Below are 286,096 nucleotides of genomic sequence, written 5' to 3' on the forward strand. Positions count from 1 at the left end.
CAACAAGGTTTCCCACCAAAGTATAATTGCAAGTGCAGACTTTGTGAAACTGCAATCCATCCAATACATTTTAGATGTGAATCGACTAAATATTTGGCAGGAATGAAAGACTTTCAAAAGAAGACAGAGGATGTGTCACGTTCCTGACCTTGTTTTCCTTTTGTATTGTTGTGTTTAGTGGGTCAGGACGTGAGCTGGGTGGGCAGTCTGTGTTTGTTCTATGTTAAGTGTCAGGTTTAATTGACCTTGTATGGCTCTCAATCAGAGGCAGGTGTTTTCGTTTTCCTCTGATTGAGAGACATACATAGGGAGGTTGTTTCACATTGTTTGTCGTGGGTGGTTGTCTTCCGTGTCTGTATGTTATTTCGTACCACACGGGACTGGTTCGGTTTGTATGTAGTCTGTTCCTGTTCGTGCGTTCTTCGTGTCTATGTAAGTTCTCATGTTTAGGTCAGTCTACGTCGTTTGTTATTTTGTATCATTTCAAGTGTAGTTCGTGTTCGTTTTTTCGTCTTGTCAATAAATTCATTATGTATTCACAACCCGCTGCACCTTGGTTCAATCCCTGCTCCTCCTCTTCGGATGAAGAGGAGGAGGACAGCCGTTACAGAACCACCCACCAAATTACCAGAACCAAGCAGCGGGGAAAAGGGAGAGCTCAACAGAGCAACCAGGACTTGTGGACTTGGGAGGACGAGTTGAACGGAGAAGGACCCTGGGCACAGGCTGGGGAGTATCGCCGCCCCAAAGCTGAGCTGGAGGAAGCGAAAGCTGAGCGGCGGCGATATGAGGAGGCAGCACGGCAGCGGGACAGGTACGAGAGGCAACCCCAGAAATTTTTTTGGGGGGGGCTAGAGAGGAGTGTGGCTAAGCCAGGTAGCAGACCTGAGCGCACTCCTCGTGCTTATTATAAGCAACGCGTCACTGGTCAGGCACCGTGTTATGCGGTTAAGCGCACGGTGTCGCCAGTGCGTGCCCATAGCCCGGTGCGCTATAGAGCAGCCCCCCGAAAGTGTCATGTGAGTGTGGGCATCCAGCCGGGGCGTATTGTGCCTGCTCAGCGCGTTTGGTCTCCGGTACGCAGTTTCGGTCCAGGGCGCTGGGAGGGTGCAGTGCATCCTATGCCTACGCTCCGCTCGTACCGGGCAAATGTGGTAGTAGAGCCTAAGAGAGAAGTGCGCGTAGTAGGCACTAGATCTCCAGTGCTCATCCACAGCCCGGTTCAACCTGTGCCTGCACTCTGGAGGGTACGGGCTGGTGTAGTATTCCAGCCTGGGGGAGTGGTGCCAAGGCTGCGCACCAGAGCTCCAGTACTCCCCCACAGCCCGGTCCTTCAGGTGCCTCTTAACATCAAGCCTCCTGTAGGTCTCTCCAGCCTGGTGGGTCCTGTGGCAGCCCCACGCACCAGGCTGTCTCTCCGTCTCCTTCCTACAGGTGTGCCCGTCTGCCCAGCGGCGCCTGAACTGCCCGTCTGCCCAGCGGCGCCTGAACTGCCCGTCTGCCCAGCGGCGCCTGAACTGCCCGTCTGCCATGAGCCTGCAAAGCCGCCCGTCTGCCATGAGCCTGCAAAGCCGCCCGTCTGCCATGAGCCTACAGAGCCGTCCGCCAGACAGGAGCCGCTAGAGCCTTCCGCCAGACAGGAGCCGCCAGAGCCTTCCGCCAGACCGGATCAGCCAGAGCCTTCCGCCAGACCGGATCAGCCAGAGCCTTCCGCCAGACCGGATCAGCCAGAGCCTTCCGCCAGACCGGATCAGCCAGAGCCTTCCGCCAGACCGGATCAGCCAGAGCCTTCCGCCAGACCGGATCAGCCAGAGCCTTCCGCCAGACCGGATCAGCCAGAGCCTTCCGCCAGACCGGATCAGCCAGAGCCTTCCGCCAGACCGGATCAGCCAGAGCCTTCCGCCAGACCGGATCAGCCAGAGCCTTCCGCCAGACCGGATCAGCCAGAGCCTTCCGCCAGACAGGACCTGCCAGAGCCGTCCAGCCAGGACCTGCCAGAGCCGTCCAGCCAGGAGCTGCCAGAGCCGTCCAGCCAGGAGCTGCCAGAGCCGTCCAGCCAGGACCAGCCAGAGCCGTCCAGCCAGGACCAGCCAGAGCCGTCCAGCCAGGACCAGCCAGAGCCGTCCAGCCAGGACCAGCCAGAGCCGTCCAGCCAGGACCAGCCAGAGCCGTCCAGCCAGGACCAGCCAGAGCCGTCCAGCCAGGACCAGCCAGAGCCGTCCAGCCAGGACCAGCCAGAGCCAGCTAGCCAGGATCCGCCAGAGACAGCCAGCCAGGATCCGCCAGCCAGTCCGGTGTTGTCCCTCAGTCCGGAGCTGCCGTCCCTCAGTCCGGGGCTGCCCCTAAATCCAGCGGGACCCATGTCTAGGGTTCCCAGTCCAAGGTCGGTGGCGAGGGTCGCCACCTTGAGGAGGCCACAGAAGCGGGAATTTATTATGGTGGGATGGGATCCACGTCCTGCGCCAGAGCCGCCGCCGCGGACAGATGCCCACCCAGACCCTCCCCTAGACTTTTTTATGGTGCGTCCGGAGTTCGCACCTTAAGGGGGGGGTTCTGTCACGTTCCTGACCTTGTTTTCCTTTTGTATTGTTGTGTTTAGTGGGTCAGGACGTGAGCTGGGTGGGCAGTCTGTGTTTGTTCTATGTTAAGTGTCAGGTTTAATTGACCTTGTATGGCTCTCAATCAGAGGCAGGTGTTTTCGTTTTCCTCTGATTGAGAGACATACATAGGGAGGTTGTTTCACATTGTTTGTCGTGGGTGGTTGTCTTCCGTGTCTGTATGTTATTTCGTACCACACGGGACTGTTTCGGTTTGTATGTAGTCTGTTCCTGTTCGTGCGTTCTTCGTGTCTATGTAAGTTCTCATGTTTAGGTCAGTCTACGTCGTTTGTTATTTTGTATCATTTCAAGTGTAGTTCGTGTTCGTTTTTTCGTCTTGTCAATAAATTCATTATGTATTCACAACCCGCTGCACCTTGGTTCAATCCCTGCTCCTCCTCTTCGGATGAAGAGGAGGAGGACAGCCGTTTCAGGATGTCCTGAAATGGACACTACATCTGAGACTGCAAAGGCTGTACACATAAGAAATACATCAGTACACTTCCATTTTACTAGTAATTTCTGTGGCCATTTCTTGACAATACAAGTGGAGCATACAGAGAACCCAAGGTTATTGTTGGGTTGCTGCTGCATAACAAACTATATACATCTCAAACTTCATTAAACCGTTCAGCGATATAACTTTTTTGGTCCACAGGCATCTAATGGCTGTAGTATGGTGTAGGCCTAGTAGATGTTATGGAAATCTATTTGATATACAGTGTCACAAGACTGACTGGAGTGTTTACAGACATATTCAATCTCTCCCTATCCCAGTCTGCTGTCCCCACTTGCTTCAAGATGTCCACCATTGTTCCTGTACCCAAGAAAGCAAAGGTAACTGAACTAAATGACTATCGCCCCGTAGCACTCACTTCTGTCAGCATGAAGTGCTTTGAGAGGCTAGTTAAGGATCATATCACCTCTACCTTACCTGACACCCTCGACCCACTTCAATTTGCTTACTGCCCCAATAGATCCACAGACGATGCAATCGCCATTGCACTGCACACTGCCCTGTCCCATTTGGACAAGAGGAATACCTACATAAGAATGCTTTTCATTGACTATAGCTCAGCCTTCAACACCATAGTACCCTCCAAAATCACTCCCTGTTCACCCATGACTGCGTGGCAACGCACGCCTCCAACTCAATCATCAAGTTTGCAGACGACACACCGGTAGTAGGCCTGATTACCAACAATGACGAGACAGCCTACAGGGAGAAGGTGAGAGCCCTGGCAGAGTGGTGCCAGGAAAATAACCTCTCCCTCAACAAAACAAAAGAGCTGATCGTGGACTTCAGGAAACAGCAGAGGGAGCACGCCCATATCCACATCGACAGGACCGCATTGGAGAAGGTAGAAACCTTCAAGTTCCTCATCGTACACATCACGGACACTCTGAAATGGTCCACCCACACAGTCAGTGTGGTGAAGAAGGTGCAACAGTGCCTCTTCAACCTCCGGAGGCTGAAGAAATTTGTCTTGGCCCTTAAGACCCTCACAAACTTTTACAGATGCACAATTGAGAGCATCCTGTCGAGCTATATCACCGTCTGGTATGGCAACTGCACTGCCCGCAACCGCAGGGCTATCCAGAGGCCGATGTGGTGCTGTCTGCCCAACGCATCACTGGGGGCACACTGCCTGCCCTCCAGGAAACCTACAGCACCCGATGTCACAGGAAGTCCAAAAAGATCATCAAGGACATCAACCACCCGAGGCACGGCCTGTTCACCCAGCTATCATCCAGAAGGCAAGGTCACTACAGGTGCATCAAAGCTGGGACCGAGTGACTGAAAAACAGCTTCTATCTCAAGGCTATCAGACTGTTGAATAGCCATCACTAGCCGGCTATCACCTGCTTACTCAACCCTGCACCTTAGAGGCTGCTGCCTTAAATACATAGACATGGAATCACTGGTCACTTTAATAATGGGACACTAGTCACTTTAATATTGTTTACATTCTGCTTTACTCATCTCATATGTATATACTGTATTCTATTCTACTGTATTTTAGTCAATGCCACTCTGACATTGCTTGGCCTAATATTTATGTGTTTCTTAATTCCATTCTTTTACTTTTAGATTTGTGTATTGTTGTGAATTGTTGGATACTACTGTACTGTTGGATTTAGGTACACAAGCATTTCGCTACACCCACAATAACATCTGCTAAATATGTGTATGTGACCAATAAGATTTGATTTGATTTATTTTCTAGATCAGGCCTATGAACTGAACATTCTATCGTCTTCAATTCATTTTCATGAAAAACACAATGCCATGATTGAAAAGCACCTATTGTTTCTTTGCCATTATTGAAACTGCGAGTGATGTAACAAGTGGAACTCAATGGATTTTCTCATGGATTTCCCAAGGGTAGAGTATAGTCAACAAGTTACGATACTCTCTTTGACATACAGTATATTCACAAGAAAACAGTACAATCTGTTCTTTATTGCATACTGTATTATAGGACACCGTTCGGTCCATAAAAATTGTCACCTCAAATCTTCTGCGTACTGTACTTCTGGGGATTTCACTCTGCAGGTTCTGTCTTAAAAATAGTGCAAATTCTGCTCCTAGAGTGTATACAACTAAATCTATTTCTATGTCTGTTTCCCAAACTTTGGCTAGATGAGTCATCTGAAACATCAGACTGAATTTATTCTCTGTTGACTTTGCCCATGCTACAGCCATTTTAAATTCATGGAGTCGATGCCACAGTTCCTCGGCTGGACGGTGTACCACTGGACCATTGAAGTGAAAAATGCCTTCCATTTATGGAGGTGAAATGGTCACTCAATCAATACACTCTCTTCTTTCCAATCAGCAGTGCCATAAAGAATCCCAAGTAGAAAGGTCTTGAGAATTGATTAAACTTGCAGTTTGATATGTCAGTGAGCAACAGTGCCCGTAGGTATAAAATATATTCTGCATATTTTTCTCTGGTGAGGAAAATCTTTTGCTACACATGGTGTGGTCATATTTGACATGGCTAGGTGGCAGAAAAAGTCAATTGGGACAACTAATAAAATCCATAGTCCAACAGTGTTTTAAAGAATACCAAACGTCTATTTAAATGTACTTTTCAATATTTTGGACATCTGCTTATGTTTAGCTGCTTGAAGAGGCCAAGAGGGTGATGGTATCACAACAGGAGGAGACAGCAGAAGCAAAATATAAACTCTGTCTATGTCATCTCAACATGCAAAAAAAGTATTTTTACACCTTGTTAAATAGGCATGATCTCCTATCTGAGTAATTCCACACAAGCAGAAACTGTGCACTCAGTTATAATCCTGAGCAATAAAAGAGAGTGCATAATGTATCCAAATCAATCTTTATCATAAATCCAATCCTGCAGTTTGACACCTGTTCATAACTCTCTACTGAGGTTATGACACCCCTGCCCTGTGCAATATGGATTAAGGCAGTTGTTGTGAGTCTGGTGACTCTTCATTAAACTGCATTCAGTTAGAAACTTCTTGGAGATTTGAGCACAGCTTTTTTTAATCAGTACAACAGACAAATGGACCTCGTCAGCACATACAGTGCCTTCGGAAAGTATTTAGACACCTTGACTTTTTCCACATTTTGTTAGGTTATAGCCTTACTCTAAAATGTATTAAATAATTGTTTCCCCTCATCAATCTACACAAAACACCCCATAATGACAAAGCAAAAACAGGTTTTTAGATTTTTTTTGCAAATGTATAAAATAAAAAAATGAAATATCACATTTACATAAGTATTCAGACCATTTACTCAGTACTTTGTTGAAGCACCTTTGGCAGCAGTTACAGCATCGAGTCTTCTTGGGTATGACGCTAAATTGGCACACCAGTCAGATTAATCTCTACAGTGTCAACCCTTTGAGGAGACTTCCCTTTGTTGTCTTTTAAACCCAATATTCTTATCCTGGCATTACTTTTGAGGGATATATATGAGTCTTATAAATGTCATGGTGGCCTTAAACAGTTAAAGAGTTTATTTGCAAAACGCTATACCTACCAATTTCATACTTGCTTTTTTTCCATCAGAAATGATTGCTTATGGGTACCTTCATGGTGTGTAAAATATGATTGTTCTAAAAAAATATATATATATATTTTGCTAAATGCTATATATACATTGTTTAGCTGGAATGGATTGTTCGTATCCGGTATATCTGACTGTGATATGTGGTTGTCTCACCTAGCTATCTTAAGATGAATGTGTCCTTCCTATAAGTCGCTCTGGACAAGAGCATCTGCTAAATGACTAAAATGTCAAATGTTTTACATACAGATCTCATATTACTGTATTGAATTATTATTATTTATTTAAATATTGATATCACAAATGAATCATTTGTACATTTCTTTATAAAAAATTTAGTTATTTGTTACATTTGACTGTGTAAAACCTAGCAGTACTAATTATTTATCTGAGAGTGAGGCAGATATACACTGAGTTGTACAAAACATTTGGAACACGTTCCTAATATTGAGTTGCACCCCCCTTTTCCCCTCAGAACAGCCTCAATTCGTCAGGGCATGGACTCTACAAGGTGTCGAAAGCGTTCCACAGGGATGCTGGCCCATGTTAACTGCAATGCTTCCCACAATTGTGTCAAGTTGGCGGGATGTCCTTTGGGTGGTGGACCATTCTTGATACACACGGGAAACTGTTGAGCGTGAAAAACACAGCAGTGTTGCAGTTCTTGACACACTCAAACCTGGCCTGGCACCTACTACCATACCCCATTCAAAGGCACTTAAATATTTTGTCTTGCCAATAAAAAAAAAAAATACCAACATTTAATTCTCAGTTCTCTTTAAGGAGCATCAAGATTCCGTCTCTTTAAGAAGTGTCTAGAATCATAACTTTAGCTTTATCTATCTTTCAAATGGGAGGGGTTGCCTCTGGTACGGTCACATCCAAATTATTGACACCCTTGATAAAGATGAGCAAAAAATATTGTATAAAATAAATAATACAAATACCGAGCTATATTGTATGCTACATTTTTTTTAAATTATATTATTTTATACTCATTCAGTTGCTCAGAGAGAAATATTTAATTTAATACTTGTTTATTATTACTCAAAAAGATAGGGGTGCCAATCATTTTGACACCTAACGATTATTTTAATCTGCATTAACATTCAACTTTTTTTTTGTTTATCTCAGTTTAACAAACGGCATTGTAGCCTTTAATGGCTTACTGTGTCACTGGGGTATAAAAATTAGGTAACACACATGTAAAATCCATTTGTCATCCATCACCATGGGGAAAGGCAAAGAGCTCACAAATGAAAAGAAACAAATCGTTGTTGACTTTCATAAATCAGGCAATGGGTACACTGGAACAGTGGTAAACTTGCCTGGTAGAGGGCTCAAGTGTGTCTTGTCCCCATGCACAGTGAGGAAGGTGGTTCAGGGGGCAAAGAAAATTCCAAGGGCCACAGATGGAGAATTACAAAACTTTGTCCCATCTTGGGGTCACCAAGTCTCCAAATCTACAATTAGACGCCACCAAACCAATGGGCTATTTGGAAGAGTTGCCATAAAAAAGCTTTATTGTGAGCAACCAACAAAAGCAAACGCCTGGAGTTTGCTAAACAGCATTGGCTCTTGGATTGGAACCAGGTGCTATGGTTAGATGAGACGAAAATAGAGCTCTTTGGCCACGGACACGAGTAATGGGTTTGGCCTTGAAAGAAGGTTGCATATGCAGAAAAGAACGTCATACCTACTGCAAAATATGGAGGCGGATCTTCGATGTTATGAAGCTGTTTTGTTTCCACTGGTCCTGGGGCCCTTGTTAAGGTCAACAGCATCATGAACTCTACCAAGTATCACGCAGGACAATTTAGCCTAAAACCTGGTTGCCTCTGCCAGGAGGTTGAAACTTGGCCGCAAGTGGATCTTCCAGCAAGACAATGACCCCAAGCAAACACCAAAATCCACAAAGTAATGGTTAATTAACCACAAAATCAACATTCAGTCTCCGGACTTGAACCCCATTGAAAACCTGTGGTTTGAATTGAAGAGGGCAGTCCATCAGCACAGACTGAAGGATATCAAGGATCTGGAAAGATTCTGTATGGAGGAATGGTCTGAGATCCTTCCCAATGTGTTCTTCAAACTCATTAAACATTATAGAAAAAAAGGCTAAGTGCCATTATCCTCGCAATGGGAGGGTGCACTAAGTACTAAAAAAAGGGGTGCCAATATACATTTTTATCTGAGCATGTGCGTCCCCATAAAATATTATAATTATTTGAGCATACAACCTAGCTCAGAATTTGTATTATTTATTCTATACAGTCTTTTATGCTCATCTTTTTCAAGGGTGACAATAATTTCGGATGTGACTGTATATGCATATTCCGTAAAAAATCTCGAACCTACAGTATAAACCCCAAGGCTCCTTTGTCAGATTTTTGATATATTATGTTGTTTATTCAATCTCGCCAGATATGTTTATTCAATCTGGTAATCATCTGGAAATAATAATGGCTCAGTGAACAGTGCATCAAAATATTCCAGTGGGTAATGTAAACCCTGTGTCTGTAAATCTCTCTCGGTACATTGTGAGATAGTTTATAGTTTCATAAATAAACTGTCAGTCTTATATATATAGATGGTACAGTATGTGTATAATCAAAAAATAAACATCAGTGGTTGATAATGTCATCATGAAACACCATTTCATTTATCAATCTTGTGAGTTCATTTTTCTCTGTTCTTACAAACCATTGATTGGTCATTTGCATATTCACTGAGATATGAGACTACATTTAATGTGTATTTAATGTATGAGCTGTTGACTCATCACATCCAGAATCTCACCTCTTTTCTGGACCACTCACTTTTCCTAGAACGTAAACTTCCATATTCCATCCCTGACATGTTAACTTACATCATGCCTGACTCATGACGAAACACGTCTGGCAATGGGTTCAACCAATCTTACATTTTCCTCTGTTGTAAATCTGTATGACTAGAGAGACATCATGTGGAAAACAACAGTATTCCCTCACCTCTGATCTACACAACAAGCTTGGGACAGATGGTCACTTCTTGCACTGATGCTGTCAGCCGTTCAGTGTCCACAGATGAGAGGAACGCACGCATGAGTAGGATGTCCTCAACACAGCAAAGACAGAGGGAACAGATATAACTCCTCCACCTAGAATACCATACAAAGTGACAAATAAGTAGCAGTCTTATTTCTTCTCATCACAGATTGTAATTCTGACAAGGATATGCCTCATGTCCGGTAAGATTACTTATTTTCAGACTCTTAAAACAATTCATGCAAACAGTATTTGTAAACTCATGATCACAAATACTCTCTGGTAGGCATATGTCTGTTATGTCTGATCAAAATACGTGATACCACCTATTAATTATCAAAGTGGAAGTTGCTATACAACTCATGTAATGCCTGTTGTATTTGACTATTTAGTAATAAACTGACAATGAGGTGTTCATGTGTCTGACTATATAAATATATATTTTCACAGGGAGTCTCTTTTTGGCAAATGGCTGTGTCCAGTTTTAATTTGTTATCAAAAATGTAAAGTTTATCATCCTGACATCTTAATTATATTCTAATAGCGGAAATCACTTGATTGGTGCCATAGAAAGTGATAGTGTTTTCTGTGTGACTTACAAGCAGAAGGACATGAGCCTCACTACTCCACTAATAGGCCTCTAATTCAATTATCTGGGGATCTGCCTGAAAGCTTATAAGGTCCTTTAACATAGAGTATACTCTGTTGATTAAGGCAACCCAATTTATCCTTGTGTGCAGAGGTAAGTATGCGATCAACAAGGTACATGTGCACATTGAAAGTAATGGTTTGAATGCTGAAGGTATTGCTTTTTTGTCCAGATTTTTTGTTTTGTTTAATTGTGTTACATAGTTTTCAATATTTTTTCCAGCTTTTGAGCCCACCTGCAAGCAACATGGTGTATTCTAAAATATATCATGCCTTTTTGGGGTTTTGGAACGGTATGTCCTACTGTTGGGGTGTTTGTTTTCTTAGCATTGTTCTGTGACTGGAGAACTTTACCATATGTTCAAAACAAAGAGGCCCAATGACTCAGTCGGCATCAAGCCACCCCTCGTTTCCTCATCTGCATCCTCTATTTTAACAAAGGGTCAAGAAAAAAAAGTGTGTGACCCAGATAAAATCTCAGTTTCCTTTTCTGGTTCCTGGGGATAGGGTTGTGGAGTACAGAGGGATTTTTCTTGAAATACATCGTATTCATGCAATCTATTATCTACCTTAGATGTAAATGTGAAGTCTAGATATGAAGAGTCCAGTTTGATCATTTATAGTCTGCCTATTACAGATGTCATATCATTTTCTCTGGCTGTATTTGATTCTCCTCTCCTCTTGTTGCAGGTGCAGGGCAGGAAATGGTCTGATTCACACACTTTTCACAGGAGCTTCCTGTTTCCTCAGCACTTACATTCTAACAACATGAAGCATTCGTCACATTCTTTCCTTGAATTAATGAAGCAAAGTCCTGTCCCAATGGAATACTGACAATATACTGGCTTGGTGTTGACTGTTGACGTATGCTCCCAAATGAGATTAAACCAGGAAAACAACACGGTTACACGGATGGCCTTAATTGCTAACTAAAAGCACGGTCATTATCCAGACCTGTTGAACTTCTGCTCCAAGATGGCAGACCCCAGCTCACTCTTGGTCACTGATGGGGCAGTGCTGAGCCAGGCTGAAGTAGATCAATATATCCTCTCTGGCTTGGCTGAAGTGGATGCATGTGAGTTGGGGTTCAATAGGAAGTATGACCTCATCCCATCCATCGTCTGCTCAGTATGCCTTTTGTTAGGCCTAATCTACTGCTTTTTTGGTAAGTTCCTGACCTGTAATAGAGGACAGTTGGAACTTCCACATGTGTACTCTCAAGACTTACACATTAAAGACATGATAGGCATATCTGCAATTCAATTACAGTATTTCCACAAAACACTCTAATGCTCCACTAGATACATCATCATTTAATCTCATCATACTAACTGAAATGATTTCCTCAGCTAACTCTAAGCCTTATAGTAAAAACAGGAGGGCCAGGTGTTTGACCTAGGCTAGCCAGGGTTATAATGGATAAGCTCCAGGCTAGGAGAGAGGTAGATGGGTCACCTGGTTCTGTTGCATTCCTCTGAGAGAGAGTCAGAAAACAGCCACCTGGGATGATGCAGGCAGCTTTCTGACCTGGTACAAATCCATTAAATGTTGATGTCTGATATAAGAAACGCTTACTACGCATCATGTGATGTAACTTTCTCTCTAATATTCTGTAAACTGTACAGTATACCAAACTCTGACATTTAAACATTTATTTTTAATAAAAAACAATCCCTACTTAGTCAAACCTAGTTCACTTTAGTACATTTTGTTTCCTTCTCCATCTTGTTACTTAACATCCCTCCACTTCTCTCTCTTTCTTTAGGATACCGCTGCTTTAAGATGGTCATGTTCCTGTCAGGCTTCATGTTTGGATCTGCGCTAGTCTGCCTGTTGTACCTTAAGGAGCCTGTGCTGGATACCCAGTTGACTATGGAGACCAAAGCAGGTATCCTCCTGGGAGTGTCTGTACTCTGTGGCCTGGTGACTATGCTGGTACAGACTGTGGGGCTCATCATTACTGGCCTAGAGCTGGGGTGTCTGCTCACCCTTGCCAACCTACTGGTTGTCAGACAGTTTTACAGCCTTACCCCACTATGGGCGCCTCTCGGTGCACTCCTAGCCACGAGCACCTTTTGTGCCACTCTCACACTGCAGTGGCAGAAACTATTCACTGTGCTCTCCACGGCTGCAGTCGGAGCCGCTGTGGTGATGGCATGCGTGGACTACTTTGTAGAGACATCTCTGCTGGCTGGCCATGCGTACGACATCCTGTCTCAGGTTCCCCCTCGGCCCCTCTGCTGGTACAGCTGGGTTATAACAGGCGTGTTTCCTCTATTTAGTCTGATGGGGGTAATGGTGCAATGGATGCTCACTGCCAAAGGAGTGTCCCACACAGAAGGTGAGTGGCACAGTTTCATACAAAATATGGAACGCTTATTTCCTCGATGTCATTACTACTTCATTCGACACTTAGGTTAAACTGACCGGTTACAACATAATTCTGTTTTTTTGTCCCATGCTAATTTACTCTGAATGCCCTCCAGTACCTGTCAGTGGACGACAAAAACAGGTCCAACTGATGCGAATCAGACAGAGAGATGCCCAGAGACGACCCCAGCTGGGCACTTACCGCCATCGCAAGCCTCCAATTCTAAAGCGTTATGCTGGAGACGTCCTGGCCCCAGTGAGTTACTTCACTCCTAATGGGCATGTCCTAATGGGCATGAATGAGCTTGATTCAAACACTTTTTTGAAAAACGTTATGCACATAGCTAATAGACAATTAGTTGCATGTCATGTTTTGAAAGATTGCATTTTTTTATATCATCCTAGACAGAGGATCAATGCAACAATGTTTTTTCTTTACCACTTTACCTTACAGAGTTACATCCAGAGCCTTCGTGACCGCCAGATGGGTACAGGCTCCTCTAGCAGCAGCATCATCAGCAACAGCACAGTCAACCACACCATGATAGACTTTGAGACAGGCTTCATGGTTCCCCTGAATGCCTCCTCCCTAGTCTACAGGGTCTAAGGGACAAACACCAAATAGTAGGCATCACCTCCCAGTTCCACTAAGGTGCCCAACACCTCTCTCCAGCAGACAATTCATAGACTGTTGTAAAAAGAAAAACAGACTGATTCTTGAGACAAGAGATTCAGCCAACTAATTCACCTTGTTGTTTTGTTTATTATTCTATGTCTAAGGTATCAGACAGTCAATCGTAATATAACCATTGATCATTCCTCAATTAAATAAATTTGCTTTATTTTGTTCAGTATGCTAATATACATTTTTGTGAAGATATCCATTGTTACAGTTGTTAGGTTCCAATTTTGAGTAAATAACTCACGGACACTAGAGAAGCTTAACCAAGTTTAATTCTTCCAGCTGTAATTCAGACAAAAAACATTTCACACAAGTACTAATATTTAACCCTGTCTCCTAGGCTGAGTCTCCTCCTCCACAACTGAACAGCCAACGCATCTCTGTTGCTAGACAGAACCTTAGTGATATCTGTTCTTCCTCACTTCATCTAACCTCACCTCTACCCAAAGTGCTCACTCCTCCCCAACTCAAGGCTGTCATGGTTATTGATACCAGACTGTGTCTCTTCTCCTCCCAGAGGATCCCTGATGCCTAACAATAACATATCCTGACACAATGTAAACATTATAAACTCAGCAAAAAAAAAGAAATGTCCCTTTATCAGGACCCTGTCTTTCAAAGATAATTTGTAAAAATCCAAATAACTTCACAGATCGTCATTGTAAAGGGTTTAAACACTTTCCCATGCTTGTTCAAAGAACCATAAATAATTAATGAACATACACCTGTGGAACGGTCGTTAAGACACTAACAGCTTACAGACGGTGGGCAATTAAGGTCACAGTTATGAAAACTTAGGACACTAAAGAGGCATTTCTTCTGACACCGAAAAACACCAAAAGAAAGATGCTCAGGGTACCTGCTCATCTGCGTGAACATGCCTTAGGCATGCTGCAAGGAGGCATGAGGACTGCAAATGTGGCCAGGGCAATAAATTGCAATGTCCGTACTGTGAGACGCCTGAGACAGCGCTACAGGGAGACATGACGGACAGCTGATCGTCCTCGCAGTGGCAGAACACGTGTAACAACACCTGCACAGGATCGGTACATCCGAACATCACACCTGCGGGACAGGTACAGGATGGCAACAACAACTGCCCGAGTTACACCAGGAACGCACAATCCCTCCATCAGTGCTCAGACTGTCCGCAATAGGCTGAGAGAGGCTGGACTGAGGGCTTGTAGGCCTGTTGTAAGGCAGGTCCTCACCAGACATCACCGGCAACGACGTTGCCTATGGGCACAAACCCACAGTCACAGGACCAGACAGGACTGGCAAAAAGTGCTCATCACTGACGAGTTGCGGTTTTGTCTCATCAGGGGTGATGGTCGGATTCGCCTTTATCATCGAAGGAATGAGTGTTACACCGAGGCCTGTACTCTGGAGCGGGATCGATTTGGAGGTGGAGGGTCCGTCATGGTCTGGGGAAGTGTGTCACAGCATCATCGGACTGAGCTTGTTGTCATTGCAGGCAATCTCAACGCTGTGCGTTACAGGGAAGACATCCTCCTCCCTCATGTGGTACCCTTCCTGCAGGCTCATCCTGACATGACCCTCCAGCATGACAATGCCAACAGCCATACTGCTCGTTCTGTGCGTGATTTCCTGCAAGACAGGAATGTCAGTGTTTTGCCATGGCCAGCGATGAGCCCGGATCTCAATCCCATTGAGTATGTCTGGGACCTGTTGGATCGGAGGGTGAGGGCTAGGGCCATTCCCCCCAGAAATTTTCGGGAACTTGCAGGTGCCTTGGTGGAAGAGTGGGTTAACATTTCACAGCAATAACTGGCAAATCTGGTGCAGTTCATGAGGAGATGCACTGCTGTACTTAATGCAGCTGGTGGCCACACCAGATACTGACTGTTACTTTTGATTTTGACCCCCCCTTTGTTCAGGGACACATTATTCCATTTCTGTTAGTCACATGTCTGTGGAACTTGTTCAGTTTATGTCTCAGTTGTTGAATCTTGTGTCGTGACGTTGTATTAGTTAATGTGACGACTGTTGCTCATCAAATGATTAAAGGTTTCTAATTGCGTGATTAAATGAATCAAGCAATTATTAACTCATTAACCTGGGGCACCATGGGAAAATTAGTTTTATTGAGTTTCTATTTCCCAAATTAACTCAAAGAATATCAGAATATCGATTTTACAACAGTCACTAATTAATCAGTTTCCTCTACAATCTCATTCTGAACGTCGCATAATCCGGGAATCTGCACGGACCCGGGTCCCACCAATGAGTTCGTACCACACAAATCTTAGTTGATTATTTATTTACTAGAAAGCTAAAATGATGATAACATATACACATACACAAAACACAGTCTAGGCTATTGATTAGAACATAGTATAACGTCACCCAAAATGGGTGCTTGATAGGGGTCTTCTGAGGACAGACAGCTCTGTAGCTCAGAGCTCACAGCGTAGGAATGAAACAGTGTAAATACCACGATTCGATGGAGAGTGGAGGCTAGGTGGTCCGGCTTGAATTCACCCGCTTAGACACAGCTACTCATCAGTAGCATGGGTAGAAAAAGATTTCTTTGTCTTCAACCTTGGGTTGAGTTTTGGGTTCGTTGACTTTTTAGACCTCGGCTGCAGCTCGGGTCACTTAGTCTGATCTGTTCATTCTTAACTCACATGTCTTATACCCTCGGGTAAGAAGTGGGCGTAACCGCCTTTAGGGCAATTCTCTGGGTGTACCAAGTTAAGAGGCAAGGTCTAGATTTTACTCAAATCCAATTTTAGACAACTAACTTCACATTTCATCTTTACCAAAACATTCTCTTTGATTTGGACATTTTCCACACAACGTACAATGTATAAACATCAAGCATATCCTAGGAAAACTCTTACAGTTACAATGTTTTCGTAATAACGTCATCTATTAACCTTTAATAACAAAACAAAAATGACATACATTTTCATATTCCATCTATCGTCATGACCACCATTGTGGCTGACGGAAACCATTGTTCCAAAGTCCCTTTATTGCATGTTTAATGTTCTGAGGCTGGTTCTCCATAGTGAGAGGACAAAGGAATGTTGTCTGTGGCCAAAGATTTACTATGGGTGTGAGAGGTCATAAAACCCCCACATCTTCAAACCCCTAGATCTCTCCTCCTCTGTTGGGGGTGAGAGATAATCTGTAGGGTTGTGGTCTCCTGTAACCTGACCTGATCAAGACAGTCATGACACTTGTTATGTTCATACAAATATTTACACATGTTAAGTTTGCTGAAAATAAACGCAGTTGACAGTGAGTGTTTCTTTTTTTGCTGAGTTTACATCACCCTCTCTCCCTCAGTGACATTGTTAATTGTTAGGTTCTAAGATCTCCACCTGTCTCCCCTAAACATTAGCAAAGCCATCTAACTCCTACAGATAACCATTAACTTCTGATGTAAAAACCATTCTCTACCATCCCTCAGATACCATACTTCTGATCTATCATGTATCTAGTACAGCAATGTTCAAAGTTTACCCAGAATCCAACAGTTTTATGCACAGTGTACAAGAGGGTGAAATACAATGTGGGGGATACATTACGTACATTGTACATGCCTTGCACAAGAGATAGTATATAAAACATTTTTGTCGCTCTTCTGTTGTCAAAATAAATAAACATCCTTAAATGTTACTATATTTCACCTCATAGGGTTAGGTGATATACTGGCTAGGCTATAGTATCATTACAGTGACAGTCTGGTTCTGGAGGTTGATGTCTTACTGTAAAAATGAAATACCACTGACCTCTAACAACCTATAGATCACATTGCAACCATTTTTCACAAGTTCTGAGAGGGTAGCCCTTATCCATAACTTGGTTATTGTTGATGCGCCAGTACTAGTTACCTTTGAAAACTTATAGATGGCTGTTTGTCCATGTGAAGGCAGCATTCAGGTTGTAGGATACCCCAGAGAAGAGATGTGAGATGGTTTTGGGATGCGTGCTGGAGTCCAATCCCCCAGCTTCAGCCCACTGCCAATACTGAGAACACTAAGGAATAGAATGAAAGGTAACTATTATCTTGTCGCTACATCCCACTCATTCTGAAATGGTTTAGACTAGAGGGTATATTACATGTTCACATATTATCCACAAAACATTGTTTGTTTGTTTATTTGCTCATTTACCTTGAATAATATCACTTTGTTATTCCAGTTAAAGTACAAGGCTGAATTGACATTAGAATGAATGCTGTCCAAGTATTTGGGAGTTTGAATCTTGTATATCACCACACTTTGTCTCCTGAGTAAAGAACATGACAGTGACACATGAAAACTACAATTCTGAGAGAAATTCCAGAACTGAAACAGGGACAGTGTAGCCTGGTCCAAGATCTGTATGATATCTTGACGACTCCTATGTATAGGTAGAACAATGTTTGGTAATGACAACGAAGTTGGCAAGTCAGCACAAACTGATTTGGGACCAGGCTAGGAATAGTGTGAGTCAGGGCAAAAAGGTATACCTTTTAGGAAGTAGGACTTGTTGGTCCTCTAAGAGTAAACAGCTGCATTGAGGCTCCCTGGTAGATCCTTCCACAGCACAGAGATCGGGATGGGTGTGTTGTAGCCAGTAGTGTCAGACACTGTCTACACATACTAACCGCTGAAGATGTGTGTCTTGCAAAAAGGACCTGGGTGGTGGATAAATATCAGACAAACAAACACTTGTAAATACTGTATATCCAAAAGGAAAGCGCTGTGCTATTTTGCAGTTTCACATATAGTTTACATTGTGTTTTGTAGGACAGACATTGGGATAAAATCTTTACGGTACCTACCTAACATAATTGCATCCATGGTACCCTTGTAAGAATGTGGTGGACCTGCCTCTAGGATTGGATGATTTGGCTTTCTGGATACTGTGGGACGATTGGCTGGCTTCCCTAAAGGAGAACAGAAAAGGCAAAGGTTTCAAACAAATAACGTCTTGAACCGGTCTTTATCATCTACAGTTGAAGTCGGAAGTTTACATACTTAGGTTGGAGTCAGGTTGGAGTCATTAACACTCGTTTTTCAACCAATCCACAAATGTCTTGTTAACAAACTATAGTTTTGGCTAGTCGGTTAGGACATCTACTTTGTGCATGACACAAGTCATTTTTCCAACGATTGTTTACAGACAGATTATTTCACTTAATCACAATTTCAGTGGGTCAGAAGTTTACATACACTAAGTTGACTGTGCCTTTAAACAGCTTGGAAAATTCCAGAAAATTATGTCATGGCTTTAGACGCTTCTGATAGACATCATTTGAGTCAATTGGAGGTGTACCTGTGGATGTATTTCAAGGCCTACCTTCAAACTCAGTGCCTCTTTGCTTGACATCATGGGAAAATCAAAAGAAATCAGCCAAGACCTCAGAAAAGTCTAGTTCATCCTTGGGAGCAATTTCCAAATGTCTGAAGGCACCACGTTCATCTGTACAAACAATAGTACACAAGTATAAACACCATGGGACCACGCAGCCGTCATACCGCTCAGGAAGGAGACGCGTTCTGTCTCCTAGAGATGAACGTACTTTGGTGCGAAAAGTGCAAATCAATCCCAGAACAACAGAAAAAGAACTTGTGAAGATGCTGGAGGAAACAGGTACAAAAGTATCTATATCCACAGTAAACCGAGTCCTATATTGACATAACCTGAAAGGCCGCTCAGCAAGGAAGAAGCCACTGCTCCAAAACCGCCATAAAAAAGCCATACTACGGTTTGCAACTGCACATGGGGACAAAGATCGTACTTTTTGGAGAAATGTCTTCTGGTCTGATGAAACAAATATAGAATTGTTTGGCCATAATGACCATCGTTATGTTTGGAGAAAAAAGGGGGATGCTTGCAAGCCGAAGAACACCATCCCAACCGTGAAGCACGGGGGTGCCAGCATCATGTTGTGGGGCTGCTTTGCTGCAGGAGGGACTGGTGCACTTCACAAAATAGATGGCATCATGAGGTACGAAAATTATGTGGATATATTGAAGCAACATCTCAAGACATCAGTCAGGAAGTTAAAGCTTGGTCGCAAATGGGTCTTCCAAATGGACAATGACCCCAAGTTGTGGCAAAATGGCTTAAGGACAACAAAGTCAAGGTATTGGAGTGGCCATCACAAAGCCCTGACCTCCATCCTATAGAAAATTTGTGGGCAGAACTGAAAAAGTGTGTGCGAGCAAGGAGGCCTACAAACCTGACTCAGTTACACCAGCTCTGTCGGGAGGAATGGCCAAAATTCACCTAACTTATTGTGGGAAGCTTGTGGAAGGCTACCCAAAACATTTGACCCAAGTTAAACAATTTAAAGAAAATGCTACAAAATACTAATTGAGTGTATGTAAACTTCTGACCCACTGGGAAAGTGATGAAAGAAATAAAAGCTCAAATAAATAATTCTCTCTACTATTATACTGACATTTCACATTCTAAAAATAAAGTGGTGATCCTAACTGACCTAAGACAGGGAATGTTTACTAGGATTAAATGTCAGGAATTGTGAAAAACTGAGTTTAAATGTATTTGGCTAAGGTGTATGTAAACTTCCGACTTCAACTGTACATACAACATCCACAGGAAATCAAAGTCTTACTACGGAAGTATTTGATGTTTTATCAGATATTGATCACATAATCTGTATAAACAAAATAAATAATCATCCAGCCCTAAACACAGAGAGCTTGGATTCCAGAGATGACATCAGGATTTAGTTTGAAGTTGGCACGGTAACCAGGGTAAACGGGTCCCATTAGAGCTTCGTGGTGCTGAGAGTGACCCAGGCCAAGGACGTGACCAATCTCATGGGCTGCTACAATCCTCAGTTCACGGCCAGAAGACTTCCCCTCTGTCCACTACTTGTCTTTGTCAAAATGCACAATGCCTGACTCCCCTTAATGACAGAGGATTGTTTCAGACAGGTGAAAATACAGATAATATCACGTTCAGATGCATATACAGCAGATCGTCCCCATCAGACTCATGTCAGTTGAGATCTGAAAAGCCTTCTTTCACACATCCAAACTGCAGTGACAGTTGTACGCCTATGGAGCACTCTGACTCTCACCTGGTCTGTCAAAGGGCACTGGACAAGATCATTGTTATGAAACACGATTTTGATGTCTGCTCTTTACAGAAACAACACCTCCCAGAAATTCAGGGGTGACATCTTACTTCAGTACCTAAACGCAGACCGCAGGGCCACACATGTTTTTGCCAGGCCCAAATCTGGGGTGTAGCTATAGATGCAGTAGGTCAGCATTATCTTACACCAAGTAGAACCTGTGGAAATGGGCATTAGTTAAATATAGCAGTCAAAAATAGTTGTAAAGCGAAAACATTTATGGCAAGGCTTTGTTTTTGCCATAAAGGTTATCTAACAATGAATCCGGAAGATTTTTGCCTCTTGATGTCACCAGGGCCCAGTTTTTCAAATCGTTTAATCTGGTTCAGAATGATCTGGATTCTGTAATCCTCTTTTTTGCAATGCAAGATCAGATTGATCTAGCTGTTTTTGAGACGGTTTTTCAGCAAATAACCAGATAGGATCATTCTGATTCAGATAACACAATATCAAGATCACAGAATCCGGCATTTCAGGCCTACACCTTGCCATCTACTGGACAGGCTATGGTACTACTTCAACACTGTCTTAATGAAACAGATATGAGTAAGGTAAAGGGAAAGTGGGATAGCTAGTCAGTTGTACAACTGAAAATCATTCAACTGAAATGTGTCTTCCGCATTTAACCCAACCTGAGTAAACTACATTAATAAAAGGTACCTAGATTAAAAATGGTCTGTACATAAGTACATGCATTTATTTTACACTTCTCAATATAACAACTGACCACATGACTTTACTACAACCAATTTAACATTACCTTTGGTTTTCAGATGCAAAATAGCTTTTTAAACCTTGTCACCTTAGTTATACTGAACAAAAATATAAACGCAACCATTTCAAAGATTTTGTTGAGTTACATATAAGGAAATCAGTCAATTAAAATAATTTAATTAGGCCCTAATCTATGGATTTCACATGACTAGGCAGGGGCACATCTATGGGTGGGCCTGGGAGGGCATAGGCCCATCAGCTTGGGAGCCAGGCCCACCCACTGGGGAGCAAGGCCTAGCCAATCAAACATAAATACTCCTCAGCACCCCCTCTGATGATCCCGCAGGTGAAGTAGCCGGATGTGGAGGTCCTAGGCTGGCGTGGTTACACGTGTTCTGCGGTTGTGAGGCTGGTTGGACATACTGCCAAATTCTCTAAAACGACATTGGTCGAGAAATCAACATTCAATTCTCTGGCAACAGCTCTGGTGGACATTCTTTGCAGTCCCCATGCAAATTGCACGCTCCCTCAAAACTTGAGACATCTCCGGCATTGTGTTGTGTGACAAAACTGCACATTTTAGTGGCCTGTCATTGTCCCCAGCACAAGGTGCACCTGTGTAATGGTCATGCTGTTTAATCAGCTTCTTGATATGCCACCCTGTCAGGTGGATGGATTATCTTGACAAAAGATAAAACGCTCACTAACAGGGATGTAAACAAATGTGTACACAAAATTTGAGAGAAATAAGCTTTTTGTGCATATGGAAAACTTCTGAGATGTTTTATTTCAGCTCAAGAAACACGGGACCAGCACTTTACATGTTGCATTTATATTTTTGTTCAGTTTACATTAAAATGTCTTGGTTGTAGTGCCATTCACCTTTCTAAAACCACCCTTCCAGTGAGATCAAGATAATCCAGATTTTCGGCATCAAAACTATCCTAAATCGCCATTGAAAAACGACATTTAATCTTGATTAAAAGGTCAGATTGAAAAAAAAGGTCAGACCAAACCCGAATCCCTACACAGAGGACCAGAATCACATTCTAACATTTAATCCACAATCCTCTATAAAGCACAATCCTCTATATCCCCTGTAATCACAGGGATTTACATTATTAGTTGTTTACAATGTTGTAAACCATGAACCTCTTCATTATGTACACAAATTCAAACTGTATTTGAAGTAATCCAATCGTCGGGAAAATTTGTATCATTTCAGTACACAGAGATGGGTCAACAAACAGGTATTCTTTTCAATAGGGGATTTTTCTATCTTTAATGCAACTAACTAATATATAATATTTTATGCTATTCTTGACAGATAAAGATTTTTTTCAAACAAAGATAGAAAATGCACAAACATACTAAGTACACAAATAAATGCTCATAGCCAAGCATAGGGAATCAGTTCAATTGTTTTAAAAGTGCATTTTAAATGAAGAGAAAAAACCTGGCTGGCTCATTGTTGTTTGGTAATTGGTTTTGGACAAAGTGTGGGAAAAGCATGATCACTTATTGTCAACAACATAACACGTGAAGTGTTGGGTTTATGTACACTTGATATTCCAAAAGCCAAAGTTCATGTTCATTGGCTGTCTGATAATAACAAATATCCAGAAAATGTTCAAGGGAAGCTCATCAACGCAGCTGTAAATGTCAATTTCTTTTAGAACTGGGTGTTTGTATTTTTGAACAGTCTAACTTCCACAACTGGTCTGCTGCACTTTTTACAACATTTTCAATCTCATGAATCCTCCTCAAGCTGCAGTAACTCAACCTGTAAGGCTTTGGCCCTTCCAAGCTTCTCCTGCTGCTCTTTTGTAGCTTGCTTGATTTCCCCACAGTCCAGTTTCTGCTGCAGCTCCTCAACCTGCCTCAGCTTCTTTTTTATGTTCTTGATCTTCTTGGCCTTCTCTGCTGTTGCAGATGAAGTGTCATTAGTAGCTCCAGCTGGGTTAGATGCAGACGTCACACTGTCACCGTCCTCTGCAAACGTCATAGTCTCAACAGCATTTGTTAGTGTATCCACATTGCTATCCGGGCCTTGCTGCTTGCGCTTTTCCTTGCGTTTCATGTTTCGCTTGGCTGTCTTGGAGAGCCCAGCTGTCTCATTCTCTGCAATGCCGGGGATCCCCTGCTGCTGCCTTGCCTGGGCCGCATTGCTGGGGCTCATACCCGGTGGCAGATCGGGCTTGCCCTTGAAGAACTTAACAAATTTATTCTCGTAGCTGAAAGCAAAGAGGAAATGAGGAAACAACCAATCTACAGCAGAGGCTTCTAACAAAGCCATATAAAAGGTTGACTTGACAGAGGTACAGAACCAGTCAAAAGTTTGGACACACCTACTCATTTAAGGGTTTTTCTTTATTTGTACTATTTTCTACATTGCAGAATAATAGTTTAGACATCAAAACTATGAAATAACACATACGGAATCATGTAGTAACCAAAAAAGTGTTAAACAAATCATAAATATATTTTAAATTTTAGATTCTTCAAAGTAGCCACCCTTTGCCTTGATGACAGCTTTGCACACTCTTGGCATTCTCTCAACCAACTTCATGAGGTAGTCACCTGGAATGCATTGCAATTAACCTCTCTAGGGTACGTGAGACGTTAACGTCCCACCTCTTCAACAGCCAGTGAAACTGCTGGGCGCCAAATTCAAATACAGAAATACTTATTATAAAAATTCAGAAAACAAAACATATTTTACATAGGTTTAAAGATGAACTTCTTGTGATTTAAAAAATGCTTTACGGCGAAAGCATACCGTACGATTATTTGAAAACATAGCCCAGCAGACAAATCATTACAAACAGTAACCAGCCAAGTAGAAGAGGTACACAAGTCAGAAATAGAGATAAAATGAATCCCTTACCTTTGATGATCTTCATATGGTTGCACTCAGCAGATATTCATTTACTCAATAAATGTTCCTTTTGTTCGATAAAGTCTCTTTATATCCAAAAACCTCCGTTTTGTTCACGCGTTTTCTTCAGTAATCCACAGGCTCAAACGCAGTCAAAACAGGCAGACAAAAAATCCAAATTGTATCCGTAAAGTTCATAGAAACATGTCAAACGATTTGTTTATATTCAATCATCAGGTTGTTTTTAGCCTAAATAATCGATAATATTTCAACCGGACAATAACATCGTCAATATAAAAGGTAAACAAGAAAGGCACTCTCTCGGTCGTGCGCATGAAAAAGCTCTGTGACACTTTAGGGTCCACTCATTCAGACTGCTTACTTCCTAATTTTTCAGAATACAAGCCTGAAACAATTTCTAAAGACTGTTGACATCTAGTGGAAGGCATAGGAACTGCAATTTGAGTCCTAAGTCAATGGATACTGTAATGGCATTGAATAGAAAACTACAAAACCAAAAAAACAACTACTTCCCGAATGGATTTCTCTCAGGTTTTCGCCTGCCAAATCAGTTCTGTTATACTCACAGACACTGTTTTAACAGTTTTGGAAACTTTAGAGTGTTTTCTATCCAAATCTACCAGTTATATGCATATCATATCTTCTGGGCCCGAGAAACAGGCAGTTAAATTTGGGCATGCTTTTCATCCAAAATTCCGAATGCTTTTCAAATACAAAAGTGAAATGCTTACTTACCTAACCAAACAGGGCAAAAAAGGTATTAGGTGAACAATAGGTAAGTAAAGAAATAAAAACAACAGTAAAAAAGTAAAGTAGCGAGGCTATATACAGGCACTGGTTAGTCGGGCTGATTGAGGTAGTATGTACATGTAGATATGGTTAAAGTGACTATGCATATATGATAAACAGAGAGTAGAAGCAGTGTAAAAGAGGGGTTGGGGGGGGACACCCAATGCAAATAGTCCGGGTAGCCATTTGATTACCTGTTCAGGAGTCTTATGGCTTGGGGGTAAAAACTGTTGAGAAGCCTATTAGTCCTAGACTTGGCACTCCGGTACCGCTTGCCATACGGTAGTAGAGAGAACAGTCTATGACTGGGGTTGCTGGGGTCTTAGACAATTTTTAGGAACTTCCTCTGACATCGCCTGGTGTAGAGGTCCTGGATGGCAGGCAGCTTAGCCCCAGTGATGTACTGGGCCATACGCACTACCCTCTGTAGTGCCTTGCGGTCGGAGGCCGGGCAATTGCCGTATCAGGCAGTGATGCAACCAGTCAGGAAGCTCTCGATGTTGCAGCTGTAGAACCTTTTGAGGATCTGAGGACCCATGCCAAATCTTTTTAGTTTCCTGAGGGGGAATAGGCTTTGTTGTGCCCTCTTCACGACTGTCTTGGTGTGTTTGGACCATTTTAGTTTGTTGGTGATGTGGACACCAAGGAACTTGAAGCTCTCAACCTGCTCCACTACAGCCCCGTCGATGAGAATGGGGGCGTGCTCGGTCCTCCTTTTCCTGTAGTCCACAATCATGTCCTTAGTCTTGGTTACGTTGAGGGAGAGGTTGTTATTCCGGCACCACCCGGCCAGGTCTCTGACTTTCTCCCTATAGGCTGTCTCGTCGTTGTCGGTGATCAGGCCTACCACTGTTGTGTTGTCTGCAAACTTAATGATGGTGTTGGAGTCGTGCCTGGCCATGCAGTCATGGGTGAACAGGGAGTACAGGAGGGGACTGAGCACGCACCCCTGATGGGCCCCTGTGTTGAGGATCAGCATGGCAGATGTGTTGCTACCTACCCTCACCACCTGGTGGCAGCCCGTCAGGAAGTCCAGGATCCAGTTGCAGAGGGAGGTGTTTAGTACCAGGATCCTTAGCTTAGTGATGAGCTTTGAGGGTAATATGGTGTTGAACGCTGAGCTGTAGTCAATAAATAGCATTCTCACGTAGGTGTTCCTTTTATCCAGCTGGGAAAGGGCAGTGTGGAGTGCAATAGAGATTGCATCATCTGTGGATCTGTTTGGGCGGTATGCAAATTGGAGTGGGTTTAGGGTTTCTGGGATAATGGTGTTGATGTGAGCCATTACCAGCCTTTCAAAGCACTTCATGGCTACGGACGTGAGTGTTACGGGTCTGTAGTCATTTAGGCAGGTTGCCTTCGTGTTCTAGGGCACAGGGACTATGGTGGTCTGCTTGAAACATGTTGGTATTACAGACTCAATCAGGGACATGTTGAAAATGTCTGTGAAGACACCTGCCAGTTGGTCAGCACATGCCCGGAGCACACGTCCTGGTAATCCGTCTGGCCCTGCAGCCTTGTGAATGTTGACCTGTTTAAAAGGTCTTACTCACGTCGGCTATGGAGCGCATGATCACACAGTCATCCGGAAGAGCTGATGCTCTCATGCATGCCTCAGTGTTGCTTGCCTCGAAGCGAGCATAGAAGTGATTTAGCTCGTTTGGTAGGCTCGTGTCACTGGGCAGTTCGCAGCTGTGCTTCCCTTTGCTGCTGCAGAGTATACATTCATTAGAGTTACCAACCTCAGAAATTGCAGCCCAAGTAAATGCTTCACAGAGTTCAAGTAACAGACACCTCCACATCAACTGTTCAGGAGAGACTGCGTGAATCAGGCCTTCATGGTTGAATTGCTGCAAAGAAACCACTACTAAAGAATACCAATAAGAAGAAGAGACTTGCTTGGGCCAAAAAACACAAGCAATGGACATTAGACTGGTGCAAATCTGTCCTTTTGTCTGATGAGACCTAATTTGAGATTTTTGGTTCCAACTGCTGTGGCTTTGTGAGACGCAGAGCAGGTGAACGGATGATCTCCGCATGCGTGTTTCCCTCGGTGAAGTGAGGAGGTGGTGTGATGATGCTTTGCTGGTGACACTGTCAGTGATTTATTTAGAATTCAAGGCACACTTAAAAAGCATGGCTACCACAGCATTCTGCAGCGATACGCATCTGGTTTGCTGCATCAGTTGACCTGGCCTCCACAATCACCTGACCTCAACCCAATTGAGATGGTTTGGGATGAGTTGGACTGCAGAGTAAAGGAAAAGTAGCCAACAAGTGCTCAGCATATGTGGGAACTCCTTCTAGACTGTTGGAAATACATTCCAGGTGAAGCTGGTTGAGAGAATGCCAAGAGTGTGCAAAGCTGTGTCATGACTCTCCTGGTCGAGGATCAAAGGCCTCAGATCAGCTTGGTAAATAGCTGACACCACCAGACCCTCTTACCCACAGAAGAGGGGAAGATTGTGTCGGTTTTGTGTGCCGGTGTGCCGGTTTTGACACCTTATCACTCGGTCATAAATTAGGCAGGAGGGGAATCTCTCCCTTTGCTCCTCAGTATTGGGAAAGGAATTCCTTTGTTACAGAGACATTTTGCCACCCAAAAATATAACACCCAAAGAGTGAACTTTGGAACAATATTTAGAGAGTAATGTTAAGAATGGTCCGTGGGGATCTAAAGAATAATCCTGTCACATTGTTTATTATTTTGTGATGTTATTAAAAACGGTATGAACCAAATACTGTAACTTAGGAAATAAACACATTCTAGCCATCCAGTATGATAATAGAATATGATGAATGACGAACCTAGTTTCTTTAAGATACGAATGTGATTTTGGTTTTCTAATGAGATAATGGTTTTTCATGTCCGTTGTACATTAATTTCTTATGGCTGCAGGGGCAGTATTGAGTAGCTTGGATGAAAGGTGCACAGAGGTGCCCATAGTAAACTGCCTGCTCCTCAGTCCCAGCAGTTGCTAATATATGCATATTATTATTAGTATTGGATAGAAAACACTCTGAAGTTTCTAAAACTGTTTGAATGATGTCTGTGAGTATAACAGAACTCATATGGCAGACAAAAACCGGAGAAAAAATCCAAACAGGAAGTGGGAATTCTGAGGCTGGTGGATTTTCAACCAAGATCCTATTGAATTCACAGCGAGATATGGATGAGTTTGCAAGTCCTACGGCTTCCACTAGATGTCAACAGTCTGTAGAACCTTGTCTGATGCCTCTACTGTGAAGGGGGGCCGAATGAGAGGGGAATTAGTCAGGTCTGCCATGGAACGTTATTCAAGATTTATGTCAAAAACATTCTAAAGATTGATTCAATACATCGTTTGACATGTTTCTACTGACTGTTACGGAACTTTTGGACATTTCGTCAGCTTTTAGTGAACGCGCTTCCTGATGTTGGATTTGTTGACCAAACACGCTAACAAAAATAGGTATTTGGACATAAATAATGTACATTACCGAACAAAACAAACATTTCTTGTGGAAGTGGGAGTCCTGGGAGTGCATTCCGACGAAGATCAACAAAGGTAAGTGAAGATTTATACTGCTTTTTATGAGTTTTGTTGACTGCACAATTTGGCAGGTAACTGTATGGCTTGCTTTTGTGGCTGAATGCTGTTTTCAGATCATTGAATATTGTGTTTTGCCGTAAAGCTTTTTGAAATCTGACACAGCGGTTGCATTAAGAACAAGTGTATCTTTAATTCTATGTAAAACATGTATCTTTCATCAAAGTTTATGATGAGTATTTATGTTAATTGACGTCGCTCTGCAATTTCTCCGGATATGTTGGAGGCATTTCTGAACATGGCGCCAATGTAAACTGAGGTTTTTGGATATAAACATTAACTTTATCGAACAAAAAAATATATGTATTGTGTAACATGAAGTCCTATGAGTGTCATCTGATGAAGATCATCAATGGTTAGTGATTCATTTTATCTCTATTTCTGCTTTTTGTGACTCCTTTGGCTGGAAAAATGACTGTTTGTCTGTGATTTTGCAGTGACCTAACATAATCGTTTGTGGTGCTTTCGCTGAAAAGCCTATTTGAAATCGGACACTTTGGTGGGATTAACAACAAGATTACCTTTAAACTGGTATAAGATACATGTATGTTTGAGGAATTTTAATTATGAGATTTCTGTTTGAATTTGGCGCCCTGCACTTTCACTGGCTGTTGTCATATCGATCCCGTTAACAGGATTGCAGCCATAAGAAGTTTTAACTAAGCCACGCCCCTAATGAGGTAGAAGAGAGTGTCAGTGTGATGGAACCGCCTTTCTGACCAGAGTGCTTAAAGGGACTCGCTAAGAATTAACATATGAGAGCAGCAGGCGGACAGCGTGAGCTGAACGGTACAAATGCTTTAAACTCTTAGTCTCAACACGAGGTGAGAAGATAACCTCACCTATCAGACCAGAAAAGCGTGGAGAGTTGGCCACACGTTGAAATGGTTAGAAACTCTGAAACAAGTGAAGAAGATAAAGACTAGACCAGAACATTTGACAGTCTGACCAGAACATTTGACAGTCTGCAGCTGTGCATGTAAAGGATCTAGAACTAGACTATCTACCCGAGAAAGGAAGGACTACACCCCATCTCAGACAATCATTGGTGCATCTGAAACAACCACTACAAGCCAGAACTACTAAGCAGATTGTGACCTCTGGTGGACAACCAGAGCCTTACACCCATCCAGCCCCTTCCTCATAGAAGGATTGGTTGGTTCCAACAGAGAGACGAACAAAGACACATATTTACATTGCATTTATTACCCAAACGGGCGGCAGTTCGTGAGCAAAGCATTATCATTACTTCGAGGGTAGTTCCTAAATGTACGATAAGTTTGACTCTCCCTCCATTTATCTACCCCTCCCTCTCCATATGTGTAACAAGCCGTCATATCTTGTCAGTACACTAGGGACATTTGTCTCATGTAAGTCTATGTATATTTGGTGTTATTTAGTTAGTTAGTAAATAAATCAATTTGTGTAGAACTGAATAATCAGAAAAGGCTGGGGTTCTTGCGGATTCAAGAGGTCTGCGAAGTTCAGAATGAGACTGATATGAGATAATGATTAATAAGTGACTGTTATTGATGTAAGAGTTATCTACAGTTGAAGTCAGAAGTTTACATACACCTTACCCAAATACATTTAAACTCAGTTTTTCACAATTCCTGACATTTAATCCTAGTAAAGATTTCCTGTCTTAGGTCAGTTAGGATCACCACTTTATTTTAAGAATGTGAAATGTCAGAATAATAGTAGAGAGAATGATTTATTTCAGCTTTTATTTATTTCATCACATTCCCAGTGGGTCAGAAGTCTACATACACTCAATTAGTATTTGGTAGCACTGCCTTTAAATTGTTTAACTTGGGTCAAATGTTTTGGGTAGCCTTCCACAAGCTTCCCACAATAAGTTGGGTGAATTTTGGCCATTCCTCCTGACAGAGCTGGTGTAACTGAGTGAGATTTGTAGGCCTCCTTGCTCGCACACTATTTTTCAGTTCTGCCCACAAATTTTCTATAGGATTGAGGTCAGGGCTTTGTGATGGCCACTCCAATACCTTGACTTTGTTGTCCTTAAGCCATTTTGCCACAACTTTGGAAGTATGCTTGGGGTCATTGTCCATTTGGAAGACCCATTTGCAACCAAGCTTTCACTTCCTGACTGATGTCTTGAGATGTTGCTTCAATATATCCACATAATTTTCCATCCTCATGATGTCATCTATTTTGTGAAGTGCACCAGTCCCTCCTGCAGCAAAGCACCCCCACAACATGATACTGCCACCCCCGTGCTTCACGGTTGGGATGGTGTTCTTCGGCTTGCAAGTCTCCTCCTTTTAACTCCAAACATAACCATGGTCATTATGGCCAAACAGTTCTATATTTGTTTCATCAGACCAGAAGACATTTCTCCAAAAAGTACCATCTTTGTCCCCATGTGCAGTTGCAAACTGTAGTATGGCTTTTTTATGGCGGTTTTGGAGCAGTGGCTTCTTCCTTGCTGAGTGGCCTTTCAGGTTATGTCGATATAGGCCTCGTTTTACTGTGGATATAGATACTTTTGTACCCGTTTCCTCCAACATCTTCACAAGGACCTTTGCTGTTGTTCTGGGATTGATTTGCACTTTTCGCACCAAAGTACGTTCATCTCTAGGAGACAGAACGCGTCTCCTTCCTGAGCGGTATGATGGCTGCGTGGTCCCATGGTGTTTATACCTGCGTACTATTGTTTGTACAGATGAACGTGGTACCTTCAGGCATTTGGAAATTGCTCCCAAGGATGAACCAGACTTGTGGAGGTCTACAATTTTCTTTCTGAGGTCTTGGCTGATTTCTTTTGATTTTCCCATGATGTCAAGCAAAGAGGCACTGAGTTTGAAGGTAGGCCTTGAAATACATCCACAGGTACACCTCCAATTGACTCAAATGATGTCAATTAGCCTATCAGAAGCTTCTAAAGCCATGACATCATTTTCTGGAATTTTCCAAGCTGTTTAAAGGCACAGTCAACTTAGTGTATGTAAACTTCTGACCCACTGGAATTGTGATACAGTGAAATAATAATAAGTGAAATAATCTGTCTGTAAACTATTTTTGTAAAAATTGCTTGTGTCATGCACAAAGTAGATGTCCTAACCGACTTGCAAAAACTATAGTTTGTTAACAATAAATTTGTGGAGTGGTTGAAAAACGAGTTAATGACTCCAACCTAAGTGTATGTAAACTTCCGACTTCAACTGTATATATCTTTAGAGTTTAATTCGGGAGATGGTAACTCGTTAAACAACTTTTCCTGTGGTGCCCCAAATTCCTAATGAGTTAATTGTTACATGATTCATTTAAATCGGGTGACAATTAAACGTAGTTAGTTTATTCGATAAATAACAGTCATTACATTACTGAAAGTCACGTCACGACAGCTGTCATCAAGGCAAAGGGTGGCTACTTTGAAGAATCTCAAATCTCAAATATTTATTTGTTTTCACACTTTTTTGGTTACTACATGACTCCATGTGTTATTTCATAGTTTTTATGTCTTCACTATTATTCTACAACGTAGAAAATGTTAAAAATAAAGTAGAAACCTTGAATGAGTAGGTGTGTCCAAACTTTTGACTGGTACTGTAACTTTGTTAGGAAGCATTACTTACACAGGGACCTCTTCCTGAGGGGTATAACCATCCTTCACTCTACGAGGCTTCCTCCAGGTTCCATCAGGTCGCTGTGTAGCAGCAATGTATTTCCCTATAACAGGAGGAGCAAACATGTGCAAATATTATAAATTCACTGAAAACAATGCATTTATCTTGAACCAATATTTTGTTCAGCTGGTAGACTCTTGCTTGCTAAAACATTGCCCTGTGTGTATGTTACAACAATACACTACTCACTATACTACAGTGCATTTTGAGAGTTAGGGACTATAAGGTTCAATCTGCATTTGTCAAAATTGAGTTAATGACATAGCCTTGTTCTGTTCAATGTTCTCTACCTATATAGTAGTCTAAATACCCCGATTCACGTTGTTAAGTTCACTGATAACTGACAAAATCAAACCAATGAGGGTCCAGAACTTTGAAGCCAATTATCTCAATCATCTTTTTGCAGATAGAACCTTATAGTCCAAAGCTCTCGATTTGCCACGTTTGCATCGGCAGTAGCATGAACAGTACCGAGAACAATTTAATAGAAATGTATGTTTTATAGTCGTTATTAAATAGCTGATGTTAGCTAGCTAGCCAGTGTACATTTGTTAATAGGGGGCAATTCCACGGTAACAGAGTGATGCTGAGACAGATCTTTTCACCCAAACAATAATACAATGACTGCAAAGTTGTATGGTTTGTTTAAAAAACGTCTTCAGGATTGGTGGGTCCCCTGCGGGACGGTTGACCTAACGTAGGCTAATGCGATTAGCATGAGGTTGTAAGTAACAAGAACATTTCCCAGGACATAGACATATCTGATATTGGCAGAAAGCTTAAATTCTTGTTAATCTACCTGCACTGTCCAATTTACAGTAGCTATTACAGTGAAAGAATACCATGCCATTGTTTGAGGAGAGTACACCATTTTGAACATTTAAAGTTATTAATAAACAAACTAGGCACATTTGGGCAGTCTTGCTACAAAATTTTGAACAGAAATGCAATGGTTAATTTAATCAGTCTGAAACTGCCATCTAGTGGCCAAAATCTAAATTGCACCTAGGCTGGAATAATACATGATTTCCTTTCTCTTGCATTTCAAAGATGGTACAAAAATTACAAAATAAGTTTTTTTTTTTTTTGTATTATCTTTTACCAGGTCTAATGTGTTATATTCTCCTACATTCCTTTCACATTTCCACAAACGTCAAAGTGTTTCCTTTCAAATGGTACCAAGAATATGCATATCCTTGCTACAGGCAGTTTGATTTGGGTATGTCATTTTAAGAGAAAATTGAAAAAAAGGGTCCGACCCTTAAGAGGATTCTATGCACAAGGACTACTTCTATCAAAAACCAAAGTTAAACAAACCATTCAACTCTATGCACAATGACTACTTTTAAACATTTCCACCATACATTTTACCAAAACACATTTACTTGAACAGTGCATATCAAAAGTTTGATAACAGAATAACGGTTTGTACTGTTTGTGCCTTCATACTGTTAATAAATTTAGCATCTGCACGGTTCTTCAAGTAACGTTAAAGGTGTTTTTGTAAATAAAAAGGGGAAATGTTTCAAAGTAGTCCTTGTGCAAAGTTGTGTGATTTCATTAACTTAGCAACCATTGGTTTTTGTTTGCCATACATTTTAATGTAAAAAATCTGAGTTTCGGCATCACTCTGTTACCATGATTACCCATAATTTATTAGCGTAAACTAGCTACCTAGCGTCTTTGCTAGCTAATTTATTTCAAATTAGCCACTTGCTGCTGGTACTAGTTACTAGTTAGTTATCTAACAAATAAATGTTGCCCCCATCTTGGCTAGCCAACATAATCAGGTGTCACATCGAACTAGTTCGTTAACACATAGATAGCTACTAGCTAACTAGAAATATTAGCTAATACGCTAGCTAACTAGCACTAGTGTAGTGTGGTGTGTTTTAGCTAGTAACTGGTTAGCCAGGGCAGAATACGTCGCGCTGGAACAATTTGTTTACTCCACAAAACGAACGTCGTGGGGTTACTTTTCTGGGGTAGCTACGGGTTATTCATGCTAAACTGTGTGTTCATTCTCAAACTTCACCAATATTTAACTGGATGTCTGACTTGAACCAGCCTTACCAGATTGATCTTCAACATAAGGGGTTGCCATTTTGCTCAATTAACTACTTCCGTTGGCAGGAATGACAGGAAGTGACGCCATCCTTACTGATAGTTCGTTTTGCATGGCCCAGTGCCCCAGGTGATTTAAGGACCAATGGAATGGTCTAAATTCCCGACTCCGCTCATCCGGCGCACCAGGCCATGCAAAATGATTCAACCCACTATTTCCACTGCATTTCGCCAGGTGGGCGGTGCTATAAATCAAAGTAGAACTGTCCGATACGCGTACACGTTCATCTGAGAATCCCCGCCTGGGACCGCATTCAAACTTCTTCACCGACATGACTATGGTGAGTTTATACTTTACAACGGCACTACATAATTTTGCTTAATTTGATTAACGATAGCTAGCTACCAAGTGGCTGAACCATCGGTGTATTCAAGTCTCGCAACGGAACACACGTACTGTTTAAGAACTAAACGGTAGCAAACAGAACAAAACGGGGAGGGACCTACCTGAACTTGTCCAATGGGCTTTTCTCTTGCGCGGGGTCAAATAGCAGGACCTTCTGAAAATGACTGTTTCCTGTTTTTCGCTGCTGCAGTAATGGCAGTTGCTGTACATTATGGGAAAAGATAGAACAAGGAGCTAGCTAGAAAAACACATTTGCTACGGTTGCATCAAAAGTAATTCTCCGGTAAATGAAAATGTAATCGTCAGTCTTCGTTGTTAAGGCCATTTTCTATCGCAAACACTGACTAGACGCTAGCTAAGTTAACGTTTGCAAAACTAGCTAGGTAACGTTAGGTAAATATTATAACAACAAAAAAAAAAGCTTAGCGTGCTGCCATAGCGCTTAAGGCTAAGTATACACAATCAAATAAATACCTATTTTTACTTCAAAACATTACCGTTAAACATGCTTTATAGATATAATATAGCCACACTGCTAACATTATGCCTAACATTAAATGAAGGCCAAAAAGTAAATGTTGGTTTTCATGAATTTTTACGATCTTGCCAATGTTGACTGTTGACTGTGGGCTGGTCTGTGGTAACTAGTGGAAACCCGCGGCCAGTTTAATTAACCATAAGCACTGGTCAAGGCTAGACGGGATCCAGCTTTTGTCAAATTAACGTCAGATTTTACTTTTCGTAACACTTTAGGAGAAATTAACATCGTTAGGATAATTTGGTTATGGTTAGCCAAAACAATATACTGTTGACGTTCATTTGACATGCTGGATCCCTTCTACTCATGACCATAAGCACTCTGCCACAGAACAATGAGCCAGATATCAAATCACATTTTATTTGTCAAGTCCGCCGAATACAACAGGTGTAGGTAGACCTTACCGTGAAATGTTCACTGATAAGCCCTTAACCAACAATGCAGTTTTAAGAAAATAGAGTTAAGAAAATATTTACTAAAACTAAGGTGAAACATGTCAAAAGTAACACCATAAAATAACAATAATGAGGCTATACAGGGGTACCGGGTCATGTGCAGGTTACAGGTTAGTCAAGGTAATTTGTACATGTAGGTAGGGGCATATGCGGAAATACCAGGGGGGTGGAGGGGACACGACCCCCCCCATATAGAGAAAAATATAATTTGTCCCCCCATAATATATCACTGTAAACTATGTCACTTCACAAATATTAATAATATGCAATGAAAACACTTGTGCTGATTATAGACACTTAATCGCGTGTTTTTAAATTTCAAAAAATTGTGATCCCGCTCTTTGCCTCACAATGGTTTGATCCAGTCCTCAGAAGTGGCACATGATGCAGGCAGCCAGCACAGCCCCCAAACCCTCATTGCTTGCGTCGGTGTCCAGGATGAACGGACGGTTCGGGTCTGGTGAGGCCAGGACAGGGGCCTCCATCAGGGCACGTTTGAGGGCCTCAAACGCCCGCTGGTGCTCTTCGGTCCACTGAAAAACAGTGTCCTCCTTGAGAAGGTGGTTCAAAGGAGCCGCTACCCCCGCAAACCCCTTCACAAACCTACGATAGTAGGATGCCAGCCCCAGGAAGCTCTTAACCTATTTTTTCCCCCCCTGGAACTGGCCACCCCCTCACAGCCTCTACTTTGTCTGGCATCGTGCTGATGCCCTCACCACCCAGCTGATGCCCCAGGAACGCCACCTCCCTTTGCATGAAATGGCACTTTCCCGGATGTAATTTTAGCCCCGCCCCCGAGATCCTCTCCAACACTCACCTAATTGCCCCCAGTGCCCCCTCAAACGATGTGCCGTGCACCAATATGTCGTCTAGGTACACAACACACTCGTCTCTCGGAACCCCCGCCAGCACTCTGTCCATGAGCCTCTCAAAGGTGGCAGGAGCATTACAGAGCCCGAAGCACAGCACCTTGAACTGCCAATGGCCCCTATCTGTGGAGAAGGCCGTTTTTTCACGTGCCCCTGGTAAGAGGGGCACCTGCCAGTGGCCACTGCGCAGATCAAGGGAGGAGAACCACGAGGACCCTCTCACGTGGTCTAGCGACTCATCAATCCTCGGTAGGGGATAAGAGTCTTTAGTGGTGACAGAATTTAGGCCCCTGTAGTCAACACAAAACCTAAGTTTACCCCCTTTCTTAGGCACCATGACGACCGGCGCGGACCATGGGCTATCTGATGGCTCAATGAAATCAGCCCGCAACATGTCAACAATAGCTGTGTCTGCTGCTTCCCTCCTGGCAAGGGGAATACGACGGGGCCGAATTTTAATGGGTCGGGCGTCCCCAGTGTCTATTTCGTGCTGAACTAGGTGCGTTTGTCCTACCTCATCTTCCCCCCAAGCGAAGCTATCTTTAAAGTCCAACAGCAGCTGCTTTAACTGTCTCTGTTGTCCCTAATCCAGACCCTGACAGTTCTTCAGCCACACAGCCTCGACGGCGTCGATAGCTTCCTCCTTCCCCCCGTCGGGCTGATGGGGTGAAGGAGCCAGTGTGTTTTGGGCTACTGGGCTGCCTGTGCTTGCACCATGATGGGGAGTGAAGGCCGTCGCCGCCGGAGACAGCTGCTGGGATGGCACAACGACCAAGGGAGCACCCGGGATGACCGGTGGAGTTTCTGCAAGCTTGGAGGAAGACGGAGGGACAGCCCTGCCCCCTGCTGGCCCTCCCGAAGGCGACATTCCCACTGTGGGCCCCCCCGACAGCCTCAAAGTGCCCGACGCTAAGTCCAACTGAGCCCCACAGTTTTTCAAAAAGTCCATTCCCAGTATACAGGGGTCCTGCACCGCTGCTACCCACACCGGACACCCCACAGTTCTCCCCCCCACAGTCACAGATAGCTGACACTTCCCTAACATGGGGGCTAGCTCCCCCGTGACAGTCCGTAGCTGGACAAGGGTCGGCTCCACCCGCACCCCAACAGGTAGTATGTCTGGTCTCACCAGGGTTACTGTAGAGCCCGTGTCGACCAGGGCCAAACATTCCACCCCCTCTACCTTGACGATGACATTGCAGAAGTCCCCAACGGTGGTACGTCCCACCACAACTACCGGACTAGGAAACACGGCGGCAGCTACACCCTGGGGGAGCAGGTCCCCACCCTCTTGTCTGCGCTGCTGGGTACCTCCTTTGCTTACAGTGGGTTCGGGGGCGGGGGGGTGGGCCCGCGCTGCCCCCTGCGCGAGAACCCGCTGTCGTTTCCCTGGTGACGGGGGAACCTGCCACACTCCCGCTGAATGTGGCCAGGCTGGCCACAACCCCAGCAGACAATAGGAGTTGAGCTGACACTGCAACGTTGACTGGAGCCCCTCTCCATGACAAGCGAAGCAGTCTTGACTAGCCCGCCCAACTCGTCAACCCACTCTGGTTTTGTGACCCCTGGCACCCCAGCCACCGCTGCTCTCACCTCTGGTTGACTGGCGTCTTCCACTCTCACTCCCTCACCCCAGATCAGCTCCCTCTTCCTGGCTATCTCCACTGCAGCCCGCAGAGATGGTGGGTCCGCCATCTGAACATGCTTACCCAGTTCGGTGGAAGAGAGCGCTCTAATAAAACTGTCCCGTGCCAGCTTGTCTTGCACCCCAATCGGCATAGTTGCATAAGCGCGCCTGGTCAGGCTCAGAATACCACTTGCCAACGCCTTTAATGATTCCCCCTGAAGTCTCTTTTTGTTACTCAGTTCAATCCGCAGCATGTTGGGCTGCGCGTCGCTGCCGAAACGGCCCCCCAATGCCTCCACTAGCGCACCGTAGTCGCCCCTCTCGTCCGGGGCTAGCGTTAGCAGGCATTCCGACGCCTCCTCTGCCAGGCTCAGGGCAAGCTGTAACGCTTTCGTCTCGTCAGACCACCTCCCGGCTCTAGCCAACAACTCGAATTGAGTGAAAAAAACTTCCCATTTACCTTGTCCATTGAACTTTGGTAGTTTAGCCGCTACCGTGGCTAATGGCAATAGGTCGCTGCCATCTCTGTTTACATAAGCAGGCCCAGCCATTTCCGCACCCGGTGACGTCGATATCCCCGTCGCCGTGACGTCTGCTCTCGAGCGGTGTGAAGGAAAACCCGCCAGTTCTGCCATCTTGCTGACTGACAATTTAACTCCCGCCATGTGGCTCTCCAGCTTTCCTACGGCAGTCGCCGCCTGACCCTCCCGACCGGGTACCCCCGAGCCCACAACGGACACTTTGTCCGACTCTTCCTTAATTTTCCACCTCGCCCCAAGCATCATGACCGTAGATGCGAGTCACGCTAAAGCCAACCCGGCCTATACTGAACAGCTAACTCGCCTAGTCTCTATCCCGTAGTTCGAAAGCACTTCTGACACCAATGTAATGACCCGGCTGGGTCATAAAGGGAAAAGAGACGGACTCTAGGTGTGCAGGTCAGAACACAGGTTTATTCCTAAACTGGGCTATTGTTCCGGCCACAGCCCACGCCGCTAAATGCCGAACGTACACAATGTTACCCTGTCGAGTTAAGGGTCACTCTCATAGGAACAGATCAAGGCCCCGAACAGAAAGAAAGAAAGATGAGACAGTAATCCCTATTTATGCATTTCCAAATCCCGCGGGATTACCCATCATACCTTTCCATCTTCCTGACATATTTAACCCCTGCTAGTAGCCATGAGAACCATAACACACCCACAAACACAGAACACAATACTGGGTTGTTACAATATATTTAATGGTCTCGTTGCAAAAGCTAAATTGTCGCTAGGGGACTTTGAAGCACCCGTGTGGCGATCTTGGAGTAAACTGACGATAGCAAAGATTATAGCAAACACCACAGAAACGGAATTGGTGCTCGCTAGCTCTGCAAATTCAGTTATTGTGGTTAGCCAGCCAATATAAAACAAACTATATAAAATGACAAAAGGTTGCAGCTTACATTGTGTAAATGGTGAGCTCATACAGCTGTCAACCCTTGTCACTGCAATCAGTTTCACATTTACTAGCTAGCTACCTGGTAGATCGAAGCCCGTTATATGTGATAGAAGCCCATCTGCTACTGTAAATAACCTGCACACTGTGTGGCTAATCCAGGTTCATACACACAATAGCTGCATTTGCAGAGTTAGCGCGCAAAACGATGCAGCAAACGCTAGCTAGCTAGCCCGCCAGGTAGAAAAAAGATGGATCTCAGAGCATTTTCAGTACACCAAAACGAAGTAAGAACCCTAGTAGCCTAATATCTCAGACTACTTGATAAAATGTTCATAAGAAAGAAGTGAAATCCTAATGGAAATGTTTCATAATGATGTCATTAGGCAGAGCAGGCAACATATGGCACACAGACAGCAGAGCTGGGGAAAGAGAGTGAGGGACAGACTGGCAGAGACAGGGAGTCTCAGGTAAGTTTGAGTCTTTGTTTGGCAACATTATGAAAGGTTCTCTCTTTTTTTAGACTTGTAAAATAGGGACATAATTGGACAACGCCATGGATACCCCCACTCTCAACTTAAACTGGTGACTGAACTAAGATTTGTTTAAGGCAATGGTATTGATGTTGTGATTAATTGTAAGTTTTGGGTACCGGTAGTTAGGAGTATGGCAAAGACCTTATTTATTTTCCAGGGGACAGACTGTAAGTGAGGGTGGTGGAAGGGAAAGAGCCAGGGAGAGAGACTTCAGATGACAGTGTCACAGCCACGTCAGGACCAGGTATCAACTTGTTGTCAGCAGCACCACTATATGGGACAGTGGCACAGCATTGTCCAGTTACCTCAGTGATGGCACAAAACCATATCAGCCACACCCACAATTTATAGTACTGGAAACTCTTGCCAACAGTGTGTTGATGTTTCAAGAGAACTGGTTTTGCGATTTTCCCCTGGCTACATGGCTCACTGTAGCCAAGGGTTTTCAAGCCAGCCATCTTTTGGCCAAAGAGCGGATGCTGCCTTCATTAATGCAGGATTTAGGAACTGGAGAAAAGCCATTGTAAAATTTGCAGCACATCAAAACTGCCAAACCCACCGCCACTTAGTAACTGTAACAGCACACCAGCTAAATCCAATGAGTGCCCAGTTATCCAGTGCGTGGGGTAAACAGCAGGAGGACGCAAGGCATTGCTTGATGAAAATTGTTAGTTTGGTGCGGCATGTAGCAAGACCAGGACATGCCTTTTAGAGGCCACACGGATGACAGTTGGAATTTATACCAGCTTTTGAAACTTAGGACAGAAGGGGATGATCCCATTTTACAGAAGTGGTTAACAGAGCGTACCACAATGTACACAGGCATTGCAGCTGAGATTAGGTCTTTTCCGATTGTACAATTTTCAGTAATTGTTGATGGTACTCAAGATGTCTCTGGTACTGAGCAGGAGAGTGTCTGCCTGCGTTATGTATACCATGACCTTGTCCCTCACGATGAGTTTATTGGGCTATACAGGGTGTTGGAGACAACAGGTGAGGGATTTGCGAAAGTGGCAACTGATGTGTTGTTGAGGCCCAATTTGCCCATGTCTAGCTTACGTGGGCAGAGTTATGATGGTGCCTCAAACATGGCAGGACAATACACTGGTGCACAGGCAATTGTGAGGAGGCAGCAGCCATTAGCCCTCTATGTGCATTGTGGAGCACACTGTGTAAATCTGATTACACAGGCTGGCTGCTCAGCCTCCCCACTGATCCGGGATTCCCTTTCTTGGGTCCATCAGTTAGGTGTCCTCTATCAATCAAATGTTTTTATAAAGCCCTTTTTACATCAGTTGATGTCAGCCAGGAAAGTTTAAGAGCATGTTTGAATCAATTGCCACATCTGAAAATGCACATCTGACCACCCTGAAACCCCTATGTCCAACAAGGTGGACTGTGCAGAATACTGCTATTAGAGCTGTGCTAGGGCAGTATGAGCAGGTACTAAGCAGCCTAGAGGAGATGGCAAAAACTGCATTCAAGACAGCTTCAACTGCCATTGCTGAAGTGCTCAAATAAGCCAAAGGCAAGACTGTGTTGGGCCTCACACTTGCCTCTGCTGTTCTTGGAGAGCTTGAATGCATAAACATTTCACTGCAGAATAAAACTCAGACTCTCTGGTATGCAGGCTGCAGTCGACTGTGTGCGGTCTTCTCTTAGGGGAAAGATAAATGATGAAAGCTACCTTGCACTGTATGAGAAAGCAACAACATTGATTGACTCCATTGAGACACACGATTTGCTGGCAAAGCAGTGGATCATTATAGTGCAGATTTTTTTTTTAAGTGTTGGATGGTATGGAACTTAAGTTTGGCGAACGTTTTGACCAGGACAGTCTAAACGGCCTGCAAAATTTGGAAAGAGCGCTTCTCACGGGGGAGTTGGATGAGTCTCTAGATCAGTACCCTGAGCTGAACATAGATTCTCTTTCAGTGCAGTTGCCTCTGTCGCAACCAATACCCCTGTAGCAGCAGTGGAGAGGCAGCAGAGGTCCTCAGGAGGCTTCCAGTGGAGGTGCGGAGGTTGTTTGACCAAGTTGAGGTGCTGATCAGAATTTTGTTTGTGGTGCCAGTGTCTTCATGTGGGGCTGAGAGGAGTTTCAGTGCACTCCGTAGGTTGAAGACTTGGTTACGGGCTAGCATGTGCCAAGAGAGACTGAGCACTGTAGTTGTCTGTAATGTACATAAAGACAGTCTGGACAGTCTCTCAAGAAGGAAAATATCTGCCAGCAATTTGTTGGATCCATTGAAACCCGCAAACATGTTCGGTTCTTTTGTTCATTAGTTCAGTAGTGTGTAAAGCAGTGGTTCTCAACCTTTTTTGGGTACTGGAACCCTTGCATATTTTTAGGCAAGGTTTTGAGCGGTCCTCAGGGAGCCCCACCCCCTCTATATTATATGTTAAGTTACTGGAAACCTTGTGGTACTGAATATGTTCATTACACTTTTTATTTCACGGACCCCTTGCAATTACACCAGGGACCCCTAGGGGTCCACGGACCCCTGTTTGAGAACCCCTAGTGTATAGTATGATTTTTGTTTAGTAGTTCTCAGTTTTTAGTACATGACAGTACACTTACCAATTATTTATTTAATTTAAAATTGCATACTTTGTGTGACATACTTGTCCATAGCTGTTGTTTGAAGAGTTGAGACACTGACTGAACAATATGTTTTTTTTGAAGGATATTTGGTTGATTTATTTTGGTTATTCATTCAAGTAGTTATTTCGATTTTAGAACTGTACTTAATTTTGAGCTTTTTGTTCTTGTAAAGCTATTGTAGTAGACTCAGGCCAGTGGCACATATTTAGTGACTATATAAATGTACCAGAAAAAGTTAAATAAAAAGGTCAGTTAAATACTGAGACCAACTTTGTGATGGTTCTCAATAGAGATTATTTTAGATGAACTCGCAGCATGCTCATTGTATTTGCGAAAACTGCACACATACAGTGTATAGTACCATTGCCACCTACTGGCCTTTCTTGGTATTTCTGGTTGTAAATACAAATACCTGCATGCATACATACTGGACTGATAAGGAACACTGCTATAACTAGTATTAGTATATAATGATTTAAACATTTGAACAAGTTGAGACAACCCTTCAGTTAACTACCTATCAATTATCCAGTAGTAGTAATTATGGTTCCTCAATATACATTTAACATATTATAACGTAGGCTATGTGTTACAGCACTACTTTTGGTGTCCCCCTCAGGAATTGCTCTTTAGAAAATTTCATGTAATTGTCCTCCCCAAAGTTGATATCAACTTTTCGCCCATGGGTAGGGGTAAAGTGACTATACATACAGTGGTTGCTCCATTATAAGTTTTGCGATTTATGCTGCCGGATTTAGAGGTAATTTGTGGTTTAGTACGGTACTGTGTCACCACTTCATTGCTCCAGACCAGCGCATGGGAGAGTTAGAGCACTGATTATGCTCTTGGGTCCTACTGTGTCTCTATCTGACAATGAATGAGCGACATAAACCTAAATAGAAACTGATAATTGTGCACGATTTCAGTATTACTTACTAAAACTGTTGTTACACTAAGGTTTTTATTCTTTTAATTTGTTAGGATTATTTTGGTTTTACAATGCCTGAGTGGCGCAATGGTCTAAGACACTGCATAGCAGTGCAAGCTGTGTTGCTACAGATAGCCCAGTACTGTACTCCTGACCGTCACGTTGTACAGCGCCATATTTTCCGTTCCATCCTAACGGACACCCAGAGGGTTTTTTGTTTTTCTTGGAATAGAAACACCATATTATTGATCAAATGAATTAAGCAAGTACCAGTCAAAAGTTTAGACACACCTACTCATTCAATTTTTTACATTGTAGAATAATAGTGAAGACATCACAACTATGAAATAACACACGTGGAATCAGTTAAGAACAAATTCTTATTTACAAGGACAGCCTACCCCTTCCTCCCCGTTGGGGAATTGAACCCAGGTGTCCCGCGTGCCTGCATTCTCAAGCACAGTCTCTATTGAAGACTATCAAATGCTTCTCAAAGATGCCCTCTGGTGGTCAAACTAGCACCAATGGTTCCAGTGGTTGACACTTCAATAACGTGCCATAGAATTCTGCGGCACCATGCAAGCTGTGCCGCAGTACGCTGCAACTTTAAAAGGATGAGCCACTGTAGATAATACCCAGCGAGTAGCAGCAGTGTAAAAACAAAGCGGGAGGAGGGGTTAAATGCGTATAGTCCGGGTGGCCCTTTGATAAATTGTTCAGGAGCCTTTTGGACCTAGACTTGGCGGTCCGGTACCACTTGCCATGCAGTAGCAGAGAGAACAGTCTATGACTTCGGTGACTGGAGCCTTTGACAATTTTTTGGGCCTTCCTCTGACATCGCCTAGTAAACTCAGCAAAATACGAAACGTCCCTTTTTCAGGACCCTGTCTTTCAAAGATAATTTGTAAAAATCCAAATAACTTCACAGATCTTCATTGTAAAGGGTTTAAACACTGTTTCCCATGCTTGTTCAATGAACCATAAACAATTAATGAACATGCACCTGTGGAACGGTCGTTAAGACGCTTACAGATGGTAGGCAATTAAGGTCACAGTTATGAAAACTTAGGACACTAAAGAGGCCTTTCTACTGACTCTGAAAAACACCAAAAGAAAGCTGCCCAGGGTCCCTACTCATCTGCGTGAATGTGCCTTAGGCATGCTGCAAGGAGGCATGAGGACTGCAGATGTAGCCAGGGCAATAAATTGCAATGTCCATATTGTGAGACGCCTGAGACAGCGCTACAGGGAGCAGGACGGACAGCTGATCGTCCGCGCAGTGGCAGACCATGTGTAACAACACCTGCACAGGATCGGTACATCCGAACATCACACCTGCGGGACAGGTACAGGATGGCAACAACAACTGCCCGAGTTACACCAGGAACGCACAATCCCTCCATCAGTGCTCAGACTGTCTGCAATGGGCTTGTAAGCCTGTTGTAAATCACCAGACTTCACCGGCAACAACGTCGCCTATGGGCACAAACCCACCGTCGCTGGACCAGACAGGACTGGTAAAAAGTGCTCTTCACTGACGAGTCGCGGTTTATGTCTCACCAGTTGTGATGGTCGGATTCGCGTTTATCGTCGAAGAAATGAGCGTTACACCGAGGCCTGTACTCTGGAGCGGGATCGATTTGGAGGTGGAGGGTCCGTCATGGTCTGGGGCCATCCCATTAAGCACATCTGGGACCTGTTGGATCGGAGGGTGAGGGATAGGGCCATAACCCCCAGAAATGTCCGGGAACTTCCATGTGCCTTGGTGGAAGAGTGGGGTAACATCTCACAGCAAGAACTGGCAAATCTGGTGCAGTCCATGAGCAGTACTTAATGCAGCTGGTGGCCACACCAGATACTGACTGTTACTTTTGATTTGTCCCCCCCCCCTCTGTTCAGGGACACATTCTTCAATTTCTGTTAGTCACATGTCTGTGGAACTTGTTCAGTTTATGTCTCAGTTGTTGAATCTTGTTAAGTTTGCTGACAAACGCAGTTGAGTGAGAGGACGTTTCAATTTTTGCTGAGTTTATATACAGTTGAAGTCGGAAGTTTACATGCACTTAGGTTGGAGTCATTAACTTGTTTTTCAACCACTCCACAGATTTCTTGTCAACAAACTATAGTTTTGGCAAGTCGGTTAGGACATCTACTTTGTGCATGACACAAGTAATTTTCCCAACAATTGTTTACAGACAGATTATTTCACTTATAATCCACTGTATCACAATTCCAGTGGGTCAGATGTTTACATACACTAAATTGACTGTGCCTTTAAACAGCTTGGAAAATTCCAGAAAAGGATGTCGTGGCTTTAGAAGCTTCTGATAGGCTAATTGACATCATTTGAGTCAATTGGAGGTGTACCTGTGGATGTATTTCAAGGCCTACCTTCAAACTCAGTGCCTCTTTGCTTGACATCATGGGAAAATCAAAAGAAATCAGCCAAGACCTCAGAAAAAAATTGTAGACCTCCACAAGTCTGGTTCATCCTTGGGAACAATTTCCAAATGCCTGAAGGTACCACGTTCATTTGTACAAACAATAGTATGCAAGTAATAACATCATGGGACCACGCAGCCGTCATATCGCTCAGGAAGGAGACGTGTTCTGTTTCCTGGAGATGAACGTACTTTGGTGCAAGAAGTGCAAATCAATCCCAGAACAACAGCAAAGGACCTTATGAAGATGCTGGAGGAAACGGTACAAAAATATCTATATCCACAGTAAAACCAGTCCTATATCGACATAACCTGAAAGGCCGCTCAGCAAGGAAGAAGCCACTGCTCCAAAACCGCCATAAAAAAGCCAGACTATGGTTTGCACCTCAACTGCACGTGGGGACAAAGATTGTACTTTTTGGAGAAACAAAAATATAATTGTTTGGCCATAATGACCATTATGTTCGGAGGAAAAAGGGGGAGGCTTGCAAGCCAAAGAACACCATCCCAACCGTGAAGCACGGGGGTGGCAGCATCGTGTTGGGGTGCTTTGCTGCAGGAGGGCCTGGTGCACTTCACAAAATAGATGGCATCATGAGAATGGAAAGTTATGTAGATATATTGAAGCAGCATCTCGCAAATGGGTCTTCCAAATGGACAATGACCCCAAGCATACTTCCAAAGTTGTGGCAAAATGGCTTAACTTCTCTGGGATATGTGGGACGCTATTGTCCCACTTGGCCAAAAGCCAGTAAAAATGCAGAGCGCCAAATTCAAATATATTACTATAAAAATCAAACTTTCATGAAATCACACATGAAAGACACCAACTTAAAGCTACACTTGTTGTGAATCCAGCCAACATGTCTGATTTTAAAAAAGGATTTACGGCGAAAGCACACCAAACGATTGTTAGGTCAGTACATAGCCACAGACAACACAGCCATTTTCCCAGCCAAAGATGGGAGTCACAAAAAGCAGAAATAGAGATCAAATTAATCACTAACCTTTGATCTTCATCAGATGACACTCATAGGACATCATGTTACACAATACATGTATGTTTTGTTAGATAATGTGCATATTTATATCCAAAAATCTGTTTACATTGGCGCCATGTTCAGAAATTCCTCCAAAATATCCGGAGAAATTGCAGAGAGCCACATCAACTAACAGAAATACTCAAACTTTGATGAAAGATACATGTTTGACATATAATTAAAGATACACTTGTTCTTAATGCAACCGCTGTGTCAGATTTCAAAAAAACTTTACGAAAAAAGCAAACCATGCAATAATCTGAGACGACGCTCAGATAGAAACAACATTTCTCCGCCATGTTGGAGTCAACAGAAATTACATCATAAATATTCCCTATGATGATCTTCATCAGAATGCACTCCCAGGAATCCTAGTTCCACAATAAATTGTTGTTTTGTTCGATAATGTCCATTATTTATGTCCAAGTAGCTACTTTTGTTAGCACGTATAGTACACATATCCAAACGCTCGCGCAGATCCAGGTAAACGTCGGACGACAACTTCAAAAAGTTATTACAGGTCGAATAAACTTGTCAAACTAAGTAGAGAATCAATCTTTAGGATGTTATCATAAATATTCGTTCCAACCGGAGAATTCCTTTGTCTATAGAAGTAATGGAACGCAAGTCGATATCATGTGTAATGCACGTGACCAAGAACTGGCTCTCTGCCAGACTATTGACTCAAACAGCTCCCATCCGGCACCACATCACAGTAGAGGCTTCATTCAACGTTCTACAGAATGTCATCTAGTGGAAGGCGTATGATGTGCAAACAGATCCATATCCCACTGGGATTTCAATAGGCGATGAGTTGAAAATCGACCAGCCTCAGAATTCTCACTTCCTGTTTGGATTTTTTTTCAGGTTTTTGCCTGCCATATGAGTTCTGTTATACGCACAGACATCATTCAAACAGTTTTAGAAACTTCAGTGTTTTATATCCAATATTAATATGCATATATTAGCATCTGGGGCAGAGTAGGAGGAAGTTCACTCTGGGCACGCTATTCATCCAAAGTGAAAATGCTGCCCCCTATCCTAGAGAAGTTAAGGACAAAGTCAAGGTATTGGAGTGGCCATCACAAAGCCCTGACCTTAATCCCATAGAAAATTTGTGGCCAGAACTGACAAAGTGTGTGCGAGCAAGGAGGCCTACAAACCTGACTCAGTTACACCAGCTCTGTCAGGAGGAATGGGCCAAAATTCACCCAACTTATTGTGGGAAGCTTGTGGAAGGCTACCTGAAACATTTGACCTAAGTTAAACAATTTAAAGGCAATGCTACCAAATACTAATTGAGTGTATGTAAACTTCTGACCCACTGGGAACGTGATGGAAGAAATAAAAGCTGAAATAAATCATTCTTTCTATTATTCTGACATTTCACGTTTTTTAAATAAAGTGGTTATCCTAATTGACCTTAGACAGGGAAATTTTACTAGGATTAAATGTCAGGAATTCTGAGAAACGGAGTTTAAATGTATTTGGCTAAGGTGTTTGTAAACTTCCGACTTCAACTGTAAGTCCCGGATGACAGGAAGCTTTGCCTCAGTGATGTACACTACCCTCTGTAGCGCCGCCTTACGGTCGGATGCCGAGCAGTTGCCATACTAGGCGGTGATGCAACTGGTCAAGATGCTCTCGATGGTGCAGCTGTAGAACTTTTTGAGGATCTGGGGACCCATCCCAAATCTTTTCAGTCTCCTGAGGGGGAAAAGGTGTTGTCGTGCCGACATTATTCACATTTTCTTATTTATTAAACATTTGATTTCAATACAGTTTCTTTCCCAAAATGGAAATGTTATGAACAGAGTGGACTAAGTTGGTCTTAAGGCACTGCATCTCAGTTGCGAGCTGTGCCACTAGAGATCCTGGTTTGAATCCAGGCTCTGTCGCGGCCGGCTGCGACAGGGAGAACCATGGGCGGCGCACAATTGGCCCGCTCTAGCGATCCTGTGGCGGGCCGGTCGTGTTTCGGGGAACGCGCGACTCTCGACCTTCGCCTTTCCCGAGTCCGTATGGGACTTGCAACGATGAGACAAGACTGTAACTACCAATTGGATATAATGAAATTGGGGAGAAAAAGGGGTAAACATACAAATAAAATACACACAAAAAAAGGACTGCGTTTTGTCGACTTTACCGTTTGCCAAAGTTAAAATGTAGTTGCTTAGGGGTGCAAAGGGCGAATTGAGTTATTTCAGAGTAGGTATACCCTAACGGCAATATGCAAATACATGCTATAACGTGCTAATAGGACCTCGCTAGCTTGTGCTTGGCTCTGCACACCTCCTTGCTTGTTCTGCCCACTATGATTAATTTGCTCCCGTTGGAAACGACAGGTGGGCTCTTGGGTTAGTTATAAAAATATTCTCCCTATGCTGTCCGTCCAGTAGCGCAACAAGATTATGTACGGTGTAATGAAATACGTCACAATGTAAACAGGGCGTAACCCGGGTTGATGGTGCTTTCAAGACACCTGGGAACTCTGGAGGTTTGACATGGTCAAATCATGACAACAGTGATCTTCAGGTCGGAAAGTCAGCGCTGTAGAAAGATGCCCGCGTTTCCAACTTGGAGTTCCGACTTGGATGACCTTTCAAAACGATTTTACCCAGGCTGAGTTTGTTTTTCCCCCGAGTTTCCAGTTGTTGTGAACGCACTGAAGTCGAGATTTCCCATTTCCCAGGTGTTTTGAACGCGGCATGACTTCAATGTGCGAGGCTTTAGATAGGGCTGTTTTCTCTCGAATTCAAACAGAGGTACGCTACAACAGGACTTGCTCTTGGTTTGTTACATTTCAATTGAGAAAGCCTATCTACGGCGTGTAGTTCTATAGGATTTACCCCAAAATGTTGGGTCAGCAGAGATTCTCTAAATACAAGGCACTTAGATAAAGCTACAACTTTTACTTAACAGCTTAGGAGAACTTACGCAGCAGGTTAAGATGATTAACGTAAGAGGTTAGGATAATTAGGTTAAGGTTAGGGAAAAACGAATGTGGGGATTCCGCTCAGGCGTCTTTTTACAGTCGTTAGTGTTGAGTAAACCGTTTCTTTGTGGCAGATGAAGGATTTCTCAACTGAATCGGCGTAACGAATAAACCCAAGTTTTCCTAAAAATGAACAATGTGTCACGTTTTGCTTGCTAGCCAACCAACAACGTCAATGCCGCTATCAAGCCAACCTACTAAGATTACCTGAATGGAATGTATGAAACTGATCATGATTTAATCTAATTTCACTGCGATTGGTTAGTCAACATGCAGTAATACTTGTATACTGTCAATATCAATGAGATTAATTATTTGCGTTTAGATGACCAAAATAAGATTAACTAAGCCTACCTTTCACCTTTCCCCTCCCTTTTCAGTGATTGTGATGTGAACTACAAAAAAATGCAAACCAATACTTCAGGTCAGTATTATCAATAACCATGCATACCAATGTATATAGGCATGTGAGTTGTACAGTAGAAGACCTAGCTGAATAAGCTGTATGTGAGCATCTCTCCCTCTCTCTGTATGTCTGTCATTCTCTCTGTGTTTCTGTGTCTATAAGATGTATCTACATGTACTTTACACACAGTAGGCTGCTGATGGTAGGACGGCTCATAAAAATGGCTGGAATGGTATCAAACATGGAAACGATGTGTTTGATGTGCTTGATACCATTCCATTGATTTCGTTACAGTGATTACTATGAGCCCGTCCTCCCAATTAAAGTGCCACCGGCAGCCTGTGACACAATATGTAGGCCTAGACTACCAAAAACAGATTTTTATCCAGCTGAAGAAATTATGGTGTGTATTCTATAGTATGAGCTTTACAGTAGACCTAGCTACATAAGCTGTATGTGTGTAAGTCTCTCTGTCTAAAGCTAGGTTTCCTTACAGTTGGTGACGCATTTTCATGTGAATATTCAAAAATCTGCATAAAGAAAATATGCATATTTTCCCACCAGTGGTGTGTTTCCTCCAAGCATACTTGTTGTGGATAAACAGTACGTGATGACATTGTGTACACAATGTACTTTTTTTGCGTACGTTTTCGTGTACTGAATAAAAATCAAAAGTTGAATGTGTTTCCATCGCATTTTTACATTTTTGACTACTGATCGTTTTGTCAAACTGTTGCGTTAAATAGCAAATGTGCCTACTCTGGTCTTGGCGCGTGCTCTCTAGTCAAGAGCTCGTCGATACAGTGCGCATAGGCTAGTCTACATGATGACATTATTATGGATAAGAAAATATGTTTTTATTTGTAAAAAAAACAACAGTCAAGCATTGCTTATCATGTCACCAGTATCAGACAATTGATATTGATTGGAAAAGAGCATCAAGATCACCGTGCACCACCCCGTGAAGATCATCATACGTTATTTCATCTGTAGCCTAATAAACTGCATGGTTTCCCAAGTCGTTGTGGGAGGACCACACACACCATATCATCGCGTGACTCGAAGTTTACTTTGATATGATGGTTACTATATCAATATTTGCGCATGGTGTTTCCACTGCCATTTCTCGCATAATTAATTTTACAGACAAAAAGATCCCACCATGTTGAACAAACAAATGATCTGTATGCATTTATAAAATTGTACTGAAACGTCCTGTTTCCATCACAGCTGTCATTTAAAAAATATACGGTATGACTTTACTCGCATAAAAACTGGATGGAAACCATACTCGCATAATAACTGGATGGAAATGTGGTTTGTCTCTGTTTATCTAAGATGTTTTAAATTTTCGCATTCAACAGATCTTGCTTGGATTCCTGCCTCTTTCAAAGTTATAAGTAGGAACAATGGCTACATGTCTGGCACTGTGAAATCTGAGGAAGAATTGGGGTTCTTGCTAGAAAACCACAAAAGAGCCACTTACACTTCATTCAATACATGGTAGGTCTGAATGTGTCAATTTAGTCCATGTAATTAAATAATTTGTTGATTAGACATTTTAGTAGTTTTTATATATATGTATATGCTATTTCACTGTATTGATTTACCTACATGATCACTTCTGGTGATCCTCTAGGTCTGAACATAAAAAGGATCAAATCAAAAGAAGGCTACTTTGGCAAGTGGAGGATTATGCAGACGATGTCCCCGTTTGTGTTGAAAAAAGAGCTATCCTTGCCTGCCAGTATGGCAAAGCATCGAAAAGACCTTCTACAGCTGAGGTACATTGTCTAGTGTCATTATAAGGAATTCATATATACCCAAAGAATTGGAATAGTCTAAAGGCATAATGGGTTAAATAAACCTATCAACCACAAATCAAAGGTTGTAATACTCTGTTAGTTGTGCCTTCATTATTTCTTAACTCATTGACTCATTGATTTGTAATTTCTTCATTCATTGACAAATGTTTCTTTAGGAACAGCCTTCAGAACATGTATATAGCAAGAAAAGGTTATATGTGCCGAGGGGCAAAAAAGTGGACTGTCCAGCAAAGCTTTTCATTCGGCATGTAACTAGGTGAGTTAATTAGCACAGTGTAATGGATGCTTCAACAATGCCTCTAATTTCTCTAAGCTTTGATTAAATATGTATTAAACTGTTTTCTTTAAGGTATGACACATTTAGTGTCAAAGGGAATGCTTCAAGGGCAAAAAAACAAGAAGCAATGAAAAGGCTGAAGGAGGCATTGACTCGGACAAGCCCAGCTACATCATCATTCGTTCATGTCAAGTTCCCAATCGCTGAAGCACACCAAAATCACATTGTCAATGAAGCAAGTTGCTTTAAAAGGAAGATGCATCCACAAGAAAACATGGGGCAGGACACAGTCAGGGAAAACCACATCACAGCTGAACAGTGTGCATTAAGAGTTGAATTAAACAAAATAATGGATGCTACTTATCTATGTCAAGACATTGAGACCTTACAAAAGACAAAGGAATCTGTGGCAGACATTTGAAAATCCTTCATTGGCTCCTGTCCAAAAGGGAATAGTCTTCTGTTGCTGAGCAAAGAGAACCAATTGATGAGAGAAAACAACCAAATGCTTCGATCTCTCCCACCAAGAGTGAGAAAAGGAAAACTTAAGGGACAGTTTGAAATTTACTGGGGTGGGGCGGGGGGTCCAAAATAGGGGAGGGTTGTCTAACTGTTTTGGGGCTTTGGGGAGGGTTGTGTGCAGGTGCATAATTTGTGGGGAGGTCATGCGCACCTCCCATTTTTAGAAACAAGTCAATTTGACCCCTCAATAATACACCATGAGTGTGATTGATTGGGGGGAAAAAATTCCCCACTGTAAAGTGCCAGGCAGCTACTAGCTTTATGTGACACAGATAGAACAATGAGACAGATCTTTTACCGGATGTATAAATCTGAAGCATCAGGTTGGCATTTCGACTTACTCTCGTTACTGTATTTTGTGGTAAGCCCAGTGGCCCGCAGTGGGATTTTGGCTGACATTCTGCAAATTTTCTCATTGAAACATTTGATCTCAATGTTCCCAAAACTAGAATCTGTTGACTAAGTTATGTAGACTTTCCCTTTGCCAAATTTTCAAAAAATGGTGTTTAGGAGTGCAAGGGCGATATGAGTTATTGTATACGCACACTTCAGAGTAGGCGTTCCATAACGGAAATATGCAAATACATGGATAGCCAGTGCTTGGCTCTGCCCACCTCATTGCTTGTTCTGCCGCTATGATTCATTTGCTCCCATTGGAAACTAGAGGTCGACCGATTATGATTTTTCAACGCCGATACCGATTTATTGGAGGACCAAAAAAAGTCGATGCCGATTTATAAAATAATAATAAAAAAAAAAGGTATTTATTTGTAATAATGACAAATACAACAATAATGAATGAATGAACACTTTTATTTTAACTTAATATAATACATCAATCAAATCAATTTAGCCTCAAATAAATAAGGAAACATGTTCAATTTGGTTTAAATAATGCAAAAACAAAGTGTTGGAGAAGAAAGTAAAAGTGCAATATGTGCCATGTAAAAAAAGCTAATGTTTAAGTTCCTTGCTCAGAACATATGAAAGCTGGTGGTTCCTTTTAACATGAGTCTTCAATATTCCCAGGTAAGAAGTTTCAGGTTGAGGTTATTATAGGACTATTTCTCTCTATACCATTTGTATTTCATATACCTTTGACTATTGGATGTTCTTATAGGCACGTTAGTATTGCCAGTGTAACAGTATAGCTTCCGTCCCTCTCCTCGCCCCTACCTGGGCTCGAACCAGGAACACATCGACAACAGCCACTCTCGAAGCATCGTTACCCATCGCGCCACAAAAGTCGCGGCCCTTGCAAAGCAAGGGGAACAACTACTCCAAGTCTCAGAGCGAGTGACGTCACCGATTGAATCGCTATTAGCGCGCACCCCGCTAACTAGCTAGCCATTTCACATCGGTTACACCAGCCTAATCTCGGGAGTTGATAGGCTTGAAGTCATAAACAGCGCGAAGAGCTGCTGCTGAATGCTTAAGAGCCTGCTGCTGCTCAGTCAGACTGCTATATCATAGACTTAATTATAACATAACACACAGAAATACGAGCCTTAGGTCATTAATATGGGCAAATCCGGAAACTTTCTTTTCGAAAATAAAACGTTTATTCTTTCAGCAAAATTTGGAACCGTTCCGTATTTTATCTAACGGATGGCATCCCTAAGTCTAAATATTGCTGTTACATTGTACAATCTTCAATGTTATGTCATAATGTACAATTCTGGCAAATTAATTACGGCTTTTGTACCCTGATTGCTTGCACGGAACGCAAGGGAAGTGACAATTTCCCAAGTTATAAGAAATTCATGGTAGCAGGCAATATTAACTAAATATGCAGGTTTAAAAAATATATACTTGTGTATTGATTTTAAAGAAAGGCATTCATGTTTATGGTTAGGTACATTGGTGCAACGGTGCTTTTTTTCGCAAATGCGCTTGTTAAATCATCACCCGTTTGTCGAAGTAGGCTGTGATTCAATGAGAAATTAACAGGCACCGCATTGATTATATGCAACGCAGGACATGCTAGATAAACTAGTAATATCATCAACCATGTGTAGTTAACTAGTGATTATGTTAAGATTGATTGCTTTTTATAAGTTTAATGCTAGCTAGCAACTTATTTTGGCTTCTTGCTGCCCTCGCGTAACAGGTAGTCAGCCTGCCACGCAGGCTCCTCGCGGAGTGCAATGTAAGGCAGGTGCCTAGAGCGTTGGACTAGTAACCGGAAGGTTGCAAAAACTAATCCCCGAGCTGACAAGGTAAAAATCTGTCGTTCTGCCCCTGAACAAGGCAGTTAACCCACCGTTCCTAGGGCGTCAGTTAAGAATCTGTTCTTAACTGACTTGCCTAGTTAATAAAAGTTAATAAAGATGTAAAAAAAAAAATCTGCAAATCGGTGTCCAAAAATACCGATTGCCGATTTTTTTTTTTTTTTTTTTTACTGGGCACAGGGGATGGTAGAGTGTTTTCTTCCCTGGTTTACATTTGCTTTTTTGAAGGTTTTACTATGTCATTTCTTCCATCCAAGCCAAGTTTCCTCATCTGCTTGCATGCACCTACCTTATCAAGGTGTTTTGTTACTTCCCTTATGCACTTTTCTACACACTTACTATACCACAGGCCAATATAGTCTACCAGTCTGTCTATCCTGCCCTATCCACCATTCATAGTGACAATAGTAGTAGGTGGACTGTTTGTGCAGATCTGTAATAGGCTAACAAGCAATCATACCACACAAAATCATTCAAAGCGGCACCAATTTTCAATATCAATCCACAAGACCATAGAGGAATAGCTGATAAGCAGCGGAGAGTCAGGTGCATATGAAAGAACAGTGAAGACATGAGACACGCAGCTCAAAGCTCCCCTATTGATCCTGTTTAGGGAAAATACAATTATCCTCACTGACTCCCTAAAAACACGGCACTTCGCCGGAAGTTGTTTTCGTAGCAGGTTAGGAAAGCATTTAGGCTAACCCTATCTCTTTTACTTAACTTAATCTAATTCTCCTAACGTGCTACCTTAATTATCCTAACCTGCCTAGACTAGCCTGCAACACCACAATGCAATGAATAATTGTTTTCTGAGTACAAAATTATACTCTAAGCTGTAAACTGCAGTGCAAATGTCATTTGAGTAAACGGCGCAAAAGTCCTGTTTCATTCCATTTGGATCCGTTTTGGGTCTACTCTCGACAGTTTATAAGTATTTAGTATTTATTGTTAGGATCCCCAATAGCGATGGAACCCTAACCTGCAACGGCAGCAGCAGCTTTTCCTGGGGTCCAAACGGGATTAAAACAATTACATCATAATAAAACAGCCTACATCAAAAATAAAACAATACATCATACACTACATTATTACATTACTCCATTACAAATGTACAATATAAAATCTCCAATACTACAATGTGTTTGTGTGTAGAGTGCGTGTTATAGAATGTACAGTGCCTTTGGAAAGTATTCAGACCATATGAATTTTTACACATTTTGTTACGTTACAGCCTTTTTCTAAAATGGATATATATAAAGAAAGATCCTCAGCAATCTTCATACAATGGCCCATAATGACAAAGTGAAAACAGGTCTTTATAAATGTTTGTAAATTTATAACAATTTTTAAATGGATGCATTATTTACATAAGTATTCAGACCCTTTGCTATGAGACTTGAAATTGAGCTCAGGCGCATCTTGTTTCCATTGATCTTCCTTGATATTTCTTCAACTTGATTTGGAGTCCACCTGTGGTAAATTCAATTGATTGGACATGATTTGGAAAGGCACACACCTGTCTATATAAGGTCCCACAGTTGACAGTGCATGTCAGAGCAAAAACCAAGCAATGAGGTCGAAGGAATTGTCCGTAGAGCTCCGAGACAGGATTGTGTCAAGGCACAGATCTGGGAAAGGGTAGCAAAACATTTCTGTAGAATTGAAGGTCCCCAAGAACACAGTGGCCTCCATTATTCTTAAATGGAAGAAGTTTGTAACCACCAAGACTTCCTAGAGCTGGCCGCCCAGCCAAACTGAACAATCGGTGAAGGGCCTTGGTCAGGGAGGTGATCAAGAACCCGATGGTCACTCTGACAGAGCTCTAAAGTTCCTCTGTGGAGATGGGAGAACCTTCCAGAAAGACAACCATCTCCACAGCACTCCACCAATCAGGCCTTCATGGTAGAGTGGCCAGGTGGAAGCCACTCAGTAAAAGGCACATAACAGCCCGCTTGGAGTTTGCCAAAAGGCACCTAAAGGACTCTGACCATGAGAAACAAGATTCTCTGGTCTGACGAAACCAAGATTGAACTCTTTGGCCTGAATGCCAAGCGTCACATCTGGAGGAAACCTGGCACCATCCCTACGGTGAAGCATGGTGGTGGCAGAATCATGCTGTGGGGATGTTTTTCAGTGGCAGAGACTGGGAGAGTAGTCAGGATCGAGGGAAAGATGAACAGAGCAAAGTACAGAGATCCTTGATGAAAACCTGCTCCAGAGCACTCAGACTGGGGCAAAAGTTCACCTTCCAACAGGACAACGACCCTAAGCACACAGCCAAGACAATGCAGGAGTGGCTTCGGGACAAGTCTCTGAATGTCCTTGAGTAGCCCAGCCAGAGCCCGGACTTGAACCCGATCGAACATCTCTGGAGAAACCTGAAAATAGCTATGCAGCAACGCTCCCCATCCAACTGGATAGAGCTTGAGAAGATCTGCAGAAAAGAATGAGAGAAACTCCCCAAATACAGGTGTGCTAAGCTTGTAGCGTCACCCAAGTAGACAGCGATTATGTAATCGGTGCCAAAGGTGCTTCAACAAAGTACTGAGTAAATTTGATATATATTTTTTTTTTTACCAAAACAATGTTGCTTTGTCATTTATGGGGTATTGTTTGTAGATGGATGAGGAGGAAAAAAACATGTAATACATTTTAGAATAATGCTTTAACTTAACAAAATGTTGGACAAGTCAAGGGGTCTGAATACTTTGAAGGCACTATGTGCGTATGCGTGCGTGTCTCTTCACAGTTTGCGTTGTGCCATTTAGATGTTGGTTTATGGATTTTTAAAAAAATCAGATTTTACTGCTTGTGTAAAGGACGTCATGCTGCTTGCATAGCGAGTACCACTTCCTCCCGATTCAGCCCATACCTGGGGCGAACTTGGGACCTCTCCCTTGCTAGCACACGACCACCCTCCTGAAGCTTCTTACCAGTCGGTGCCACACGAAAAGCTAGCAAGTGGGGACACTTCAGGCTGAGGAGTAAGTTTCACACATCCCCATGTGCAACACTCACTTGATGTGGAAGAGAGTTTCATGTAGTCATGGCTCTATGTTGTACTGTGAGTTTCCCAGAGTCCGTTCTGGACTTGGACTGTGAAGAGACCCCTGGTGGCAGTGTGTATGGGTCTGAGCTGTGTGTAAACTGTTTGAACAGACAGTTCGTTGCTTTCAATACGGCTCACAATGTATAATTTAATCTACTATATACCATTAAACAAAATATACACTACCGTTCAAAAGTTGAGTCACTTAGAAATGTCCTTGTTATTGAAAGAAAAGTAAAACATTTTGTCCATAAAAAAAAAAAAAAAAAAAACATCAAATTGATACGAAATACAGTGTAGACATTGTTAATGTTGTAAATGACTATTGTAGCTGAAAACGTCAGATTTTTTAAAATTGAATATCTACATAGGCGTACAGAGGCCCATTATCAGCAAGCATCACTCTTGTGTTCCAATGGCACGTTGTGTTAGCCTTTTAAAAATCTTTTGAAAAAGCTAACATACACTTACAGTATGTGACAGATGAGATCAATAATACATTATATATTTTGTCTCTTTCCTATTCAATGCATTTAAAAAGTATTATTGTTATGTAATGCATGTGCACTTGAAATTTGGCAATAGAATCAATGACCAGAAAAGTACGTATTTTCATTGTATGTAAATTACATCTTTAACTTTCATTCATAATCGAAAATTAACCTGATTACAACATCTGGAAAATAATTATTTTCAATGTCGGGAAAATACATATCTTCACCTTTTCATTCAGAACCTAAAATAAACGTCACTTCAAACGTCTGGAAAATACCTATTCTAGATGTCTTTTCAACATAATTTTGCTTACTGTGATGTCCCTTAATCTGGGGTTTGGGGGCATGACCCACTAATCTATTTTCTAATTATGTCACCTATGCAATAATGTTGTATGTAGAGGTGCCTAGGGACAAACTCAATCAAAACCTGTATCAAGGGCTCAAACATGGGGAAATCCCTAATTAACCACTGCCCTCTATAATATGTGGATAGTATTGGACAGGGGAAACGTTTACCTTGTTCGTCTATCAGACGACATAGTGGACGTGGAGCATTGATCCAGGATACTCTCATATCTCGCTAAGTGCATAGGGGTAGGCATCCTAGGCTTTCCATAACAATATTTATGAGCATCAATTCCTACCTCGCGTAGGTGCCATTGGTAGGCATTTCTACATTTGGGAAAAAGTCCGTCCTCCACCCTCTCCTTCGTAACCCGGAAACTGATAAGTGGTCGAGGAATGTTAATTTGTTAGTAGAACAGAAGAGTATTCTCCCCTCCTCGATATCCACATTTCATCAAGGACAATCGTGTGTATCCTATTCTACCAGAGTCCTTCATGGAAATTTTGAAATTGGCCACACCCCCTTTGATTCAGCTTCTGTTTTGTCAGAGGGGGAAAAAATCATGCACCCATTAAAACAATAAGCAGCATGATGTTTTTAATCTATAAAATATCTTGCACAATTAATTTTTACCACTTTCCTTTTCCACTCCCAAAATAAATATGTAGTCTAATTTCATACAAGCGTATTTTCATCCACGGTCTCCCTCCTCCCCACCTCTCCTCAATTAACTTTGACCTATTTCAAAAGGAGGCAAGAGGAGAGAGGACGCAGGAGTTCAGCCAGTCCAATTGAGAAATGGCCCAGGGATTGGTTTAGGGGACCAGGACACTTTTCACACCATTTCCCCCAGTAGACTCTGCTATACATCATGGTGTGTGTACATTTCAGCGTGCAGAGTTGCAAAGAAAAAGCCATATCTCAGACTGGCCAATAAAAAGAAAAGATTAAGATGGGCAAAAGAACACAGACCCTGGACAGAGGAACTCTGCCTAGAAGGCCAGTATCCCGGAGTCGCCTCTTCACTGTTGATGTTGAGACTGGTGTTTTGCGGGTACTATTTAATGAAGCTGCCAGTTGAGGACTTGTGAGGTGTCTGTTTCTCAAATTAGACACTAATGTATGTGTCCTCCTGCTCAGTTGTGCACCGGGGCCTCCCTCTCCTCTTTCTATTCTGGTTAGAACCTGTTTGCGCTGTTTTGTGAAGGGAGTAGTACACAGCGTTGTACGAGATCTTCAGTTTTTTTGAAATTTCTCGCATGGAATAGCCTCCATTTTTCTCAGAACAAGAATAGACTGATGAGTTTCAGAAGAAAGGTCTTTGTTTCTGGCCATTTTGAGCCTGTAATCGAACGGACAAATGCTGATGATCCAGATACTCATCTGGTCTAAAGAAGGCCCATTTTATTGCTTCTTTAATCAGAACAACAGTTTCAGCTGTGCTAACATAATTGCGAAAGGGTTTTCTAATGATCAATTAGCTAATCCAAGTTTATCATTTTAAACTGGCAGTGATATTCAACCTACAGAATTAACCAACGGACCACTTCAACTACAAAAACATCCTCAGTAACAGAAAGAAACATTTGTTTCTTGCTCACTGTGATATGTTTTTGTTTATCTACCTTAGTTGAACGCACTGACTGTTATTCGCTCTGGATAAGAGCGTCTGCTGAATGAGTAAAATATAAATGTACTAAATAAAAATGCAATGCATGCTGGGTATTATTTTAATGCGCTCCGACCCAAACGAGTGCAAATTTGGTCGGTCTAGACCAAATTTGAACGAATCATAGACGTCTAGGCTATATTTCACAAGTTTGAACAGCACAGTACGGCACAGAGCAGAGTTTAATTCAGTACAGTTTAGTTCAGTAGAGTGCAGTAGGGTTTAGTTCAGTAGACTACATTAGAGTAAAGTAGGGTACAATACAGTGCATTATACTGTACTGAACAATACGTTATTGTACTTTACTGTATTGTACTATACTCTACTTTTCTTTATTGCACTTTACCCTGCTGTGCTCTACTGTATTGTGCTGTCCAAATGTGTGTCTGGACCAAATCTGAACCAAACATAGACGTTTGGATTTGGTCCGGACTGGCCCAAAAATCTATGTCCGTGAACGTTGATATCAAAGCCGGTACAGACCGCACCAAAAAAAAAAAGATGTCCGGACAGGACCAAAATAAGACGTTGGCGTTGGTCCATGCTCAGTGGGATGTTTCTGGAGGTGGAATTACTATACAGAAGTGCAACCAATGTATTTTATTCGGATATCCATTAGCTGTCACTGAAGCAGCAACTACTCTTTCTGGGGTCCACATAAAACATTACATAATGTAGAAAGAACATCAATAGACAGGAACAGCTCAAGGTCTCAACTACACAAATGTAAAATAACAATATAAGGAAAATAAAAGGTTCTAATGACAGTTACACACTTCAGTACATATGTTTGCGTAAGAGTTATTTAGATCAGGTAGGGGAGAGGCGTAGTGCTGTGAGGTTTATTAAAGCAAATTTAGCGATTTGCTTTAGTAATTTGAAGTGGAAGGGAGTTGCATGCGATCATGGTTCTATATATAATACTTTGCGTTGCCTTGAATTTGTTCTGGATTTGGGGACTGTGAAGAGACCCCGTGGAATGTCTGGTGAGGTAAGTACAGTGCCTTCAGAAAGCTCTTGACTTTTTCCACATTTTGTTGTTACAGCCTGAATTTAAAATGGATTAAATTTAGTTTTTTTTTTTTTGTCAATGACCTACACACAATACAACATGTCAACATGGAATTGTTTTTCAAACTTTTTACAACTAAAATGAAAAGCTGAAATGTATTGAGTCAATAAGTATTCAACCCCTTTGTTATGGCAAGCCTAAATAAGTTCAGGAGTAAAAATGTGCTTAAGTCACATACGTTGTGTTTAACATGATTTTTGAATGACTACCTCATCTCTGTACCCCACATATACAATTATCTGTAAGGTCCCTCAGTTGAGCAGTGAATTTTAAACAGATTCAACTTCAATAAGAAGACATTGAATATCCCTTTGAACATGGTGAAGTTATTAATTACACTTTTGGATGGTGTATCAATATACCAAGTCACTACAAAGATCCAGGTGTTCTTCCTAACTCAGTTGCGAAAAAGGAAGGAAACCGCTCAGGGATTTCACAATGTGGTGAATGGTGACTAAAACAATTACAGAGTTTAATGGCTGTGATAGGAGAAACTTGAGGATGGATCAACAACATTGCAGTCACTCCACAATACTAACCTAATTAACAAAGTGAATAGAAGGAAGCATGTACAGAATAAAAATATTCAAAAACTGCAAAGCAATAAAGTTTATGTCCAGAATACAAAGTGTTATGTTTGAGGCAAATCCAACCCAACACTACCAAGTACCACTCTTCATATTTCCAAGCATAGTGGTGGCTGCATCATGTTATGGGTATCCTTGTAATTGTTAAGTCCTGGTAGTTTTTCAGGATTAAAAAAAGGAATGGAGCTAAGCACAGGGAAAATCTTAGAGGAAAACCTGGTTCAGTTGGCTTTCCACCAGACACTGAGAAAATTCACCTTTCAGCAGGACAAAACACAAGGCCAAATCTACACTGAAGTTGCTTACCAAGAAGACAGTGAATGTTCCTGAGTGGCCGAGTTACAGACTTTATTTGAAAATATACTTAAATCTATTGCAAGACCTGAAAATGATTGTCTAGCAATGATCAACAACCACATTGACAGAGCTTGAAGAATTGACAAGAATAATGGGCAAATGTTGCACAATCCAGGTGTGGAAAGCTTTTCGAGACTTACCCAGAAATACTCACAGCAGTAAACACAGCCAAAGGTGCTTCTACAAAGTATTGACTCAGGAGTGTGAATAGTTATGTAAATGAGATATTACTGTATTTAATTTACAACAAAAAATATTCAGACTGTAACAGCAAAATGTGGAATAAGTCAAGCCGTATGAATACTTCAAATCAAATTTTATTGATCACACACATGGTTAGTAGATGTTAATGCGAGTGTTGCGAAATGCTTGTACTTCCTGAAGACACTGTCATTCAGCCTAGCTGTCAGAGATATGTGTAAATTGATTATAAAAACTATTGGAATTTTGAACACAATATTTCCACAAAAACAAGAATTGATTCAGTCAATCTCTCCTCTACTTTGCGCTGAGAGAGACTGACTACATTGAAGGGCAAGGCGTAACTCTGTTCTGGGCCAGCTGCAGCTTTTCTAGGTCCTTTGCAGCACTTGACCATATCACCAGGCAATAGCTATGATTAGATAAAACTAGAGCTTACAGGACTTGTTTCATTGAGCAGCCATCACTAGCTCTCCCTCTGTCTACATCAGGTTTTACAATCCTATAATCTGCACAGGCCTACGTGCCGGAAATCTGGAATGTACCTTGTTACATCTGAGGAACCAGTGACACATAATAATTTTATCTTCTACAATGTGTGTGACAATCAATCTGGAACACAGATGGGATAGGTCTTTGCAGTGCTCAAAACATCAATGACTCTGAAAAGTTATAATATAGTCAAGACTATTGACACATAAAGATAGTATTTTCCCTCTCCTTTTAGACATGATCAAGAATACATGTGTTGATAATTTAAATTATTTACAAAACATCTTAAATCAAGCCTGAATAAACGAATTAACTTTGTCCAAAGGTTATTTTGGCATGTGTGACGTGCATGACCGATTTCAGTCTGTTCAGGAGTGATGATGTGGAAGATGGGTTTCCACTAGTTATCACAGCCACAAAGTAAAAATTGGCTATATATTTATTATATATTTTTTTTTATTAGCTTTTTATGGTTAGGCATAAGGTTAGCAGTGTGGTTAGGTTAAAAATCCAATTTTAACAAGATCAATTGTAGAAATAGGCTGGATTTATGACACTGTGGCTGTTGTTACTAGTGACGACCGAATAGATGTGCAATGTCTAAGACCGTGAACTGTGTAATTGCAGACCACAATTGGGGGCTTTTTTCTGATATCGGCGTTTCTTGATGTCAAGTTACACCCATTGATGCTCGCCATTGGTCCATGGACGTTTCTTTCGCGTTGGGCGGACAACAGTTGTTGACAACTGTAGCTAAGCCTAACCAACATCATTTTCTAACCTGCAACATTGTTATCTTAACGCCCATGTCAAGAAACGCCCCCGAATTGCGGTCTGCAATTACACCATATTGGAGAGGCCGGGAAAATATTGGTGAGTGGAGAACACAGACGACTAGTAACGTTGCAGAAAAAGACACCAAGGTAGGAGCTTAATCACGCCAAAATACAATATTAAATTTTATATAGCTAGCTGACAATCTTGGCTATTAAGTTAGTAAACAGACCCAGTTAGCTAGCTTGCTGTGTGTCAAACTGGAGAGAAGTGCGTGAGCTAGCATTGTCAATGAAACTAGGTAACAACGTAACTAGCTAACGTAGCTGCTGAGTTGAAGAATGCAGTGATACGCGGCGACTACACTGCAGTCTCGGGTGGTTTTGAAAATATTTACAGTAGATAGATAACTAATCCAGTAACGCAATAACTACCTAGCTAACAGTTAATTTAAGATTTGCACATTTATAACGTTATTTTAACAAAGCGAGAATAGTAGGTAGTTCGCTACTAGCTAACGTTAGGTGGTCTCTAGCCCTAACTAATTAACGCATTACCTAGCGACATTCCGTAGGTATGGTGGTACCCGGTCAGCTAGTTAACGTTAGCTAACTAAATAAATGCACAACGGCCAGTAATGCACATAATTAGCTAAGTGAGTTACAGAAGCGAACTAGTTTGCAATGCATAAAATGAGACATTGCAAATGGGGTAGGCTAGCCAGGAAAGGCGTAGCTAAGATGCAGTCACATAGATGGAAAAAATTAAGTTTTTAGGCAACATTTGCTAATGTTACCTCTTAGGACTTGATTATCTAATTTGTCAAATGTTTTCTTTTTTGCTCCCTAGAAGTAGGTAACGTTAGTTTCAGATGGTCTTTTCGAGAAGCTGGCACAGACGAACGTATTACTATTGGGATGCAAAGTATTTTAAAGGGGTAGTTTACCCAAATAACATGTTTCCTTACCTTTACTGAGAGGTATTGTCTACAAGAGACTAATAGATCAGCTTGGTTAACTAAGTGCCTTGCTGTGGAAGCCCACAATGGTTTGAGAAGGGATTCAAAAACAAATCAAATGGGTTTACTCATTACACGCTATTAATCTCCAAAGTGGTTTGGTTGGTTGGGTCAGTGAGCATGATTACATGCACACAATAATGAGATTGTGGATAGTTAGGTTAATGTAATAGTTTGTTTAAAATGTTTACATGCTTTGCAAGAATAATGATAGCTATTTATTTATTATTGTTTTCACCTTTATTTAACCAGGTAGGCCAGTTGAGAGCAAGTTCTCATTTACAACAACGACCTGGCCAAGATGAAGCAAAGCAGTGCGACACAAACAACACAGAGTTACACATGGAATAAACAAACGTACAGTCAATAACACAATAGAGAAGTCTATATACAGTGTGTGCAAATGAAGTAAGATTAGGGAGGTAAGGCAATAAATAGGCCATACTGGCGAAATATTTACTATTTAGCAATTAAACACGGGAGTGATAGATGTGCAGAAGATGAATGTGCAAGTAGAGATACTGGGGTGCAAAGGAGAAGAAAGAAAAAAAAGACAATATGGGGATGATAGTAGTTGGGTGGGCTATTTACAGATGGGATATGTGTTTAGCTAGGGCCAGCCAACGAGAGCATACAGGTTGCAGTAGTGGGTAGTATATGGGGCTTTGGTAACAAAACGGATGGCACTGTGATAAGACTATCCAATTTGTTGAGTAGAGTGTTGGAGGCTGTTTTGTAAATGACATCGCCGAAGTCTAGGATCGGTAGGATAGTCAGTTTTACGAGGGTATGTTTGGCAGCATGAGTGAAGGATGCTTTGTTGCGAAATAGGAAGCTGATTCTAAATTTAAATTTGGATTGGAGATGATTAATATGAGTCTGGAAGGAGAGTTTACAGTCTAACCAGACACCTAGGTATTTGTAGTTGTCCACATATTCTAAGTCAGAACCGTCCAGAGTAGTGATGCTGGACGGGCTGGTAGGTGCGGGCAGCGATCGGTTGAAGAGCATGCATTTAGTTTTACATGCATTTAAGAGCAGTTGGAGGCCACGGAAGGAGAGTTGTATGGCATTGAAGCTCGTCTGGAGGTTAGTTTACACAGTGTCCAAAGAAGGGCCAGAAGTATACAGAAATGTTGTCGTCTGCGTAGAGGTGGATCAGAGAATCACCAGCAGCAAGAGTGACATCATTGATGTATACAGAGAAAAGAGTCGGCCCGAGAATTTAACCCTGTGGCACCCCTATAGAGACTGCCAGAGGTCCGGACAACAGGCCCTCCGATTTGACACACTGAACTCTGTCTGAGAAGTAGTTGGTGAACCAGGCGAGGCAGTCATTTGAGAAACCAAGGCTGTTGAGTCTGCCGATAAGAATGTGGTGATTGACAGAGTCGAAAGCCTTGGCCAGGTCGATGAAGACGGCTGCACAGTATTGTCTTTTATCGATGGCGGTTATGATGTCGTTTAGGACCTTGAGCGTGGCTGAGGTGCACCCATGACCAGCTCGGAAACCAGATTGCATAGCGGAGAAGGTAGAGTGGGATTCGAAATGGTCGGTGATCTCTTTGTTAACTTGGCTTTCGAAGACCTTGGAAAGGCATGGTAGGATAGATATAGGTCTGTAGCAGTGGGTCTAGAGTGTCTAGAGTGTCTCCCCCCTTGAAGAGGGGATGACCGCGGCAGCTTTCCAATCTTTGGGGATCTCAGACGATACGAAAGAGGTTGAACAGGCTAGTAATAGGGGTTGCAACAATTGCGGTGGATAATTTTAGGAAGAGAGGGTCCAGATTGTCTAGACCAGCTGATTTGTAGGGATCCACATTTTGAAGCGCTTCCAGAACATCAGCTATCTCGATTTGGGTGAAGGATAAATGGGGAGGCTTGGGCAAGTTGCTGTGTGGGGTGCAGAGCTGTTGACCGGGGTAGGGGTAGCCAGGTGGAAAGCATGGTCAGCTGTAGAAAAATGCTTATTGAAATTCTCGATTATCGTAGATGCAGTGGGCAGCTGGGAGGAGGTGCTCTTATTCTCCATGGACTTTACAGTGTCCCAGAACTTTGAATAATAATCATGTTTACATGGACACCTCTGAAATCAGGCTACTGATGATGGGACTTTTGATAAATGCAGAAAATTGCCAATCAAAATAAACTTTATGCCACAGTGACCATGTTATTTTTGCGAATACTTTTTGATTCTGAGTTCGGACAAAAGGTTTGTATGTGAACTATAAGATGAATACCTAAAAATCTTCACTTCATTCCCGCATAAGAGGGAGGCTTGCACGACTGGAACTCCAATTAAGCTGTTTACATGTTCTAATAATTTGAAAGATTGATCAGAAAACCAAGTGTTTTAATCGGTGTATGCTTACTTTGATTATTACCTTAAGCCAATTAAGATAAGCAGAGTAAGGTGTTTACATGACTAATGCCATACTCTGCCATAGTCAGTTGAATATCGATTTATTAGTGTGCATGTAAACGTACTTACAGTGTGGTGTCCTTTTTGATTACACACAGCAAACTTAAAAAGCTGCCCAGATTCTAAACAAATCATTTTCTAAATTTATTAGTCCTATTCATAAGGAAGCATACAGCCTGGCGTCATTGAGTCTCATGTGGTATAATTTGTAGTCTCTGCAGTCCTAACAACTTTGATCAACACAGGGCTACACTTTTTACATGAGGCCAAATTTCCAGATTGTGCTCTTTATCTGTGTGTTTTGTGAGTCAAGACCTTGCAGCACTGATTGAACTACAATGCTGTTCACAAGTGGGTTGCCAACGTCTTGTGTGATGACCCTTGTAAATTTGGCTCAGGCTTCAAAAGGACATCTTAATACAGTTTCATAAATTTGCTAGTCTAAAATTCTTCCGTTTTTAGAATCGAGGCCAATTAATAAAATGTTTATTGCCTGGTCCTATTCAGTGTTTTGCCTAAATCAACACATGGTGTGTAACCTACTAGCACCATCCCTCTTGATAAACACAATGCATCCATGTCTTGGCTAACTTGTTGACAGTGCTTATGGTTTGACGTGTTTAAAGGTGTGGTGGCATGCTATGAAATGAGTGCCGGACTGTGACATGAAGGGATAATGAAAAGGGTGTGGGTTTGCATAGTTTAAGTTTCCCTTTCCAGGACTGCTGAGTCAAATGGAAACCTAAGTGGGAAACAGCTGGCCCATAAATGACTCCACAGTTTGCTGAGGGTGGTGTTCAAGGTTCTCAAGTACTTGGCATGATCAAACTGATTATGGACATGGTGTCTGTCAGCAAGTTAACTTGGCATATTGGCTAGTGTCAATATGTATTGCTAAAACTTCATTGTGACCTAAGCTATCTGTATGTCTGATTTTTGAAAAATCCTAACTACCTACTTTGCTCTAATACAAATTCAACATGATCTCAGAGAGTACGTTTACATTCACACTAATTCGATATTAAATTGATTATGGCAAATGGCCGAGTATGACGTTAGTCACGTAAACGCCTTCATGTAACATGTAACGCCAGTGTAACAGATGTATAGTGTACTCTCCATGCGTTGTGTTTTAAAATAATAAATCACTTCGGCCAGTGGTCCCAGTTGAGCATCATTTATTTCTGCTGTGGTTAAATGGGAAACAGCACGTTAGTTGTGCAGGACTTAACAGTGATGATGGCTGTCGATGGCAAAATCCCTCGCATCACATCATCATCTGCTTATCTTAATCAGTTTAAAGTTAAAATCGAAGTAAGCATACGCTGATTAAAACACCTGTTTTTCTGAGCAATCTTTCTAATTATTAGGACATGTAAACACCTTAATTTTCAAATTTTCACATGCAAACTTTATATGTCCAACTCGGAATCAAATAAGCTTTGCAAAAATAACATGGTAGCTGTGGTAGAACGTTTATTTTGATGGGTGATTTTTCTACATAAGTCCCATCAGGTAACCTGATTTCAGATGTGTCCATGTAGACAGGATTATTGGAGAAATCGTTCATCTTCCAAAGCATAGAAACGTTTTTTAACTATTATTAATCTGACTATCCACAATCGTATTATTGAGTGCATGTAACTGTACTCAAAGATTTGTAGGCCTTCATATGATTTTTTTGGGGGGGGTTTAACAGTTTAATTATTATTAGTTTAGTTAAATTATTATGACTAAATCATGATTAAAAGGTTTCTTCGCTGTGCATTTTAGCGAAACTGAAAATATGCTGCTGCCATGTACATTATTGAGTCCAGAGTGTCTAGAAGGATGTCCCAGACTGAGTAATTTATTTAAATCTGTTTTTCATCACGTTTTATGACTTCTGAGCAAAGGAATAGTTTTTTGTGAACGTGCATGACTATTTCCAGTTCTAGACAATGCACATGCATTGTCGTCTACATTTCAAGGCATTTTCCCTAGAATAGTCTAGTTATAGACTTGACAGCACCAATGTAATAGTTCTTCTCTGAATATGCTAAATGTTACAACCATTTTATTTTGTGTGCATTTGTTGGGTCAAGATTAATTATGAACTACTAGGTTTTTTTCTGTCTTCACTTAGGTCATTCTTTCTAATCCTCTGCTTATGACATCAACCCAAGACAGTAACCTTATTTCTGTCATTTTTTAAGAATTGGATCAACTTTGGGGAGAACGGAGAAGAAAAGTTGAATCCAAGCCGAAGTGGTGGAGGCCTGATCTGCCCCTGCCTCCTTCAACCCCTCCCACTGCCAGATTTGTGAGCCTTTGTTGGCATCCTGTCTGAGGGGAAATCAAGGAGTAACATTTCTACACATGAAGAGCTGAAGTCTCCATTTAGGAAACTAGTTCAAACTGAAAATCTGGAAAATTGTTTTTATTGATTTGTTTTTGACTTGAAGAGCTGTACTCTGGGGCACTTATCAGCTGTGACCTACTTACTCTACTTTTTGGACTAGTGGAGTTACAACATGGCGAAGAAAAACAGCCAGAAGGGTATGTAATGCTGTCATTCGTCTCTGCTATTTGTTTTTAAAAACAGATAAACTACCATTGAAAATGCTATAACCAGTGTTAGAATGCATTTTAATGTTGGATTATGTAACTTTTTGGGTGACCCCTGGCCAAATTCACATAGACATTTTACTTATAGATCTTTCATTTTCATTGAAAGCAAGTCTAAGAAGCGGTAGATATGTTCTATGTTCGCTGTTTCTATGCTTCCCGTTAAGTTTCGTCTTTGCGTCTTTTAGTTTTGTACACCAGCTGAAAATACAATATTTTTGGTTATGGAAAATATATTTCACAGCGGTTTAGATGGTACAATGATGGTCTCCACTATACTTGCTTGTTTTGTCACAAATTGAAATTAGGCAAACTATTACAATTTTAGCAACCAGGAAATGGCGTAGAGATTTCTGCATTGTGCACCATTCTCAAAGACACTTAAGTCAATCGGGACAAATTTTTATAGGCCCTCCTAAATAAGTGTTTGTAAATGGTGGAAGTTTCATCTGCTGCTCTAACTTGTGTTGCTCTATCTCCCTGCAAGAAGCAGTAGCCTAGCCCTAGATATGTTTGAACATGTCATGTCAACTCCTTGTCATGCCAAACATACATTGGCACATCATATTTGGCATGACAAGGAGTTGATACGATAGCACACAGAGCTGGCATCAGGCTAAATAAGCAGCACTCGACAAATTGACATGCAATTTAATCAAGTGGGTCTGTTTAGGCCATACACTCATCTCATAGTAGGCAGGGCAAACCTGTTTTGGTGATTGGTGAAAATTTCTGGTAGGCCTATATCATCAAAATAAATCAATCACAGTGTGTTTTTGGACTCATGTTTATGCGCTGTTGAAACTACCACATGGAAACTGGATATATTTTTTATATCACTGGTTGGAGGACAACCTGCAGAAGAGTCAGGTACTTTTTGGAACGTTGCATTTTGATACGGGGGCCACCAGAACAGAAACACTAATGCAACACTTTTGTCAATCCCGCCTATCGATTATCTCGTTGAAATCAATTACGCAAGAGGGAGGAGATGAGGTTGCACGTCCTGTTAAAACTAACACAAGGAATCTGGGAACAATGTGTACATCACTGGTTAGAGGACAATTTTAAAGAAGACTGCTTGCTACATGTTGAAGTGTTGCATTTTGTTTCAAGTGGGTCTCCAATGTGGTAAGTATAGCATAACACTTTTTCTGTTAATCACTTCCATGGATATCACGCTGAAATCAATAGAACGGGGCAAACGTTTGGGGTGTAGTACTCTTTAAACTAACGCTAGTCAAAGGCCACACGGAAACTTGGAGAAACCATGGTTGGTTAGATAGAAGCCTTCTATAAATTCTATCTATATTTTGGAATGGGTGATGTTGATTTTGTGAAGCTGCCATCACGGAAAAGGGAACAAACTACATTTTCTCTTAATTAACTTCAACGAATCACGACCCGCCATACGATATGAAGTGACTACGGTTGGTTTCTATGTAAGTGAAGGTTTGACTTTGAAATCGGTGTATTTGTGTGTGGCCAGCGACTTTTTATAGAGAGACCGTCATGAATTATGACAAAATCAATAGTACACAAGATATTGATCTGCTTTAAGCAATTGATCTTGCCATTGTGTTAACTATAAACTTTTGTAGAAACATCACCAATCTGAGGTAAAAAAGCATGTGTAATCCCCCCCCCCCCAATTTGATGTTGTCAAAACATCAGTTTGTGTAATGTTAACACCTACTGTCCACATCAATGGAAAGTAGAGTAATTCTACATTAATTAGATATGGCAAAATAATTCTTAATTTACATTTTAGTCATTTAGCAGACACTGTTCTGCAGAGCGTCTTAGTTAGTGCATTCCTCTTTAAGATATATGGTTGTACCAACTAGCTATCTATCTCAGTTCCTCTTGCTGCTCCATAGGCAAATACCTTGGTCTTGAAGTGGATGCGAGCTTTGACTGGAAGCCAGTGAACTGTGCAGAAGAGCTGGGTGACATGGAAGGTTGAACACCAGGCGGGCTGCAGCATTTTGGATAAGTTTCAGGGGTTGATTTTAAATAAAGCAAACGCAAAGTTTTTTGCCCCAATCACATTTCACATTTAACCATTTAAAGATGGGGTATTTTTCTGTACAATTTAATCAGGTGCTCTAGAAGAGCGTCCATAGGGGCTGTGCAGCAGGCTGAACGTTTGACGTCCCTACTCAAAGCTATGAACTCCTGGCAAATTTCTATTTTAATATCTGGAGGTTGCATGGTGGAATTCCATCAGATTTTCCTGCTCTGCTATTGTACTGTAGACAAAAAAAACATTGACTGTCTCAGACCAAACATCGTTGCCACTGCTGCTTTTGGCCAGAACCGCTTTTGGAAAGGATACATTCCGAGACATCTTATTGAGGTAGAATGGATCCTTTCAAACACAATAGTTGAGAGAGATGGACAGCAATTTGAACTGACATTCATGCAGTCCACATTGGATAGTATATACCTTTTTAAGTGTTCAAACTTTTCTAAGATAAAGTTAGGCTATTTCATGAACTTTCTGAAATAAAGCCATCCATTAAGACTTGCAGAGTACTGCAAAACTGTCCTCTGGCATTCTTTGCTCATGCCACATGTCTTTGGGTTGCAGCAACCCATCTGTTTCTCATCTCATTGAGCTTATTTTGTTTAGGGCGGTATTCGTATCCGTCTGATGCGTAAACCCCTGCTTTGCTGACTCATTCCGTTTCTAGAACTGTACATCCGTTATAACCGGTTCAAATTCAATGCAGATCTCAGCTCATTTTGGGCCAGTCCAGATGCTAAGATTTCTTGAGACAAGTTTCATTTCTCTGGGGTTAGTTATTTTTGGTCCTATCCTAAATAAAGCCCATAGAAGTGTTGTAAAATCTTTAGGCCTAGGCCTCAAGCACCTTATTAAAAAAGTTGTAATACAAGTGCATATTTTACTTAAGAGGTCATCAAGCAAGCATCTTCTCATTATTCACCCAGTAAGGAAATATCCAAGTCCTCCTGTCTGTTCCACATGATTTATGACAATCCCTGTGTTCTCAGCCATGGTTGACTTTCAACACAAATACCTTTTGAATGTACAGGAATGACTAGGTATGAGGAGATCTTTGTTTGAACAAATGATGTGCTTATGCATATACAATTTGTTTTGCAAATAGACCTAGGTCCAGCAAAAAACTGAGATTCCAAATCCACATTTTATTTTTTCAAGCAACATTTTCTCTCTTTCCCCCCAGATACTTCTGGTATGGTGTTCGACACTAACTTGAAAATGGTTATGTCCCAGGGAGGGACGTTTGAGAGAATGAAGGAGAAGGTAAGGACTGAAAAGGATCATACACCAAAAGATTTCTCTCTGGGTTTGACTACAATCCGATTGCATTGATTTGAATACAATTCCAGTTTTGCTAGTAGGGGCCTCTTTTATATCTGTTGTGTAAATTTCACAGTAAAAAAGAATACGTACGTCTAAATATATTGAGATTTATAAACTAGGCGCATGCCATACACATGCATGTTTTCCATTATAAAGCCGACCCCCGTCCTAAAACTTGGTGTATGAACTAGGATTATAACCTCGCCTGAAAAATGCCATCATTCACTATGGTGACAATAACACCCTTTATTTGTTGTATTAACATTTAACATTTAAGTCATTTAGCAGACGCTCTTATTTGAATTAGGCAATGGAAGTTTCTAAAAAGAAAAAGCAATGGTTCATTTTATCACAATTCTGTGGAGGTGTGGGTGGAATGTTTTGATATTTTGCCATGACTTTTTCAATTTAAATATGCATGCTGACTATAGCGAGTGCCATACACTGTCCTCGCATTCTGCAAGATTAATTATATATTCAAAACAATTTAAAAGTAAATGCTACAGCCTAGTGTTTCCTCTGGAGAAAACAAAAGTGCGGTGGGGGGGGAAAGGTCGTAAAGGTTATTTTAACATATTGGTCCATGCATATAGCCTATGTAGGTCTACCTGTTAGGGTCACTTGGGTAACACGGCCTCTCTCTGCCTGTACTTCTCACAGAAACCACTTCATGTCACAATCCCCCCCCCAAACACTTTCCCTGGTTGCCACTTCTCTTGTTCAACAAAACATGTAATCTGCCCCATCACTCCCCAAAAATAATTTTGAGCTAGGGTGGCATTTTACCCCAAGTTACCCTACAATTGACTAGAGGTCGACCGATTATGATTTTTCAACGCCGATACCGATTATTGGAGGACAAATAAAGCCGATACCGAATAAAGCCGATAAATCGGCCGATTTATAAAAATAAAAAAATACATATATATATATATATATATATATATATATATCATACACACACACACATTTTTGTAATAATGACAATTACAACAATACTGAATGAACAATGAACACTTTTATTTTAACTTAATATAATACATAAATACACACACACACACACACACACAGCCCCGAAGTGACAATGATACTGAAGAGTCTGCTTAGGAGACAAATCCTCAACTGTTTGAATAAAAATAGTTTAAGTTACCTGTGATGAATGTTGAAAACAAAAATTGTAATTTCTATATGCAGGAAATCCTATTTCAATAATGGGCATGGTAAGAATTGACGACCAAAGTGCGAGTCATAATTCCCATGACACCTTTTAGCAAAATCTGAAAAGCGGTTCCTTCATTTATTCCATAGGATATTTTTAGATTCACTTTAAAATAAGGTCTGTGTTTCGTGTAGGCTTACACCACCGTGCCAATTTTATAACTGTGTAGATATCCATAGGACAAGGTAACTCTGATCAATATTGGCTAAATATAAGCGAAGATCATTTTTTCTGTAGAGTGGATTTATGAAAATATGTTGACAAACGTTACATTATCCTAGTGAGATTTACACGGGTATCAAAACGTCGAAGCGGTTTAAGCCTGCACGAAACACAGACCTTATTTGAAGTAGATCAAGACATTCTCTATGGAAGACATGAACGGTAAAATAACGAAGGAACCCCTTGCAAGTTATTACAGGAATTATAACGCGTCGACTATTTCTCTCTAAACCATATACCTTTGACTAATCCGGAAACTATCACCTCGAAAACAAAATGTTTATTCCGTTCCGTATTTTATCTAACGGGTGGCATCCATGAGTCTAAATATTCCTGTTACATTGCACAACCTTCAATGTTATGTCCTAATTACGTAAAATTCTGGCAAATTAGTTCGCAAAGAGCCAGGCGGCCCAAACTGTTGCATATACCCTGACTCTGCGTGCAATGAACGCAAGAGAAATGACACAATTTCACCTGGTTAATATTGCCTGCTAACCTGGATTTCTTTTAGCTAAATATGCAGGTTTAAAAATATATACTTGTGTATTGATTTTAAGAAAGGCATTGATGTTTATGGTTAAGTACACATTGGCGCAATGATAGTCATTGATTGATTGTTTTTTATAAGATAAGTTTAATGCTAGCTAGCAACTTACCTTAGCTTACTGCATTCGCTAACAGGCAGGCTCCTCGTGGAGTGCAATGTAATCAGGTGTTAGAGCATTGGACTAGTTAACTGTAAGGTTGCAAGATTGGATCCCCCGAGCTGACAAGGTTAATAATCTGTCGAGGCAGAACGTTCCTAGGCCGTCATTGAAAATAAGAATGTGTTCTTAACTGACTTGCCTAGTTAAATAAAGATTAAATAAAGGTGTAAAAAAAAAATCGGCCCCCAAAAATACCGATTTCCGATTGTTATGAAAACCTGAAATCGGCCCCGATTTAATCGGCCATTCCGATTAATCGGTCGACCTCTACAATTGACCCATGTTACATTTAGCACTACTCTTCCCTATGCACTCAGGGAAAATTGGTAACCTGCTTAATCATGAAACTGCTAAAAACTCTTGGTTTAAAATGGTGTAGGTCACGCATATTTAGGAGAAAAGCTGAGAGAGCTCTGTTTTCAGTGGTGTAAAAATACTAAGCAATTGTTTTGCAGTATCTGTACTTTTGTATTTATATTTGACTACAACATTCCTAAAGAAAATAATGTAGTTTTCACTCCATACATTTTTCCCTGACACCCAAATTTACTTGTTACATTTTGAAAATGGTCCAATTCACACACTTATCAAGAGAACATGCCTGGTCATCCCTACTACCTCTGATCTGGCGGACTCACTAAACACATGCTTCGTTTTGTAAATGATGTCTGATTGTTGTAGTGTGCCCAGGCTAATAAATAAGCAAGAAAATGGTGCCGTCTAGTTTGCTTAATATAACTTTTGATACTTAAGTATATTTAAAACCAAATACTTTTACACAAGTAGTATTTTACTGGATGACTGACTTTTACTTGAGTCATTTTCTATTAAGTTATCGTATTACTTTAACTCAAGTATGACAATTGGGTACTTTTTCCACCACTGCCTCTTAACAAAGGCCATTAAAACTGCTGTTTTCCCAGTGATTACAAGAATTGTTGTGCATTGACTGCTTGTCAGAATGCATGTTTCCTATGGTGCTCTTAAATTTAAGGAATATTTTAGGAATATAATTGAGGAATATTTATCTCGCATAGATCACACAACAACAAGCCAACTAGGTAAATATTCTGAACAAAAATATAAAAGCAACATGTAAAGTGTTGGTTTCATAAGCTGAAATAAAAGATGCTAGAAATGTTCCATGCAAACAAAAAGTTGTGCACAAATTTGTTTACGTCCCTGTCAGTGAACATTTCTCCTTGGCAAGATAATCCATCCACCTGACAGGTGTAGCATATCAAGAAGCTGATTAAACAGCATGATCAATACACAAGTGCACCTTGTGTTTGGGACAATAAAATGCCACGTGCTGTTTTGTCACAGCAAAATGCCACAGATGTCTCAAGTTTTGAGGGAGCAGGCAATTGGCATGCTGACTGCAGGCATAGCCGGGCGGCCCTATATGCTCACTACGCAAGTTGCATAGGGCCCCGCAAATTAAGCAAGGGCCACGCCTCCTCCTCGTGTCAAAGCGGGTGTCAATGTTTACAACTTGGATGACAGGATGAAGCGGAACTATCCTTCTGGTAACGAAAAGAGAAAGAAAGAAAATACCATGAGAGAATTGCGGGAACAGCAATCAGGTAAACCTGTGTTCTCTCCTCTCCAAGTTTGATGTCAGCAAATAAAAGTAATGTTAAGTTGATGTGCTAGCTTGCAGTGCATCTCTCTAGTCTGTCTTGCTAACCTAACTGGGCAATGCATCTCTTAGTCTGTCTTGCTTGCTTTCCAGCCACTTCCAGGGCTGTGTTCTGTGACTTTGTGCCTGACAAAAGTGAGAGTGAAATACAACTATTTATTACATACGGTGTTTATAAACTGCAGCTGGGAAAAGATAACCGCGTTGCGCGTGAACATGCGTTAATATGTGAATGCACGAAATGAAACTTGCGCTTTCCAGCAGCAACCTCTGTGGACACCAGTCCAGACAATATATAGGTGTGATGGCACTCCTCATACGCGCATGTCATTTTAAAACAAGACAATGATTATCTAGTCTCTCAGTCAAGGTTTAGTTACAACTCTGGACTAATGCAAGATGGAAAGCAATGGATTGACATTGACTATTGATTTATATATTGAATTTAAAATGTTGATTAGCTGGGCATACTGGGCAATATGGATGCACATCTCTCAGTAAATAATAACCAAGTATTCAGCCAAGCCATAGTATTGTATATTTGAAAATGTATAAATGGAAATCTGGGGGTGCCAGTTTGAATGGGCTTGATGCAGCTGATAAAATGAATAATATTGTTATCGATAATGTACAGGTGCTGTGCTTAAGTTTGTCAGTAGAGGAGATGCTGGATCATCAGCCAGTACAAGCACAGACTCAGTTGATCCACATCCAGTGTCAGCAAGTACTAACACAGACCCAGTACTGGCAGTTTTAGCAAGTACTAACACAGACCCAGTACTGGCAGCTTCAGCAAGTACTAACACAGACCCAGCAAGTACTAACACAGACCCAGTACTGGCAGCTTAAGCAAGTACTAACACAGACCCAGCAAGTACTGACACAGACCCAGTACAGCTGGCTTCAGCAAATACTAACACAGACCCAGTACAGATGGCTTCAGCAAGTACTAACACAGACCCAGGTGAATTACAAACTTCTACAGATGCACAATCGAGAGCATCCTGTCGGGCTGTATCACCGCCTGGTACGGCAACTGCTCCGCCCACAACCGTAAGGCTCTCCAGAGGGTAGTGAGGTCTGCAGAACGCATCACCAGGGGCAAACTACCTGCCCTCCAGGACACCTACACCACCCGATGTCACAGGAAGGCCATAAAGATCATCAAGGACAACAACCACCCAAGCCACTGCCTGTTCACCCCGCTATCATCCAGAAGGCGAGGTCAGTACAGGTGCATCAAAGCAGGGACCGAGAGACTGAAAAACAGCTTCTATCTCAAGGCCATCAGACTGTTAAACAGCCACCACTAACATTTAGCGGCCGCTGCCAACATACTGACCCAACTCCAGCCACTTTAAAAATGGGAATTGATGGAAATTATGTAAAAATGTACCACTAGCCACTTTAAGCAATGCCACTTAATACAATGTTTACATACCCTACATTACCCATCTCATATGTATATATACTGTACTCTATATCATCTACTGCATCTTGCCATCTTTATGCAATACATGTACCACTAGCCACTTTAAACTATGCCACTTATGTTTACATACCCTACAGTACTCATCTCATATGTATATACCGTACTCTATACCATCTACTGCATCTGCCATGCCGTTCTGTACCACCACTCATTCATATATCTTTATGTACATATTCTTTATCCCTTTACACTTGTGTGTGTGTGTAAGGTAGTAGTGTGGAATTGTTAGGTTAGATTACTGTTGGTTATTACTGCATTGTCGGAACTAGAAGCACAAGCATTTCGCTACACTCGCATTAACATCTGCTAACCATGTGTATGTGACTAATAAAATTTGATTTGATTTGATTTGATTTACAGGCAGCCTTAGCCAGTACTAGCACAAATAGAGGTGTACAGCCAGCACCAGATACAAGCAACTCAGACCCTAATAGAACAGTTGCTGCTCCACCAAATGACCCAGCAGATTGGCCCCAATCTTAAGACTTTATGAGGACTGAGTTAGACTGAGTTGGGTCCATTCAAACCAGGACTGGATTTTTCTTACCGTAAAGACAAGTCTAGAAGAGGTTTCCATTCAGGCGTATTACAGAGACAGCTGTCAAATGGGGAAAAGATTACCAGGAGCTGGCTTTCATACTCAATCAAAAACAACACTGTGTATTGTTTTTGCTGTAAGCTCTTTTCAACAAAAGACTACAAAATAATAAAGGAAGACGTGAATGACTGGTCAAATATCAACGCCTTTCTGAAACACCATGAGGGTAGTCCTGAACACACAAACAATATTATTGAGTGGAGAGAACTTGATCTGCGCCTAAGTCGGGGACAGACTCTTGACCAGATACCAATGACCATTTGAGGCTGAAAGAAAGGAATTGCGGGATGTCCTTACACATTTAATAAGTATCACCCAGTCTCTGGCTGAAAGAAACCTAGCAGTCAGGGGTTCATCAGACAAACTCTTCCAACCAGATAATGGAAACTTCCTAAAAGAGGTTGAATTACTGGTCAAATTTGACCCCGTTATGGAAAATCATCTCAGCAAAATTAAAGATAGAGAGACACATGCTCATTACCTTGGGAGGCACACACAGAATGAGCTGATACAGATTGTGAGTGACAATATTCTGGAAGCAATAGTGACTCAAGTAAGAGACTCCAAGTACTTCTCCATTATCTTGGACTGTACACCTGACATTAGTCACCAGGAGCAAATGTCCATTATTCTGAGAAGCGTGGCTTTAAAGGGAAAGCCAGAGATCAAGGAGCACTTCCTTGGCTTTGTGCATGTTGAGGTTACAACAGGCTTCAATCTGTCCACTGTTGTCTTAGATAAGCTGAACGAGCTCAAGATTCCATTTGAAGATTGCAGAGGACAAGCTTATGATAATGGGGCCAACATGAAGGGTAAGCACCAAGGAGTACAAGCCAGACTGCTGAAAAAAAATCCCAGATCTGTGTTTGTCTCATATGGAGCACCTACTCTAAACCTTGTCATTGCAGATGCTGCCAAATCTTTAAAAGATGCAGTTGGGTTTTTGGGCATGTGCAAACGCTCTTCACCTTCTTTTCAGCTGCCACACAAAGATGGATTGTTATGAAGAAGCACGTGAACATAACCTTGAGGTCATGGAGTGACACAAGATGGGAGAGTAGGCTCCAAAGTGTTCATGCAATCAGGTATCAGGCTTCAGAGGTTCGGGAGGCATTACTGGAAGCCAGACAGACGATCAACGATCCTGTGGCCAAAGTGGAGGCAGAAGCACTTACAGAGGAAGTTGGGTCCTACGGCTTCTTGATTTGCTGTGTCGTATGGTGCGAGATACTGACAATGACAAACAAGGTGAACAAGCTCCTCCAATCCGCCTCAATGCAGTTGAATATCGCAGTGAATTTAATCTCAAATGCAAAGGCCTTCCTCACTACATACCGGGAAACTGGATTCTCTCAGGCCCAGACAACAGCCAAAAGCATTGTGAAGAAATACATGTGGAGGCTGTTCTGAAAGAGAAGAGACTGAGAAACAGCAGGAGGCATTTCAGCTATGTAGCTCCTAATGAACCAGTGACTGATGCACTGAAAAACCTTGAGGTCAACTACTTCAACATTGTGGTCGACTCTGCTGTGATATCCATGGATGAGAGATTTGAAACACTCAACCAGGTGAAAACCAAATATGGAGTGCTGCACTGCCTCAGATGTCCAGGGAGTCTTTTAAAGGCCAACTACATGGAAGTTGAAAACACTCTAACCTTCAGAGATGACTGTGACATCAGTGGAATGAATCTGGCACACAAGATTCAGAATTTACCTGATCTGCCATCAGATAAGATGACTGCCTTTTGAGCCGCTTTCCTTTCTCTGTGAGAAAAACCCGGAGGAACTCTTTCCTAACCTTTGGATAGCCCTAAGAATTGCAGTCACCCTACCAGTAACAGTAGCATTGGCAGAGAGGTGCTTTCATTTTGAAAAGCTCATCAAAAGCTTCCTGAGGTCTTCCATGTCACAGGAACGTTTGAGTGGTCTGGCCATCGTGAGTATAAATAATGACGTGGGGAAACGCATGTCCTATGATGACGACATTGATGATTTTGCCTCAGTGGAGAAGAGGAATATTTTGATGGTAAGATTTAAATTCAAACATTCAAATGTTTACAAACTTAGTAACATTTTAAGATTGTATGGCAGAAGTGCATTTGTGTAAATGACTGCTTAACTGTGACATACTTTCTCAATTTCTTCCAGACAGTCCAAATAGACTGGTGCTGATGCTGAAAACCAAAGTTTATCACACCAACGTACAGTGGGGCAAAAAAGTATTTAGTCAGCCACCAATTGTGCATGTTCTCCCACTTAAAAAGATGAGAGAGGCCTGTAATTTTCATCATAGGTACACTTCAACTATGACAGACAAAATTAGAAAAACAAATCCAGAAAATCACATTGTAGGATTTTTAATGAATTTATTTGCAAATTATGGTGGAAAATAAGTATTTGGTCACCTACAAACAAGCAAGATTTCTGGCTCTCACAGACCTGTAACTTCTTCTTTAAGAGGCTCCTCTGTCCTCCACTCGTTACCTGTATTAATGGCACCTGTTTGGACTTGTTGTCAGTATAAAAGACACCTGTCCACAACCTCAAACAGTCACACTCCAAACTCCACTATGGCCAAGACCAAAGAGCTGTCAAAGGACACCAGAAACAAAATTGTAGACCTGCACCAGGCTGGGAAGACTAAATCTGCAATAGGTAAGCAGCTTGGTTTGAAGAAATCAACTGTGGGAGCAATTATTAGGAAATGGAAGACATACAAGACCACTGATAATCTCCCTCGATCTGGGGCTCCACGCAAGATCTCACCCCGTGGGGTCAAAATGATCACAAGAACGGTGAGCAAAAATCCCAGAACCACACAGGGGGACCTAGTGAATGACCTGCAGAGAGCTGGGACCAAAGTAACAAAGCCTACCATCAGTAACACACTAAGCCGCCAGGGACTCAAATCCTGCAGTGCCAGACGTGTCCCCCTGCTTAAGCCAGTACATGTCCAGGCCCGTCTGAAGTTTGCTAGAGATCATTTGGATGATCCAGAAGAAGATTGGGAGAATGTCATATGGTCAGATGAAACCAAAATATAACTTTTTGGTAAAAACTCAACTCGTTGTGTTTGGAGGACAAAGAATGCTGAGTTGCATCCAAAGAACACCATACCTACTGTGAAGCATGGGGGTGGAAACATCATGCTTTGGGGCTGTTTTTCTGCAAAGGGACCAGGACGACTGATCCGTGTAAAGGAAAGAATGAATGGGGCCATGTATCGTGAGATTTTGAGTGAAAACCTCCTTCCATCAGCAAGGGCATTGAAGATGAAACGTGGCTGGGTCTTTCAGCATGACAATAATCCCAAACACACCGCCCGGGCAACGAAGGAGTGGCTTCGTAAGAAGCATTTCAAGGTCCTGGAGTGGCCTAGCCAGTCTCCAGATCTCAACCCCATAGAAAATCTTTGGAGTGAGTTGAAAGTCTGTGTTGCCCAGCAACAGCCCCAAAACATCACTGCTTTAGAGGACATCTGCATGGAGGAATGGGCCAAAATACCAGCAACAGTGTGTGAAAACCTTGTGAAGACTTACAGAAAAAGTTTGACCTCTGTCATTGCCAACAAAGGGTATATAACAAAGTATTGAGAAACTTTTGTTATTGACCAAATACTTATTTTCCACCATAATTTGCAAATAAATTCATTAAAAATCCTACAATGTGATTTTCTGGATTTTTTTTTCTCATTTTGTCTGTCATAGTTGAAGTGTACCTATGATGAAAATGACAGGCCTCTCTCATCTTTAAGTGGGAGAACTTGCACAATTGGTGGCTGACTAAATACTTTTTTGCCCCACTGCATAGGTTTTATTTGACTATTTTGAGAGGTATAGCTGCAGCCATAGCCTATAGGGTTATGTTTACATTGTATAGACAAAGCTAATTGTGTAATATTGTGAGGACTGGACTAATTACCAGGCAGCAGAGCCAAAGCTCAACGTTTTATTTGATTATTTTCTACAATTTCTTATTTATGTTAATATTCACTTAAGATTCTATAGAAAATATTCTATTCAATAAATATTGTGTGTTTATACCTCATTCTCGGTTTACTTATTCTTAGACTGACAGATGGAGCAAACTGTTTTAAAGGAGGGAGGATTGTAGTGGGAGCACTGGGGTGTCAGGTGTGTCAATCAAATTTTATTGGTCACATACACATGGTTAGCAGATGTTAATGCAAGTGTAGCGAAATGCTTGTGCATCTAACAATTTCACAACAACTACCTTATACAAGTGTAAAGGAATGAATAAGAATATGTACATATAAATATAACGTTTATTACATCCAATTTTTTATTATTAAAGTGGCTAGAGATTTGAGTCAGTATGTTGGCAGCAGCCACTCAATGTTAGTGATGGCTGTTTAACAGTCTGATGGCCTTGAGATAGAAGCTGTTTTCAGTCTCTCGGTCCCAGCTTTGATGCACCTGTACTAACCTCGCCTTCTGGATGATAGCGGGGTGAACAGGCAGTGGCTCGGGTGGTTGTTGTCCTTGATGATCTTTTTGGCCTTCCTGTGACATCGGGTGCTGTAGGTGTCCTGGAGGGCAGGTAGTTTGCCCCCAGTGATGCATTGTGCAGACCTCACTACCCTCTGGAGAGCCTTCCGGTTCTGGAGGGCCTTCCGGTTGTGGGCGGAGCAGTTGCCATACCAGGTGGTGATACTCGATGGATTCTCTCGATTGTGCATCTGTAAAAGTTTGAGTGTTTTTGGTGACAAGCCAAATTTCTTCAGCCTCCTGAGGTTGAAGAGGCGCTGTTGCGCCTTCTACCATGATGTCTGTGTGGGTGGACCATTTCAGTTTGTCCGTGATGTGTACGCCGAGGAACTTAAAACTTTCCACCTTCTCCACTACTGTCCCGTCGATGTGGATAGGGGGGTGCTCCCTCTGCTGTTTCCTGAAGTCCACGATCATCTTGTTTTGTTGACGTTGAGTGTGAGGTTATTTTCCTGACACCACACTCCGAGGGCCCTCACCTCCTCCCTGTAGGCCGTCTCGTCGTTGTTGGTAATCCAGCCTACCACTGTAGTGTAATCTGCAAACTTGATGATTGAGTTGGAGGCGTGCATGGCCACGCAGTCATGGGTGAACAGGGAGTACAGGAGAGGGCTGAGAACGCACCCTTGTGGGGCCCCAGTGTTGAGAATCAGCAGGGTGGAGATGTTGTTTTCTACCCTCACCACCTGGGGGCGGCCCGTAAGAAAGTCCAGGACCCAGTTGCACAGGGCGGGGTCGAAACCCAGTGTCTCGAGCTTAATGACAAGTTTCGAGGGTACTATGGTGTTAAATGCTGAGCTGTAGTCGATGAACAGCGTTCTTACATAGGTATTCCTCTTGTCCAGATGGGTTAGGGCAGTGTGCAGTGTGGTTGCGATTGCGTCGTCTGTGGACCTATTGGGGCGGTAAGCAAATTGGAGTGGGTCTATGGTGTCCTGTAGGGTTGAGGTGATATGATCCTTGACTAGTCTCTAAAAGCACTTCATGATGACGGAAGTGAGTGCTACGGGGCGATAGTCGTTTAGCTCAGTTACCTTAGCTTTCTTGAGAACAGGAACAATAATGGTCACCCTCTTGAAGCATGTGGGAACAGCAATGCAAATGGTTTACACGGCTCACCGGTTTTGCTTAGGGCCCCAGGGAGGTCAGGACCGGCTCTGACTGCAGGAATGTTCACCAGAGCTGTTACCAGAGAATTGAATGTTGATTTCTCTACCATAAGCCGCTTCCAATATCGTTTTAGAGAATTTGGCAGTACGTCCAACCGGCCTCACAACTGCACACCATGTGTAACCACGCCAGGCCAGGACCTCCACATCCGGCTTCTTCACCTGCGGGATCGTCTGAGACCAGCCATTCAGACAGCTGATGAAACTGAGGAGTATTTCTGTCTGTAATAAAGACCTTTTGTGGGGGAAAACTCATTCTGATTGGCTGGGCCTGGCTCCCCAGTGGCTGGGCCTATGCCCTCCCAGGCACCCCCTGCTCAGTCATGTGAAATCCATAGATTAAGGCCTAAATGAATTCATTTCAATTGACTGATTTCCTTATATGAACTGTAACTCAGTAAAATTGTTGCATTTATATTTTAGTTCACTATAGATACTGTTCTACTATGGGGTTGTCAATTTTTTTCTATTCATTGTTTTGTTTGCAGAGGAAAAGTAAATGTCGACTGTTATAGCATCTTCAAAGTTCGCCTCGACAGAAATATTGTTTGATATTTTTTTCCCGTTGTGGCAATGATTTCGTCCGTGACGCAGTGCCACAGTTAAATGACTGCAGCGGAAACACTGCTACAGCCCACACATTTATGCAAAAGACGAATTGTTGTTCAATATTTTAGATAGATAGAAACACAATCTCCTGCTTGGTATAGGCTTAGAGATTAAATAGGCTATGATGTCGCACTCTGTGCTCCTATCGAACAGCAATATTATAGTCTACCCATATTGTCAAATATTTTACATACGCTACCAGTGTAATTGTTTGCAGTAACTTATGCTGTATTTGGCAAAGGAATGTGATAGCCTTTGTTTTTTCTTTCAGAAACTAATTGTTGTCGACCTGTCAGCAGAATGTTTGAACATGTTTTGCGTCAACTTTTCCCCCCAACCTAAAATATGCTGTACTGCCTGCGAATTCTGAAACATAGTCTAGGCTACTCAAAAAAATTAATAATTGCAGTAGTCGCGTACATACTTCAATATAAAATATCAACTGTCTATTTAATTAGACTGTGTAGCCTATATAACCCACACTGCCTATGGGCTCGCATACAGCAAAATTTAAAATGCATGTAGCCTATCTTTTTTTTTCACCTTTATTTAACCAGGTAGGCTAGGTGAGAACAAGTTCTCATTTACAACTGCGACCTGGCCAAGATAAAGCAAAGCAGTGCGACACAAACAACACCACAGAGTTACACATGGAATAAACAAACATACAGTCAATAATACAATAGAAAAGTCAGTGTGTGCAAATGAGGTAGGTAGGCAATAAATAGGCCATAGTGGCGAAATAATTACAATATAGCAATTAAACACTGGAGTGATAGATGTGCAAGTAGAGAGGGGTGCAAAGGAGCAAAATAAATACAGTATGGGGATGAGGTAGTTGGATGGGCTATGTGCTTTAAGCTGTAAGCTGCTCTAACAGCTGGTGCTTAAAGTTAGTGAGGGAGATATGAGTCTCCAGCTTCAGTAATTTTTGCAGTTCGGTCCAGTCATTGGCCGCAGAGAACCGTAAGGAAAGGCGGCCAAAGGAGGAATTGGCTTTGTGGGTGACCAGTGAAATATACCTGTTGGAGCGCGTGCTACGGGTGGGTGCTGCAATGGTGACCAGTGAGCTGAGATAAGGCGGGACTTTACCTAGCAAAGACTTATAGATGACCTGGAGCCAGTGGGTTTGGCGACGAATATGAAGCGATGGCCAGCCAACGAGAGCATACAGGTTGCAGTGGTGGGTAGTATATGGGGCTTTGGTGGCAAAACGGATGGCACTGTGATAGACTGTATTCAATTTGGTGAGTAGAGTGTTGGAGGCTATTGTGTAACTGACATCTCTGAAGTCAAGGATTGGTAGGATAGTCAGTTTTACGAGGGTATGTTTGGCAGCATGAGTGAAGGATGCTTTGTTGCGAAATAGGAAGCCGATTCTAGATTTAATTTTGGATTGGAGATGCTTAATGTGAGTCTGGAAGGAGAGTTTACAGTCTAACCAGACATATTGGTATTTGTAGTTGTCCACATATTCTTAGTCGGAAACCTCTAGAGTAGTGATGCTGGACAGGCAGGCAGGTGTGGGCAGTGATCGGTTGAAGAGCATGCATTTCGTTTTCCATGCATTTAAGAGCAGTTGGAGGCCACGGAAGGAGAGTTGTATGGCATTGAAGCTCGCCTGGAGGTTAGTGTCCAAAGAATGGCCAGAAGTATACAGAATGGTGTCGTCTGCGTAGAGGTGGATCAGAGAATCACCAGCAGCAAGAGCAACATCATTGATGTATACAGAGAAAAGAGTCGGCCTGAGAATTGAACCCTGTGGCACCCCTATAGAGACTGCCAGAGGTCCGGACAACAGGCCCTCCGATTTGACACACTGAACTCTGTCTGAGAAGTAGTTGGTGAACCAGGCGAGGCAGTCATTTGAGAAACCAAGGCTGTTGAGTCTGCCGATAAGAATGTGGTGATTGACAGAGTCAAAAGCCTTGGCCAAGTCGATGAATACAGCTGCACAGTATTGTCTCTTATCGATAGCGGTTATCATATCGTTTAGGACCTTGAGCGTGGCTGAAGTGCACCCATGTCCAGCTCGGAAACCAGATTGCATAGCGGAGAAGGTACGGTGGGATTCGAAATGGTCGGTGATCTGTTTGTTAACTTGGCTTACGAAGACCTTAGAAAGGCAGGGTAGGATAGATATAGGTCTGTAGCAGTTTGGGTCTAGAGTGTCTCCCTCTTTGAAGATGGGGATGACCGCGGCAGCTTTCCAATCTTTGGGGATCTCAGACGATACGAAAGAGAGGTTGAACAGGCTAGTAATAGGGGTTGCAACAATTTCGGCTGATAATTTTAGAAAGAGACGGCTGATTTGTAGGGGTCCAGATTTTGCAGCTCTTTCAGAACATCAGCTATCTGGATTTGGGTGAAGGAGAAATGGGGGAGGCTTGCGCAAGTTGCTGTGGGGGGTGCAGGGCTGTTGACCGGGGTAGGGGTAGCCAGGTGGAAAGCATGGCCAGCTGTAGAAAAATGCTTATTGAAGTTCTCAATTGTCGTGGATTTATCGGTGGTGACCGTGTTTCCCAGCCTCAGTGCAGTGGGCAGCTGGGAGGAGGTGCTCTTACTCTCCATGGACTTTAGTGTCCCAGAACTTTTTGGAGTTTGTGCTACAGGATGCAATTTTCTGTTTGAAAAAGCTAGCCTTTGCTTTCCTAACTGCCTGTGTATATTGGTTCCTAACTTCCCTGAAAAGTTGCATATCCCAGGGGCTATTCGATGCTAATGCAGTACGCCACAGGCTGTTTTTGTGCTGGTCAAGGGCAGTCAGGTCTGGAGTGAACCAAGGGCTATATCTGTTCCTGGTTCTATATTTTTTGAATGGGGCATGCTTATTTAAGATGATGAGGAAAGCACTTTTAAAGAATAACCAGGCATTCTCTACTGACGGAATGAGGTCAATGTCATTCCAGGATACCCGGGCCAGGTCGATTAGAAAGGCCTGCTCGCTGCAGTGTCTTAGGGAGTGTTTGACAGTGAGGGGTGGTCGTTTGACCGCAGACCCATTACGGACGCAGGCAGTGATCGCTGAGATCCTGGTTGAAGACAGCAGAGGTGTATTTGGAGGGCAGGTTGGTTAGGATATCTATGAGGGTAGATTTATTTACTAGGCCCAATTAAACGAGAGATGTGTATGGTAATTTGACGTAGGCCTATGGCTACTTCGGAAATATGAACCCATCACGGACAGAAAAGGTGAGGAATTTATTCTTCCTATAAAATAGGAAATAAATTCTTAAGTCTAATTATTTTACCTGCAATACAACCACTAGATATAGTGTGTACGCATGGTCTAAAGTTTGCACAAAATTAAGCTCATTCTCACGGCAAATTCAGATTTTATAAATGCCAACTTCTGTGTAAACTGGCACACACATGTTGTATGGTATGTTGTAAAAACGCAACATTTAGAAATGAGGCCCCAGGGCCCTGGGATATGTATCACTATGCTAAATATTTTCCTTAATTTGCCAGATCATTCTCTCTTATTCGTTCTCTTCACAGATTAGTGCCGTCAGGGCCGTTGTTCCCAACAAAAGCAACAATGAGATAGTTCTGGTGTTGCAGCACTTTGAGAATTGCGTTGATAAGGCCGTCCAGGCTTTCCTAGAAGGTATGGGAATGCCATAGTGATCTTTTTTTTAATGAGTATTTAAACCTCGATAATCTGAAACATTGCATGTCATGAACGAGGTCAAGGCTGTTATGGAAAGAGAGCATTCTTCTTAACTCACAATTACTTCATTTTCCCTTCAGGTAGTGCCATTGAAATCTTGAAGGAGTGGAATGTAACTGGTAAAAAGAAGGTAACCTTGTTAACTTTGTCCTTTACTTCAGGGTATTGCATTCTGTATGAAAGGACCACATGAGTATGAATGAAATGTATTATGTGTCATGACATTTTAAGTATGGCCTGTCCCTCACAGGATTATGAGACAACACTTTTTAAAAACAAGTTCAAAGGATATACTTCGTGACAGACCAATCCAGACTTTGAGCAAAAAAACACTTACTTTAAATCCACTTAACTTTGAACTCTAAATGCTAGTCAAAGGAAATGTATGTTTAGTTTATTTGGATAGAGATGAGTAAAAACACATTGAACAAACAATCATCGGCTGCATTTCACTATAGAGTTTCTAGCTCACACAAATTTTCAACATCCGTCCCAGATAATCTGTTTTGTTGTTTCACCTATCGCCCATTTTGCTTTGAAGTCAGCAGCTCTAGCTGAACATATCTGGTGTCTGTGTCATGAGGACCTACATTCTGCTCAACCATAGCTAAACTCAGCAAAAAAAGAAACGTCCCATCTTCAGTACCCTGTCTTTCAAAGATAATTCGTAAAAAAACAAATAACTTCACAGATCTTCATTGTAAAGAGTTTAAATACTGTTTCCCATGCTTGTTCATTGAACCATAAACAATTAATGAACATGCACCTGTGGAACGGTCGTTAAGACACTAACAGCTTACAGATGGTAGGCAATTAAGGTCACAGTTATAAAAACATAGCACACTAAAGAGGCATTTCTACTGACTTTGAAAAACACCAAAAGAAAGATGCCCAGGGTCCCTGCTCATCTGCGTGAATGTGCCTTAGGCATGCTGGCAGGAGGCATGAGGACTGCAGATGTGGCCAGGGCAATAAATGTAATTGTCCGTACTGTGAGATGCCTGAGACAGCGCTACAGGGAGACAGGACGGACAGCTGATCGTCCTCGCAGTGGCAGACCATGTGTAACAACACCTGCACAGGATCGGTACATTCAAACATCACACCTGCGGGACAGGTACAGGATGGCAACAACAACTGCCTGAGTTAGACCAGGAACGCACAATCCCTCCATCAGTGCTCAGACTGTCTGCAATAGGCTGAGAGAGGCTGGGCTGAGGGCTTGTAGGCCTGTTGTAAGGCAAGTCCTCACCAGACATCACCGGCAACAACGTCGTCTATGGGCACAAACCCACCGTCGCTGGACCAGACAGGATTGGCAAAAAGTGCTCTTCAATGACGAGTCGCGGTTTTGTCTCACCAGAGGTGATGGTCGGATTTGCGGTTATCGTCGAAGGAATGAGCGTTACACCGAGGACTGTACTCTGGAGCGGGATCGATTTGGAGGTGGAGGGTCCGTCATGGTCTGGGGCGGTGTGTCACAGCATCATCGGACTGAGCTTGTCATTGCAGGCAATCTCAACGCTGTGCGTTACAGGGAAAACATCCTCCTCCCTCATGTGGTACCCTTCCTGCAGGCTCATCCTGACATGACCCTCCAGCATGACAATGCCGCCAGCCATACTGCTCGTTCTGTGCGTGGTTTCCTGCAAGACAGGAATGTCAGTGTTCTGCCATGGCCAGCGAAGAGCCCGGATCTCAATCACATTGAGCAAATCTGGGACCTGTTGGATTGGAGGGTGAGGGCTAGGGCCATTCCCCCCCAGAAATGTCCGGGAACTTGCAGGTGCCTTGGTGGAAGAGTGGGGTAACATCTCACCGCAAGAACTGGCAAATCTGGTGCAGTCATGAGGAGGAGATGCACTGCAGTACTTAGTATCTGGTGTGGCCACCAGCTGCATTGACTGTTACTTTTGATTTTGGCCCCTTTGTTCAGGGACACATTCAATTTCTGTTAGTCACATGTCTGTGGAACTTATTCAGTTTGTCTCAGTTGTTGAATCTTGTGTTCATACAAATATTTACACATGTTAAGTTTACTGAAAATAAACACAGTTGACAGAACGTTTCTTTTTTGCAGAGTTTATATGCTTGTTATGTATGAACTCAAAGATGTGTAAGGTTTTATTGTAGTGGTTAGAGTCTGACTTTGATTCTACAACATCCAGCCCAAGAAGAAAAAGAAGCCCAAGCCCCAGCCACAGCCTCCGGGAGAGGAGCCTGCTCCAGCCGAAACCACACAGCCTTCGGAGACTGAGAGTACAGAAGCAGTGAATGGGTTCCATGCCAATGGCTCTGTGTTGGACGGAGACTCATTAGACTCTCTGAGTGAGCAGTTGGATTCTGCCTTCTTGGATGCAGCTGAGCTCGAATCTGAACCTGCCACGTCGGACATTACAGGTATTGTTATAGAGCAGTCTCAGTGGCTTTATTTTACCCATCAGTCAAGCTTTGGTTTGTTGAGACTATACTACACTTTTGATTATCTTCTGTAGTTGAAGCCAATGCCTGCCCATCGGAAAATATCACACTACAGTGTCTTTCTCCTTAAAGGTGTGGAAGTAGACTCTTTTTGTAGTGGCCCAAGCACCACCCCTCATCATGCTCAAGGAGGAAGGAATCACCAGCCCCCCCGTGGCAACAAGTTCCGTCCCAGAACCAACTCCCAGCAATCATCCACTTCCTCTGTGCTCACCACTGATGAAAGCCAACAGGGATTTTCTGGAGCCAAGAAGATTGGTTAGTGCCAAATGTGTTTTATTGTTGATACAGAATATTGTCAAATCCATGGGTTTCCTGCAGTCCGAATGGTAGATTAGTAGTCCCAGGTGCCTAAGCTGTATATTATCTTACAAAACTAGGATGTGTGCACTGGAGTGTTAATGACGACAGCTCTAGTAATGCTTTGTTTAAGACAAGTGACCTCTAACCCTGTTCTTTGACACTCAGCGCCCAACATTGACCGCTCTGTGAAGGACCTGCAGAGATGCACAGTGTCGCTTACTCGATACAGAGTGTTGGTTAAGGATGAAATGGACTCCTCTATTAAGACCATGAAGCAGACGTTTGCTGAGCTCCAGAGCTGGTACATCTCCCAACATTAACTCCACTACATTAGTTTGTAAAGTTGTAGTTAATATTTGGAATATTAACTTGTTATGGTGGGATATAACATACCACAAATTCCATTATTTTTAAGCATTTGATCACTGAATCAGTTCATTGCTCTCACATCTGCACTACAGCAACCACCACTAGTACCTCTTTCAGCGTAACATTTAGCCTATTGCTAACCAGTGTTGTCGTAGTTGACAAATGGTGAGTATTGCCAAAATCAAAGTATCTTAGAAATGTAAATAATCATGGTCAACTTATCGTAGTAAAGAACATGTCATTTCATATCTCTCTTTCTCCCCACCTCTCTCTTAGTCTAATGGACAGAGAGGTTACTCTGTTGACAGAGATGGACAAAGTCAAAGCAGAAGCCAGTGAGTACAACACCTTTCAATTAGCATTTGGACTTCAATGTACACTCAGTGTACAAAACATTAAGAACACCTGCTCTTTCCATGACAAACTGACCAGGTGAAAGCTATGATCCCTTATTGATGGCACTTGTTAAATCCACTTCAGAGACAGGTTAAAGAAGGATTTTTAAGCCATGAGACAATTGAGACATGGATTGTGTAATTCAGAGGGTGAATTGGTAAGACAAAAGATTTAAGTGTCTTTGAACAGGGTATGGTAGTAAGTGCCAGGCGCACCGGTTTGTGTCAAGAACTGCAAAGCTGCTGGAATTTTCATGCTCAACAGTTTCCCTTGTGTATCAAGAATGGTCCACACCCAAAGGACATCCAGCCAACTTGACACAACTGTGGGAAGCGTTGTAGTCAACGTGGGACATGAATTCCCGTGGAATGCTTTTGACACCTTGCAGAGTCCATGCCCCAACTAATTGAGGCTGTTCTGAGGGCAGGGGGGGTGCCAATCAATATTAAGGTCTTCTTAATGTTTTGTACACTCAGTGTTTATTAGACTTTGTTTCTATTCTTACTATGTTTCTATTTTTTTCTGAAAGCCTTTGTCCCAGTTAGGACATTCCATATAGGCTACCTATAGATGTCACCTACTCTCTCCCAGTTCATAAATTAACACGTAACCAATGAGAATTCTTCGAATGTATGTCCTCAAGGTTATTTTTGGCCTTAGGCATACCAGTCTTCAATGTAGTGAAACATGACAGAGCAAGACTGCATATTTCCACAAGTAGGCCATTCTCCCTTTATTCTTTACTGCCTCCAAATACAGTGTTGTGTGTCCTGAGCTTGGAAAAAGTGAATAGTGTCAGGTTTCAAGGGAGACTAAATGCTTTCTTTGTGTCTAGGTGTGTGGGGAATTGAGGGAAGAAGCGAGGGAACTCTAGAGCAGTTCTTTGACATAACAGAAACTCAACATTCCTTCAAATGTACCAGATTCTGCCCTAATCTCTTCCCTTCCTTTAGATGTGTGTTACTGTTAATGGATTAGACTTTCTTCCCTTCCCCTTTTTACCTCATGAGGAGAGAAGTATTTTCTGTCATTTGATTCTCCTTAGCAACTGATAAACAAACAGTATGGTTCCTCTGTGGGAGTTTTTTTGTGGTTTTTCTTTTTCCCTCAGTCCTGATATTGGTCAGCACCAGGAAAAGCCTGTGGAGTTATTTAGGGATGCAGTGTTGTATTCTGTATGATTTTATTTTGTAAAAACTAGTCAACTAATAGTCTTACCATCTCATGTTGAGGACATAGCTAGTCCCAAGTTTCAGTATGGTATTGCTTGTGTGGATTTCTCTCCGTACAACTGAAGGTGTCTGAATATTTGGTGAGCGGTTGACTGATATTGTGTATCTGTGTTTAAGTGGCCATTTTGGATGGCCGTCAAAAGAGAGCAGAGGAGCTCCGCAGGCTAACTGACCAATCAGCATCCATGTCTGAGAACCAACTGAGTGAGCTGCGAGCGGACATAAAGGTTAGTTGACTACCGCAATAACACTATCTGATGTTGGGCGATTAGGCCTGGCTCGCAGTCAGCATTCCAATTATTTCCAAAGGTGTAAAATGGGGTTGAGGTCAGGGCTTTGTGCAGGCCAGTCAAGTTCTTCCACCGGTCTCGACAAATAATTTCTGTATGGATCTCGCTTTGTGCACAGGGGCATTGTCATGCTGAAACAGGAATGGGCATTCCCCAAATGGTTTCCACAGAATCGTCTAGAATGTCATTGTATACTGTAGGGTTAAGATTTCACTTCACTGGAACTAAGGGACCTAGCCCGAACCATGAAATATAGCCCTAGACCAGTATTCTTCCTCCACCAAACTTTACAGTTTGCACTATGCATTTGGGCAGGCAGCGTTCTCCTGGCATCCACCAAACCCAGATCAGACTGCCAGATGGTTAAGTGTGATTCATCAAATCAAATTTTATTGGTCACATACACATGGTTAGCAGATGTTAATACGAGTGTAGCGAAATGCTTGTGCTTTTAGTTCCGACCGTGCAGTAATATCTAACAAGTAATCTAACAATTTCACAGCAACTACCTTATACACACAAGTGTAAAGGAATGAATAAGAATATGTACATATAAATATATGGATGGCCGAATGGCATAGGCAAGATGCAGTAGATGGTATAGAGTACAGTATATACATATGAGATGAGTAATGTAGGGTATGTAAACATATAAAGTGGCTAGTAATACATTTATTACATACATTTTTCATTATTAAAGTGGCTAGAGATTTGAGTCAGTATGTTGGCAGCAGCCACTCAATGTTAGTGATGGCTGTTTAACAGTCTGATGGCCTTGAGATAGAAGCTGTTTTCAGTCTCTCGGTCTCAGCTTTGCACCTGTACTGACCTCGCCTTCTGGATGATATGTGTTTTGGGTGACAAGCCAAATTTGTGAACAGGCAGTGGCTCGGGTGGTTGTCCTTGATGATCTTTTTGGCCTTCCTGTGACATCGGGTGGTGTAGGTGTCCTGGAGGGCACGTAGTTTGCTCCCGGTGATGCGTTGTGCAGACCTCACTACCCTCTGGAGAGCCTTACGGTTGTGGGCGGAGCAGTTGCCGTACCAGGCGGTGATACAGCCCGACAGGATGCTCTCGATTGTGCATCTGTAAAAGTTTGTGAGTGTTTTGGTGACAAGCCAAATTTCTTCAGCCTCCTGAGGTTGAAGAGGCGCTGTTGCACCTTCTTCACCACGCTGTCTGTGTTGGTGGACCATTTCAGTTTGTCCGTGATGTGTACGCCAAGGAACTTAAAACTTTCCACCTTCTCCACTACTGTCCCGTCGATGTGGATAGGGGGGTGCTCCCTCTGCTGTTTTCTGAAGTCCATCTCCTTTGTTTTGTTGAGTTTGAGGTTATTTTCCTGACATCACACTCCGAGGGCCCTCACCTCCTCCCTGTAGGCCGTCTCGTCGTTGTTGGTAATCAAGCCTACCACTGTAGTGTCGTCTGCAAACTTGATGATTGAGTTGGAGGCGTGCATGGCCACGCAGTCATGGGTGAACAAGGGAGTACAGGAGAGGGCTGAGAACGCACCCCCAACGTGTTTCCAGTGCTCCAGAGGCCAGTGGCAGAGTTGGGAACTCTGGAGATTGCATGGCTGTGTGCTCTATTTTAATACACCTGTCAGCAACGGGTGTGGCTGAAATAGCCAAATCCACTCATTTAAAGGGGTGTCCACATACTGTATGTCTTGTCTCCTCTTTTTCCAGCACTTTGTAAGTGAACGTAAGTATGATGAAGACCTGGGAAAAGCTGTGAAGTTCACTTTCGAGCTAGAACCACTGAAGACAAGCGTCACAGGATTTGGATCAGGTACATTCCTTTTTTCTTCTTTGATGTCTTTCCTCTTACAGAAACTCACTGTGATCATACAGTATTGCATTGCTATTTAGAGGGTAATTAATCAATTGTCTTGATAGTAACGCCCACAGAATTAAATAGAACACATATTTGTATAATAATACTATGTATCTCTATGGTAACACCTGCCCTCGTGACGCCCTCTCCTTTCAGTGTACCATCCTCAGACAGGCTACTCCAGCCGGTCCCGCTGTAGTTCCACCTCCTCGTCCATCACAGGCCCAGGGTCCCTAGAAGCACCACCTCCGTCTCAGCACCAGGGCTCCAGCTTCGAAGGACACCCTACCCAGCCAAACAAAACGGTCAGCTCACAAAGCAATCATAAACATGCAACTAAAGGAGTTGCTAACTGTTTTCAGTCGTGTTTCTTTAGGAGTAAAAATATTAAACATAATATGATTGCTTTGTGTTTTAAGTGTGATTTTAATCTGCACCTTTCAGACTTTCCAAGGCAACAGGCGGTATACGGCGGGCCCGGGATACTACTCCGGTGGTCAGCGGTATAATGGCGGCTCCTATCGCGACAGGAACACCAATCGCGGAGGCTACCGCTCCGAGGGTTACCAAGGCTACCAGGGCAACCAAGGCCAAGATGACGGCCCCAGCCATCCTACCAGCACTGCCACACAATCCTCCAACTCCACAAGAGGCCCTTCCAACTCCACTCCATCCTCTTCTTACCGTCAAGACCACCCTTCTCATAACGGTCTGCCCCAAAGGCCTCCGCGGACACACTGCCCCTGACACCGGAACTACCTGGCTTAAAACCCCCTACTAACCCTGGCACTCCACCCTCGATACCCTTCCCCTTCTACCCCACTAAGTTCTTTTTGATGAAGAATAGAATACAAGTTTACATCTTTTTGTCAATTGAGCAGTAGTGCCACCCATAGGCAAAACCATTCATCCACCAAACTTGAAAATCTGCTAATAAGACCTATTTTCTCATGCCTGTTGATCTAGCAGCATTTTGCTACTTCAGAGGCCAGTGTTATCTGATGATGAGTTCAGCACAGAGACTGCTGTGATTTATATGCATTTTGTGCACTGCTAAAAGGCATTTATATTTTAGTTGCCTTATTTCTTTTTTTTGTAGTCATCACCATTTTAGTTCCATATGTTATGGCATGCTTGCTAGTATGTATGGAAGCCTTTCATCAATGGCATACAATCAACACTACATACGTTTATTTGTATCCAATTCATTTAGAGCTTTCCATAAATACTGGTTGCGCCTGTAAATAATATGTACTCCTTGAACTGGACAATGAATCAGTTGATAATTAGAACTAGAGGTAATCACTTTGGATGTTGCCTGATGGCGGTTGTTTATTCCCTCCCTCACATGTATGAGAATAGTTTAGTGGATAGTTGTCCTGTCCTTCTCTATATTGTTATTGTATAATCCAAGGAGAAGGCTCGATTTCTTTATTACATACATATTTAATTATGAATTATTCCACTTCTCAAATCTCAGGTATGAGAAAGGAACCCCTACATCTAGTCTGAATTTGGACTTCCCTTTGTTAGAAGTACATATATTTAGGTGTTATTTGGTCTACTCTCATTCTTATTTTCAGTGCATCTCAGACAGGACCATAAACGGCACACACTTGACATGCTTGCCGTGTATCACAGTGCAACTTTGCCTTTCTAGAAATGAAGAGATGCCTGCATCACGAACATCAGTGCACGTTCTTGTGATCTTTTACATGTTAAAAAGCGAGCTTTAGGAGCTTTCTGTCCTTTTTTAATATGTCAACTTTCCTCTTGATCATTTCCTAGAGAAGGAAAAAAATCAGATCAAATTTGTGAATGCTGTTTCGATCTTAGTTTGAATAAGTTTTATGACTACTGAGTTGGGACTGATTTAAGATTCTTAGTAAAGTATACAATAACTTAACAAAATCTGGAGAAATATCTGATTGTTTCCCCTTGTACACTGCCTGGAGGCATAATGTTGCTTTTTCCCCTGATAATGTTCTTTTGAAATGGGGCTTGGTATGGTTCACCATTTACCGAAAGCAGAGCGGTGTCGTGTCAAACTGCAAGGCATGTGTATAAGGTTATACAGCTGTTTCCTCTGTGTACCAAAGGGTCATACCCGATGAGTAGAAGAATTGAGAGAACCCCCCCCATCTCCTCCAATATTACTGGTAGAAAGTTATCCATAGGAATACCTTTGTGTTTTAGATATGTTATAAACATAGGTACTTAAGTCTTCTTTTCATAGGAGTATAATTTGGCCATGAGGAAAATGTCTTCATTTTTGTTATATTGCACATCAACATAAAGATTATGTAGTTCTTGTTTGTTCAATGGTTTACAAAGTCTTCTGGGGAAGTGCAGAGTGTATACAGCAGGGTAGATCAATTGGCATGTATCAGCAACTGTGCTTGAGCACATAAGGCTTGGTAGCCAATTCCAGGAGCTTCCTGCCTTCAGCAAATTTTTCCTAATCTCAGATCTGCACTGTAAATATAGGCCTATTTTCAGTAATCCTAATGCACAGTAGGCCTACCTTTCAATTGCGGAGATGCATGCACTGCATTTTCTCTCCACAACACATTGCTAGTTGTTACCTTGTGGTAGCTTCAAGCATGTACATGTAGTATTTCTTACAGTTGTCAAAAAGCTAGAGTTATTCTCTATGGGGAATTAATTATGCCTGTCCATCTCTTTTACCAAGTGTAAGAACTCCCATTCACAGCTTTGTCTACATTCTCAACTATCTGGTGATCACCAAAGAGAAAAACATTTCCTTTTTTCGTTCTCTGCCTATAAAAAAATTACTTCATTGTTTTCCAATTGGATAATCTATTCTAGATTGAGTAGCATGTTGTCTTTTTTTCTTTTACATTTTCTTTCTTTACTGTGTGTGTATATATAGCTATAATTCTGTTGCGCTCACATGGGGCATTTTGTATGTTATATACATGCTGAGCATATGGTTTACCCCTGAACTAGTTCAGTCATATGGACTGAACTAACAATCTAGTTCAGTCCAATTCTTCCAGTCCAAACTGTAAACTTAAGTGCCTTCTCTTGCCTCCATCCAATTCATACACCCCCCCTCCTTACAGCAACCACAAAGTATGGACCAAAGACATCTGCCCTCCCCATCTATTCTAATACACCCCCCCCCCCATATGCGGAAAGGCACACTTTTCATTTACTATTAAACTTTGCAATACATAAGCAGGTGTCCTTTGTCTTTTTTTTTTCCTTTATTTTACAGATCCATGTCAACTTAACTGTAAGCAAAATAAATGGCGATACGCTCAGATATCACTTCTCATTGTATGGTTAACTATGTAAGAATTGTGTAATTCAATTTGCCATATTGGAGCAAGTAAGGTTGTTTAAGATGTCCCATCAAGCCTCTATCTCAGTAATCGGCAACATGTCAAATGAGGGCTGGAGCTATTGCTTTAAACTGTGACAGGCCTCTGCATCCTCCAAAACTGAAATCAGAGATGCAGTTTGATAGTGTTATAAAGCAGGTTTCCATCCAATCTTTTTATGCGACGAAAGTACATGTCGGATAAAATGTCAGGACAGATGGAGAGAAACATTTGGCTTCTTTTTAAATGTCAACAAAACAAAATACATTAGACAAGGTGGGATCTTTTTGTGTCTGTAAAATGAATTATGCGAGAAATTATATAGTAACCAACGTATCGAAGTCAACTTGGAGTCACACGATGACATGTTGTCCTCCACCTACGACTTGTAGGGAAAGCATGCAGTTTATTATGCTACAGATTGAAAGTGCAAGGTGATGAGTTTGATTCTCCTTTCCAATAAATGTTGAGTGTCTTATGCTGATGACATGATCAATGATGTTTTGCTGCCGCTTGACAAATAAGAATAATCCATAATCTCATGTAGGCTAGTGATTCCAAACCTTTTTTTGATTACTGTACCACCAACTGAATTTTGCTCTGCCTGGAGTAGCCCAGAAGTAACCCCTTGTGCAATTTTACCAGTAGGCCTATGGTCTCATGAGTCTTCTGAAGAACCCTCTGGATAGGCCAAGTACCCCTGGTTGGAAACCACTGATGTAGGCTATATCTGCGCTCTAGCCGACAGCGCACAGATCTTGTATCTGCACGCTGTTGGCTAGAGTGCATGTGCCAATACCGGAGTGGAAACATTCGCTACATAGCACACATTTCTTTTTGTGAGAAAACCATCAGAGTTGAAAATCCATTTAATTTGTATTTCTTATTCGACACATGGGAATTTAACAGTACCGCAAAAGGTATTATGTGCACTACGTCATTTGATGAAAACATCACTGTTGGAAAAATGCGCACATTGTTTTTAATGCAGAATTTAGAATATTTGCATGAAAATCTGTCGCCAATTGGATGGAAACCTAGCTAAAGTCTAAATGTAATTGTGTGGCTACCAACCTCAAATAAGAATGAAAAGAATGGAATGATAAACTTGTTAGTTCAGAATCCAATTTATCTAAACAAAGATGGATGATCATAAGGTCCGAAGATCCAGTGGATCCTCTCTTGAATTATCAAGTGGTCAAGTTAACTACTACTACAGATGGTCCTAGACCTGGTCATGACTGGGTGAAGTGCTCTAGTGAAGGCCTTGGTGATGACACTGGCAATGCTAGTGAAGAGAGACTGTCTTTTGGTGCCAGAGCCAGAATGTCAGTTCTTCTCCAATGGGTTGGGAGGTGATGTAAAAGGACAGCTGCACTGTAAGTCTAATTAGAGAGAGTTAGTTAGGACCCCATTGTCATAAAACATTTCACCACAGTTCAAACCCAATTTGCTCAGCATCCCAACATATTACAGAGTAGTGAGATGGTGACAGGCTGCTGACATATCTATGGTGTTAACATGTGTCATATCCTGACTTGAGATGTGTGAGCGAAACTCATGAGATAAATCAATTCTGTGCATGAGCTAAAATCGGCCCAGACTCACTATACCCATCAACAGTAACACTTCAAAATGGTATGGACAAGAGGATGTGTATTCAACAAAAACATATGTTTGCGATTTTTTTCGATTTACCGTTTGTATGATCATCAGAGGTGCCTTCCAATAGATCCTCTTATGAATGATCATAAGTGTCCTCAAGTGGATCCTCTCTCAGAAGATCAAAAGAGGGGTAGATGGCCAGTGGATCCACTTTGTTCTGGAAGGTCATAGAAAAGTGTTAACACAAGTCACAAAGCTGTCAGAAACAGAAATTCTGATCATTCCCAATAATTGTAATTCACTAGCAATTAAAACTGATGTTTCACACAAACAGCATCAAATGTCAAAATAGAGACGCTTAACTAAATAAAGTGTTATTAATTCAAAGACTTTCAAACCATACCTTCGCTTTCAACTTTGGCATCTTCTGCATTTTATGTGTCTTAGGCAGCTTTGGCAACAAGCCAAACCTCTTCTGACTCTCATCCTTAGGGAGTCTATCACTTGCTGCTGCGGCAAGTGATTTGGAATTTCCAGATAATGAGATCACCTTACTTGGATGTCCGGAGAGAAGCAGCACAGAGGAGAGGAGGAAAGCTGGGGCAGCAAGGAATTCATTGGGGGGAGTCGTGCTTATCTCCTTTACCAGAGACCAGGCTATGACTCTAGGGACCTCTGCACTGCACTGCTCCACTGCCTGGTGCAATTCGATTGCAGAACCCTTTTCCTGCAGCAGGTCCTTGTACACTGCTTCAACTACTTCATCAGGAGGTGCCCAAATAGGGGTAGATGATTCCTCATCAACGGACATTCCGTTGACCTCTGCCAACAGCGTCAACACAGATCCACTGACAGACAGGGCTTTCTCAATCAGCTCTGGCTCTGACTGAGGAGGAGATCCATCGGCATTCTTCCGGATCTTCAAGAGGAGTGCACATACCAAGCTATGCACAGACCCACTGGAAAAGGAAACCACGGGTGTAGATGGAGTTCCTGTAGCTGTGGACTGAGTTTCTGTTGTATTGCATAGACTTGGGGAGGCACTGCCACAGACTTGGGGTAGGACTTCTTGGGGACAAGAGGAATTAGCTTTGTTAGACAAAGTAGAAGTGAAACTCTGTTCGGCTTTGTTTTGCTTTTTCTTCTTCTGCAGACAAAAGCTAGGGAAATAGGATCTCTCTTGCCTGTTATTGGTTTGCTTTCCTTGAGCAATAGTGTTAAGAGATGACTCAGCCATTTGTTCTACGCTAATCACTCTAGCCACAGACGAAGCAATGGCTTTGGGGACTTCTGTACTCCACTCATCTACTGCAAAGTGCAATTGCTCAACTGATCCCTTTTTTTGGAGCAGATCCTGGTACACGTCGTCAACAAACTTAGCTTTGTCAGACAAAGTAGAAACGGAACTCACTTTGGCTTTCTTGTGCGCTTTCTGTGGACAACAACTAGGGAAATCGAATCTCTCTCGCCTGTTTTTGGTTGTCTTTCCTTGAGCCTTAGTGATGGTGAGAGATGGCTCAGGCATTTTGTCAGTGCTGATTGCCTGAACCACAGACAAAGCAACGGCTCTTGGGACCTCTGCACTGAACTCCTCTACTGCCTGGTGCAATTCCAAAACTGATTCAACCGAATTCTGTTTGACTTTTGAGAGGAGGGCATTCATTACACTGTGCACAGACCCATTGGAGATCAATTCCACTGGGGATGGGGTTCTTGCCTCCGTGGATAGACTTGAATTGGCCTGAAATTCTTGTACATTTTCCTGAGAATTAGTTTTGTCTGAATCCAGACTTTTAGCCAAACTTACATGGGACATTGTCTCTGGTTTATTTTGACTAAGAACTAATAAACGGGGGAATCTCTCTGCACTGCACTTCTCTACCGCAAGGTGCAATTTCTCAACTGATTGGCACAATTTTATGGTAGATCCCTTTTTTTGGAGCAGATCCTGGTACACATCATCAACAAACTTAACTTTGTAAGACAAAGTAGAAACGGAACTCACTTTGGCTTTCTTTTGCGCCTTCTGTGGACAACAACTAGGGAAATAGGATCTCTCTCGCCTGTTTTTGGTTGTCTTTCCTTGAGCCTTAGTTATGGTGAGAGATGGCTCAGGCATTTTGTCAGTGCGGATTGCCGGAACTACAGACAAAGCAATGGCTCTGGGAACCTCTGCACTGAACCCGCCTGCTGCCTGGTGCAAATCCAACACTGATTCGATCAAATCTTCTTCGACTTTCAAGAGAAGGGCATTCATTACACTATTCACAGACCCATTGCTGATCAATTCCAATGGGGATGAGGTTCTTGCCACCGTGCATTGACTTGAAGTGGCCTGAAATTCTTGTACATCTTCCTGAGAATTAGTTTTGTCTGAAGCAAGACTTACAAGGGACATTGTCTCTGGTTTCTTTTGACTAAGACCCAAGTAATGGGGGATTCTCTCTGCACTGCACTCGTCTATCGCAAGGTGCAATTGTTCAACTGATTGGCACAATTTTATGGCAGATCCCTTTTCTTGGAGCAGGTCCTGGTACACGTCGTCAACAAACATAGCTTTGTCAGACAAAGTAGAAACGGAACTCACTTTGTCTTTCTTTTGAGCCTTCTGTGGACAACAACTAGGGAAAAAGAATCTCTCTCGCCTGTTTTTGGTTGTCTTTCCTTGAGCTTTAGTGATGGTGAGAGATGGTTCAGGAATTTTGTCAGTGCTGATTGCCTGAACCACAGACAAAGCAATGGCTCTTGGGACCTCTGCACTGAACTCCTCTACTGCCTGGTGCAATTCCAAAACTGATTCAACTGAATTCTCTTTGACTTTCGAGAGAAGGGCATTCATTACACTGTGCACAGACCCATTGGAGATCAATTGCACTGGGGATGGGATTCTTTCCTCCGTGGATAGACTTGAAGTGGCCTGAAATTCTTGTACATCTTCCTGAGAATTAGTTTTGTCTGAAGCAAGACTTACAAGGGACATTGTCTCTGGTTTCTTTTGACTAAGACCCAAGTGATGGGGGATTCTCTCTGCACTGCACTCGTCTACCGCAAGGTGCAATTGTTCAACTGATTGGCACAATTTTATGGCAGATCCCTTTTCTTGGAGCAGGTCCTGGTACACGTCGTCAACAAACATAGCTTTGTCAGACAAAGTAGAAACGGAACTCACTTTGGCTTTCTTGTGCGCTTTCTGTGGACAACAACTAGGGAAATAGGATCTCTCTCGCCTGTTTTTGGTTGTCTTTCCTTGAGCCTTAGTTATGGTGAGAGATGTCTCAGGCATTTTGTCAGTGCGGATTGCCGGAACTACAGACAAAGCAATGGCTCTGGGAACCTCTGCACTGAACCCGCCTGCTGCCTGGTGCAAATCCAACACTGATTCGATCAAATCTTCTTCGACTTTCAAGAGAAGGGCATTCATTACACTATTCACAGACCCATTGCTGATCAATTCCAATGGGGATGAGGTTCTTGCCACCGTGCATTGACTTGAAGTGGCCTGAAATTCTTGTACATCTTCCTGAGAATTAGTTTTGTCTGAAACAAGACTTACAAGGGACATTGTCTCTGGTTTCTTTTGACTAAGACCCAAGTAATGGGGGATTCTCTCTGCACTGCACTCGTCTACCGCAAGGTGCAATTGTTCAACTGATTGGCACAATTTTATGGCAGATCCCTTTTCTTGGAGCAGGTCCTGGTACACGTCGTCAACAAACATAGCTTTGTCAGACAAAGTAGAAACGGAACTCACTTTGTCTTTCTTTTGAGCCTTCTGTGGACAACAACTAGGGAAATAGAATCTCTCTCGCCTGTTTTTGGTTGTCTTTCCTTGAGCTTTAGTGATGGTGAGAGATGGTTCAGGAATTTTGTCAGTGCTGATTGCCTGAACCACAGGCAAAGCAATGGCTATTGGGACCTCTGCACTGAACTCCTCTACTGCCTGGTGAAATTCCAAAACTGATTCAACTGAATTCTCTTTGACTTTCGAGAGAAGGGCATTCATTACACTGTGCACAGACCCATTGGAGATCAATTCCACTGGGGATGGGATTCTTGCCTCCGTGGATAGACTTGAAGTGGCCTGAAACTCTTGTACATCTTCCTGAGAATTTTTTTTTTCTGAAGCCAAACTTTTAGTCAGACTTACACGGGACATTGTCTCTGGTTTCTTTTTACTAAAACCCAATAAATGGGGTAATCTCTCTGCACTGCACTCCTCTACCGCAAGGTGCAATTGCTTAACTGATTGGCACAATTTTATGGCAGATCCCTTTTTTTGGAGCAGGTCCTGGTACACACCGTCAACAAACATAGCTTTGTCAGACAAAGTAGAAACTGAACTCCCTTTGTCTTTCTTTTTCTCCTTCTGTGGACAACAACTAGGGAAATAGGATCTCTCTCGCCTGTTTTTGGTTGTCTTTCCATGAGCCTTAGTGATGGTGAGAGATGGCTTAGGCATTTTCTCAGTGCTGATTGCCGGAACCACAGACAAAGCAATGACTCTGGGAACCTCTGCACTGAACTGAGAATTGGTTTTGTCCGAAGCCAGACTTTTAGCCAGACTTACACGGGACATTGTCTGTGCTTTCTTTTGACAAAGACCCATGAAATAGGGGACTCTCTCGCGCCAATTTACAGTTTTCAGTCCTGTTTTTGGACGGTCAGCCTCAGTGTCCAAAGGTTTCTCAGCCATTTTTCCTATGTCACATTCTGTTACTAGCTCCTCATAACATTGAATATCCTCAAGCGGCAAAGACATATTTGAAGGATCTTTAAAAAATAAAATGGACATTTTATAAAAATATTAATATTTGAAATGATTGAAAGTTGCGAAAGTAAGATAAGTACAATAACACCTTATATTCAAATCTCCCTTACATTTGGGATAACATTCAGTTTAGAAAATAATGTATAAAATGAATAAATGCCTTACCTTTGCTGAGGCAAACACTTGCATCCACTGACAGATCTCTGGTCAGTGGGACGGAGCACATTACTTCCTGGACCATGGCTGTTGTGATCAAGGCTGTTGCAGAGACAGTTTCCACGCTTGTCTTAGTACCCTTCAGCTTCGACATCACCCAGCCGGGGATGGAGTGAATAGACTTTTGGCTTGAGCCAGAGGCAGGGTGTTGAGAGGGTTGAGATTCATCTTGGGAAGCATTTAAACCCAAACACTTCTGGAGTAGGTTCCCTACCGATGTCTTCACAAAATCCAAAACAAGTTGTTTCTGAAGGTCCTCCTTCCCAGGGCATGATTTCTTGAAAGCCATCTGTGAATTACTGATTGCCAGGCGTAGTATATTGGTGCTGCTGGAATCTAGCATTACCTGCTGGGCCTTTTCAATGAGCACAGTCTCAGACAAGAAGTGAATCGAATCCTTAGAGAGGACGTTTGCTGTCTCCACAATGGCATGATACAAATTAGTTGTTATAGGCCTAACATCAGCAACCATACATTCGAGCTCTAGAAAACTGCTGCATCTAGTCTCTGCAATAATTGAGGCACTAATGTCAGCCACTCTCTGTTCAACAAAGCAGCTGGTGGCACCTTGTTCTGGCTGTTGATCCACGTCCCTGGTGATCAGTAGCTCGAGGTTATGGGTTAGGGAGTCCAAAAACTGCTTTGCAAGTGCCTCCCTGGACCCTTTCAACTCACATTTTGGCAGTCCCTTCTTGATGTTCACCAAGATCCGGCTCAGGATCTCTTTTGCACTGGTTACTACACCGTGTTGACTAAATCCGATGTCGCTTTCAGTGTTGAGGAGCAGTTGTACGGTGAACATTTCCTTCAATTTAGCCTGGACCATTTGAAGGATAATGTCAGAAACCAATTGGACTTGCTCCCAAAAGAGTGTAGGGTCTGTGAGAATATTTAAAAAATCCTTGTTGGCATCAATTACAGTCCGCACACCCTCCAAGATGATATCTACCACACCAAATGCAGCCTCACTAGTGTTGTGTGGGAGCTTTATAGAGGGCTCCAGTGGCATGCTTTGTTCATCAAGCTTCTCAAGTGATCCCCCTTGATAAATGGTGCCGATTTTGGAATCAAAAAGTGTGGTGATCTCATTTACAGTGTTTTCCATGATCTGGCTCACTGCCATTGAGGCTATTTTATGGAATTCCATATTTCTTGATTGGTCCCAAATTGCAGATGGAAAGTCTCCAAGGTCAACAACCTCCTTTCTTGACATTGACGGCTGAGGTGACTGAACCACTTGTCTCTCCTGTTCCAGGTCACTGAACTCTCTGTTAAAGTCAGGTGTGGAATAACAGTAGGAGCACAGCTTTATCAAGCTTGAGCAAGACTGGTCTATGGATGAGGTGGATGACAATAGAAGCTTGGGTTTTGAGTATGGCATTGTGTCCTGGAGAGATTCCATGGATTTGGATGTTCCGGGTTGTTTGTCAGGCTGGGTGCTAAATGATTTGATCTTCAATATCATGTCTTTGATTCTGTCAGACACAGCATGTAGAAAGCTACTTAGTTGGCTATTAACGGAATCCTGCCCTTCTGTAGTATCCCTTGTGCATTCCTTTCCACAGAGATGAATCATGGCATCAATGACAGAAACAATAACCTGTGCTGTGGCATGAGGCAACTTCGATTCCAGTATCCTCTGCAATTCTACAGGGACACTGGGAAACACCTTTCCTGTCAGCTCAGGGAACAACGGCAGCAACTTCACAGAGACAACGCAAAGCATCTCTCTGGCAACTTGGCTGCTTCTGCTACATGTTGCTTGCAGGAGGACATAAGAGAGGCCAGCGTTGATGTACCTTATTGCCACCTCAAAGATATCAGAGCTCACAGTCTTGGATGAACTCACTGCTTTCAACAGATTGTCATCTCTAAGCTCTGACGAGAGAATTATGTTGCTTACTGACTCATCAATCTCAGACTGAATGCACTGATAGACGTTTTCTTGCGACCCACCTAACAGAACTACTACTGGTTCCACCAACAGTCTACTTCCATTCCTACTTGGCCTGGACCTGTTTGATCCACAGGGCAACTCACCGTGTTCATCGTCAACCTCATCCAACAAAGCACTCTTAGATCTGCTGCTGAAATATCAAGATAGACATTGAAACATGCTATAATGTCATTTATGACATACACAAGATAATTTACCAAAACAAATGTTGCTTGCTCACTGTGTTTGTTCTGTTAGCATAGCAATGAGTTCAGAATTTTTGCTTGCTTTCATCTACATATAGGGATATACAGTGAGGGAAAAAAGTTTTTGATCCCCTGCTCATTTCGTACGTTTGCCCACTGACAAAGAAATGATCTGTCTATAATTTTAATGGTAGGTTTATTTGAACAGTGAGAGACAGAATAACAACAAAAAAATCCAGAAAAACGCATGTCAAAATGTTATAAATTGATTTGCATTTATTGAGGGAAATAAGTATTTGACCCCTCTGCAAAACATGACTTAGTACTTGGTGGCAAAACCCTTGTTGGCAATCACAGAGGTCAGACGTTTCTTATAGTTGGCCACCAGGTTTGCACACATCTCAGGAGGGATTTTGTCCCACTCCTCTTTGCAGATCTTCTCCAAGTCATAAAGGTTTCTAGGCTGACGTTTGGCAACTCGAACCTTCAGCTCCCTCCACAGATTTTCTATGGGATTAAGGTCTGGAGACTGGCTAGGCCACTCCAGGACCTTAATGTGCTTCTTCTTGAGCCACTCCTTTGTTGCCTTGGTCGTGTGTTTTGGGTCATTGTCATGCTGGAATACCCATCCACGACCCATTTTCAATGCCCTGGCTGAGGGAAGGAGTTTCTCACCCAAGATTTGACGGTACATGGCCCCGTCCATCGTCCCTTTGATGCGGTGAAGTTGTCCTGTCCCCTTAGCAGAAAAACACCCCCAAAGCATAATGTTTCCACCTCCATGTTTGACGGTGGGGATGGTGTTCTTGGGGTCATAGGCAGCATTCCTCCTCCTCCAAACACGGCGAGTTGAGTTGATGCCAAAGAGCTCCATTTTGGTCTCATCTGACCACAACACTTTCACCCAGTTGTCCTCTGAATCATTCAGATGTTCATTGGCAAACTTCAGACGGGCATGTATATGTGCTTTCTTGAGCAGGGGGACCTTGCGGGCGCTGCAGGATTTCAGTCCTTCACGGTGTAGTGTGTTACCAATTGTTTTCTTGGTGACTATGGTCCCAGCTGCCTTGAGATCATTGACAAGATCCTCCCGTGTAGGAGGCTGATTCCTCACCGTTCTTATGATCATTGCAACTCCACGAGGTGAGATCTTGCATGGAGCCCCAGGCCGAGGGAGATTGACAGTTCTTTTGTGTTTCTTCCATTTGCGAATAATCGCACCAACTGTTGTCACTTTCTCACCAAGCTGCTTGGCGATGGTCTTGTAGCCCATTCCAGCCTTGTGTAGGTCTACAATCTTGTCCCTGACATCCTTGGAGAGCTCTTTGGTCTTGGCCATGGTGGAGAGTTTGGAATCTGATTGATTGATTGCTTCTGTGGACAGGTGCCTTTTATACAGGTAACAAGCTGAGATTAGGAGCACTCCCTTTAAGAGTGTGCTCCTAATCTCAGCTCGTTACCTGTATAAAAGACACCTGGGAGCCAGAAATCTTTCTGATTGAGAGGGGGTCAAATACTTATTTCCCTCATTAAAATGCTAATCAATTTATAACATTTTTGACATGCGTTTTTCTGGATTTTGTTGTTGTTATTCTGTCTCTCACTGTTCAAATAAACCTACCATTAAAATTATAGACTGACAATTTTTTGTCAGTGGGCAAACGTACGAAATCAGCAGGGGATCAAATACTTTTTTCCCTCACTGTATAGGGCAGAAGTTGTCTAAAGAAACTTTGGCATGTTCAAACTCGAGTTCTTTTGTTCAAATTCTCTTTTCAGTTGAGCAATATTGACTTTGACAGATTTTTTATGAACAAGCAGAGATTGGGTGGGACATGTAAAGTGTTAGTCCCATGTTTCACGATCCCCAACATTTTCCATATGCGCAAAAAGCTTATTCCTCTCGAATTTTCTGCACAAATTTGTTTACATATCTGTTAGTCAGCATTTCTTCTTTGCCAAGATAATCCATCCACCTGACAGGTGTGGCATATCAAGAAGCTGATTAAACAGCATGATCCTTACACAGGTGCACCTTGGGCTGGGGACAATAAAAGTAAGGCCACTCTAAAATGTGCACAATGCCACAGATGTCTCAAGTTTTGAGGGAGCGTGCAATTGTCATGCTGACTGCAGGAATGTCCAACAGAGCTGTTTCCAGAGAATTTAATGTTAATTTCTCTACCAACGTCATTTTAGAGAATTTGGCAGTACGTCCAATCTGTCTCCCAACCACAGACCACGTGTATTGTGTCATGTGGGCGAGCAGTTTGCTGATGTCAACGTTGTGAACAGAGTGCCCTATAGTGGTGGTGGGGTTATGATATGGGCAGGCATAAGCTACGGACAACGAACACAATTGCATTTTATCGATGCAATTTGAATGCACAGAGATACCGTGACGAGATCCTGAGGCCCATTGTGAGACCCATTTTTTTTAAAGGCATCTGTGACCAACAGATGCATATCTCTATTCCCAGTCGTGAAATCCATAGATTACAGCCTAATGAATTAATTTAAATTGACTGATTTCCTTATATGAATTGTAACTCAGTAAAATCTTTGAAATTGTTGCAATCGAACCCACAGCCCTAGCATTGCAAGCGCAATGCTCTATCAACTGAGCCACATCATCACATCACCAAAAACTCCTTGACGTCTCAATGTACTCAATTACTGTATTGTGCATTGTTTTTCTTCATAGTGATGGAAAGTCTACAGGTACAAACCTAGATGACCAGCCTATGTACAATACACTAATGTACAAGTGGTTTGTAAGGATGGTAAATTAATACTGCACACAAAGTGGTTGTTTTTCATGTTATTTGATCAAGAAAAATATTAGATTTTATGTTTTGTGTCTTTGCCCATAACTTTGCACCTTTTGATGTACATTTTTGAGGACAGGGTTTTGTTGTTTCTGGATTCCATTAGAATGACAAATCCCAGAGAAAGGTTTGAGTCCTGAATGCTGATTGCCTGACAGCTGTGGTATATCAGACCGTATACCAGGGGTATGACAAAACACTTATTTTTACTGCTCTAATTCCGTTGGTAAACAGTTTATAATAGCAATAAGGCATCTCAGGGGTTTGTGATATATGGCCAATATACCACGGCGTTGGCCATATACCACACACCCTCTGCCCTTATTGCTTAATTATACAACTACCATTTTTGCCAAAGCAGAGATGCTGACATTTTTTGTTGTTGCCTGCGCTACAGATGTCTACAGTGTATTCAGAAAGTATTCAGACACCTTCCCTTTTTCCACATTTTGTTACGTTACAGCCTTATTCTAAACTTGATTAAATAAAATCCTCATCAATCTACACACAATACCCCATAATGACAAAGCAAAAAATGCTTTTTATATTTTTGTAACTATATATATTTTTTCAAATGTAATTAAGTATTCAGACCTTATGCTATGACACTCGAAACTGAGCTCAGGTGCATCCTGTTTCCATTGATAATCCTTGACATGTTTCTACAACTTGATTGGAATCCACCTGTGGTAAATTCAATTGATTGGACATGATTTGGAAAAGCACACACCTGTCTATATAAGATCCCACAGTTGACAATGCATGTCAGAGCAAAAACCAAGCCATGAGGTTGAAACAATTGTCCGTAGAGCTCCAAGACAGGATTGTTTTAGAGGCACAGATCTGGGGAAGGGTACAATAAAATGTCTGCAGCATTGAAGGTCCCCAAGAACACAGTGGCCTCCATCATTCTTAAATGGAAGAAGTTTGTAACAACCAAGAATCTTCCTAGAGCTGGCCGCCCGGCCAAACTGAGCAATCGGAGAAGGGCCTTGGTCAGGGAGGTGACCAAGAACCCGATGGTCACTCTGACAGAGCTCCAGAGTTCCTCTGTGGAGATGGGAGAACCTTCCAGAAGGACAACCATCTCTGCAGCACTCCACCAATCATGCCTTCATGGTAGAGTGGTTAGACAGAAGCCACTCCTCAGTAAAAAGCAAGACAGCACGCTTGGATTTTTCCAAAAGGCACTTAAAGGACTCTCCGACCATGAGAAACAAGATTCTCTGGTCTGATGAAACCAAGATTGAACTCTTTGGCCTGAATGCCAAGCATAATGTCTGGAGGAAACCTGGCACCATCCCTACGGTGAAGCATGGTGGTGGCAGCATCATACTGTGGGGATGTTTTTCAGCAGCAGGGATTGGGAGACTAGTCAGGATTGAGGAAAAGATGAATGGAGCAAAGTACATAGAGATCCTTCATGAAACCCTGCTCCAGAGTGCTCAGGAACACAGACTGGGGCAAAGGTCCACCTTCCAACAGGACAATGACCCTAAGCACACAGCCAAGACAACGCAGGAGTGGATTCGGGACAAGTCTCTGAATGTCCTTGAGTGACCCAGCAGAGCCCGGACTTGAAAGATCTAACAATTCTGGAGAAACCTGAAAATAGCTGTGCAGCAACACTCCCCATCCAACCTGACAGAGCTTGAGAGGATCTGCAGAGAAGAATTGGAGAAACACCCCAAATACAGGTATACCAAGTCTGTAGCGTCATACCCAAGAAGACTTGAGGCTGTAATCGCTGCCAAATGTGCTTCAACAAAGTACTGAGTTAAGGGTCTGAATACTTATGTAAGTGAGATATCAAAAAATGATATACATTTGCAAAAATTTCTAAAAACCTGTTTTCGCTTCATCATTATGGGGTATTGTGTGTAGTATGATGAGGGGAAAAAACGATTTAATACATTTTTGAATAAGGCTGTAACGTAACAAAATGTGGAAAAAATTCAAGGGGTCTGAATACTTTCCGAATATACTGTCTATATTGGTACGCTAATCCTACTAAAGGCCCAGTGCAAAACTTTTGCGAATTTTTTCTTCTTCAAATTTTTACATATTTTTTTATATATACAGTACCAGTCAAAAGTTTGGACACACCTACTCATTCAAGGATTTTTCTATATTTTTTACTATTTTCTACATTGTAGAATAATAGTGAAGACATCAAAACTATGAAATAACACATATGGAACCATGTAGTAACCAAAAAAGTGTTTTTAAATCTAAATATATTTTATATTGAAGATTCTTCAAAGTAGCCTTAAAGACTTTTGTTGTGGATAAAGAGTTACCTGTCTAACAGCACACAGAGGGTGTTCTTTAATGGAAACCTATCCAACATAATCCAGGTATAATCAGGAAAGCTGTCTATGCCCCTTACTTTTTTCAATCTTTATTAACGACATGCCACTGGCTTTGAGTAAAACCAGTGTGTCTATGTATGCGGATGACTCAACACTATACAGTCGTGGCCAAAAGTTTTGAGAATGACACAAATATACATTATCACAAAGTCTCCTGCCTCAGTTTGTATGATGGCAATTTGCATATACTCCAGAATGTTATGAAGAGTGAGCAGATGAATTGCAAAGTCCCTCTTTGCCATGCAAATTAACTGAATCCCCCAAAAACATTTCCACTGCATTTCAGCCCTGCCACAAAAGGACCAGCTGACATCATGCCAGTGATTCTCTCGTTAACACAGGTGTGAGTGTTGACGAGGACAAGGCTGGAAATCACTCTGTCATGCTGATTGAGTTCGAATAACAGACTGGAAGCTTCAAAAGGAGGGTGGTGCTTGGAATCATTGTTCTTCCTCTGTCAACCATGGTTACCTGCAAGGAAACACATGCCGTCCTCATTGCTTTGCACTAAAAGGGCTTCACAGGTAAGGATATTGCTGCCAGTAAGATTGCACCTAAATCAACCATTTATCGGATTATCAAGAACTTCAAGGAGAGCAGTTCAATTGTTGTGAAGGCTTCAGGGCGCCCAAGAAAGTCCAGCAAGCGCCAGGACCGTCTCCTAAAGTTGATTCAGCTGCGGGATTAGGGCACCACCAGTACAGAGCTTGCTCAGGAATGGCAGCAGGCAGGTGTGAGTGCATCTGCACGCAGAGTGAGGCGAAGAGTTTTGGAGGATGGCCTGGTGTCAAGAAGGGCAGCAAAGAAGCCACTTCTCTACAGGGAAAACATCAGGGACAGACTGATATTCTGCAAAAGATACAGGGATTGGACTGCTGAGGACTGGATTAAAGTCATTTTCGCTGATGAATCCCCTTTCTGATTGTTTGGGGCATCCGGAAAAAAGCTTGTCCGTAGAAGACAATGTGAGCGCTACCATCAGTCCTGTGTCATACCAACAGTAAAGCATCCTGAGACCATTCATGTGTGGGGTTGCTTCTCAGCCAAGGGAGTGGGCTCACTCACAATTTTTCCGAAGAACACAGCCATGAATAAAGAATGGTACCAACACATCCTCCAAGAGCAACTTCTCCCAACCATCCAGGAACAGTTTGGTGACGAACAATGCCTTTTCCAGCATGATGGAGCACCTTGCCATAAGGCAAAAGTGATAACTAAGTGGCTCGGGGAACAAAACATCCATATTTTGGGTCCATGGCCAGGAAACTCCCCAGACCATGAATCCCATTGAGAACTTGTGGTCAATCCTCAAGAGGCGGGTGGACAAACAAAAACCTACAGATTCTGACAAACTCCAAGCATTGATTATGCGAGAATGGGCTGCCATCAGTCAGGATGTGGTCCAGAAGTTAATTGACAGCATGCCAGGGCGGATTGCATAGGTCTTGAAAAAGAAGGGTCAACACTGCGAATATTGACTCTTTGCAGCAACTTCATGTAATTGTCAATAAATGCCTTTGACACTTATGAAATGCTTGTAATTATACTTCAGTATTCCATAGTAACATCTGACACAAATATCTAAAAACACTGAGGCAGCAGACTTAGTGAAAATGTATATTTGTGTCATTCTCAAAACTTTTGGCCACGCCTGTACATGTCAGCTACTACAGCGACTGAAAGGACTCTAACACTTAACAAAGAGCTGCAGTTAGTTTCAGAATGGGTGGCAAGGAATAAGTTAGTCCGAAATATTTCTAAAACTAAAAGCATTGTATTTGGGACAAATCATTCACTAAACCCTAAACCTCAACTAAATCTTGTAATGAATAATGTGGAATTTGAGCAAGTTGAGGTGACTAAACTGCTTGGAGTAACCCTGGATTGCCTTCTTAACAGCACTATAAACAAGGCAGGTCCTACAAGCCCTAGTTTTGTCGCACCAGGACTACTGTTCAGTCGTGTGGTCAGGTGCCACAAAGAGGGACTTAGGAAAATTGCAACTGGCTCAGAACAAGGCAGCACAGCTGGCCCTAAGATGTTCACAGAGAGCTAACATTAATAATATATTTTTAATTTTATTTAACCTTTATTTAACCAGGTAGGCTAGTTGAGAACAAGTTCTCATTTACAACTGCGACCTGGCCAAGATAAAGCACAGCAGTTCGACACATACAACAACACAGAGTTACACATGGACTAAACAAACATGCAGTCAATAATACAGTAGAAAAAAGAAAAATCTATATACATTGAGTGCAAATGAGGTAAGATAAGGGAGATAAGGCAATAAATAGGCCATGGTGGCGAAGTAATTACAATTGAGCAATTGTAATTGACAATTAGACACTGGAATGGTAGATGTGCAGAAGATTAATGTGCAAGTAGAGATACTGGGGTGCAAAGGAGCAAGATAAATAAATAAATACAGTATGGGGATGAGGTAGTTGGATGGGCTGTTTACAGATGGCTATGTACAGGTGCAGTGATCTGTGAGCTGCTCTGACAGCTGGTGCTTAAAGTTAGTGAGGGAGATATGGGTCTCCAGCTTCAGTGATTTTTGCAGTTCGTTCCAGTCATTGGCAGCAGAGAACTGGAAGGAAAGGCAGCCAAAAGAGGAATTGGCTTTGGGGGTGACCAGTGAGATATACCTGCTGGAGCGCGTGCTACGAATGGTTGCTGCGGGGATTTACCTAGCAGAGACTTGTAGATGACCTGGAGCCAGTGTGTTTGGCGACGAGTATGAAGCGATGGCCAGCCAATGAGAGCGTACAGGTCGCAGTGGTGGGTAGTATATGGGGCTTTGGTGACAAAAAGGATTGCACTGTGATAGACTGTATCCAATTTGTTGAGTAGAGTATTGGAGGCTATTTTATAGATGACATCGCCGAAGTCGAGGATCGGTAGGATGGTCATTTTTACGAGGGTATGTTTGGCAGCATGAGTGAAGGATGCTTTGTTGCGAAATAGGAACCCGATTCTAGATTTAATTTTGGATTGGAGATGCTTAATGTGAGTCTGGAAGGAGAGTTTACAGTCTAGCCAGACACCTAGGTATTTGTAGTTATCCACATATTCTAAGTCAGAACCGTCTAGAGTAGTGATGCTGGACGGGCCGGCAGGTGCGGGCAGCGATCGGTTGAAGAGCATGCATTTAGTTTTACATGCATTTAAGAGCAGTTGGAGGCCACGGAAGGAGAGTTGTATGGCATTGAAGCTCGTCTGGAGGTTAGTTAACACAGTGTCCAAAGAATGGCCAGAAGTATACAGAATGGTGTCGTCTGCGTAGAGGTGGATCAGAGAATCACCAGCAGCGAGAGCGACATCATCGATGTATAGAGAGAAGAGTCGGCCCGAGAATTGAACCCTGTGGCACCCCTATAGAGACTGCCAGAGGTCCGGACAACAGGCCCTCCGATTTGACACACTGAACTCTATCTGAGAAGTAGTTGGTGAACCAGGCGAGCCAATCATTTGAGAAACCAAGGCTGCCAATAAGAATGTGGTGATTGACAGAGTCGAAAGCCTTGGCCAGGTCGATGAATACGGCTGCACAGTAATGTCTCTTATCAATGGCGGTTATGATATCGTTTAGGACCTTGAGTGTGGCTGAGGTGCACCCGTGACCAGTTCGGAAACCAGATTGCATAGCGGAGAAGATACGGTGGGATTCGAAATGGTCGGTAATCTGTTTGTTGACTTGGATTCCGAAGATCTTAGAAAGGCAGGGTAGGCTAGATATAGGTCTGTAGCAATTTGGGTCTAGAGTGTCTCCCCCTTTGAAGAGGGGGATGACCGCGGCAGCTTTCCAATCTTTGGGAATCTCAGACGATATGAAAGAGAGGTTGAACAGGCTAGTAATAGGGGTTGCAACAATTTCGGCAGATAATTTTAAAAAGAGAGGGTCCAGATTGTCTAGCCCGGCTGATTTGTAGGGGTCCAGGATTTGCAGTTCTTTAAGAACATCAGCTATCTGGATTTGGGTGAAAGAGAAATGGGGGAGGCTTGGGCAAGTTGCTGTGGGGAGTGCAGGGCTGTTGACCGGGGTAGGGGTAGCCAGGTGGAAAGCATGGCCAGCTGTAGAAAAATGCTTATTGAAATTCTCAATTATAGTGGATTTATCAGTGGTGAGAGTGTTTCCTAGCTTCAGTGCAGTGGGCAGCTGGGAGGAGGTGCTCTTATTCTCCATGGAGTTTACAGTGTCCCAGAACTTTTTTGAGTTTGTGCTACAGGATGCACATTTCTGCTTGAAAAAGCTAGCCTTAGCTTTCCTAACTGCCTGTGTATATTTGTTCCTGACTTCCCTGAAAAGTTGCATATCACGGGGGCCATTCGATGCTAATGCAGAACGCTGCAGGATGTTTTTGTGCTGGTCAAGGGCCGACAGGTCTGGAGTGAACCAAGGGCTATATCTGTTCCTGGTTAGAATGTTTTTGAAAGGGGCATGCTTATTTAAGATGGTGAGGAAGGCACTTTTAAAGAATGACCAGTCATCCTCTACTGATGGGATGAGGTCAATATCCTTCCAGGATACCCGGGCCAGGTCGATTAGGAAGGCCTGCTCACTGAAGTGTTTTAGGGAGTTTGATAGTGATGAGAGGTGGTCGTTTGACCACAGACCCGTTACGGATGCAGGCAATGAGGCAGTGATCGCTGAGATCTTAGTTGAAAACAGCAGAGGTATATTTAGGTTCATTGATAATTTGTGAGAGATTAAGGGCATCAAGCTTAGATTGTAGGGTGGCCGGGGTGTTAAGCATGTCCCAGTTTAGGTCACCTAGCAGCACGAGCTCTGAAGATAGATGGGGGGCAATCAGTTCACATATGGTGTCCAGGGCACAGCTGAGGGCAGAGGGTGGTCTATAGCAAGCGGCAACGGTGAGAGACTTGTTTCCACTCAAAGTGGAGGAGAGATTGACTTCATCACTACTTGTATTTGTGAGATGTATTGACATGTTGAATGCACCGAGCTCTCTGTTTGAACTACTGGCACCCATGCATACCCCACAAGACATGCCACCAGAGGTCTCTTCACAGTCCCCAAGTCCAGAACAGACTATGGGAGGCACACAGTACTACATAGAGCCATGTCTACATGGAACTCTATTTCACATCAAGTAACTCATGCAAGCAGTCAAATTAGATTTGAAAAAAATACACCTTATGGAATAGCGGGGACTGTGAAGCAACACAAACATAGGCACAGATACATGCATACAAAACACACGATAACATACGCACTATACACACACGTACACATTAATTTTGTGTTGCAGATATGTGGTAGTAGAGTAAGACCCTGAGGGCACACACTTAATGTGTTGTGAAATCTGTTGTGAATGTATTATGTTTTTAAAATTGTATAACTGCCTTAATTTTGCTGGACCCCAGGAAGAGTAGCTGCTCTCTGTGTACATTAATGTTAGCTCTCTGAATACATCTAAGGGCCAGCCGTGCTGCCCTGTTCTGAGCCAATTGCAATTTTCCTAAGTCCCTCTTTGTGGAACCTAACCACACGACTGAACAGTAGTCCTGGTGCGACAAAACTAGGGCCTGTAGGACCTGCCTTGTTGATAATGCTGTTAAGAAGGCAGAAGAGCCCTTTATTATGGACAGACTTCTCCCCATCTTAGCTAATGTTGTATCAATATGTTTTGACCATGACAGTTTACAATCTGTGGCAGCAGCTAATGGGGATCCATAATAAATACAATTCAGAGAACAGCAGAGTAGCAGTACAGTCAATGTCTGACATGTGACAATTAACACAGGTCAAAGTTCTTACCACTGACCATAGAGTACTATTACGTTCAAAATACCTTGATGGAAAGGGACAGATCACAACTGAGCATTCCTCTGTTCGTGAGCAGCTGGAGGGGGTGGACAATATTGAAGATCCGTTAGTGGTGATGATTTCCCAGGTCAGGTCCAGGGCAGGCTTGACAGCAGTCCCAACGGCCTCTTTCACCCACGATAGGATGGTGTTGCAGGTCTCATTAAAGTCCACTCTTGTCATCTTTTTTTACACAGAGGGGCAAGAAAAGTCAGATCTTTTTTTAAATTAGAGGTAATGTGAATGCCAAAAATATTTAGCACTTTGTCTTTTGACATGTCTCCTGAAACTACATTACTAAAGAGATTTTTACAATATACTGTAATAGTATATAAGTAACAACAATTGAGGGATTTGATGGTGAGGAAGGGCACAGTTGAAGTCAGAAGTTTACATACACCTTAGCCAAATACATTTAAACTCAGTTTTTCACAATTCCTGACATTTAATCCTCGTAAAAATGCCCTGTCTAAGGTCAGTTAGGATCACCACTTTATTTTAAGAATGTGAAATGTCAGAATAATAGTAGAGAGAATGATTTATTTCAGCTTTTATTTCTTTCATCACATTCCCAGTGGGTCAGAAGTTTACATACACTCAATTAGCATTTGGGAGAATTGCCTTTAAATTGTTTAATTTGGGTCAAATGTTTCAGGTAGCCTTCCACAAGCTTCCCACAATAAGTTGGGTAAATTTGGGCCCATTCCTCCTGACAGAGCTGGTGTAACTGAGTCAGGTTTGTAGGCCTACTTGCTCGCACACACTTTTTTAGTTCTGCCTACACATTTTCTATAGGATTGAGGTCAGGGCTTTGTGATGGCCACTCCAATACCTTGACTTTGTTGCACTTAAGCCATTTTGCCACAACTTTGGAAGTATGCTTGGGGTCATTGTCCATTTGGAAGACCCATTTGCGACCAAACTTTCACTTCCTGACTGATGTCTTGAGATGTTGCTTTAATATATCCACATAATTTTCCTACCTCATGATGCCATCTATTTTGTGAAGTGCACCAGTCCCTCCTGCAGCAAAGCACCCCCACAACATGATGCTGCCTCCCCCGTGCTTCACGGTTGGGATGGTGTTCTTCGGCTTGCAAGCCTCCCCCTTTTTCCTCCAAACATAACGATTGTCATTATGGCCAAACAGTTCTATGTTTGTTTCATCAGACCAGAGGACATTTCTCCAAAAAGTACGATCTTGTCCCCATGTGCAGTTGCAAACCGTCGTCTTGCTTTTTTATGGCGGTTTTGGAGCAGTGGCTTCTTCCTTGCTGAGCGGCCTTTCAGGTTATGTCGATATAGGACTCGTTTTACTGTGGATATAGATACTTTTGTACCTGTTTCCTCCAGCATCTTCACAAGGTCCTTTGCTGTTGTTCTGGGATTGATTTGCACTTTTCGCACCAAAGTACCTTCATCTCTAGGAAACAGAACGCGTCTCCTTCCCGAGCTGTATGACGGCTGTGTGGTCCCATGGTGTTTATACTTGTGTACTATTGTTTGTACAGATGAACGTGTTACCTTCTGGCGTTTGGAAATTGCTCCCAAGTATGAACCAGACTTGTGGAGGTCAAAAAAAAATTTTCTGAGGTCTTGGCTGATTTCTTTTGATTTTCACATGATGTCAAGCAAAGAGGCACTGAGTTTGAAGGTAGGCCTTGAAATACATCCACAGGTACACCTCCAATTGACTCAAATTATGTCAATGTCAGTCAACGTAGTGTATGTAAACTTCTGACCCACTGGAATTGTGATACAGTGAATTATAAGTGAAATAATCTGTCTGTAAACAATTGTTGGAAAAATTACTTGTGTCATGCACAAAGTAGATGTCCTAACCGACTTGCCAAAACTATAGTTTGTTAACAAGACATTTGTGGAGTGGTTGAAAAACAGGTTTTAATGACTCCAACCTAAGTGTATGTAAACTTCCGACTTCAACTGTATGTTGAATGAACAGGAGGCTGGTGGGAGGAGCTCTATGAAGTAGGCTTGGGCGATAATACCATTTACCCTGTGTGGTACAGAAACGGTATGACAAGGAGTCTGGTGGGAGGAGCTATAGGAGGACGGGCTCATTGTAATGGCTGGAATGGAATAAATGGAACGTGTCAAACGTGGTTTTCATATGTTTGATGTATTTGATACCGTTCCATCTTTCCATTCTAGCCATTACAATGAGCCCGTCCTCCTATAGCTCCTCCCACCAGCCTCTTCTGGTGGAATAAAGAGAAAATAATCTTACATTGCCTGGCATCTCCCCTTGTATGGACTGCCACTGCCTGAAACAAATGTCAATTAAAATGTGTTCCAATTTGATTTAAATGTAGATTGAGTAATATGACGTAAACATGAGCAGTGGCACAACTTCCGACACAAAGACAGTGCGAAACAATGTTGCAGGAGAGAGAGAGAGAGAGAGAAGCTAATTCCTGTGCACATACGCAGATGCTTAATAGTATCTGTGTTTGGGTGCTGATGAGTGCAGCCTCATGCTTCGCCATCTCTCTGCAATATCTTTGGTTGCCTTTGGTCACTACATAAATCAAATCAAATAATACAACAGGTGTAGTAGACCTTACAGTGAAATGCTTACTTACAAGCCCTTAACCAACAATGCAGTTTTATGAAAATCCCCCCAAAAAGTAAGAGATAAGAATAAATAATAATTAAAGAGCAGCAGTAAATAACAATAGCGGGGCTATATACAGGGGGTACCAGTACAGAGTCAATATGAGGGGGGCACCGGTGTCGAGGTAATTGAGGTAATTATGTAAATACATTTACATTTAAGTCATTTAGCAGACGCTCTTATCCAGAGCGACTTACAAATTGGTAGGTATGTAGGTAGAGTTATTAAAGTGGCTATGCATAGATAATAACAGAGCGTGGGGGGGGGGGGGGGGGGGGGGCAATGCAAATAGTCTGGGTAGCCATTTGATTAGCTGTTCAGGAGTCTAATGGCTTGGGGGTAGAAGCTGTTTAGAAGCCTCTTGGACCTAGACTTGGCGCTCCGGTACCACTTTCCATGTGGTAGCAGAGAGAACAGTCTATGACTAAGGTGGCTGGAGTCTTTGACAATTTTTTGGGCCTTAACACCGCCTGGTATTAAGGTCCTGGATGGCAGGAAGCTTGGTCCCGGTGATGTACTGGGCCATATGCACTACCCTCTGTAGTGCCTTGCTGTCGGAGGCCGAGCAGTTGCCACACCAGGCAATGATGCAACCCATCAGGATGCTTTCGATGGTACAGCTGTAAAACATTTTTAGGATCTGAGGACACATGCCAAATCTTTTCAGTCTCCTGAGGGAGAATAGGTTTTGTTGAGCCCTCTTCACGACTGTCTTGGTGTGCTTGGACCATGTTAGTTTGTTGGTGATGTGGATGCCAAGGAACTTGAAGCTCTCAACCTGCTCCACTACAGCCCCGTCGATGAGAATGGAGGCGTGCTCGGTCCTCCTTTTCCTGTAGTCCACAATCATCTCCTTTGTCTTGATCACGTTGAGGGAGAGGTTGTTGTCCTTGCACCACATGGTCAGGTCTCTGACCTCCTCCCTAAAGGCTGTCTCATCGTTGTCGGTGATCAGGCCTACCACTGTTGTGTCATCAGCAAACGTAATGATGGTGTTGGAGTCATGCCTGGCCGTGCAGTCATGAGTGAACAGGGAGTACAGGAGGGGACTGAGTACGCACCCCTGAGGGGTCCCCGTGTTGAGGATCAGCGTGGCGGATGTGTTGTTACCTACCCTTACCACCTGGGGGCGGGCCGTCAGGAAGTCCAGGATCCAGTTGCAGAGCGAGGTGTTCAGTCCCAGGGTTCTTAGCTTAGTGATGAGCTTTGAAGGCACTATGGTGTTGAACGCTGAGCTGTAGTCAATGAATAGCATTCTCTCATAGGTGTTCCTTTTGTCCAGGTGGGAAAGGGCAGTGTGGAGTGCAATAGAGATTGCATCATCTGCGGTATGCAAATTGTAGTGGGTCTAGGTTTTCTGGGATAATGGTGTTGATGTGAGCCATGACCAGCCTTTCAAAGCATTTCATGGCTACAGACGTGAGTGCTACGGGTCGGTAGTCATTTAGGCAGGTTACCTTAGTGTTCTTGGGCACAAGGACTATGGTGGTCTGCTTGAAACATGTTGGTATTACAGACTCAGACAGTGAGAGGTTGAGAATGTCAGTGAAGACACTTGATAGTTGGTCAGCACATGCTCAGAGTACACATCCTGGTAATCCGTCTGGCCCAGCGGCCTTGTGAATGTTGACCTGTTTAAAGGTCTTACTCACATATCGCTGGTCAATAGAAATCATTAAAATGGCTGTGTTCCAGGTCTACAACAGAGCCATAGATTTCTACATAGCCTATATAAAGCTCTGATCATATGGCATTTGCATTGCACAGATGATCAGATCTCACAACGCCTGGAGAAGTGTTGAATATTACTGCACTGTTGGAACTAGAAGCAGAAGCATTTCGCCACACTCGCATTAACATCTGCTAACCATGTGTATGTGACAAATAACATTTGATTTTATTTGAAAGTCTAAGGATCCACTTCAATATGATACATCCTGAGACATTAAACACTTCTCCAGGCGTTGTGAGATCTGATCATGTGTGCAATGCAACTGCAATACAGCCAGAGCCATATCAATCTATGGCTCTGTTGTAGGCCTAATGTGCATATGCACTTCATAAATTGACAACTGCAGGGAATCCGTCGACATCATACCAACCCTGAATCACAAAGGATATGTAAAAAATACCTCACTTGTCAGATAGACCCTTAGTGACATTGAACACAGCAGGTGTTGGACTGGTTGCTCCGACAGCCAGAGTTGACTTCTTCCCTGTCTTCTGGAACCAAACCAACTCTGAAAGCCCAAAAATAAAGTTGATTAAATGTTTAATCTTTACAGTGTAACAAGTACTTGACAAAGGGCACACATGTCATTTCAACGTCTAGTTTTGATTTACATTTGGTTGAGTTGTCAACTAACATGAATTCAACGTGAAATCAACAAAAAATGTCACCATGTCATTAGATTTAGGCTAAAAGTTGTCTGGGAAAAAATTTAATTCTCTTGCACTGATTTTCAAATCCAATCAGTTATCCACTTTGATTCAACATCATCACATTAAATGTTTTGGTTGAAATGAAGTGGAAACAACGTTGATTCAACCAGTTTTTGCTCATTGGGAAATGTATGTTGTCCTTCATCTACACTGAACAAAAATATAAAAGCAACATGCAACAATTTCAAAGATTTAACTGAGATACATTTCATATAAGGAAATCAGTCAATTGAAATAAATTCACAAGAACCTAATCTATGGATTTTGTCACGGCTCAGGCTAAGACCCAGATGTAGACACAAGGGGCAGGCAAAAGGTACGTCAAGGCAGGCAAAGAGTTGTAATCCAAATCAGAGTCAGGCAGGTACAGGGCGGCAGGATCAGGGTCAGGACATGCAGAAAGGTCAGAACTGGGAGGACTAGGAAAAACAAAAACTAGAGCACAGGAAACATGGAAACACGGTGGTAGGACTTGATGGGACAAGATGAACTGGCAACAGACAAACAGAAAACGCAGGTATAAATACACGGGATAATGTGGGAAGATGGGAGACAACTGGTGGGGGATGGAGAGCAAAGACAGATCAAACAGATCAAGGTGTGACAGATTTCACATGACTGGGAATACAGATATGCATCTGCTGGTCACAGATACCTTAAAAAAAGGTAGGGACGTGGATCAGAAAACCAGTCAGTATCTGGTGTAACCACCATGTGCCTTGTGCAGCGCGACACATCTCCTTTGCATAGAGTTGATCAGGCTGTTGATTGTGGCCTATGGAATGTTGTCCCACTCCTCTTCAATGGCTGTGCGAAGTTGCTGGATATTGGCGGGAACTGGAACACGCTGTGGTACACAGTGATCCAGAGCATCCCAAACATGCCCAATGGGTGACATATCTGGTGAGTATGCAGGCCATGGAAGAACTGGAACATTTTCAGCTTCCAGGAATTGTTTACAGATTCTTGAGTTATCATGCTAAAACATGAGGTGATGGTGGCAGATGAATGGCATGACAATGGCCTCAGGATATTGTCACGGTATTTTTGTGCATTCAAATTGCCATCCATAAAATGCAATTGTGTTCGTTGTCTGTAGCTTATGCCTGCCTGCCCATACCATAACCCCTCCGCCACCATGGGGCACTCTGTTCACAACGTTGACATCAGCAAATCACTCGCCCCCATGACCCAATACATGCTGTCTGCCATCTGCCCGGTACAGTTGAAACCATGATTCATCCATGAAGAGTACACTTCTCCAGCGTGCCAATGGCCATCGAAGGTCAACATTTGCCAACTGAAGTAAGTTACGACGTCGAACTGCAGTCAGGTCTAGACCCTGGTGAGGACGACGAGCACGCAGATGAGCTTCCCTGAAACGGTTTCTGACAGTTTGTGCAGAAATTCTTTGGTTGTGCAAACCCAGTTTCACCAGTCTTGGTGGCTGGGCTCAGACGATCCCGCAGGTGAAAAAGCAGGTTGTGGAGGTCCTGGGCTGGGGTGGTTACACTTGGTCTGCAGTTGTGAGGCCGGTTGGACGTACTGACAAATTCTCTAAAACGACGTTGGAGGTGGCTTATGGTAGAGCAGTTAACATTTAATTCTCTGGCAACAACTCCGGTGGACATTCTTGCAGTCAGCATGCCAATTGCACGCTTCCTCAAAACTTGAGACATCTGTGGCATTGTGCTGTGTGACAAAACAGCACATTTTAGAGTGGCCTTTTATTGTCCCCAGTACAAGGTGCACCTGTGTAAAGATCATGCTGTTTAATCAGCTTCTTGATATGCCACACCTGTCAGGTGGATGGATTCTCTTGGCAAAGGAGAAATGCTCTATAAACAGGGATGTAAACAAATTTGTGCACAAAATTTGAGAGAAATAAGCTTTGTGCATATGGAAAATTTCTGGGATCTTTTATTTCAGCTCATGACACCAACACTTTACATGTTGCGTTTTATATATTTTTTCAGTTTACCAAACTGGTACTCGAGTATTTCCGTATTATACAAAATCTGTTTCATAGTTGTGTAAGACGCCCAAACTAAAAAAACACAATCCATTTGCCTATTTAACCCTTGGCCTTTAGGCCTAAATTGAAATATTTCTAACAGAATAAATCTAAAAAGCATATGCATAAGCATGGTAGCAATTGAAATGAAACAGTTTGCAGATTTAGGGAAAATTTGGACCAAAGATGAGGACACAACAGTTCACCTGACACAAGACTTTTGATTTTATGTGCGTTTTATATTTACTTTATGCTGCATTTGTTGATAACGAAATCTGAAAATTACATTCAGTAACATGATAAGAATATTCCTGGAAAATGTGGAGTAGGTGCAACATGACAAAAAAATGGGTTTGAGTGAGAGGACTAACTGGTGTGGACTAACTGGTGTCTCCAAGTGGACAGACACACACTTCTCAAAAAAAGTGCAAAGTTCTTAAGTAATGTCAATGCACTTTTATCGCTCAAATGAACTAGAGCAAACACACTTGTGGTTGTTTTGTTTGGAACACAACCTTGCATCCCCGCCAACATACGATTACTGTTGTTGTTTACGCAATCAAAAAAACAGCCCGTGGGTCAGGTGGGCATCATTTGAAAGCTTGTTCTATTGCAACATGACTAGCTAAGTTATAAAATACGATCTTACAGTGTTAGGCTTTCACAGGGCAATTCAGAGAAACAGATCATCATTTTGATGCGCATTGAAAGGAGTCATGCATGCATTCAGGTACGTGTTCCACAGCAAATTGGCTCCACAATAGACAAACATAGGCTCATTCTGTTCAGAACAACCCAGGGTACGACGTCATGTTATCTTGTAACTACATCAAATATAGTGATCATAAACGTTGACACTGTATATGACATGAGTTTTATGATATGGAAATGTGAAGTGCACATTTGGACTTCTTGACTTGTTTGACTTGCTTGTAGGACATCAAAGCAATATTTATTATAATCCTCAACTTCTCATCTTTCAAAATACATCGAGCCCTCTTAATTTACAGCATTTCCCTCACTCAGACAACGAAAAAGGTGCAAACGTTGCACAATTAGCGGGAGGGATGGGGGTAACTTTGTTGCATGCGGTTCAGAAAGTTTGTCAGTCAAAATCCATTCAGCGCTGTGAAGCTTAGAGCCAGCCTGAGCGCTGACATAATTTATAGCATTTTACTGAATAGCCACTGCGTTCCAATTTAGGCGATTATCAGTGCTCAAATCAGCCATTTTCAACCCATATATGGGTACGAGTCTTAAGAGCTACCAACTTCTAAGTGTTTCAAACCTATCTTCTGTTGTTTCTCCAGCAAGTATCGGTTGTAGGTGTTGTTGCTGATCGAAGAGGAGATGTCTCTCCTACTGACCGATGTCATCTCCACACTCCGAACGATCACCTCAGGGTAGGTCAACGTGGCCTGTGAACATAATTGTATTTCCTGTACCCTTATTAAATAACATAATATGTCCCAAATGGCACCCTATTCCCCTATTGCCTGGTCAAAAGTAGTGCACTAAATAAGGAATAGAGTGCCATTTGGGATTTATACTAACAAAAATAAATATTATCCTGCCATGGACTTAAAAGCATCCTCTATGTAGAATCTTCAGTATAGTTGGGTCTCAGCTGAATATAGGCCTAATGGTATGATGCATCGTTGTAACAGATGTTAACAGACTGCATGGAAAGCATGCTAGCATACAGCAACCTCACCTGCATGGCACGGCGGCTGCTACGCCTTAGACTATTACGCTGTAGATGAAGAGAAGAGAGAATGGATTGCATATGTGAAATAAATTATCTACTACAGTTTAGAAAAAAGGGTTCCAAAAGGGTTCAACTCCTCAAGTTTAATTATGGATACGCCATTCTGCTAAATGTAAATAGTAATCAGATAATGCAATTCTAGTTCAGTCCCAGATAGAACACGTTATTGGTTCTACCTGGAGGGGCAAATTAATAACCCTTTTTTGGTAGGCTATTAACTAGCACCTTTTTTTGAGCATGCAATGGTCTACACACAACGAAAGAAAACGTAGCCCCCTCAATTGGTTTCTATGAAAAGCCAGCGGCAGATTTGCCTCCCACCCAGCGGCATCGAAGGCGCAGCTAGCTACCGATCACAACTACTACCGCACGTGCTGGTCATTTTTCTCTCCCGCTTGAGAAATATATTTTCACTTGATAACGAATAGTCAGCTGCGTTTTCGCGGACTGTCTGTATGCGGCTTAATAAGGACATAATCTGCTAAACGTATCCTAAAACATTAATAGGCCTATGGTGACTAAATTGATTGCAGTCGAAAAGTCCATTGGCATTATTATGGACTGTATATTTGGCTATGGGATATTCTAGAGTAGAGAAACACAGCATTTACTTTGTTCTTCTGTCCGATCATAATTGTCGAGACGGTGGGGTCTACTGAGTAGGGTGGCTGGCTGGTAAAATGTCTGCTGATCGACTTCGCCTCATGACCGGTCTTGTAGAAAATGATGACCATATGATTAGCCATTGTCTGACATTGAAAACCACTTAATCTCATACGTCACAATAGAGACACGGATGACGTAACAGCACGGTTTAGCGCACGGCTAATGAAACGTTGGGTGGTCGTCATCGCAGGATCCCGTCCAATAACCCAAATAGCACGTTTTAGGCCTAATTCAAATCCATATTAACATTTAGAAATACGCTCACCCATTGTCTACTCATTTAAATTGCAACTCTGTGCAACGTTAACCAATAAAATCTCATTTTTTACTTGCTCCAGAAATACTTTTTCAAAAGCTGCAAAAGTAAATAGCCTACCTCCCGTCGTTCCTGCACAAATGTAGGGTAGCTAACAAAAACGTATTGGACATTGCAAAATTAGGCCAAGAAAGAGTTTTTGTTTTGCTGGAAAACTTTTCAATGGTTTATTATGGTCAGACAAACAGACTGGAAGTAGCCTGCGTTGACCTATTCAAGATGAATGATTACACCCGTCTCACCTGGAATTACAGAAGCAAACATTTCCAAGTATGGTCAGCAGAGGGTGCTATAAACGCGTGCCGTCACACAATGTCGCACTACACTTCAATATATGGGATAATTATCCCTCAAAGTGAAACATGGGTTACCCCGCCTCTGTTTTGGTAAAAAGCAATGGGTCTGGAGAAATGTAACCCCTCTCAAATTCAGACAGGGCTGTGGATGCAAGGACTCATCAATGATATCAAAATCATCGTTTTAACCATGTTTTGAGGCTATATAGTGTTTGTTTACATTTCACATTGTTTAAAAACATTGGTGTCAAACACCCTTATATTTTTGGTTCTGCTGGGGTATGACAGTTGAAATAAGTTCATGAAGCATATTTATATTCATATTTATAAGTTATATTCTTCAAGAATCAATGGGTATATATCATTAATGTATAAGTGGATGTAGCAACTGAGGATTCTAGCTTTTAAGCTAAATGTCCATCTCCCACTTTATCATAAAATGTGAATTTGGAAGAAAATATAAATATACAATTCAGTGTACTGTATTAAGCTTTTATTTTTAAATAACTATAAAAAGTTTATCACAATTTTAACATTATTTGCCCATGTAAGCAGCATAATGTACAGCATAATGACGAACACTCTTTACAAACCTAAAGAAAAATACTAAATGAAAGTAGAAATTGTTTTGACTTCTGTTTTGGAGAAGATCAAAACTGTTCAGTTCTTTTTCAAATAATGTAAATGGCTGAGTCAAATCAGGGTACTGTACAGGCAAGCAAGATTATGTGGAAAGTTGGGACACTGACACAACCACTTTCAGCATTCTGCTCTTGTCGATAACTTGTCCAGTTTCATACTTTATGGGAGTCAATACCTTGTGAGTACTGGTTTTAACAATAAAAAATAAAAGGCTGATTGAAATGATTAAACACCATGATTAAATCAGTTTGGCAGGAATGTCTTCAGGCTCTCTTCACAGACCCTTCACTGAGGGGAAGACTGTACTGAGGGGACTACATTCAATCAACGCGGATTGATAGATCCCGTATACTGCTAATAAAAATAAAGTTTAGTTAGCCCCAATAATATCCAGATCCCACCAACATTACACCCTCTAATGCAATGCCAGTTTCATACTTTTTGGGCTACCTTGACCATCTCCTGTGTCACAGTCAGGGACTTTCCAGTCTAGCTTGCGGCCTTTCTCATAGAGTCCCTTCAGAACTTTGCGGACTTCGTCGTTCCCTCCTCCACGACTCAGTTCCAGGTACTTCCTGTACAGAGCAAGGGCAGTCCGTGCGTCCTCAATACTGTCATGGGTCTCACCTTGGATGTTAAGGTCTGGAGAAGCAAGTAGAAGTTTGCCATTTCACACAATTTGGTTGTTACATGGATTAATTTGGAAAATGTCAGACTAAGTGGTAATTTCTATATGACCAAAACAGTGGTTGAGGAGTATAAGCTCTTACCCAGAAAGTACCAGGCGAGGAAGCGCAGAGAGATCATCCTCTTACGAGGCATATGGAACAGATAGACTGTGTCAACTACCTGATCCTTCAGCACCTGAGCAATGTACATCAAAACAGAGATGAGCTCCCACACTCCCTCCATTGAAATGACCCCGTCTACTGTTAATCTAGCTAACCTATAGGGCTGATTTCCTGGACACATATATGGACACATATTAGTCCTAGACTAAACAGCCATTTTTCAAAGCAGATTCCCCATTGAGCATGCTTTTAGTCCAGGACTAGGCTTGATCTGTCTCCGGGAAACCGGCCCATAATCTTTACTAAAACTGCAGCCAGGGGTATAGAAACACAGGTAAAATTGGGTCCATTTAAAAATCAGGTAAATTAAGTATACAAACTTACCAGCAAATTTATAACCCGGAAGTCCTTCTGTAAACCATGGCCAACAAAGCGCACTCCGGTGTCAATGAGGAAGCGCAGCTTCAGGTATGTTGACTTCAGAGTGGTCAAGTGCTTAGAGGAAATCTTAGCATCCAGGTCCCCTGGTTTGATGCCTGAGTACTGGGTCAGATAGTCCACCACCTGCACCAGCAAAACAGTGAGGAAGAATAAACTTTAAGAACTAAGATTAGTTAAATCTAGGTCGCTTTGTTAGGAAGCTGTCACATCAGATTTTACTGCATAGCAATAATTATCTGGACATCCATCCATCCTGTTAAAGTAGTCATTATTATTGCCAGGGCGAGAGGGGCTGCATTACCTGCTCCTGAGTAGAGATGTAGTCATCGATGAACGGTACTCCCTCGTTGGGACCCTGACCACGCACGCAGGTGATCCGTGCCACAGACATCTGACTAGGCTTAATGGTGGACTTGGTGCCGTCGCTGCGTAGCTCTGCCTCCTCCTATATAAAGACAGTATCCGGTCCATAAGGGGGAATTTAAAGAGTGGATCTCCAAGCAGAGCTCCCTGATGTATCACTGTTGTTAATTATTATCCTCATTGCTATGCTGCCCCTATTATACACCTAATACACCAAACTGATCCCGGATCTGTACCTAAAGGAACCTTCTACCCAGATACATTGTTGACCTAGCATACTCTGACTTACAGTACATTCTGAAAATATTCAGACCCCTTGACATTTTCCACATTGTTACGTTACAACCTTATTCTAAAACGTATAAAATCAATTCCTAATGTATCTACAGACAATACCCCATAATGACAAAGCGAAAACAGGGTTTTATACATTTTTGCAAATATATTTTTATTTTACAGAAATACCTTATTTTCATAACTATTCAGACCCTTTGCTACCTGTGGTACATTCAATTGATTCGACATGATTTGGAAAGGCACAAACCTGTCTATATAAGGTCCCACAGTTGACAGTGCATGGCAGAGCAAAAACCAAGCCATGAGGACAAAGGAATTGTTCGTAGAGCTCTAAGACAGGAGTGTTTTCAAGGCACAGATCTGGGGAGGGGTACAAAGGGGCAGCATTGAAGGTCCCCAAGAACACAGTGGCCTCAAACTTTCTTAAATGGAAGAAGTCTGCAACCACCATGACTCGCCCAGCCAAACTGAACAATCGGTGGAGAAGGGCCTTGGTCAGGGAGGTGACCAAGAACCCGATGGTCATTCTGACAGAGCTCCTGAGCTCCTCTGTGTAGATGAGAGAACAACCATCTCTGCAGCACTCCACCAATCAGGCCTTTATGGTAGTGTCCAGACGGAAGCCCCTCAGTAAAAGGCACATGACAGCCCGCTTGGAGTTTGCCAAAAGGCACCTAAAGGACTCTCAGACCATGAGAAACAAGATTCTCTGGTCTGATGAAACCAAGATTGAACTCTTTGGCCTGAATGCCAAGCGTCACGTCTGGAGGAAACCTGGCACCATCGCTACAGTGAAGCATGATGGTGGCAGCATCATGCTGTGGGGATGTTTTTCAGCGGCAGGGACTGGGAGACTAGTCAGGATCGAGGGAAAGATGAAGTCTCTGAATATCCTTGAGCAGGGGTTCTTAAACCTTTTGACAGTGCAACACTGAGGTGATGCTCAGCATTGACACTGTTTCTGTACTTGAGAACCCTGACTTGCATAGGTATGTGGTGCCAAACTGGATCTGAACATCTACTGCTTTCTCAGTCAGGCAGGAGACTGCTTCCTGCTGAAGATGAGCAACCCAGAACTGTGTTCGTCTCAAAAAGCATCTTGCTTCAATCAGTTTATTCCAGTTCAGAATAAAACGTATTACTTGCAACAGTTCCAACCTAAACTTGTTTTAAACAATCATTTCTACAGTAAAATGTACAGTAGGCCTGAATTTTCCATCTTCATCTGTACTGTTTCTTATCAGTAGCTAGTTAGCTTGCTTTGGCTAACGTTAGTTATTAGCTGTGTAACGTTACAAGGCCTGGGGATTGTTTGAAAGATAAACTCACATCTACTACAATGAGAGATAGTACTCCATTATTTCTGTTTATCATCACCTGTTATAAAATTACAACAATGCCTTTTAGTTGACTTACTTTTCCACTTTCGAAGCACTGTTTCTTAAAGCATTCTGCCCTGTTCTGAAATAATTCCCTGGGTTAACCGTCATGTTTTGCCTGGATGTTTGGTCAGGACGTGTTGTTTTATTAATTTGTTTGTTTTGAGATACTCATTACTAAGCACTTCCCCACACAAACACATTGTGGGCGCTCCTCGTTATTTCTCAAAGTTTGTATGAAAGAGACAAAAAAGTAATCACTGTATATGCGTTTCATGACAATTGAGCTCAGTCAGAACCTGACAGAGCTTGAAAGGATCTGCAGAGAAAAATGGGAGAAACTCCCCAACTACAGTTGTGCCAAGCTTGTAGCATCATACCCAAGAAATCTCGAGGCTGTAATCGCTGCCAAAGGTGCTTCAACAAAGTACTGAGTAAAGGGTCTGAATACTTATGTAAATGTGATATTTCAGTTTTGTATTTTTAATACATTTGCAAAAAATTCTACAAACCTGTTTTTGATCTGTCATCATGGGGTATTGTGTGTAGATTGATGAGGGAAAAAACGAGGGATGCACCGATATTACATTTTTGGCCGATACCGACATCCAATATTTTCCTTGCCAAAAAAACGATAACGATAACCGATATTTAAAAAAAAATTCAGCCTTTTAAGCATTCTAATACAGTTAAATAGTTAACACACACACACTTGGACGCAGCGGTCTAAGGCACTGCATCTCAGTGCAAGAGGCATCACTACAGTCCCTGGTTCAAATCTAGGCTGTATCACATCCGGCCGTGATTGGGAGTCCCATAGTGCGGCACACAATTGGCCCAGCGTCGTCCGGGTTTGGCCGGGGTAGGCCGTCATTGTAAATAAGAATTTGTTCTTAACTGACTTGCCCAGTTAAATAAAGGTTACACACACAAACACGCCACACTGACCAAAGAGTAATTTTGTTGGCATTTACGTATGTCCCCATTACCAGTAAAACATAATCAAAACCTATTTCTTTCACTTACTTGCTGTGCTGTTTCGTTGTTCATTTGTTCAGTCGTTTCATTCTCAACCAGGATTTCATCATACATGTCAAGCAGTGAAGTTTCAGCTCTGTCTGTCCGTGGCCTCTTCCTCAGTGACCACTGTCACTGTGTCCGTTTCCATCTTGTCCAGCCGTGTATGTAATATTTCAAGGAAAATCTGAAAAATAGTGTGTACCGGGGCTCGACCAGTCGGCGAAAGCCAACATCATCCATGACAGAAGATGGTTGATTGTCAAGAGCAATGAATTCCATTATCTTGGCGTTAAAGGTTTTCACCTTTGAGTTGTCTCGCTGAAATTTTCTTACTCTTTCAAATGACTGCTCGACTTGAACTTGTTTAGTTCTTGGAAGTGTGTGCTTAGTATTTTTCTGCTTTTGTTCTGTGTAGCGCTGTATTTTTCGTGGCGTCGTTACGTCATCTACTTACATTATATAGGTATGCACGTCAGCTTTGATGTTGGCATTTTTAGCTAATATCGTCCGATTCCGATATGCTCACCAATATATCGTGCATCCCTAAAAAAAACGATTTAATCTGTTTTAGAGTAAGGCTGTAACATAACTAAATGTGGAAAAAGTCAAGGGGCCTGAATACTTTCCGAATGCACTGTATACTCTAAACCTAGCAATCACACCTGCCAGACTGACCTGGTTGAGGGTGACAAACTCAGCGTCCAGTCCCACGAGGTCTCCGGCCTGGGGCATCTCACTGACCATGAGGGGGATGAACGTGGCGTGGCTCTTCCTCTGCTTCCGCGCCAGCGATGCCTCTGTCAACAGCACACTGGCCTCAATGGGGTTCTTAACTGGGGAAGACAGACGGGCATCAAGTGTCGGGGTGGGCATGTTCTTAAACAGGTAATGAGTGCAGTCATACACAGTACCACAACCATCCCACATCTTCACAGAGGATGTCAAGGTTATGTTGTGGAGTGGCATGCACTAAAGCAAATATCTACTGCTGAAATTACCTTATTTATTTTATATGATTTAAATGTAATCCTGTATGTATAATGCATGGCAATCCACGGTCATGTTGACCCTGATCAGATAAATGAAGAAACTGTAACTGACAATGAGTGGATGGCTTACTGCGTAGGTCGTATTTGGAGTGGTAGTTTCTCTTGGCGTAATACAGGATGGCTGGAAGCTTCCAGTTCACATCAAACTGTGCTGCTTCAGCCTGAGACACATGAACAAAAACAAAATACAAACACATAGTTATATTTGAGGAATTGATAAGAGCTCATTTATTGATAAGATATTTGATATGTTGATTCAGTGAGTCACCAAAGATTACCTTGTCAATTGGCTCAATCAGGAAGTCATTGAATAGATACCACTGCTGATGTGTTACCCCCTTACACCGCAATATCAACAAAAAGAAGTTAGTCAAATAAGATTTTCAAAATATTGTTTTTAGCACTTTTAGCATTTCATTCTCCTTTTTTATTTTAATACAGATAGATTGTGGCTTTTATCAATGTAATTGTCTACATAATTTCCATTGAAATATATTTCCTTCTTTATTATTTTCCCCTAACCCTAGTAAACTAATGCACAACAATACTTATGCTTCCACTTCCAGCTTTTACATACTACATACATTTCATGGACAGTATATTTTACATTAGTTAACTATTGTTTGTTTTTAGTCCCAGCCTTCAGCCAAACTTCAACCCCTCACATCTTATCACTGTAGACTATCCAGTTTTGATTTCTAAAATGTTGAAGTCACAGTTGAAGTGTACCTATGATAAAAAAATGACAGACCTCTACATGCTTTGTAAGTACGAAAACCTGCAAAATCGTCAGTGTATCAAATACTTGTTCTCCCCACTGTATATAATTGGTCTATATATATCTATTGGTTGCAAGAATTTTGTATAATAATTTTAATTAAAACTTGAAATTTTGAATCCGGCGTCGTTTTGTGTATCAGTTCATAAACCATGTGCCATGGAATCGGTACATAAAAAATCTCCTCCCAACTATTTTGCAACCTGTATGGCGCAGCTGTCAATTTTTTGGTCCTTAAATGAAATTTTCTTTAGACAATTTTGGTCTTAAATTCAGGACCAACTGTCAAGTTCCTTACCTTCTCCCCTTTTCACTTATCTCCTCCATTTTTGCAGTAATGCTACGATCAGTTGGTTGTAATTTTGCATAGCGCAGACATTTCCATATATTTTTGTTAACTGCATGTGTGACACAACTCCACAAGTCCTATTTAGGATATCATTTACAAAGATTATACTTTTTTTTGTGTGTGAAATTTTACCCCCTTTTTCTCCACAATTTTGTGATATCCAATTGCGATCCAATTACAATCTTGTCTCATCGCTGCAACTACCCAACGAGCTTGGGAGAGGCGAAGGTCGAGTCATGCGTCCTCCGAAACATGACCCGCCAAGCCGCGCTTCTTAACACCCACACGCTTAACCCGGAAGCCAGCCGCACCAATGTGTCGGAGGAAACACCGTTGAACTGTTGACCGAAGTCATCATGCAGGGGCCTGGCCCGCCACAAGGAATCGCTAGAGCGCGATGAGCCAAATGAAGCCCCCCCGGGCCAAACCCTCCCCGAACCTGGACGACGCTGGACCAATTGTGTGCCACTCGGGAGGCCCCTGATTATACCATTTTTAAACACTTTTTCCAATTTTTATTTAAATTTTTATCAATTAGTATATTTGAGGTTAAACTGAAATTGCAACCAGCTTTCTATAGCTTGTTTTAAAAATAGTGATATTTTGGAGATTATTTCATTTTCAAATAACCGAAAGTGAGAGGTTGTAATCTGAATGAAGGAAAAAAAGCAATTCTTGAACACGGGGTGAGACATCAGATTTAAGTAAAGTTGGATTAAATAGTTTTTTTACTCATCTATCTACACACAATACCCAATAATGACAAAGCAAAAACAGGTTTTTAGAAATTTTTGCAAATGTATATAATTTTTTGATATCTCACTTACATAAATATTCAGACCCTTAACTCAGTACTTTGTTGAAGCACCTTTTGGCAGCGATTACAGCCTCAAGTCTTCTTGGTTATGACGCTACAAGCTTGGCACATCTGTATTTGGGGAGTTTCTCTCTTTCTCACATTGGGGTTATATCCTGCCTGTTTGGCCCTGTCCGGTATCGTCGGACGGGGCCACAGTGTCTCCCGACCCCTCCTGTCTCAGCCTCAAGTATTTATGCTGCAGTAGTTTATGTGTCGGGGGGCCAGGGTCAGTCTGTTATATCTGGACTATTTCTCCTGTCTTATCTGGTGTCCTGTGTGAATTTAAGTATGCTCTCTCTTTTTCTCTCTTTCTTTCATTCTTTCTCTCTCTGAGGACCTGAGACCTAGGACCATGCCTCACAACCTGGCCTGATGACTCCTTGCTGTCCCCAGTCCACCTGGCCATGCTGCTGCTCCAGTTTCAACTGTTCTGCATGTGGCTATGGAAGCCTGACCTGTTCACCGGACATGCTACCTGTCCCAGACCTGCTGTTTTCAACTCTCTAGAGACAGCAGGAGTGGTAGAAATACTCTGAATGATCGGCTATGAAAAGCCAACTGACATTTACTAGTGAGGTGCTGACCTGTCGCACCCTCGACAACCATTGTGATTATTATTATTTGACCCTGCTGGTCATCTATGAACATTTGAACATCTTGGCCATGTTCTGTTATAATCTCCACCCGGCACAGCCAGAAGAGGACTGGCCACCCCTCATAGCCTGGTTCCTCTCTAGGTTTCTTCCTAGGTTCTGGCCTCTCTAGGGAGTTTGTCCTAGCCACCGTGCTTCTACACCTGCATTGCTTGATGTTTGGGGTTTTAGGCTGGGTTTCTGTACAGCACTTTGTGACATCAGCTGATGTAAGAAGGGCTTAACAAATACATTTGATTGATTGATTCTTCTCTGCAGATTCTCTCAAGCTCTGTCAGGTTGGATGGGGAGTGTCACTGCACAGCTATTTTCAGGTCTTTCCAGAGATGTTCGATCGGGTTCAAGTCCGGGCTCTGGCTGGGGCACCCATAGACTTGTACCGAAGCCACTCCTGCGTTGTCTTGGCTATGTGCTTAGGGTCGTTGTCCTGTTGGAAGGTGAACCTTCGCCCCAGTCTGAGGTCCTGAGCACTCTGGAGCAGGTTTTTATCAAGGATCTCTATGTACCTTGCTCTGTTAATCTTTCCCTCGATCCTGAGTAGTGTCCCAGTCACTGCCTCTGAAAAACATCCCCAAAGCATGATGCTGCCAACACAATGCTTCACCGTAGAGATGGTGCCATATTTCCTCCAGATGTGACACTTGGTATTCAGGCCAAAGAGTTCAATCTTGGTTTCATCAGACCAGAGAATCTTGTTTCTCATGGTCTGAAAGTCTTTAGATGCCTTTTGGCAAACTTCAAGCGGGCTGTCATATGCCTTTTAATGAGGAGTGGCTTCCGTCTGGCCACTCTACCATATAGGCCTGATTGGTGGAGTGCTGCATAGATGGTTGTCCTTCTGGAAGGTTCTCTCATCTCCATAGAGGAACTCTGCAGCTCTGTCAGAGTGACCATCAGGTTCTTGGTTAACTCCTTGACCAAGGCCATTCTCCCCCGATTGCCCAGTTTGGCCGGACGGCCAGCTCTAGGAAGAGTCTTGGTGGTTCCAAACTTCTTCCATTTAAGAATGATGGAGGCCACTGTGTTTTTGGGGACCTTCAATGCTGCAGAAATGTTTTCATACCCTTCACCAGATCTGTGCTTTGACACAATCCTGTCTCGGTGCTCTACGGGCAATTCCTTCGACCTCATGGCTTGGTTGTTGTTTTTTTCAACTGTGGGACCTTATAAAGACAGGTGTGTGCCTTTCCAAATCATGTCCAATCCATTGAATTTACCACAGCTGTACTCTAATCAAGTTGTAGAAACATCTCAAGGATAATCAATGGAAACAGGATGCAGCTGAGCTCAATTTTGAGTCTCATAGCAAAGGTTCTGAATACTTATGTAAATATGGTATTTCTGTTTTTCTAAAAACCTGTTTTCACTTTCTCATTATGGGGTATTGTGTGTAGATTGATGAGGATTTCTTTTTTGAATCAATTTTAGAATAAGGCTGTAACATAGCAAAATGTAGAAAAAGTCAAGGGGTCTGAATACTTTCCGAACGCACTGTATTCATTATATAAATAGGCCCGTTTTAATTTTGTCTGGCTTGCCGTTCCAAATAAAGTGGAATATGTTTTGCTCATTTCATTTAAAAAACAAGTCGTTAGGTATAGGCAGGCCCATAAGTAAATGGGCAAACTGGGATATGACTAAAGAATTAACCAGGGTGATTTCTCCACAAATGGACAGGTGTTGTCCTTTCCATGGTAGCAAAATCTTATCTAATTTGGCTAACTTTCGATTCAAATGTATTGTAGTGAGATTATTTCTTTCTTTCCGTTGATGTTCTTACTTTGTCTATAATAGATCTATCCATCCACTCACCTCTTTTCTGATGTGATATGTCTCTCCCACTTTGATGTGTGCTACCAAGTTGCCTCCGGTGCGAGCGTCCAGTACATGAGGAACAGTAACCACCAAGTCATAGAGAGACGCTCCTTCAGCCTCCTCAGTGGAGCTCAGCTAAAATATTGATAAAAGTGTTGTCATTTCAACAACAGACATACTAATACAGATCATTCAATCAAACTATGAAACCAGTACGGCAAAACAAAAACAAAGAGCAAAATGGAAAAATCATGGAAGTCTTGAAAAATGTTTTAGTGAGTGAGCCTGTGAATGTGAAGTAGTTATTGGCCCTTCTGTGTCTTTCACCTCCTCTCCCTCTGGCCAGCTGCTCATCTCCAGGCCCTGGCTTTTGCTGATGGACATCTTCAGAGTGAGAGGGATCCAGATGTGACGTAGATCCTCCACTCTGGTGTCAAAGGTCAGGCCCTCCGTATTGACCAGCTCCTCCCTAAACAACATGAAGGTCGTCAAAAATGCAATGAGAAAAATTTGAATTTCAGTTTACTTCCTGAATTGTCTTTACATTTACATGACATTTTAGACATTTAGCAGATGCTCTTATCCAGAGCAACTTACAGGAGCAATTCGGGTTAAATGCCCTGCTCAAGGGCACATTGACAGATGTTTCACTTAGTCGCCCATAGACATAGAATAGGCTAACCCGATGCAGGGTAATATTTCAAAAACCAAAATGTCAGCTCATTTTTTTAACAAGCTTTCCCATCAATATATATATTTTATCATCCTTACTCTAAGCACCACTCATGTGGTTGTGGAGGTTCTTTGGGCTTAGGGGGTTCCATTTCCTCTTTCTTCTTGGCCTTGATGAAAGCATACTGTGGAGAGAGGAACAGGTTGATTCATTCTAATAACTTTGTACCAAAATATTATTGACACTGGAAACACAACAAACTTCATTGGGATAAGAGTTCTAATTGAAGTACTAAATATCTAATGTGCTAATATAGCTAATATCTAAACCAAATAGATGGCCATCATGTAATTGTAAATATCAATAGCAGTCTGCATTCAGCATTTCAAGAGCTTGAGATTAGAAAGTTACATCTGCAAAAAGATGATTTGGAGATAATTGGCTTTAATAAAGTTCTGAACCCTCATTGATTTCAATGGTGTCAGCAATTTTTATCTTGTATTCTTTTGAACTTAACAACATTAATTGGATTTAGAGTACTATATAGATAGAAAACGTTGAACAGTACAAGGCTATGTCAATAACTCAATTATGACAAAAATGCAGATAGAACCAAGCTCTCAATTTGCCATTGTAGGAGGAAATACTCAAGTGGTCGAATTGACTGATCATGAGTTTGATTTGGATTGGAATTTGGGGCTTACCTCTGCCTGAGCCTTCCAGAACTCAGCCTCTTTGACACTGTTCACCTCACAGTTAATGACCAGTACATCAGGAAGGCAGCGGATGTTCCGAGTCTGCACCTACAGATAGACAGTTAGAGGGGGATAAAACACATTAAAGAATCGACTCAAACAATAAATAAACAACCCATTTTTAAACAAGGGTCACTTACTGTGGGCTGGTACTTTTCACAGTTCTCACACCACGCCTGCGTACTCTGCTCCAGACATATACTCTTCTTCAGGATCTCAGCAAAGTCGTACTCCTTTATCGTCTTATCTAACAGAATAGGATTTAAAACACCAATATATGATCAATAAATACAAATAACATTGATACTAGTCAAATGTTGGCAGAGTAAAGATAATTTGGGGAAAACTTACCAAGTGAGTTCTGCTCAGGGTAGTGCATGGTGAAGAGCAAGGTGAGAGAGGAGCGTACTGTCTCCTTTCCACAGCGACACAGGCTGCTGTTCTCAACCTCACACCCAAACTGCCTTCCAATCACAGACTCTCCTGAGGAGCCCAGAACACTGTAACAAATAAAGCATCAAAAGGAGAAAAAGCGGGCCTCCAGAGTGGTGCAGTGGTCTAAGGCACTGGATCGTAGTGCTAGCTGTGCCACTAGAGATCCTGGTTCGAGTCCAGGCTCTGTCGCAGCCGGCCGCGACCGGGAGACCCATGGAGCGACGCACAATTGGCCCAGCGTCGTCCGGGTTAGGCCGGCAGGGATGTTCTTGTCCCATCGCGCATTAGCGACTCCTGTGGCGGGCCGGGAGCAATGCATGCTGACACGGTTGCCAGGTGTACGTTGTTTCCTCCGACACATTGGTGCGGCTGGCTTCCGAGTTAAGCGGGCATTGTGTCAAGAAGCAGTGCGGCTTGGCTTGGTTGTGTTTCGGAGGACGCACGGCTCTCGACCTTCGCCTCTCCCGAGTCCGTACGGGAGTTGCAGCGATGGGACAAGACTGTAACTACCAATTGGGGAGAAAAAAGGGTAAAAAATAAAAATACAGAAATTAAGAGAAAAATAATGAAGCCAAAGTCATCACTAAACACACCAGATGCTCTAGTATACACTAAAGAAATATTTAGTTATCCACAAGCTGATTTAATTCCTATCATTGATAGTGTAATAAACGCAAATCATTTTAAAGAATATCTGTTAGTTTTTTGATTGCTTGGGCGTAAAAACGTTAAAACAAAAGTTCAAATGTGCAGTAAAAATGTGTGCAAATTATCAGTGTCACCTGCTGCTGGCTCCTCGGTAGGCCTGTGGCCCCTCCTGCTCCTGGGTCTCCTGGTGGAGCTGGGTGAGGATGAAGCGGTTCCAGCTCTGGATGAGACGGCCCAACCTGGCCTTCCCCGTCTGCTCATCAGAGTCAGCCAGGATCAGACCCAGGGCAGACGCCTCCGGGATAGTTCGGAAAGCTCTGAGGAAATTACTGGCCTGTGAGAGGAGACAGTGGTTGCAATGAGTGAATGGCAATGGGAGTAGGCAGCAGGACGGTTTAATTATGGTCAGTCAGTTCAGTGCATACATACACATTATTACAGTGGTCTATTACCACTCTATTACAACTCCATCAAACTGTCTTTATTTTGAAAAAATAAAGTGCTTTAGTGCTCTATCATGCAAAGAATATGTTATTTTGTAGGGATAGAAAGATAGGCCATAGGACAGAGTGAGATGTGTCATGGCTATTGGTGACTACCTGACAGGGGTCTCCTCGTGACAGATCTAGCATGTGGAAGAGGAAGCCCAGCTCACACGCCAGACAGAACTCCTTCTGACACAGGTGGTTCTGGACCAGGCAGCGGATTGGCTCCAGGAAATACAACACCTAACCAATCAGACACACAGGGGGAAAATACTCACTGTTATTTGTAAATGGGAACAAATAATGAAATAATATACGAATAAACATGGATAAATCAACCGTATATTTACGCTATATAAATGAACGCCACACATTTCCGATTCTCACCTGGATCATACAGTTACAGTAAGCATTGGGAATGTGAGGTTCCAGGCCAGCAAACAGGGTCCTGTTGTAATGTTTGAAGTCAAAGTCTTCCAGCCCAAGTTTGGAGTATTTGATGGTGACCTGATGGGCACAAAACAATCAAAGATGTAAGCTCTTATCATTGACACAACAAGCTAATCTCAAAACCACATTGATAACACAAATCCCACATAACACAAATCCCATACTGTTGAACCACACATTTCACATTTACAAGTAGATAACAATGTAATAAGTAAGGGACACACCTTCCTGTATTTTTTGGGCACCATGTAGAGGTGTGGTTCTTCATCTCGACCAATAGGAGACTCAGGAACCCCCTGATTGTAGTTGTCAAAGTCCAGCTCCACCTCCTTGATCTTGTAAGGAACCTGAAACACAGCAAACAGGAGAGGATGTTTATACAAGCCAAGCATAGTTCAGAACCCAACTCTTTCTGAGAAACTGAATTTGAGACACGGAATTTGTGGATGATTGACGTACCTGGTTCCGGGGACGGGTTTGAGGATTGGGGGCGTAACCAATGAACCCGACAGTCTTCATCGTACGCAGGATCTCTGGGTCCACTGGGGGTGCTCGTCTGGAAAGAAAAAATGTGAGAAATATTTTGATACTTACTTTAACTTAGTCATCCTTCGGGCACAAGACATCTATCAAAAGCCAGAGAGCACTGCCCTCCTTGTGAAGGGACATTTTGAAGAGAGGTTGGTGTTACCCCAACTCAAGAAGCAGTGAATTCACCACATAGCCTACTTCAGCAGATCAAAGTCCCCAAAAGGTCACAAAACTTGTCTTAAAACAATGTGTTACCTACCTAGGGCTGGGAGTGGCCTGTGTGGTGACCCAGTCTGACAGTAGTGGCTCTGAGCTGGTAAAGGGCATGGGGATGAGGGACAAGGGCAACAGGTCATGGCTCCAGTCCAGCTGAGGCAAGGAGTCCACCAGACAGGGCAGAGCAAATTCGGTCTCCCGTGAATAACCGTTGTAGGAGACCTCTGGGGCGTCTGACCAAAGGTGCACACCTCCCCCAGAGTCCCCAAAGGCCAAAGCCTGCTTGCTGGAGGACACGTCGAAGCTCATGAGCAACTGGCCAACGGTGTTGACATGGAAGACATCAGCCAGGTTGGCTAGCCCAGTGGGTTCACAGAATTGACACTGTCCTGGGGATGGAGGGAAAAGAAAGTCAGTCTTATTTTCTGCATTCTCTGATAAATACAGCTAGCAGGCTGCACAACAAACACATTCTCCATTTGATCAATACCGGTCTGTGAGATGATGGCCAGGCGTGCCGTGTACGTAGGGATGAAGCGCAAGAAGAGGGGGTCCACGTGCACCTGGAGTGGTGTCACAGCGCGCATCATGCGCAGGTCAAACACCATGAGGAAGCGGTCACACGCTAGTTCGTTCATTCCTCGACTGGAGAACCCACACGCAGCCAGGAGGTTGCCATGGACATCAAAGTCTGACAGGCTACCGGAGAAGGCATCAAACTCATGTTCTAGCTTGAAGGTGCGCAGGTCACAAAGCGACACCTGGTTGTGTGGAAGGCAAGAAGGTGAGATATATACGAATGGTTAAGGATGTAAAAAATATAACTAGTAACATCTTCCAAACACTGAGAAACATGAGTGGCCTTGGGCCTCTCTTGTTGTCCTTACCTTCCCAGATGTGTTCCCACAGAATAAGAAACGATTGGACTGCCGCATGATAGCTACCCCTGGAGCCTCGACCGTAAACTAGGCATAGGAAGGAAAGATCACAATATGTACAATTATTTACCTATTGAATCACTTATTTTTAAGAGCCTATAGGCCAAAAATGTATTGCATCCTTAGAGTTAGGCCTATATTTTCACATGCTGGTGTCATGCAATACCTTTTGTGTCTGCTGCACAGTATTAAGGTCAAATTCAAGCACATAATTCTGTAGTCCACCCATGAGCATTGCGTTGTTTTCTGTCATAAGCAGACTATGCATGTCAGCTCCCTCCTCCATTCTAAAATACACACATGAATTCATTATGACAATTACATTATACTGTACAGTATTCAAGATGCACATTCAAACTGATTTGAAACTATAACATGTTTCAACTAAATGTTGATTTTTGTAAGCATCCTTTCAGCACTCACCTTTGAACCTAAGTTAACATGGGTGTATGGTTTGCATAAAACATTTAAAAGAAATGTTCCCCAACTAAAAAAACACTCAAACTGGACCATTTTATCTCCATCTCTTCATTCAAAGACTCAATCATGGACACTCTTACTGCCAGCTGTGGCGACTTTGAGTGATGTATTGTTGTCTCTACCCTCTTGCCCTTTGTGCTGTTGTCTGTGCACAATAATGTTTGTACCATGTTTTGTGCTGCTACCAATTTTTTTTTTAACCTTTATTTAACTAGGCAAGTCAGTTAAGAACAAAATCTTTTTTTCAATGACGGCCTAGGAACAGTGGGTTAACTGCCTTGTTCAGGGGCAGAACGACAGATTGTTTTACCTTGTCAGCTCGGGGATTCGATCTTGCAACCTTTCTTGTCGTGATGTGTGTTTTGTCCTATTTTTTATTTTATTTATTTTATCCCAGCCCCTGTCCCGCAGGAGGCCTTTTGCCTTCTGGTAGGCCATCATTGTAAATAAGAATTTGTTCTTAACTGACTGGCCAAGTTAAATAAAGCTTAAATAAAAAGATAAATAAATCAGTAAGAAAACCACAATAATGTGAATTATCATTTGAATTCAACTCACAGGTAGTCGAACATGACAAGGCCTCCACGAGTTTGGCACTTGAGATTACTCTTAGAGAGAAACAGAACCCCCGTCTCCATGCTCTGAATCTGACGAATATCATCAGTTGAGTGCGCCTGGAAAGAAGAGTAGCGACCCATTGTGGGACCAAAGAAGGACATTCCATGCCCCTATGGAAAAAGAGAGTGGGGAAACAAGTCTGTATGGTAGAAAATTTTTGCTGAATAGCCCATATTGCAAATGTACACAAAAAGTGGCAGCTGAAACCAAACAAACATTTGTGGACGCACTTCATGTTCCAAGTACCAGTTGATGGATTCTGGGTTCTGACTCCTAAAACTTCAAATAGGGTTAATTATCAGGTATCCTATTGAAATATTGAGTGCTATGGTATAGAGAGGGTTTATACCAGAAGTTAATGGTTATCTGTAGGAGGAAGGTATATGGTGGGTGCAATTAAGTTTGGAATGTGCTGAGTACAGGGAAAATGATCACTTGTGGCAGCACTGATAAGAGGAGTGAGCACTTTGGGGCAGAGGTCAAGTCAGATGAAGTGGGGAAGAACAGGTATCACTAAGGTTCTGTCTAGCAACAGAGATGCATTGGCTGTTCAGATGTGTAGGAGACTCAGCATAGGAGAAAGGGTTAAATATCAGTGCTTGTGTGAATATGTCTTTTGTTGGTTCAGCTGTTCGATCCTTTGGGAAGAATAAACTTGGTTTAAGCTTTCATAGTGTCTGTCGAGTTCTTACTTTGATAATTAGAACCTAACACAGTAATACCCTATATTCTGGCATAATAATTTGTCTCTTACCCTGTGGTTCCCCATCCAGAGCAGCTCCTCTTGCAGGTCAAAGTGAGTTGCTGTGACAGGAACGCCCACTTCTGCATGCACACTGTGGAGTTCTGAGAACATCCCTTCCATCATGTGCACAGACTCGGGTACGGCCACGGTAAGACCATCTGGATTGAGCTCCACACCTTGCAACAAGACAGGATTGAGCCGTGGGTCCATTGAGGGCTCCATACCTGGCTCTAGACTCCCATGGAGGGCGGGTGCGTATTCACCCATCCCTGGGTCCAGACCGTCAAAGTTCATCATGAGGACAGCTGACCTAAAAAATAAAATGGGTGCATGTTGTTCAGGCTTGCATCTTGGCATATATACTAACTGTATGAGCCAGTTAACTATAGGTTATGAATTATCTTTGATAGCATTCTTATTACAACACCAATGGCCTCTTGGTGTTACAGCTAAACTGGCCCTGTCAGCATGCCTGTCGGTCACCTCCTAGCTAACTAGCTAGTTATACCTACACTCACTAAGCATAATAGGTAGGTCGTCAGGGCTATTGTTGTTGGTCTGCTGGATTCGTGAGCTAGGTAACAATATTGCTAGCACTGGATTGCAATAGTACAGTGTTCATTATATTCAAATGCAATGGAAATAGGACAAACTAGTTAGCTAGCTAGCTGTATCGGCCCAGCAAGTGCGGCTTTCAAGCAACTGTTGGCTAGCTAACTAGCTAGTAACCGTTAGTTGCGAGCTACAGCGCTACAACTTGGATACAACTCCTAAGAATCCCATTCTCAAAATCAATGGAAATTAATAAATCAATCGTTTACCAAATGTGTATATGTACACTGTGCCCCAAATAGCTTATCAATATCAAGTGATAATTGTGTTATGTAGACTTCACTGGAGCCATAATTGTTTCATTCATCATAACAACCAAGTACTTCCGGAGCAAATAGTGTAACATTCACGAAATGACAAAGTTCAGAACCAACCCTCAATGTTAAAAGCGTTGCAGAATACATATGCCGGTAGATTGACGGTAAAGTGATAGTTGCCGAGTGTTATTTTTTTTAATTAAAAGTAAATTAATTCACTCTCTCACCTCTTTGCCTGTGCAGTAAGCTTACAGAATTGAATGTTTTATTATAATTTTTGTTGTCAAGCATATGGCTTATGCCTAGGCCAAATCTAGACCTAGTAAAATGTGTATTTTAAACCTGAGTGGGAATCAGAACATATTGTATTGTAATACAGGCCTGATGGCAAGTGTTCGTGTTTTGGGAGTTTAATGTTCAACCAATTTTTAAAAATATTTTTTTGTTTTGATCATGCATATTCATGCATTGGCTTCACCATACAAGTGGAGTTGAATTACTTGACGATCTACATTTTCTTCCCTTCTCTTTCCTTATGAAATAAAAACATGTGCTCTAAAATAATAATGGCATTACTCATTGTGATATTTGTCTGTGTACTTTTCAGTGTAGGCCTAACCCCACTTTTAGTGGTCAACAAAATATTTTTCTCTTAAGAATTTGTTAGAAGCAAGCAGATTGGAAGCCACTACTGTACAAAACACCGTTTGGGTCTTTGCGTGTCAAAATATTATAATAATAAATACACATCAAATGTCAAATAACATTATTTGACGTGTCAAATAAGCTTGTTGACCAATCAGGACCTGAATACGACTGCACGTCGCATTATAATTTAACGCGTTCATACATTTTTTACGTAGTTATTACACATTGATTTCACTATCACTCGTATTTCATATGTCAACACGATGGATCGATAAGTATGCTATGATTCTATGATGCTGGTAAACTTGTCTCGCACACCTAAGGTGCTGGTCCTAAAAAAAGCTAGCTAGCTCATGGATGCAAACAATGTTCTTCCCCAAAAACATAGCAAAATGACATAATCTGTTTCAATAGCTATAGTTAGCTAGCTAACTATATAGCTAGGTGTCATCATCTAATATAACCCTAATTTATAAAACAGCTCTTATTTGATTAATGGTCGGACCCATCTATGTGAAGCTAGCCACAATAAGGATTAGCCACAATAGTGGACTTTGCGGTTAGCCTTCAAAATAAAGGTACGTCATTGACAGTGATGCAAATGAATACAAATAGTAGAATTGTGCCATAATTGAATAGACAAAATACAATAATTTGTTAATTCGACAAAAATCGGTTTAAATCACACTGGATGTATTAGTCTTTAGAATTGCATTGGGGGCATACTTATTTCACTGTACAGCCTTACCTGTGGATTGGGGATCAATGACATGGGGTATCAGTCTACTCAGTGATTCCAAGAGAACATTACCGTCGTAGCTCTTATTGTGGGACTCTGAAACAACTGTGAATTGAGCCACATTTATTGTCAACCTATGTGTATTAAACACTATTCCATAAGAAAAACAATACTGCGTAGATGTTGTGGAGTCTGATAACTCTGAGGAGGACGTTTGGAAAAAATATCTTGGGTATTGAGTAGACTGATACCTCATTGATCCCCAATCCTTAGGTAAAGCTGTACAGTGCAATATGAATGTCAATACACACAATAGGCTGACTGGGGAGGTGATTTCACACAGTCACTGTCCCGCTATAAGAGCTACAACGCTAATATTTGCGTAAACTCTTCACAGTTGTGTTCTGTGGGTGTCACCGAGTAGAGTGATACCCCATTTCATTGCTTCACATTCCAACCTTGTTTAACATTATCTACTTTAAATATGGCATGATTCCACCAATTGTAACCTTCTGCATCACTTTCAAATAGGTACTTTTATTTTGAAGGCAAACCGAAAATTCAAAAATATATAAATAGTGCCTAATCCTTATTGTAGCTAGCTTCACAAAACAACCCGGTCCCGTCGAGCATCCTGAAGCTAGCTGGCTGCTTATAACGTTAGCAACAGGGTTTAGTAGCTGGCTAGCAATTTTTTTTATTTTCATCAATTTCAATAGGCGAACAAGTGGCTACCTAGCTAATACTTACTCACACGGATTCCTAAATCATTGCTACGAATAATGAAAATGACTGCAGTTTCTACTGGTCATTGTTTTCAGGCTGGTTGTATTGGTGCTAGCTAGGTAGCAAGCTAAACCTAGCTAGCTTCCCCAGAAGTTGCGGTCCAACACAACATTCAGCAATTAAACTCTGTTATTTGACGTGTCAAATTAAAAGCTTACTTATCGTGTCAAATAGTGTTATTTGACGTGTATATTTTTTCACACGCAAAGACCCAAACGGCGTTCCATACATGAGGAAGCGGTCACACGCTAGTTCGTTCATTCCTCCACTGGAGAACCCACAGGCAGCCAGGACAATGAGCTGTAGTGTTATAACTATCTACACGTGCCAAACTAACTGCAAAATACATAACAAAGGAGGAAATTGGTCAGTCATTGATGATGAAAGCAGGAGTCATTGATGAAATGTCAACAATGGAAATTGTTCATGTATACTTTTGAGTGAAAAAGTTTTTAAAAAGAGTTTGAATCATTATGCAAAGTTGTAGGCTTAATGTAGAAACGCTAGACCCACTCCAAATTGCATACCGCCCAAACAGATCCACAGATGATGCAATATCTATTGCACTCCACACTGCCATTTCCCACCTGGACAAAAGGAACACTTATATGAGAATGCTATTCATTAACTACAGCTCAGCGTTCAACACCATAACACCAAAAATACCTCCCTCTGCAACTGGATCCTGGACTTCCTGACGGGCCGCCCCCAGGTGGTGAGGGTAGGTAGCAACACATCTGCCACGCTGATCCTCAACACTGGAGCTCCACAGGGGTGCGTGCTCAGTCCCCTCCTGTACTCCCTGTTCACCCACGACTGCATGGCCAGGCACGACTCCAACACCATCATTAAGTTTGCAGACGACACAACAGTGGTAGGCCTGATCGCCGACAACGACGAGACAGCCTATAGGGAGGAGGTCAGAGACCTGGCCGGGTGGTGCCAGAATAACAACCTATCCCTCAACGTAACCAAGACTAAGGAGATGATTGTGGACTACAGGAAAAGGAGGACCGAGCACGCCCCCATTCTCATCGACGGGGCTGTAGTGGAGCAGGTTGAGAGCTTCAAGTTCCTTGGTGTCCACATCAACAACAAACTAGAATGGTCCAAACACACCAAGACAGTCGTGAAGAGGGCACGACAAAGCCTATTCCCCCTCAGGAAACTAAAAAGATTTGGCATGGGTCCTGAGATCATCAAAAGGTTCTACAGCTGCAACATCGAGAGCATCCTGACTGGTTGCATCACTGCCTGGTACGGCAATTGCTTGGCCTCTGACCGCAAGGCACTACAGAGGGTAGTGCGTACGGCCCAGTACATCACTGGGGCTAAGCTGCCTGCCATCCAGGACCTCTACACCAGGCGGTGTCAGAGGAAAGCCCTAAAAATTGTCAAAGACCCCAGCCACCCCAGTCATAGACTGTTCTCTCTACTACCGCATGGCAAACGGTACCGGAGTGCCAAGTCTAGGGCAAAAAGGCTTCTCAACAGTTTTTACCCCCAAGCCATAAGACTCCTGAACAGGTAATCAAATGGCTACCCGGACTATTTGCATTATGTGCCCCCCCAACCCCTCTTTTTACGCTGCTGCTACTCTCTGTTTATCATATATGCATAGTCACTTTAACTATACATTAATGTACATACTACCTCAATTGGGCCGACCAACCAGTGCTCCCGCACATTGGCTAACCGGGCTATCTGCATTTTGTCCCGCCACCCGCCAACCCCTCTTTTACGCTACTGCTACTCACTGTTCATCATATATGCATAGTCACTTTAACCATATCTACATGTACATACTACCTCAATCAGCCTGACTAACCGGTGTCTGTATGTAGCCTCGCTACTTTTATAGCCTCGCTACTGTATATAGCCTGTCTTTTTACTGTTGTATTTCTTTACTTACCTATTGTTCACCTAACATCTTTTTTGCACTATTGGTTAGAGCCTCTAAGTAAGCATTTCACTGTAAGGTCTACACCTGTTGTATTCGGCGCACGTGACAAATAAACTTTGATTTGATTTGATTTACTTTATCAAATATAAAACATAATATTATTATAGTGACATAGGCTAATGGTTTTATTGTGGGGGGGATATTTTTAGCCTGGGATTCTCATCAGGCAAGGGTAGGCTTACTTTAAACTTAAATATCTAGGTCTATTAAATAACGTTATATCATTTTTAAAATAGATAAGACACATTTTTAAACAAAACAGCAATTACAAAACAAATTAATTCCCTATGAACCAACAAGTTTCAAGTTTTAATGTCACATGCACAAGAACAGTGAAATGTCTTTCTTGCTATCTCAAAACCCAACAATGAAATCAAATCCAATTTTATTTGTCACATGCGCCGAATACAAGTGTAGACCTTACAGTGAAATGCTTACATACAAGCCCTTAACCAACAATGCAGTTTTAAGAAAATACCTAAAGAAAAGTAAGAGATAAGAATAATAAATAATTGAAGAGCAGCAGTAAATAACAATAGCAGGGCTATATACAGGGGGTACCGGTACAGAGTCAATGTGCGGGGGAACCGGGGTTGAGGTAAAAAAAACAGTAGCTGCAGCGTGGAAGAGGGGGGGGGGGGCAATGCAAATAGAAATTGAAAAAAATCAATAACAATGTATTACTGCAAAAAAAGAACGCTTCACAGTGGGAACCACACATGCGGAAATCATCTGTTCACCTAGGGTGCAATAGTAAATTCTATCTGGAGTGCCGGAGTATGCTCAGAGTGCCCTCTAGTCGTTCGTAAATTCAGAGCATTGTCAGATTGTCTGTTCGTAAATTCAGAGCGTTTCACTCTCGGAGCGTTCAGAGTACACACTGGACGCTCTGGCCAAGGAGTAGGGTTGATCCGAGCATTCTGGCCTCACAATGGCAGTCAAGCACCCAAGCTAATTGGCTAATGTTGGCAAGCTTGCAAGCTACTTGCAGACACAAATGAGAGAACACCTCACTCTGACCATTTTACTCGCCCTAGCAAAGCTGGTTAGGCTGTTTTGATGTTATCCAGAGTGTTGGTGACTGTAACTGCTGCTGGCAACAATTTAATTATGCCTTTTTTGCCGACGTTTACTGACACCGGCCATATTCATGTTGAGTGTTCGTAAATGTGTCAGTTATTCTGCGCTCTGGCACACTTAGGGGAGAGTGCTCTGAAATCGGAGTAGATAGCCAGAGTGAATTTACGAACGCACCCCTACTCTGCGTCTCACAAAGACACAGCGTTTGGAACCAAAAATCTCACATTTGGACTCATCAGACCAAAGGTCAGATTTCCACCGGTCTAATGTCCATTGCTTTTGTTTCTTGGCCCAAGCAAGTCTCTTCTTTTTGGTGTCCTTTAGTAGTGGTTTCTTTGCAACAATTCAACCATGAAGCCCTGATTCACGTAGTCTCCTCTGAACAGTTGATGTTGAAATGTGTCTGTTACTTGAACTATGTGAAGCATTTATTTGGGCTGCAATCTGAGGTGCAGTTAACTCTAATGAACTTATCCTCTGCATCAGACGTAACTCTGGGTCTTCCTTTCCTGTGGCGGTCCTCATGAGAGCCAGTTTCATGATAGCGCTTGATGGTTTTTGCGATTACAATTTAAGAAACTTTCAAAGTTCTTTACATTTTCCGGATCGATTGACCTTCATGTCTTAAATTAATGATGGATTGTCGTTTCTCTTTGCTTATTTTAGCTGTTGTTGCCATAATATGGACTTGGTATTTTACCAAATAGGGCTATCTTCTGTATACCACCCCTACCTTGTTACAACACAACTGATTGGCTCAAACGCATTGAGGAAAGAAATCCCACAAATTTACTTTTAATGCACACCTGTTAATTGAAATGCATTCCAGGTGACTACCTCATGAAGCTGGTTGAGAGAATGCCAAGAGTGTGCAAAGCTGTCATCAAGGCAAAGGGGGGTGGATACGTTGAAGAATCTAACACTTTTTTGGTTACTACATGATTCCATATGTGTTATTTCATAGTTGATGTCTTCACTATTATTTTACAATGTAGAAAATTGTAAAAAAAAAAAAAAAAAAAAAGAAAGAAAGACCCTTGAATGAGTAGGTGTGTTCAAACTTTTGACTGGTACTGTATGTATATGGGTAAGGGGACTAGGCAACAGGATATACTGTAAGATAAACAGAGTAGCAGCAGCTTGTGTATGATTGGGTGTTCAGACCAAGGGTATCACGTTTCAAGGAAAGACCCAGATGCAGACTGTCGAAGTAACAATGTTTATTACAACAACAGGGGCAAAGGTACAGGACAGCAGGCAGGTTCATGGTCAGATCAGGCAGAGGGGTCAAAGCCGGGAAAACCTAGAAAACAGGAACTAAGACAAGACAGGTGCGAGGGGGAAACCGCTGGTAGGTTCTACAAACAAAAATGAACTGGCAGCAGACATACAGAGAGCACAGGTATAAATACACAGGGGATAACGGGGAAGATGGGTGACACCTGGAGGGGGGTGGAGACAAGCACAAAGATAGGTGAAACAGATCAGGGTGTGACAAAGGGTCCAAAGCTGACGAGCTGACGAAAGCTGACGAGCTTGGAAGGGACAATGGTGTTGAACGCTGAGCTGTAATCAATGAACAGCATTCTCACATAGGTATGATGAAGCTGGAGGCCCTGGGTCTCAACCCCTCTTTTGCAACTGGGTCCTGGACTTTCTGACGGGCCGCCCCCAGGTGGTGAAGGTAGTAAACAACATCTCCACTTCACTGACTCTCAACACTGGCCCCACAAGGGTGTGTGCTCAGCCCTCTCCTGTACTCCCTGTTCACCCACGACTGCGTGGCCATGCACGCCTCCAACTCAATCATCAAGTTTTCAGACGACACAACAGTAGTGGGCTTGATCACCAACAATAACGAGATGGCCTACAGGGAGGAGGTGAGGGCACTCGGAGTGTGGTGTCAGGAAAACAACCTCTCACTCAACGTCAACAAAACAAAAGGAGATGATCGTGGACTTCAGGAAACAGCAGAGGGAGCATCCCCCTATCCACATCGAAGGGTCAGCAGTGGAGAAGGTGGAAAGTTTTAAGTTCCTGGGCGTACACATCACGGACAAACTGAAATGGTCCACCCACACAGACAGTGTGGTGAAGAAGGTGCAACAGCGCCTCTTCAACCTCAGGAGGATGAAGAAATTTGGCTTGTCACGCAAAACCATGACAAACTATTACAGATGCACAATCGAGAGCATCCTGTCGGGCTGTATCACAGCCTGGTACGGCAACTGCACCGCCCTCAACCACAAGGCTCTCCAGGGGTGGTGCGGCCTGCACAACGCATCACCGGGAGCAAACTACCTGCCCTCCATGACACCTACAGCACCTGATGTCACAGGAAGGCCAAAAAGATTATCAAGGACAACAACCACCCGAGCCACTGCCTGTTCACACCGCTATCATCCAGAAGGCGAGGTCAGTACAGGTGCATCAAAGCTGGGACATACAAATTGAGGAACATCTTCTATCTCAAGGCTACCAGACTGCTAAACAGCAATCACTAACTCAGAGAGACTGCTGCCTACATTGAGACCCAATCACTGGACACTAGTCACTTTGAACAATGCCACTCTAAATAATGCCACTTTAATAATGTCTACATATCTTACATTACTCATATCACATCTATATACTGTATTGAGACCCAATCACTGGACACTTTAATAAATGGATTACTAGTCACTTTAAACAATGCCACTTTAAATAATGCCACTTTAATAATGTTTACATATCTTACATTACTCATATCACATGTATATACTGTATTTTATACCATCTACTGCACCTTGCCTATGCCGCTCGGCCATCGCTCATCCATATACTTATATGTACATATTCTCATTCACCCCTTTAAGATTTGTGTGTATTAGGTAGTTGTTGGGAAATTGTTCGATTACTTGTGTATTAGGTAGTTGTTGGGAATTGTTAGATCATTTGTTAGATATTACTGCACTGTTGGAACTAGAAGCATAAGCATTAAGTTACACTTGCATTAACAACTGCTAACCATGTATATGTGACCAATAAAATTTGATTTGATTTGAATGGGCGTGGGTTTGAGTCAATTAGGCTAATTAAGACTTTTAGCTTAAATACTTATTTTCTATAAAATTACCAAGCTCTACAAATTGAATAGGGTATAAGTTTATTTTGCACTGTTATTGTTGTCATTCGAACATATAGACTACACTAACGTCAATAATAAATAGACAACATTTGTTAATTTGTCATTGGAAAATAGTCCAATGCCTTGCAAACATACTCTTTACTCTTTATCACCGTATGGCCATGCAAGACCGGAATTGTGAGCGGGGCTTAAGGGGCCTGCCACGCTCTACCGTACCCCATTGCCCGTCCAAATAAAATATTGAAATAAGTATAATTTATTTGACCGAGAATGACGGATCAATCTCAGTTTAAAAGCATCCGAGCGAGCTGAAATATGAGACAGCATCAGATAAATAGTATGGCATGTCATAATATTTCTGGCCAGACAGCATCAGATACATGGGCTACATATAGAGGGGCGCTGTTTCGCTCTCTCGGATGCTTTCTCCAGTGATATAGTTTCAGCAGAGGAAGAGGCGAAGCGAGAGGGCTCACTCTCGACAAATTCTGTCCAGTGTAAGCCCAATGCGTTTCTATGGGAATAATATGCAGACCTAAACTTGTCGCCTGCCTTCCCGCCTTTGGAACAAAGACTCCCATTGTTAGGGCGGAGGCATGAGCATCTCGTCATTATATAAAGATTTCTGGTTTCAGCCTTTAGCGAATTGGAAAGGAAAGTTGGCGGATGCACAGTTCACTGTAAATTGGTGTTTCGCCAAAATTATAGAATTACTCTTGTCTAAATAAAATAATTCAAAATACTTCACCAGGGAGCATGACTTAGCCACAGAGGATCATTAGCTTATTTAAAAGTGTATTGATGTGGATTGTTTCAAATCACCAGTGTGTTTGGGAAGCCCGTGATTTGGAGTGTGGGAAAAATCTTTCCAACGCTCCCGGCCTCGATAATCACCAAGCCGTGTGAATGAGCAAAATATAATGATCTGATGATCCCATTTATCTTGTGGAAACGTCATTGAAACGTCATTGCTTTCTGTCCAGTGCTCACTGGCATGGAAAACTGAGGGCCGGAGTAGGCTAGTTGTTGCAAGTTCGCTAGCGACAGCGTCCGGCCAGAACAAGTGATGATTTGATACAATGTTGCACTTCACTAGCAAAAGCTCAAGTCATGACAGATAGAAAGGGAGGCAGACAGGCAGAGTACATAGATGAATGTGATTGAAAGAACTGGAATTGTCTTCGGGATATTTTTTACTGTTTTATTTGTCGGCTTTAAGCCTATGTATTTTACTTAGTTGATGGTGGAAGGTATAGATAGGCTTTCTGTTGCATCTCTGAGTTATATGCTCTCATTTATTTAGCCGCCAATGGATCACAGTGTATAAATGTGTCTATATGATAGAGGCTAATGCTCTGGGCATAGTTTAATTTAAACTTTTAGATTTTATCATTTTACTATGATTAAACACGTGACAATTTGAGAAACGAAAACGTTATTGTTTAAATTAAACTGTTCGAAGAAAATCCACATGTAAAAATAATCATAACTGGCACGCAGATCGGTAGAAATGGTAGGAGACATTGTAAGCTTCCCCAAACTTGAAACTCACGAGCTGGCTATGTTATTTAGTCTTTACTACTACAGCCAAAAAACAAATTGTGAATGCGCAAGTGCGTGCACACATAGGAGGTCCCTTGAAAAAACGTGACCCCCTATGGAAATCAAAGGCCCGTCCAACTGATTCGTTCTGCCGCCGGGTCTGTGGCCATGGACACCATTAACTCTATAGTCTAAAATTCACCTGGGAAATCCTCACGTGACTCATTGGGCGGTATAAGGGGACAAGACCAAGGGACTCCGCTGCAATTACACTGACACTGAGATAATAAACACATGCCATACGGACCTGCAGAACTGCAATCAAGCGTAGAAGAAATCAGTCATGTACCTGTCGTTCACAACAGTTGTTACCCTTCTTGTGGTATTTACAGGTGCATTCAGCGCTCCGGTTAACCAACCAGTTGGAATCAGTTGGAATAACGTAAAACTTAAAGAGTATTCTTTACAACTGAATCAACTTGCTAAACGTCTCTTAATTGAGGTAAGTTGATTATCATCAGTATTCCGTAGCTATTGATAATGGTAGGGTGATGATAGAACTGATTTGAAGTAGGCTAGGCTAGCTTGGTTCTTGATGCTTTTGTGGGACCTTGGTAGTCAGAAAGTTTTAAGTGGAATTTAAAAGTGCCTGCCGCAGGTAGGTTACTTAAACGGAATTTGTCTCTGAAACTTTCCATCACGTCTTGCAGGAGCTCAGTCGTTTGAAAACTGTGGAAAGAGTTGTCAAATGGCCAAGAGTACTGGTGGAAGCCACAGACAAATGTGATCCCACAAATCTAAGAGCAGATTCAACGGTAAGTCACAACTTCCATTCTGTTGGTGGAATCCATGGACACATGTGATACAAAACAAATCTCATGAGGAACAACAAGGTCAACAAGACACATACGTGGTCAATGGTTATACACATGCACATTTTTCAGAATTTTTAAAGCACTAACCAGTTCCATCACTTGTCACACACAAAATATGAATTGGTTGAGAAACACTTTTACAAAATGAAGATGATTAATAATATTTTGTCTTTTTACCATGATCCATAAAGCCTTGCCTTAAGAAGATGGTTTCTGCTCTGAAGAACTACAGGATAGTATTTGGGATAATTAGTCAGTTCAAGAGTAGCTGTACAAAAGTTGGAGAGAAGTTGAACAAAGTAGTGGAAGAACTCCTTTTTCAAATGGGGGTAAGTCCAGTGTATTTGATGTCTGAATCTACTGATTTCAATATCTTATTGACTGAGGTGCTGCATATCCTTACTCTAATTGATTTGTAGGAGCCCCATCCTGATTCAGAAGAGAATTGGTCAAAAGTGAACAGCTGGGAAGAGCCAGGACTGTGTCGTGACAATATTGAGAAGCTGTTCTCCTTCTCCATCCCCATGGCTCGGGTCTTTGCCCCTGGTGATCCTGCAAAACACATAATGTATTCAACTAAATATTGTTTCTAAAGCTGGGAAACAGGCCACAATTGATTCGTCATCTGTGATCTGTTTCAGTATTAGATAACTTAGTAGTAGATGGACATCTAAAGTCATTGTATGATCAATTTGGTCAAAATAGTCAGAAAAGACAAGTAACTGTTAGGGTGTTGTGTGTTATTACAATGTTTATGAAACATTTCAAACACACTTACGTATCTGCCTGTGTTCCACTATGGAACAGTTGTTTATAATTAGGAATGTATTTATATTTGTATGTATCCATATTAATGTATTAAAAATTTTATAAAATGTAATTGTGAAGTAACTTAACATATTTATCAAAATATCTATTTATTTAACTTATTTAATTTATGTTAACACATATTTATCTGCCAATATAATATTTTTTAAACAAAGTGTATTTATATTCTTGTATACCGTTCTCCACGTGTGTCAAATTGCAAAAAAATAATAAACTAACTTTTAACTCTTGTTGTTGTTGTGTCTATAACATGTGACTAATTTTGCCTTTACATTTACTGTAATAATAAATATCATTCAACAGCTGAGAAAAGAGGAATAATCTATGCTGGGGAGGTCATAGAGGAATCCCTGATGGCTGTTACACGATTTCCCAAACTGCAGTCAAGCAATAAACTACATAAGAAGGAAGCTGTGCTTTCCTAAAACAATCCTCTTATTCCGCATGAAGGTGCACAGCTTCCTATTGTAGCCTCATACTTCAATATGTCTATTATCGGTGGCTGTGTAATGCTGACTACAATTCCTTCAAAGAATGATTACGTAATGTAGACATTACGGAATGTTGTACTCACTTTTCCAAAAAAGGAACTTGCACTCAGTGCACATGAGAGAACGAATACAAGGAAGTTTGGTTTATGACTCCTCCCTTCGTTGAATGGGCAGATCTCTAAACAGGGCTAGTTAAAAAGCAGACTGACATACCTGTCTTATGGAAACAAAAGCGTTTAGATGCACATTTCATGGTTCAGCAAAATTATATATTTTTGCATTACATCTGTGAATTAATATTTAGAATACCAGTAGCATATTGTGAGGCACATTTTACACTCAGAACTACACTTTTTTTTTTACACAATAGCCTATATTTTTTTATTAAATGGACTATGAAATGTTTGGTAGGGCAACAGAGAACAAGGGGGATTGTTTTATTTTAAAATATTATCAACAACCACCATTTGAATACAATTATTTTGTATTTTCTTTTCCCTTTTAACATTGGGTAAAAATATGTTTAATGCATATTTGGATTTTCTGTCCACTCATAATAACGTTATTATAACGGAAGATTTATGATAAATGACGTGGAACCTTTAAAGGTAATCCAAAACGAACAGGGGCGGGGTTGAACATGTTTAGGGATTTCCTGGTTACAACATAAGGTGAGTTTCTAACTAGCTAGGTGAGTTTCTAGCTACATTGTCAGGAAAGTTTGATATAAAATGCTAAATGTAATGGATTAGCACACTAGTTGACAGAATCTAACGCCCTGTAAGTAGATTTTGCAGATGCATCTAAGTTTTCACGGCGCAAACAGCTGTTGTTATTTAGTTAGCTAGCTAGTAGCTAGTTTAGCCAGTTAATCGACTGTAGTGTTTCCAGTAGTTAAACTTTCCTATATCGTAAAGATCCATGAAAACAAGAATTAGCTTTTTGGTCTTAATTGAATGTCAGAGTTTGGCATAATGTTAGCAGTGTGGTTAAGGTTAAGAATCATATTTTAAGAAGATCAGTTGTAGAAATAGGCTGGGTTTATGACTTTGTGGCTGTGGTAACTAGTGACGACCCGAGTGTAGTGGCCAAATCAGGCCTAAAGTTGCTTGAGCTACTCAGTCAGATGAGTTAAAGCTAGACCCACTTGCTATATATTCACAACAAGATATTAGCTAACGTTAGTTTTAGACTTCTCTTAGTAGTTAGTCTGTGAGGGAAGCATTATGGCTCTGGGGATCAGTGGCAAAATTTCGGAATTATCAGTTTCCCAAATCCACTTGGATTGGAATTGGAAAAGATTTACAATATGTTAATAGCTAGCTACCTACAATAATAGGATGCAATCAAATATGGTCACTCACCTGGCCTAGTGGCTAGATTTCTACTTCCCCTTGACATCAACTTTCTGTATCTGACAAGGCCTACCTCATCTTCTCTTGTTGTGATCTGTGAAATTAGTAATTGAGGGGGCTCTGTGAAATATTCAAATTATGTACTCATTCTACTTTTGTTTTGAAACATTTTCACAGAATTTAATTCTCGATTTTCTGTTAACACCATTATCTGGCGAGGGACAAGCCATAGGCCTAGTTCCTTTAGATTCCTTTCCTCTATTAAGCATCAATGTTTTCTGTATCAAGCCTGTATCAAGCTTCAATGTCCAATGACCATCATGTGTAATCCTCCCGTTCCCTCAAGATGAATGTGGGCGTGGCTCACAGTGAGGTAAACCCCAACACGCGGGTGATGAACAGCAGAGGGATCTGGTTGGCCTACCTGTTGTTGGTCACCGTGCTGCACATCGTCCTGTTGAGCATCCCTGTCCTCACGGTGCCTCTTGTCTGGACCCTCACAAATGTCATCCATAATCTGGTCAGCCCAAGTATTTATAGTTTGTTTATCATTTTTCCAATCAAATGTTCTCATTTAATACATTTCTATTTCAACTACATCATGAAAAATGAGGGCTTGTATTATGACATTGTAATGACTAATGAGTGTGTCCGTTGATCTAATAGAGGTGTGTTTATGTGTGATCTGTCCACCACAGGTGATGTACTTATTTCTGCACACGGTAAAGGGCACTCCTTTTGAGACACCGGACCAGGGCAAAGCTCGCCTACTCACACACTGGGAACAGATGGACTACGGCATTCAGTTTACATCCTCACGCAAATTCCTCACCATCTCACCCATTGTGCTGTAAGACTGAAAATCTGTGCATACTAGATTTTGTTGTTAAGTTTTCCTTATGGCTTGCAATGATAAATGAACGTAGAAGAGTAACTATTGAATTATTGCATCCTTGTTTGTTATCAGCATTGAATAATAACCCTAAACTAGCTGTTAATTCTTCAGGTATATTCTTGCCAGTTTCTACACCAAGTACGATGCCACACATTTCCTGGTCAATACAGGCTCTCTACTCAGCGTCCTCCTTCCAAAGCTGCCCCTGTTCCATGGAGTACGAATATTTGGGATCAATAGGTACTGACTAACACAGGTGGATAATATCAGATTTATATTCTATTTATGTGTACTTGTAAGGTCCAGAGGTGGAAGTGAATAAGACATGTTTGGTAACTTCATGAGCTGTTTGAAGGGCATTGTTGTTTTTATTGCACAGTTCATTTTCGCTCTGTGACTAAAAACAAAGAGCCAAAATGCACTGAACGCCAAGCTATATGATTAAGAGTTACTGAGTGCCTCTGCTTTATTTCATTTAATTTATTTTCGTTATTTGACATTCCTGATGTATGTGTGCAATGTGCTTGTATCCTCAAACCATTACTTTCTCTTTTGTCAGATGACATGTATTTGACGTTGTTTTCTAGAAAGAGCTATATTGTGAACGTCATCACCTTCAAACCTGAGAATAGGATTACTTGTATATGTCCACACATTGGAATGTGTGATTACATAGTTTAGGATAGTGGCATCCATATAAATATAATGTTGGATGCCATACAAATTGAATGTTGGTAGTCTTTGCAGTGCCTTAAATGTTTCACTTGGCTGATACATTTTTTCCATTTAGTTTGGTAACAATCAATCCATGTGACGACTCTTATTGGAGATCAATTTCCATGTGAGCATTCTCAATAAATTATAGTGTCTAATAATAAACTTGCAATATCAGGATTGATTTGTCAGTCTAAATCTAAATACTTTGTCTATGTATGGAAATTTGGGGTACATCCAGGGGCATACATCATTGTCATTTTGTGTACAAACACAAGTGCAACAAATTAATAGATACACCCAAGACAAAGTAAAATTGTTGCATTGATTGTTCTCATCTAATTCCATAATGCTCCAAGTGTGAAACCTAAGGGGAGTGTTCAGCAGTGAGTAACAACAGCAGCACAGGAGTAAAGTGACATTGCAGGGAACTGAGGGGTCGGACCATCATGTAAATTCTCAGATTACCTGTACAGGCATGGCTGTGAGCTGTGAGGATTCTGGGGAACTCCACACACTTTATATGAGGCCTGTGTGGAGGGCTATACCAATTCCTATGATGTGCTGATAGACTGGAGGGACCCCCCCTTCCACCAGAGCTATGACCATGTTTTCATTGGAGTGATGAGGTTAGGTGGTGTGCTTGCTCTCTTCTGGGGGAAGTAGCATAGGGGAAATTGTGTCTTGGATAATAATTTGACTACGCTGTCAAACATGCCAATCTTTTTACCTGGGAAGTACATGCAAATTATCTAATAGCTCCATCAGCTGTCAGACTGTAGAATCCCATATAGGGTTGCCTGACTTGCCCCCACTGTCTGCAATGCAAACAACATTTGGGACACCTTTTCCAAGGTAGTGAAAATCAAAAGTGTTGCACCACCTGGCTTGTGAATTGTAGCTAACAGGATTACGTAATGAAAACCTGGTAATATTGAAGGCTGTCAAGGTAGAAATTTGAGTTAGACAAAGCGGAGGTGTTTGTCCCAAAATACCAGAGGATACCCAATGATGACCCTAGTCATCTTTGAATATCAGCCTGATACCAAGTAGCCATACCTCCTGGATACCATATACAGGGGTGTAAAGTACTTAAGTAAAAATACTTTAAAGTACTACTTAAGTAGTTTTGGGGGGTATCTTTACTATTTATATTTTGACTACTTTTACTCCACTACATTCCTAAAGAAAATATTTACTTTTGCCACCCATACATTTTCCCTGAAACCCAAAAGTACTCATTACATTTCGAAGGTTCAGACAGGACAGCAATATCGTCCAATTTACCCACCTATCATTATAACGCGTTGTCATCCCTACTTCCTCTGATCTGGCTGACTTAACACAAATACTGTGTTTGTAAATTATATCTGAGTGTTGGAGTGTGCCCATCTGTAAAAAATAAAAAATAACATTTGGGCTGTCTGGTTGCATTTACTTTTTACTTTTGTTCAAGTATGACAATTGAGTACTTTTTCCCCCACTGTACTTAAGTATGTTTAAAATGAGATACTTTGACCTTTACTCAAGTATTTTTTTACTGGGTGACTCACTTTTACTTGTGTAATTTTCTATTAAGGTACCTTTAATTTTACTCAAGTATGACAATTGAGTACTTTTTCCACCACTGACCAGATACATGTAGATATCTCCATTTACAACCATATTACCTGATGATTATCCAATAGTTTACCCTAAAACCAGCTAATAGAGGAATAGGTACTCAAAAATGGTTCTGCTTCCAGTTGTTTTATTTTACAACCATTGATTTGATGCATGCCTTTGAACTACTACATGCAAAAATCACCAAGCCAGTATTGACTATGGATATAAATAGCATTGTTAGATACAGTTTTGCATCATTATTGACAGAATTTCTGCGTATAGGTTTTTGTCTGAAGTATATCTGAAGTACCCTAGAAGTATCAAATAAAGCTACATGTTCCTGGATGTTCCTCTACGGTTTCTATGAAACCACAACTCCGTATAAAACTAGAGATATTTTCCCAAAATTATAACAGAAGAAAAAATTATAAATTATTCAGTTTGGACATAATTTTCAGAAGTCTGTGCTCTTACTCATCAGTAAAACTTGGGGGATTTCATGTAACTGTCCTAGAGTAGCTTGAGAACCACTCAAATAAAAATAGGTGGGTAAAGATAAGTCTATGCTGCAGGTAATCAAACCAGAAAACTGAAGTACACGGTATATAGATAAAGAAAAGGTATATTGCACCCCCTGTTGTTTGTGTAGAGTAGTTTCAACATAACTCATACAGACTACATCATTCAATACCACAATCTTTTGAGGTTTTTCTACTCTGTATTCCCCTTCTACAGGCAACAGGCTGGTGTAAATGTCTCAAGATTAAGCGTTTTACAATATCATGAATTTATTAACATCCACATGATTATTTACAGTTTCAACCTTTTAGTTGATAAAGAACAAGATGGGCAGGGTGGTCCTGATCCTAGATCAGCACTCCTACTCTGAGACGCTTTGGCCCAGATCTGTATAGGTATACGCAAGACAAATTACACAACATAATACAGAATTGCAGCCAGGATACTAAAGTACAATATCTCACAGTATAAAAATATTATCCATTTCAACACGTTTTGTCTAAAATAAAAAATAAAAAATAAAATAAAGGCAATGCTTGTGGTATGAAACCTAGAAATCTCAGTACAAATAAAACAAGAAAAAAGATTCAAGTTAAAAATAACTAACAACCATTTTGTCATGTGTCACACACGTCAAAGAACGATTAAACTACTTGCAATGATATCCTTAACCATTACATATATAAATGGTATCCTTAAACAAACATGAGCATATATATATATATATATACTCAATCAATAGCTGTAAACATGCTTCTTCAAATACCAAAATACACTGAACAAAAATGTAAACGCAACATGTAAGGTGTTGGTCCCATGTTTCATGAGCTGAAATAAGATTCCAGAAATTTTCCATACGCACAAAAAGCTTATTTCTCTCAAATTTTGTGCACAAATTTGTTTACATCCCTTTTAGTGAGCATTTCTCCTTTGCCAAGAGAATCCATCCACCTGACAGGTGCGACTTATCAAGAAGCTCATTAAACAGCATGATCACTACACAGGTGGAACTTGTGCTGGGGACAATAAAAGGCCACTCTAAAATGGGCAGTTTTGTCACACAACACCACAGATGTATTGAGGGAGTGTACAATCGGCATGCTGACTGCAGGAATGTCCACCTGAGCTGTTGCCAGAGAATTGAATGCTGATATCTCTACCATTAGCCACCGCCAACATTGTTTTAGACTTTGGCAGTATGTCCAATCGGCCTCACAACCGCAGACCACGTGTAACCATGCCAGCCCAAGACCTCCACATCCGGCAGCTTCAACTTCAGGATTGTCTGAGACCAGCCACCCGGACAGCTGATGAAACTGAGGTGTATTTCTGTCTGTAATATATCCCATTTGTGGGGGAAAACTCATACAGATTGGCTGGGCCTGGCTCTCAAGCAGCCCACCCACGGCTGCACCCCTGACCAGTCATGTGAAATCCATAGCTTAGGGGCTAATGAATTTATTTCAATTGACTTATTTCCTGATATGAACTGTAACTCAGTAAAATTGTTATAGTTGTTGCATTTATATTCTTGCTCAGTATACTAACTTATTCCCAACAGATGTCAGCTATGAAATAATTTCCTGTTTACGTCAACGCAAAAAGTCAGTTATTTAACATCAACAATAAGACCAAAGAAAACATTTTTACATTAAAATATCTCCAAAAATTTGCCCTGGCAGTTTACTAATGAGGAAAGACAGCGAAATAATGTTGTGTCATTGCTCCCAAAAAATTAGATGCCAAACATTCTTAAGTCTTCATAAACTTGCTCTTGCTGAGGAGTGTAACACAACAAAGCATGACCAATTAATTTTTTTATTTTATTTAACCTTTATTTAACCAGGTAGGCAAATTGAGAACACGTTCTCATTTACAATTGCGACCTGGCCAAGATAAAGCAAAGCAGTTCGACACATACAACAACACATAGTTACACATGGAGTAAAACAAACATATAGTCAATGATACAGTGAAAAAAAAATAAGTCTATATACAATGTGAGCAAGTGAGGTGAGATAAGGGAGGTGAAGGCAAACAAATATATGTATAAATAAATAAAAATATAAAAAGGCCATGGTGGCGAAGTAAATACAACACAGCAAGTAAAATAAAACTAAAAACACTGGAATGGTTGGTTTGCAGTGGAAGAAAGCGCAAAGTAGAGACAGAAATAATGGGGTGCAAAGGAGCAAAATAAATACAGTAGGTAAAGAGGTAGTTGTTTGGGCTAAATTATAGATGGGCTATGTACAGGTGCAGTAATCTATGAGCTGCTCTGACAGCTGGTGCTTAAAGCTAGTGAGGGAGATAAGTGTTTCCAGTTTCAGAGATTTTTGTAGTTCGTTCCAGTCATTGGCAGCAGAGAACTGGAAGGAGAGGCGGCCAAAGGAAGAATTGGTTTTGGGGGTGACCAGAGAGATAAACCTGCTGGAGCGCGTGCTACAGGTAGGTGTTGCTATGGTGACCAGCGAGCTGAGATAAGGGGGGACTTTACCTAGCAGGGTCTTGTAGATGACCTGGAACCAGTGGGTTTGGCGACGAGTATGAAGCGAGGGCCAGCCAACGAGAGTGTACAGGTCGCAGTGGTGGGTAGTATATGGGGCTTTGGTGACAAAACGGATGGCACTGTGATAGACTGCATCCAATTTATTGAGTAGGGTTTTGGAGGCTATTTTGTAAATGACATCACCGAAGTCGAGGATTGGTAGGATGGTCAGTTTTACAAGGGTATGTTTGGCAGCATGAGTGAAGGATGCTTTGTTGCGGAATAGGAAGCCAATTCTAGATTTAACTTTGGATTGGAGATGTTTGATGTGAGTCTGGAAGGAGAGTTTACAGTCTAACCAGACACCTAGGTATTTGTAGTTGTCCACATATTCTAGGTCAGAGCCGTCCAGAGTAGTGATGTTGGACAGGCGGGCAGGTGCAGGCAGCGATCGGTTGAAGAGCATGCATTTAGTTTTACTTGTATTTAAGAGCAATTGGAGGCCACGGAAGGAGAGTTGTATGGCATTGAAGTTCGTTTGGAGGTTTGTTAACACAGTGTCCAAAGAAGGGCCAGAAGTATACAGAATAGTGTCGTCTGCGTAGAGGTGGATCAGAGAATCACCAGCAGCAAGAGCGACATCATTGATGTATACAGAGAAGAGAGTCGGTCCAAGAATTGAACCCTGTGGCACCCCCATGGAGACTGCCAGAGGCCCGGACAACAGACCCTCCGATTTGACACACTGAACTCGATCAGAGAAGTAGTTGGTGAACCAGGCGAGGCAATCATTAGAGAAACCAAGGCTGTCGAGTCTGCCGATGAGGATGTGGTGATTGACAGAGTCAAAAGCCTTGGCCAGGTCAATGAATACAGCTGCACAGTATTGTTTCCTATCGATGGCGGTTAAGATATCGTTTATGACCTTGAGCGTGGCTGAGGTGCACCCATGACCAGCTCTGAAACCAGATTGCATAGCGGAGAAGGTATGGTGGGATTCGAAATGGTCGGTAATCTGTTTGTTGACTTGGCTTTCGAAGACCTTAGAAAGGCAGGGTAGGATAGATATAGGTCTGTAGCTGTTAGGGTCAAGAGTGTCCCCCCCTTTGAAGAGGGGGATAACCGCAGCTGCTTTCCAATCTTTGGGAATCTCAGACGACACGAAAGAGAGGTTGAAAAGGCTAGTAATAGGGGTGGCAACAATTTCAGCAGATAGTTTTAGAAAGAAAGGGTCCAGATTATCTAGCCCGGCTGATTTGTAAGGGTCCAGATTTTGCAGCTCTTTTAGAACATCAGCTGACTGTATTTGGGAGTAAGAGAAATGGGGAAGGCTTGGGCGAGTAGCAGAGGGGAGGGCAGTGCTGTTGTCCGGGGTAGGGGTAGCCAGGTGGAAAGCATGGCCAGCCGTAGAAAAATGCTTATTGAAATTCTCAATTATAGTGGATTTGTCGGTGGTGACAGTGTTTCCTATCTTCAGAGCAGTTGGAAGCTGGGAGGAGGTGTTCTTATTCTCCATGGACTTTACAGTGTCCCAGAACTTTTTTGAATTTGTGTTGCAGGAAGCAAATTTCTGCTTGAAAAAGCTAGCCTTGGCTTTTCTAACTGCCTGTGTATACTGGTTTCTAGCTTCCCTGAAAAGTTGCATATCACGGGGGCTGTTCGATGCTAATGCAGAACGCCATAGGATGTTTTTCTGTTGGTTAAGGGCAGTCAGGTCAGGAGAGAACCAAGGGCTATATCTGTTCCTGGTTCTAAATTTCTTGAATGGGGCATGCTTATTCAAGATGGTGAGGAAGGCATTTTTTTAAAATGTCCAGGCATCCTCTACTGACGGGATGAGATCAAAATCCTTCCAGGATACCTCGGCCAGGTCGATTAGAAAGGCCTGCTCGCTGAAGTGTTTCAGGGAGCGTTTGACAGTGATGAGTGGAGGTCGTTTGACCGCTGACCCATTACGGATGCAGGCAATGAGGCAGTGATCGCTGAGATCTTGGTTGAAAACAGCAGAGGTGTATTTGGAGGGCAAGTTTGTTAGGATGATATCTATGAGGGTACCCGTGTTTACGGAATTGGGGTGGTACCTGGTAGGTTCATTGATAATTTGTGTGAGATTGAGGGCATCAAGCTTAGATTGTAGGGTGGCTGGGGTGTTAAGCATGTTAAAATTTAGGTCGCCTAGCAGCACGAGCTCTGAAGATAGATGGGGGGCAATCAGTTCACATATAGTGTCCAGAGCACAGCTGGGGGCAGAGGGTGGTCTATAGCAGGCGGCAACGGTGAGAGACTTGTTTTTAGAGAGGTGGATTTTTAAAAGTAGAAGTTCAAATTGTTTGGGAACAGACCTGGATAGTAAAACAGAACTCTGCAGGCAATCTTTGCAATAGATTGCAACACCGCCCCCTTTGGCCGTTCTATCTTGTCTGAAAATCTTGTAGTTGGGGATGAAAATGTCAGAATTTTTGGTGGTCTTTCTAAGCCAGGATTCAGACACGGCTAAAACATCCGGGTTGGCAGAGTGTGCTAAAGCAGTGAACAAAACAAACTTAGGGAGGAGGCTTCTAATGTTAACATGCATGAAGCCAAGGCTATTACGGTTACAGAAGTCATCAAAAGAGAGCGCCTGGGGAATAGGAGTGGAGCTAGGTACTGCAGGGCCTGGATTCACCTCTACATCACCAGAGGAGGAGTAGGATAAGGGTACGGCTAAAAGCTATGAGAATTGGTCGTCTAGAACTTCTAGAGCAGAGAGTAAAAGGAAGTTTCTGGGGGCGATAAAATAGCTTAAAGGAATAATGTACAGACAAAGGTATGGTAGGATGTGAATACAGTGGAGGTAAACCTAGGTATTGAGTGATGATGAGAGAGATATTGTCTCTAGAAACATCATTGAAACCAGGTGATGTCATCGCATATGTGGGTGGTGGAACTGTGAGGTTGGATATGGTATAGTGGTCAGGGCTAGAGGCTCTACAGTGAAATAAGCCAATAAACACTAACCAGAACAGCAATGGACAAGGCATATTTACATTAAGGAGAGGCATGCTTAATCGAGTGATCAATAAGGGTCCAGTGAGTAGAGGTTGGTTGGGGTCACGGCGATCCAGACAGCTGGCCGGGTAGATGGCTATCGGTAGCAAGATAGCATAGTATGGAAGTCTATTTGTAGATACCTCGTGCGTTTCCGTCGGTAGGTTAGTGGGGTTCCGTGTGGTAGAGGGGATCAATCCAAATTGGCAAAATTCCAATGACTTAGCAAGCTGATTCACAAAAATATTTATTATTTTTTTAGAAAGACTAGCATGAAATGTGCATTGTCTAATTGACTCAATAACCAAAACACATACTGTACCCAAGCTTAGCTTTCTTAATGAACCCAAAAATCTAGTTATTTCTGCTTGTTTATCAAAGTTAGCTGGCTACCTCATTCATCCTGCTTTGTAGTATAGCCCTGTGGTCAAGATTCTCAGCTGAATTTAAAACACTGGGATAAATCCAAACTTTATAAATATGCCCCTAACTCGAGGGAGTTCTCCACATGAATTAGATTTACATTTTCAGTTCAGTACATTCCACTCAGGGTCTGGCTTTAAGTGTCAATTTACAAAACTGGTGGTTGCCATCAGCAATCTACAGTAGGATCTATGCCTCAACTTGGATGCAAGACATTCTCACAGGCATACTAATGGCCAGATTCCACTATCTCCTGGTGATTCATTAACACCTGTCTTCAGGTTGGAGGAGAGCTGTGAGGGTTAAAGGCCAGTCAGCACTATGCTCCATCAACCTTGCTGCTACAGGGAAAAACACCCATCTATGCATCTTCACAAGTCTCTGTCATTCCACCCAAGGTCTCCTCTTTTCAAGCCGTTCACCATATTCTCCTCATCATTGTCCTCATCCGTGTCAAAGAAATCATCCTCAAAGAAGGATCCATATTCCTGTGCATGCACAGAAACCTCATTTGATATCAGGTGAGGTGAGCCCTCCACAAAATCTGCAAACCTGTGGATCAGACAAAGCGTTGTCTTTATTCCAAGCTTCTGTACCACACTGACACACATTTTTAGTTAAAACAATGAATGGGAAAAAGACACAGTTATGTGACTAGTTGACCTAAAAAGACAACCATCACCCCCAGACCAGAAGCTAGCTTTTCGATCCAGCAGTAGCCAATGTACATTTGACTTGTTTAGAGCACAGATAACCAGGGGTTGATACCAGATCATTAAAAGCAGAATGAACATCATTAGTCATTATTTCAATGCAACAACGGTCTGTCACCTTTTTGGGGACTGTAGTCGAGAGACTGTCTTCCAGGTGCTGAAGTCTGGACTGCTGCAGTACTTTCTCAGCTCCTCCAGGGCACGTTGCGTCTCCTCCTCCCCCTGTTTCTGGAACTCTTCTTCAGTCAGCAGCCGACGAGGCTCTGGCTTCCAGCGTAGAGTTGGCTTGACTTTACTGCACAAGAGGATTGTACACTATAACAGCAGCAGACAACATGTCACTTGACACCAATACAGGAATGTACACATGTTACCTTGAGAGTAGTACTACAAACTAACACCTACTTCCACGCAAGAAGGAGCAATGAAACAGGGTACTCCAGGTTCTTAGAGCAGAATGTAGCAATGATGGTGGCCAACGCCACTTGCTGAACCTGGATCCCAGCGTAGATCAGCAGCAGGCCAAAAAACTGCAGCGTCCAGGACAGGATATTGATACTCCTCTCCTCCACAAGAGGGCCATGACGATAGCACACAGCAAAACTGATAAACCCAACCACTGCAGCATAGCCTAGGGGACACAGACAAACAATTCATGTAACTGTTCCTATTACAAACATGGAGCAATGGTTGTGAACTAATAACAGATTTTAAAAGTTTGAGAGGCAATGTAGTTCTCAGAGTTTGTTGTGATTGTGTTTAATACAATCAATATTTACCAAAAGCCACGTGCCAGTGCTCTCTCAGAATCAGCTGCAGGTTCCTGAACACAAGCTGGATGACGTAAACAGAGAAGGACCAGCCACCAACTATCACCACGTAAAATGGGCTTTTCTGAGAAAATAAAAAGATATGGGTTGTGAAATCTAAACATATTTGTATGACTCTCACGCACATTATAGAAATCAGAAAGGTCACCAAAATATTAACTATCTGGGTACTCTGACTTGTTATTGCTTTGTTCAAATCAAACTGTTAGTAGTGGTTGTGATTAGCTATGAGGCTTCGATATAGAAGTGTTGACTTCTTACCTTTGGCAAAAAGCGTGCCATGATGAAGATGAGGATGATGAGGGAGGCAATCATACCTGTGCTCATGCCAGCAGAGTAATAGAATACCTGACTCCTGTTAAATAGCAACAAAAAAACATAGCCGATATTATCTGGACCATGTCATTTAAATAGAGGGGGCAAAATTTGAACATAATCCATTTAGTTACCTGCTGAGCGAGTCTGCAAAGATGAACAGCAGCACTCCAGCCAAGAATGTCACAAATAGGAAAATGTCGAACTCTGTGGGAGTGAAGCACAGACAGCAAAGACAACACAAAATGAATGGGTAATAGACATGTAACTAACAAAGCAACCCCACCTTTCCCTTTACTTACTTCGTGTGGGCTTTACAGTGTATATTGCTGCAGGGTCGATGGGTTTGATCTTGAAGCAGGTCTTTGGGCTGAACAGGCTGATGCTGAGGGTGGTTTCATTGGTCTGCTCATGCATTAGGTACTGCACCAGACCCCAGACACTGAAGTGTTCTAGCTCCTGCAGCTTCTCCTCATCCTCCACAACAGTTACCTTCAGCTGTTTTGAGCTCCATACTCGAACCTATCGGCAATACAACACAAGTATTAGCTACACCCAAAAACATACACACACATTGTATTATATATAATACATACACACACACATATTATATATATACACACACACATATATACATACACACACACATATAGGCTCTCTTTCAAATAAGAGACTGATTTTATCAAAGCCTGAGGTCCGATCTGTTTGTGCCATCATGCCAACCCTTTTGTCACTCCAGCAATGGACTTGACAAGAGCACAAATAGACCTGGGAAGAGGAAATTGTTCTCTTGCCTGGATTCTTGTCCATGTTTCCTTCCAACCTGGGACAATAGGGTTGAGATAGCAGTAGTGATTTGACCCTGTTTTGGCAGACTCTTGGCCATCTTTGATATTGACTATGTTGATCTTACTTCCTGTGAGAATGATAAGATGTTAGGGTCAGCTTCGTGCATTTTCTATCCAGCAAATCAAATTGTATTTGTCAAATGCACAGGATACAACAGGTATAAGCAGTAGAGTGAAATGCTTAACCAGCTAGCAAACTCTACTCAACAATGCAGTAATATTAAATCACAAGTCAGCACGGACTGTATTCACCAGTAAACCTCTGTATGTTTTACACATCTGCTAGCAAGCCAACTAAAGCTGGACATTGGCTTTCAGAGGACTGGACTTAGCTAGTTATCCAGCTAGCAAGTAGTAACTACTACTAGGTTATGTAACGTTAGTGAGCCACCGAAAATAAACCACGAACTATTTGGCTAACGAGGTTAGCTGACTAGCTAGAAAAGCAAGCTGACGTTGTGGAAAGTTAAGGGCGACACCAGCTGCCTGGCTAACTAGTTTCTGGTAATAGCTCAACTTTCAATTAATCTCTTAGAATTAAAATTAATTAGTTAAATGTCTAATCACCTGGCTACTGACAGACTAGCTAACGTTAGCAGGCTGACTAGATAGTTCACCTGGGCCAGCTAACGTTTGCTAGCTCAGTTCATATACGCCTTGTTAATACCTTGGGTTCTCGAGAACAACAATAACTACGCTAGCTGGCCTCATCGTAAACGAAAAGTTCGCCTCTCACATTTCATATTGGCTATCAAATTCCCCGGACAAAATTACCTAGCTAGAAACAACTCTACCTGAGGTTTGTTGCGTACTTAATATACACAAAAGCACAATTATAAAAACTATTTCGGAGAGAGGTCCATTTTTCCATTTCATGAATCCCGCCATGACAGACGACTATATAGAAACCACGTGGTTCTTGTTACAACAACTAACCAATCACATAAGTAAACTGTTCCGATACGTTGAAGATGCGAAAATGGCGTGAATGTTTGAATTTGTAAAAAAAATATACAGTATGGGAAAATAAGACATTATGTGGTATATTTTCTAATTATGATGAGTTTATTTGAAATAATTTAGATAAATAAATCACACGTCTTGTGTCAAATAAATCATTTAAAGAAATCTCGTATGCATCACAATCCAGAAATGACAATATTTCCTGTTATCTTTCTGCCACAGTAACCCCTCACCGTAACGTTAAAATAACTGCGGGAAAGCAGTCCCCGGCAGGCGAGGCAAACAAAGGACAGTGTGTGCCGGTTTCCAATGTCAGTGGATGCGGCGTCTAATAAGCGCGTAGTGGGCGCGGCATGTAGTGGGCGTGGTATATAGTACGCTGTCTGCGGATATGCTGTGTTTACGTTTAGTCACAACTAGGATAGTCGAAAATGTGTCTTGCTAATTGGCTGTAGTTATACACGTACCCCAATAAACCAGTTAGCAAGTCGGACTTGACTGAATATCCTAGTTTCCGAATAGCACCTGAACGCGGCAATATACCCTACTCCAGTAGGTAGCCATCCAGTCTTACTAAAATATTTCAAATGACCAATGAATTACTGTAGACGGCGTTCTGTGCATACCGTAGGCAAAGCAGTCCCCTCTGAGCCATATCACATAAAACTCAGCAAAAAAAGAAACGTCCTCTCACTGTCAACTGCATTTATTTTCAGCAAACTTAACCTGTGTAAATATTTGTATGAACATAACAAGATTCAACAACTGAGACATAAACTGAACAAGTTCCACAGACATGTGACTAACAAAAATGGAATAATGTGTCCCTGAACAAAGGGGGATCAAATCAAAAGTAACAGTCAGTATCTGTTGTGGCCACCAGCTGCATTAAGTACTGCTCATGGACTGCACCAGAGTTGTCAATTCTTGCTGTGAGATGTTACCCCACTCTTCCACCAAGGCACCTGCAAGTTCCCGGACATTTCTGGGGGGAATGGTCCTAGCCCTCACCCTCCGATCCAACAGGTCCCAGAAGTGCTCAATGGGATTGAGATCCGGGCTCTTCGCTGGCCATGACAGAACACTGACATTCCTGTCTTGCAGGAAATCACGCACAGAACGAGCAGTATGGCTGGTGGCATTGTCATGCTGGAGGTTCATGTCAGGATGAGCCTACAGGAAGGGTCCAACATGAGGGAGGAGGATGTATTCCCTGTAACGCATAGCGTGGAGATTGCCTGCAATGACAACAAGCTCAGTCCGATGATGCTGTGACACACAGCCCCAGACCATGACGGACCCTCCACCTCCAAATCGATCCCGCTCCAGAGTACAGGCCTCGGTGTAACGCTCATTCCTTCGACAATAAACGTGAATCCGTCCATCACCCCTGGTGAGAGAAAACCGTGACTCGTCAGTGAAGAGCACTTTTTGCAGGTCCTGTCTGGTCTAGCGACGGTGGGTTTATGCCCATAGGCGAAGTTGTTGCCGGTGATGTCTGGTGAGGACCTGCCTTACAACAGGCCTACAAGCCCTCAGTCCAGCCTCTCTCAGCCTATTGCGGACAGTCTGAGCACTGATGGAGGGATTGTGCATTCCTGGTGTAACTCGGGCAGTTGTTGTTGCCATCCTGTACCTGTCCCACAGGTGTGATGTTCGGATATACCAATCCTGTGCAGGTGTTTTTACACATGGTCTGCCACTACGAGGACGATCAGCTGTCCGTCCTGTCTCCCTGTAGCTCTGTCTTAGGCGTCTCAAAGTACGGACATTGCAACATTGCAGCCCTCATGCCTCCTTGCAGCATGCCTAAGGCATGTTCACGTAGATGAGCAGGGACCCTGCGCATATTTCTTTTGGTGTTTTTCAAAGTCAGTAGAAAGGCCTCTTTAGTGTCCTAAGTTTTCATCACTGTGACCTTAATTGCCTACCGTCTGTAAGCTGTTAGTGTCTTAACGACCGTTCCACAGGTGCTCGTTCATTAATTGTTTATGGTTAATTGAACAAGCATGGGAAACAGTGTTTAAACCGTTTACAGTGAAGATCTGTGAAGTTATTTGGATTTTTACGAATTATCTTTGAAAGACAGGGTCCTGAAAAAGGGGCGTTTCTTTTTTTTGCTGAGTTTACCACATCCCCGTTTGATGTTGTAAATTATCACATCACATAACATAAAGGCCTTTATTCACAGGCACTTTATTTTCTGCAACTGTGCTGACCAGTTGGTCCCTCAACTCAGATGGTAACTACCACGGATTAGTCCTTTAATGTAGGCCTAAGTGGTCGTCAATGAAAGACCATAGAGCTCGCTAGAGCTTGCTCGTCCTAAAACCTGAAAATGAGTTACCTCTGGTTCATTCAACCATCCCTATAGGGAAAATTAATGGGGAAAGAATAGGGTTTTGGGATGAACGCCGAAAATAAGTCCAAACCAGGCTTAGGAGATCTCCTCTGTTTTGTTCTATTAGATAATATCAGTCAGTTAACATGAACTTTATGAATGATGAAGCGTTTATGTGCTTTTTCAAAATTACATAAATGCTTAAAAATTCACAAAAATGTACTTTAGCTGACGGCAATTATCTCATAGAACAAAACGTATAAGATCTCCTAAACCTGTTACTGCAGACCTTATTTTTGGCGTTGATCCAAAAACCCTACAAAAACGTCATTCATTTCTCCATAGGCTTTGTCCAACGAACCATGGCGGAGATAGTGCCTACAAAAAGATGCCTTTAGGCTAGCGGTTAACTGCTTCCCTGGGCACGGATGATGTTGATTAAGGCAGCGCCCCGCACCTCTCTGATTCAGAGGGGTTTGGTCAAATGCGGAAGACTGAATGCAGTTGTGCAACTAACTAGGTATTCCCTTTTAGGATTTATACATTTAGTATATGTACACTGATTCTTGAAGAATATAGCTTATCAATGTCTCATGAGCTTAGTTCAACTGTTTATTTAAAAAAAATGTAAACAAACACCTCAAAACATGGATAAAACTATAATTTTGATATCATGGATAGTCAATCCTTGCATCCATAGCTACGTCTATGAATTTGGAAGTGATTGCATTTCTCCAGCCCCATACCTCAGTTTTTTACCAAAGGAGGGGTGGGGAGGCTGCTTTGTTATTGTTTCTACTGCTGATTGCCGCTTTAAGTACATTGCTGTGATTGTTTTTAACTAAAATTGTCAAAAATAAACAAAAATAGCTTCTTAGCAAAGAGCAGTCTTTCAAGCAAGAATTTTGCTAGAACTGTTTGGGCGTGGTCTGAGTTGGGAGGGGAAAACTGAAAATGAGCTGTTATTGGCAGAGTGGTTTGGAACACTCTTTCTTATTGGTCTATTAACTAAGAGTGTGTTTGTAAATTCACTCTGGCTATCTACTCGATTTCAGAGCACTCTCGTCTGAGTGTGCCAGAGCGCAGAATAACTGAGGAATTTAAGAATGCGCAACACCAGTTGAATATGACCGGTGTCAGTCAACGTAGGCAAAAAAGTTAAAATTGTTGGCTGCAGCACAGTTACAGTCACCAAGCTCTAGATAACAGGAAAACAACCTAACCGGCTCTGCTAGGGCGAGTAAAAACGTCAGAGTGAGTTGTTCTCTCATTTGTGTCTGGAAGTAGCTAGTAAGCTAGCCAACTTTATCCAGTTAGCTTGGGTGCTTGACTGCCGTTGTGAGGTCAGAATGCTCAGATCAGCCAGTGCGAATAATCCTAGAGCGAAACGTTCTGAATTTAGGGACTGACAATCTGACAGTGCTCTGAATTTACAACGGCCAGAGTGCACTCAGCGCGCACTCAGGCACTCCAGAGTGAGTTTACGATCACACCCTAATTCACTGCATGGTGATGTCACCATGGAAGGCCAAAACTCCCTCCCACCAAAACAGGCTGAAATTTCAGGCAGTCTTTTTAAACAGCTCTTACACTAAAAGGGCACTATCATAATTTTCACAATTTTACAGCATTATTCCAACCTCATAGTGTGAAAATATATATCAAACACAGGGAAATCACGTTTTTGACTGCACTGGGCCTGTAAGGACCAATGGAATGGTCTAAAATTTACAAACTCTTCCCAAACAGGGCACCAGGCCATGCAAAACAAACTCACCCAGTGACTTTAGTCACCTCCTCTGATGTCATCCACTATGTCACAGGGAAAAGCATTGTCTGTAGCCCTTATCAGAATTTGGTCTTTTCAAAATAGAATCTGTATAGTGAACATGGACTATATTTTATTTTATTTAACCTTTATTTAACAAGGCAAGTCAGTTAAGAACAAATTATTTTTTACAATGACGGCCTACCAAAAGGTAAAAGGCCTCCTGCGGGGACGGGGGCTGGCATTAAAAAATATATATATATATATATATAAAAATATAGGACAAAACACACATCACATCACGACGAGACAACACAACATTACATAAAGAAAGACCTAAGACAACAACATAGCAAGGCAGTAACACATGACAACACAGCATGGTAGCAACACAACATGACAACAACATGGTAGCAGCACAACATGGTAGCAGCACAAAACATGGTACAAACATTATTGGGCACAGACAACAGCACAAAGGGAAAGAAGGTAGAGACAACAATACATCACGCAAAGCAGCCACAACTGTCAGTAAGAGTGTCCATGATTGAGTCTTTGAATGAAAAGATAAAGAGATAAAACTGTCCAGTTTGAGTGTTTGTTGCAGCTCGTTCCAGTCGCTAGCTGCAGCGAACTGAAAAGACGAGCGACCCAGGGACGTGTGTGCTTTGGGGACCTTTAACAGAATGTGACTGGCAGACCAGGTGTTGTATGTGGAGGATGAGGGCTGCAGTAGATATCTCAGATAGGGGGGAGTGAGGCCTAAGAGGGTTTTATAAATAAGCATCAACAGTGGGTCTTGCGATAGGTATACAGAGATGACCAGTTTACAGAGGAGTATAGAGTGCAGTGATGTGTCCTATAAGGAGCATTGGTGGCAAATCTGATGACCGAATGGTAAAGAACATCTCGTCGCTCGAGAGCTCCCTTACCTGCCGATCTATAAATTATGTCTCTGTAATCTAGCGTGGGTAGGATGGTCATCTGAATCAGGGTTAGTTTGGCAGCTGGGGTGAAAGAGGAGCGATTACGATAGAGGAAACCAAGTCTAGATTTAACTTTAGCCTGTAGCTTTGATATGTGCTGAGAGAAGGACAGTGTACCATCTAGCCATACTCCCAAGTATTTGTATGAGGTGACTACCTTAATCTCTAAACCCTCAGAGGTAGTAATCACACCTGTGGGGAGAGGGGCATTCTTCTTACCAAACCACATGACCTTTGTTTTGGAGGTGTTCAGAACAAGGTCAAGGGTAGCTTGTTGGACACCAAGAAAGCTTTGTTGTAAAGCATTTAACACAAAATCTGGGGAGGGGCCAGCTGAGTATAAGACTATCATCTGCATATAAATGGATGAGAGAGCTTCCTACTGCCTATAGGAAGTCCCATTGCTTTAGGACTTGGTCAGGTGGTTTAAGCATGTCCCAGTTTAGGTCACCTAGCAGTACAAATTCAGACTTAGTGTAAGGGGCCAGGAGAGCTTAGGGCAGGTAGGGTACAGGCTGGTGCTGATGGAGGACGATAGCACCCAGCAACAGTCAAAGAGCTATTTGAAAGTTTAATATTTAAAACCAGCAAATCAAATTGTTTGGGGACAGACTTGGTGGAGATAATCGAGCACTGAAGGTGATCCTTGGTAAAGATTGCCACTCCCCCACCTTTGGAAGATATGTCTTGCTGAAAAAGGTTATAACCAGAAAAGGTTAACATCAGTATTCAAAACACTCTTCCTTACCCACGTCGCAGTAATGATCATATATCATATATGCATAGTCACTTTAACTATACATTAATGTACATACTACCTCAATTGGGCCGACCAACAAGTTCTCCCGCACATTGGCTAACCTGTCTTTTTACTGTTGTTTTATTTCTTTACTTATCTATTGTTCACCTAACATATTTTTTGCACTATTGGTTAGAGCCTCTAAGTAAGCATTTCACTGTAAGGTCTACACCTGTTGTATTCGGCGCACGTGACAAATAAACTTTGATTTGATTTGATTTACTTTATCAAATATAAAACATAATATTATTATAGTGACATAGGCTAATGGTTTTATTGTGGGGGGGATATTTTTAGCCTGGGATTCTCATCAGGCAAGGGTAGGCTTACTTTAAACTTAAATATCTAGGTCTATTAAATAACGTTATATCATTTTTTTTAAATAGATAAGACAAACTTTTAAACAAAACAGCAATTACAAAACAAATTAATTCCCTATGAACCAACAAGTTTCAAGTTTTAATGTCACATGCACAAGAACAGTGAAATGTCTACACCTGTTGTATTCGGCGCGCGTGACGAATAAACTTTGATTTGATTTGAGTTGACCAACACATCTGGATTGGAGCTGTGAACCCACACTTTCAACTGATTCATTATAGGTAATAAGCTTCTAGTGTTAACGTGCAGAAAACCCAGGCTTTTACGAGAGCAGAAATCAGTGAAGCAGATATCAGAGCACAAGTCAGAATTGGGGCAAGCAACAGTAGATGGGCCAGGGAGTACATGCACATATCCAGATATCAAGAAACAGATGCTGAGCCAAACTGCTTGTTGACTTGAACAAACAAGACGAACTAGCACAGACAGACAGAAAACACAGGTATAAATACCCAGGGGATAAGTGGAGAAGGTGGGCGACACCTGGAGGGGCTGGAGACAAGCACAAGGACAGGTGAAACAGATCAGGGCGTGACATTCAGACTTGGGATTAGGACTACGTCCCCTGGCCTCCGATGACCTCATCCCCATGCATCACAGTTTTTGAGATCTCCAATCAACTCACTCCTATTTGTGCCTGCCCTGCCTTATATCTCCTTTGGTCTCCATTCCTCACCAGCTCTTATTTCTCTATACTGTTCCTCAAAATATGTAGCCATTTTAGTCCATCTGATGTAAAAATCATACTGAAATGTGCTTACAGCATAGCTGTACATAGTAGTTTATACTAAGAAGGACCTCTCCTATGTTCACTGACTTGAAGCTGACACTGGTAGACATGTGATGATGTATTGCATCATGTTCTCATTGCAGTAATAGGTTGAGCAAGAAATTATCAATGGGAGAATCTTTTTCCACTTACTCTCTCATGATTTCTCATGGTAATTTATCTTCCATGTCAGATTGAGTTTAATGAAAAAAAATCACTTTTTTTTTACAATAGTAATTAAAAGAACACTGAACAAAGGTAGCCTGCCGTTTAACCAGAGCAAGGAGTCTGGGTAGCCAAGCAAGAACAAAGGGATTGATTTAATTATTTCAGTCTATATTAAGTTCAGTCTACTACAAATGTGTTATAGGCATACAGTTACATTTCATGCATTTTACAGGGTATGTGCATCTGATGAAATAAACAGTGCTTCACCTTGAAAGAGTACAGGCTCCGCTCAACTGATAACTGCTAATGTGTGTTGGCCTACTGTGGATGAAAGTGAATCTTGGCCTGTGTTGACTTCTCCGTCATTTTCTATGATCACGTTACGATTGCTGAATCAGACGTAGAGAGGGAGGGGCTTATAAAACGGAGAATTGCGTCGCTTACTTCACCAATTTGTTTCCAAATTTCAACCATCGCCTCGAATTACTTTGACGCCTCTACTATTTTTTTTTGTTTGGAAAAAAGGTAAATAGTACGCCTATTTAATCCATATATTGTTTTGGTTAACGTTGTAACCTATAGTCATTATAAAATTAAAGAAAAAAAGAATGTACAAGAGATAAATAGAGGTTCGTTTTGAGAATGCGCAATCGACACGTTGAACTAAGATTGTAGCCTAATATAATAACCATCTGTCTTTACGGTTACTTAGTAGTAATGGAATTTAGTTACAAAAACTGTCCAACAAATCAAATTTGGCTACAACAATAGTTAACTTCGTATCCTCTGCCCGGGTGTGTTTTGTTGTGTGGTTGGTGGTTCACTGCTGTGGCGAGCAATGGATGTCGCAGTCTTGTAAAGTAAAAACTTTCAGTCAAAATTCTAAAATGCTATAAGGCGTCTCACGTAGTAATCGTTCCAATATCTATTGTTTTTTTCATGTTATTTTGTGTCCATTTGTCATATTAATTATAGTAGGCCTACATGGCTAATGCAGATAACCAGGATATGTGAATTGAACTAATAGTCTGAAACAGGAAAGCAAAAAAAACTATGTTTTTATGAACCTGTCACCCAATATTAGAACCAACATTCTTTTTATGAACCATAGCCTACATTACAGACAATGCTGGATGCTAATCGAGCACAAAACGGGATTTTTCATGTTGCCTCATAGTTTAATGAAATCCAATGAGATTACATTTACCCCAGATCTAAACGCATATAGAGTTGTGCGCACTAAACTCTTGAAACAAATGTGGTTTTATGGTGTAATGTTAATCTGATGCGGAACAATGTGTGAAAAAGGCCTTTCACTGTCAGCAAGCCTGTGATTCTCAACTGTTGATCAGACATCACACCCTTATGAGTAATATTTTACTGGACAGTTTCTATATGTTCTTATGTGTGTTGACTCCCTTTTGCCTCAGGGGTCAATTAAAATGTTCCCCCACACATCAACTGATTCCTTTCATTGACGTTTCATTTTATTTATTTTTTATTTTTTACATCAACTGATTACTGGCCTACTACCTGTCAGTCAATATTTTCCTTTCATTTGTACATATTCTCAGCATACCATGCCAGTTTCTGTCACCATTGACACAATAAAATGTGAGCCGAGCTAAACACTCTAGGCCTAGACGATGCAGCAACAAGCGATAACCTGAAACTAGATCACACTATTTGTAATAAAGTTATTTACTGTCTCTGGTTAAAATGTATTTTTCTTTGTGTTGATCCAGGGACTTGATCCGGACTAACCATGGGTGTTGAAGGGGGAATGAAATGTGTGAAGTACCTACTCTTCTTTTTCAACTTCATCTTCTGGGTGAGTAATGCAGATGGAAGTTTGGAATCCCGACTGGCTAGGATGTGCTGCTTCTGTCCTGTGAGGTCTGTTAAGTGTGAACTTGTGGCTCTAATACAGCTCAGCATCTGGATTGATTGTGAAATGCCTCTGACACTTAGTTAACCCATATCATGAGTAATTCAGGGAGTTCAGTTCCTCAAACTGCTGCAGAGCAATTCCATGGTTACGTAATTACGCTGAGACTCAGATTTTTCAATGAAAAATGTATACCAAATAAAACACCTGGATTTCAGAGTTTAACAAACCATACAACTCTATGCACTTGGACTACTTTTAATAATTTCCACTGAACATTTTTACAAAAACACATTTACAGGAAGAGCTGTACAGATACAAAGATTTGGTAACAGAATAAAACTCAGGGAGATTTTACAGTAATTCTGTTACCAAACTTTTCAAAATTTACTTTTTTTAAACTTTAAAAAAAAATTACTGTGTAAATTGTTTGAAGTATTCATTGTGCATAGTGGTATGATTTGTAAAATCAATGGTTTTTGTTTTGCATTTTTAAAGGGAAAATCTAAGTTCCAGCGTAATTCCGTTACAGTGGAATTGCCCTACAGATCTACTGTATCGTATTAGTTTGGTCCATGTGTTATGTTTTAAGACAAGTCAACTATTTTCACTCTTACTTTAAAAGGAACATCTACGAATCGGGGAAAGAGCATGTTTTTCCATCATGACTCTTTATGGCTGTAAAATATATACACACCTCCTCCGCAACTGCCAGTTGTGATGTAGTTAACTACAAAGAAAATGTTTATGTTGGTTATGGGACAGAGAGCAAGGTTTATCACTTTCCATTAGTTTACCTCCATGTCCTAGTCTCTTAATGGTTTGGCATTAAACAGATATTTGTTATTTTTAGTTACTTTTATAAGTAGCCTACAACTGGTTGTGTATTTAATCTATACTGAACAAAAATATAAATGCAACATGTAAAGTAGAAAAAAAGGAGGGAAGTGTTGCTAAGGTACACAATAGTATGTTTTGGTAGACAGAAGGTGCTCTTTGGTAAAAAGGGTAAATTGGTCATCAAAAAGAAGAGGACCAAGGCACTCTTCATATAATTAAAGTGGCTTGGTCCTCCTTTCTTTTTGGCAACATGTAAACTGAATAAAAAAATCCCAGAAATGTTCCAAATGCACAAAGTGTATTTATCTCAATTTGTGCACACACATTTGTTTACATCCCTGTTAGTGAGCATTTCTCCTTTGCCAAGATAGTCCATCCACCTGACAAGTGTGACATATCAAGATGATGATTAAACGGCATGATCATTACACAGGTGCACCTTGTGCTGGGGACAATAAGGCCACTCTAAAATGTGCAGTTTTGTCACAACACAATTCTACAGATGTCTCCAATTTTGAGGGAGTGTGCAATTGGCATGCTGACTGCAGGAATGTTCTTCAGAGCTGTTGCCAGATAATTGAATGTTCATTTCTCTACCATGAGCTGCCTCCAATGTCAATTTAGAGAATTTGGCAGTAAGTCCAAATGGCCTCACAACTGCAGACCACGTGTAACCATGCCAGCCCAGGACCTCCAATTCCAGCTTCTTCACTGCAGGATCGTATGAAACCAGCCACCTGGACAGCTGATGGAACTGGGCTTGCAAGACTGAATCATTTCTGCACAAACTGTCAGAAGCTCAGGGAAGCTCATTTGTGTGCTCATCATCCTCACCAGGATCTGACTGCAGTATGGCGTCATAACCGACTTCAATGGGCAAATGCTCATGTTCTATGGCCGCTGGCATCCTGGACAAGTGTGTTCTTCATGGATAAATCCTGGTTTCAATTGTACTAGGCAGATGGCAGACAGCGTGTATGGCGTCGTGTGGGCGAATAGTTTGTGGATGTCAATGTTGTGAACAGAGTGCCCCATGGTGGGGTTATGGTATAGGCAGGCATAAGCTACGGACAACTTACACAATTAGCATTTTTATAGATGGCAATTTGAATGCACAGAGATACCGTGATGAGATCCTGAGGCCTATTTTCTTGCCATTCATCCGCCGTCATCACATCATGCTTCAGCATGATAATGCATAGCCCCATGTCGCAAGGATCTGTACACAATTCCTGGAAGCTGAAAATGTCCCAGTTCTTCAATTGCCTGCATACTCACCAGACATGTCACCCATTGAGCATTTTTGGGATGCTCTGGTTCGACGTTTACGACAGCATTTTCCAGTTCCCGCCAATATCCAGAAACTTGGCATTCAATCCAAAGAGTTCAATCTTGGTTTCATCAGACCCAGAGAATCTTGTTTCTCATGGTGTGAGTCTTCAGGTGCCTTTTTTGTCAACTCCAAGCGGGCTGTCATGAGTGGCTTCCGTCTGGCCACTCTACCATAAAGGCCTGATTTCGTGGAGTGCTGCAGAGATGGTTGTCCTTCTGGAACGTTCTCCCATCTCCACAGAGCAACTCTGGAGCTCTGTCAGAGTGACCATCGGGTTCTTGGTCACCTCCCTGACCAAGGTCCTGATTCCCATGATTGCTCAGTTTGGCTAGGCAGCCAGCTCTAGGAAAAGTCTTGGTGGTTCCAAACTTCTTCCATTTAAGAATGATTGAGGCCACTGTTCTTGGGGACCTTCAATGCTGCAGACATTTTTGGTACCCTTTTCCAGATCTGTGCCACGACACAATCCTATCTTGACGCTCTACGGACAAGTCCTTCGACCTCTGCTTGGTTGCACTGTCAATGGTGGGACCTTATATAGACAGGCGTGTGCCATCCCAAATCATGTCCAATCAATTGAATTTACCACAGGTGGACGCCAAGCAACACACACACATACACACACACACACACACGATAGCATATGCACTATACACATGGATGTTGTACTGTGTATGTATGTGGTGGAGTAAGGGCTTGAGCACACAGTCTGAATGTATTGTATTGTAATGTTTAACATTTTATTAACTGCCTTAATTCTGCTGGACTGCAGGAAGAGTGGCTGCAGCCTTGGCAGCAGCTAATGGGGATCAATAATAAATATAATCAAGTTGTCCTCATGGCTTGGTTTTTGCTCTGACATGCACTTTCAATTGTGGGACCTTTTTGTATAGGTGTGTGTGCCTTTCTGAATCATTGTAGAAGCTGTTAAGGAGACCTCTTGTCGTGAGTTAGCAGAGAAAAGTCCATGACTAGGGTGATTGGAGTGGCCTTTCCTCTGACACGCCTATTATAGGTCCTGGATGGCAGGAAGCTTTGCCCCAGTGATGTACTGGGACGTACGCACTACCCTCTGTTGCGCCTTATGGTGAGATGCCGAGCAGTTGCCATATTAGGTGGTGATGCAACCGGTCAGGATGCTCTCGATGGTGCAGCTATATAACTTTTTGAGGATCTGGGGACCCATGCCAAATCTCTTCAGTCTCCTGAGGAGGAATATGTTTTGCTGTGCCTCATCACGACTGTCTTGGTGTGTTTGGACCATGATATTTTGTTCATGTGGACACCAAGGAACTTAACTCTCGATCCGCTTCACTACAGCCCCATCAACATTAATGGGGGGCCTGTTCGGCCCGCCTGTTCCTGTAGTCCACGATCATCTCCTTTGTTTTGCTCACATTGAGGGAGAGGTGGTTGTCCTGGCACAACACTTGTTGTCGTCAGCAAACTTAATGATGGTGTTGGAGTCGTGTTTGGCCACGCAGTTGTGGTGAATGGAGTACAGGAGGGGACTAAGTACACACCGCTGAGGGGCCCCAATGTTGAGGATCAGCATGGCAGACGTGTTGTTGCCTACCCTTACCACCTGGGGGCGGCCCATCAGGAAGTCCAGGATCCAGTTGCAGAGGGAGGTATTTAGTCCCAGGGTCCTTAACTTAGTGATGAGCTCTGTGGTGTAGTCAATGAACAGTGAACAGTATTCTCACATAGGTGTTCCTTATGTCCAGTGAGATTGCGTTATCTGTGGATCTGTTGGGGCGGTATGGGAACTGGAGTGGGTCTAGGGTATCTGGGAGGATGCTGTTGTCAGCCATTACCAGCCTTTCAAAGCACTTCATGGCTACCAACGTAAGTGCTACGGGCCGTAATAATTTAGGCAGGTTACATTTGCTTCCTTGGCCACAGGGACTATGGTGGCCTGCTTGAAACATGTAGGTTTTACAGACTCGGTCAGGGAGAGGTTGAAAATGTCAGTGAAGACACTTGCCAGTTGGTCCGCGCATGCTTTGAGTACATGTCCTGGTAATCGGGCTTTGTGCGTGTTGACCTGTTTTTAAAGGTCTTGCTCACATCGGCTACCGAGAGCGTTATCAGTCATCCAGAACAGCTGGTGCTCTCGTGCATGCTTTGGTGTTGCTTGTCACTGGATAGCTCACGTCTGTGTATCCCTTTGGAGTCCGTAATAGTTTTCAAGCCCTGCCACATACGAAGAGGATTCAATCTTAATGCTGTATTGACGCTTGTTTGATGGTTCGTCTGAGGGCATAGCGGGATTTCTTATAAGCGTCCGGATTAGTGTCCGGCTCCTTGAAAGTGGCAGCTTTTGCCTTTAGCTCGATGCGGATTTTGCCTGTAATCCATGGCTTCTGGTTGGAATATGTATGCACAGTCACTGTGGGGACGATGTCATTGATGCATTTATTGATGAAGTCGATGACTGAGGTGGTATACTCCTCAACGCCATTGGATGAATTCCGCAACTTATTCCAGTCTGTGCTTAAAAAACAGTCCGGTAGCATCTGCGTCATCTGACCACTTCCGTATTGAGTGTCACTGGTACTTCCTGCTTTAGTTTTTGCTTGTAAGCAGGAATCAGGAGGATAGAATTATGGTCAGATTTGCAGGGGAGAGCTTTGTATGTATGTATCTCTGTGTGGAGTAAAGATGGTTGTTTTTTTGCACATGTGACATGCTGGTAACTGATTTAAGTATGCCTGCATTAAAGTCCCCGGCACCTAGGAGTGCCGCTTCTGGATTATAATTTTCTTGTTTGCTTATGGCCTTATCGAGTTGGTTGAGTGCGGTCTTAGTGCCAGCATCGGGCTGTGGTGGTAAATAGACGGCTACGAATAATATAGATAGTGTCGTCTACAGCTTACCATAATGTACTCTACCTCAGGCGAGCAATACCCTGAGACTTCTTTAATATTAGACATCGCGCACCAGCTGTTATTGACAAACCCCCACCCCTCGGTTTACCAGACGTAGCTTCTCTGTTCTGCCGGTTCATGGAAAATCCCGCCAGCTCTATATTATCCGTGTTGTCATTCAGCAACGACTCGGTGAAACATAAGAGATTACAGTTTTTAATGTCCCCTTGGTAGGACAATCGTAATCTTAGATCATCAATTTTATTTTCCAATGATTGCATGTTAGCCATTTAGAACGGATGGCAGTGGGAGTTTACTCGCTCTCCTACGGATTCTTAGAAGGCAGCCCGACCTGCGCCTACTTTTCCTCCGTCTTTTCACGCAAATGACGGGGATTTGGGCCTGTTCCCGGGAAAGCAGTTATATCCTTCTCATCGGACTCGTTAAAGGAAGAAAGCAGTATATCCTTCTCGTCGGACTCGTTAAAGGAAAAAGCATCTTCCAGTTTGTGGTGAGTAATCGCTGTTCTGATGTCCAGAGGTTATTTTTGGTCATAAGAGACGGTAGCAGCAACATTATGTTCAAAATAAGTTACAAACAACGCAAAAAAAACAACTAACAAAAGAGCACAGTTGGTTAGGAGCATGTAAAACGTCAGCCAACCTATTCGGCGCCATCTTAAAACCAACATATCAAGATCCGGATATGGACCTCAGCCAAGAGAAGCATATCTGGAATCAATATAGCTTAATCTATTGAATGTGCTGAGAACACATACAATGTATTTGTCAACATGCAACATCCTATTTTCTCTCTTCATATCTAAGGATATTGAACGAGTCCATATCCTGCCATAGGCAATGTCCATGTGTGATATTCTGAGTAATCCCAATATCATGTGTGTAAAAGAGAAAGGGGGTGTGGTGGTGGGGAGGAGGAGAGCGAATCAGAGGGTAAAAGTAGAATATGAGTCTTGTGACCATTTCAGTGTTATGACAATATCTTGTGACTTGTTCACTGATACAAAGCGTTCGTGTGAAAAGTTAAGACCGCTGGACTAATCCCTTACTGTGTAGATTTCCAGACTAATTCTGGGTCTTCTCTCTTCTTGAGAGAGAGCTCTGTCGCTCGCTGGGTATGTACATAGTCAATGGTAGGCTTCGATGGGGCCTCCTACGGTAGGTACACCTATAGCTCATCAACTTTGTCACTGACCTCAACCCTGAGTCTCTTAGGGGTGTCAGTGGACTGACTGAATTGAATGACCTATCAGAACATAGCAAAATCACACTACTACTTGAACAGAGCTATGCTCAATCATGAGGTATCAAAGCCAAAGGAACTGAATAATATTAAGAAATGCTATAGATGGAAGGAAAGTAGTGTGGAAATCTACCAAACAACATTCAAACCATTCCAGACAATTTCCTGAGCAAAATGTTTCACTGTAATAGTGAAGGTAGAAACTTGGCAGTAGAAAACCTAAACAGTATATTTGACCTCTCAGCTTCCCCATCAAATCTCAAATAGAAAACTGAAGAAAATGAACAACGATGAAGAATGGAAAACCCTAAGAAAGCAATTGAGAAACCTATCCAACCAAAAACGGGGAGACAGAACCTGAGCCTACGCCTTAACTATGGTCAATCACTGAAACAATACAGAAATACAGTACGGAAAAGAAGGAACAGCACGTCAAATCAGCTCAATGTAATTGAAGAATTAATTCACTCTAACCACTTCTGGGAAAATTGGAAAACAGAGTTATCTATCCAAAATGGAGATGTATGGATAAACCACTTCTCCAATCTTTGTGGCTCTATAACCAAAGAACAGCAAAAACATATACAAGATCAAATACAAATCTTAGAATCAACTACAGTTGAAGCTGGAAGTTTACATACACCTTGGCCAAATACATTTAAAGTTTTTCACAATTCCTGACATTTAATCCTAGTAAACATTCGCTGTCTTAGGTCAGTTACATCACCACTTTCATTTTAAGAATGTGAAATGTCAGAATAATAGTAGAGAATGATTTATTTCAGCTTTTATTTCTTTAATCACATTCCCAGTAGGTCAGAAGTTTACATGCACTCAATAAGTATTTGGCAGCATTGCCTTTAAATTGTTTAACTTGGGTCAAATGTTTCAGGTAGCCTTCCACAAGCTTCCCATAATAAGTTGGGTGAATTTTGGCCCATTCCTCCTGACAGTGCTGGTGTAACTGAGTCAGGTTTGTAGGCCTCCTTGCTCGCACACGCTTTTTCAGTTCTGCACACAAATGTTCTATAGGCTTGAGGTCAGGGCTTTGTGATGGCCACTCCAATACCTTGACTTTGTTGTCCTTAAGCCATTTTGCCACAACGTTGGAAGTGTGCTTGGGGGTCATTGTCCATTTGGAAGACCCATTTGCGACCAAGCTCTCACTTCCTGACTGATGTCTTGAGATGTTGCTTCAATGTATCCACATAATTTTCCTGCCTCATGATGCCATCTATTTTGTGAAGTGCACCAGTCCCTCCTGCAGAAAAGCACCCCAACATGATGCTGCCACCCCCGTGCTTCACGGTTGGGATGGTGTTCTTTGGCTTGCAAGCCTCCCCCTTTTTCCTCCAAACATAACGATGGTCATTATGGCCAAACAGTTCTAGTTTTGTTTCATCAGACCAGAGGACATTTCTCCAAAAAGTACGATCTTGTTCCCATGTGCAGTTGCAAACCGTCGTCTTGCTTTTTTATGGCGGTTTTGGAGCAGTGGCTTCTTCCTTGCTGAGCGGCCTTTCAGGTTATGTCGATATAGGACTCGTTTTACTGTGGATATAGATACTTTTGTACCCGTTTCCTCCAGAATCTTCACAAGGTCCTTTGCTGCTGTTCTGGGATTGATTTGCACTTTTCGCACCAAAGAACCTTCATCTCTAGGAGACAGAATGTGTCTCCTTGCTGAGCGGTATGACGGCTGCGTGGTCTCATGGTGTTTAAACTTGCGTACTATTGTTTGTACAGATGAACGTGGTACCTTCAGGCGTTTGGAAATTGCTCCCAAGGATGAACCAGACTTGTGGAGGTCTACGTCAAAAAAGATTTGAGGTCTTGGCTGATTTTCTTTTGATTTTCCCATGATCAAGCAAAGAGGCACTGAGTTTGAAGGTAGGCCTTGAAATACATCCACAGGTACACCTCCAATTGACTCGGGCTAATTGACATCATTTATCAGAAGCTTCTAAAGCCATGACATAATTTTCTGGAATTTTCCAAGTGGTTTAAAGGCACAGTCAACTCAGTGTGTGTAAACTTTTAACCCACTGGAATTGTGATACAGTGAAATAGTCTGTCTGTAAACAATTGTTGGAAAAATGTACTTGTCATGCACAAAGTAGATATTCTAACCGACTAGCCAAAACTATAGTTTGTTAACAAGAAATGTGTGGAGTGGTTGAAAAACGAGTTTTAATGACTCAACCTAAGTGTATGTAAACTTCTGATTTCAACTGTATTGGCTACCGGAACCCACTGGATTCTGCAATTACATTGAATGAACTACAGGACAAAATGCAAACCCTCCAACCCAAAAAGGCCTGTTGATGGGATCCTAAATTAAATGATAAAATAGACAGACCACAAATTCCAATTGGCTATATTTAAACTCTTTTAACATCCTCAGCTCTGGCATATTCCTCTATATGGAACCAAGGACTGATCACCCAATCCACAAAAGTGGAGACAAATTTGACCCCAATAACTACCATGGGATATACGTCAACAGCAACCTTGGGAAAATCCTCTGCATTATCATTAACAGCAGACTCGTACATTTCCTCAGTGAAAACAATGTACTGAGCAAATGTCAAATTAGCTTTTTATCAAATTACTGTACAACAGACCACGTATTCACCTTGCACACCATAATTGACAAACAAACCAAAGGCAAAGTTTTCTTATGCTTTGTTGATTTCAAAAAAGCTTTCGACTCAATTTGGCATGAGGGCCTGCTATACAAATTGATGGAACGTGGTGTTGGGGGGTAAAAACATACGACTTTATAAAATCCATGTACACAATTTATTTTATTTAGCTAGGCCAGTCAGTTAAGTACAAATTCTTATTTGCAATGACTGCCTAGCCTGGACGACGCTGGGCCATTTGTGCACCGTCATATGGGACTCCCAATCACAGCCGGTTGTGATACAGCCTGGAATCGAACCAGGGTCTGTAGTGACACCGCTAGAACTGAAATGGAATGCCTTAGACCACTGTGCCACTCGGGAGCCCACAAACAACAAGTGTGCGGTTAAAATTGTCAAACAACAATTTTTTTCCACTGGGCCAGGGGGTGAGACAGGGATGCAGCTTAACACCCACCCTCTTCAACACATATATCTATATATCTCAACTAATTGGCGAGGGAACTAGAACAGTCTGCAGCACCTGGCCTTACCCTACTAGAATCTGAAGTCAAATGTCTACTGTTTGCTGATGATCTTGTCTCCAACCAAGGACGGTGTACAGCAGCACCTAGATCTTCTGTGCAGATCTTGTCAGACCTGGGCCCTGACAGTAAATCTCAGTAAGACAAAAACAGCAGTGTTCCAAAAAAGGTCCAGTTGCCAGGACCACGAATACCAATTACATCTAGACACCATTGCCCTAAGAGCACACAAACTACACATACCTCGGCCTAAACATCAGCGCCACAGGTAACTTCTACCAAGCTGTGAACAATCTGAGAGACAATGCAAGAAGGGGCTTCTATGCCATCAAAAGAAACATAAAATTCGACATACCGTTTAGAATCTGGCTAAAAATACTTGAATCAGTTATGGAACCCATTGCCCTTCATGGTTGTGAGGTCTGGGGTCCGCTCACCAAATTCACAAAATAGGACAAACACCAAATTGAGACTGCAATTTTCTGCAAAAATATCCTCTGCGTACAATGTAAAACACCAAATAATGCATGCAGAGCAGAATTAGGCCGATACCCGCGAATTATCAAAACCCAAATTCTACAACCTGGGGCTCTGTCCCAGGACAGCAACACAATTAGACCCAAACAAATCATGAGAAAACAAAGATAATTACTTGACACATTGGAAAGAATTTACCAAAAAAAACAGAGCAAACTAGAATGCTATTTGGCCCTAAACGGAGTACACAGTGGCAGAATACCTGACCACTGTGACTGACCCAAAATTGAGGAAAACTTTGACTGTGTACAAAATCTGTGAGCATAGCCTTGTTATTGAGAAAGGCTGCTGAAGGCAGACCTGGCTCTCAAGAGAAGACAGGCAATGTGCACACTGCCCACAAAATGAGGTGGAAACTGAGTTGCACTTCCTGAACTCCTGCCAAAAGTATGACCATATTAGAGAAACACACTTCCCTCAGATTACACAGACCTACAAAGAATGTGGAAACAACTCCAATTTTGATAACCTCCCATATCTATTGGGTGAAATACCACAGTGTGCAGCAGGATGTGACCTGTTGCCACAAGAAAAGGGCAACCAGTGAAGAACAAACACCATTGTAAATACAACCTATATTTGTTTATTTTCTAACTATTTGCACATCATTACAACACTGTATATAGACATTAGATTTGAATTGTCTTTTATTCTTTTGGAGTAATGTTTACTGTAAAGCAAAAAATGTTATCTATTTCACTTGCTTTGGCCATGTAAACATATGCTTTCCATGCCAAGAGAGCCCCTTAAATTGAGAGGGAGATTTCCCTCCTTCCTTTTGGGTGTTTTAATAGCATAGTTTATTTTATTTTTTACATGATAATCTTAGTGAGTGATGTGTTCTATTTATAAAAAATATATAAATTTGTATTGAGATGTAGGCCTACATTTAGTTTCATGGCCTCTCTCTCCTGTGTCTGTGTACCTACCTCTCCACTATATAGAAACCAGGCAGTGAGTAATCCTAACCCATGACAAATATTTACATTGGGGTTACCAATGATGAAAGGACCGGAGTGGGGGCTGGATGTACCTAGATTAAAAAAAAATGTTGGGTTCTTCCTCCTGTATCTTGAATCATGACTTTAATGAATGATTATCCATAATGGTAGCATCCAGGATTGTGACTCCAAAATTACACAACATTCATTATTCACCATTCAGTTCCTATTGAGCAAAACATAATCTGAAAAGCAAACTGCAAATGCATCTAACAAGTTTGTAGAGTCACACGCTTGATGTAGTCATTGCATGCTAGGAATATGGGACCAAATACTAAGGTTTTGACTTCTTTGAATTTGTCCAAATACTTTTCTTCACATGGGGGGAGGACTAGAGTCATTTGAAAATTAGTACTATCTCTTTTAAAGTAAAGATGCAGAAAATGTGACTACATAACTTTATCTCAAAGTATTTTCTCGTTTGTGTCCTTGATCCATATTAGTTCATTTGAATGCTAATTTAGGACCCAGTAACCTGACTGGTTCCAGCATTCCTGAGTGACCATGGGGTTACTAGAAGTTGCTCTGGGTCTGAATGCTATTCTGAACTCATTACAGGACCTGAAACAACTTTTGATTGAGACTGGGTTAAGCCAGGATCTGATGTACATTAGTCTTACATACACTTTAGTACTTTCTTGCCATTTTAAAAGTATGGCCTCTTACAATAACAAATGTATAACTCAGTTGTACAGATTATGAAATTGTCTTCACATGCTTTGGTTTAGACTAAGATCCTATTCACATATTTCAAAACGTTTGAATATCTGTTGCGTTGTACAATGGTTGTAGAAATCCGTGCGTGAAGATGTACATTTGTGACTTCTAATCATGTACTCCATCTCTCTGTTTCTTTCTCTCTAGCTGTGTGGTCTGGCTCTAATAGTTCTGGGAGTCTTGGTTCAGGTGGCTCTCCACAACACCGTAGTGATCAATAATGTCTCAGCCTCGTCAGCCCCCATTGTCCTCATCGTGGTGGGGGTCGTCGTCTTCTTCATCGCCTTCTTCGGCTGCTGTGGAGCCTGGAAGGAGAGCTACTGCATGGTCACCATGGTATGTTCACGTATAACATGACACGCATGATATAACCTCTATGCAGTAGAACTGCTGCATAGTGGTCACCATGATATTCCAAATAAAATGTGTTGTATACACGTTTGATCTTGTGTCCACATACGGCTGCGGCGGTCATTCAATTTTGTCAGCTGGTGATTTGTCTAGCAAATAACTGCCGGTCTCACAGTAATTGACTGTTAATTAACATAAACACATTTAGCATCTCCTGGCTTCTCCACACAGCCTGCAAACTGATGTAGACCGTAGGAACATCTATTTTTAAAAAGTCTAATAGATCCATGTAATATAGCCTACACCTTCACAATAAATCCATCATTTATTTCAGACGGGTCTAAAGAAACTTGATATGAAGAAAATGTAGTCTATTTCAGAAGAACAGAATAGCGTACTCTGATTTGTCCTTGTGTTAGGCCCTGATCTGGCTATGCCATTTGGCTGTGGGCTACACTAGTTAATTTAGCAGACAAGATTTGCTTATAATTCTGTGGCATTTTATAGTATGAAGAATACAATTGAACATAGCTGAATAAAATAGAAAGCATATTTTCAACAAACGATTTGAGGGAGTGCACACGTTTTGAACGATTACAAAGCAACAGGTCCTCATATGCTTAATTTAGAGATTTATCTCACTTTAATTGTGATTAAAAACGCCGGGCTATATATTTTCGATTTTCAAATCATTGTAAGGCTGCATGATGTGACTGATGATTTGAATAAAGTTGCATGAAAGGCATGAGCTCTGCTTTGTTTTTCTGTGCAGGCTGTACACACTTCATCAGTCTTTCATTGACAATTTTGACAAGCACTTGATAATGCCTCGAATTTCACGGCGGCATCCCCTTTGTGAGGATGTAACGCCCCCTAAAAGAATCCATGCCTTTTGCGGCCTGTGGCCATTGTGCCCTTGGGCTGAATATAATCATAATAATTCCCTTCTCCCTTCTGCGTGTTCCGAAGCACCTCACTCGCATGGTTCTCTCATATCTCAATACTTATTAGTCAATGCCTGTCACGTGATCGGGTCCTTCTCAAAGGCTACAAGTGAAGACCGACACATTGGGGACGCAACTGCGTCGAATTCCCGAGGCGCATATTGAAGCTGTTGGAAGAACTGTCCACATTTACATTTCGTCAGCCAACAAGATGAGGCCTAACGAACAGCAAAAGCACTAGCCTATGTCATGTTTTTAAGCAATGAGGATGATGCAACAGATTACGTTTAGCTTAAAATGTTGATGCACTATTAGGTTATTCACATAAGTACAGCAGTACTGAGAGAGACTTGGTCATTTCATCAAACAATCATATTTATTTAATATTTATTTAATTATTGCAATAATGAAACCAATCAGCCCAACCGTCTTGAATGTTGAGCTGAGCAGCCTAGCCTTTACAGACAATGCACAGTTTATATAGCTGATACCCAGAATGCATAGTCATGATTGGTTCAACCACTCTCATATAGATTGGGGGGTTCATCCTGTGGTCATCTGCCTCTGGTGATGTCTCCCAGATGCCAGGATAATTAGGAATACTGAGGCCTTTGTTCTGTTCCTCCAAGCTCTATCTCGGTGACACATACCACATCTTATCTATGGAATGTCAGCTGTAGGTTTTTACCTAGCCATCACTTAATCAGTTGCCAACCCGAGCTTAAAAAAACTCCTCAGTTCACGTAGAATGAAGGAAAGAAATGTCTTAATACAGTATTAGTTAAGTAAATAATTGTTAAATATCCAACAAATCAGGTAAATATGCATTTGTGCTATCACGGTGTGCACACGGCAGTAGGCTATAACATGAATATTCCAAAATGCAATCAATTAGCGGGAAAACGCCATTCTCAAAAGTGATCGCAAATGCAATTCATGCATGTAATGCTTTTATTATAAAGGTGCATTATGGTGACAATGCTCTTCCCCGAACTTGAAGCACACGCGCAGCTATGTATGCCAGTTAGGCGCTACACCTGTTGTAAAGCGGCTTAATGTGCTTTAAGTAGTTATTTGGCCGCTTTAGTTGTGATAAACCTTTTCAAAACATACAGGGCTATGGGCTAGGCTACATCAGGTGTACGACTATGATTTTGAAAAAGTAAAAAAAAAAAAAAGACATGCGCTTGCTGGGCATCATTCACAAGTGAAAGGCTAATATTGTCACCCAGCAGACTATTCTTGATTTAATCTTGTCTTTACATATACTAAATAATATGTGAAATTTGTTTTGATTTTAGAATGGACCACTATCATGAACCTGTGTCGAAACAAGGGCAGGGGGAAAAATGTAATTTATGCACTTAAATAGCAAATGGAGAATCCTTTCCCATGGTTCATTTTCATGCCAGCCAGGCACTCCTGTTTGTAAAGAGAAGCAATGTGCTTAATATTAGGAAAGTTGAGCAATATAGTAGGCCTAGCCTATAGAAATCTGGATCCTCCTTTTTAAGAGGCCATCAAAACTTTCTCATGCAATTGCATAGCCTATAGAGATGTTGCGCAACATGAGCTCACGGGCTCTCATGATTTTCAATTACCTTTGCATTAATGTCTGAGTGATTAGGGGTGGTGGTTAGTGTTGGGCCGGTAACCGAAAGGTTGCTAGATCAAATCCCTGAGCTGACAAGGTAAAAATCTGTCATTCTGCCCCTGAACAAGGCAGTTAACCCACTGTTCCCTGGTAGGTCGTCACTGTAAATAAGAATTTGTTCTTAACTGACTTGCCTAGTTAAATAATAAAATTAGGGGGACAGTAGAGTGCTGAGTACCAGGCAGTACATTTGCTTGGAAAAGCCTAATTACCGTGACTAAACCGTCACATGGAATTTGACTACCATCATGACTTGTGAACGCCGATGTGGCGGTAATACAGTCACCGTAACAACCCTATGTCCACATACGTTTGCTCTTGTTTTGGAAAAGCAGTCTGAACCAACTGGTTTGACAATGCTTGTCTTTTACATCTAGGCAACATTTATTCTAGTGAATGCAATTTGTTCCATTCAGACATAAAGACGATAAAATGGATTTTGTAATGACATGGCCAAAAGTGTGGACACCCCTTCAAACTAGTGGATTCTGCTACTTCAGCCACACCCGTTGCTGACAGGTGTATAAAATCGAGCACATCGCCATGCAATCTCCATAGACAAACATTGGCAGTAAAATGGCCCTACTCAAGAGCTCAGTGACTTTCAATGTGACACCTTTTATAGGATGCCACCTTTCCAACAAGTCAGTTTGTCAAATTTCTGCCCTGCTAGAGCTGCCCCGGCCAACTGTAAGTTCATGTCCTCGGTTACAGCTGTCCTCCGTTGCAACACTTACTACAGAGTTCCAAACTGCCTCTGGAAGCAATGTCAGCGCAAGAACTGTTGAAAGGGAGCTTCATTAAAATAAAATAAAAATGGAAGCCATTTAATGGGTTTCCATGACCGAGCAGCTGCACACAAGCCTAAGATGACCATGCACAATGCCAAGCATCGGCTGGAGTGGTGTAAAGCTCAAAGCAATTGGACTCTGGAGCAGTGGAATCGCGTTCTCTGGAGTGATAAATCACACTTCACCATCTGGCAGTCCGACAGACACATCTGGGTTTGGCGGAAGCCAGGAGAGCGCTACAATGCATAGTGCCAACTGTAAAGTTTTGTGGAGGAGGAATAATGGTCTGGGGCTGTTTTTCATGGTTCGGGCTAGGCCCCTTAGTTCCAGTGAAGGGAAATCAACGATACAGCATCAAATGACATCCTAGACAATTCTGTGCTTCCAACTTCTTGGCAACAGTTCGGAAGGCCCGTTCCTGTTTCAGCATTACAATACCCCAGTGCACAAAGCGAGGTCCGTACAGAAATGGTTTGTTGAGATCGGTGTGGAAGAACTTGACTGGCCTGCACAGAGCCCTGACCTCAACCCCATCGAACACCTTTGGGATGAATTGGAACACCGACTGCAAGCCAGGCCTAATCGCTCAACATCCGTGCCCGACGCTCTTGTGGTTGAATGGAAGCAAGGCCCTGCAGCAATGTTCCAACATCTAGTGGAAAGCCTTACCAGATGAGTAGAGGATGTTATCGCAGCAAAGGGAGGACCAACTCCATTAATGCCCATGATTTTGGAATGTTCAACGAGCAGGTGTCCACTTACTTTTGGCCATGTAGTGTATTTTACAGTAGCTCAATCTAAATCCTTATACATTTTTTGCTTATTTGTTTAAATCCTTTAATCTTCCAAAAATAGCTAATATATATTTATGAGCTAATATATATTTCTCATTGTATATTTTCTCCCAAGTTCACTATCCTTCTGGGTCTGATCATTATCACTGAGATTGGTGCGGCCATCGCTGGATATGTCTTCAGAGGCAACGTGAGTATACTCGTATATCAGGCAGCTTTTTTTTACACGTCTAATTATCTATACAGTAACATATGTACAGTCTACACCTATTAACTTAATTTTGTAATTACACAAGTTAACCATGTTTTTCTTTAATTTAGCTGACAGTCATTGTCCATGAGAGTCTCAATGACATGGTCACCAAATACAGCAACGGCACTGACGAATTCCAGAAGGCCCTGGATAACCTGCAGATTGATGTTGGTATCAACCATTAAGTATTGGTAGATGCTAGATCTATATACTTTGGAACAAAATAAACAATTGACATACACTAGCTAGTTTTCCATCCAATTGGAGATTGGTTTTCATGCGAATATTCAAAAATCTGCATAATAACAATGTACGCAATTTTATACCAGAGATGTTTCCATCAAATTGACTTGTTGCAGATAAAAGGCTGTGCGTGAGGACGTAGTGCACATAAAAAAAAAAATGTGCGGTTAAATTCCCTAAAATAAAAAGGTTAAATGGGTTTCCATCACATTTTCAACTCTAATGATGTTTTCTTCACAACATTTTTTGTGCACAGTCTGGTATTGGCACGTGTGCTCTAGCCAACAGCTGGTAGATAGTGCGGTTATAGCCTACATGAGATTATTACGCACAAGTGTTTTTATTTGTCAGATGGCAGCCAAGCATCGACGATCACCAGAATAAGACCCTCAATATTTATTGGAAAGGAGCATCAAGCTCATCACCTTGCATATTCACCACCCTGTGAAGTTCATCATCATTTTTTAATCTGTAGCTGAATAAACTGCATGCTTTCCCAACGAGTCGTAGTTCGAGGACCACAAATGTCATCGCATGACTCCAAGTTTACTTTGAATTGATGGTTATATAAATATTAAAGCATTTCCACTGACATTTCTTGCTAATTCATTTTACCGTTTTGTCGACGTTTGGAAAGTTTTACCGACAAATGTTATGTTTCCATCAGGACTGTCATTACATTTTTTTGTTTGTTGAGCCAACGTACTTTACTCACATAAAAAAAGTTGGATGGAAACCTGCTTATTGACACTTGTGACGCCACCTTCAGTGGAGTTGCAACATACTACTGCAAATCTAGACATTTTACTGCACTCGATCCTGCATCTTACATTTGTCGTAATGTGAAGAGTTTGCATTCTGTGTCTTGCTTAATTTGGCACCTCATGTAACATGACTATCTTGTTAGTGTTTGTCTACTATGCCACGATGTTTATCTTGTCTTTATCTTCTTCTGTTGACATTGAGGAATATCCTGGCCTGATCCAGTCTGTTTCCCCCGTTGAACTTACTAACCTTACTACCTAATTTTGCTGTTGTCTCTTCCTCTATCTGGCTTTCCCTGTATACCTTTCATGTTCAAACTCATTCTCACCCTTCTTGCTGTTCTTCATCCAGCTGAAATGCTGTGGAGTGATCAACGCCACTGATTGGAGAGGAAACTTTGGGTCTGGCACAAACTCTGTGCCAGACTCCTGCTGTGTCAATGTCACCGCTGGCTGTGGTCAGGGGACCATGAAGGATTCAAGCAAGGTGCACCAGATGGTAAGGTTCAACCCAGTGGTTGTTTTGATTAGTTTTTTTGTTGTGTGAAATAAAAACACCAATTCATCCAAGCAAAAAGACCTCCAGAACAGTATTGGAGTCGGGAATGACATTTCTCTCTGATTGCTATCTAGGGGTGTCAGACTGTTGTGGAGGAGCTGTTGAAGAAGAACATCATGTGGGTCATTGTAGCGGCACTGGTGATCGCTTTCCTGCAGGTAGGAGCAAACAAACACAAAGCATATACATTTTCACACACAAATCCTGGGCTCAGAAGACCCACAGATTGTAGATGCTAGTTCAACACACATACAGTGCCTTCGGAACCTGTTCAGACCCCATTACTTTTTCAACATTTTGTTAGGGTACAGCCTTATTCCTCAATCTACACACAATACCCCATAATGACAAAGCAAAAACTTTTACTTTTTTTCATGTTTTTAATAAATAGCAAATACAAAACTGAAATCCCATTTACATAAGTATTCAGACCCTTTTAATCAGTACTTTGTTGAAGCATCTTTGGCAGCGATTACAGCCTCGAGTCTTGGGTATGATGCTATAAGCTTGGCACATCTGTATTTGGGGAGATTCTCCCATTCTTCTCTGTTGATCCTCTCAAGGTCTGTCAGGTTGGATGGGGAGTGTTGCTGCACAACTATTTTCTTGTCTCCAGTAGATGTTTGATCGGGTTCAAGTCCGCGCTCTGGCTGGGCCACTCAAGGACATTCAGAGACTTGTCCCAAAGGGTCGTTGTCCTGTTAGGTGACCCTTTGCCCCAAGTCTGCTCTGGAGCAGGTTTTCATCAAGGATCTCTCTGTACTTTGCTCTGTTCATCTTTCCCTCGATCCTGACTAGTCTCGCAGTCCCTGCTGCTGAAAAACATCCCCACAGCATGATGCTCCACCACCATGCTTCACCGTAGGGATGGTGCCAGGTTTCCTCCAGACGTGACGCTTGGCATTCAGGCCAAAGAGTTCAATCTTGGATTCATTAGACCAGAGAATCTTGTTTCTCATGGTCTGAGTTTTTAGGTGCATTTTAGCAAACTTCAAGTGGGCTGTCATGTGTCTTTTCAGTGAGGAGTCGCTTCCGTCTGGCCCCTCTATCGTAAAGGCTTGATTGGTGGAGTGCTGCAGAGATGGTTGTTCTTCTGGTAGGTTCTCCCATCTCCACAGAAGAACTCTAGAGCTCTGTCAGAGTGACCATCGGGTTCTTGGTCACCTCCCTGACCAAGGCCTTTCTCCTCCGATTGCTCAGTTTGGCCGGACGGCCAGCTCTAGGAAGAGTTGGTGGTTCCAAACTTCTTCCATTTAAGAATGATGGAAGCCACTGTGTTCTTGGGACCCTTCAATGCGGCAGAATTATTTTGGTACCCGTCCCCAGATCTGTGCCTCGACACAAACAAGTCTCGGAACGCTATGGGCAATTCCTTCGACCTCATGGCTTGGTTGCACTGTCAACTGTGGGACCTTATGTAGACAGGTGTGTGCCATCCCAAATAATGTCCAATCAATTGAAATTACCACATGTGGACTCCAAGCAACATAGGCACAGACGGATGCATACACACACACACGATAGCATATGCAGTATACACACATGGATTTTGTACTGTGTATATATATATGGTGGAGTTGAGGCCTGAGGGCACACAGTCTGTGAATGTATTGTAATGTTTTTAAAATTGTATGAACTGCCTTAACTTTGCTGGACTACAGGAAGAGCAGCTGCAGCCTTGGCAGCAGCTAATGGGGATCCATAATAAATATAATCAAGTTGTAAAAACATCTCAAAGATGATCAATGGAAACAGGATGCACCTAAGCTCAATTTTGAGTTTCATAGCAAATGGTCTGAATACTTATGTAAATATGGTATCTGTTTTTTGTTTTGAATAAATTTGCAAACATTTCTATACCCGTTTTAACTTTGTCATTATGGTGTATTGTGTGTCGATTGCTGAGGAAATTGTTATATTTAATTCATTTTCGAATAAGGCTGTAATGTAACAAAGTAGAAAGTCAAGGTGTCTGAATACTTTGAGGCACTTAATTTATTTAATATATATTATACTATGTTTTCTAACTTTTTGTGTGTTTTCAGATCATGGGCATCATATTCGCCTGTATGTTGATGAGGGGCATTCGCAGTGGCTATGAAGTCATGTGATCATTCTGCCAATGAGGGGAGTGGCTGTCAGCTGCTCTCTCAGGTCAAATTATGTTCAAATATTTGTGATTGAGTAACATCTATCATTTCTTTACAAATTTCTTATTCTCAATGTAAACACACAACAGGGGACTTTGCATTGAGGCCAAAATGTAACCTGCCAAGAATATCAATGTTCAGTAATTTTGAGAAAATTATATGTATTTAAATAGAGCAGCATTCTGAAATTTGAGTTCGCACTTGTTTTTGTTGACTCACATTTTTTTACTTTGATTTTATCAACATTTTTCTACTAAATACTTTTTCTGATAAATACATTCTAGTCTAATGTTCTTGCTGATTCACGATTTTCATTAAAGATTTCAGTTAATATGTTTCCCCTTTGTTGATTGACTCCGATGCGCTCTGTTGTCCAAGTGGAACATTCTTTGTGGCTCCTCACTGAAGCTACACTGAACAAAAATATAAACACTACATGTAAAGTGTTGGTTTCATGAGCTGAAATAAAAGATCCCAGAAATGTTCCATTGGCACAAAAAGCTAATTTCTCATGTTGTGCATACATTTGTTTTACATCCCTGTTAGTGAGCATTTCTCCTTTGACAAAATAATAAATTCAACTGACAGGTGCGGCATATCAAGAAGCATGATCATTACACAGGTGCGTGCACCTTGTGCTGGGGACCATAAAAGGCCACTTTAAAATGTGCAGTTTTGTCACAACACAATGCCAGAGATGTCTCAAGTTGAGGGAATGTGCAATTGGCATGCTAACTGCAGGAATATCTACCAGAGCTGTTGTAGGAGTTTAATGTTAATTTCTCAACCATAAGCTGCCTCAATGTCATTTGAGACTGGCAGTACGTCCAACCAACTTCACAACCACGTGTAACCATGCCAGCCCAGGACCTCCACATTGAGCTTCACCTGCGGGATCGTCTGAGACCAGCCACCGGGACAGCTGATAAAACTGTAGGTTTGCACAGCCCAAGAATTTCTGCACAAGCTGTCAGAAACTGTCTCAGGAAGCTCATCATCCTCAACAGGGTCTTGACCCAACTGCAGTTCAGTTCTGACTTCAGTGGGCAAATGCTCACCTTCGATGGCCACTGGCATGCTGGAGAAATGTCATCTTCAGATGATTCCCGGTTTCAACTGTACTGGGCAAATTGCAGACAACGTGTATGGCGTTGTGTGGGTGACCGGTTTGCTGATATCAAAGTTGTGAACAGAGTGCCCCATGGTGGTATGGGCAGGCATAAGCTACAGACATCTAACACAATTGCATTTTATCCTTGGCAATTTGAATGCAGAGACACTGTGATGAGATCCTCAGGGCCATTTTTGTGCCATTCATCTGCCGCCGTCACCATGTTGCAAGGATCTGTACACAATTCCTGGAGGCTGAACATGTCTCAGTTCTTCCATGGCCTGCATACTCACCAGACATGTCACCCATTGAGCATGTTTGAGATGTTCTGGATCAACGTGTGTTCCAGTTCCCGCCAATATTCACCAACTTCATACAGCCATTGAAGAAGAGTGGGACAACATTGCACAGGCCACAATCAACAGCCAGATCAACTCTATGCGTCGTGCTGCATGAGGCAAATGGTCACACCAGACACTAATTGATTTCTGATCCACGCCCCTACCTCTAAGGTATGTGACCAACCAAATCCATATTGATTAGTGACTGATTTCCTTATATGAACTGTAACTCAGTAAAATTGTTACATTGATATTTAAGTATGTTCAGTAAATTTGCATTCAAGGACAAGGCTGTAGGTTTATTTAAATAATTGGTGATGACAATGCTTGTAAACATGCAATGTGCAGGTCAACTGGTTCTTACTGTAAATAAGAGCATTTCTCTACATTGACAAGTACTTTAGGTGGTACATTTTATTTCAGAGACATGACCTGAATACATCAGATAATGGATTCCAAAGCCCCAAGGAGTTGAACAAGTAGATAAAATGCATTTAGTAAAAAATACAAAACAGTTTGCATATTTATCTGAGAATCTTATTGGCAACTTCATACATTCTAAAATGGATTGCACCCATCCACCAGCAAGGCACATTGATTGAGAAGGCATTTGCTATTTACTGTCACCGGTTGGTGAATAAAGTTCTAACTAAATCTTTCCAACATGAAATGCATTTCCTATCAACTAAACAATGCCTGAACAAGTAAAGTGCCATCATAGCTGAAACATTTTTAAATGCGTCTAATGGCCTGTTGAATTGCAGTGATTATTCACCAGTGTCCTGAGAGCCAGGTTCACCTTACTACAGCATTGGCATGCAACATTAGGTGCTAATGTAAAGCAACATTCTATAAAACGTTGCACTTACTACTTTACTCTCAGAAGTTGCTCTTTGGGGAAAAGCAATGTCAAAAGCTTCCTTGTTACCACCCCCTGTACAGGGTTGGGTAGGTAACTTTCGAAATGTAATCTGTTACTTACTGGTTCTGTCCAATTGTAATCAGATTACTTTTCGATTACTCCACTCAAACTATTTTGGTATTTTCTTTCTTCATTAGTCCACTGTTGATACAGTTAATGTTTTTCATGTCAGCAGTCAAATTAAAGATTGGACTTTCAAGAAGCGCTTCTTGATAACTTGACTGCTGACATGCAAAACATTTTGGAATTGTATCAACAGTGGACTAATGAAAAAAGTAAAATGGGTTTCCATTGTATTTAACTCTACTGATAGTTTTCTCAAACAAAATGTTGGGTTATAGTGTGCACGTGACATTTGATTTGGAGCCTGAAATTATCGACCAGTTTGAGACGTTGCAATGTTATCAGATTTCTGTCACAATCACCACAGAAATGCAATGTATCAAGTAATCACTTTGCCCTAAAAGTGAGATTTGAGTTGTAAGGCTTGGTGTTTATTCCATTGCGTTGGTAGACTGCAGATGGTGATGGCCTATGGGAAAGTTGCCCTGCCCAGCATGGTGAGAGATGGCTGAATTAATGGAAGTGGCAGATCACTCCTTGTTCCTTCCTGTCAATGTTGGTAGGGCTTTGGGTAGTTGGTAGAGAGCAAAACCATGCTATGCACAAGCAGAGATACCTCTGACTCTGGGACATAGAGAGAGAGGCATGAGGACAATAAGCCATATTTACATCAGTCTCCCCCCACAGAAAAACACTGTTGGGAGAGAGACACAGAGAGAGAGAATAGATGCCTTTCAGACGAGAGGAGAACTGGAGCCACTGTGAAAGCCATTCCAGGCACTGGTTGATGCTGAGACTGCCAGAGTCAAGCCCCCTGACATAGCAGGCCTAACAAGACCAGGGTTGAGTTATCATCAATGTAACTAGTGGCAAATTACTAGTATTTGATCCATTTAGGTTTTTGCTGACAGAGTGCATTCTGAAAGTATTCAGACCCTTTGACTAGGGCTGTTACATTGACCGTAATACCAGTGACCGTACATTCAGTGTATTACCAGTGACCGTTTAGTGACGATAATTAGGCTTCTCCAAGCTCTGATGCTGCTGATGGTCATTAGTACCCTACCAAACTTGCTAACTGCCTGGTACTCAGCACTCTATTGTCCCTGTAATCACTCTGACATCAATGCAAATGTAATCGAAAATCTAAAACACTTAGAGCTCATGTTGCACAACATTTCTATATGCTATGCAATTGCTGCGAAAACAGAGTGATGGCCTCTACTAAAAAGATGATCCCATCAGGCTAGACATACTATTTATTTCTCAACTTCTCTAATATTAAGCACATTGCTTATCTTTACAACAGGAGTATAGCCTACCTACCTGGCTGGCATGAAAATTAACCACGGGAAAAGCTCCCTCCGTTCGCTCTAAGTGCATAGATGACATGTATTTTTTTCCCATGCCCCTGTTTCGAGACAGGTGCATGATAATGGTCCATTCTAAAATCAAAACAATTTCACATTATTTAGTGTATGTAAAGACAAGATTAAATCAAGAACAGTCTGATGGGTGACAATATTAGCCTATCACTTGTGAATGACGCCCAGCATAAGAAACAATGCCTTTTGCAACCTAAAAAAAATCAGTCACACACTTTATGTAACCTAGCCTATAGGCTTATGTTTTGATAAGGTTACCAAAACTAAAGTGGCCAAATTACTTTAAAATTAGGCACATTTAATCTGCTTTACAAGGGGCATAGAGCCTGACTGGCATACATAAGCAGTGCGTGAGTTTCAAGTTTGGGGAAGATTATTTTCACCATAAATGTATCTTTTTTATAATAAAAGCATGAATGCATTTATAGTGTTTTCCAATGGAACATTCATGCTTATAGCCTAGTGCCATGTGTGAATTGTTGTGCTTATAATGTGAAGAAATAGCCTAAGTTTATAAACGTTCTGATCTGTTGCGTCAGCCACATTGCGTAAAAAGTTTGATGCTAGTGGTTGTATTAATTTGGGATCGATCGCATCCCACAACTGTCCCAGACGGTTTGGAATATTTATCTCGCACAGAAATGAATAGATGGTACAAAAGTCTATGGAGGATAGATTCACATTGGCTAGTGCTTTTGCTGTTCGTTAGGCCTACTTATCTTGTTGGCAGACAAAGTAAATATGGACAGTTCTTCCAATATCTTCACTATGCTCCTTGGAATTGGATAAGGATGCATGCAGTGGCGTCCCCGATCTGTCTGTCTTCACCTGTAGCCTGAGAGAGACCCAATCACGTGATGGAGAGCCATGTGAGTGAGCGGCGCTTCGAGGCGCGCACCACTCCGGGATAAGAGCACAACGCAGCACTCTGGGCCAAAGGCACAACGGCCACTGGCTGCAAAAGGTATGGATTTTTTTGGGGGGTGCATTACGGCCACACAAAGGGGATGCCGCCATCATTCAAGGCATTATCAAGTGCTTGTCAAATTGTGAATGAGAGACTTATGACGTGTGTACAGCCTGCTCAAAAAAGAAAGCAGAGCTCATGCAGTTCAAGCGACTTTTTTCAAATCATCATTAGTCGCATCATGCAGGCTTACAATGTATTAAAAATCAAAACCTATAGCCCAACGTTTGTAGAACTAAAGTTACATAAACTCTAAATTAAGCATCTAGGAATACCTGTTTTTGTTCATTGAAATTTCCACCACACCATTCAACAGAATAGCCACTCCCTCAAATCGTTTGGAGAAAATATCCTTTATTTTATTCAGCTTTGTTCAATTGTATTCTTCATAATATAAAATGCTACGGAATTCTAAGCAAATCTTGTCTGCTAAATGAATTAGTGTAGCCCACAGCCATTTGGTATAGCCAGATCAGGACCAAACATAAGGACAACTCAGAGTATGCTATTCTGAAATAGACTACATTTTCTTAATATCATGCTACTTTAGACCTGTAAAATACATTCTAGATTTATTGTGAAGGTGTAGGTTATATTACATGGATTTATTAGACTTTTTAAATATAGATGTTCCAAAGGTCTGCATCAGTGGCTTGTAGGCTCTGTGTGGAAGCCAGGACATGCTAAATGTGTTTGTTAATTAACGGTCAATTACTGTGAGACCGACAGACCGACTTGAACCTCACCGGCGATGAAATTGTGACCGCCACCCTTGACTTTTTCCACATTTTATTACGTTACAGCCGTATTCTAAAATGGATTCAATGTTTTTCCCCGTCAATCTACACACACTATCCCATAATTACTTTTTTCATTTGTGCAAATTTATAAAAAATAACTGAAATATCACTTTTACATAAGTATTCAGACCCTTTTACTCAGTACTTTGTTGAAGCACCTTTGGCAGCGATTACAGCCGTGAGTCTTCTTGGGTATGACGCTACACGTTTGGGCCACCTGTATTTGGGGAGTTTCTCCCATTCTTTTCTACAGATCCTCAAGCTCTGTCAGTTTGAACGGGGAGCGTTTCTGCACAGCTATTTTCAGGTCCCTCCAGAGATGTTCGATCGGGTTCAAGTCCAGGCTCTGGCTGGGCCACTCAAGGACATCCATAGACTTGTCCCAAAGCCACTCCTGCATTGTCTTGGCTGTGTGCTTAGGGTCGTTGTCCTGTTGGAAGGTGAACCTTTGCCCCAGTCTGAGGTCCTGAGTGCTCTGGAGCAGGTTTTCATCAAGGATTACGCTGTACTTTGCTCCGTTCATCTTTCCCTCGATCCTGACTGGTCTCTGTCCATGCCGCTGAAAAACATCCCCACAGCATGATGCTGCCACCACCATGCTTCACCGTAGGGATGGTGCCAGGTTTCCTCCAGATATGACGCTTGGCATTCAGGTCAAAGAGTTCAATCTTGTTTTCATCAGACCAGAGAATTTTGTTTCTTATGTTCTGAGAGTCCTTTAGGTGCCTTTTGGCTAACTCCAAGCGAGCTGCCATGTGCCTTTTACTCAGGAGTGGCTTCCGTCTGGCCAATCTAACATAAAGGCCTGGTTTGGTGAAGTGCTGCAGAGATGGTTCTCCCATCTCCACAGAGGAACTCTGGAGCTCTGTCAGTGGCCATCAGGTTCTTGGTCACCTCCCTGACCAAGGCCCTTCTCCCCCGATTGCTCAGTTTGGCCAGGCGGCCAGCTCTAGGAAGAGTCTTGGTTGTTCCAAACTTCTTCCATTTAAGAATGATGGCGGTCACTGTGTTCTTGGGGACCTTCGCTGCAGACATTTTTTGGTTCCCTTCCCCCAATTCCTTCAACTTCATTGCTTGGTTTTTGCTCTGCTCTGTCAACTGTGAGACCTTTTTATATAGACAGGGATGTGCCTTTCCAAATAATGTCCAATCAATTGAATTTACCACAGGTAGACTCCAATCAAGTTGTAGAAACATCAAGGATGATCAATGGAAACAGGATGTACCTGATCTCAAATTCGAGTCTCATAGCAAAGGGTCTGAATACTTAATAAAACACCTTATTTACATCTTTTAAAAAATACGCAAAAATGTATACAAACCTGTTTTCGCTTTTTCATTATGGTGTATTGTGTGTAGATTTTATGAAAAAGTAATGTAATCCATTTTAGAATAAGGCTGTAACGTAACAAAATGTGGAAAAAGGGGTCTCAATACTATCCGAATGCACTGCATGAATCCGATTACATGTAGTGTACATCTTAAGAATGAAGTCCAGTGATGTGCACTGACCTGTCTCAGCTCTGAGTCATCCAACTGGTGCAGGCCATGTCTGCTGAGAGCACGGTCCAGCTGTAGCAGCTCTATGCCGTGGCTGTTCCGTTGAGTGGCAATCATGGGAGTTGGGAGTCAGGAAGAACAGGAGACAGAGTTGCCTCTGGAGACAGAGGCTTACAGTGAGCTCAAAATATTGGGACAGTGATACATTATTTGTTGTTTTGGCTCTGTACTCCAGCACTTTTTGGATTTGAAATGATACAATGACTGAGCTTAAAGTAAAGACTGTTAGCTTTAACTGGAGGGTATTTTCATCCATATGAGTGAATTGTTTAGAAATTCCAGCACTTTTTGTACATAGTCCCCCCCATTTTATGGTACCAAAAGTATTGGGACAAATTCACTTGTAGTAAAAAGTTAAATGTAGAAGTGTTTAGAAACATTCTATTCTTATTTACAGTGACTTTAAAATGACTTAACATGATGTAGTCCTTGTATGCTATGAATATGGGACCAAATACTAAATGTTTTACTACTTAATACACAAAAGTGAATTTGCCCCAATACTTTTGGTCTCCTACAATGGGGGGACTTAGTATGTTCAAAAAGGGTTGTAATTTCTAAAACGGTTCACCCGGTATGGATAAAAATACCTTCAAATTAAAGCTGACAGTCTACACTTTAACCTCAGTCATTGTATTATTTCAAATCCAAAGTACTAGAGTACAGAGCCCCAACAACAAGTGTCACTGTCCTAATACTTTGAGCTCACTGTATGTGTGTTTTTCTGACGAGGCAAATCCAGTAGGTCTGATATCCATTCCGTAAACCCTTGGACTCATTTTTCAGGAAATTTCTGAATAAAAAGACTACAAGGAAGCACTGACCATCTGATCTGCGTTCATTCTCTTGATACCCAGGGGAGGTCCAGAAAACAAGTCTCGAAATGCCTGGATGTCAGATATGTTAGGGTGTACCCCACTTTGCATCTTAAAACACAAGGACCGGTCAGACATCAGTGTCTAGAGGCCTTTATTAGTTGCATTACAGTCACCTATGGAAAAACATATCCATATTTGCCCAACAAAATTTTGGACAGTGAACACATTGGAACATATATATGAAAGGGAGTGGTTTAATTTCTGTATCATTCACCCACCTTGTGGCAGAGGTCTTGTAGGTGGCTGTCTTTGACATGTGAACCTGCACTCTCAAGCCCCTTCAGCACTGCCCAGTGGTGTTGGGCCCTGTGGGAATGGTTCACTCCCTGGAACTCTGTCTGCTGCTGGGGGGTCCAGAAGTGGCGGATCAGGAGCTGGCGGGGGGAAAGGTACCTGGTCGTAAAAAGGAGAGGGAAGCAGAGGAGAAAGATGGAAGAGGGGCATAGGATTGCAGGAGGAATATGTAAGGCAGGGATATAGAGGGGAGACATGAACAAAGAGGGTTTCAATACATTGTAGGGGGGCACAATGTATTATCATTGAGGGCATAAATGCACAATTATTTGACCTTTTAACTACCATTTAATTGATCATTAAGATATTTGCTAATTGAATATTAGTCAAAGGAGGAGGATGTTGAGATGACTTAAGTGAACTCACATTAGGACAAACACCAGATAGTTGGCAAATGGAGGAATAGAAATTAACAGCAGCGGAATGGCTTTAATCATGTCTCTGCGAAACTGAGAAAAAGAAACATAGAAAAAGTTTACATGCTAAGGAGAACTTTTCAGACAATACTATTACTACTACTAGGCAGATTATAAAGACTGCTAACCACATAAGAACTTTCCTTGTTATTCAAGTGTATGCCCTAGCCTCCACCGACCTGCCTGAGTTTCTCCATATCACGATAGGTTAAGTCCTGGGGCCTGTTGCACAAAAGTAGAATTAAGACATCCGGGATAAATGACTCAGCTGAGCTCAATGAAGCCAAAACATGTGCGTCCAGGCTTAATTGGTTGCACAAAGACCAAGCCAGGATGAGCAGACACGGATTCATTAAGCCAGGTGAAACCAATCCTGGATAGGTGCGCGCTCACGGCTCACTCAAATAGACCCCGCCACAGATCACAGATTAACTGATTTACCATGGCAACTAGAGCCGCGTACTTTTCCCCGTCGGAAGCACAAATCCTCATGGAGGCATACGAGGAGGTAAAAGATATAATTAAGAAGAAAGGCAACACCGCCACAGTGATAAAGCAAAGAGAAAAAGCGTGGCAAAGTATTGCAGACCGCCTGAATGCGTAAGTAGTGCACAATTACACACTCACCGCTCCGCTGAAACATCACAATTACAATTCAAATATTTAATTCACATCTCCAAAAATGCAGTTGTACTGTAATTATGAAACGGTTAAATTTTTAATTGAAATGCACTGCAGATATGAGTGAAATTGTGTAAAGTAACTCCATCACACTGTATAAAGCTATGATAAATTTTTTGATATTTTTACTGAAAACAAGACAAAAATACCAAGTAATTTTTTGCAGTGTGACTCCATTAAATGTGTGTGTGTGTGTGTGTGTGTGTGTGTGTGTGTGTGTGTAGATTAAACATGAACGGGCCAAAACGGACATGGTAGCAGGTCAAAATCAAATACAAGAACATTCTGCAGAATGGTATGGTCCCTGACTAATATTTAACAAAGCACAAGCATATATTGTACCCAGAAGGTGCCTGCTCACACATTGTCTGTACTGTTTTAGCAGTGAAAAAGAATACCCACAGACAAGGCACGGGTGGTGGGTCACCAAAGGCTGACCTTACCCCAGCAGAGGACATGGCCTTGGAGCTAAATAAAGGCAGGCCCGTCTTAGAGGGGATCCCTGGGGGGAAAGAGACGAGCATAGGTTCCTCCCAAGATGCCACCCGCTTCATTCAAGGTATGTCCTTCCATCTCTACATGGGATACAACCACATTCATATTGAATCAATTTGGACTGTCTGACTTTGGTTTACCTATTGCCTTGCAGTGTCTGGCAGCACTGTGTTCCTGTTAGAGCCACCAGCACAAGCACCAGACGATGCTGATCCAGTGAGTACTCCATCAAAGGCATACTGTAGGCCTGGCATGTCTTGTCTACTAGCTTCAATATGAATCCGATTAAATGTGATAGGGTGAAGGCCCCAGTGCAGCAGCAACAGCACATGATGGAGACGATGATGAGGAGGAGACCATCTCTCTGGATTCCAGAAGGCATGAGGTATCATGTTAAGACTGTGAAAGTACTATTTACTCTACAATGGTGAGGAGTCCTCATCAAAATCAAAAAATCTAATTTCTTTTACAGGACCCAGATGCTATACAGTGGGAAAACCAGCCTGGCAACATAGTGCGTATTAATAAAAGGACACCACATCCTGCCAAATTCCAGCTGCGCTAATTGTATTGTGTTCACAGAGCTCACAAGCTATCAGAAAGTTGTATGGCAACCACCTCCGGCGCCAAATAGAACTGGCAGACATAGACATTCAGTACAAGAAGAAAAAGATGGAAAATCTTGCACTGGAGTCCGAAATAAAAAAGAGGACAATTAGGAAACTGGACCTTGAAATAAAAAAACTTGAGAGGGAGGTGAGATATGCCTTCAATGTACACTGTATGCTAACTGTAACACAAATGTATTAATCATTATTTTTCTTTCCTCCCCCAGCTCCAAGAAGATGACACAGCTCAAAATAAAAATTAGGTATATTCTCGTAAAGTCAAGTGAGCCATGACATATGAGCTCTTATTGTGAGCACACAGGACGGTGGCATCTTTCTAAGGTTTTTTTTATTTTCCCAGCAATCAGTACAACCAAGTCATCGTTATAAGGCATCGCCCTCTTTTGCCCACCCCCCCAGCACCAGGTGTGGCCACTAGCCTATATGAAGGCCCAAAATTGTGTGTTCCTTTCTGCTCTGACAATGGCATGCCCATTCGTGCGAGATGTGGTGGATGAAGAAGCACTTGTGCTGAGGAGAGCCTTCAGGCGAGAAAGGGTCTTCAGGGACCGGTTGGACCCACTGGCCTTCCCTGATGACCATCTATATGAAAGATACAGGTTTTCTGCAGATGGCATCAGGTATCTATGCAGACTACTGGGTCCCAGGATTAAGCACCGCACTGCACGGAGCCATGCACTGAGTGTGGAGCAAATGGTTTGTGTGGCCTTGCGCTTTTTTGCTAGTGGAGCCTTCCTGTACTCAGTGGGGGATGCAGAACAGCTGAACAAGGCCACAATTTGCCGCACAATAAGGAGTGTGTGTCTGGCTATCAAAGCATTAGCAGATGTCTTCATCTCCTTCCCTGGCCACAGAAGACTCTGTGACATCAAAGAGGAGTTCTATAGGATTGCAGGTAAGAGGATCTACAAATTACAGGACAACTGTTAACACATAGTAGGATACTCATTACTTTGTGTGACAGGTTTCCCCAATGTCATTGGTGCAGTGGACTGCACACACATAAGGATAAAAGCCCCCTCAGGTGCCCATGAGGCCGATTTTGTGAATAGGAAATCCTTTCACAGCATTAATGTTCAGGTGAACATAACTTTTTGATATTGTCCATTGACGAACACTCTGCATTGCCAGTGATGTGCATTGATTGGTGTAATATTCCTCATCTTATGATTTCAGATGGTCTGCAATGCTGACTGTGTGATCAGCAATGTTGTGGCAAAATGGCCTGGCTCAGTCCATGACTCCAGAATCTTTCGGGCCTCTGAAATCTATCAGTGCCTATCACAAGGTAAGCCACACAACCCCTATTTATAACCATCATGGCTGTGTCAAGAATATCACTGTGTTTATGAGGTAGTAATGATGAGATTTTGTGTTGACAGGTGAATTCTCTGGTGTGTTGCTGGGAGACAGGGGGTATGGCTGCCAGCCTTTTCTCCTGACACCTTTCACAGACCCCCAGGAAGCACAGCAGGCCTACAACCATGCCCATGCCAGGACCAGGGCCAGAGTTGAAATGACCTTTGGCCTCCTGAAGGCACGCTTTCACTGCCTTCACAAATTAAGGGTCAGCCCTGTTAGGGCATGTGATATTACTGTGGCTTGTGCTGTCCTCCACAATGTGGCCTGCCTGAGGAAGGAGAGGGCCCCCAGAGTGCCACCAGCCATGGACTGGGACAATCCGGCAATCTTCCCTGATGACGACAGTGGTCGGCTGCTGAGGGACCAATATGTGTTGAATTATTTTAGTTAGTATGTGTGCTTTCAATTTTGGTTAAATATGTCCTGCGGTGGCAGAGGAATTTGGGTTTTTTTGGGTTCGTTTTTTGACGAATTTGGCCTCTTATGATGTTTGTGCGGTATACTGTGTGTAATACAAGGCTGCAGGGAGGCTACTGCATCCATTCATTTGTCTGTTCAGTTGATGTGTATGGATTTGTCCTGCATTTATTTTAGTGTGCAGACATGCAGGGTGTGTTATATACAGACCTTTGAATGTGTATGTATCATTTTGTATAATATGCTTGGATTCTGTGCTTTCCATCTTGTAGAGTCACTGTGACTTCAGTTTCGAAAGGAGCTGATGGTTTACCTGCTTTGTTTTGTCCTTATTCAATAAAGGAACATAATGTTACACATTGTGTTTTTATATTCATATGGAATGTGTATTTGTTTATATGACAGAGTACTAGGGCCACACTGAAGAAAAAGGATAAAGTCATAAATTTATGAGGCTGGTTCTTTCTGCAGAAAAGCTACATATTGTTTTTACAGTTTTGATACTTATGACAATGTGATACTTAATATTCTGGCACATCAGCATGTCTTTGTTTATGAAACCATACTGAAGTACAATTTCACGAAATGCCCCACATCTGTCATTTTAACAACTGTCCTCCTTTAAAACAACTGGTTACAATATTATGACTTGTGTTTTTTTCCCCTCTGTGGCCCTAATATTCTATCATTTTATATATAGCCTTATAGTCTATGGGAAACTGTAAATTTTCTAATGATAGCAACATCATCTAAAAATCATTTTTTATCCAAAATCATTGAAATTAATGATCACAAACGTTTAAATAATAACAGTGGGTCTAGTTATATGTGATAACAATGTATAGTGAGCAGTGAAATAACTATTGGTTTCCATTTGTGGTGACTGCTGACTGACATTAGGGATGAGATTAAATAGATCCTGGAATTTAGCCTGGTCTGGAGCAGGCTAGCTCCACAGAATAAATCTCCATGGTAATTTATACCATAACATATCCTCCTGCCCCCTATCCATCTTTAGTGCAACCGGATTACGGATCAATTGAACCAGGATCACCAAGATATCCTGGCTTAATCCCTTATCCTAGTTTTGTGCAACAGGCCCCCGGACTTTGACACTGTTGGTGAGCATCCTTGTTTATCACCTTCACCTCTTTGACATCTTGGAAAAAGAGCCGGAATCCTGAAGAATGGTAATATAAAAGATGGCTTCATTGTAATGGCAGCACAGAAGCTGCCAGAAGCCAAATTAACTAGGCTACATCTTTGTGTTTCTTTTGCCTTCAAATGTGAAATCTTATTGGTTCACCGAAATCAAATAATTTTGCTACAGTATGGTAGATCTGTATAAATAGAGATGCCAAACAACAAAGGCTTGATGACGAAACAAAACAATTTATGTACCCACTTGAGAGTTTAACATGGTGCTGTTGCGAGCTGAGTTTTTACCTTTCGTAAAAGTGCTATAGAGAACATAAAATCTCCATAGACAAACATTTGCAGTATAATGGCCTTACTGAAGAGCTCAGTGACTTAACGTGGCACAGTCATGATGCAACCTTTCCAACAAGTCAGTTCGTCAAATTTCTGCCGTGCTAGTGCTATCCACCCGGTCAACTGTAAGTGCTGTTATTGTGAAGTGGAAACATTTAGGCGCAACAACGGCTCAGCCGCGACGTGGTAGGCCACACAAGCTCACAGAACGGGACCGCCGAGTGCTGAAGCGCGTAAAAATCATCTGTCCTCGGTTGCAATACTTCAAACTGCCTCTGGAAGCAACATCAGCAAAATAACTGTGTCGGGAGCATCATGAAATGGCTTTCCATGGCTGAGCAGCCGCACACAAGCCTGAGATCACCATGCGCAATGCCACGTGTCGGCTGGAGGGGTGTAAAGCTTGCTGCATTGGCCTCTGGAACAGTGGAAACGGGTTCTCTGGAGTGATGAATCACAATTCACTATCTGGCAGTCCGACGGACGAATCTGGGTTTGGCGGAGTACAGGAGAACGCTCCCTGCCCCAATGCATAGTGCCAACTGTAAAGTTTGGTGTAGGAGGAATAATGGTCTGGGGCTGTTTTTCATGGTTTGGGCTAGGCCCCTTAGTTCCAGTGAAAGGAAATCTTAACACTACAGCATACAATGACATTCTAGACGATTCTGTGCTTCTAACTTCGTGGCCACAGTTTTGGGAATGTCCTTTCCTGTTTCAGCATGACAATGCCCTTGTGCACAGAGCGAGGTCCATACAGAAATGGTTTGTCAAGATCCTATCGAACACCTTTGGGATGAATTGGAACGCCGACTGCGAGCTAGGCCTAATCATCCAACATCAGTGCCCAACCTCACTAATGCTCGTGGCTGAATGGAAGCAAGTCATCGCAGCAATGTTCCAACATCTAGTGGAAAGCCTTCCCAGAAGAGTGGAGGCGGTTATAGCAAAGGTGGGACAATGATTTTGGAATGAGATGTTCGACGATCAGGTGTCCACATACTTTGTCATGTAGTGCATTACTGAACCAAAATATAAACGCAACATGTAAAGTATTGGTCCCATGTTTCATGAGCTGAAATAAAAGATCCCAGAAATGTTCCACACACTAAAAAGCTTATTTCTCTCATTCGTTTACATAATTTTTAGTCCGCATTGATCCTTTGCCAAGATAATCCAGGTGTGGCATATCAAGAAGCTGATTAAATAGCATGGTCATTACACAGGTTCACCTTGTGCTGGGGACAATAAAAGGCCACTAAAATGTGCAGGCTTGTCACACAAAGAAAAGTTTGGTCATACGCAAATCCTTAAAGACATAGGTGCTGGACTAATAAAGAATATAAAGAACAAGAAGGGTGCACATTGTTAAAGCTCCCAATTCACAGCTCCGTTTCGATACGAAACGGATCTTCGTCAGGTCAAACAGAGTGCTCACTTCCCAAAATATACACATTTCATGTCACATGACCATTCCGCAAATGAAAAATGGTGGGTGTGGAAACAATTCAATTCACTTTTGAGCACAATCAATCATAATTAATCACAGAGGTACATATGGTCAAAGGATTACATGCAGTGCATTCGGAAAGTATTCAGACCCCACATTGTTACGTTACAGCCTTATTCTAAAATGTATAAAAAAATAATCCTTTATCTACACACAATACCCCATAATGACAAAGCAAAAACCGGTTGACATTTTTGCAAATTTATTAAAAATAAAACACACCTTATTCAGACAATTTGCTATGAGACACGAAATTAAGCTCAGGTTTATCCTGTTTCCATTGATCATCCTTGATGTTTCTACAGCTTTATTGGTCCACCTGTGGTAAATTCAATTGATTGGACATGATTTGATTTGGATGCCAAGTATCACATCTGGAGGAAACCTGGCCACATCCCTATGGTGAAGCATGGTGGTGGCAGGATCATGCTGTGGGGATGTTTTTCAGCGGCAGGGACTGGGAGACTAGTCAGGATCGAGGGAAAGATGAACGGAGCAAAGTACAGAGTGATCCTTGATGAAAACCTGCTCCAGAGCACTCAGGACCTCAGACTGGGGCAAAGGTTCACCTTCCAACTGGACAACAACACTAAGCACATAGCCAAGACAATGCAGGAGTGGCTTCGGGACATGTCTCTGAATGTCCTTGAGTGGCCCAGCCAGAGCCCGGACTTGAACATCTCTGGAGAAACCTGAAAATAGCTGTGCTCCCCATCCAACCTGACAGAGCTTGAGAGAAGAATGGGAGAAACTCCCCAAATACATGTGTGCCAATTTTGTAGCGTCATACCCAAGAAGACTCAACGCTGTAATCGCTGCCAAAAATGCTTCAACAAAGTAATGAGTAAAGGGTCTGAATACTAAGGTAAATGTGATTTTACGTTTTTAAATTTTTTTTGCAAAAATGTCGAAACCTGTTTTTGCTTTGTCATTATGGGGTATTGTGTGTAGACTGAGGGGGGAAAAAACTATTTAATCCATTTTAGAACAAGGCTGTAACAAAATGTGGAAAAAGTCAAGGGGTCTGAATACTTTACAAATCCACTGTACAAATGGGACCTCCACATCCGGCTTCTTCACCTGCGCGATTTTCTGAGACCAGCCTCTGATGAAACTGTGGTTTGTGCTCGTTGTCCTCACCAGGGTCTTGACTTGACTGCAGTTCGGCATCGTAACTGACTTCAGTGGGCAAATGCTCACCATCGATGGCCACTGGCACGATGGAGAAGTGTGCTCTTCACGGATGAATCCCGGTTTCAACTGTACTGGGCAGATAGCATACAGCATGGCGTCATGTGGGCGAGTGGTTTGCTAATGTCAACATTGTGAACAAAGTACCCCATGATGGCGGTGGGGTTATGGTATGGGCAGACATAAGCTGCAGACAACGAATACAATTGCATTTTATCGATGGCAATTTGAATGCACAGAGATACCATGACGAGATCCTGGAGGCCCATTGTCATGCCAGTTATCCGCCGCCATCACCTCATGTTTCATAATGATAATGCACAGCCCCATGTTGCAAGGATCTGTGCAGAATTCCTGAAAAGTGAAAATATCCCAGTTCTTCCATGGCCTGCATACTCACATACCGCCCGTTCCAGTTCCCACCAATATTCAACAACTTCGCACAGCCATTGAAGAGGAGTGGGACAACATTCCACTGGCTACAATCAACACAGTCTGATCAACTATGGGAAGGAGATGTGTTGCACTGCATGAGGCACACGGTGGTCACACCAAGTACTGACTGGTTTTCTGATCCACACCCCTACCTTTTAAGAATTTGTTCTTAACTGACTTGCCTAGTTAAATAAAAGGTTAAATAAAATATTTTGCATATCTGTATTCCCAGTGAAATACATAGATTAAGTCAAATGAATTTATTTCAATTTACTAATTTCCTTATGAACTGTAACTAAGTAAAATATTTGAAATTGTTGCGTTTATATTTTTGTTCAGTTCGCTGAGCGTCACATATGTTGTGGCAACGTGTTTGACAGCCAATGACATGGCTGATTGACATTGTAGGACACACCCACTGGATCAAACCATGTTTTGCCGTATTTAAAAGTTGAAGTCAATTTCCACTACAGCTACACGCGCTCTTCCAAATTCAGTTTACTAAAAAGGTGAATATTTGCTAAATCTGGTTATTTTTTAAAGACGTTGCTTGGTTTACTTTAAAAAAATCTGTTTATTGCCAAGAGAAAGGCAAAGTTTGAGAGCTATCATTATTATGCAGAATCATTATTTAAACGTTCCTAGCTAGGGGCTGGCCATGCCACATGTTATTAGCTAGTATCAGGAAAAAAAACGTGCAAATTAGAAACTCAAACTGTAGCCAGCGGTTGAATGCATGATCATGGTGTAACATTGTAAGCTACCTAACGTTACCTGAAAGATAATTTAAGTATTCACGTGCTACGAACTTGTTGAGTAAATTAGCTCGGTAACCAGGCTTCAGCGACCACCAGGCCACACTTCGAGGAAAGATGTCTACCATCAGATTTGGATCAACTTGTAGTCCTTCGAAGACTACTCTAGCTGAGCCATTGCCACGCTGGAACGATGAGGAAGGGGAAAAGGCTGGTAAGAGTCAAATATACATTGCCTTTTGTATTTCAATCAATTACAATTTTTGATTGTTGGCTCCTAGGGACTTCTCATACTTTAATTCACGTGTCTCTGTCTGCAGTGACCTGATTGTCCTGCACGGATGTGATCAACTGACTATGACAGAGGCTTGAATACTTTTATAACTAAACCAAGATAGACCACAGGTTGTTGTTTCCAATGGGACAAATGAGTCATGGTGGGCAGAGCCAAGCACGCGCTAGCAATATCCCATTGGCGCGTTCTAGTATGCATCTACATATTTCCGTTAGGGAACGCCTACTGTGAAGTGCGCGTTTACAATGACTCAATTCGCGTTTGTGCTCCTAAACAGCTTGCTTTTAAAAAATAAACTTTTGCAAAGGGTAATGTCTATAAAACTTAGTCCACTCTGTTTATAACAGATTATAATTTTTTGGAACTTTATTGAGATCAAATGTTTAATTGATGAGAATTTGCAGATTGTTGGACAAAATCCACTGCCTGCCAGTGGGCTTCCTCTCACTACCATATTTGGTAGTGAGTGGAACCACCAACTGGATGCTTCACGTTTACACATCCAGTGAAATATGTCTCATTGTACAATCTGTGCTAGCACCACTGTGTTTGTATTCTTCAATGTTGCTGGAATTACCTAATGTATGCTACAGGAAGGCAACAGGCCTAGGCCTAACTATCCCTTTTTGATTGGATCCATTTGGGCAGAGTGCTGATTACGCAATGACACCCGGGGGGTCTCTATTTATTAATTTAATAATAGACGTCATTTAAACAGAGAAAATATTACCTTTTTTAAAGTGGCATGAACACAGCCAGTCATGATATTTTCATCTGATTGTCAAATAAATAAATTCAAAAAGTAGGCTACCTGTGCGTGTTCGTACACTCCAACATTCCATCATCCAAACTGCTTGTATAGCCACCAAACGCCATTTGAAGAATGGAAATAGACATCTCTTACAAAACACCAAAAAGTGTGCCCAATGACATTCAGCCATTGCCATTGATTAGGCCTACATTAATTGATGTCTTGCAGACAGTAGTAAAGGTCGCAGTTGTAAATGAGAACTTGTTCTCAACTGGCCTACCTGGTTAAATAAAGCTGAAAAAAATAAATAAAGTTGTATTTTTGTTGCATTTAGGGGAGCTAACGTCTCATTCAAGGTGGCTGGGCCCTGGTTCCCCTGTAATTCGCACCCTGCATTTGGGTAAACCATAATTCTATCCTCCTGATTCCTGTTTACAAGCAAAAATTAAAGCAGGAAGCACCCGTGACACGATCAATTACAGGACTGTTTTGCTATCACAGACTGGAATATGTTCCGGGAATCACCCGACGGCATTGAGGAGTACACATCAGTCATTGGCTTCATCAATAAGTGCATCGACGACGTCGTCCCCACAGTGACCGTGCGTACATACCCCAACCAGAAGCCATGGATTACAGGCAACATCCGCACTGAGCTAAAGGTTAGAGCTGCCACTTTCAGGTAGCGGGATTCTACCCTGGAAGCTTATGAGAAATCCCGCTATGCCCTCCGACGAACCATCAAACAGGCAAAGCGTCAATACAGGACTAAGATCGAATCGTACTACACCGGCTCTGACGCTTGTTCGGATGTGGCAGGGCTTGCAAACCATTACAGACTACAAAGAGAAGCACAGACGAGAGCTGCCCAGTGACACCAACTGGCAAGTGTCTTCACTGACATTTTCAACCTCTCCCTGTCCAAGTCTGTAATACCAACAAACAGACCATCATAGTCCCTGTGCCCAAGAACACTAAGGTAACCTGCCTAAATGACTACCGACACGTAGCACTCACATCTGTAGCCATGAAGTGCTTTGAAAGGCTGGTCATGGCTCACATAAACAACATCCCAGAAACCCTAGACCCACTCCAATTTGCATACCGCTCCAACAGATCCACAGATGATGCAGTATCTATTGCACTCCACACTGCCCTTTCCCACCTGGGCAAAAGGAACACCTATGTGAGAATGCTATTCATTGACTACAGGTCAGCGTTCAACAACATAGTGCCCTCAAAGCTCATCAATAAGCTAAGGACCCTGGGACTGAACAACTCCCTCTGCAACTGGATACTGGACTTCCTAATGGGCCGCCCCCAGTTGGTAAGGGTAGGTAACAACACATCCGCCACGCTGATCCTCAACACAGGGGCCCCTCAGGGGTGCGTGCTCAGTCCCCTCCTGTACTTCTTGTTCGCTCATGACTGCACGGCCAGGCATGACTCCAACACCGTCATTAAGTTTGCTGATGACACAACAGTGGTAGGTCTGATCACCGACAAGACAGCCTATATGGAGGTGGTCAGAGACCTGGCTGTGTGGTGCCAGGACAACAACCTTTCCATCAACGTGATCAAGACAAAGGAGATTATTGTGGACTACAGGAAAAAGAGGACCGAGCACTCCCCCATTCTCATCGACGGGGCTGTAGTGGTGCAGGTTGAGAGCTTCAAGTTCCTTGGTGTCCACTTCACCAACAAACTAACATAGTCCAAGACAGTTGTGAAGAGGGCACGACAAAACCTATTCCCCCTCAGGAGACTGAAAAGATTTGGCAAGGGTCCTCAGATCCCCTCAAGATTTTACAGCTGCACCATCAAGAGCATCCTGAGTGGTTGCATCACTGCCTGGTATTGCTACTGCTCGGCCTCCGACCGCAAGGCACAACAGAGGGTATTGCAAACGGCCCAGTACATCACTGGGGCCAAGCTTCCTGCCATCCAGGACCTCTATAACAGGCGCTGTCAGAGGAAGGCCCTAAAAATTGCCAAAGTCTCCAGCCACTGTAGTCATAGACTGTTCTCTCTGCTACCGTACGGCAAGTGATACCGGAGTGCCAAGTCTTGGTCCAAGACAGCTTCTACCCCCAAGCCATAAGACTCCTGAATATCTAATCAAATGGCTACCCAGACTATTTGCATTGCCCCCCTCTTTTACACCGCTATTACTCTCTGTTGTTATCATCTATGCATAGTCACTTTAATAACTCTACCTACATGTACATATTCCATCAACTAACCGTAGCTCCTGCACATTGACTCTGTATAGTCTCGCTATTGTTATTTCACTGCTGCTCTTTAATTACTTGTTGCTTTTATTTGTTATTCTTACCTGTATTTTTTTTAACTGCATTGTTTAGGGGCTCGTAAGTAAGCATTTCACTGTAAAGTCTACACCTATTGTATTCGGTGCATGTGAATAATAACGTTTGATTTTGATTTGACACCTTGCCTACATTAGTCTACTTTTAGCTCATTCTAACTAAGTAATTTCCTTGGTGGTAACTTTGCTCCATGGCATTATTTTCTCTGTTGTCAATAGATCCAGAAGATGCCTGTGATCCAAATAAACTCCTTCAGTGTCCATACGACAAGAACCATCAGATCCGTGCCTGCCGCTTTCCATACCATCTGATCAAATGCAGCAAAGTTAGTAGCTATAGGAAGTAATGTTGTTGAAGGCGCAATATGACATTGTGCCATGTCATCTTAAATGTTGCTAATATAGTCAGTTAGTACATGGGAAAACAAGTTATTCAGCTGTCCTCTTGTCCTTTCCTGTAGAACCACCCTAAACTGGCCAGTGAATTAAAAACGTGCCCTTTCAACGCCCGCCACCTGATGCCCAAGCATGAGCTTTCACACCACATTGCTAACTGTGTTGACAGAATATCTGTGAATGCAGAAGACTGTGAGCTTTTTTTGTTTTGTTTTACCCTTCCTGTATTTTCATTATTCAATGATAAGCCTATTTGCACCCTTTAGTGAGTCTAACCAGGTTCTGTTATTTCCAGTAGGCAGCGCTGAGGTGCAGAGCAAATGGCAGGTACCTGTTAGCACCTGGACCAACACCAACTGTGATGAGGACTGGGATAAAGGTACTCTCTCTCAAACTGCTGATTATGCGTGTGTACTCAAAGCAAAGATGCCATGTATGCATTTATTTGTTTCGCAACTTCTGCACACTCTGTGGACTGATGCAGTGAATGCAACTTTTCAGATATTTTTATGCTGGAGATTTTCCATTGATTTCCATCGGCAGCATTTTATTTAAATGCAGCTTTTTCTTTTTGTAGAAGCTGATATTTCTTCAGTGCCTTTCGTATGGGGAGTGTCCACAAACCTGATCAGTCAGAACAGGTCAGCTGACCACACAAAGTTTGCAGTGGAGTTCATTGCTACTAGATATGATATTTGAAACAGAGCTGGTTAATATTTTCAAATTTAAAACATAGTTTTAAGTGTAGTCTCCTTTTTTTTAGGACTGAGCCATGCACTACAAACAATCTTACTCCTGGACTCCGAGCTCCAAGAACTCTGCCCTGGAAAATGTGTAAGTCATGTTTAATCTGTTTTTATGTTACAGCATTCTGTATTTCTTATGGTTTGGAGCCACGCTGTCTTTTCTTGCTGTACTGTCTCACTTAAAAGCTTGTGGCCAGGTGTTCACTTGTCCCTCATAGGCTCATTGTATTTCTCATTATTTTTGTTCAGGACTGACTAAGGGCAGAATGAGTGACAAAAGTTGGAAGTCAAGAGGCTATCTTGCAGTTAAGTTTTATATCATAGATGCATGTTTTATTAGCTCACTTTGACTTGATTATGGACACGTTTGAGAAAAATCCCATTGACTATTTTGTTTGACTATAAATGCATGCTTTGTAACCTAACCTTAGACATGGTGATTGGGGTTTGTGTCCCCTTTTTTGTTATTAAAAGGCTTTTTTGCAGAAGTGTTTCCCTATAACATTCCCTGTTAATGTACTGTATGTTTCTGATGCCCTACTGCAGATATGAATATATTCTCACTGTATTGCACATATCAGATATCTTCAAGATGCTCATTATGTTGACTGTGAAGTTGATTTAGCCTCTTAATGGATCTTGCTTTGATATTTTGCCAGTTTGTTGTATATTATTGGATTTTGGCCTGTAATTACAACTTTTTTTTAAGTGAGGTAATGTTCTGTCCTCATGGCGGTTTAAATGTCTACAATTTGCATGTTGGGCTCAAGAGAACTGACAGGTTGAAAATGGATAGGGCATTTAAGCAGATTGGACTAGAGTTGGACATTTAATCCTATCCGATAGGCAAAATCCAGATAATTTTTGATAAACTGGGCCCAACTGATCTCTTGTTAAACCGTCAATACACAATACATTCATCCACGCAGCTGTTCTTAATTGCAACTGTTAAGGTCATCTCCATAGATGGATTAGCTGACAATGTCACAAACTATGCACGTTCATCAAATGGGGCAGAAGTCTGTTTTGTGATTCTGGATGGCAACAATGACAAGAAGCTACCATTTGGGGAATCGTATTGTAGGTGGTTCGTTTCAGCTTGTATCTTGTTACAATGTCTTGTTTTGACTGATGCCACCTATATGCAAACTTTTTAATTCACATTAGTAACGGGAATGTCACGAGCCGGAGGGGGTTTGGCTCAAATGTACCATACATGGTGTGTTCGTAAATTCACTGGAGTGCCAGAGTGCGCTCTGGGCGTTTGTAAATTCAGAGCGTTCAATTCACACTGGACGAACTGGCCGAGGAGTAGGATTGATCCGAGCGTTCTGACATTACAACCACAGTCGATTACCAAGCTAACTGGCTAAAGTTGGCTAGCTAAATTACTTCCAGACACAAATGACAGAACCTCAGTCTGACAATTTTACTAACGCAGCTGGTTATGCTGTTTTCATGTTATCTAGTGTTGGTAAATACATCTTTGCTGCTGGCAACAAATTGAATTGTTTTAATGCCGACGTTTACTAACACAGTCATAATCAACAGGTGTTGAGCGTTTGTAAATTCATCAGTTATTCTGCGCTCAAGCACGCTCAGACGAATTCTCTGAAATCGGAGTAGATAGCCATAGTCCAGTACCCTAAGCAGGGAAACTATTCAGCTAGCTATGCAAGCAACTTTTCATGCAGCTATCATACTAGACTCTTGAATAATGCAACATTTCAAAACCATGTGAAAACATTTTAAATTGTTTATTTTCTAAGCCATAAACATTAATTTAGCAAAGTGTAAATCATAGTACACATGCTAGGATGCGATAGTCAGGCATCCCATTGTGACAGCTGTGCGGCTCCTTCAACTGTTTACCATTGGGGGAGAAAAATAAATAAAAAATGGGCCAATGCATTAGCAGCAGGGTCTGGTTTGCTTAGTTCATTGACTATATATGAACCAGAAAAAACAGTGTGTGTGACATCTCGCTTCCTATTCCATCTTGGTTACTGCCACCTGCAGATATGGAATGTTTGCTCACACATAATTCATTGGCTTATCCCTCTTGATGACCTGGATGGAATTGTGTGGTCCTTCCTAAACCCATAGGAAGTCCCACCCAGTTGACTATGTTAAAATGGTGGAAGTCCTCAATGCAATGTCCAAGCCAAAACGGGTTATTTCCAAGTAGTGATCTCTATGGTGTCACCTTAGTCCTGCTTGCTGCCATAGTCTTTGAAGATATGTTTGCCCTCTGGTGGGTATTATCATCGGAACAACTTAGTCCTACTTTGAGCAGACCATGGGCGATTTGTTCTATTTGACAATCATTCCATACACCTGAAATAAAATATTTCCTTGTTTACCAAGACAAATCTACTGTGGCAATTTAACCATGGAAATTGAATGTTGGTGTAGCCTACTGTTATTTGTTTTCTATTTTATGTAATCCATTAAATACAACTGTCTTTAAAATATAATTGTATGGTCCTTTATCAAGATGATCGGGGGTAAAATATCCCTTGACTGTCCATATTTTAAATGTGTAACTAATATAACTATATAGCAGGGGTACGCAACTCTTATCCTGTGAGGTCCGGAGCCTGCTGGTTTTCTGTTCTACCTGATAATTAATTGCACCCACCTGGTGGCATAGGGCTAAATCAGTTCCTGATTTAAAGGGGAACAGTGAATGGCTTCGAGGTCCAGAGTTGAGTTTGAATTTCTATATAGTATGTATTTAGCAACGGTGCTTTTATTAGAAGTCACAGTAGGGCTCAACACTTGCCTTTTCTTTGACGTGAGCTGTTTGCATGAATGTTACTTTAGACAGGGTATTAGGTAATGATAATGTCATTTGTTTTTAAACTTGCGCAAAAGAGGTTAATGATATCCCACACATGGGTTTTATTGGTATTCCTGCAAGGATGGTGACACATTCGATAGCATTGGTATAGAGGCTATGAAAAGAAAACAACCCCAATGTTTAACAGTTCAACTTTTAAAATAAGAGATATAAAAGATATATATATTCAAGGAACATACTGAACTTAAAAATGTGATTTTAAAATACATATAAAGATGTAAAAAAAAAAAAAAAAAAAAAAAAAATGACATTTATGCATGTCTTTAAACACAAGTAGGGTTACAATCCTACTTTTAAGCAACCATGATCCTATCATGGTCGTTAGACTGTCTCCAGTCTTCTACAAGCAGATTTGATCCTACTTTCTCACCACGTGAAGAGGTCATTTTCCTCAGGATGAGACGCACTGATAACTGATGCAGCTGCTGAAAGGTTGCAGCGTCCACGCACAGTGTCAAATCCAGAGTGCTCTTCTCTAGACAACGTCCTATTAATTATCTCCCATGCAACATCCAAGTTAGTGAAATATATATATATTTTTTTCTCTCTTCAATATGATTTAACAAACTATGAAGTTATTCCATCGTTTCCTTTATGCAAGAAGTGAAATGTCAGCTGTTTCATGATGCTCAGAAAATATATTAGATTCTTGAATTCCCAGTGAAGCTTTCCAAAATATGACATTTCAAGAACAACTAAATGATGAGGTTCATTTTTGAATGACAACAGTCAGAATTTAAGTGAGAAGAATGTCAAGGTTCATGATTTCTTGAATTAAAAACTAGACTTCAAAGACGTTCATTGTTTTTGTGTAGTGATGCTCTGCTCTCTGAGGCTTCTTTGCCAAGCTAGGTTTCTGACATAAGTATTTTTAAAGGAGCCACCTGATGGCACTGTTAATCCATTTGTAGCTGAAAAGTCTATTTAGGTTTATACACAATTCACTGTGTAGAGACAGTTATTGAATTATACTTGACTATGTATGCTGCAAATACATTTTGCATTTTAAAGATGTAATCTTTCATACATATGTTGCTATACATCAAGACCTACTATAGATTGGTTTTCCCCTTGCCACTGATTACTCATGGAATCAATTTCAGCAACTAGCCTAAAGAGATTATAGGGGGACTAGAATTTGGATAAACCTGTCCAGGCTGCTTCCTTTAGGACTTTGGCGATACTATGTTATCTCCCATGGGCAGTTTTTACTTCATATCTCAAATGTCCTTGTTCCACTTGATGGGATTTGGATGTTCCTCAAGCGTCCATGTGAGCAAACATGAGCAGTATTGGTTACGGTTACAGACCTCCAAGGCCACAGTGGGGTGTTAATCCTAGAAGGGACCTGCCCTGCCAACACACACTCAGTCGCTTCTAAGTGGCATTATTGATTTCATATGATGACTGGCTATTTTTAAAGTGGAGGCTAATATTGGAGGTGTTCAGAGGACTGTCTGTCTCCTTCCATGTTGCCATCTGGGTTGAGAGAATATGAGTCCCCCTAGGAACATAGTGTACACTTGGAGGAATCTAAACAAGTCATGACTTTCTACTTCCTTTTACAGTTGGATCCAATGCATTTGTGTGATTCTCGTAGTGAAATACCCTTTTCGTTGCATTGTTTGAGCTGCTAAAATTATAGTTATGTAGGCCTATGTCCTACAATATGTGGACAAGAAACTGCAATAAACGTTCCTTATTGCCTGGAAACTACTTGATGGTCATTGGCTCAGCGTCTTCCGGGGTAGGCCGTCATTGTAAATAAGAATTTGTTCTTAATTGATTTGCCTAGTTTAAATTTAAAAATATATCTAAATTCAGACCCTTTACTATAAGACTTGAAATTGGGCTCAGGTGCATCCTGTTTCCATTGATCATCCTTGATGTTTCTACAACTTGATTGGAGTTCACCTGTGGTAAAATCAATTGATTGAACATGATTTGGAAAGGCACACGCCTGTCTAATGTCCCACAGTTGACAGTGCATGCCAGAGCAAAAACCAAGCCATGAGGTTGAAGGAATTGTTCGTAGAGCTCCGAGACAGGATTGTGTCGGCACATATCTGGGAGGGGTACCAAAAAAATGTCTGCGGCATTGAAGGTCCCCAAGAACACAATGGCCTCAATCATTCTTAAATGAAAGAAGTTTGTAACCACCAAGACTCTTCCTAGAGCTGTCCGCCCAGCCAAACTGAGCAATCTGGGGGGGAAGGGCCTTGGTCAGGGAGGTGACCAAGAACCTGATGGTCACTCTGACAGAGCTCCAGAGTTCCTCTGTGGAGATGGGAGAATGTTCCAGAAGGACAACCACCTATGCAGCACTCCACCAATCAGGCCTTTATGGTAGAGTGGCCAGATGGAAGCCACTCTTCTCTAAAAGGCACATGACCGCCCGCATGGTGGTGGCATCTTCATGCTGTGGCAATGTTTTTTCAGCGGCAGGGACTGGAAGACTGGTCAGGATCGAGGGAAAGATGAACTGAGCAAAGTACAGAGAGCTCCTTGATGAAAATCTGCTCCAGAGCGCTCATGGCCTCCAACTGGGGCAAAGGTTCACCTTCCAACAGAGCCATGACCCTAAGCACACAGCCAAGATAACGCTGGAGTGGCTTCAGGACAAGTCTTTGAGTGGCCTAGCCAGAGCCCGGACTTGAAAATCTCTGGAGAGACCATAAAATAGCTGGGAAGCGACGCTCCCCATCCAACCTGACAGAACTTGAGAGGACCTGCAGAGAAGAATAGGAGAAACTCTCCAAATACAGGTGTGCCAAGCTTGTAGCGTCATACCCAAGAAGACTCAAGTTTGTAATTTGCTGCCAAAGGTGCTTCAACAAAGTACTTATGTAAATGTGAAATTTCAGTTTTTGTGCAGTTTGTTTATGTCTAAGAGCCGATCTGTGATTCTTAACCAACCATTCTAGAACGGGGTGGCTAACCCTCCTTGGACCTGGGCCCAGATTCACAAAACCTTAATTTCTTATTTCTTAACTGCCAGATTTTCCTCAACTATAGATTTATGAAGAAAGTAAAGCAAAGTTGCTATTCCTCAAAGTTTATTGGAAATGTTCTGCGTTATTTCTTATCTTTCACCTTAAGCAAAACGTTTTTGGATTTGTTCTTAATTCTAAGATAGCTAAATCCTTGTCTTAAACTCAGGGCAGTGAGAGAATAGGCTACACTCACAAACTGACTTGCCTAGTTAAATAAAGGTAAAATAATTCATAAATATTAAATAAAATGTTTTACGACAGTAATCTCAGTAAGAAATATGCTAACATGATTGTCGGTTGCCTAGGAACAAATATCTTAAGAAGATTCTAACAAGATATTTGAGAAGTTTGTAGGAAAATCTTTCAATCTTAAGATATTGTTGAGGAATTGCACTAATGAACTATCTTATGAACTTTATTATATATTTTTTAAGAAGCTTCTTAAGTTTTTGCATAAGAAGTGTTTTGTGAATATGCACCCTGTTCCTCAAGACCTTGATTGGCTGATTCAGGTGTGCTTTCTTCCCTCTCGCCCGAACCTGGGCTTGAATCAGGGACCCCCTGCACACATCGAAAACAGTCAACCTTAGAAGCATCATTACCTATCGCTCCACAAAAGCGATAGGTAACGATGCAGAGCACGTCACCGTTTTGAAATGCCATTAGCGTGCACCGCTAACTGGCTAGCCATTTCACACCAGTTACATTTGTTTAGGGCTGGAGTGAAAGCCTTCATACACAGTGAGAAGGGGCGTGCTCGTTTTGCACTGCCGTGGGACGCCAGACTATGTTAAGTGGCGAAAGCGGAGAATTGTAGAGCTGGGAGCAGTGAAAGTCAATACTATAAACCGACAGACGATTGAAAAATGTCAAACAGAGAGAAACAGTTGTTACTGTTTTTATAACTAATGACAAACAGCATAGTAAATCTATTCAGTTTGCCTCTGATGCAAATGGCTGTTAAAATGTTTGTTAATCAATGACCATAAGTTAGTTTGTGTCTATCGTGTACATTTTGTTGTTTTGTTTTTGACTCAGCCAGACTCGCCGACTGTTTTGAGCGGGGCATTCTGCTTCTGTCGCCGGGACACCCGGCTTCAAAGTGAGTGTTAACTTCGCCCACTCAAGCAACAGCCAGGGGACCGGGCAATGCAAAACGTGCTCGCCCAAGTTCTCCATGAGGACTGTTGGACTAAGCCCTAGTTGTCACGGGCATCGTCTAGGTGGAAATGACTGGACCAACGTGCAGCGTAGTGAGCATACATTTTCCTTTATTTATGTAAATGTTGCCAACAAAACAAGACACAAAGAAACGACCGTGAAGCTTACTAGGGCTATAGTGCCACTAACAAAGATAACTACCCACAACTAAGGTGGAAAAACAGGCTGCCTAAGTATGATTCCCAATCAGAGACAACGATAGACAGCTGTCCCTGATTGAGAACCATACCCGGCCAAAACATAGAAACAGAAAACATAGAAATAAAGAAACTAGAATGCCCACCCAAAATAGAGAATAAAAGCCTCTCTATGGCATGACACTAGTCTAGAATTAGTGTTGATCAGGTGCTCTAACTCATCACCCACCAGTGGTCTGGATGGGGCTTCCTCTGTCACCCAGCCCATATCTATCTATGCTGAATCTGAACATGCAGTGTCTGTTGGTAGGAATACAGATGGGACACTTATTTTTCCAGGTAAGTTGACTGAGAACACATTCTCATTTACAGCAACAACCTGGGGAATAGTTAAAGGGATGAATGAGCAAATTGCAAACTGGGGATTCTTAGGTGACCATGATGGTTTGAGGGCCAGATTGGGAATTTAGCCAGGACACCAGGGTTAACATCCCTACTCTTACAATAAGTGCCATTGGATCTTTAATGACCTCAGAGAGTCAGGACACCCATTTAACATCCCATCTGAAAGATAGCACCCTACACACAGTAGTGTCCCCAATCACTGCCCTGGGGCATTGGGATATTGTTAGACCAGAGGAAATAGTGCCTCCTACTGGCCCTCCAACACCACTTCCAGCAGCATCTGGTCTCCCATCCAGGTACTGACCGGAACCAACCCTGCTTAGCTTCAGAAGCAAACCAGCAGTGGTATGCAGGGTGGTATGCTGCTGGCACAATTCGTGTTCAATTCATGACATATTCATGCAGTAGGAATAGCTAAATGGGACAAAGTGAAAGAACTTGACCCTTATATCTTTATAGTTAATTGAACTGAGCAGTAGTCATACAGACAGACACCGTATACATTGTGTTGTACATGACTAGTGCAGCTTTAATCACATTTTGTTTGAATATAACATACAGATTTGTAACAGCTCCCAGCTAATATGTAATTATTACTTCATAATAATAAGAATGGTTATTGGATTGAAAGAAACGACCTACGTGACTGGCAGGTAACCAAGCCAATGGAGCATTGAGTAAAATCTGTATCAAACTTTTTAAAGGGATTTACTTTTTATCAACTCCCCTAGGATGCAATATGTGTTAAGTTTCCTCACAGATTGCATTTGCTGCATGCTCTGAGTCTGACTGCAGCCCATGTCTCTCTTTGCACACACATTTCTGTGCACTATCGTTGACGCAGATCATGGTGACAAAATTAGGCCATGGCAGTTTGTGTTCCCACAAGGCCATGTGAAACCCAAGTCTATTCCCCATGGAGTTGTCTGTCTTCAGTCTAGCGTCACTGGGTCACCAACTTATTCCATCTTAGCAGTTGCACCCCTCACAATGCTTATTGCCTGATTTTGGGCAATTGATAACCTATGTAAGGAGCACCTGTACTTCATGAATGGTCTCTTCATATGATTGCCTTTGTAGCAACCCGCCAGAAGTGGTAGTCTACACTCAGCAATTGAAGCATACTCTACATATTTTAAAGTGTGAGAATGTCTCACTATTCATTGTTGAAATAAGTCACTTGAGCGACTGGGGAAGGGAAGTAATTGTAATTTATGATTGGATCATACGGTTTTATGTATGGCCAATCCCTTGCTTCGTATGTACATTATGCCTTAGCTAGATGGTATTTTTAAATGAAAGTTATCCTATCACAAGTGAGAGAAACTATAGAGCCCCACAGTGGAGGTGTCATAATACCCATAAAACCTACCAGTCAAATAGGGAAATGGTTCCAATTGTTTTTCCACCATTAATTTTACCCATAGGGGATTTTAGAAACACTTAAAATAAGGGCTGTGATTTGTGTAGGCTTACCCTGGCGTGACGTTTTGATAACCATGTAAATCATTCTCGGACCACCCCTCATCACTGTCAAGCGCTCCCTAAAACACTTCTGCGAGCAGGCCTTTCTAATCGACCTCGCCCGGGTATCCTGGAAGGATTTTGACCTCATCCCGTCAGTAGAGGATGCCTGGTTGTTCTTTTAAATGTGCTTTCCTCACCATCTTAAATAAGCATGCCCCTTTCAATAAAAAATAAAAACTAAGAACAGATATAGCCCGTGGTTCACTCCAGACTTTACTGCCCTTGACCAGCACAAAATCACACTGTGGTGTACTGCACTAGCTTCGAATAGTCCCTGCGATATGCAACTTTTCAGGGAAGTCAGGAACCAATACACACAGTCAGTTAGGAAAGCAAAGGCTAGCTTTTTCAAACAGAAATTTGCATCCTGCAGCACTAATTCCAAAAGGTTTTGGGAGACTGTAAAGTCCATGGAGAATAAGAGTACATCCTCCCAGCTGCCCACTGCACTGAGACTAGGAAACACTGTCACCACTGATAAATCCATGATAATCGAGAATTTTAATAAGCATTTCTCTACGGCTGGCCATGCTTTCCACCTGGCTACCCCAACCCTGGCCAACAGCTCTGCACCCCACACAGCAACTGGCCCAACCCCCTCCGCCGCCATTGTTGCAACCCCTATTACTAGTTTGTTCAACCTCTCTTTCATATCGTCTGAGATTCCTAAAGATTGGAAAGCAGCCGCGGTCATGCCCCTCTTCAAAGGGGGATGTCTAGACCCAAACTGTTACAGACCTATATCCATCCTGCCCTGCCTTTCTAAAGTCTTCGAAAGCCAAGTGAACAAACAGATTACCGACCATTTCGAATCCCACCGTACCTTCTCCTCTATGCAATCTGGTTTCCGAGCGGGTCACGGGTGCACCTCAGCCACGCTCAAGGTCCTAAACAATATCATAACCGCCATCGATAAAAGACAGTACTGTGCAGCCGTCTTCATCGACCTGGCCAAGGCTTTCGATTCTGTCAATCACCGTATTCTTATCGGCAGACTCAACAGCCTTGGTTTCTCAAATGACTGCCTCGCCTGGATCACCAACTACTTCCCAGATAGAGTTCAGTGTGTCAAATCGGAGGGCCTGTTGTCCGGACCTCTGGCAGTCTCTATGGGGGTGCCACAGGGTTCAATTCTCGGGCCGACTCTTTTCTGTGTATATATCAATGATGTCGCTCTTGCTGCGGGTGATTCTTTGATCCACCTCTATGCAGACGACACCATTCTGTATACATCTGGCCCTTCTTTGGACACTGTGTTAACAAACCTCCAAACGAACTTCAACGTCATACAACACTCCTTCCGTGGCCTCCAACTGCTCTTAAATGCTAGTAAAACGAAATGCATGCTCTTCAACCGATCGCTGCCCGCACCCGCCCGCCCGACTAGCGTCACTACTCTGGACGGTCCTGACAACTATAAATACCTAGGTGTCTGGCTAGACTGTAAACTCTCCTTCCAGACTCACATTAAGCATCACCAATCCAAAATTAAATCTAGAATTGGCTTCCTATTTCCAATGACTGGAACGAATTGTAAAAATCACTAAAGTTGGAGACTTATACAGTTGAAGTCGGAAGTTTACATACACTTAGGTTGGAGTCATTAAAACTAGTTTTTCAACCTCTCCACAAATTTCTTGTTAACAAACTATAGTTTTGGCAAGTCGGTTAGGACATCTACTTTGTGCATGACACAAGCAATTTTTCCAACAATTGTTTACAGACAGACTATTTCACTTATAATTCACTGTATCACAATTCCAGTGGGTCAGAAGTTTACATACACTAAGTTGACTGAGCATTTAAACAGCTTGGGAAATTCCAGAAATTATGTCATGGCTTTAGATGCTTCTGATAGGTTAATTGACATTTTGAGTCAATTGGAGTGTACCTGTGGATGTATTTCAAGGCCTACCTTCAAACTCAGTGCCTCTTTGCTTGATATCATGGGAAAATCAAAAGCAATCAGCCAAGACCTCAGATATAAAATTGGAGACCTCCACAAGTCTGGCTCATCCTCGGGAGCAATTTCCAAACACCTGAAGGTACCACGTTCATCTGTGCAAACAATAGTAAGCAAGTATAAACACCATGGGACCACGCAGCCGTCATACCGCTCAGGAAGGAGATGCGTTCTGTCTCCTAGAGATGAACGTACTTTGGTGCGAAAAGTGCAAATCAATCCCAGAACAACAGCAAAGGACCTTGTGAAGATGCTGGAGGAAACAGGTGCAAAAGTATCTATATCCACAGTAAAACGAGTCCTATATCGACATAACCTGAAAGGCCGCTCAGCAAGGAAGAAGCCACTGCTTCAAAACCGCCATAACAAAGCCAGACTACGGTTTGCAACTGCACATGGGGACAAAGATCATACTTTTTGGAGAAATGTCCTCTGGTCTGATGAAACAAAAATAGAACTGTTTGACCATAATGACCATCTTGATGTTTGGAGGAAAAAGAAGGAGGCTTGCGAACCGAAGAACGCCATCCCAAACGTGAATCACGGGGGTGGCAGCATCATGTTGTGGGGGTGCTTTGCTGCAGGAGGGACTGGTGCACGTCACAAAATAGATGGCATCATGAGGATGGAAAATTATGTGGATATATTGAAGCAACATCTCAAGACATCAGTCAGGAAGTTAACGCTTGGTCGCAAATGGGTCTTCCAAATGGACAATGACCCCAAGCATGCTTCCAAAGTTGTGGCAAAACAAATGATGTACAATAGCTTTAAATCATGTTTCTCATTTCTTGAGCAATATAATCATAGAATTCAAGTGCTATTTGCATCTGGAAATGTAATGGAAATCGTTTGCTCAATATTTTGTTGATGGGCCCATCTTGCAGATTGTGGCTTTAAGTATCCCATGCTAATTTAAACACATTCATAGTCATGTATTGCACAAAAATAGTCAGAATTTACACTAAGCGATGTACACTGAGGAACACTCTGTCCATCAGACTGACCAGGGGAAAGCTATGATCCCTTCTTGATGTCGCCTGTTAAATCAACAGTCAACAATCAGTGTAGATGAAGGGGAGGAGACAGGTTAAAGAAGGATTTTTAAGCATTGAGACAATTGAGACATGGATTGTGTGTGTGCCATTCAGATGGTGAATGGGCAAGACAAAAGATTGAAGTGCCTTTTTAAACTGGGTATGGTAGTAGGTGCCAGGCCCACCGGGGTTGAGTGCTTCAAGAACTGCAACTGAAATGGAGGGGTTGGGGCACGACCTGAACTGGGATACCATTTGGGGAAATGTATTTGTTACCTTTAAAAACCCAGCATACCAGCTTACAAGTTATACAACCCCATTTAGACATTTTAAGATGAAGCTGATTCCTACTACAGTATGTAATAGATGCCGTATGAATGCTGTTGGAACATTAATGCACATGTTTTGGGAATGTCCTGTGGTGTCCCAATTCTGGTCACGTTTCAGATTTCCTCACAAAAATGATGGGTTTCCTTGTGAACAAAGATCCACCTTTATTTTTGTTGAATGATGACTCTTCATTTGTACTGCAACTGGTTCAGAAAATAATCATTTATGGAGGGTTACCAGCAGCAAAAAAGGTTATCATTAGTGCTTGGATTACCCCTACAATCCTCTCATGTATTATGTAAAACTATCAGATATCAACAACTCTTGACCAAGCAGTGGACCTACATGGTAAGAGGGGGGGGTGACATTCTTTGAGAATTGTTTTGTTTGTTGTAAATTTCATTTTGTGTACTCAAAATGTACTCTTGACCAGTATTTAAATAGCTTTGTATGTTTGTACAAAAGATTGTTAGTGTTGTCATGTCAGTTAATATTTGTAACGTGATCCTGCGCTGTGTATTGTATAATGTTTTTTTTTTTTTTTTTACTCTGTTTTTTTACACTCAACAGTTTCCCATGTGTATCAAGAATGGTCCACCACCCAAAGGACATTCAGTCAACTTGACACAACTGTGGGAAGATTGAGTCAACTTGCATCCCTCTGATCACTTTCAACACGTAGAGTCCATGCTCTGACGAGTTTAGGCTGTTCTGAGGGCAACTCAATATTAGGTAGGTGTTACTAATGTTTTATACACTCAGTGTGAAACATTCTTAGATGCAAAAAAACATAATTAAGTTGTAATATTTGTTCTGGCTGCTCAATCATAGCTGCCATATTTCAGTGATATTTATACAACATCACTATCTGCAATTGGTAGTTCTCAACAAGATCAGGTACCCTTCTCAAATTTCCTTATGATTGTAACATGTTTCAGTCTCAATGCTCCAGTGGAGTCATTGTGGCTAAGCTATAACACCATGATAGTAGTAAAATCTTGAACCTGAATCTCAAAAATACCATCTAGCTAAGGCATAAGGCATAATGTACATACGAAGCAAGATGATGCAGTCCTTCGGCCTGTGAAATGTAATGACTGATGCAATTTTTAAAGTGCACTAACGCATGTTCATCAAAATCTAACTTTGTTTCCTTAACTTATTGCAGTCTGCTTTTGGTCCATGGCCTGTGTTTTTTACTCCAGTATAAATAATTAGTGCACACTCAAAGCCATACATCTGAAATACTGCACTAAAACACAAAACTATTATTGAAATGATAAAGTTAATTATCCTTTTAGCACCATACTATGGCCATTGCTAATGCACAAGAGGTCCTATTTTTCTCAAGTGAGAGTGCTTGAATAGCTTCAGAGCTTTTAAGATAGTATTATTCAGCACTTTCATGTCAGTCTTTAAGAGTCTTTCATTTGTTTATCCCTACTCCAACAGGGAGATCACTTCATAATTTATTGTCTCTTTAGCAAACTGTATAGTCTTCTTTCGCTCTCAGAAAGGCAGAGTTTCCATTAAAATTTTGTCCACTATGGGGGGTGGTGGGACCAAGTCCTCAAGCTTAAGATAGAAGATGCGCTGCAGGCCCTGGGTGCAGAGACTCCGTAGCTCGGGCAGTTTTCCCAGGAGGCGGGACAGGTAGTTGGGCCGAGTGGAGTCCGAGGCGCAGCTCGAGACGTGATCTCTGAGACAGGTGATGAGCTGGTTCTGGAACTCCTCCACCCGCTTGGGCTCCTTCAGGCCGTGGCGGTCTGTGGAGAATCAGGAGACAGAAAAGGCACGTGTGTGACCAGAAAGTGTGGAGAGCATAATTTTTTAAAATAGGACATTTATCATTATTCTGTAAGACAATAACATTATGTAAGCCTGTGAATCAAGATGTATGTATATCCAGCTTGTTCAGGCAACTCAGGTCAGGGTGAGCATAAAGATTGACTGCAGGCGCTATGTTGCAATGTCATACTGTACTGGATTATGGTGTGATGTCTCTTAACAAACCATGATAGGCTGGCGCGTAGGTGGGTTGAGCTCTCACCAGTGATTATGACCAGGGTTGTGAGGCAGGAGAAGGACGACATGTCCAGGTTCATGCGGTGGAGGCTCTGGGAGAAGTCCATGATGGAGTCTATCCAGTCACCGAAGCCCCGTATACACTGCATCCGGTGAAGCACCACTCCATTGCAGAAGATCAGCTTGTGCGTCTCAGGGTTGATCCTTGGAAAGAGAATATAAATAGGATGGATTAACAATTTCTTTGATAACCCATGATTGTTGCTTCTAAAATATCTGCACAATGTTAGATGTGGGTGCAATCAGTCCTGTCATTCATATTGTAATTACTGTATAATCCTAGCAATACAGTGACCAATGTCAATACAACACAGTTATAGCTCTGTATATGCAAGGTGGTCTCCTGAACAATTTTTTTTTTTTACAATGACATCATTTGGTTCTTCTTACCTGTATGCTAGTCGCAAGATGAACAGTTCCACGAAGGCTGACTCCAGTAGCAGCTCCTGGTCCTCAGAGCAGAAGGCAGTGAACCCAGGGATGTGCTCAGCCCACTTGCTAATCACGTCCATGGACGCCGTGAGGAGGTTGTAGAACTGTTTGACGTCTCCAACGTCCGCTTTCTCTGACAGACTGGCCACAGTCTCCTGGTACTGAATTAGAAAGGAAGGAGAAGAGTTAGTTCCATTAGGGGAATGCCCTGTATTATTTTGGTTAAATTTATGCTCCATCCTTAGAAAGAGTACCAACAGCGACCTTAAACCCAAAAAATAATAAGTCATAGACAGACCACAATGGAGAATTTGCAGTAGTCCTTACCTTAGAGTAGTCCAGTTTCCCAACACTAGGGTTTGAGTCGATGTGTGCCCTCACAAGAGAGGCAATGATATTAACTGGAGCCCCAGCAGAAGATAGGTCCAGGGCTGCTTTTGGCTTGGAGGGCAGACGACCTCTTCGACCTTTTAAGCTATCTGTTCTCACAACTTAGAGAGCGAGAGAGATCCAAGGTCAATAATGTCTTAGCAACTGAGAAAGAAACAGTAGTTATTGTGAAAGATGTGGTAGTAAAATGCATCTGAAGTGCTGGGCTCACCTTCTTTCACCATGCCTACTGCCAGACACTTCTGAAAACGACAGAATTGACAGCGATTCCGTCGCCGCTTGTCCACTGGACAGTCCTTGTTGGCAAGGCACACGTATTTGGCTTTTTTCTGTACAGTACGCTGCAAAGAACACAGGAAAAAAAAACTTAAAAAAGCTATTAAGTTCAGGCTAGTAATGGAGATGCATATATGAATTGTGTTTGCATTGCATGAAAAATGCATTATACACCAATTTATGAAATAAATTGACGGAAGAGAGGAAAAAGCTGCTCACCTTGAAAAAACCTTTGCAGCCCTCACAGGTACGAACCCCATAGTGCTGACAGGAGGCGTTGTCCCCACAGACAGCACAGCGACCCTCATTTCCAGTAGGGCTGTTCGGTTTCAGCGACATGTTACCTTCCATGAAGCCAGAGTCATCTAGGGTGCCTGGCTCCAGGGTTAGAGGGGAGAAAGAAAGCAGGGAGGAGTGCTGCTCCTGACTCAGAGAGAAGGGGCCTTGCTCAGCCAGCTGGGGCTGATCCAGAGGAGACAGATCCTCTACTGAGCCGGGGCCGTAGGTGAAGAAAGAGGATGTCTGTGATAATTCAGTCTTATCAGCCACCCAGCAGACCGGGCCGGGAGAGTAGGGGCCGGAGGCCGAGGCCCAAGCAGGCTGGGGCTGGAAGCCTGAGGTAGAGGGAGACTGGGCTGACGCCGGGCTGCCGAAACATTCAGAGCCACCAGAAGACAGGGCTTCGTCAAAGTAGCTCAGGGCAAAGCTGCCAGGGTAGCAGCCATAAATCTGGAAGTCATCCAGCTTGAAGGGCGATTCATGGACCGAGACTGTGCTAGAGGTTGTAGGAGCTATGGCGATCTGACAGGAGTATGCATCAAACTCGCCAGTGTAGGTGCCCACCAGGGAGTTGATGCTAGGCAGGGAGGGGGCAGAGAGCTGGTCCGTCTGGCTACTCACGTCCATGGCTAACCTGCAGGGAAGGTCCAGGCTCAGAGACAGTTGTAGAGGCTGTTATCATAAGGCTGAACTCCATGCGGGGGGTGAATGCAGGCCATTTCTGTTGAGTAAAGGTGCAGACAATACGTGAGAACATTTACAAAGGCAATTTTACAGAGGGCCTGTGTGAGCTGACTATAAGAGATACTAGAATCTACAGTCATGAATTTGTAGTTGACATCCTGTACCCCTGGGTTAACAATCCCTGCATGAGTTATGGAGGACTGTCAAATCTGTCTCATCTAAAGGCATGAAATGAATTAACTTCAGGTGCCAGATTCCCCCTCCCCTGCAGGACAAGCCACAACTTTCATAACTGTGCCCTTCCTCCCAACGTGTAGTAGGTAATGCTAACCCTTCTGACCCCGCCGGTAGATTCTGAGAAAACTGTCTCTCTTGTAGAAAGCCTTAGTTTCAGTTGAGTGTTTTCCCAAACTACATCCCCATGGGTGTAATCTTTAGCCATCATTAACGTTCCGTTTTGCAACTAAAACAAGTTTATTGGACAAATACAGGTAGGTCCCGCCCCATTTAAAGAAACGTTTTGCAACAGAATCAGCATAATGAACACGACACTGGAAATCCTTGAAGTTTAAAAACACACCGAACTACATGTCTGAGTGGGTTGGCGTTCAGAGTATGGACTCGGGCCATGAAGGAACAGGAGTGTAGATCCCCCACTGAAGGTAAAAGACTGATTTGAATGTCTCAGCACAACTAAAGTTAGGGAGACTCAAAGATGCACTATGCAGAAATCATTTAGCCATTTCCTGGTTGCTAAAGTTCTAATAGTTTGCTTAATTTTTGTTTATGTGACAAAACAAGCAAGTATAGTGTAGAGAATCATTGTACCATCTAAACCGCTGTCAAATAGCTTTTCCATAACCCAAAATATTGTATTTATCTGTTTGAAGCTGGTGTACAAAACCGAAAGACAAAAACAAATCTTAAGAATGGGAAGCATGGAAATAGCGCACATAGAACATATCTACCACTTAGACTTGCTTTCAATGAAGAGTGACAGATCGATAACACACATTTTATGTGAAATTGGTCAGGTCCACAAAGTTACATATTGCAGCTTGAAGTCTGTCTCCATGTAGCCACACGAGTATGTTTGTCTGACTAGTACATTGCTTTAAAAATAGTGTAGCTGGCAGTGCATTAGGTTGTGATGCACATCAGAGGAACTAAGTGGAAGCACATGTAGTACCTTCTACCTGTATCAACAGGTAAGCCACTGCATGCTGACAGGTGCATGTAGCATGCGTATAACTAAATAACTTTACAGTATGATGATTTGTTGTTTTGACTTCTAATGCAGCAATTCACTGTCAAATATACAGTAACTTTTAATTGCCCTCCTAATCACCTATGGATGGCATGTCTCTCCAGTTCTAAGGTATTTTACATGTATGCCTTTTAGATTTATGCATCTCAGGATAACATGGTTCTAATTAAATTACATTAATTTACAGAATGCGCCATAAAGGGGTGGCAGGTAGCCTAGTGGTTAAGAGCATTGGGTCAGTAACTGAAAGGGAACTGGTTCGAATCCCCAAGCTGACTAGGTCAAACATCTGTCAATGTGCCCTTGAGCAAGGCACTTAAACCTAATTGCTCTTGTAAATCACTCGGGATTAGACCTTCTGGTAAATGTAATATGATGCTGAGCGCTTCCTTACCTGTTATAACCCACTAGTATTTTAAGCAATGTCCGTATTCCAAGCGGTAGTCTCCAGTAGTCATCTCCAGTAGTTATTTTAGTTATTTTGCTCTGCAGTCCAAATGTTGTTGAGGGGAACACATTTTTATACGATCAATTGTATCGTACCACTACGTCAGAGGGACGCCTCGTTCCATTTCCCGTACAAGGCAACGCCGAGGCGGTTATCTTTCCAGGCTGAAGCCAATCAGCTCGCGTCAGTCAGAGTTCCTTGCATTTGACGCACTCGCGGGATTCCATTGAAGCATGCGTCCACAAATCAACAGAAGTAGCTTACTATAAACACATCGAGAGATAGAAGTTTGTTAAATATATAAAAAACATCACTTAACGCAGAGCAAAACAAAACAGGCTACTTTCGATGACACAAAACAACTTTCAGTCGCTCATTGGCAAACTATCACATAATACATTAAGTTTAACTTTTTACCCAGTGATGTTTTTTTGCAATCAAAGATGCTAGATATGACAAATAGCCTTCATCACACCTGCTTACCAGGGTTTTTATTATTGGCCTATATGTTTTTGTCATGTCAGTATTTCCTTTCCCTTGACACTTTTTGCTTCTATAGTGACTATATTTTTGGACATAGCATGCTGATAAAGGTACATTTTGTTGTACTAAATGTACTAAAGCTTTTTCAAATATTTTTTACATCTCCAATGTGTGTTTTTTAAAAGACCCCCAAACGTGAGAGATATTGTGGTTAAATCGGATTAACCACCAGAGAAAAGGGAAACATTTGGACAAGGTTCCAGAGGGTAATTACAAATGTGGCCAATGTGCTCAATGCAGCTTTACATACAAATGCAACTCATTTACCCCCCCCCCCCGGCACACATTTAGCCTGACGAGCTGAAGACCTGGTGTCTAGCCAAGTCGGCAAATTGCAGCTTCATTGTTTAAAGACTGACAAGCCTAATTATGTAATAAACATTCAGATAACCAGTGGCAACTTACGCAATGGTATTGGGTAGTAGGTGGGCTACCTAAAACCCTGACCCATGTGACCTATTCCTGTCTGAATTTCAAGGGCATTGCCCTCTGAAGGAAGCCAGACTCAGTCCCATTGAGTAACACGATTTTGCATAATAGGCCTATTTACTTACCACGGTGCAATCTGTTTGTATATGTGTGTTAGTGGTTCCTAGAGTAAACATTTAGCTTTTAAATAGAAGCGTCTAAATAGAAGCAAACAGAATGAAACGGGGAGGGACCTACCTGAATTTGTCCAATAGAAAAACATTTTCCATTTGGAGTAAACCGTTTCCGTTGTTGTGTGTGTTAGTGACAATGTATTTTCACTGTAACAGCCTATGGAATTACTGTGTAAACATGTAGATTTAGTGAAGCTTAACATTTCAAATTATATAAACACACAAGCTTGTTGCACACGCACACACATCATGCAAGCACACACACACACACACACACACACACACACACACACACACACACACACACACACACACACACACACACACACACACACACAGACACACACACTCACACATCACATGGGGCAGAAGTTCCACCAGACCATCACCTGTTACTCTGTGAGGGATTTATTAGTGCTGAGCAGCTGTTTGTCTCTGCAGAGTTAGCTATTTTTTCAGCACATCAGTAACTTTTAATACAGCCACACCCATCTACATGTGGTTTATAATCATCATTTAAATTATTCTGCATGGTTTACGTTATTATGGTGGTATAGATTTCTGAGTGGGTTTGAGTTGTTTGTTGTCATGGACGATATAGAAATTAAGTTAAACAGAACATTATTGAAGCCTGTGTGTGTGTGTGTGTGTGTGTGTGTGTGTGTGTGTGTGTGTGTGTGTGTGTGTGTGTGTGTGTGTGTGTGTGTGTGTGTGTGTGTGTGTGTGTGTGTGTGTGTGTGTGTGTGTGTGTGTGTGTGTGTGTGTGTGTGTGTGTGTGTGTGTGTGCGTGCGTGCGTGTGAATGTGTGTAATTGTGTGGGAATGTGTTTGGCTCAGTGTCAGAGCCACCATGGAAAGTACAGCAGTCATCATCATCATCATAAACTATCTGAGTACATCCCTCTTATGGACTTAACTAATTAATCTTGGGAGGAGACAGAAGCATATCGATGCTGTGCTGGATAAAAGCCCTCTGGCCCAATTTGTGGTATTTGACCATAAGTACTGTATGTCACCTCACCGTCAAAAGTGCTGACTGATAGAATGAAATGGGATCTTGCTTCTTTAATGTAGGCCTATGTATAACTTTGCTCACTTCTATGGTCTTATGGCATCTGTTAAATTAATATGAACACAGCAAAGATCACATTCAGGAACAGGTACAGAAATATCTTACTTCCAAGTTGTCATTCACATGACATTAATAAATCTGACCACTTTTCGTAATCGGACACATGAGTTGTAAAGAGTGCTTTCTAGAGCTCCTGCAGTCCTCCAGCAGGCTTAAGTCACCAATGTCCTTATCAGATTCTACTTTCAAATGAAAAAATAATCTGAACAAATACTGAACAAAAATATAAATGCAACATGTAAAGTGTTGGTCCTATGTTTCATGAGCTGAAATAAAATATCCCAGAAATGTTCCATACGCACAAAAAGCTTATTTTTCTAAAATGTTGTGCACAAATTTGTTTACATCCCTGTTAGTGAGCATTTAAACTTTGCCAAGATAATACATCCACCTGACAGGTGTGGCGTATCAAGAAGCTGATTAAACAGCATGATCATTACACAGGTGCACCTTGTGCTGGGGGAAAATAAAAGGCCATTCTAAAATGTGCTGTTTTGTCACACAACACAATGCCACAGATGTATCAAGTTTTGAGGGAGTGTCCAATTGGTATGCTGACTGCAGGAATGTCCACCAGAGCCGTTGACAGGAAATTGAATGTTAATTTCTCTTGCCGTAAGTCGCCTCCAATGTTGTTTGAGAGAATTTGGCAATACGTGCAACCAGACTCACAACCGCAGACCACGTGTAACGACACCAGCCCAGGACCTCCACATCCGGCTTCTTCACCTGCGGGATCATCTGGGACCATCCACACAGACAGCTGATGAGACTGTGGGTTTGCACAACCGAAGAATTTCTGCACAAACTGTCAGAAACCGTCTCGGGGAAGCTCATATGCATGCTCATCGTCCTCACCAGGGTCTTGACCTGACTGCAGTTTGGCGTCGTAACCGACATCATTTGGCAAATGCTCACCTTTGATGGCCACTGGCACGCTGGAGAAGTGTCTTCTTCACGGATGAATCCCGGTTTCAACTGTACCAGACAGATGGCAGACAGCATGTATGGCGTTGTATGGGCGAGCGGTTTACTGATGTCAACATTGTGAACAGAGTGCCCCATGGTGGGTTTATGGTATGGGCAGGCAACAGCTACGGACAACGAGCACAATTGCATTTTATTGATGGCAATTCGAATGCACAGAGATACAGTGACGAGATCCTGAGGCCCATTTTCATACCATTCATCCGCCGCCATCACCTCATGTTTCAGCATAATTATGCATGAACTCATGTCGCAAGGATCTGTACACAATTCCTGTAAGCTGAAAATGTCCCAATTCTTCCATGGCCTGCAACAATCAACTATGCGAAGTAGATGTGTCACGCTGCATGAGGCAAATGGTGGTCACACTAGATACCGACTGGTTTTCTGATCCTCGCTCGTACCTTTTGTTTAGGTATCTGTGACCATCAGATGCATATCTGTATTCCCAGTCATGTGAAACCAATAGATTAGGGCTTAATGCATTTATTTCAATTGACTGAATTCCTTATGTAAAATCTTTGAAATTGTAGCATGTTGTGTTAATATTTTTGTTCAGTGTAAATATGAGGTGTTTTACATTTAGACAGAAGATTATTTTGATCCCTGCAGTCCCCCAGTCCCCCAGCATGAACCCATAACCTCGGTGTCCACTTGAGAGAAACCTGGACATTCACCAAGATTTCATCACTGGTCCGCCCCTAAGTCTAGGGCAATAGCATTGTACACCAGGAGGAGACTTGCCACAGCAGTAGGCCTAGACATTGAGCCGAGCGGTTAAGAGCATTGGGCCAGTAACGGAAAAGTCACTGGTTTGAATCACCAAGCCGACTAGTTGAAAAATCTATCGATGTGTCCTTGAGCAAGACTTTTAACCCTAATTGCTCCTGTAAGTCGCTCTGGATAAGAGTGTCTGCTAAATGACTCAAATGTAAATGTACCCATCAAACCCTTTGAGTAAAGTCAATGCCACCCAATATAATAACAAATAACAATGGGTCCACTGAACAACATATCTATCATATCATCCATTTTTCCTTTTCCGTTGGTTTTGTCTTTGGTTCATTCACACCTGGTTTTCATTTGCTTTAATTTCTGTGTGTATATTTACCCCTGTTCCCCCCGCTTAGGTTTGTGCAGGGTTATTTCTTGTTGCTCGTGGAGGTTTGTTCCTCAGTTTATTTCACGTGTGTTAAGTATAGTAAGGAGTGTTGTTTTACTCCTTCTGTGAGTAACTGTGTTCTATTTTGTCTTGGGCCCATTGTTGTGCCATCACATCATGTTTCAGCATGATAATGCACAGCCCCATGTCGCAAGGATCTGTACACAATTCCTGGAAGCTGAAAATGTCCCAGTACCGTTTTGGGACTTGCCTATTAAAGATGCTACATTGACATCTCTGCTCTCCTGCGCCTGACTCCTTACCTACCTTCAGTACGATTACGCAACATTTACACACAATATCTCAACTCCCCCCTGAGACACCTGCAGGGAGTGAGGTCAAGGCCAGGGTCACCATTGTCCAGCGCCCCTGGATAAATTGGGGTTAAGTGCCTTGCTCAAAGGCACAGCAACAGATTGTTTTTCACCTTGTCAGCTATGGGATTCAAACCAGCAACCTTTCGGTTCATTACTGGCTTAGCGCTCTAACCTCAAGGCTAATGCATTTGATTTGACGTGACCTTATGACCTTAACATTCTAATTTAGCTAGCTAGGCTACTTGGAAATGGTCTGTTGAAATGATTAAATGAAAAGTACAATAACATATAAGCCTTGTTCCATCTTCATCTGTAGCCTATCACGTAGTGATATCTATATTCAGCCAGGCATGCCAATTAACCATGTTCTTTAGAGCTTAGCGCCATTAGAAACAAATGGGCTGTTGAAGTCATCTGCCCCTCCAGTTCAGTGGAGATCAGTGTATTCACTTCAAGGTCCTTATGCTGAGGATAGCGGCAGCAGTACTGGAACATACTATACGTGCTCCATCAGGTGGTGCAATGGGGGACTGACGTTGATATGGGAGAGGATCATATAATCATAACAGGACTGACATGTAATACCATATCTACTGAACAAAAATAGTAACACAACATGGAACAATTTCAGAGATTTTACAGAGTTACAGTTCATAGAAGGAAATCAGTCAATTGAAATAAATTCATTAGGCCAAAATCTATGGGTTTCACATGACTGGGATGGAGCACAGCCATGGATGGGCCTGGGAGGGCATAGGTCCACCCACTGGGGAGCCAGGCCCAGCCAAATATAATTAATTTTCCCCACAAAAGGGCTTTATTACAGACATAAATACTCCTAAATGCTCACTAACAGGGATATAAACAAATTTGTGCACAACATTTGAGAGAAATAAGCTTTTAGTGCAACTGAAAGATTTCATGGATTTTTTTTTATTTCAGCGCATGAAACATCGGACCAACACTTTACATGTTTCGTTTATATTTTTGTTCAGTGTACTATACACAGATATAGTCAGCCCTACAGTCAGAGATAGATTTCTCAATTGCCTATCAAGAGGTAAAGAGATATTATTGTAGGCCTACAATACACTTTTTTTTAATCAGATATCATGCAGATGCTGTTTTTGTAATACTGATGTATATGCCAAGGTAGATTATTTGATGTACCCTTCATAGTTCAGTTTCTCAAATGTGTAATCTGTTTACAAAAGCAACAGACAGAGTTGAGTTTTATGTTTTTGGGGTGGATTAAATCAAGCAGCCATTATGAACCATGTAGCTCGAGTTGCACTGCAAAGTGGCTGCATGCTGCTAATAGTTGACACTGACAGTATCTTTCACAGTTTCCCCTTGTGTTGCCGTGGGAATATCCCATAAACACCAGAGCACCTGATGTGTTACATTTTAGACTGAGAGGGTTGACATCCAACACAGCGAATTGTGCAAATCTGTCAAATCTGATCACTCCAATGAGTACCATGACTCATGTTACCCAATCATAGGCGCTAATGCTGGCCAGCCAATCTCCTCTGACATTTCACAGGTTTAATCTCATTCAAGATGCAACAAAAACCTCTCCATGTTCTTCACTTATAGAGGGATCAAATGACAAATGACTGATGCAATAGTGATATCAAAATGCCACAAAGGGCGAACGGTTTGCTGATGTCAACGTTGTGAAGAGTGCCCCATGGTGGCAGTGGAGTTATGGTATGGACAGGCATAAGCTATGGAAAAGGAACACAATTGCATTTTATCGATGGCAATTTGAATGCACAGAGACGAGATACTCAGGCCCATTGTTGTGCCATCACATCATGTTTCAGCATGATAATGCACAGCCCCATGTCGCAAGGATCTGTACACAATTCCTGGAAGCTGAAAATGTCCCAGTTCTTCCATTGCCTGCATACTCACCAGACATGTCACCCATTGGATCATGTTTGGGATGCTCTGGATCGATGTGTACAACAGCGTGTTCCGGTTCCCGCTAGTATCCAGCAACTTCGTATACAGCCATTGAAGAGGAGTGGGACAACGTTCCACAGGCCACAATCAACAGCCTGATCAACTCTATGTGAAGGAGATGTGTTGTGCTGCATGAGGCATATGGTGGTCACATCAGATACTGACCGGATTTCTGTTCCACGCCCCTACTTTTTTTTATAGGGTATCTGCATTCCCAGTCATGTGGAATCCATAGGTTAGGGCCTAATTTATTTATTTGTAACACAGTAAAATCTTTGAAATTGTTGCATGTTGCGTTTATATTTTTGTTCAGTGTATATAACCACATTAAACACCTAAAATTATCCACCTCTTACCAGACCTGTGTTCAAATACATGGGTATTTGAGTATCTGGTATTTAAAATATATATTTTTCTGTGTATTTGAGTATTTTCAAATACACAGCCCAAAACAAGTACTTTTATTTGAGTATTTTAATGGTTATTTGTATAAAAAATATGTATGTATACCAAATTGGTATTTAAAATACTTATTTGAAGTACTATTTTCAAATCCCTAAGTTAAGTACATGTAACCAATGATATATGAAAACGTAAGTGATAGGTCAATGTCCTCATTATGGTTTTACAGTCTTGTTTGATCCGTTTTATGTACACATTTTATTAGAATACTTATGAAATGCACATTGTTATATTTGGTAACACTTTCTTATTTTCCCTCGACTCCAACCCCATTCGATGCATTGAACGGATGTGGGTGGATTAGTGTCTACATAGGGGTGCAGGTTGCGAACACTCACAAAAGCTCTGACGAAAGCCTTGAGGCAAAGAGCAGTGATACTAGCAAGGGCAGTGTGCGGGTTTCTTATTTTTTCTCATCTTATTCAGCTGTTACCATGCAAATGCAAAAAAGATAGCTCAGATGTGCGAATGCCTTTTGAATTTAGTATCTGGTATTTAAATTTTAAAAATCTGTGTATTTGAGTATTTTCAAGTACACAGCCCAAAATAAGTACTTTTATTTGAATGGTTATTTGTAAAATGAAATGTTTAGAATTTTCACATATTTATTTAAAATACTATTTAGTTAAATGCATGGGAATGTATTTGATTCAGTGTTTTTGAGTATTTTCAAATATATTAAAATAATAAGTATTTCCAATTGTATTTCCAAATACATGTACATTAAAATATTAAACGACTTGTCTTTTAAAATCAAATATATCTGAATACTTACTTCGGAAATTAATGTGAAAGTAATTCAGATTTTTTTAATAGTATTTGTACCTAGGTCTGCCTATTGCAATTGAAATCCCCGCACTGCCCCCACATGGCTGCCTGGTCCCCTGCATAACAGCCTCTGCATTGCATTGTGAGCAGATTGTCCAATGGGGGCACTGTGAGCTCACGACTGGGGATGATCCACAATTTTGGAACACATTTTAAGGTTGACTGTTCAGAACAGAATTTTAAGAACTCGTCTGAGCCCATCATTCACGCAAGGCAAATTGGTCAGACTTTGCATTTTATCTGTTGGAACATAGTTGGGTAACAAATCAATAGGTTTGTTAGAATACACACCAGCAGTCTACATGAGTTTATCATGATGTAGGCTTAGAGTGTAGTTTATACAGGCTTAGCTCTGTTGTTTGGAAACCAACACAGAAAAATTCTCTCTACTAATAATATCTTGATTATGGTTATGCAAATGTGGTGATTACTGTGGATGCATTCATCATATACATGTTTCGAGATAGAATATAGTGCCCCATAATGTGCTCCCTCTTCTAGTTTGGCTTTTATTGCACTTGGGTACAAAACATATTTTCTGTCATTGTGTAGTGGGTTGTGAGAATGCCTCTATTGTGATCTCCCTCCCACTCTGGACATTCTTCCCCATCCACTACCCACACGCCCACCCTGGGTCACACAACTTGGGTTATGGAGACATGTGAGACTCGTTGACTGTTCCAATAGTGGTTTCACTCTGAGGTCCAGAATCTACTGACGTCATTATTTTGATTGTTGGTTATTGGACAAAATACGAAATTCAACAATTCAGCTATATAAGGACAATTCCATTTAGGATTGGCCTGAATTGTTAAAAACCAAGAGCCATGAAGGAATATGTACAGTTTGATGTTTTCCAATGAGGCCTCAATAACTTATTCAACTCATCAATGGTAATGGTAAAAGACAACCAAAGCCCTATCCATAGATTCAACATATTTCCCCCTTTCAGAAACATTGATCTCTGAGCTCAGCCTTCTGCATAGGTAGGAATGACTCATCACAAAGTCCATCCTGAGCGGGCAATCAGCACAGGTAGCACAATCTGTAGAAGGCTTTCATGTTGAATACACTGTCATATATCTCCAGGCACTGGCTGCATGGTTTTCACCTATAGCTGATGAGGCCGCCGTGGCTGCCCGCTGCTGCCTGCTGTGTCTCAGTAGAGGTGTGGGCCTAGGGTGGGGAGTGTACACTGTCCTTTTTCCCATGGACCCACAGGAAAAGAGAACAGGAAGTGTGACGAGAGACCCAAACACGCGGCAGGCCGAGCCAGGAAAGGAAAGGGGAGGCAATGGAACACCTCCAGCACCCCTTCAACTCTCTGTCAGGCCCTAGCTGCAGTGTGGTTTGGAGCGGTGGGCCAGTGGCATGCTTTTGTTTTGATTTCTCGCTAAGGCTGGGGCTTGGACAAAAGCCATCACTCTGACTCACACATGTTAGATTTTGACTATCTTTCTTTTTAGCTCCTTTTCTTTCCTTTTTTCTTAGATGAAATTCCTCTTGTAGCTGTTGCAGATACAGCTCATAGATGAAATAGCACTGTTATTGTCTCAAAGTTTCCTGGACCTGCTCAAGGTCATCATCCCATGAATGTTTTAAAAGAAATAGGGACTTTACAGTCAGTGTTCTTCTTAGTTTAATCTCTTCTCTTAAGCCATTATGGATTTGAGCAACAGTGATGCAGGTAAAATCCCCATAATAACACAAAGCTGCACATGTTCTTATTTTTTCCATTATATTTTTTAAAAATTGAAGGAATTGAAGAGAGCTAGGCCTGTGCCATCCCTACCCAGCTATGCAGGTTATAACATTGCATGCGGGCATGTTTGCACAACCCTGTTGTGTATGTTTTGTCTCTGTTCAAAACAAATATATTGCATTCCAACTCACATCATGTGAGTACAGTACTGTTACCATCCGTTCTCGTGTTATGTTCATAGTCTGTCCTGAAAACTGTTACTTCATACTCTGTAGAGGGAAAGATATGGAGGCCAGATGAAGGAAAAACACTGCCTAGGCTATTGGCTATGTACAAGGCTTTGTAGAAATATGACCCAAATACAATTGATTACAATACCACTGCTTCAGCGAGAGTGATATGTGATTTACTACATCAGTGGCATGAACATAGAGATTCAATATAATAGTGTTGTATTTACTTCTGTGGGCATGAATATATCACCACAAATGATCATGCGATCTGAAACTCAAACGGAAAAAACTGACAGCGTGCAGAAACAACACACCAGCCACCCAACTTCCCCTATTTCCTTGTGACAACCTTTTCAAACAATGCTAAAATGATGTCACTAATTTCTTCAGTTTGCTTTGTTGGGAGTCTTCCACTTTCACTGTCGTCATCTCCCCTCTTGGGATCATTGATTCTCCTCTTGAAATATCACATCACAGATGACTCAGTGATCTCCTCTGTCTGGCATTATGTTATGGTCTCTCTCTTTCTCTGGTGGAGGATGAGTGGGACTGCTTAGGCCAATTCATCACTTTAATCAACCATAATCTATCTACGGATTAGCTTTTTGAATATGTATCGTCACTTGTCATTAAAATTCTGTTGTACAAGTTAAACTTTTCTAATTGGTTTACTTTAAAGTGTCAAACTTAGACAAAGATTGACATCATTACCGGGAAGTAATGGAAAAATGTGAGACAGTTAGCTATCTGTTTCAAATTCAAACCATGTACACACGGTTATGCCTGGGCACCTATCGACGACACAAGTTGTTCTGCTTCCACGAGCACATCCAATGCTAGCATCAGTAATTCTACATTTGTTGTTAGCCCAGCTAGCATGGACACTGACAGTTGTGGATCTGATGCAGCCGAAGAGCTACTGCCGCCTTACTGGGGAAAGCACCAAGCTACTGCCCCCTTACTGGGGAAAGCACCAAGCTACTGCCCCCTTACCGGGGAAAGCACCGAACAACAGACAGGGACGTTGGACCATCGAAGAGGCGCAAATATGATGAGAACTAGATTGATTTGGGGTTCACTTATATTGGGAGTAGTGCCTTTCCTCAGCCACAGTCTGTTATATGTGCAAAAGTACTATCTCACAACTCGATGAAACCTCTTGTGCAGACATTTAGAAACAAAACATGCCAATTTGAAAAATAAGCCACAGGAGTTTTTTAAGCGAGAATTAAGACGACTTTCGAGTAGTAAGACATGTATAAAAGCACCAGATACCATTAATAAGAAGGGTCTAGAAGCATCTTATATGGTGAGCTACCGAGTGGCTAGGACAGGCAAGCCCCATACTATTGTGGAGGACTTAATTCTTCCTGCTACCGCGGATATGGCTGGGACAATGCTGGGGGAAAATGGCAAAAAAACTACACAGACAATGCCTGCATCAAACAACACTGTTTCACGACACGTCATTGACATGGCAGGAGATGTTTTGAAACAATTACTGCTTCGCATACAAGCCAGTGAATTCTATGCGTTACAGCTGGATGAGTCAACAGACTTGGCGGGCCTGGTACAGCTGGTATATATCCGTTACATTTATGAGGGGTCAATTAAGGAAGACATCCTCTTCTGCAAACCACTGGAAACCAGGACAACAGGAGATTATATTTTTTAAAGTACTGGACAGCTTTGTGACATCAAATGGACTTTGGTGGTCAAGATGTGTTGGTATCTGTACTGATGGCGCAAAAGTCATAACAGGGAGACATAGTGGAGTGGTAACGAGTGTGCAAGCAGTTGCTCCCAATGCCACTTGGGTACACTGCAGCATCCACCGAGAGGCTTTTGCTGCCAAAGGAATGCCTGACAGTTAGAAATACGTTTTGGACACTACAGTGAAAATGGTTAACTCTGTTAAAGCAAGGCCCCTGAACTCTTGTGTATTTTCTGCAATATGCAATGATATGGGCAGCGACCATGTAACGCTTTTATAACATACAGAGGAGCGCTGGTTATCAAGGGGCAAAGTATTGACACGTTTTTTTTAAATTGAGAGACGAGCTTAAAGTTTTCTTGACTGTCTGTAACGATTGTCGTCTGAAGATGAGGAATCATTGGACCAAAGCGCAGCGTGGTAAGTGTTCATGTTAATTTATTAAAACAGAACACTCAACAAAATAACAGAGAGAATGAAACGAAACAGTCCTGTCTGGTACAGACACAAAGACAGAAAACAACTACCCACAAAACACAGGTGGGAAAAGGCTACCTAAGTATGGTTCTCAATCAGAGACAACGATAGACAGCTGCCTCTAATTGAGAACCACACCCGGCCAAACACACATAAATAGAAAACATAGAACACAAAACATAGAATGCCCACCCCAACTCACTCCCTGACCAAACCAAAATAGAGACATAAAAAAGGAACTAAGGTCAGTGCGTGACACTGTCCTTAATTTTCACTTGTCTGACCGCTTGCATGATGACGAGTTTTTCACACGGCTGGCCTATCTGGGTGAAGGTTTTTCTCACCTGAACGATCTGAATCTAGGATTACAGGGACTCTCCGCAACTATATTCAATGTGCGGGACAAAATTGAGGCTATGATTAAGAAGTTGGAGCTCTTCTCTGTCTGCATTAACAAGGACAACACACAGGTCTTTCCATCATTGTATGATTTTTTTGTGTGCAAATGAACTCAAGCTTACGGACAATGTCAAATATAATGTAGCGAAGCACCTGAGTGACTTGGGTGCGCAATTACGCAGGTACTTTCCCGAAACTGATGACACAAACAACTGGATTCGTTATCCCTTTCATGCCCTGCCTCCAATCCACTTACCGATATCGGAACAGGAGCGCCTCATCGAAATTGCAATAAGCGGTTCTGTGAAAATTTTATTTCATCAGAAGCCACTGCCAGATTTCTGGATTGGGCTGTGCTCAGAGTATCCTGCCTTCGCAAATCGCGCTGTTAAGACACTGATGTCCTTTGCAACCAACATACCTATGTGAGAGTGGTTTCTCGGCCCTCACTAGCATGGAAACTAAATACAGGCACAGACTGTGTGTGGAAAATGATTTAAGACTGAGACTCTCTCCAATACAACCCAACATTGCAGAGTTATGTGCATCCTTACCATCACACCCTTCTCATTAACCTGTGGTGAGATGCACAATTTTCAATGAACAAATAAGGTTTTATATGTAAAATGGTTAAATAAGGAGCAAAATTAGTGATTATTATTATATTATTATTTGTGCCCTGGTCCTAAAAGAGCTCTTTGTCACTTCCCACGAGCCGGGTTGTGACAAAAACTCACACTCATTCTTATGTTTAATAAATGTATCGTATAGTGTGTGTGGCAGGCTTACAATGGTGGCAAACAACAACATTTGAGAGTGCGCTGACCCTGGTGCTAGAGGGGTACGCAGCTGGAGGTTGAATGTTTGAAGAGGTACAGGACTATAAAAAGTTTGTGAACCACTGCAGTACAGTATCTTTTAGTTGCACCCTCTCCCTGCTGGCTCAACATCCTCTCTCCTCATGGACAAACACTGGATGAAGCTGCTAGAACACACAACACAGAGCTACTGACGCACAGTGCAGCGGCGGCTGTTTTCACAGTCAGTACATCCATGTCTGAGCCTCTGCTTGTTGGGTTGATTTACATATGCCTGGTAGAAGATTATTGGCACCCTTGATAAAGATTAGCAAAAAAGACTATGAAATAAATAATACATATAGTGAGCTATGTTGTATGTAAAACAAAACATCTGAGAATTATATTATTTTATACTAATACAATTGCTCAGAGAAAGATTTTTTTTTAACAAGTGATATATACTATATATATTTTTCTCTCAAAAAGATGAAAGGGGTGAAAATTAGTGGCACCCCTGTTTTCAATACCTTTCAATACCTTACCTTGTGAAGAGAACGGCACTGAGCCTTTTTCTAAAATGTTTTATGAGATTGGAGAACACATTGGGAAGGATCTTAGACCATTCCTCCATACAGAATCTTTCCAGATCCTTGATATCCTTTGTCTGCGCTTATAGACTGCCCTCTTTAATTCAAACCACAGGTTTTCAATGGGGTTAAAGTCCGGAGACTGAGATGGCCATTGCACAATGTTGATTTTGTGGTCAAGTAACCATTTCTTAGTGGATTTTGATGTGTGCTTGGGGTTATTGTCTTGCTGGAAGATCCACTTGCGGCTAAGTTTCAGCCTCCTGGCAGAGGCAGGTTTTTGGCTAAAATGTCTTGGTACTGGGTAAAGTTCATGATGCCGTTGACCTTATGAAGGGCCCCAGGACCAGTAGAAGCAGAATAGCGCCATAATATCAACGATCCACCACCATATTTTACAGTAGTTATGGGGTTATTCTTTCTTTATGCATCCTTATTTCGATGCCAAACCCACCACTGGTGTGCCGTGGCAAAAGGGTTCTATACTGAACAAAAATATAAACACAACATGCAACAATTTCAAAGATTTTACTGAGTTACAGTTCATAGAAGGAAATCAGTCAAATGGAATAAATTCATTACGCCCTAATCTATGGGTTTCACGTGACTGGGCAGGATCACAGCCATGGATGGGCCTGGGATGGCATAGGCCCACCCACTGGGGAGCCAGGCCAAGCTAATCAGAATGGGTTTTTCCCCACAAAAGGGCTTTATTACAGACAGAAATACTCCTAAGCACCCCCTCTCTCCCTCTTCAGATGATCCCGCAGGTGAAGAAACCGGATGTGTTGGTCCTGGGCTGGCGTGGTTACACGTGATCTGCGGTTGTGAGGCCGGTTGGATGTACTGCCAAATTTTCTAAAACAACGTTGGAGGCGGCTTATGGTAGATAAATTAACATTCAACTCTGGCAACAGCTCTGGTGGACATTCCTGCAGTTAGCATGCCAATTGCACGCTCCCTGAAAAAACATCTGTGGCATTGTGTTGTGTGACAAAACTTCACATTTTAGAGTGGCCTTTTATTGTCCCCGGCACAAGGTGTACCTGTGTAATGATCATGCTGTTTAATCAGCTTCTTGATATGCCACACCTGTCAGGTGGATGGATTATCTTGGCAAATGAGAAATGCTCTCTGACAGGGATGCAAACAAATTTGTGCACAAAATATGAGAGAAATAAGCTTTTTGTGTGTATGGACATTTCTGGGATCTTTTATTTCAGCTCAGGAAACACTTTACATGTTGTGTTTTATATTTTTGTTCAGTATATTTTCATGTCATCCATGTCATCCAACAAATGCTAAACTGCATGACACAAAAATATAGCTGTTTTTTTGCTCATCTTTATCAAGGGTGCCAAAAATGTTGGACCTGACTCTATGTATGTGCTGTACTGTACATTAAGACTGTGTTTTCCCCTCCACTTTTTTACTTCTTCAACATCCCAGAACACTTTGAGTTCCAGAACGGTCTGAACCCAACCATTTCCCTTCTCTCTGGAGACAGGAAACGGTTACTGTTACCACTTCCCTACTTCTGCTTCTAACCCAGCAGAGACGTCCTCTTTGAGAAGGGCTTAAGTACAGCCAGGCAGCTGTCCCCCAGATCTCAATAGGGGTCGGGGCCCCCGCTTTGTCGGTGGGTTGAGACAAGTTAGGACAAAGCATAGTGAAACTCTTAGTAACAATGCCACAATAACTGCAATAACAATGTGTCCTTATATTGTTGAATCGCCATTGTCTTTGGATTTCCATATTGGACTAATATCCAGTAATAATTATTGGCTATCTTGGATTTTAACATAATCCCCTCTGTACATTTAGGAATTTCCCAAACTTGCAGAGTGAATCCAGCTCTGGCGAAGATCCTTGAGTAATTTCCTGCTATTGTGTGTGAGGAGAACATTCTTGCAGTGGGAGAGAGGGAAAGTTGTTTGAAATGTGTCCTTTTGAAGGGCCTCCCGGGTGGCGCAGTGGTCTAGAGCTGCGCCACCAGAGTCCCAGGCTCTGTCGCGACCGGGAGGTCCGTGGGGCGATGCACAATTGGCCTAGCGTCGTCCGGGTTAGGGAGGGTTTGGCCGGTAGGGATATCCTTGTCTCATCGCGCTCCAGCGACTCCTGTGGCGTGCCGGGCGCAGTGCGCGCTAACCGAGGGGGGCGGGTGCACGGTGTTTCCTCCGACACATTGGTGCGGCTGGCTTCCGGGTTGGAGGCGCGCTGTGTTAAGAAGCAGTGCGGCTTGGTTGGGTTGTGCTTCGGAGGACGCATGGCTTTCGACCTTCGTCTCTCCCGAGCCCGTACGGGAGTTGTAGCGATGAGACAAGATAGTAATTACTAGCGATTGGATACCACGAAAATTGGGGAGAAAAGGGGATAAAAAAATAATAAAAAATAGAAATGTGTCCTTGTACATCCTTGTACTGTTGGAAAAGCATTATGTAATACATGTCCCTGGTTACTTATGGCCATAGAGAGCAATAGTAATGGTGTCTTTTTGGAGACATTACTGCCGCCATGACTCGTTGGTCAAAGCCTATGGTGAAATTAATTGGTTTTTGGAGGGTTTTGGAATGCAAGTCATAAATAAGGTCTGCGGTAAACACAGGCTTAGGAGATCTTATACGTTTTGTTCTATGAGATAATATTCATCAGCTATTATGAGTGAATTTTTAAGCATTTACGTAATCAAAACAAGCACATAAAGCACATAAAGTCTTCATAATTCATTAAGGTCAGGTTAAAAATATATATATGTATTTCCCCATAAATTTCCCTCATAGGAATGCCTGAAGAAACCAGAGGCTTCCGTTTTCTAGGACTACAAGCCGGCGAGCTCTATTGGCCACACCAGTTTAAAATCTAGACTTTGACCTGAATTAGCTAAATATTTTCCTGAAACATTTCACCAGGTGCAAACTCAGTGGAGTACATATTAAAACAAATAAGGGTGTCAGTTCACACAAGATTAGATTAAACATTGACTTCTTCAATTGAGTTGTTGGAAGCCGTTATTGCAACAACATTTTCCTTCTATACTGAATTATATTTTTTCACTGTTTCACACCCCTTTAATGAATGAGAGAGAGGAGAAAAAGGGAGCGAGAGAGATTAGAGAGATGATGAGGGAGAACATTGGCAGCTGGGCTCCACAGAATCCATAACTGTTTCTGGGAGCAAATATTGTAAAACCATTTAAAAAAGAGGAACCCCCATTCATAAACAGAAAACTAGATCTGAAACCCATCGCTCACCAGCTGTACCTCTGTAAATCTAAATTGAATTACACTTTCTGTCGGAGGGAATCTTAGACATAGAAATAAATATCTAGTGCTGAGCAATTAGTGCTTTTTGAGGTCAGTTCTGTTTCGATTATTAAAAAAGAATCACGTTTTTTTATTGCAGTTTCGATTATTTTTGTAAACATTAAATGCACTATGCATTATGTGGGTTGAATTCTGAAACAACAGAATAAAACAATTATTTAAAGTCCCACGGTGGTAGTGACTGCCCATTACTGCTTATCATTTATAAAATGTATTCACATTACTTAACGTTAATAACATATTTAAGTTGTTTATATTAGACTGCATTTGTTTATTTTATCACTTTATTATTTCATTCAAGTCATCATCTCTATAGAGCTGCTGCCTATGCTGTCACTATTTTGTAGTTCTTCAAAGTAAATAAGGCTTAACTTTATGACTGCTAAATACCAACTATCAATCACTTAGATCATGTATTTTCAAGTAGAGATACTTCGCGAAGCAACAGCTGTTCTCTATATCACCTCACGATTGCACATTCTTCTGTCTCTTCCACAGCAGGCATAAAAGAAATGCAAGTAGATGCCCGATGGATTATGGTCATTGTGGTTAATTACCATGTTTTATGAGCTAAACTATGTAGAATATTGGCCTGCTGGAAACTACTACATCCTTACTACATCGCACAGTTAAGGATGGATCTGATTTATCTCTAGAGAAACTGTGCAATGTGTGCATTGAGCTCACAGAAAAAATAAAAATACCTGTGGATGTATTTCAAGGCCTACCTTCAAACTCAGTGCCTCTTTGCTTGACATCATGGGGAAATCAAAAGAAATCAGCCAAGACCTCAGAAAAAAAATTGTAGACCTCCACAAGTCTGGTTCATCCTTGGGAGCAATTTCCAAACGCCTGAAGATACCACGTTCATCTGTACAAACAATAGTACACAAGTAATAAACACCATAGGACCACGCAGCCGTCATATACCACTCAGGAAGGAGACGTGTTCTGTCTCCTAGAGATGAATGTACTTTGGTGCGAAAAGTGCAAATCACTCCCAGAACAACAGCAAAGTCCTATATCGACATAACCTGAAAGGCCGCTCAGCAAGGAAGAAGCCACTGCACCAAAACCGTCATAAAAAAGTCAGACTATGGTTTGCAACTGCACATGGAGACAAAGATCGTACTTTTTGGAAAAATGTCCTCTGGTCTGATGAAACAAAAATAGAACTGTTTGGCCATAATGACCATCGTTATGTTTGGAGGAATAAGGGGCAGGCTTGCAAGCCGAAGAACACCATCCCAACCGTGAAGCACGGGGGTGGCAGCATCATGTTGTGGGGGTGCTTTGCTGCAGGAGGGACTGGTGCACTTCACAAAATAGATGGCATCATGAGGCAGGAAAATTATGTGGATATATTGAAGCAACATCTCAAGAGATCAATCAGGAAGTTAAAGCTTGGTCGCAAATTGGTCTTCCAAATAGACAATGACCCCAAGCATGCTTCCAAAGTTGTGGCAAAATGGCTTAAGGACAACAAAGTCAAGGTATTGGAGTGGCCATCACAAAGCCCTGAACTCAATCCTATAGAAAATCTGTGGGCAGAACTGAAAAAGCGTGTGCGAACAAGGAAGCCTACAAACCTGACTCAGTTACACCAGCTTTGTCAGGAAGAATGGGCCAAAATTCACCCAATTTATTGTGGGAAGCTTGTGGAAGGCTAACTGAAACGTTTGACCCAAATTAAACAATTTAAAGGCAATACCACCCTGCATACCACTGCTGGCTTGCTTCTGAAGCTAAGCAGAGTTGGTCCTGGTCAGTCCCTGGATGGGAGCCCAGATGCTGCTGGAAGTGGTGTTGGAGGGCCAGTAGGAGGCACTCTTTCCTCTGGTCTAAAAAATAACCCAATACCCCATCCACTGCCCTGTGTAGGGTGCCGTCTTTCGGATGGGATGTTAAAATGTGTGTCCTGACTCTCTGAGGTCATTAAAGATCCCATGGCACTTTTTGTAAGAGTAGGGTGTTAACCCTGGTGTCCTGGCTAAATTCCCAATCTGGCCCTCAAACCATCACTGTCACGCCCTGACCATAGTTTGCTTTGTATGTTTCTATGTTTTGTTTGGTCAGGGTGTGATCTGAGTGGGCATTCTATGTTGTATGTCTAGTTTGTCTATTTCTATGTGTTTGGCCTGATATGGTTCTCAGTCAGAGACAGGTGTTTGTCGTTGTCTCTGATTGGGAGCCATATTTAGGTAGCCTGTTTTGTCGTTGTGGGTGATTGTCTATGTGTTAGTTGCCTGTGTCTGCACTTTTCATATATAGCTTCACGTTCGTTTTGTTGTTTTGTAAGTTTGTTTAAGTGTTCTTCGTTTCATTAAATGAGAAGATGTATTCATCTCACGCTGCGCCTTGGTCTCATCCATACAACGAACGTGACAATCACGGTCACCTAATAATCCCCAGTTTACAATTGGCTCATTCATCCCCCTCCTCTCCCCGGTAACTATTCCCCAGGTTGTTGCTGTAAATGAGAACGTGTTCTTATCTTAACTTATCTGGTAAAAAATAAAAATGCTACCAAATACTAATTGAGTGTATGTGAACTTCTGACCCACTGGGAATGTGATGAAAGAAATAAAAGCTGAAATAAATAATTCTCTCTACTATTATTCTGAAATGTAACGTTCTTAAAATAATAATGGTGGAATTTTTACTTGGATTAAATGTCAGGAATTGTGAAAAACTGAGTTTAAATGTTTTTGGCTAAAGTGTGTGTAAACTTCTGACTTCAACTGTATTTTTTGAAATGTAAGTTGAGTTGACTCAACAAATCACAGCACAGATTGAAGGGTGCACTTCCTGCTTTTACTCTAGGGCAGAAATATACAGGTTAGGAAAACACAAAAATGCCATGCGGCAGCATTCGAAAAAAAATAAACAAATTCATTGGACCAAAAGGTGTTGCTGATTCTATAGGATTAAAATAAAATGTATTAATTAATTAATTATTTGTCACATGCGCCGAATACAACAGGTGTACTGTAGACCTTACAGTGAAATGCTTACTTACAAGCCCTTAAACAACAATGCAGTTTTCAGAAAAATAAGTGTTAAGAAAGTATTTACTAAATAAACTGAAGTAAACAATAAATAAAACATTTTTAAAAATAACATAGAAAAATAACAAATAATTAAAGACCAACAATAAAATAACAGTAACGATTCTATATACAGGGGGTACCGGTACGGAGTCAATGTTCAGGGGCATAGGTTAGTTGAGGTAATTGAGGTAATATGTACATGTAGGTAGAGGTAAAGTAACTATGCATAGACAATAACCTCGAGAGTAGCAGCAGCGTGAAAATAGGGTGGGGGGGGGGGGGTCAATGCAAATAGTCCAGGTAGCCACTTGGTTAACTGTTCCTGAGTCTAATGGCTTGGAGGTATAAGCTGTGAAGAAGACTTTTCGACCTGGACTTGGCGCTCTGGTACCGCTTGCCGTGCGGTAGCAGAAAGAACAGTCTATGACTAGGGTGGCTGGAGTCTTTGGCAATTTTTAGGGCCTTTTTCTCAAACCGCCTGGTATAGAGGTCCTGAATGGCAGGAAGCTTGGCACCAGTGATGTACTGGGCCGTACGCACTACCCTCTGTAGTGCCTTGTGGTCGGAGGCTGAGCAGTTGCCATACCAGGCAGTGAGGCAACCCGTCAGGATTAGCATTGAAAACGTGACCAGGTCAGGAAATAAAGTATTAAAGTGACTGTAGATAATTTGAAATACGTTTAAAGTAATAGAATGACAGTAACAGTTATGCTATGTGTTTGCTAAATAGTTATCTGAAATTCAAAATGATTGTGTTTATTTCCAAGTTTGATGGCAAATTTTACTGCTAACATTCACTTCCAGTCATTTTCGCTCGCATTGCTAGTCCCATTGTTTAGAATTGTTCCGCATTCATGAAAAGACATATTAGAATCCTCTTGTCCTAACCTGTATATTTTCGACTTAGCTTTTACTTCCTGCTTATACTTCCTGCTCTGTTCCTATGGGTATGGCTGCCAGTCCATCCATTATGCCATAATAAAAAATAAAAATATATATTTTTAATTTCACCTTTATTTCACCTTCATTGACTTGAATGGGGAGGCCCATTTTATGGATTCTATTTCGATGATCTTAGATGTACTGGTAAATCAAAGTGAAACATTTACTCTGACCCCATCATACAGTATGGTGTTAAAACGTGTCACATAGCACAGATTAATTCACCACTAGCAGCTACCAGACACGGTCTAGTTGGTGGTTGTTACTTAAAGTCCCCAGGGCCGTTACAGAGTTAGGCAAGACTGCCTTTTCCCATTGTACACTAGAGGCATGGTGTGCTTCAACTAGTGCCCATTAGTGAGTTTAAAACGGGCCCAAAACTCTGTTCAGGAGGAGTGTAAATGCTTCCTGTTTAAAATGTTGTATTGACTGCTGCTGCTTTTTAGGCCAGGTCAAACTTGCAAAAGAGACGCTGTGTCTCAATGTTTTTCCCCCCTTGTTAAATAAAGGTTAAAAAAATGATCTCCCTCAAATCAAATGTTATTGGTTGAATACACATATTTAGCAGATGTTATTGGGGGTGTAGCGAAATGCTTGCAAAATCCCTCTATAAAGAATGGATTCAGAGAGTTCTGCTTGCAGCTGTTGTAGTTTTTCTAGATGGTAATCTCAAAGATCAGCAGAACACTACAGCCTGGTGAACCGTTCAGCAGTAGTATAGGGAAATAGAGGCATATTCAAATAGAGACACATTCACACCTGTCACTCACTTGGGTGGGGAAATTATGTGTGCGCATCTGTATGTGTGTGTATGAACTCTGTGAACTTGCATCATGTTTGAGCTCACCACTTGAGTAACAGCTACCAACCAGTTACTTACATACATATCTTTCTGTGGGATTTGCTGAGAATTTCAAGCTTCCCTGCATGTTGTAACAACTGTAAGTCCTGATATAGATTATCTACTCTTTATCACTGCACTCAAAAAGTGTTAATATCCACCATTGGTGTTATCTTTCCATTGAATATGAAAAAAATATTTTGCCATTTGCTTAGTACAACGAATACCATCTCTCCGCTCTTTGTTTCAGTGAGCAGTCTCAAAAACTGTGAACACCAATGCAAGCCTGTGAGTGTGGAAACTATGACCAGCAGAGTAAGGATAGGGGTCTGTAGCAGCAGCCACAGTGAGCCTCTGTAGGGTGACAATAGAATAGGCTCTTGAGCATCAGTACCTCTGGAAAACAAGAAAACACGCTGTCAAAACATAATTTCTATATTAGACCTCAGCATGACATGGCACTACATCAGATCCTAAAGATTGACTGAGAAGATATTCATAATGGTGGAGAAGAATATACCTCAACATTGCTACACAAGAGAAGAATACGGGGTGGGTCTACTCTATAGTCACTGGACCTATTTGGATGTTGTGTGGCTTGTCCCGAACATTCACAGTACAAACTATAGTGGCAGTATAGACAATGGACTATGTACAGGTAATTACTGTAATATGACAACTGAACAACTGGTCTTTTGAGTAAACTAGGGTAGGTCTTTTACACAAGAGAAGAATACTGTGTGGGTCTAGGAAGAAGCACAAGTGTCCCATCTAGCCATGCACTTGTCCTGTTGCATCTGTTTGGCATTCCTGTCCTACCCCCCCCCCCCCCCCCCCCATTCCAGCCATCCCTGACACAAACACACACACCAACCAAAACACCCATTAAATCCAGTCAAGTTTTAGACAAAAATAGTGTTTATACACTATAGATCTATAGATCGCTATTGTATCAAGCAGTGATAATCTACAGTACTTGCATTTCCCTCAATTATCTCAGATTAATTGTTTAAAAAAAGACACCAGTAGTACAGAGGAATAGTGAGCAAAACACTTTTTATTTTATTTTTCACAATCGTCACCCACATCCTGTCTGCGTAGACAGCCTGCACAACAGATCTCTTATCTCTTTTATCCAGAGACAACCAAAACCATAGAGCTCCAACATGCCAGATACACCTACACTTAACCCTCTGAAGCTTTTACGTTCCCTGTATCAAATTTTCCTTTGAGAGTTCCAGGGACTTTCTGGGACAAACTGTCATGTTGGCTAAACGCTGTATTTTTGGCTCGTGTCAGTGTATTTTTGTCATTCTTCAAGCCATGACATCACAATAGTAAAGTAGACCATCCTGGGCTTTTCCTCATAGTAAACTAGCCAATGCGAAACATCTGTCCATTTGAATGGGTGCCAATGGGTGGCAGGTAGCCTAGTGCATTGGACTAGTAACTGAAAGGTTGCAAGATCGAATCCCCGAGCTGACAAGGTAAAAATCTGTTGTTCTGCCCCTGAACAAGGCAGTTAACCCACTGTTCCTAGGCTGTCATTGAAAATAAGAATTGTTCTTAACTACAGTTGTTAGTTAACTACAGAATTGTTCTTAACTACTGTCTAGTTAAAAAAATGTAATGTAGCCAGCTCATTTCTCCATTTGGCTGGTTAACTGTTAACAGCTCATCTCAGGATGTCATATTCTGTCACACCACACACAGGAAGGGCCTGAGAAAGAACACATTGGTCTAAAAGTAGCACCACAACCACCACGTTGTCGTTACTGTGTCACAGACTAGCTCTTACTTCCTCTTCTGAGCATTACATTTTTATCATGTAAAGGGCATGACGGAATCAAGTAACGACCCCAGCCACCACAACCCCTCCACAGTCTGCCCTGTTGGTTCCCCAAAGCAAAAATATTCAGACATGTTTAAACAGTAACAGTTGGCACAGCACAACTCTAGCACATCATGTGGGGTTTGCTGCTCGTAACCATTGCTCTCTCTATTCAAAGCTTGGTCCGTGGATCCAGTACAGACACTAAACAGCTTTACAATGATCATCCAAATTGGACTAGATAAGAACTCATACACCAGTTGACAAAATGGCCGCTGTTATTCCACTGAAATTTGAGTCGCCAGGACAACAGAACAACAGTGAGTCAGGTAGATATGGGTAATAAGAGATCTCTGCTGCTGGTAAACAGGTTTAAAGCCTTCAAATTAGAAAATAGGGTTAGGTAAAATAAAAGATGCTTGATTACACTCTCTCACATAGGCCTATGCACTTTTTTTCAATGTAACTACATAGTAAGACCTATTCTTACAGCAACTCATCCATGGAACAGATTGTTTTGTGGGTAGAATTTGATTGAAGACTTATTATTGTGATACAGGGACAATGGTATTGCCATTGCTCATGGTTCATGTCCTGATAGTACACCCTGGACAACCATCCATCTATTCCCCTTAGTACATACAACTACAGCATTCTGGCTTTAAATAAGCAGCGGGTTAATAGTGGGGCGATGTGCAAACATTAACAGGTCGTCTTCCCAGCCCCCAATTCGAATCTCCCACTGTGTTAATTGCCCAGCGCCAACTGCATGCTCTTTGTTTTGGCTGCTTTTGCTTAAATGCCCTATTCATACATTAATTCCGTTTGGATCGTCACCGTCCGGTCTAATTCCCTGCTCGTTATGCATTGACTGTAGTGAAAGAAAGGGCCATTCGCTCTCTAACGTGTTTAGGGCCACAAACTTGCATAATAATCCCTCACATCAGCTTTCCATTCATTCCCCCTTCCTTCGCTTACAACAACATAGGGTCAGGGGCTGAAGTGGTCCTGGCTCTGAATGTCTGAAATGTGTTTAAATGCCATCATTGCTCAGCATCCAGAGCCCCTCTTGACGCAATTGTAAATGGCTGAGCAGAGGACAAAGGGATTAGGATGCAAAAGGAGAGAGGACAGAAGAACCACCATGACCTCATGGGTCAGCTGTGACACTGGGATGAAAGACCCTCACCCACCCTCGGCCTGGCTATCTGAGCACTCAGCACACCATGGGAATGTAGTGAGCGTGGAACCAAGAGCGCTCAGCATTTGCCTGCAAGAATTGAAAAGGAGGGCGGCCGGGTTTTGGAATGTCGGGTCATTCCTTTCTCCGCACATTCCGATGCGTTCTCCCGACAACTAACTGTGTCAGACCAAATACAACTGCCTCCTTCCTGGATTCTGCCTCCCTGACAATCACAACTTTAGAATTGTTGGAATGTTCAACCACCACAACCCCCGCCTCCAACTATCCCTCATCCCCATCCTTGAGGACATAACTCGTTGGTCCTTCAAAATTTTTTATGAAAGCACATGAAGGGGATAGATATTACAAGTATCACAGAATAAAAATACTATTACTGCATGACTGTGATTCATACTCTGGTGTATATATACACTACTGTTCAAAAGTTTGGGGTCACTTAGAAATGTCCTTGTTTTCCATAAAAACATGCATGAAATGAGTTGCAAAATTAATAGGAAATATAGTCAAGACGTTGACAAGGTTATAATGATTTTTAATTGAAATAATAATTGTGTCCTTCAAACTTTGTTTTCATCAAAGATTCCTCCATTTGCTGCAATCACAGCCTTGCAGACCTTTGGCATTCTTTGGCATTTGTTGAGGTAATCTGAAGAGATTTCACCCCATGCTTCCTGAAGCACCTCCCATAAATTGGATTGGCTTGATTGGCACTTCTTACGTACCATACGGTCAAGCTGCCCCCACAACAGCTCAATAGGGTTGAGATCCGGTGACTGTGCTGGTCATTCCATTATAGACATAATACAAGCCGACTACTTCTTCCCTAAATAGTTCTTGCATAGTTTGGAGCTGTGCTTTGGGTCATTGTCCTGTTGTAGGAAATTGGCTCCAATTAAGCGCTGTCCACAGGGTATGGCATGGCGTTGCAAAATGGAGTGATAGCCTTCCGTCAAGATCCGTTTTACCCTGTACAAATATCCCACTTCACCACCACCAAAGCACCCACAGACCATCACATTGCCTCCACCATGCTTGACAGAAGGCGTCAAGCACTCCTCCAGCATCTTTTATTTTTTTCTGCATCTCACGAATGTCCTTCTTTGTGATCCGAACACCTCAAACTTAGATTAGTCTGTCCATAACACTTTTTTCCAATCTTCCTCTGTCCAGTGTCTGTGTTCTTTTGCCCATCTTAATCTTTTCTTTTAATTGGCCAGTCTGATATGGCTTTTTCTTTGCAACGCTGCGCTGTTCTGTGAAGGGAGTAGTACACAGCGTTGTACGAGATCTTCAGTGGAAGAGCCTTCATTTCTCAGAACAAGAATAGACTGACAAGTTTCAGAAGAAAGGTCTTTGTTTCTGGCCATTTTGAGCCTGTAATCGAACCCACAAATGCTGATGCTCCAGATACTCAACTAGTCTAAAGAAGGCCAGTTTTATTGCTTCTTTAATTAGAACAACATTTTCCAGCTGTGCTAACATAATTGCAAAAGGGTTTTATAATGATCAATTAGCCTTTTAAAATGATAAACTTGGATTCGCTAACACAACGTGACATTGGAACACAGGAGTGATGGTTGCTGATAATGGGCCTCTGTATGCCTATGTAGCTATTCCATTAAAAATCTGCCCTTTCCAACTACAATAGTCATTTAGAACATTAGTGACTACACTGTATTTCTGATCAATTTGATGCTATTTTAATGGACCAAAAAAATGGTGTTCTTTCAAAAACAAGGACATTTCTAAGTGACCCCAAACTTTTGAACGGTAGTGTGTGTGTGTGTGTGTGTGTGATATATAAAAATAATGCCTTCACGGTTGAGAGTGATAGATCAACTGCAACTTCTTAGACCAGCTGTGGAGAAGACAGTCACAATGTACTCTAAGGAACAAAGTATTCATTATTATATGCCCAAAATAAAATTAAAATTAAATCAAGCAAGGCTAATCAAAATGCCACACATTTATTTGCAGATATTTTTGGCAAAAAAACACAGGATCAAACTGGTACAAAAACAGTAACAAATGGCTCTTACAAAAAAAATTGTATGTGAAGATATGGGGCATTTATTTTCAACTGTCATGATGACAAAACTAAATTAAAACACAAAAACGAAATCCTTCATTCTGTACATAGGTCAAACTAATCAAAAATAAATAAATAACTTATGAACTACGGAAATAGTAACCAAGGTACAGTATGTACAGGTATCTCCTCAAATTGGAGTGTGCTTCAGAACTCAAAGGACCATTGGTTCCGCTGGGTCAAATGTGTAGTCATCTGAACATGTACAATGGTATTTCTGGACAGATACATTTGGTCTCTGTGGCACTAGTTGAAATCTTTGGTTGTTAAGGTTGAGTCAGAGGCAATATTAAGTCTTTGGGTCAAAAAGAGTCTAGTTCTTCGGGTGTTTAGTCCATTTAGTTCTCAGAGCTTGCTCTCCTCCTCCTCCATGCCTCTGTTCAGTCCAGGGATGAACTTGAGGAGGTGTCGGCGGAAGCTCTTCTGTTTGGGTTTCCTCTGTAGCGAGCTGAACCCTCCCGATTGTGCTTTCTCCCCTGGTGCTGATGAAGAGTTATTGTTGGAAGCCCTCAGGTAGCTGCGTGTGCTGGAGCTGCGGGTCAGGTGGGTCTTGGCTGAGGTGAAGAGCTCACTGGCGGGGCGGATCAGTCTCTGCTTACCCTGTGGAGGCTTCTCCTGTTCTGGTTTCTGTTTGTCTTTCTCTGTGCTGCTAGTGAGGTCACCATTGGCATCGTTGAGGTTGTCGCCCTGCCTCTGGTACAGACAGGTCTGGTAGAATGGGTCCTCCTCCATGGTGGCACTCAGGTGGCTGGCGCTGCTGCTGGTGCTGCCGGTGCAGCGGAGGGCACGCAGGGCGGCCGGGCTCGGGGTACCCAGACTACCGTACACCCCTGCAGACTCCAGGGACTCATAGATAGCAGCATCACTCATCACTATGCCTAGAGGACACAGGGAAAGAGTGTTACAATGGACATCACTGGTTTAGCATACATCTTAAATTTACTTTAAATTAATTTAACTGAGATCATATTACCTCGACTAACCCGTGCCCCCGCACAGACTCTGTAAGTGTACCCCCTGTATATAGTCTCACTATTGTTATTTTACTGCTGCTCTTTAATTACTTGTTCCTTTTATTTCTTATTCATATTTTTTAAACCGCATTGTTGGTTAGGGGCTTGTAAGTAAGCATTTCACTATAAGGTCTACACCTGTTGTATTTGGCGCATGTGACTAATAAAATGTGATTTGATTTGATATACATCAACATAAATTAATGACTTACCATGAACCAGCCTCTGCTCTTGCGTCATCAAAGATCTGTATTCATCCCATTTCTCATGTAGGGTTTGCTGAAAAATTTGAAAAGGTGATAATTTGTGTGATTTCAATTTGTAGCCCTGATGGAGGCGCTTGGGGACAGCATCTTGAGGAAAGCCACTTATCTTCACACATTAAAAGTGTCCTTTTTACCAGCCAAGTGTAAAGTAAGAATATAACTATGTGTCTACTCTCATTCACGGTGTTCACACAGCATTATGTAAGCGCATTGCAGCCGCTAGTCATGAAACAGGTGGGAGAAGAGGGAAAAACAGGTGGTAAAGGGATTAGTCTGGTGAGAGTACTGCACTTTCTGTCTGCTGGCTATAGGCTTTTCACTACACTGTCAGTCTGATCCCAGTGACACACTTGCCTGGTCCCAGATCTGTTTGTGCTGTATACTCAACTCCTATGGTTGTTGTCACACACCCCACTGGATAACCATTTCTGTTGAAGCAAGCAACACCGCAGGTTTGCTACAGAGGGGAATAGGAAGAGATGTTCACCTTTAGATACTGAAGCCTGGCCTCCAGTTCTGCTTTTCGAATGGAGTCGCTGTACACTGTTTCCAGCCTAAGGAAAGACACAGCAATGTTGTTAATTCAGACACAGGAAGGCCAGAGAGCCACAAAAAAGGAGAGTAAGGATTCACAGCATACTCTGGACCCAATTAAGAACAGAAAGGAACTTCAGAAGTAGCTGTGAAAAAGGCTCTTATATAGGAGACATGCTAGTCTAGGCTCAACAGTTTGCAAGTAGGGGAGAAAGCTTCAGAAGGTATCACGTTTCAAGACACCCACTCGAAGTTGGCAACTGGTGTACCTCTAGGGGGTTTCTTGTTTTTACTGGGCTGAAACAAGCTCTCTCTGTTAATAGTTCAGTAGGCCTATATGTTTACTAGAGGCAAGAATAATTAGATGAAGTCTATAATAAGACAAGAGGCTGGGCTTTTTGTGTGGTTAACGTCACTCTTATAGAGTTGACTTCTGAGTTTATAAATGAGGCCCGATTCGAATAGGACTTTCATCTTTTACAAGCAGACAAAGAGAGCAAGAGTATGGTTCCAATTTAACACTGAGAAAGTTAATTCTGCATATTAAAAAAGGGTAATGACTTGCTTCTAGGCAACTATGATGTGCAAAAAAAATGTTTAGAGTACATCCATGGCACATTGATTGTATGGTAGCTATTTAAAGGAGTTCAGAGGAGTTGGGTTAAATGCGGAAGAAACATTTCAGTTGAATGCATTCAGTTGTACAACTGACTAGGTATCCACCTTTCCCTTTAGATAGGCCAGCTGCAAAGTCAAAATTGGCTATATTATAAAAATGAATGGGCTTGATTTAGGGTTAGGCATTAAGGTTAGCAGTGTGGTTAAGCTTAGGTTTAAAAACCAGATTTTATGACTGTGGCTATTCCAGCTAGTGACCACTGCAGAGCTGGCTCCAGAACAAGATTCATGACGAAAAACACAAACCTGCTTCTCAGTCGATAGATAATGACTCCATTATCAATTCTGTGTGATTTTGTACTTTGGACCGCAACATTGCCCAACCAAGAAGATCAAAGATGTATCGGTATCAAAACGACACTAAAAAGTATTCCAAAATGGTCATAGAACACAAGGAACTCTTTATAGACCGATCTGAATAAGGTCAATACAAAAAGTGGAGCAATTAAGTTGTTACCGTCGACAACCAGTCCAGTTCTCTTTCCCATTGAACTCTGATCTGCTTACCTAATGGAGTTCCCAGAGGCCCTGATTAGCTGAACAATCTCCTTGTGTAGATATCCATCCACGGTGGTCTCGTTCACACTAGCGATGGTGTCCCCTGTGCACACAAACAACATGCATGTTAACAAAAACAGACCCAGTTAATTCCAGTGTGGTTTTATCATAGCTGTGGTCTACTGAGACTGGTTTGATCCCGCTAGTGTCTGTGGTTTATGGAGCAGCTCATGTGTGATACAGACAGTTTCTAGCCTAAACCCTGGCTGTGTGGTCACGGCAGGCCACTGCTGTTGTTAACCACTTTTCCTAATTTCAAGACGGCCTGAAAAATATTATTCAAGCATGTGTGTGTTACTCTATCTGTTATTGTTAAAGTATTGCAAGTTTATTAGATTGTTTGTTATTAGTTTCAGATGGGTAGAGAAGTCTGTCTAGGTCTGGTTTAATTTGGCCCTGCCTCTAGTGCTCCTTCTCTCTCCGAGATGAATAATACTCTAGTATCAGGTTTAGAGAAATTAAAATGTGAGAATATACAATTTCTTCTTTCACTATTGTTTCTGTTATAATGGGCAATATATTTGTTTTTTTAAAGATTGGCAAAGGCTTCTGTCAGGTATCTTTGAGAAATAATGTTTCAGACTAAAGAGGAAATAGAGAAATTGATGAAATACAAAAAGAGATAAAAATAGATATGGCCAAGTCATCGTATGCATTTGAGTTATTGTATCCGGCAAGGCGGCAACGGAGACAAGGGAGTTGACCTGATGTTTGCTGAAATAATCTCTCCCTATAGTGTTTGACTGGAAAATTAGTAGGCACATTTTTTTGTTTGTATTTGAACATCCCTAAACAGCCGACTGAAACTCATTTGTTCACGTGTTTACTTAGGCACGACTACCATCCTGGCTGGCAAACAAGAAAGGGACAGGACTGTATCAAAACCACCTGTCCTTTATTCTTCCCGTGAGGTCTATTTTCAGTAAAGGCAGGTCATGCATGTGTCAAATGCACTTAAAAACTGTTAAAAAGTCCCTAATGAACCAGGGTTTTCAGTTCCACTTACCGACTTTGAGTCCGGCTTGTTGGGCGGGGCTGTCGTCGTGAACCTTGCACACATATGTGCACATCTCCACAGAGTTCTGGTCCTGGTGGTGCAGCCCATATGTCTGGAAAAAGGAAATGAGGAGAATGAGTTACAATTATTATTACACCTCCCACGTCAAATAAATATATTCTTAGGAACAATTAGGTGCAAGACATGGGAGAAATTATGTTAACAATTATCAGAAACATTGCATCGTGTTCAAAATCATTGGTAATTTCCCATCATAAACGCTTAGTAATTCTCTTTACATACAGTATGCCTGAGGTCGATACCTAAACCGCTAGGCCTTGCTACTTAACAGACAAAGGCATTTGAAACTTTGAAGACAGTTCATGGTACAGGGAAGCCTAGGGCACCTCTTCCAAATTCTTTTGGAATATTTGTAGTCCAAATTTGAAGGCCTGACTGGTGAGGACTGTCAGACAAACCCAGTTCTACACAATAGATTAGATAACATTGGCTGACAACGAAGCAGCAAGACAGACAACCTTGAACAGAGACTCAAACGGAAGAGGGATAACATCAGTTTATATGCAAAAAATAAGCCCCATTTGCGTGGTTAATCAAAATGAATACAGCCCTCTATCATAGTCCATCGGAAAAAGGATGTTAAAAGCAGTCTCTTCATGAGCAAGGACCTTTATCAACAAATTTGGTTAGAACAAATCAGACAAATTCTCTTATGGTTTACCAGTGACATTAAAAACCATTCCCTGTCCTCATACTGCAGAGAGATAAAAAGGTAAACCAGCACTATTGGGACCAAAACTGACACGCAAACATTTTCCACACTATCACAATTTTGTTGACAATCTTCCTTAGATTGATTCACATGACAGTTTCTGTCTTGGAGGCAAATATGACAAACAACCACAGCCAGACTTCCCCTTAAGTTGTCTTGTCAAGTGAATCACATTCCACTGCTGTCTGACGGAGTGTTATCCTGAGGTGACGTTTAAACTCAGAGCTTTCACGGACTTGCTTGTCAGTTGAGACATTAGCTGACAGTGACAAAATTGTGACAATTCCACAGCCAGTAAATCATGTCAAATGCCATCTACTCGGGTGTACAACCAGCCATCTAGAAACATATGTGAAATAATGTGAGCATTCTCCCATCCTTCCCAGACCCAGGGGCCTTCTACAGAAACCAAACATGCAAATGACCCAAGAGATGCAAATCCCAATCCAACTAGACATTTACATAGTTGATACTGACATTATCCCCACAGCACTCAAAGCTAAAGGAATGGCAGAACTGGTGACTGCCTGGTGAAGTCCAGCGACATGATGGAAAAAGCACAGGATCCTAAAGCCATCCAGCTCTCCTGTCTCTGGGCTCTGACCACACTTCCTAAGGAACAGGGCCAAGCAGGAAAGGAGGGACCTCCATCCCAACACTAAATATAAGCAGTACTATGGAAATGATCATTTTCATGGCCCTTACATTGGCCGGCATCCTCTCTTTAGAGATAAGGCTGTCTGACAACAAGTGGTGCATTGTGAAGAAGCTCTGCGGGGACAGAGAGGAGGGAGCTCTGACAGATAAAGAAGGCAGAAATCTGACTGTTTACAGTGTCATCAAGGGATTGGAATATAGTAGACTGTCTGACACGACATGCAGCAGTGAGAAGATTTTACAAAATCACGCCGATTCAAAAAAGGACCCAAAAGAAAAAAGCGGGGAAAAATCGCCCTCTCATATCAAGTCCCGAGTGGTGCAGTGGTCTAAGGCACTGCATCTCAGTGGTAGAGGCATCCCTACAGACACACTGGTTCGAATCAACCAGACGTGACTGGGAGTCTCATATGGCGGCGCACAATTGGCCCAGCGTCGTCCGGGTTTGGCCGGTGTAGGCCGTCATTGTAAATAAGAATTTGTTCTTAACTGACTTGCCTAGTTAAATAAAGGTTAAATAAAAATAAATAAAAAGTCATGGGATATATCAGAGCCTTATACTGCGAGTATGAGGCTCACGGATACATTTCTCCCTGTATTTGACAGATATGATGGTGACCTTTGATGCTTTCAACACATGCACACTCCACTAAATCTTCTTTGATTTATGGGGTGAAATCATCCACATGGTTGGAGAGAACAAATCTCATCAGCGTTAATGTGAACATGAGAGAGAAGGAAAATCCTGTTAAATGACGCTCAGAAATCCCCCGTACCATACTACCTCCCACGTCTATTATCCTCTTACCTGAATCTCAAAGCCAAACGTCTCCTCATCCTTCTTCTCCAGGATAACTTCTCTAAAACACAAAATAAAAATGTGGCTATGATTAAATTAGTTTGATATTCGTTTTCATTTACTTACAGTATTGAGCCACGAGTCAATTGTGACTGGCGACAACACCACCTGGTGCACATCAGTGCCTTCAGAAAGTATTCATACCCTTTGACTTATTTCACATTTTGTGTTACAACCTGAATTCAAAATGAATTACATATTTTTATTTTATCATCATCTACACACAATGATAAAGTTAAAACATTTTTGTATACATTTTTGATAATGTAATACAGAAATACCTAATTTACATAAGCATTCACACATCTGAGTGAATATTTTGTAGAAGCACCTTTTGCAGCAATTACAGCTGAGTCTTTCTGGGCAAGTCTCTAAGCGCATTCCACAACTGGAATGTGCAACATTTACACATTATTCTTTCCAAAATTCTTCAAACTCCATTAAATGAGTTATTGATCATTGCTAAACTACCATTTTCAGGTCTTGCCAGAGATTTAAGTCAAAACTAACTTGGCCACTCAAGAAACTTTACTGTCTTCTTGGTCAGCAACTCCAGTGTATATTTGGCCTTGTGTTTTAGGTTATTGTCCTGCTGAAAGGTGAATTCATCTCCCAGTGTTAGAAAGCAGACTGAACCAGGTTTTCCTGTAGGATTTTGCCTTTCCTTAGCTCCATACCGTTTATTTTTTATCCTGAAAAACTTCCCAGTCCATATCGATTACAAACATACCCATAACATGATGCAGCTACCACTAGGCTTGAAAATATGGACAGAGTTACTCAGTAATGTGTTATGTTTGGGGCAAATCCAATACAACACTTTTTTATTAATTGCAGTATTACTTTAGTGCCGTGTTGCAAACAGGATGCACGTTTTGGAATATTTTTATTCTCTAAAAGCTTTTTCTTTCTTTGCAGATAGATAGATAGATAGATAGATAGATAGATAGATATAAAATATATAATATTTTACCTTAATATAATACATAAATAAAATCTATTTAGTCTCAAATAAATAATGAAACATGTTCAATTTGGTTTAAATAATGCAAAAGCAGTGTTGGAGAAAAAAGTAAAAGTGCAATATGTGCCATGTAAAAAAGCGTACGTTTAAGTTCCTTGCTCAGAACATATGAAAGCTGGTGGTTCCTTTTAACATGAGTCTTCAATATTCCCAGTTAAGAAGTTATAGCTTGTAGTTATTATAGGTATTCTAGGACTATTTCTCTCTATACCATTTGTATTTCATTTACCTTTGTTGGATGTTCTTATAGGCACTATAGTATTACCAGCCTAATCTCGGGAGTTGATAGGCTTGAAGTCATAAACAACGCTGTGTTTCAAGCATTGCGAAGAGCTGCTGGCAAACGCAGGAAAGTGCTGTTTGAATGAATGCTTACGAGCCTGCTGCTGCCTACCACCACTCAGTCAGACTGCTCTATCAAATCATAGACTTAATTATAATATAATAAACACACAGAAATACGAGCCGTAGGTCATTACTATGGTCAAATCCGGAAACTATCATTTCGAAAACAAAGCGTTTATTCTTTCAGTGAAATACGGAACCGTTCCGTATTTTATCTAACGGGTGGCATCCCTAAGTCTAAATATTGCTGTTACATTGCACAACCTTTATCATCATCATCACACGTTTGGCGAAGTAGGCTGTGATTCGATGATAAATTAACAGGCACCGCATTGATTATATGCAACGCAGGACAAGCTAGTTAAACTAGTAATATCATCAACCATGTGTAGTTAACTAGTGATTATGTTAAGATTCATTGTTTTTTTATAAGATAAGTTTAATGCTAGCTAGCAACTTACCTTGGCTCCTTGCTGCACTCACGTAACAGGTAGTCAGCCTGCCATGCAGTCTCCTCGTGGAGTGCAATGTAATCGGCCATAATCGTCATCCAAAAATGCTGATTACCGATTGTTATGAAAACTTGAAATCGGCCCCAAATAAAATCGGCCTTGCCGATTAATCGGTCAACGTCTAGTTAGTATTGTGGAGTAACTACAATGTTGTTGATCCACCCTCAGCTCCAATTACAGCGATTAAACTCTGTTTTAAAGTCACCATTGGCCTCATGGTTTCCTTCCTTTCCGGAAACTGAGTTAGGAAGGACGCCTGTATCTTTGTAGTGACTGGGTGTATTGATACCCCATCCAAAGTGTAATTAATAACTTCACCATGCTCAAAGGGATATTCAATGTCTGCTTCTTCATCTACCAATAGGTGCCCTTCTTTGCAAGGCATTGAAAAACATCCCTGGATTTTGTGGTTAAAACTGTGCTTGTAATTCACTGCTTGACTGAGGGACCTTACAGATAATTGTACGTGTGGGATACAGAGATGAGGTAGTCATTCAAAAATCATGTTAAACACTATTATTGCACACAGAGTGAGTCCATGCAACTTATTATATGACTTGTTAAGCACATTTTTACTCTTGAACTTATTTTAGGCTTGCCATAACAAAGCGGTTGAATACTTATTGACTCAAGACATTTCAGCTTGTCATTTTTAATGAATGTTGAACATCGAAAATGTTATACGATGAAATAGTATCTATGGAGAGCACTCCATTGCACTCTGGCTATCGCCAGATAATACCTTTCCGGGTTATCTACTCTAGAATAGTTTTCTCTGCAAAAACTGCATGGATGATGGACATCATGATACCTAGCTGTGTAATACACTCAGTTAAACTGAACTCTAAAATGGGAAATGTTTTAAGCAAAAACAAACCAGTACTGAAATAGTGAAAAGGTTGTTTTCATTTAGGCAGGGATGATAAAATCTTAAAGTTAACAAATCTAAATTGCATTACAAACCATCCAAAGTACACTACTATTAAAATAACTAGTCCTGGTACAGTAACAGGACATAGATCTAAATTACATGACAAGATACTTCTGTTGCCCAAAACGTGACAAGCACTCTTTTGTTTCTAAAAACCTCTTTGCTTCATGAAAGGTCACATGTCCAAAGGTCTAACTGGGCAGTGGCCTGCAGTGTCCCCTCTACATCAAAACAGCATCTATAAATTACATAAAAATGCATAATATATTAGAATGTCAAATAGTAGGATCCGTAGATAACCGTCCAGTCCCTCAGAATCCCCCCAGAGCTGAATCACGTTCTGTGCATGCGATTCTCACAGACAAATTATTGTCAATCATAAATGATCATTATACAAGTTTTAACGGTGAAATGACCATGCAGCATCTGCATGCCAACCATTGATCTCAATCAGTTTCATGGGGATACACGTTTAGATCTTGAGTTATACAGTGTTGTTTCAAGTATCCTTATGAGTTATGTACAGTGAAAGAATTTTAGAGCAGATGTTAACAAACTGTAGCATACCTGTGTTTAGTTTAAATTAAAAAAGCATATTTTTCCTAGTGGCGCATGCTGTTGAGTTTGGCCACAAGAAAAGAAAATGCAACCATTCGCACAATCAACCTAAAATCTCTTCATAAATTAGGTGGTGTTTTGTCTTACAATAACATTATACTATGCCATTATATTTGGTTCTGTTATGTGGAATATTATCATTATGTGATCTTGCAGACATTCAGCTTTGATCTAACTTTATTAAACAAGCAACATTTACCAGAGTAGCCTGTTCTCTGAGCAGCCAAACAAGTAGAGCAGAGACTGTGCCTAAAGTACAGACGTTTCAGACCTTTCGCTGTCGGGAAGAGGGGTCCAGAGAAGTCGCTCCATAAATAGTAATAACCGCAAATACAAAAGGTTACTGTACTGATGAATTTCTGTAACTCACTCCATTCAATTCTCCCAAAAGCTGAACCCAAAGGCCAACTCAAATTACTCTGAAAGCAGCCCACTGTAATTTTGCTAACACACATCATTTGAGTCTGTTGTGAATGAAAGGGTTTACTAATGCTGTTCTGGCATTCTGTGTACGACATATGCTTCCCTCCACCAGTCAAGAGTGAGAAGTGACAGAAAGGCAGATGTGTCCTGTAACTGATGCCAGGGGGAGAGATGACTGTTTTGCTTACCTCCGTGGCTCTGTGGTCTGAGTCAGGGGATTCCTCTTCTGCAGCCCACCATTCTGTGACAAGAAAACATGACGGACATGAAATAACAACCAAAGACAGGTGTTTAAAGGTTCAAACAGAAATCCCACTGCACGCAAAGGGGATTTTCTTCCTACCTATGTAGGCCAGGTTTGCAGGACACACCTCAAACTCTTGCGTATGTGTCTTGTCCACCAAGTCCTCCTGAGGCATGTTGTGTGTGTTTGGTGTCTATGTTTAAGCTACTGAGCCAAAACACAGGTAAGAAACCATTACAGATAAAACCAGTATGTCTGTGTCTGTCTGCTCTCGGTTGACCCTATTTACTGTCATAAGTCACAGGAGACGTTTTGGACATCTATATTTAATTATCTACATCGGAGTCCACTGACTTGTGATGCCCAGACTGCTGATCAAACCAAACTGTGTGTCTCTCTGTTTTTTCTGATAATGATAAAAAATATCTCCCTATTTCTACAGGTTACATTCAGAATGTAGACAAACAAGACATGTGTATAGATTGGAGCCTTGGGCCTCTTGCCACAATCCCTGCATTGAGGGAAACCCCAAACCAAATTGGGACTTTGGGAGACCCACCCAACCTACACTTTACCTAGTGTAAACTACAAGTATCTCTTACACTACATCACTTAGCGTATTTAGCCTACACTACAATCAATTCACCTCTGTTCTACCTCAATTATTTTAAACGTGGCCCCTATGAAAGCGCACTTTGTGTCACTGCCTCATTGGGTAGTAAAATTTAAAGAAAATTACAATATTTACACTGCCAGAATTGTCCTGGGCCCCTCAATGACTTCATTTATTCCCAAGTACCCAGAGAGAGACCCATGGGGGTGGTAGGAGCAGAGCAGGGTCCTGCACAATGCCCTGTTGTGGTCCTAGGCTCCAGATGATGATGTACGAAGGAGGCCTCCACATAACTCTGGCTGGCCTCTTAAGACAGTACAGTAACACTACAGAACTGGGACAACCAATGCTGTTGTGTTACACACACACACACACACACACACACACACACACACACACACACACACACACACACACACACACACACACACACACACACACACACACACACACACACACACACCTTTCCCATAATAACAGTTTTACCAGTCTACATCACAGTACATTCTCAGATTATGATGATTCTTGGCCATGTTAATTCACTAGTAAAGCCAGCACTGTTCCTTGTGAGGCCATGTTCTGCCACAGTACAATATGTTTGCCTGCCTATAAATACTAATTTGATGCCAAACTAATTTCTCAATGCAGAGATATTATGAAATGGTTGGATTGCACTGAATCAAGAGGGAGTCTGGAGTGTGGCACTCAAAGAGTAATGTGTGGGTGGTCCTGTGGTCAGGAAGGGGCACGCTTTAGTACGTGACAAGTGGACACCATGTGTTTTTGCTTCAGTGTGTGTCAACATTTATACGAAGTTTATATCAAAATGGGGAACAGACGCTTGGTGTGCACAACAGGGAATCCATGTCGGGCTCCGACAAAAGGTCACAAATATTCACACTGCTGTTTCTAATTAAATAAAATGTCGTCACAGATAGGCTAATGTCTCCACTCATAATGAACAACAGACATCAATGTATGTGCTCGTGTAAGAAGCCACAAGAAAATCCATATTCAAATATTGAGCGTATCCGCTGGCCTCTGTACTTTACGGGCAAGTGACACTGTATTTGGCTAACTGAAATTATGTGCTTTCATTGATGTGTCTATTATGCTAGATTACTTGATTGAAGGAGCAAGTGAAAGTTACAAAGTGATAAAGTTAAACAGGATACACACCTTTCTGAAGTTCCTTGGCAACGTTCCACCAGAGTAAGCCAAAGTCTTGTAATTATACACTTCTGAATGAGTTGGTAAATCCATAGTTTTACAACTGTCTGACTTTGAGGACGGAAAGTAAATATCGTCCTGGCTCGAAAGTCTACTAGTTGGATCACTGGAGTTTACTTTTTTAAGCTTTCGTAGCGTCATATTCTTCATATTATGAGCGCTCCGATCAAGAAAGTACAAAAAGAAACCCCCAAAATCTGAGTGAAACGTCTATCGCAGCAAACAACACTGATGCTTCTGTCCGGACAGCATGCACAATTTGGCAGTGAGAGCGAGGACCCGGGAGGCGTGCCCTGTGATGCACACGACACAATTGGATGACAGTCGTATAGTGTTTTCTTTTGTTTGTCGATCAGCACTTCGTGCACGTAGGCGAAAACGAATGTGCCAAGAAATTAGCATTTTTAGATAATTCTGGGATAAAATGTGGGTTCTTTCGTTTTGCTAGCCAGAGCTGTGTTATTATGGTAAATGTTATTCTGCTAAATGGTTCAACTGCTTGTGAAGTGTGCAAAAAGTTTCACATGCCTGAGAAAAGCCGTTGCCTATATAGCCTTCGTTCAAGTCTAAACAATAAGCCTACATTTATGAAAGAAAATTGTCTCGGTTTAAGATAAATACAGCCTAACATAGAGTACAGCTGTTTAAATTATAAAAAGTTATCAGATAAGATGAGCAACATTGGTCGGTGGCAGGGCTGTCATGAACTAGGCCTAGATATTTAGTAATTGCAAGAAGAGCAGTATTGGGGAGTAGTGAACTACATGTAGTTCAACTAGTAAGTAAACTACATTTAGCTTGGTGATAGTTGAACTAAATTAAAATCTAGGTAGTGTTTTCAGTAGTTCATTATTATTATTTTTGCCATGTAGCGGTGTAACTAACTAATGGAACTACAAACTACTTTTTTTGCTAAAATAAAATATGGGTGAAGTAGAAAATGTCCTTTATTTTCCGGGATCATACCTGCAAAATTATCACCTGAAACATAGTTGTGTTTAATAGGCTAAATTACACATTGTTGTTACCATATTACCCCAAAGTGATCTGTTCTTGCAATTTGGAGTCATTGACATTTCAGATTTACATATGAACATTTTTCATGAAGTAGTTTGGATGTAGTGAACTATTTTTTCAAAGTTACTTTAGTTGCGTAAACTATATTTTAGGGTAGCTTTAGTGTAGCTTAACTTCTTTCAATGTAAAGATATTGGTAGCTTGGTAAACTATATTTTCAGAGTAGCTTCCCCAACACTGAAGACACATAATAGCAATTGCTTCTAATAATCCATCTGTGAATGTACCAAAGTATAAGGTCATGGGGCCCAGCCAATGAAGCTGGCACAGAGCAGACCGCTAAAACTGAACAAGTGGCACCCCCTGTGAAAAATCTATATACAGTGTGTGTAAATGTAGTAGGATTAGGTAGGTAAGGCAATAAAAAGGCCATAGTAGCAAAAGAATTACAATTTAGCATTAACACTGGAGTGATAGATGTGCAGAAGATGATGTGCAAGTAGAGATACTGGGGTGCAAAGGAGCAAAAACATAAATAACAATATGGGGATGAGGTAGTTGGGTCGGCTATTTACAGATGGGCTGTGCACAGGTCCAATGATCGGTAAGCTTCTCTGACAGCTGATGCTTAAAGTTAGTGAGGGAGATATGTCTCCAGCTTCAGTGATTTTTGCAATTCGTTCCAGTCATTGGCAGCAGAGAACTGGAAGGAAAGGCAGCCAAAAGAGGAGTTGGCTTTGGGGATGACCAGTGAAATATACCTGCTGGAGTGGGTGTTGTTATGGCGACCACTGAGCTGAGATAAGGCGGGGCTTTACCTAGCAAAGACTTATAGATGACCTGGAGCCAGTGGGTTTGG

At 41.9% G+C, this 286,096-nt stretch overlaps 11 protein-coding genes, 2 long non-coding RNA genes and 2 pseudogenes across 24 annotated transcripts; 6 read left to right on the top strand and 9 right to left on the bottom strand.

The window, feature by feature from the left end:
• Positions 1-9,638: 9,638 nt before the first annotated feature.
• LOC139557567 (transmembrane protein 198-like) lies at positions 9,639-16,642 on the top strand. Its single transcript, XM_071372554.1, has 5 exons — positions 9,639-9,874; positions 11,010-11,484; positions 12,085-12,660; positions 12,806-12,945; positions 13,144-16,642. Exons 2-5 carry the CDS (start codon positions 11,295-11,297, stop codon positions 13,294-13,296), a joined length of 1,059 nt encoding a protein of 352 aa, XP_071228655.1. The 5' UTR covers positions 9,639-9,874; positions 11,010-11,294; the 3' UTR covers positions 13,297-16,642.
• Positions 16,643-21,162: 4,520 nt separating this feature from the next.
• LOC139557570 (partner of Y14 and mago A) lies at positions 21,163-35,259 on the bottom strand. Of its 2 annotated transcripts, none has more exons than XM_071372556.1 (3): positions 34,711-35,259; positions 32,089-32,182; positions 21,163-23,445 (listed from the first exon to the last, which is right to left on the bottom strand). In XM_071372556.1, exons 1-3 carry the CDS (start codon positions 34,817-34,819, stop codon positions 22,962-22,964), a joined length of 687 nt encoding a protein of 228 aa, XP_071228657.1. In that variant the 5' UTR covers positions 34,820-35,259; the 3' UTR covers positions 21,163-22,961. The 2 variants fall into 2 exon arrangements, with proteins under 2 accessions (XP_071228657.1, XP_071228658.1); XM_071372557.1 differs by lacking the exon at positions 34,711-35,259 and adding an exon at positions 34,213-34,342 and having other exon boundaries at positions 21,964-23,445.
• Positions 34,413-216,844, top strand: LOC139557566 (uncharacterized). Of its 5 annotated transcripts, XM_071372553.1 has the most exons (10): positions 34,433-34,544; positions 213,980-214,156; positions 214,247-214,308; positions 214,391-214,477; positions 214,565-214,606; positions 214,675-214,848; positions 214,928-214,963; positions 215,062-215,616; positions 215,898-216,009; positions 216,104-216,844. In XM_071372553.1, the coding sequence occupies exons 2-7, from the start codon at positions 214,054-214,056 to the stop codon at positions 214,961-214,963; spliced, it is 504 nt and encodes a 167-aa protein (XP_071228654.1). In that variant the 5' UTR covers positions 34,433-34,544; positions 213,980-214,053; the 3' UTR covers positions 215,062-215,616; positions 215,898-216,009; positions 216,104-216,844. The 5 variants fall into 5 exon arrangements, 1 of the variants encoding a protein (XP_071228654.1); XR_011671429.1 differs by lacking the exons at positions 213,980-214,156; positions 214,247-214,308; positions 214,391-214,477; ... (4 more) ...; positions 215,898-216,009; positions 216,104-216,844 and adding exons at positions 39,925-40,008; positions 50,464-50,507; positions 51,854-51,992; ... (1 more) ...; positions 52,471-52,571; positions 52,665-52,949 and having other exon boundaries at positions 34,530-34,544; XR_011671428.1 differs by lacking the exons at positions 213,980-214,156; positions 214,247-214,308; positions 214,391-214,477; ... (4 more) ...; positions 215,898-216,009; positions 216,104-216,844 and adding exons at positions 50,464-50,507; positions 51,854-51,992; positions 52,129-52,273; positions 52,471-52,571; positions 52,665-52,949 and having other exon boundaries at positions 34,434-34,544.
• LOC139557560 (spermatogenesis-associated serine-rich protein 2-like) lies at positions 64,417-99,746 on the top strand. Of its 2 annotated transcripts, none has more exons than XM_071372544.1 (13): positions 64,417-64,541; positions 70,028-70,370; positions 73,652-73,731; positions 89,464-89,572; positions 89,716-89,765; positions 91,804-92,035; positions 92,189-92,374; positions 92,585-92,720; positions 93,065-93,123; positions 94,534-94,643; positions 96,398-96,500; positions 96,702-96,850; positions 96,990-99,746. In XM_071372544.1, exons 2-13 carry the CDS (start codon positions 70,346-70,348, stop codon positions 97,290-97,292), a joined length of 1,542 nt encoding a protein of 513 aa, XP_071228645.1. In that variant the 5' UTR covers positions 64,417-64,541; positions 70,028-70,345; the 3' UTR covers positions 97,293-99,746. The 2 variants fall into 2 exon arrangements, with proteins under 2 accessions (XP_071228645.1, XP_071228646.1); XM_071372545.1 differs by having other exon boundaries at positions 64,425-64,541; positions 69,958-70,370.
• Positions 100,744-108,739, bottom strand: LOC139557559 (uncharacterized). Its single transcript, XM_071372542.1, has 2 exons — positions 101,591-108,739; positions 100,744-101,277 (listed from the first exon to the last, which is right to left on the bottom strand). Exon 1 carries the CDS (start codon positions 108,205-108,207, stop codon positions 106,390-106,392), a length of 1,818 nt encoding a protein of 605 aa, XP_071228643.1. The 5' UTR covers positions 108,208-108,739; the 3' UTR covers positions 100,744-101,277; positions 101,591-106,389.
• On the bottom strand, positions 119,643-124,531 carry LOC139557561 (uncharacterized). The gene is made up of 3 exons (XR_011671424.1): positions 124,429-124,531; positions 121,905-121,941; positions 119,643-119,839 (listed from the first exon to the last, which is right to left on the bottom strand). It is a non-coding gene; the product is annotated as an uncharacterized lncRNA (long non-coding RNA).
• LOC139557562 (uncharacterized) lies at positions 126,636-129,318 on the bottom strand. The gene is made up of 3 exons (XR_011671425.1): positions 129,127-129,318; positions 128,462-128,500; positions 126,636-128,165 (listed from the first exon to the last, which is right to left on the bottom strand). It is a non-coding gene; the product is annotated as an uncharacterized lncRNA (long non-coding RNA).
• On the bottom strand, positions 130,272-148,152 carry LOC139557563 (PAN2-PAN3 deadenylation complex catalytic subunit PAN2-like). Of its 3 annotated transcripts, XM_071372546.1 has the most exons (25): positions 148,025-148,152; positions 147,213-147,513; positions 146,399-146,568; positions 145,527-145,647; positions 145,310-145,387; positions 144,913-145,183; positions 144,466-144,811; positions 144,135-144,231; positions 143,900-144,022; positions 143,613-143,732; positions 143,340-143,468; positions 142,875-143,074; positions 142,009-142,157; positions 141,798-141,904; positions 141,607-141,705; positions 141,001-141,086; positions 140,557-140,698; positions 140,227-140,364; positions 136,054-136,113; positions 135,846-135,936; positions 135,402-135,559; positions 131,969-132,112; positions 131,611-131,790; positions 131,206-131,299; positions 130,272-131,077 (listed from the first exon to the last, which is right to left on the bottom strand). In XM_071372546.1, the coding sequence occupies exons 2-25, from the start codon at positions 147,498-147,500 to the stop codon at positions 130,851-130,853; spliced, it is 3,618 nt and encodes a 1,205-aa protein (XP_071228647.1). In that variant the 5' UTR covers positions 147,501-147,513; positions 148,025-148,152; the 3' UTR covers positions 130,272-130,850. The 3 variants fall into 3 exon arrangements, 2 of the variants coding, with proteins under 2 accessions (XP_071228647.1, XP_071228648.1); XR_011671426.1 differs by lacking the exons at positions 130,272-131,077; positions 131,206-131,299; positions 131,611-131,790; positions 131,969-132,112 and adding exons at positions 134,788-134,910; positions 135,181-135,269; XM_071372547.1 differs by lacking the exons at positions 130,272-131,077; positions 131,206-131,299; positions 131,611-131,790; positions 131,969-132,112 and adding an exon at positions 134,811-135,269.
• LOC139557564 (ORM1-like protein 2) lies at positions 160,758-164,534 on the top strand. 3 transcript variants are annotated; one of them, XM_071372548.1, is made up of 4 exons: positions 160,758-160,822; positions 161,853-162,026; positions 162,205-162,356; positions 162,513-164,534. In XM_071372548.1, exons 2-4 carry the CDS (start codon positions 161,853-161,855, stop codon positions 162,646-162,648), a joined length of 462 nt encoding a protein of 153 aa, XP_071228649.1. In that variant the 5' UTR covers positions 160,758-160,822; the 3' UTR covers positions 162,649-164,534. The 3 variants fall into 3 exon arrangements, with proteins under 3 accessions (XP_071228649.1, XP_071228652.1, XP_071228651.1); XM_071372551.1 differs by having other exon boundaries at positions 160,813-160,842; XM_071372550.1 differs by lacking the exon at positions 160,758-160,822 and adding an exon at positions 160,842-160,931.
• On the bottom strand, positions 170,985-174,810 carry LOC139557565 (nuclear envelope integral membrane protein 1-like). The gene is made up of 9 exons (XM_071372552.1): positions 174,678-174,810; positions 173,830-173,951; positions 173,338-173,557; positions 173,170-173,242; positions 172,982-173,075; positions 172,670-172,784; positions 172,296-172,521; positions 172,009-172,185; positions 170,985-171,729 (listed from the first exon to the last, which is right to left on the bottom strand). Exons 1-9 carry the CDS (start codon positions 174,769-174,771, stop codon positions 171,549-171,551), a joined length of 1,302 nt encoding a protein of 433 aa, XP_071228653.1. The 5' UTR covers positions 174,772-174,810; the 3' UTR covers positions 170,985-171,548.
• On the top strand, positions 182,444-204,510 carry LOC139557568 (CD63 antigen-like). Its single transcript, XM_071372555.1, has 8 exons — positions 182,444-182,583; positions 183,804-183,889; positions 195,824-196,012; positions 200,326-200,400; positions 200,532-200,630; positions 201,823-201,969; positions 202,104-202,187; positions 204,075-204,510. Exons 2-8 carry the CDS (start codon positions 183,824-183,826, stop codon positions 204,138-204,140), a joined length of 726 nt encoding a protein of 241 aa, XP_071228656.1. The 5' UTR covers positions 182,444-182,583; positions 183,804-183,823; the 3' UTR covers positions 204,141-204,510.
• LOC139556866 (LETM1 domain-containing protein 1-like) lies at positions 206,062-220,668 on the bottom strand (annotated as a pseudogene).
• Positions 220,669-221,476: 808 nt separating this feature from the next.
• Positions 221,477-226,878, top strand: gtsf1 (gametocyte specific factor 1). Of its 2 annotated transcripts, none has more exons than XM_071372558.1 (8): positions 221,477-221,633; positions 221,950-222,093; positions 225,471-225,577; positions 225,713-225,839; positions 225,943-226,026; positions 226,225-226,288; positions 226,411-226,481; positions 226,643-226,878. In XM_071372558.1, coding segments are annotated over exons 2-8 (552 nt in total). In that variant the 5' UTR covers positions 221,477-221,633; positions 221,950-221,996; the 3' UTR covers positions 226,645-226,878. The 2 variants fall into 2 exon arrangements, with proteins under 2 accessions (XP_071228659.1, XP_071228660.1); XM_071372559.1 differs by having other exon boundaries at positions 225,946-226,026.
• A 13,420-nt stretch (positions 226,879-240,298) lies between these two features.
• LOC139557572 (probable nuclear hormone receptor HR38) lies at positions 240,299-243,050 on the bottom strand (annotated as a pseudogene).
• Positions 243,051-271,787: 28,737 nt separating this feature from the next.
• Positions 271,788-284,535, bottom strand: LOC139557573 (general receptor for phosphoinositides 1-associated scaffold protein-like). The gene is made up of 8 exons (XM_071372561.1): positions 284,170-284,535; positions 282,322-282,374; positions 278,230-278,281; positions 275,981-276,083; positions 274,924-275,017; positions 273,692-273,758; positions 273,151-273,217; positions 271,788-272,803 (listed from the first exon to the last, which is right to left on the bottom strand). The coding sequence occupies exons 1-8, from the start codon at positions 284,368-284,370 to the stop codon at positions 272,271-272,273; spliced, it is 1,170 nt and encodes a 389-aa protein (XP_071228662.1). The 5' UTR covers positions 284,371-284,535; the 3' UTR covers positions 271,788-272,270.
• Positions 284,536-286,096: the final 1,561 nt, after the last annotated feature.

The sequence above is a fragment of the Salvelinus alpinus genome, chromosome 28 (genome assembly GCF_045679555.1).
Source record: "Salvelinus alpinus chromosome 28, SLU_Salpinus.1, whole genome shotgun sequence".
Classification (NCBI taxonomy): Eukaryota; Metazoa; Chordata; class Actinopteri; order Salmoniformes; family Salmonidae; genus Salvelinus; species Salvelinus alpinus.

Coding starts and splice junctions, on each gene's coding strand:
- LOC139557567 (XM_071372554.1), top strand. CDS start 11,295: ATGGCAGACCCCAGCTCACTCTTGGTCACTGATGGGGCAGTGCTGAGC. Junction 12,661..12,805: donor AGGAGTGTCCCACACAGAAG/GTGAGTGGCACA, acceptor AATGCCCTCCAG/TACCTGTCAGTGGACGACAA. Junction 12,946..13,143: donor CTGGAGACGTCCTGGCCCCA/GTGAGTTACTTC, acceptor TTTACCTTACAG/AGTTACATCCAGAGCCTTCG.
- LOC139557570 (XM_071372556.1), bottom strand. CDS start 34,819: ATGTACAGCAACTGCCATTACTGCAGCAGCGAAAAACAGGAAACAGTC. Junction 32,183..34,710: donor AGCCCATTGGACAAGTTCAG/GTAGGTCCCTCC, acceptor CTCCTGTTATAG/GGAAATACATTGCTGCTACA. Junction 23,446..32,088: donor CCTCAGGAAGAGGTCCCTGT/GTAAGTAATGCT, acceptor CTTTGCTTTCAG/CTACGAGAATAAATTTGTTA.
- LOC139557560 (XM_071372544.1), top strand. CDS start 70,346: ATGGCGAAGAAAAACAGCCAGAAGG. Junction 89,766..91,803: donor ATGTAACTGGTAAAAAGAAG/GTAACCTTGTTA, acceptor TACAACATCCAG/CCCAAGAAGAAAAAGAAGCC. Junction 92,375..92,584: donor TTCTGGAGCCAAGAAGATTG/GTTAGTGCCAAA, acceptor TTTGACACTCAG/CGCCCAACATTGACCGCTCT.
- LOC139557559 (XM_071372542.1), bottom strand. CDS start 108,207: ATGCTTTGCGTTGTCTCTGTGAAGTTGCTGCCGTTGTTCCCTGAGCTG.
- LOC139557563 (XM_071372546.1), bottom strand. CDS start 147,500: ATGATGAACTTTGACGGTCTGGACCCAGGGATGGGTGAATACGCACCC. Junction 145,388..145,526: donor CTGTGCAGCAGACACAAAAG/GTATTGCATGAC, acceptor TCCTATGCCTAG/TTTACGGTCGAGGCTCCAGG. Junction 144,232..144,465: donor CAGGCCACTCCCAGCCCTAG/GTAGGTAACACA, acceptor TTTTCTTTCCAG/ACGAGCACCCCCAGTGGACC.
- LOC139557564 (XM_071372548.1), top strand. CDS start 161,853: ATGAATGTGGGCGTGGCTCACAGTGAGGTAAACCCCAACACGCGGGTG. Junction 162,027..162,204: donor CAAATGTCATCCATAATCTG/GTCAGCCCAAGT, acceptor TGTCCACCACAG/GTGATGTACTTATTTCTGCA. Junction 162,357..162,512: donor ACCATCTCACCCATTGTGCT/GTAAGACTGAAA, acceptor TTAATTCTTCAG/GTATATTCTTGCCAGTTTCT.
- LOC139557565 (XM_071372552.1), bottom strand. CDS start 174,771: ATGGCGGGATTCATGAAATGGAAAAATGGACCTCTCTCCGAAATAGTT. Junction 172,522..172,669: donor GCACTGGCACGTGGCTTTTG/GTAAATATTGAT, acceptor TGTGTCCCCTAG/GCTATGCTGCAGTGGTTGGG. Junction 172,186..172,295: donor TTGCTCCTTCTTGCGTGGAA/GTAGGTGTTAGT, acceptor CCTCTTGTGCAG/TAAAGTCAAGCCAACTCTAC.
- LOC139557568 (XM_071372555.1), top strand. CDS start 183,824: ATGGGTGTTGAAGGGGGAATGAAATGTGTGAAGTACCTACTCTTCTTT. Junction 183,890..195,823: donor TTTTCAACTTCATCTTCTGG/GTGAGTAATGCA, acceptor CTTTCTCTCTAG/CTGTGTGGTCTGGCTCTAAT. Junction 200,631..201,822: donor TGGATAACCTGCAGATTGAT/GTTGGTATCAAC, acceptor TTCTTCATCCAG/CTGAAATGCTGTGGAGTGAT.
- LOC139557566 (XM_071372553.1), top strand. CDS start 214,054: ATGGCCTTGGAGCTAAATAAAGGCAGGCCCGTCTTAGAGGGGATCCCT. Junction 214,309..214,390: donor CACCAGACGATGCTGATCCA/GTGAGTACTCCA, acceptor TAAATGTGATAG/GGTGAAGGCCCCAGTGCAGC. Junction 214,478..214,564: donor TGGATTCCAGAAGGCATGAG/GTATCATGTTAA, acceptor TTTCTTTTACAG/GACCCAGATGCTATACAGTG.
- gtsf1 (XM_071372558.1), top strand. CDS start 221,997: ATGTCTACCATCAGATTTGGATCAACTTGTAGTCCTTCGAAGACTACT. Junction 222,094..225,470: donor TGAGGAAGGGGAAAAGGCTG/GTAAGAGTCAAA, acceptor TGTTGTCAATAG/ATCCAGAAGATGCCTGTGAT. Junction 225,578..225,712: donor ATCTGATCAAATGCAGCAAA/GTTAGTAGCTAT, acceptor CCTTTCCTGTAG/AACCACCCTAAACTGGCCAG.
- LOC139557573 (XM_071372561.1), bottom strand. CDS start 284,370: ATGAAGAATATGACGCTACGAAAGCTTAAAAAAGTAAACTCCAGTGAT. Junction 282,375..284,169: donor TGCCAAGGAACTTCAGAAAG/GTGTGTATCCTG, acceptor TTCTTGTCACAG/AATGGTGGGCTGCAGAAGAG. Junction 276,084..278,229: donor CGTTTGGCTTTGAGATTCAG/GTAAGAGGATAA, acceptor TCCTTTTTCCAG/ACATATGGGCTGCACCACCA.